Here is a 286,658-nt window from a genome sequence, read left to right on the forward strand (position 1 = left end):
TTCTACAGGAATTCAGAGATAAAAGAGGGCAAAGGGCTACTGGTGCTAAAAAGCAGCTTTGCTGTAAAGTCCTGGGACTGTCCACTGTATTCACTCTTCTGTCACTGCTGTTGCCACGGCCAAGGTACCGGCAATCAGTGATGGCCAAGGCTGTTTCTCTGCCAACAGATTCTCTCTAGTAGCATCTTGGTAGCAAGGCTTCTAGAGAAAAATCTAACCCTTTACATTTTTTTAATAAAGTGTTTTATTCTCTAGTGGTATTTAGAATACAAACCAACACGGCTCCATGTTATTGCAGCATAATCCCACCACTCTGACAAATTTTCTCCTCATCAAATAATCTGAATCATTTTCCAAACTGAAGTTAATGCAGAGAGTCCATGTTGTCCAATGATTAGGGTTCACTTCATTTCAGATATAATCAGGGAGAGCTGAGAAATGCTACTACCTAGGATTCTCCTAGCCACAGAGAGCCTGCACAGCTCCTTCTACCCCTTTTTCTTGCTCTGACTCTTGGCTACAGCAGGTGATTTTAAGAATCTGTACAAAAGGCAGCCTCCAGACTATTGCTGTTATTCTGACAACCTATTACCACTAGTCTGAGATCTCAAAAACAAAAATAGCGAAAGGTTAATAAGAAGGTGAATTTGGTGGAGGAGGGCAATATACCTATGTGGTGTCTGAATTTTAAAGCTGTTTGTCGAAGTTTGGTCTAGTTCTTGCCTTCCCCACCCGTAGCCCACCTCTGTATGATAGCCACACTGGCTTGAGTTCCTAGAATTACATTCATCCCTCTTGCCATGGGTATGACTGAAACGTTCTCCCTTTCTTCCCTGCCCATCTTTCCCTTCAAGTGTAAGTGACTCAGTTTTTCAGATCTCAGCTCAGCTACTACTTCCTTGAACCATGAGTTATAAACTCTCACAGTACCAATTACTGCTTATTCAGAGCATTTAACACATTTTAAATTTATTAACGTTTATCATCAGATTAATACCTGTATCATATCAGACTGAGTGATCTAGGAGGGCAGAGATGCCATTTTTTTTCTATCATTGTTATAACTCCAGTTCCTGGCACATAGCAGGTTTTTGATAAATATGTGTTGAATAAATGAATGGATATATGAATAAATAAATCAAGCATTTCTCTGAGAAAGAGCACGAGACACCCACTATGACTAAACCTTCTAGAGAGTTCTCCTATATATTTGCCATGACTGTATACTGATGCCTGAAAAATAGTAAAAGTAACTGGAAAACTTAGTTTCGCTTTTTGCTCAGGATATATTTTTGGAAATTCTTCTGTGATGAGGTTTATAAAATGCTTTCTTGTAATATTTGTGGAATGAAAGTGAAGCCTGGGTGTCCTCTCTGCTTGAACTGTGCATTAGCTACTGATTTTTCCCTGACGGGTTTGAATAATGGACATTTTCCTTTAATCCATATCCCAGCCTTCCCTGTAAATTTCATAATATTGAATGATGCAATTCAAAATTTAAATGCTAAACAATAGAAATTATGGAAAGCACTTAATGAATGAACTCCATCAAGTAATAAAATTACATGTTTTAATTAAAGGAGTCTTCCTAGACTGAAAACACATTTGCACTGTGAATTAAGGATACATTCAAACAAGTCAAGGTGATTTACACACTAGAGATGATTCAAGGAAGATAAAACATGATATTGCACAATTCCAGGTATCTCAAATGAACCTTATACTCTTGCAAACTTCGGGTAGACTTCTTCAGATTAAAAAAAAAAAAAAGGATTCTGTCCTCTATATCCTCTCCTTTTAAGTATTCAAGATTTTCTTGAATAGCTCTACTAATGAGTAGCCAAAGTCATTTCAGCCCTGGCACTGTCTTGCTAAGCCATGTGGCTTCCTCTAACGCATCATTGCCACTGTCACTGACTCTGAGAAATGAGCATCCTACAGCCTATAATGCCCTTAGCCTGAATAATTTGGCAGTACTTGCATCAGGATGCCCCAAAGCTGAGAGGGTCGCCTCAGTTTTCTGTCCTGGCGCTTAAACACTTAGGACTTTAAGAAAACTCTTGGAATCCTTCACCGCTCTGAGCAAATAATTTAAAAACTGGGGCAGAACCTCTTCAGAGACCCCAGGTCTAAGGGCGTAGATGTTAAGTTCTAAATTGGGAACCTGTCTTTGACTAAATACCCACCTCCAACGCCTTGGCACCCTTACGCAGCCAACCTGATGCTCTTCCTCTGTCAGGTGCATATTGCAGGTAAGCTGCATGCACCTTATTTCTTTTGTTCTATCTGGCTGCTGTTCATTCCTTGCACAAACAAGTGCTTATGCTAATAGCAATGTATAACCCAACCTTAAAAAGGGTGTAGTGATCAGTATCCATCATCTTTCCAAGTGTCTTGTCACTACATCAATTAATACAATTGAGCAAAAAATGTCACCCGCCTTGTGGAAAAACCTTTTCACAGCCTTTCAGGGGGAAGTTTACTTCCAGCTTTTTCCCCTTGCATTAGCTCCTGTCATCTATAAAACAACAGAACCCAGTGGTGTCAATTATATTTGATTGACTGAGTAAAGCACACACACAAATAAGCGAAAACAATGGACACAAAAATCTATATATGACTCCCCTTGTCAGAGGGAATGCTTGTCTTCTCCATTTTTATGCAGCACGGTGTCCTGCTGCTCCTGGCTTAAATGTTTCCTTCAGCCCCCAAACTATCACCAATTAAGTTAGCAGGGTCTTCAAAGGTGTCAAACGACTCCCTAGGCAATCGGCTCTAACTGCTGTTCAATAAATGAGGTCTAATTTATCAGTTTAACTTCACTTCTAAAAACCTAATGCTTCACAGTACTGGGCACCATTTACCCAGCGTGTGAAGCTGTGCCACTGCCTGCAATGTGGGCGAAAGTTATGACACGTCTCCTAACATCTGTACGTTTTGTTGGATGCATATTTTTTTCCCTTTCAACGTTCAATTTCCAACTTTGTACTTTTTTGCACTTATCACCTTGCGCACATGCACATGCAAAATCCCCATAGGCCGACATAAAACCCATGTCTGGACTATCTTTGGTGCCGACAGTTTTAATAATGAGCTAGGAGAAGCAGAACCCTTCTCTCTTTTTTATGTTCTGCCTTTGTGTTGTCACTACGTAGAGACTCACATTTTTAAAAACTCCAGGAGGCTCAATTTGGCAGCAGAACAGGAAATGAACATATAGGCTTTTGTTCCTAAATAAATTAAACAGGTACAGATTTGGCAAAGGGACTATTTAAGTAGGAAGTCTTACAAATAAATGAGCCAGAAATTTTAATTAACAGCTCATGAGTGAAAATCATTCAAATCCATCAATGAGAAAATGAGCTAGATAAAAAAAATATATATATATATATATTTCTTGATGTATTTAGACATAGATGTAGACTTAATGGATATGGATATATATATATATACACACACATATATATTCGTGTGTGTGTATATATATGATATATATACATGTGTGCATGTATGTGTATAGTCTTTTAAGAATATGAATTTGCAGAGTAAGGCTATATAAAATTTGGGCTGAGGTAAATGGGCAGTATATACCACGTACTATATTAAGAAAGAAAGAGTAATTGAGTATCTATGGTGACCATGGGGATGTTTTCATTGTACTGGGAAGATATGACATTTGCAAATGCTCCTACATTTGCAGCTCTATCTCAGGGAAGGAGTAACTGGAATTTGGATAAAAATCACATTTTTAAGTAAATTTATGTCATTCTGGCATCTCAACATTTTTCCATGATCCTAAAAGATTTCTTAAAGACACCACAAATTATGTGTATGGGGGGGGGCAGTCAATATTTTATTATTAATATGCTATCTCTGTCACTTCTTTGAGCACATTAACTTTGCCCTAATCTACCTGAGGAATTTATCTGCCTACAGGAAAATTAATATTTGGTTACAGAAAGAAAGCTAGTAGAAATGTCATCTCCTGACATGCACAATAGAAATTTACAGCAGGAAGAATAACCATATAAGCCAGAATTAGGATGGTATTTTAGATTCCTTTGTTTCCCCTTTATCATATCGAAAACAAGGAGGACTCTGCTTGCAAGAGTTCTCTGGTGGTATTATAGAGAAGATTCCTACCTCTATAGTAGTATGTGTAGGAGAAGACAAGGAACAGTTTCTCTCTCAAGAGAGACTGTGGGAGAAAAAAAATTTTAAAGGAGAGGAAGCCATGTTTTCCTCTCTATTTTGCCTTTAGGAGAGGGGGAGTTTGAGATAAGAAAGCGTAACAGGGAGGGAAGCGGGTGAATGCGTGTGTGCGTGCGTGCGTGTGTGTGTGCACGCGTGCGTGCAAATTCATGGATTAAACTAGCTGGGGCAGCATGGTCAGCTGGAGGGATTTAGTTGTCTTGAAATTTAGTTTTCTCAGGCTGTCCTCACTTTCCAACTTCAGCTCCCATGCCATGTAGACCTCTCTGGTTGCTTCAGACCATAAAGATTCCAGTGCTACCTACGACCTCTGATCTCCTCTTGCTCTTATCATCAACATCCTATGGTATGGGGCTTGGTTAACTTCCATTTGCTATGGTAGCCCTGGATCTCCAGTTATCTTGTTAATTTATTAATATCAGAGATTATTATTATTATTAAAAAATGAATGTGTAGTTTAATGAATTATCATGAAGTAAACATCCCATGTAACCATATACAGGCCACTCCGAGCATTGCCATCATTCCAGACACCTTCTGTGTTTCCCTTTGCAATTATATCCTCCTGCCTCCCCCACAAAAAAACAAAACCCTACTGTACTTTTATTATAACTATCCACTTGCATATTTAATGAGCATTCCAAACCAGTCATGAACCCTTGATCCAGACAACCCCCAACCACCATCACTACCAAAATACCCTGCTCCTCATCCACTCTTTCCTTTCTTGGTAAGTAACATGCCATCTATCATTGTTCAAGTCATTCTGAAGGCCGTCCTTCATCCCCACATTTGATCCTTCATCTCCTCTTGTATCACTATCTCAAGAATAGAGCTTAATCAGTACACATAGTGTATTTCCACATAGCTAACTTGCTGGCTCAACCTACCATCATCTCTTTCCTAGAAAACTACCAAAGCTTCTTGATGGGTCTCCTAGGTTCTTTTGCTTGTCTATTATCTGTTTTCAGTCATATGCTGGTAAATGCTTAATGAGAGAAGGAAACCCTGAATTGTAGCATTTGCCAGTTTCCATGGTATAAGTACTTTTGCCATGGCTGACTTCAAGAATGAAACAAAGGGCTTACAAAATTCCTGGAAATTTAGCAATTGACTCTTGGAGGCTGTGAGGCTGGCTCTAGCATACCACCGTCTATTCGCTCTAGGGCATCAGGGATTATATTTTATTCTTTTATATAAAAGCATAGATTGTGTGGTCAGATCTATGTTTGAATCCAAACTCTACTACTTCTTAGCTGTGATACATTGAACTTATTTCCTCTCCTGAAAATTGGGATAATGCTTATCCCAGAGTTGTTTTGAGAATCAAGTGAATTTATTTATAGGCTTAACTAAGAAATGAATACTTTCCCCTGATCAATGTTTCATTCATCCACAGGAAAAAAAGTAAAAAACCATTAATGCGCACGTTTTAGCACCTCCCTCCCATTCCAATGCCATCTGCCCACCTCTCCTCATAACACTAAACTCCAAGAATATTAAATTTTCCATAGGCGTGTTAATGTGACATGCTGTGTCATCCTTTTGTTTCTTTGTGGTTCTGCTCCCTCTGCCTGGAACATCCTTTAAGTACTACCTCTATGAAATGGTAGCCTTCCTAAGGCAGAATCAGTCCTCTTTCCCAAGAGCATTCCTGTAGCCCTTAAATGCTCCATAGAACTTTTGTCACCTTTATTTTTGTGCCTTACTCCTGTAGGTTGTAAACTCTTTGAGGGCAGGAACAAGGCCTTAGTCATCTTTATATACCAAGTACACAATACCTGGAAATTAGTTTTCAAATAAATGCTGAGTGGAAAAATCATCATTCCCCATAAGTAAGGCAATGAGAACATAATAAGTTCTCAGTTAATATTTGATTGACAGGCATATAATCCTTTTTATTAAACTTGAAACTGAGTTGACTATGTAATCACAAAGACATAATCAGACAACTTTTAACACATCAAATTTCAGTATTTTAATATTTACCCTCTATCAGTATGTCCAGTATTTAAAGGACCTGTACTTTACTCCTTCATAGATTAAATGGTATTATTTAAGTAATTCTTATAGGAAAATGCTGGTTAAATATATTATTCATTTGGAATTTTGACATAGTGTTAACATTAATAATTTTTGATCTTATAGTTCTCTGTATCTTATAGATATGGATAGACTAATTACTGATTAGCATTGGACTATGAGCTGCAAAGCACAGTGACAACTCTGTTTTCAATTTTCATACATTTCTTGAATGACATGAGATCATTCTTCACTTCATAAAAGGGAGAGTTCACAGATGGAACTTTAGACAAATGGCTATTCTCAAAAATCATCTGCCAGTTTATAGCATGTTCCCTCTGCAAAGCCAAGATCCCAGCTCTAAATGACCCTACTGGAGGCGGTTTGGAGGCGGTTCGTCTACATTGGCGTCAGGGATTTCTACAGGCAGACAGCAAGGCCCAAAGCAACAGCTCAGCTTTCAGGTCAAGCCTCCTTTCCATGATAGAAGACTTGGGCAAGACCTGATGCTGGAGGGATTCAGAACTGTACAGATTTTCATGTGTAAAGATACTATCCCAGAGGAACGCGGCTAGGATTGACTTATAACAATCAGCTTGGAGGCTATCAAGGATGGAGAGAGGGAGCAGAGCTGCTCAAACTTTAATGTGCCTACAAATACTGTGGGGATCTTGTTAAAACACAGACCCTGCATCAGTCAGTAGTGGGTGGAGCCCAAGGTTCTGCATTTCTAACAAGCTACTGATAACACAGGTGATGCCAATGCTCCTTCCCATGACGCAGGTTGGGGAACCAGATTTACTCAATTTGCTTTAATTCACAAGGCAAATTGAGTATCAGAAAGCATCAGAAAGTGCTAAGAATCCTCAGTAAAAGAGGCTCCTGCCAGTTCTAGACGTGCTCAGGGTCCTGGAATCTTGTTTTAATGTTGAGAGTAAGGGTCAGTGGAAGAGAGAACTTTCTGCAGGTTCTTTCTGTTTTGTCGTTGTTGTTATTGTTTGTATATTCGTTTGTTTGTTTTTGCCAGTAGGATATACCATATGTGGAACTTTTCAAAACTCTAGATTTTCCTAAACCAAGAATCAAAATATGTAGGGGCGAATGTTCATATTTATATAGTTCACATATAACTTTGATCATCAGCCAGGTCGTGCCAGCTAAGCCCTTCCTGAGAGGAGGCAGCTGGAGCTTGTAATTGGTCACTGTGCTGGGAAGTAAGGCTGGGGGCAAGAGAGTAAAAAAAAGCTTGGTGCTGCAGTGTTTATCTTATAATTTTACCTTATGCACCCTGCCATTTAATGTCTGCAAAATAATTATGGTAGCACTTGGATTTTATTGGGTTTTAAAAATCTGTACCTGTTTAAGTTTCTTTTAGCTTTTGGTCAATGTGCGTGCATGCTATAACCTCACTTGTGTCCAATTTCAAGGCCTAGCAAAAAGACACTGGAAGCTTCTGATTTACAGCTTACGTGTATATCACAAAAACTTAGAACTTACCTCACCAGAACTCTTGAAAGAAGAAACAACTAATCCAAAGACATCTAAGACCATGTGTCTTTGTGTTTCCTGCTTGCTACTTACTCCCATTTAGTCTAGAAACTGATTTCCTGGGTCCTAATTGAGGCCTAATTGAATTTTAAAAAAGAGCCCATTACTCTGTGGGATCAGGTTATGTGAATTGAGGCTAAGTTGAGGTCCAGGGGGCATTTTCTCAGAACTTCTTTTTATGAAGCTATTACTCAATTTTTCACATTAAAAGACATCCCCTGGACAGAATCAGCAGAGACAGGATGAGAAGAAGAAAAATGACACTGCAGTTCTCGAAGAAAACAAAACCCAATTCCAAATGCTGCCCATCAGCTCAAGCCATTCATCTTCTCTCCACTTTCGTGTCATCTTATTTTATTTCAATCGAAAATCTACCAGGCAGGGATATACCTTCTGAGTGATCTGGATAGCACCGTAGGTCCAATTGCTGTTTGGTGAGTCTAAGCTTTGAGACTCTTAATAAAACAAAGGAAAGGAAGATCCAAAGAGGGACCGGTGACTTAGGAGAAATGACACCAGAAACTTACAGAAGCAAATAGAAATAGTGAAAATGGAAGAAGTAAACAAAAGTTGAATTGCTAGATCAAGCTATTTATATTTTTATCCAAAGATGTGAAGTGTTTCAGATATTATATTTTAGTTCTTCAGCTGGAATTCAAGTGGAAACTATTTAAAACAAACAGGATATGTAAAACCCACATTTATCAACCAGATAAATTGCAGGCAACCTGTACTCAGTTTTTCATCTTTGAAATGAGAACTCTAGAGGTAGTTTTGAGAATTAAGTGAGGTGTTTATAGATAGAACTTAACATGGTGCCCGACTTAGGTACTCATAACTGTTGGTTCTTATCAAAGCTATTTAAAAGGATTGCGTCAATGAACAAAAATAGTTGGCAAAAGATTAATTTAAATTGTGAACATCCTAGTATTATAAAGGATAACTGAACAAAAATGAGATGTAGTCTTAAATTTTTAAGATCTATGGAGCTAAGTTGTAAATTTGTAGACAATAATACATTCTTAACTCATATTTTGAACATATGTTATTTCATGTAGTTCCTACTCAAAATGCATTGTGTCCACCTAATACCGTATAATGCCCTGTGAGATAGGTTAGTAAATGAAGACTAAATATATAATGGGATAGAAGCAAGGAAAGAGGTATATATAAAAGGATATGGGATTATTGAGAAGGGTCATCTTACTTAAATATTTCTTAGAGAGAAAACTTAAACCAAGTAAAGTCTTGACAGGAAGAAAACTTACAGGCTGAAGAATCGGCATGTGGAAAATGCAGAAGTATAAAATGCATGACATTCCAGGAAGCAAAGTAATTGAGCATGGCAAAGGGAAGGCTGTGTGTGTGTGTGGCGGGGGTGGGGGTGGGTGAGGGTGGGGGAGGGGTAACACTAGAGAAGTAGGGAGCAGTAGGCTCCTCCTGCAGCAGTGGGATTCTTGAACCAAGACACAGTACTCAATGCCTTTAAATCACAAAAATGACATGTTCAGATTTGTATTTTAGTAAGATCATCCTGGTGTAGTAGTTGGTGGCATCAGTCTCTGGTATAAGAACCTAATAATTATATGTGTCCGAGTTGCTTATGTGTGCAGGTTGCTATGCATTTGTATGTGCCTCGATATACTATAATCAGAATTATAAATTTTTGCTTTGTTTCTAAGTTAATTCTTCAGCAATATACCAAAAGACATCCAGATAATCTATTTGAATTCAACTATAGACTATAATATCTGGGTAGGAGTTTGAGGAAATTCTCACCAGATAGCCTCTATTCTCTGAGATGTAAGTGGTGAGGTAGATTATTAAGAATGAGGCAGATGGAGTTTGGGTTTTTATTTCAGGGTTTAAAAATCTGATAAGGTTACTGAATTAATCACACTTGGAAAGTGTTCTATCATTCCCTGACTCCCACCCTGCTCTTTGACTATAAATGCCCACTTCTCCTTGTGTTTGGATTTGAGCCCAATCACTGTCCTAAGTAAGTGTACTGGTCCTTAACACTTTACTGTGATATGTCCTGTGAATAAAGTCGGCCTTACCGTTCTTTAACCAGTGTCACAGATAATTTTTCTTTAACACTGCTAACCATGAAGAAGCCCAAGACAGCCCAGCCAGACACTGCTGCCAATCCCACGGCCCTCAGTGAAAATCACAAGCCCCTGGTTAATTGCTCCCTGCTGTTGACTATTACTTACCCCCCTCAACGTGGGACTCAAAACCAGCCAGGGCTAATGTGCCTCCTGCCTGAACTCAGCTGGACCCTCTCAAGCCTGTGTGTAAAGCCCTAATTTTTGTCAAAATCAGGACCAAATCCATTCTGCCTCTGATCTCTGTTTCCACAGTTGACTGCAAGTCTCTCAGGTCATCTGTCATTTCCCAACTCTCAGCCTCTCACATGTCTGCTCTTCCTCTTCAAATACTCACATCCCTCTCTTCCCCTCCCTTCCAAACCCTTCCAGAGTGCTCTTGGGCACTCCCTGTCAGATCAGCCACCTTACAAGTGGACAGGCAAGTCAGCCAGAATCAAGGTTTGTGTAGTATTGAGCAACCTCACTCTGGCTATAGATTCAAGCGGTGTTTCCCAGTCTAGCTTTATCAGAAATAATTCTGATAAAAATGTCTGAGGCCTATTTATGCATCTGATTTCCTCTACGGAGGAAGAGTTAAGGCTGGTACCTCACTGAATCCAACAAAAAATAACCAGTCCATTGATATCCCCTCACCGTACCATGTTCTATCCTAAAAACTCCTCAGGCTTCCCTTCCGTTCTTGTTCTGCTTAAAGTCCATGATACATGACTGTATTAATTCTCTTGAAAATTCCCTTGTCCCTTGCATTAAAAATATAATGTGATCAAAATGATAACTCTGTTGTTACCCATCAAAGGAAAGATTAAATCTAGGAATGCAATTTCTCCCTCATTTGAGAAAGAGAAAAACGGGCAGACAATCAGAGACACAAATGGTAGCTGAATAGTAACTTTTTCTGCCAGAATCTTGTATTTTTAGATCATATTCTCCGTCTTCACACCGTCTACTTAACGGCGGGTGGTTTCACAATTTCCTGAGGTATCGCCTTTCCATGAAACGTCAGGCCCTGCAGCCAAGCCTACTTTCTTCTCTCCCAGTGGCTTCTCCACTTTCAAAGCAGTTTGTGGCTAGTCAGGGGTCACCTTCCAGAATGATGAGAGAAGTAGGAACACGACTTAAATTGGTTTTGAGCCGAAAGGTCTCAATGTCTAGAGTTCCTAAAACTTTCTGTGGTTGAAAATTATGCGCACTGCAAATCATTGCCAAGGTGTTTAAAAGTTTTCAAATGAAAAATTCTAGGAAGCTGCTGGATTCCAGGGTACAAGGAATGAATCTGACCGTATTCTGTCCAAAGCCATTTTTTTTTTTAAAATGCTATTAAGGCCAGAATGCCTTAAACTGATTCCTTTTAAAGCATTAGATGTAAAGGCTTTGCCAGGACCTCTAGACTCTGTTGGGCACAATGCAGGGTAGGGGAAACTGCAAATGGAAGATGGGTCATTTCATAGCCTATTTCCTTTCTTAGCCCTACCTCCCCTCTACTGTTGGTCCTGGCATGACATTTATGTAACTAGAAATCTTATCTGTAGTGGAGAATGCTAGCTGTTTATCAAAATTCATACTCTTTTTCCCAACTAAAACCCCTTTCCCAGATGCTTTTGGAGTTGTATGGGACCATGAGCTCCAGTTCTAGACAGCCAAATGAAAGGACATGTTGTGCTATTTCCAGGCCATGAGAATCACTGTGTTGTAGAATGCAAAAAACAAAGGTGATGGACACAGGCCACCAGTGTCCCTAGGCACACCATTTTGTTTCTCTGTACCACGGTTTCTTCAAATGGAATCCCAGATGGAATCTGGGCCATGGTTTTTAAAGAAGAACCTGTGTTTCCTCCCATCTTTTTCCCTTTTTGCTGGCAGGATAGGTTGGATACAGCTGATGGTAAGGCCTAGAGGAAGGCAGAGCCACCGAAGGGAGTCTCTGGACCACCGTCTGCAGAAGAATGCCCCTCTCCCCTGCAACCAGGAGCACCTGCTTGGATTCTTCCATGAACAACATATACACTCTTCTTTTAGTTCTTATATATTTTTGTCTCTGTGGCCTAGCTTACATGAACTTATTCAATTTGTTCACCAGATTAAGTTAATTTCTTATAAAAGTTTTAAAAGATTTCTTGTATTTATTCACGAATATTTTGCTCCTGTAAAAGGGGTCAAATACATGGTGACAGAAAGAAATCTAACTATGGGTGGTGAACATGCAATGCGATATATATATGACTTACTGTTGAATCGTACACTTGAAATTTATTGGATTTTGTTAACCAATGTCACCATAATAAAAATAAAAAATAATAAATTAAAAAAAAGTTTTATCTAGCTTGGGAAAAAAATACTGGCACATCTGTGTAGGAGAACTTTTCAAGACTCCAGTTCTTGCCATTTTAATGCTGCCATTTACAGTCCCCACGATGGACTATTTATTCTGAATAACCATGCTCATTTTACAAGCTCAAATTTCACTCTCAGCTTTATATTCCTTGTTATAAATGTGTTTAGTGGTTTCTGAATAACTGTTGAAGACCTGTTTAGGTTTGTAGTAATCTAATCGTAAAAGGAAAGACGTTTGGGTATCCATGGTGTATATAAGCTTTTATAGACATGGCCTCCTCCGCCCAAACCAGAGTGTATGTAAAACCCTCATTTCGGTTAATTGAGGATTAGTATCTTTTATTTGTATTTGATTTGGTGAATTTGGGGGGATCAGAGAGGGGAAGAATGTGAGAGCTGCCCAAATCAGGATTACCTTTATTCAGCTTGAAAGGACATGGAAATTGCTTGCCACACTTCATGGCAACATGAGACCTCTTTGCTTAGAACAAGGGCTTGGCTAATGACTATGTGACTAATAGCAACTAAATCCGCAAAGCCCTTTATAGCTTATATGACTTTAATCTACACGATAATCCTGGGAGATAGTAGGGAGGATATTTTGATTCCGGGATTCCATTTAAAGGAACTGTGGTGCAGAGAAAATAAGTGATGTGCCTAAGGACACAAGTGGCCTGTGTCCACAGCCTTTGCTTTTATTATACAATACAGTGATTCTTGGCCTCTAAGTGTGCCATTCACATTTATGACCCGTGGCATCATTTTCTCTAAGATAAAGGATCTGTATGAGCTGATTTCCAAGGTTCCTCCAGTTTACATGTTTTATGACTACATTCTGTTATCTGCTTTCATATAAAAAGTTTCTAAGTTTCCATTATGCGGAAGGCCTAGGGTTTATCTTTTCTGCTTATTCTGTCTTCACGGTGTTGCAAAAGGTTCAAGTTTTATTTACTGAAGAGCCCCTTCTTCATTTCTCTTCACTCAACATTGATTTCATGCCCTTAAATACATTATGTTTGAAGCTGCGATTTTTCCCTGAAATCAAGCCAGGAATGAAGTTAATCTCAGCCCATTACACTACTAATGCTTATCTTCACCTCAGGATGTTTTCCAAAGTACTTAGGAGTCATTATCCCTTATAGGACCTAACAGTTTACTAAGTTTCGATTTGTTTAAAATTAGTGTGACCATATAATTTATAATCTTAACCAAGATACTTTCTGTGGGAAAGGAGGTTCTATTAATAATTGTGCTGGGACAACTGGCATTAACTGGAACTGTCCCAATCAAACAGGCACATGTGTTCACCCAGTTAAACGGCATCTGGTGGGGAGGTGGCCATGCTCTGTCTGGCTCTCCAGCCTCACACTAGCTCTCCTCCCTGTTACTTTCTACTTCGGCATCCGATTAGTTTTTTCTCATTATTCTTATCACAAAGCGTAAGAACACATTTATTTATGTACTTTAAAAACATCTCTATTTTCGTTTCATAAAACAGGACCTAACACCTAGCACAGCATTTAGCACATAGTAGGTACTCAATGAATGCTTGTTAGATGAAGAAATAAATAAACAAACTTACTATTCAAAGGCATCTGATAGATTGGTCAAGAAGATCTTAAAATAAATAAGGAAAGAAAATGCCAGAGATTGGGTTACTTTGGTAGATATCAGACCTAAACAGAGCTGTTTGTGTTTTTGGCGCCTTGGATGAGTCCTACCACTTTCCTCACCAATGGCGTAGAAGTCGATTTTGTGCTGAGAAACATTCGAGTTTAATGGCATTTCAGCATGCATTAATGGTCACTGTAAAGATGCAATGAAGTTTCTCTTCTCTTTAAGTGGAATGGAGCAGAAGAGTGGTCCTCTGGCTGCTCTGGGAGACCCATAGAGGGCAACAAAATTCTACCAGATCCCTAAATTGATAAGGTTTTAGAGGACTGACCTATGTGATCCAAACTCAAAAGAGACCAATTAATAGGCCAATATGTGAACTTTAAAGTTTATTTAAAAATTAGGCCAAACATACTGGAATACTCATGTTCACTAGTCAGCACAATTTTTCTTAAAGGGAAAGGTAAATTAGTGCCTAAAGGCTGCTTAGGAATAGATACTGGGTGGGTAGTTGCGTGATGGTGATGCCACTGGAATCGAGCTTGGAGAATCTAGAGTGCTCAGGTCTTTCCGGGATGTAAACAGTGTCAGCTACTTGGAGACTCACCTCGCAGAAATACTCACCGCGGCTCTTTAGAAAACACTCCTTCCCATACAGAGCCAGACAGCACAGATGCTTACCATTGTAATATGTCGTTTAAAATTGTTTGTGATAATACACACAATAAACTATGATAAGATTTTTAAATTTTAAAAAAGAAAATGGGATCCAAGAACTAAAAAAAGGGAGGAGGGGATAATTTGATGTTTGCATGGAAAGCACAGGTCTATGAAATATACTGTGTGCTTGACAGAGGTAGGTTATAAATTTGAGCCTGAGCTTTTCAGTAGCCAAATGGAGGAGAAAACTGATCAGTTCTTCCTCTTCAGTTCCCATTTATCATCTCTTCGTGTTACCAAATAACTGAGTGAGTAAATTATAATCTGGTTTCAGAGATTGGATTGGATTGGAAGACTACCTAGTTTTTCCAGGTACGAATTTACATATCAGCTCCCAGGAAAGGTACTTCTACATATAGACGGCTCAATCCTTACTTCTTTTCAAAGGGTTTGTTTTTTAACCTTATTTACAAACTCTGGAAGCTGTGATTTACCTGGAAACAGAGTCCTATCTATGGACTTCAATAAATCACTTAACAATAATTATAAAGACATAGTGTAGTCTTAGGTTAAGATTAATCAACTAAGCTTTCTGATATATAAACCACAATTTTTTTTTGAAAAAAACACTTTTAGCTCCCTTCCACATATATATTATGACCTACTTTAACTGAGGCCTTATATCTATTTTTAGCATAGCGATAGAATGAAATTCCTTTCATGATTAGCCAGTACCTTAACATGATATGGACCACAAGAAAACATCATGTTACTGCAGAGCATTGATCCTCAACAGTAGTTCCTCTTTTCTCCTCCAGCATCTTCCAGCCAGATGAGAGTCACTGCTGTGATTTGGGCATGTGACATATCCCTCAGGTGTGTCAGAGTTGCAAATAAGTTGAAAGTCACTGCCGTAGAGAACACAATTTGGGTAAAGACTGAAATTGAAATAATGAAGTCACCTTAGCTTGGACATTATCTGAGACTTGATACCATGTTTTTGTTTTAGTGAGTTTGTTCTTAGAACCGTATTTATTTGATTATGATCTAAACTATGTTTGAAAAAGAATTATCAAAAATTCATATTTGTCCAAACTTTAAGATACTGAGTGTATAGGTACATATATAGGCAAAGAACACAAGTCAAGCAGAAAAATAAAGAGAATTCTATGGCACAAACAGATTTGAGAATAATATGTTGTGCAGACGGTGACATATTGCTAACATCCCTAGCCAAGCATGGATAACAATCTTCATAATGTTCAGGGGTTGCATTCAATTAGGCAACTGATAATTCCATCCCTCATTAGAGATAATCAGTGTCTTGATACAGACTGATAGTCATTTCTAAAAATTTGGCTAGAATTATATAGAAAAATTATACTGAACTTATAGAAAAATCACAAAGAAATTATTTAGCAAAACATTCATAACAAACTTACACATAAAAATACGTCTTTCCTCCTTCCCCACTCCAGGATTAGGTCTTATTTATGAGAATTTTTTTTTTTTACTCTAAAGTGCGCTCTTACTGAGACAAATGTAATCCAAAAGATCTTATAAAAAATATATCCAACTCATGGGCACATATAGATTCTTACAAGTTTAATATCCCAATTGAGCAAATAATGACATTATAACTGGTGAGGGATGGAGCTTAAAATTCAAATCTCCAAAGCCTGAGCTCAGAGCTATTCTGTTATATGGCTATAATAAATACCAAAGTGTGCATACGCATGTGTGTGTGTGTGTGTGTGTGTGTGTGTGTTTCCTAGAACTAGGATCTTTGACTTTGTCAGATTCTCACAGGGTTTGGTTTGTTGTTTTATTGGCTAATTTAGAAATGTGTACATAGCCAGAGGGTTGATAGGGTAAGATTAGGACAAATATAATTAAAATTTAGAGGCTTGGCTTACTAGTAATAAAGGAAGACGTTTATTCTGTAAAAATGAAAGCTGAGCGCAGACTTTGAAAATAAAACTTAACAGGAAGTCCTTGGTAACAGGTTCATTAAGCCGAAACAGGAAATTAATGAGTGAGAATTAGTTACAGAATTTTAAGATTTGGAGTAAAGACCTGTAGGGATTATTTGATTACTACTATATACCAGGATTTCTTATAGGTTGGAAAGTTTCAGTTCATAACAATATTTAGCATTACTCTTGTAATGTGCCCTTATTGATGTCTGGGTAGATAGAAAAATCAGGACCTTGGAAACCTGTCAAATTATTACCTGTTTCAGAGTCTCATATGAAATCATTTGGAACTCAAAAATCTGAAAAGATTTATTCGTCTCTAATTTATCTACCACATACTAAAAATAACATTTCAGAACCATGTCCATAAGTGAAGAATCACTATCTTATACTATTCTGTATGTGCAGCATTTGGTCTTGCTGATGCAATAAGCAATAGGTATTTGGTGCCATAAGAATTAGGCCTAGAATATGCGTTAACTACGTTTTTGATCTATAGGCTCACATCCCCAGCCTGTGTTAATCGTAGGTATAAGTAGAATTAATTAGATAGGAGTTCAGTGTGATTTGGGCAATGAATTCTTGGGATCTTATTACACAATAAGACAGGGCCAGAGTTGAAACCGGAATTCCACATCTTGGCCCTTAGACTGGCTACTCATCCTCACAATCGTCACATTCCTGCTCGTAGATATAAGAGCTTCCAGAGAGATTTATGTGTTACGGTTCACAGCAAAGAAAGGCTGTGTGAAGTGATCATCTGATGGCTGATGGTATGGGGCCAGCCCTCTACACTGCAATTTGTAGGGCATTCTGACACTACTGATTCGGCATCAAGTAAGTTTTCCTCAGCAAGACTTCTCTCTCTAGCTCATAGAATCTGATGCATTTCACCTCCCTTCCCCTGCAGGCCTTCTCTCTTTAGGGTGCGAATAGCAGATCTTCTAGGAAAATGAAAAAAGGCTGAGAACTGCCATGGAAAATGTTACTTAAAAAAAAAAAAGAGGAAAAAAGAGCATTTGTATGCATCTCTATGTATGTGTATAACTCATGTGAATTGTGTAACTTTTTTAATGAATATTTTTCACTGATATTGGAGTCAACTTTTAATTTTTCTGCAGGCTTTCTCATTTTATAATTTTAATTGTAGCATTTCTAAAGGATTATTATTATTATTATTTACCGCCATGGTATGGGTGAAAAATGGTATTTAGCCAAATGCGTGCTCTATCAAACTCATTATAATGTCTGATATATTTTTAAAAAGCATATTCAAGAACTATCAATACAGAGCAATAAATAATGCTTAGCCCCAAATTTTTAAACTACTTCTATTTTGCTTCTGGCTTGGGTCGAGTCATTTTGTTTTTCATCTCTCACAGCACACAGTAGTGAATAAAGAAGGTGTTGACTCTTGTTAAAGAAACCAGCTTTGTGTTATGCTACAAAAATGAATTTATCTGAGTCACAAAATTTTTTTAAAGGTTATGTAATGAAAAGCTAAACACACAGTGGGTTTGTGTCATTTATGCTGGTAAATTTATAGAATAAAGTAAGTGAGGATGTAATGAAATAATCATCATGGCACTAAAGGGTCTATTAAAGCTCAGATAACTAAATTAAATTTCCTAGAAGTACATTAAAACAAATACGACCTCCTACAAAACATGTAGCACATTAATATAATTTCATGCCTCCAAGGATAGCATAAAGTCTGAATTTAAGGTTACTTTCCATAGTAAATAAGGTTAACTCTTCCTAGTCATAAAAAGCAGAAATCCTGCTCAGAAACAGACTAACTGAAGCCCAGATTTGAGGTTCCTTTGGAGACAAAATACGAAATATGTTTACATCTAACCTAAATGGATATTCTTCTCACCTGGCCAATAATCTTTAATCTTTATGCTTTCGTGGTTACTGATTTATAAATAGTTACCAACTTGAGGTCTTATATGACTAGACCAGTGTTTTGTATTGTTAAAATATTTAAATATCCCAAAGTTGACTATTAAATACTGCGGTGGCTTTGGGAATATAGTTTTACATACAATTTTAACACAGGCTGAATCAAAATATTTGAGGCTTACAATTTTTGGTTTTTACACTATCTACTTTAGAGTAATCCAGAGAGGTCACATTAATGTATGACTTTCCTCTCCACTTCTCTTGGTCAGAGATTGTCCCCCCTGCATACTTCAATGGCTCTCTTGCCTAAAATGTCATCAAAGGTCCTTGTTTTTTGTTTTCGGAGGAAGATGTGCTCTTACTCTGAAAAACTGATTTGCTACCATTATTCCTAAATCTGTCTCTTTCTGCTGTTCTGGGAACTTGCTCTATTAATAACCCTCTAATCTTTGTTTACTGCTTTGTTTACTGAATAAAAACATGCTAAGGCCTTCTTTTGATAAGAGAAAACAAACAAACAAAAAGCAAAACAAACAACAAATATTCCTTTTCTTAACCCCGAGACTCTCTCAAAAGATGATGGCTCTTTTGTGTTAGACATTTGGAAGGATATTACACAGTAGCTAAGTCTAATTTTTTCTTCCTCTCTTATTAAGCTGCTTATTATATCTGGCTTCTGTTCTCACTGTTATAAGCAAACTCTCCTCTCAAAAGTCATTAATAAGTCCTTATAGACCAACTACAATGGCAATTCCTTAGTTTTTATTTCTTAACCTCTGTATAGTACACCAAAGTGTTGGCCAACCCTTCTTACTTATAATTCATCCCTACTTTTATATCTTTCCCCCAAGTTTTGCTTAACCCTTAGTCATTGTCCATCTACACTTTTCCCCATAGTATCTCCATTTGCTGCTATTTTCACCTTTGTAACAGATGATCTAAAAATTTCTTTGAAAGCAACTGCTTCACATCTGCCACCAAGTAACGTTCTCACTGTAAAACGTGGCTAATAATACATGTTGGTGGATTGTTGTCACAATTAAAAGAGAAAACTGGAAAAGTGTTCAGCATGATGTAGGTACTAAATTAAAACTCAGAATATTAGTTCCTTTTTTCTTTTCTTCCTTATAGAAAGAGGCAGATCTTAAATAAATTCAGTAAGCACAAAAGTGACCGATCTCGTATTTTATGTACCCTACCTCTGTCTAATATTTTTTATTTTCTGTTAGACATCTCTATCTAGGTGCTATAATAGTGCCTCAAGTTCAGTGTCCCAAAGTGAATTTGTTATCCTCCCCAAATCTTTGTCTTTACCTGAACTTGTGTTTCTAGTAACCATGGCAGCCCTCTTCTAGTGTGTGATTTGTCTTGGCCTCATTGTGTAACTTAGTCCTGATTCTATACACGCAATATATCTTGTATCTATTTACTATTTTATTTCCTGTGCTCATCATTCTAGTTTAGAAGCTCTTTTTCAAGGCTACTGCATATAGATTCCTATCTACTTTAATTTAAAGCCCTGTTGCTAGATTGATCTTCTTAAAGCAGTTTAAAATTCTCGCTTCCTTATACAAAAATATGCAGTCGCTCTTTTTTAGATTGGCATTCAAGGCTCTTGATAAGTGTGGCCCAACATTATCTCCAGAGTTAATACTCTCCAATGTCAAACTAGATGGTTATCAAAATTATTTGTGTGTGTTTTTTATATTTAAGCAATAATCCCACTTTTTCCAAAATAAATCTTATAACTACGCCCACATCCTCAATATGAACTGGTTGTTAACTGGAATTCTCGTCCAATCTTAACAAATTTTATCCCCATGCTCCCGCTAGCTCCCAGGAATGATAAATCTTTTGGGTCCTGGCATAGCTAGTACCCCTCTTTATTCCCCAGAAGTGTCTCAAACTTTTCATCTCCCTGTTCCATTATTCCAACTTTCACTTTTGCCTTGGAAGAGCTGCTAGAATCTTACCCATCCTCTGAGACCCACTTCGGCTGATACCCCATTGGTAGAATTTCCCTCAATTAATGCAGTCAAGTGGGACCTCCATCCCGCCTCCAGCAGCCTGTTAATATCTAGTCTAAGGGCACTTGAGAGTTTGTCTTATATTATAGGCATTTATGTTTACAATTTACTCTCTATCCTAGATTATAATTTCCCTGAGGACAAGAAGCTTAAAATTTTAAAACTCATTTGACTATTCCCGTCATACAAAGGGTTTGATGGAGAGGATGCTCAATAAAATATTTGCATAGTAAGTTTGTGTGTATTGCTTATATCTTCAAAATTCCTTAAAACCCTAAAGAAATTATGATACTCATACTCCTAATAACAATCTTAATTTCATATTTATAAGTGGAGATATACATGTATGTCTGTATATATATCTATATACATGTGTAAGTATATATACAGACACATGAAAATATATGGAAAATATCAGAAACTATATGAAAATTTCAGAAGTAACTATTCATCTGTGACAAGTTTACAATTAGACTTATCTTTAAAATTTTAACCTAAAAAAAAAGAAAAAATCTAGCAATAATACCCTACTCCCCTAGGTTAATCATGGCCTCATTTTGTTAAAATAGCCAGTTGGATCATATGTCCAAAGGGCTGTTGATGGTGTTTCTGTTTTGAATTACTGACTCATTGGAGAGCATGAATGCAATCCTAATTATCAAGAGTGTTGATATTTCATAAAAACTCCCAGTTCATATGGTGTTCTGACTGTCTGGTCACAGACAATTCTTCAGAGAAAAAACTTAAAGACTTATTAACAAGTATTTGAAAAATCACTTTTGCCAGTACATTTGATTACATCTCTACCTTAAGAATTAAATTTTGCTTTAAAAAAAAAAATTCAATCAATTCTGAGCTGCTTTTAACACACAATCCATAGTTACTTTGGCGTAGTGCAGTGAAATAACTTGGCTTGCCACCAAAAATGTAATTTTAAGGAACCTGAGGTGCTCATCTTTGATTCTCTCATTTCCCTCAATATATAAATAAAAGTAAGTTCAAAGTGGTTGCCTGAATCCCTAGTCTCTCAGGAAAAAATGAAATCTTCTTTCCCCAGACCACAGTGTAGTGAAATAAATTAGTATAATGATTTATGTTTACTGTTTTAGTCAATTCTGATAGAGATTATAGAGACAAAATGACAAACTGCCTTAGTGGTAAACTTAAATCATGTCAGCCAATCTTTAGTTTTTCCTTACCCTAATTGCTCCTTCTGTTCATTTATCTTCCCAGGCAATCTTTGGAAGAAATACTAGTTCAATCAGTACATGTGCAAACCACCCGAGATAAAAAAGTTTAGTCTAATTTGTCTCACTAAATTGTAATGCCTCTAGTAAACAAATCTTGGTTTGAAAGGAGCCGAAAGAAATCTGAATAATTATGGTGCAAAGTGCTCTCTTTTTGCATTTCTAAAGTTACCATATATATACATACAGGTTTCTCATCTCCACTCCTACCTCAGTACTTCTTTTTCTTATTGTCTTTGAAAACATGTCTTATTTCCAAATTAGAACCAAGAATTGCATGTAGTATTTTTACTCACACAGTTAAGGACCTGTTCAACAAAAAAGCAAAAGGTATAAACTTTTAACGGGAAAAAAATTAGCAGTATTCTGCACAGCAAAGGGATATGTTGAAAAATGACTTTTATAGGATAATAAAAAATCCAGTTTAAGATGGAGACAAAATCTGTAGGTTTATGAAGAAGACTTTGAAGCATGCAAGCTTTAAGGTGATGAGAATGGGGTTAAGAGAGTGTGTTCTTTTTTTCAACAGCAAAACCTGATAATGGGCTCACTATGTGCCAAAAGCTGGGCTAGATTCTGACTACATTACATTTCATTTAGGGGGACTAGGAGATACAGGGAAATCGGTCTGTATTAAGTCTCTCTGTGTTTTAATTGACTAGTCACTGAATATCATCTCCACGTTAGGGAACATGTCAGTCCAGGGTGGTGATGAATGAAGTTTTTTATTATTTTTTTTCTCTTTACACAGAACAAGCCTGACTTCTTTAACTTCTCTCCGGATCCATCAGAGAAGACTGAATCTGAGCTGTTAAGTGATGCCAAAGACAAGCTGGGTGGCCTTGTCAACAACAGTGGAGTAGAAATTAGTAGACTGCAGCAGCCTCTGTCACTCTTATTTGCATAAGGAGAAAGTCTCTAAAGCCCTTTGTGGTCTGAGGAAGTCCCAGCACTCACTTGCTGCCCATCATGGAGGTATCTGATGTGACTCCCTGGGAGCTTCAGGTGAAGGGCCCTTGGCAGGCCAAGTTTAGTAGCATCTCTCAAACCTGTAAGATGGATTTTCATGCTTGTCATGAAGTGTTAGAACTAAAGAATCTTAGAAACCATTTTTAAAATGAGAGACTCGGATATCACAGAGATGCAGTGTTTTAGAAAAGATAAAGGGTTTTCTTAAGGTCATAAAGGAAATCAAAAACAGCTGGGACAAGGACTTAGGTCCTACAAAATAAGGAAGACTAACTCTAGAGTCTCTAGACCCACTCCTAGAGTGGAATAAAGAGGCAGCAAACCAGAGAAGCACATTTAAGAAACAGAAGCCTTGAAATATTAAAGCTCAGTCCTGGTTAGAAGAGTCTCTTCTATGCCAGCATACTTAAACTTGGACAAGTACCATGCTAGCTTTGAGTCTTCTTTTTTAGAGGAGTAGTAGAGCAATTAATTAAGCACTGTGTACAAACCGCTGTGCTAAGAGCTTAGGGGAAAACAGAGAAGATCCCAACATGACCTCAGGAAGCTCACATACTTGTGGATGAGATGAACGTGCAAATGATCAGCTATAGTGCAAAGTTGAAGAAGTCAAGGGGATAACCACAGGTTATTGGTAGATAAATATTGTGAGAGAATAGATTACCTGGATATAAAATTTCTCTTTGTTAGTGCATCTTAAATAACATATCCAGTTTGAGGTTAGGCAATCCAACTGACAGTCAAATTGTACATGTGCTTGCCTCTTTCTATTTTTCTAACTCAAAAGAGAACAAAATGTGTAATTTGTATAGACAAGAAACACACAGACCTGTAGTTTTCTTATATTTTATAATTTAAGTGGCCAGTTTAACGTACATGTTAAAGTGTTACATATTGCTCCTTCGTGAGACTTCATTGCAGGGAGATTCACGTCCCTGCTAACCTGGTGTTTGCGGAGGAGCTATCATTGATCAAGTGCTACTATGTGCCAGTCATTGTCATGGGCACTTGGATGTATTTGATCCCATGTACTCATCGCAGTAGTCCTATACTTGTTACCATTGTTACCATTTTCATTTACAGATGAGAAAATTAGATTTGAAAGAGGTTAAGTAATACGCCCAAGATCACATAGCTAATAAATGGCAGAGCCAAAATTTTAACCAGATCTGAAGATGCCAGAGTCCCTGCTCTTCTTCACTCTATTGCTAAAGCATGACGCTTTGAAAGATAGAGAATGAAATGAATAATTTCAACCAAAGAGATGGGAAGACCTTTCACAAAAGAAGGAACATCAGGGAGTACAATTTTGGCAACCAGCAGCCAGAAAAAAAAAAAAAAAAAAAAAAGGATGAAGGAACAGCATGACACTTGGAGGCACAGAAACTGTGCACAACTGACCATGCTCCTGTCTTCACTTTTTCTCTTCCAAGATCCCGGTGGCAGAGGAGCATTTTCTACCTGAGAATAATGTTGAGTAAATGTGGATTTGAACCCTTTCCTTCTGCAAGCTCAAGCAGGAGGGAAGCATGAGAGGAGGGATTCTGAGTTAGAATCCACATTTGTGTATAAGCTGAGGACTGGCAGCAAGACAATGAACATACTATGCAACGGGCTGGGTTGCAGGGAGAAAGGGATGGAGGAGCCTGAGACCTTTACATATGCCCTCATGGCAATTTTTGTTTGTTGTTACTTCAGTAACAAAGAGTTTCTAGTAAAGGAAAAGAACTTCAATATTTAATAGGGAATGTTATCTTTTATTAAAACTCCTATCATCAACCACAAAATGAACAAAACAACCAAAAAAAAAACTTGAACAAAAAAAAGGATCTTAGAGCAAAGTATTTAGTATTAGACAACAGTCACAAAATGTTTTGTGAACTCTGTTTAGATAGAAAGGTTTTTCTTTTTTTTTTTTTTTTGTAATTAAGAAATTAAAGAGGAAAGATAAGAAAATCTTCACGTCTGTATGAGTCAGGACATAATTCATGCAAAACCTCTGAATTCTTATCACTTTCTCATGATACCAATTTATCATGGTCATCTATCTGCTTATCAGGCCTGTGAGGGATAAAACATCAAAAACCACACGTAATCTCAAGCCCTTGAAGAAACCATGATATTGGGCATGATCCTTCAGAAGGAATCATCATCAAACAGCAGCTACATCAACTCTCTCTCATGGCAAGAGGTTATAACGCTAAAGATTAAAGACTTGATGATATAAGGAAAACAGGAGAAGCGACATTAAAAAAAAGAGAGAGAGAGAAATAAATTTCCTTTTTTCCCTGAGCTCTTTTCATGACTGTTCTCTGCAATTCACTTTATACAGAATTGCTTGGCAGCAGTTTTCTGAAGGAAAAGGCTTAAGGGAAAAATACGTTGTCAAAAATTTTAAGAATTATTTATTTGTATCATTTTTTCTAGGATCTCATAGCCTTTCTGTCTAGCCACAGTGCTAAGATTCAGACACCACAATGAGAAGGGACTGGGACATCTGTTGGAAGGAAAGGTGTGGACATAAGATTCAACATGGTACCAGTTGAATTTTCATATCGTAATGAAATTTCAAAGCCTTGAACCAGTTTCACGGAAACCGATAGGCTAAGTAGCTGTGCTTAGGCAGCACCTGTCTAAGGCTTTCTGTGTATTACCCAGTTGCGCACTGAGTGGAGAGTAGTAATTTAGCAGCCACATTTGAGCTGCTGCTACTAAGGGAATATCTGTAGCCTCAGGAAGTGCAATGATGTCCACAGAACTATCCTTGGCTTTGGTTCCAAGTGGAGATTATAAAATCTCTCCTCATGTTGGCCTGTGGAGGAACTCTCATCCCGCAGTGAGAGACGGAGGACGCAGCCTGCAGATGGGACTGCTGGAGCTTGGCATCATCCTGACTCGGCTGCATTTGCAGGCTTAGCCTTCTGTGGATAAACCCTGGAAGTGCCGAGACTATGCCTTGACTAAGTACACAAGATGAACAGTACGAAAGAAAAGGCAGAGAGAGACCAAACCTTGGACACAGAGGAGGATCTGGATTGAATCAGACTAACCCAGAACTAGCTAGCAGTCACACTAGGTAAAAGTTCATCTGCAGTTTCTTTAGAGGGAAGAGAAGAGCATATGACATCAGCACCTCCGGAACTATTTTAGAGCATGGAGTCCACACCTGAGACCTGCCGACCTTGGGGTTTTTTGGATAGCAGCAGGGTGACCAGGAACCTTTAAAATTGTTTGAAAATTTCGCGATGTTATTGTAGAAATGTGCATTTTTTGAGGAAACAATTCTCAAATTTGTCCAGAACCCCAAAAATGTTTTAATACTTATTATATACATTGGTAAGTACATTGCTCTTATGCAAGGTGGGTTAGCCATAACTCAATAAGCCATTCTCTACACATCTTTTATTTTCTTACTTTTCATAGTCTTGAATTCAAGAACTTGTCTAAGTTTTTCCACCTTACTATGTGAAATAGGGCAGATACTGTCTGCTGATAGGCAACAACAGTTTGATTCCTAATGTTCACAAAGCCAGATAAGAACTCCCTTACTGAACTTATCTAATGAGGCTTGGTTCCATCTGGACATGAATAATTATAGCCAAACATTGCAAACTCAAATACCTACAGGGACCAGGCAAGTTATAGAAGGTCAAGCCATAAGATGATAAAAGGCAGCCAAAATTCATGCTTTCTCTTGGGAGACTATGAGGAACTATGGAGAACATGCCAAAGGCAGTCACGGCTCAGCTCTAGTGGACCATTATCATGATGGAACACATGCTCGGTTTTACTAGATCTTCCAGACTTCCAAGCAGATCTAGAGATCTGAAATTTTCACAAATATTTCTGTTAAATTATGTATATCCAGAAAAATCGCTTTTAAGATGTACGAATCTTTACTTGATGCATGACTAAGCTATAAATCTTAGTTTTAGATAACATAGATTAAATGGTTTTAAAAATATTCCAAAGTTTATCTTTAAGATTTACAGATGTCTAAAGTGTTTTAACTTAAAATTATAATATGCAAGAGTAGGTGGGCAGTTGGAAGCTCACTCTTTTTTGAAGGTGCAGTTATCATTTTATCCATATGACATAGAATGGCACCAGAAAGATGCCAAATTCAAGTATCCCTTCAAGCGTTTGGAGGAGATGTGAACTTAATCGGCATTGTCTGCAGTGGACAAATAAAACTTGTGAAATTCTGAAGAATGGCTGATATTATTTTAGAAAGGAAATTTTACTGCATATAGCTAGAAAATTGAGGCAGTGAAGAAGAAACAAAAAGGGAAATGAAAATGTATAGAGCCCATGCTGCAGTCTGTTCCTTCTCTTCTGGGATGGGAAAGGCTGGGTATCAAAAGTCTGAGCGGCAGCTGCCAGGCACAGAGGGCTCCTGACCTAGTGAATAGGAAGGCATGGGGTGCTTATTTTGGCGATAGGAAGCTTTTACTAAACACGAGGGTTGATTTTCTAGTTTCCCCTGGGATACACACTAAGCCTAGAGACTCAGATATAGCAAACCCAACTCAGACATACCCAAGAGACATTTATTCTTGAAAACCCAGTAGCTAACCGGCAACGTTGGAGAAGAGCCTAAGGAATCACATGAGGTTTGCATTCGGTTCTTGCAGAAATTCAATGCTTACAAAAAGGGCTGATTTCGCAGTTGGCTAACTTATAATCCCTTCACTTTAGTTTCAGCCAGAAGAGTCAAAATGTGTTTAATGTGTTCTAAGGGCCTTTTCTTTACGGAAGGGGAAAATGGCATTATTTTGTGTGAGTGGATTTCTATTCTTAAGGACACTCACAGGTGTCTACTGGGGGGCAGAGCCTAAGAGAAAGATACTCTTTAGGATTACATGGACTACTATGAAATAACATGCATTTATTTGAAAAGCTATTTAAAAGCTTAGTATCATCAATTTTAGCTGCCTTATGAGTAAAACTAACCTGGAATATAGACAACTGTATTAGTTTATTCTCTATATTATTTAGATGTTATCACTTCAAACTCCAATCTTGGTTTCAAGTTTTCATATGTTTTTTTTTTTCACCCTATCAAGATGTGATAGTCGGACAAAATCTTTCTAATAGTCAGCAAGTTTTATATCTTATTTTATCCCCAAAGGCTACTTTCCTAAAATGTGTTCCTTCTTAGTAGTCTCAAGTTAGTAGAAAAAGAAAGATAATTAATTTTGTGGCCATTTAACAGGGAAATAGTTGAGAATGTTTATTTCTTATCGGGCTAAAATTGAGAGAGTTTCTTCACCCTGTGCTACCATTTAAGACAGCCATTCTCTAGAAAGATAAGATTTTTAGACCCATGAATGTAGTATATTCCCAAATGAACACAGAACATTTCTTTGAACTCTGAAATGCAAAGACTCTTATTCATGATATAGAAATTTATTCTAAGAAAGTTTAAAGGAAAAATAATCTATCTGTAGGAAGATAAAGAAAACCATTAAAAATTTGCCTACAATTATCAATCTTAAGCTTTCTACAAAATTGGAAAGCTAGCCTGAGTTTTATGCCATTTGGAAGGCTGCTATGCTCACTACAATATTGCCAATGCATACATACTGTCATGCTTTTTGTATGGGTATGTGCATAATGGTCTGGAAAGAAATATGGAAGGACAGTTTAAAAGGAAGAGTCTTAAGCAGTATGGCAGAATAGTTAAAGGTGTGGAAATCAGAAATCAGGCTGCCTGATTTTAATCCCGGCTCCAGCACTTATTATCCCCTCTGTAAAATGGGAAAAATTATGGTATCCATCTCATAGGATTTTATTTTGAGGATTAAATAAGATAATACCTGCAAAATACCTAGGAGAGTATGTAACATATGGTAAGACTTTTCATTATTTTTTAAAACATTTACCATTCTAACAAGTGTGTAGTGATATCTTTTTGTGGTTCCAACTTGCATTTTCCTGATGATTAATCATGTTGAACAACTTTTCATGACCTTATTTACTACCTGTATATCTTCTTTGGTAAACTTGCTGTTCAAATATTTTTGTCCATTTTTTATTCCCATAGGGATATTAAATCTCCTCCTCTCATCATGACCTGCAGAAAAAATGGTCACCTTGCCCTGGCACGGTAGTCTCAAGAGAGGTGGCACACACAAAATGTTTATAAGGAGTGTGACTAAGAGTTGCCTAGTAGCCATCCACTAACAGCAATAATGCGCAAGGATAGGGAAATGCTGGTAAACCAAATCTTTGCGCTCTTAGGGTTTGCAGTTGACTTATCATCTAAGGAGATTTTAGTAGAATCTGATTATGGTACTGATATCTGGGCACGAGAATAAGATCCAATTCAGGGGCAAAAGTGAGAGAAATGGTCTCCATTTATAGACACCTGCTTTGACCTCCAATAGTGTCAGATCTCAGTCACTCTGATGGTCTTTTTGGTTTATCGAGTTGGGTAGGCTACCAACCTGTTATTCAATCACACATTAATCTAGGTATTACTCTGAAGGTATTTTGTAGATGTGATTAAAGTTCACAATAAGTTTACTGTAAAGGAGATTATCCTAGTTAATCTGGGTGGATCTGATTCAACCAATTAAATGGGCTCAAAAGCAGAGCTGAGGCTTTCCTGAAGTGGAAGAAATTCCCCATGCCCAATGAGTTGTCTTCCTGATGGCCCAGAAGGCCTGCCCTGGGGATTCCAGACTTGCTGAGGAAGCCCTGACAATTGTGTAAACCAGCTCCTTTCCATAAATCTTTTAATATGTATCTGCTACCTGTTTTGCTTCTCTGGTTGAACTTTGCCTGAGAGAGTCAACCACAGACTTTCTCTCAGAATATATAACCTTGGCCTCATTTTTCATAAGCATGTCAGCCCATAAAACTTTGAAATACAAATTTATTTCAAGTTGTTTCTCTTAAGTGAGGTATAGCTGCATTTAAAAAATATATACTTTAATAAGTTGTCTTTTAATAGTCAATAACCAGTTTCTTTTTGTGACCAGTCATATATTTGTACCTATCTACACTATCTAATACTGTGTTTTCTGTTTACATTTTAAAATTTGCTCCATCCACTTTTCAGAATTTTATTGGATTGTTAAAATTTTTCAAAATTTCTCTGTTCTTCTTTGCTGGCTTAAAACTTATACAATGTACTCACATTCCTTTACTGATCATTACCACTTTATGTCTATATTTATTTATATTCTTAGTAACAAAATGCAAAGTTATTCAGTATTTCTAGCCTTTTCCCAAACATGCCATGGAACTTATCACGTTTTAAACACCATTAAACAGCCCCAAACAAAATATTGTTGTTTTTTTCCCCAAAGCTTTAGTTTTACTATTTTTAAATATGCTAAAATTATGTTTTGAATAATTTTTATAGTAAGCTATTATTTCTTTTCCTTTCTATTTCTGTATGTCAGGGCTAAGAGAGTGTGTGAACATGAGGAGCCATGTTGCCCCTGAATTAAACTTTTTATTTTATATTTTTCAATATTTGACATGATTTCTACTAATTGAAATTCTCAAGGTCTGTCTTAAACAGTTTAGCCAAGAGATATTCTAAAATTTCACAAACCACAACAAAAAAAGATGAGGAAACTAGAATTTTAAGTTTAATTCATTACATTTTCCGGGGGGAACTCTGTCCTTTTTCATGAATTTCTAGAATCTTGTACCATTGAATCTGAGAGGAATAATGATGCATCCACAATATGCCTCCAAAAAACCTGGAAGCAAAAGGTTAACCTTTAGTGGGTATGCAGTATAAGACAGCATTTAATATGCAAAAAAGAAGTACCTTTTTCTTAAACCCTTTTTCAGAGATATAAAATTCCTCCTTAATTAAGAGTCAAGTTTTTTTAAACCACTACTAATTAAGCCAATGTTGTTATTGAGAAAGATTGCAGATCTCCATCCATTGATTTACACGAAGTAATAGCCATTATTACACTGAATTCAAACCTTTTGGGAAAGAAGAACACAAACCCTGAACTTAAATAAGATTCAGAGTTGTTCTAAAATTGGTGTAAGTCAATATTTAATCAATCAGAACAAATCTGTTTTTGTATAAAAATTTAAACACACAAAATGAACACCTTGAGACACTTTTGGAATATATAAAAGCAAAGAATTTCCAAATAAACACGGCCTTAGCGTATGAGTAAAGCCCTCCGTTGTTGTGGGCTGCAGAACAGCGGCACGGTACACACAAAGCGTGATGGGGCCATAGATCACAGTAATAACATTTGCAATAAACAATAACAGAACAAAGCAGACGTCTATAAGAATCCCACGAGGAATTTACGTTATCCATAATTTTTCTTTACATTTGAGAAACTGTGGCAGGAAAGGCCATTACATTCAATGGCACCAATTAATATCTGCAACTTTTAATGACATCTTTCTGAGTAAAAACCTCACATAATGCCCTGAGCACATGATGGATCACAGCTTACATTTGATTTGTACTGGATTCCTGATTTTTTTTAGTATTTTTAAAGAGTCCCTTTGCAGCCAATCAAGCAATCAACATGAAATACTCAGATTCTCTCTTGAAAAGTAGAAGAAAAAGAAAAGACAATATGGCTTCTTTCCTGGGCCAACAGACGACTGGTGACGTTATTTAAGTAGTTTTCTGGATGATGGATTACACAGATATTTATTCCAAGAGAAAATGATAGTCAAAGAAAACCACTTAATTCTTGTTCTAGTCAAGATATCAGAATATACCACTGCTCTTAAATATAGGTTTATAGTATACAATTTTTCTTTATTGACTTTCCTAAACTTTAGCAAAGTATTTCTTCATATCCTAGAAAATATCCCTAGTTTGTAATACCAATGAAAGGATTGAAACCAAGCAAATAGGACCACACAAGAGCTCACATATGTTTTTAGTGGGCATGATTATGGGAAATAAATCCTTGATTAGTATGGGGTTTGGATGGAGCTTCTCTTTCCTTTAACCATAAAAGCTTCGGTCACAATTTGGTAGAGTAGTTTAAAAAATAAGTCTGCAACCTAAGATAGTGAGCATATCTAGTGGTGTGCTAGTAAGCACAAAGTTCCTACCCTCACGATATTTAGAAGGGTATTCTACGTGGGAAACAGAGAAGCCTAGAAAAAGCGAAAATGGCCCAGTGGAGACCAAATACTGCCCAGAACCATTTATCGGTGATGACCGTAGGGGCAAAACATGTATTTCTTCTGTACATATTCATTGCCTTTTTTAGTCTGGATACTGAACCAAGTTTAGAAAGGTTAAATAACTTGATTATTACTTAACCAAGTTAGTAGGTAGTTTATAAGCATTATTTCAGTTTATCATGAAAATAACACAAACGAGGATACTGGATTTCATGATTTAGAGAATTTGATTGAAAATTAGTGAAAAATTCTCCTCTTAATTAGTGGTTTAGATATTTCTGAACTATTTCAACCATAGATTTTAATCATATCAGAAGATTATAGTTCTTGTTCAAGGGGCTCTATTTAATTTAGCAGTTTTGTATTCACGGTCAAAGAAGAATCAATGCCTAGATACTTAGGGAATGAAATGCACCCCTGCCTTTAAATTTCCATAGCTTTCCTGTAATTATCCAGGGTGCCGGGTAGGTTCATTAACTAAGAATTCCAGATAACCCAGCAATTACTCAAACCTCATAACCTCTGCAGACACACAGGATTTTGGATGACAAAGAGCTAGATTAGAAATGATAAAATTCAGATTTTTCCATGACTGTCAATATCATCATGAAACAATTCTGTGGTTTTATATCAGAGCAAGCCGTGGGCTATGTTCTGATATGTGTTTTATATAATCTCTCTTTTAATCCCCAGAGAGCTACATAAAATAGAAAACTTTTTAAAAAATGGACTCATCTAGTTTTGCTTTCTACATTGCTTTTACTTATAAGATTGCCGCCACTTTACTTCTAAAATGTTATCCATGTAGATAATCCCTGAGGATTATTGCATATTAAAGAGGATCTCAGAACTGGAAGTGACCTCAGAGGAAATAAACTCTACTTTCCTCATTTTATAAGTCCATTAATTGAAGCTTTGAAAGTACTTGCCTAAGACCACTGAGAAAGTTTGTGGCAAAGTAATGATAGAATCCTAGTGACCAGACTCCTAGGATAATGCAGTAATGGTCTCCGATTACTCTGTTTCTAACATTAAAATCAGGGCAAACAAGAAACAGTGTATTGTACTGTTTGTTAAAACACTCTGTGAGCTGTATTAGAGACTGGAGTATTCTTTTGCCTCCCCTCTTAAGGTGACACAAATTTACTCTCGCCTGGAAAGATCAAGTTTAAACTTAAAAGTTATTGCCTCAATTATATGTGTAAGTGTTCTGAACCGTCAATATTAGTTATTGTCATTCCCCTTAGAGAGAATAATAACCTTACTAATTGCTGTATACCTTTTATCTCCTGTAAAACAAAATGTACCCACTGTATTTGAAAAGTTTATATCTTATTTGACAAAAGAAAGCAGGAGAAATGGAGGAGTGTTGAGAAAACCAAATAAGAAAAGAGATGAAATGGGGGAAGAGGAGGACAGAGAGAGTATCCACTTAAAAAAACTCTCTGAAGTAATATTCATTGTTTTCAGCAAAGGTAATTCTTTTTGTTTAGAAAATAAGCAACTGTTTTTCAAAGACATTTGGCCTGGGGCAATTCCATTCTTTTCCTCAACAGGTAGTGTTTAGAGGCAGGTAGAGAAGTGCACTCTTAATGGCTCCGAATAGGTACCAAAGATTTCAGAAATATACACTCTATGGAGCCAAAATATTCTTTCCCTCAAGTAGGTCAATATTTGCTTTGATTATTTCTGTTTGAAAATAAATAGCCAAGTCTTTATTTTTGCAATACTCTTTTTGGTAGATCCAAAGGCATCAGGAATAAAATATTTTTTCTACTCCTTTATAGTTAGTTTTTCTTTAATTACAGGAAACTCTCATTATAAATATGCTCCGTGTTATCAGGCAGCATCAGGTATTGGATACTTATCCTGGCTGCCAAGTCTTTATAGCGCGTACCTTGAAAGGACATTTCAATTTCTCCCATGTCCTCTTAGAAATTGGGTAATGGCCAAACTGCAAAGGATCATTATTTGTGAAACGATAGGAAAGTTTTCCATGAGCATAGATGATATGAAGCAATGCATTTAAGATATTTAAAGTGTGCTCATTTTTATTGGCAAAATATCTATCTTGAGATTAATGTTTATTTTATTTATTAATTTATTTTATTTATTAATCACTGAGAGAATATCATATTGCTATTACTCTTAGAGATTTTAGGAAGCTGCTAGTGTGTGCCAGATCATTTACTATGATGTTTTGACACAAAGGGCTGACAGATATGGTTCTCATCTCAAAGGACTTTACCATTTATTAGAGACATATATTGATAGATCTCGGTCAACTTACTTTATAGAATTTAGTGACTGAAATGGTTCAGAAGCAATTCTACCCCCAATATTGCCATACAATGCATCCTTGTTATGTATCTCCATCTCTTGTAATATCTATATTAACTTGATTTTACTCTTCTATTGTCATCAAAAGTATAACTTTACTATTTTTAGTCTCTTGCCCAAGTAAATAATAAGATCATTTATTACAGAAATTTCCTGAAAGATCCATCAACCCTTCAATTTAAAACATCAGCAGGCGGTTCACATTCCAAGACTATCTGAACCTTTGCCTCAAATGTTTGCCATTTCTATCAATCCTAAACTAGGATATAATGATCCTTACCCAGTCCTATTGAAGTACTGAATTTGAAAGACCATAATTGAAACCAGACTTCAAAATCCAATAAATCAGAACTAGCCCTTCCCTCAAATGTGTGGTATTTACAATAGCCAAAGGATAAAACAATGAAAACCCAATGTCTATCAACAAAAGAATGGATACACAAAATGTGGTATAGCGATACAATAAAATACTGTGCAGCCATAATGATCAAGTTACTGATTCATGCTACAATGTGAATAAGCTTGATGCTAAGTGCAAGTAGCCAGACAAAATGATTTGGGGCAGTGGTGGGGGAATGGGGAGCGACTGTTTAATAGTTATCGGATTTCCTTTGGGAAGAGCGATGAAAATGCTTTGAAACTAGATAGAGGTGATGGTCGCACAACATTGTGAATTTACTAAATACTACTGGATTGTACAGTTTAAAATAGTTGACTTTATGTTATGTAAATTTCAGCCCCCCAATTAAAAAAAAATTAAGTGTGTGGAGTTACTGTTTTCTCTTACGTTGATAAGAAATAAACTGTTTTGTATTATTAACAGATTGTTCTATTAATATTTGCAGAGCCAGCATCCAATGGCTGTAATTTAAACCAGACTATAATCCTGTTTGAGTTTTGAAAATAGATCACAGTCCCTTTGCTGGGACCCTTGATGTCTTCCAAAGCTGGAGTTCAGTTTCCCCTCATGTTTCTCCCCCTGTGAGTAAAACGGTCTCCTTTCACCACCATGGTTTATCCTTTTCTGATTTTCCTGCACTTCAGTGGTCTTTAAGATGTCATTGATTTTGAGGCACTCTTATTTGTAAATTCTAACCTTCGTTTGGTTAGCTCCACATTTCTATGTCATAGTCAGCTTTTTCATTATGATGCCTCAATTGTTTTTTTTAAAAAATGCAGTACTTATACAGATCCACCATATTGTTTTTGTTCATAATATTTTTTAAAGTGTTTTTTTTTTTTTAAGTTCTCATATTGAAAGCACACAGATTCTCTCAAGACATCTTGAGCAAGAAGATCTATTATAGAGACCCTACGTTCAGTTGAACTGGAACAGGATTGGAAAGAGAGCTGTTGGCTTGGACTAGTGTCTCTCGCTTCCCTAAGTGCAAGTATGAGAGGTGTGACTAGGTCAGAAATATTCCCCGTTCCTGTCTCATTTGTTGAGGTTTTTTGTTTCTACTCAGATTTACTTGTCCCTACTGATTCTGATTCCGATTTCTTTCTGATAGCTTTTCAATTTAATCAAAGCATAACATAGCCGGAAACAAGTTATCAGAACAAGTGTAGTGTGAGGACGCCTATGCCTCACGCTTTGCCATTCCTTCCCACGTGGCAAAATACACTCTGATCGAACCATATTCTAAGTTGTGAATAATTCTTATAAGTATGTGTCTGCTTCTTTCAAAGACAACTGTTTCATCCTAAAGTCCAATTCAGTAGATTTATCTTCAACAATTACTGGGCTTTGATCACCCCAGAATAGGTGTCATGTGGTGTGTAGCTGTCCTTTCCCAGTGCACTTCCCTTATCAGGATACATGTCTGTTGATTTGTGGGAAGCTGGCTGTTTTTCGTTCCTGACAAACTCCAGTGATTAAAATGTAGTGGCTTGCTCTTGTTCCCCTGATAAAGGTGACAGCTGCAGAGTTTCCAGTGGTGGTGGATATCGTCCATGCAGATTGCTTTTTAATGAAAGCAATATATTATCTTACCTACAGACCCTGAAGCTTTAGTTAATGTATTCTAGCTTGGCACCACATTTATCTATAAATTAGTTGTATTAAACACACTCCTTACTATTTATCCAGCTTTTAAAGAGTTTTTCTAGTGAGAGGATTTGCCCCCTTTCTTCACCTTAAGTATTGTTATACCCAATGACAACCCCACCAATATTTTAAGTGTAGTTTTGTATAAAACATTCCTAGGCTTGAAAAATATGACCACAACTATAATCAATAACATTTTGCCATTAAAATAAGAGTGAAAAGATGGAATTGATTAGAGCACCAGCCTTTCAGGTGAGTTTCCTGAAAGTTGGCAATAATTCTGAAAGCGAAGCCTACTAAATAAAGTGGTTAAATAAATCTGAAAGAAGAAATCAATTTTAGATTTAGCCTGTAAACCTTTAAATTTTGAAATTGTAGGAAACCTTCTATCCATATATAGAAAAAGAAAAAGAAAATGGCTGTTCATTTAAAACTCAAGTAATCCCCTGACATGCAACTTTTTGATATAACCGTACTTCACATAGGATGTATGTAATAGTGTCAGGTCTACTGTGAGTGGCTACAATCTGCTGGGAGTGAATGGCATTTGTTGTCCCCTTGGAGGAAGACTCCACGGTGAGGGACAAGCTTCATGCTATGGCTCCGAAAACATCTACAACACCAAGGCCTCGTAATGACCCATGAACCCAAATTGGAAACAAACAACTATTTTGCTGAACACGTCCTCTCTGACTTAAACCCAATATTAAACTTTTTACAGACCTATAAATCAAATCCATTAAAAACAAAAAACTCAGTGAACCAGTTTGAACTAAATCCAAACCTACATATTTTCTAAAACAACTGAACTGTAACAAAACTAAAACATCAAAATATTCTCCAACCTGAATCGATATTTCATTTGGTTCAAGTCTCTGAACCATATTTTCTATTTCAAGACAGGATTATTTTTAAATGTTAACCATCACTTTAAAGAAGAAATACAGAAAGGATGTTAATTCCATAGTACTGAGTAAAATCAGAAAAGTATGCAGTAAAATGGGTGGAAAGTATCCATTTTGTAAATAATTTAAGTAAACACATGATCATTCAAGGAGAAGCCAGAAAAAAAAGTCAAAAAAAAAAAAAAAAAGCAAATGCAATAAAAAAATCTGTGAACAACTGAGAAGGTATGGGGGAACCAAGGCAGGTTACCTTTAGGAAGTGGCAAACGGAAAATTCCATGGGGAGAGAATTGATACCATGGTACAGTAGAGGAAACAAGCCAGGAAATACATATTAAACACTGTTGACATCAAATTATACTTTAGATTTCAGGGAATTATATTAACTCTTGTTAGAGCTTTTCTTATATATCCATTATTTTTTGTTGATCATGAATGGTAGAGAAATAAATAGTAAATAGAAAGTAATTTGGGGGTAACTTTTGATCTATATAAATAAGAAACTATAAAATTAAAACATATTATTTGAGATTTTAAATCCTATACAAATTAAAAATTTGGTTGGTTTTCAAAAGAAATTTTTATTAAAAAAATGATTCTCTAACATGTAAAATTTTTAAATTGCTTTTTGTGGTGTAGTAACACGAATATGTCTTTAAAAATAACTGCAACATATTTACACATTATATTTAGCTGTCATCTGGCATATACAGACATATGTACGTACATACAAACATTTATCTAAAGAAGTCTAGCTTTCCATGAATGGCATATCATTAGGGAAATGATCACAGGAGTCTGTAGATCCATGATTTTTTTTTTTACAAGTTCAAGTAAATGAGGGTTTCTGATAAGAGCACTAACATATTCAATCTATCTTTTAGACCTATGATGAAAAGTTAGAAGTCTAATGTTTAAAATACTTATAAAATAATAAAATTATTCTTTATGTCTGGTAATTTCTCTTAAATAATTATGAATATGAGAAGATTTACCTACACAACACAAGGTTTATCTACAATCAATATATGGCAGACACTATTAACAAATTGTGAAACCCATTTCCTCATCTTTTAGAGCACACAGTTAACACATATGTCCCAGTGTCCCTTGTATTTCTTCTTCTTCTTCTTCTTCTTCTTCTTCTTCTTCTTCTTCTTCTTCTTCTTCTTCTTCTTCTTCTTCTTCTTCTTCTTCTTCTTCTTCTTCTTCTTCTTCTTCTTCTTCTTCTTCTTCTTCTTCTTCTTCCTTCTTCTTCTCCTCCTCCTCCTCCTCCTCCTCCTCCTCCTCCTCCTCCTTCTTCTTCTTCTTATGACATTGGTTAACGAAATCCAGTAAGTTTCGAGTGCTCCCTTGTATTTAGAGGTGGCCATCTGATTAAATTCCATCCCATGGAAAGTGAACAGAAGCAATGTGTGATGTGTGTTATTTCTAGTTTCACTAGTCATTGTTTACGTTCTTTTTCTTTCCACAGTGACCTTGGAAACCCATGTTAAAGATGGTGAAGCTATAACATGAAAGGATCCTGTATTCCAGATTCCTATTTGAAGGAAAGTGACCTGGTGATCAAGAATATTGGTTTGGACTGTACGTGAACAATAAATAAGCTCTACAGTGTAAAATCTGTGGAGATTTCAAGGAGTTATCTGCTATACTGTTACCTTAATATACAACACTATTTTTATAATAGCAAAAAAATTGGAAATAACCTAAATACCTAACAAAGTTGCAGTGACTCTTTTATTTAGTGGAGATCACTGATAATTCTAATCTCCTTTCTTAAATTGTTCTGGATAGTCTTCATTTTCTACAATACATACATATGACATTTGTGATTAATACATAAAAATTCATATTTTGATATTATAAAAATCAAATTAAATGTGTATAGTTTAATGATGTGTTGATGACATCCAAAAAATATGGATATTTTTAATAGGATAAAATATTTTTACACTCATAAAATGTGACAAATAGTTGAGAAGAAGGGAAAAGAAATCCCCTTTTACATTCATCACATTTAATCTAATTGTATTCAATGAAAACTGGTGATTTAAAGTAGAAAGAGTGTGATTGGTTGACTCCTGCGTACTCATTGATAAAGTCTAAGTTCATGTGTGATATTTAATAGAAATCAAATGGAGACTTAACCGAGCAGCTGACCATGGCATGGCTGAATTCTTAACAATCTTAGAAATCATATTGGCAGCCTAATTGCCCTGGAAAATATAAAGAATAATCTATTACTAGGCGTCTAATCTAAAATAGAAGAGTATATCTACTGTACGCTAACTTTTATTTTAGGTATCAACTATATGGTTATCACCCCTTTTCATTATGGTCATTATTTGTATTATGTAATCAGCTTTAACTCATTTACTTTGATTAAAGGTAGATAAATTTTACCCTTTATTCACATAGTATGTTCTGTCTTAACTGACTTGCACACAACCAACTTAAGCAGAATAACCATGTTCTTCTCTCCACTGAAAAATCAACATTCCAATTGAAGTCCATTGCACAGTGAATACACGTAGTTAACAAGTTATGTTCCAATACTTTCATGCATTTCCAGAACTGCATGAGCTGAGCTGCATGCTTACCGAGGGTTGTTAGGTCTGAAATTTTAATTTTACCCTACTTATAAGTTAAGAAATTAACATTTTATTAGTTCATGGGTTCTGGCAGAAAACACAAGACTCTTTGGTTAGAGACAAAGAACATTATTACTCATGCATAATTATGCAAAAATTAGCATATTTGCATAATTCCCCTTTCTTCCAAGTGGAATTTTCAACATGATAGGTACAGATTGATGTTATGCATTTAGTCAGTTTGCATTTCAGCTGAGAACACTGAGAACACTGGACTTGGGGCATCGACCTCATTTATAGCAGGGGTTAAGCAAGCCTACTCTTTGTTCCAGGAGAGATGTTCCCTCAGCTCCCAAAGTTGCTGCGTAAACAACCCTGAGTAATGACCGTGAATAAAAGAGCAGTCAAATCTTGTAGTCTGGCAAGTTTTTTTTTTTTTAATTGTCTTCAAATAATTTATAGGTGAGATAATTATAAACTACAATATTTTGTACAGATTTAGATGGATCTCGATGAAGATAACATTACCAATTCTTAAAGTTCTCACTGTATTTTAAAGAAATTGGAAATGGAAATTACGAATGATGCATTCTGGTTTGAAAGAGGAAGTCAACAAAGAATTGCAGTTGGTACATTCCCATTCAGAGTAAATGAACATCATTAAGTAAAAAGATGGGCAAATGCATGCACATTTATAGGTCTTAAGTTAAAAATATATTTAAGGAAGATACATATAAGTGTTTCTGACTCAGCACTTTAACCTGCTTTTTCAATTAGTTGTGGTTCCAGCTATTCTACTTTTCTTCTTTTTCAAGAGCTGCTTATCATCAAATGACACATGCACTGATAGCCTCACTAGTAGTATAGAACTAGATTCTCTCTATTTTCCAAAGAAAATGTCTCAGCAAGGAGTATGATAGTTACATGACATCTAGAACCACATTACCCAATTTTCTAAAGGATTTCCTTTCAGAAACCATCTTTCCTCTTCCTATGGGGAGGGGAGGGAAAGCCTCTTCTCAGGTTCTTGTGGATGATGACAAACCTCGCTACCTTAGGTTCCAGTTTATGAATCACTCAAAAGAAGACATTTGATGATATCATGACAATTTCTATGTAGAAAGTTCACTACATAAATAAAGAAGAAAGAGTTTTAGTAGCTACAGTATGTATCATGATGCAATTCTTTATATTTTCCCAGAGCTTTTCATGAAGCACCAGCTTGTCTTTGACTAAGCTGCTACTTTTTCTCCTGACTGTTGATATGGAGGTTCACACCTATCCTGTGTGTGGCTTGAGGCCTGAAGTTGATGAAAGGGGATAGAGATGGCCTCATGTGAAGAGTCCCCAGCCATGGTCATCAGTATTATTACATTTTATGAGCACCTCAACTATGGCAAAGGGTATTTTTATTTGATAAGCTTAGAATTCTCCTAACAGGGTAGTAGACCCATAAAACATAGTGTCCCATCACACTAATCAAGTTTGAAGGCTTAAAAAACATATCTATTTTAAAAACTTACCTAGTTACTACATAGGAGTGACTTAGAAATTGAGAATAAGCTTATTCTCAATTCTTATTGAAAACAAACTGTGTTGAAAATGCTACAATCCAACCTAATTTTGGCAAATTAGTGCTTTGACCTGAATTTATATATTATATTAAAAAATATTATGACATAAAAGGGTTTTGTGAGGGGGGAAAAATGGCCATGACTCCTAACAATTACAGAGATCCACAAAACATATGCAAACAAACCTCTGAAAGCCTTGACTAGGCTATTGATTCTGGGCCCATAATACCAGTCCCAGCTCTGTAAACTGTTATCCTGCTGAGACTCTCCTTTCTTCACCTTTTTTTTGGGAGGGTGGGTTGGGGTGGGGGAAGGTCTCAGTCCCTACTGCATCCTGATAATTTGATTAACAAAAATGACCTCCCGATGCAAAAGAAGTTAAAATTTTTCAGATTTAGATTACTAGAGAAAAGAAGGAGATTATCAAAGATCTAAATAATGCAACCAGTAGCAAAACATCCTAGTAAATCATACTAAGCCAGCTAAATTAGATAGCCCTGTCCATATACAATTACACTGTTTGGCTCCCATGACAGCCTTTAAATGTGACGTGTTATTTGACTTGTTTGCAATTAGGGCTTAGAAAAAAAAAATCAATTTTTTTCTATTCCACTTAAAATAAAAAATGTACTGTTTTCCAGTGAAATGTACCTTTTTTTTTAAATCCAAGACCGACAAAAAAGTAATACCAGAATAAACATATCACAGCTGCATTATTAAGATAGACATTTAAAGTCCAATTTTATTAGATTTTATGAAAGGGCAGAACCTAGAAGTAATTACCAGCATGTTGTATTTACTTTCACATCATTATCCTCATTCACTTTGCCCCTAGACTTTGAGCAGCCAGCAAGGTAGACAGTAACTCGTGGTTCTGGGCGAGCTTCCGATGAAGCTCTGTGAGATTGTGTCTGCTGGCAACGTGCAGGGGGCATGATCCTCCCTTCCGCAGCCTGAGACCCATTAAGGACCAGAGAAAGTTCTTCTCCATCCCTCTACCCTCTGTTTCCTTCAGTGTTGGTTTCAAACCTCTCTGAATAAGCCATACATGTTGGATGTGGATAAATATTCCAAGGTGAGATTATTAACTGAATAAAATACTTCCAACTTATTGTCATTTTCCCTTCTCACAGTCCCTTAGTGTTTCTTGTATCCTCTTAAAATCTATACACATTTGATTATTTTCTCTTTCAGGAAGATATTTTGACTTTTATCATACATTGCCCCATCATTACATATCATATATATAATGTTAATAATAACAGAATAGCAATAGTAATAGCAACAATAAACTAACATTATTTATGTAGTTTTTATGCACTAGGCACTACTCTAAGTGAACTTATGAATTGTCTCAACTGATCTTTGCAGTGACTCTATAATTATTAACACCAATTAATATACCTGCCATTATGAATAGAGTAAGGGATCCTGTCAATAATTCCTAAGTAAATCATTATAATTCTTCTAAGTCACTTTAATTCAAGTTGAGGGCATATGATATTTTTAAAAACTGAGATGGATTTTGGGTAAAACAAATCAAGTGTTGTAGTAAGTAGAATAATGCCCATTCACCCCCAGACATCCATATCCTAATTCCCAGGACATGTAAATCTTACACAGCAAAAGAGACTTGGCAGAAGTGATTAAGTTAAGGATCTTGAGATAGGAAAACTGTCTTGGATTAACTGGGTAGCCGGAAATCACAAGAGTCCTTATAAGAGGTGGCAGGACTATCAGAATAGGAGAAAGACTGAAAGATGCTATGCTGCTGGCTTAGAAGACTGAAGAAGGGGTACGAACTAAGGAATGCAGGTAATCTCTAGAATCTGGAAAAGGCAAAGAAATAGATTTTCATCTATAGCCTCTGAAAGAAAAACAGTCCTGCTGACACCTTGATTTTAGGCCAGTGAAACCCATTTTGGAATTCTGACCTCTAGAACTGTAAGATAATAAATGTGTGTTGCTTTAAGTTACTAAATTTGTTACAGCAGCAATAGGAAACTAATACAAGCATGAATCTTGTTATAATGTATTAAGCGTTATCATAAGCTGTGAAGAAATGGGGCCCCAGGGGAGGATTTTGGAGGAGTCAGGTGAGAGCTCGTCAGCTGTCAAGTTAGAAGAACACCATCCACACAAGACCACGCTCACTTTGACAACAATTCTAAGTTCATTAGTTCCACAGATCACCTTCATAATTCTCTAGGACTTGATAATTCTCTAGGACTCACAGAACTCACTGAGAGCTGTTGCACTCATGGTTGTGGTTTACTATGGGGAAAGGATACAGATTAAGGTCAGCCAAGAGAGCAAGCCCATGGGGCAGAGTCTGCGGTCATACCAAATGCAGAGCTCTCCCTGTTCTCTCCCTGCTGCCCTGCTGAGTCGTGGGCAGGCTTACTTTCCTGGCATTGATGTGTGACAGTATTGATGTGTGGCATGGAGTACTGCCAAGTAGGAAAGCTCATCCTAACCTTGGAAGAGTATTTATAGGGTCTCCATCATGTAGGCATGATTGATCAATTGCTCATGTGGTTGATCTCAGTTTCTAAGTCGAGTGATACTGTATCACTCAAAGCCTCCACTCTGCCTTCTAATGGTGGTCTTTTTGGTCAGTCCCTACTCTAAATACTATCTGGTGCGGCATCCCCCACGCTAAATCACAATCTTAGTCTACCTGGCATGACCTAAGACCCCCAGGCATGACACTTACAAGGGCGACTGCCTCCCAGAAACCAAGGGCAAAAGCCAGAACTTCAATTTGGGCAAGGCTAAATTCTTTACTACACTCACATCAAGCTGGGTTTAAAGAGTGAGCAGGATGGTTCCCACTGGAGCAAAGGAAAGAAAGAGAAGGGAATTCAAGACATAGAATCAAAAGAGAGGATATATCAATGGTTTCTCAAAGAAACAGATGCTGAAGAAGTTATGAGACCAAAAGGTTTATTTATAGTAAGACCTGTGAAAGGAAAAGGGAGGAAGCTGGATTAAACAGGCGAGCCATCGAAGGTGATGCTGTTCTGAAAAATCTTCGCCAGCACAACCGAGAACTCTGAACAGAGAGTGCTCACTAGAGGAACCCACCTTGCGTAGAAATGGCCAGGCCGTTGTACCACCAAGCTCTTCACTCTCCTCCCAACTCCCACCCAAAGCAGCTTCCTTCTTGGCCAGACACTGAGGCTAAGAATTCTGTCGTTAAAAAGCCATTGCCATCCAATGACAGAGAATTGGTTAAATTTCCTACCTTTTTATACTGACATACTATGCTTTTATTAAATATGTGTAAAAAAAATTGTTGACAAAACATAGGCCAGAACTCAGGTTGCTAAACAATATACAGAGTAGAATCTTGTTTTGTTAATGATGACACACAAATATGTGGACACGCACACACGTTGGGATGGAGAGCAGGACACAGAGATAGACACCGCTAAGGCAGGCACTGAAATATTAACAATAATCACCGCTGAGTGGTAGGGTTGTGGGGGATTTTTATTGTTTGTTATTATTATTTTTTTTAGATTTTTCTACAATTACTTTGTGTTATTTTTATATTACAAAGACTATTTATAATTTTTTTTAGAAGCCACTGTTAACCCTTCTAGGCCTTTCCTTCCCTTCTCATGAGAATAAAATATTTTTCTATACATTATATTTAAGACGTAGTTGGAACTTGCCCCAGGAAATGATGTTGCCCCTTACTTCGTTCTACGGGAAAAAGTGATCTAAACAATTTCCTGGGATTCTCCTTTTTAGAGCTCTATACATCGCTGCAGTGACAGCGGGCAAACCTGATAAATGCTGGTGGTCGCAACGGAGACCATCTTTGTCTTTTTTTGTCCCCTATGGCAGAGGAAAGGAAACATTATTGCCATCTTCCTCCCAGTTTAACATTCAGTCTCTTGTTCGTTCTGGGGAACAAAAACAGCACTTTGCTAATAAGACACTTTGATTTTTGTCAAGAAAGCTTTTAGATTAAAAAGGTAGGTGTGTAATTTAAAGGCTTATGAAAGTTTTATTTATCAGGGATGTGGATGGCTGGTTCATAAAATATGAAAACATCTACACTTACATTGGAAATATGCTGTAGTTTTCTTAGACCATACAAACTACTGCCTTCAGCAACATTACAAGATGGAATTAAATACTGTTGAGAAGAGAAGAGAGAAAATAAGATCTTATTTGGTTTGGATGTTTGAAGTTACTTATTTGATACCATGAATCCTGTGATTTTTTTTTTTTTCTCTCATTTCAGGCAGAAGACACAAATACAACAAAATTGAAAAGAAAAAAGTTAAGGGGATTCAGAAAATGCCTGAGTCATTCATGAATGATGTTTTCATTGGAGAAATCAGTAAAAGGAAACTAAAGATCTTTTAAGGGCTAAAGAAATCTGCTTCTCTTCTTTATCCCTAGCAGAAAAAGCTATGTACTAGAGGTCCAAAGATAAAGCTCTTAAACTGTCTACTTCTGATTCTCTACTCACGCCAGGTTGACAATCGTTATGGTTTCCAATCATAACATCAAAATCTGGCTGTAAAAGTTTGGATGTTTATTCAATTCTGCCCACCTACTATATATCAGGCTCTGCGGTGTTAAGGGTATATGAACTATGACATGCTTGCATTGGAGGAGGAGTAGGTGGGTAAGAAGGTCAGGTCACATAATTTCTGAGGTTCCATCCAGTTTTAAAGTTCTATATAACATGATTTCCTCACGGTGGTCAGCATTGAAAGGTAGCAAAAATCAAAGAAAGGTTAATAGTTTAGCCAAATATAAAGAAAAAATGAGTGGAAAAACAAAGAGAAAACCATCTACTCAGCCTGGGGGAAGAGACACTGGGAAGACATCCTTGGGGAAGACATTGCTTAGCTGAGTCTTACAGGAAAAGGAAGAAGTTGACAGAGGAAAGCAGAAGGAGCACCATGCAGAAGGGCCTTGCAGTTGTGGAAGGGTCCTTGGTGAGCTTGGGGATCCCGAAAAGCCTCAGAAAAGTAAAGATGGGTCTGCCAGAGTGATCAACTTGGGAGCGGAGGTGGAGGAGGAGTGGATGTAGATGGCACAGCGAATGAGGCAATTTGGGCGCCAGTGAAGGGTTTCTGCAAAAGGGTAGCCTGATTAGATTTGGATTTTAGAAAATGACTGACAGCAGCTCAGGGAATAAGTTTGAGGCTGCGGGTTGCTGGAGAGGGCAAAGCTAGAACAAGGAGAGAAACAGAGGCTTAAGCTGATGGCCTGAGCTGAGGCTATGGGGACAAAAAACGGAGCTAGATTACAGATACCGTTACAAACCAAAATCAGAAGAACTGGATAATAAATGAAGTGGGCTTAGATGAGGCATTGTGTGGTGGAGTGAGGTAGAATTCTAGGATGACTCCCTGGTTTCTGGATCAAGCAACTGAGGGATAACGTCACTCACTGAAGTAAAGAATAAAGGGAGAGCTTATTTGGAGGGCAAGAAAGACAATGATTTTGGTTTTGAATATGCTAACTTTCAAATCATATTTTTCAGAAATGGTCTCAACCTTGTCACACACCACATGCTCTTATTTCAATGTGACTTCGAGATGTTCTCCACTAAGAGATTAGGTTCCTTCCCCCCTGTAACTGAATGGATCTTTGTGACTATCATGACCAATAGAATATGATGAAATTTATGCCGTATGGCTTCTGAGGCTGTATCATAAAGATTCCATGCACTTCTTCTTCCCCTCTTGGGATGCTTACTCTTGGAACACAGCTGCCATGTTGTGCAGATGTCCAAAATGGCACCATATGGACAGACTGCATGGAGACGCCCTGTGCAGGTCTTTCGTCCAATAGCCCAGCTAAGGTCCCAGCCAATAGGAACATCAACCACCAGAAGTATAAGTGAAGGTATATCCGGATGATTTCAGGTCCAAACTTTGAAGCTGACCCAGTGTTGAATCTTCCCAGGTGAACTCCCCAATAGTACATCACAGATTATCTATCCATGTTGTGACCTTTTTGAATCCTGACCCACAGACTCTGTGAGCATCATAAAATGGTTGTTTTCCTACACAGCAATCGTACCTGGAACAGGAAACATGTGAGGTATTCACATGAACATGGCCAGTGAACTTTTGGCTGTGTGTACTGGAGCTCATAGTAGAGGTCTGGGTGTCATTGGCAGATATATTATAACTGAAGTTACAGAGATAGTGGCCATCCTAGGAAGTGTCTTAAGCACACAAGAAGAGTGAGTCTAAGATGTAAGATTATACATATGTGTAAGAAGATCTTAGAAGAAAAGAAGCATGCAGAAGAAGTTAAGGATAATACTGGTCAGGGAACAGACAGGAAACTAGAAATAACTTGAGGTACTTCAAGTAGAGATTTAGGTGCTTACAAAATTATTGGAAAGGCTAAGGCACCTGCTACTAGCTCCTAGGTCCACTGCCATAGCTGTGGTACAGAGAGCTGCCGTCACCACCCAGAGGACAGGGATCTGCAGAAATCTGTTTCCAACCTCAGTGACCCACCTCAACATTGAGGTGAGGGAACATGGAGGCTGCTGAAAAAACTCTCCTCATGCAGCCCCATCTCTACCGCCACTGTGGGGGTGGGGGGAGAAGAAGAACTTCCACTTTCCAAATTCAGTTCATCTCCCTGCATCCAGAGTGCGAATTTTGTCCAGAACTTTGGAGCAAGGGACTATAAAGAAGTGTATGGCGGGCTTCTCCTAGAATAAAGCGTAATAGGAGGATGAGAATGAACGTTGGTGACAAAAACCAAACCAAACTGAACCAAAACACAGCCCAATGACTTTCCAAAGAAATGGGTAGCCTGAGGTGCAGAATACAGTCTATTTCTAAAGTCAAGGCAGGAAGACAAATTGAAGGATGGAAGGGCAGTGGATTTCGGAATCCATCCATCCTGAGTTCAAATCTCCAGTTCAGCCCTTTACTTACGTGGCTCACCACGCTTCCAGGCTTCTGTTTCCTCAGCTGTCAAATGGGGATAAAAATACCAACATTGCAGCATGGTTGGGAGAACCGAAAATAATTGGGTGCTGCGTGTTGAGCGCAGAGATTGGAACGTGGAGGTGGACGTAAATGATTGCTTTTCTTATTCCTACCTAAGGGGGAAGTGAGGCATGACTCGATCCGGCAATGGGAAGGCCCCTGCCCATAGTAGAAGTTCCATCTACCAAGCTAGCAAACCCACTGGTGGAGCAGAAACTTCCTGAGTGGCGTTTCGTCAGACTTTATTCAACAGCCCTCGATTTAACATCGCTCCTTTGGAGATCTTTAAATAAAAGGTGGCTAGTCTTAGAGAGTGAGTTTCAACTTAAACTTTGAAGGGTGAAAGAAAGTGGGCCCAAACAAGAGAAAGCTGCTGAGAGCGTAGTTTACAGCATCTGATAGCAAACTGCAGGGCTCAGAGCCGACTCCACCATCCTTACACTGTAAGTTGGTTCTGGTCCTAGGAGAGGCTCACTTAGCTTCAGATGGCTTGTGAATGCCAGTCTGTCTCCACTTCTACTTGGGTTATTTCCATGGCTAGGTTATAATCCAAAGCATGGAACAGTCCCTGAGCCTCCGTTTCTTCACTTACATACTAGAAAAAAGTGCTGGGCAGATGAAATGAAATTTGTAAACGATGAGAACTGCCATTTATGGACACGTATACGTCAGGTGTTGCACTAAATGCTTTATAGACATTGATTTAATTTAATTCTCGGAATAATCCTATGAGGATTTGTTATCTCTAATTTATAGGTAGGAAACTGAGGTTGGAAGAGATTAAGTACATAACTTGCCCCAAGTCACAGACATACTAAATGTGCTGCAGAGGCAAGATCTGAATCCCTGCTGATGGAAGGGCCCAGCACAGGGCCTGGCGTGCAGGAAATGTTCAGTATACGGAAAATGTTATTTATTACCAGTCCAGCCCACCCCCTAATTTGATAGACCCCAAAATGATTCATGGAGAGCGACTTTTCAAGGGGCCGGGCTGAGGCCGAAACTTAAATCTCCCGGTTCTGAGTCTAGCGCTTTTACCTTAACCTAAATCGTCCTCTCTGTACCAAATCCCTTTCCAGGAAGACTCACTTGAAGCCTTGCTAGGCTGGCCATGAAGGATCACATGCGCATGACAACAGTGCTCTCTGCTGGCTCCTGAGAGAACTGGAAGGGGCCATCTGGCAGTTAACTCATTGCTGGAGGTTTCTTTGAGGCCAGGCTTTCTGTCTCAGCAGCCCTGGATTACTGCCCCACTCCACCTCCTTCTCCTTTTTTCTTTTTTTAAATGGCCACCCTTGTGTCCTCGTGTTTTCTACTTACATTTTACTAGAAAGTCATTCTCGATCCTTTAAAACCTTGTGACCCTGCCCAGAGGCGAGGGTAGACCCAGTTTGTGGGGGCTTCTCTGGTTTTCCAGGAGTGCTCCTCTAAGATTCTAGCAAGCCCTCTCTATTCCCCCATCCCCTCACTGAGAATCGCTACTTGGGTGAGGACTGTAACCCATGCCTTAAACTTTGGGTGTGCTGGTGAATTCGACAGTGAGAGAAGCACGAGCATACAGAGAGACATGTTGATGGCGAAGTCCCTATCGTCCCAATGCTGCTAATGTCGTGTGGGAGAACCGGCTGAGCATACACCACTGCATTTCACTCCAGCCTAGGCTTTTGTGCTTCTATATACACCAAGTAGCTGAATGGCGAGGAATACGTTCTGCAGGGAAGAACATAGGGTCTCTCAGTATCTAACTCCAAAAGTCAAATAGACAGTGTTTGGCCACTATACATATGTAGCTACTAATATTTTGAGCAACCATTGGCATTTCTACATGATGAACGCATTGATATTCACATTCCCTCTCTCACTGAAGCTTTCAGGAGCCGTTGCATGGTGCCTGCCACTCAGGAAGCAGGTAATAAAGAATTGCCAGAACAAGAAACAAAACAAAGTCATTACATTCCCAAGACCAGCACAAGCGCTCTAATCTCCTAAATTCCTCCTAGAGATTAGGCATTGTCAGGCTTTTGGAATGAGAATCTGATTGCCAGGCATTCCATTCCCAGAGCCGATCACCTGCCCCGTGTAATGCTGGAACTCATCAGCCTTCTCCTGGCATCAGAAACAAACTTGTTATTTTAAATACCCTTCCCTTCAATCCTCCTGCAATTACCAAGAGAGTTTGCTTTTCTGCTCTTTATTTTAAAATTAGAGAAAATTCGCCACAACTTTTCCTTGATAGCTCTCTTCCTGAAAAAGAGAAAAGATGGGGCTCCTGGGACAAGAGGAACTCAATTACAGCACTGACAGAGTCTGCCAATGCCGGCCCAGATGTGGTTTTCTGTCTTATTTAGGTGGTGTTTTCACCTGTGGGGACCAGCCAAAGTCCCCGTAATGTGTACAATTCAACAGGAGTTTCTGTTATGACCTCAAGGTTGACTGAATTTGTACAATCATTTCATTTAAAGAGGTCAGCTGATTAAAAGCACAGACTATGGCATTTCTGGGCCTATCTTCATATTAGTCACCCATTCACTAGGCAGTCTTGGATAATGTGTTAACTTCTATGAGTTCTTTACATCTAAAATGAGGATAACAGAATCTCACCTGGCAGCTCTTGCGAGGGTTATAGAAAATAACGTATAGAAAAATGCTGGTCACTGTGTCAACAAAAATTGAGTAGCTACTATGTGCCAGGCACTGATTCACATTCTTGGGATTCATCAGTGAATGAAACGGAAAACTCTCTGTTCTCAGAGGGCTCACAATCTAGTTGGAGGAAATAGATGGTAAAATTGTAGAACATAATATATCTGGAGTTACGTGCTATGAAGAAAAATAAAGCAGAGTAAGAGCTAGACAGTGAAGGGTACTGTTTTTGACAGAAGGAAAGCTGCTTCTTCTTCCCTCTTCCCTCTTCCCTCTTCTCTCTTTTCCTCTCTCTCAAGAGGGGATAATAGAGAGGCGAGAGAAGAGAATATTTAGAGAAGAAAGAGCTCTTTTCTCAATGTCCGTAGGAGTGAGGATTTAGAAGATGTTATTTTCTTCTTCTTCTTCTTCTTCTTCTTCTTCTTCTTCTTCTTCTTCTTCTTCTTCTTCTTCTTCTTCTTCTTCTTCTTCTTCTTCTTCTTCCTCCTCCTCCTCCTCCTCCTCCTCCTCCTCCTCCTCCTCCTCCTCTTCCTCCTCCTCTTCCTCCTCTTCCTCCTCCTCCTCCTCTTTTTGACAGGGGAGGCTTCTCTGAGAAATGGCATTTGGGAGGCAATCCCTGGGAATACCCACAGAAAAAGTGTTCCAAGCAGAAAGATCAGTAAGTGCTAGGCTCTGAAGCTGACATGCATTTGGACTCCGGGGCAGCAGCAGGTGAACATGACTGGAGTTAGGGGCAAGGCGGGGTATCAGAGAGGTGAGAGGCCATGGGAAAATCCAACCAATGGGGTGGCAAAGGCATGCAAGCCATAGCACAGACAAGGCCACCATAGTGTTTTTCTTCCTTGACTCCTCACCCGCCTTTCTGTGCACCTGGCATAGTCATAGGTGGGCATTGATATCTAGCAGCAACCTCGAAAATTATCCCATTTCTTGACCAGCATTTGACCTCTCCTCCACTGAGGAGGACTTAAAGACTCATGAGAACTGGAACTTGGGATATCTGTTTTAGGGAAGGCCTTTGACTAAACTCCATCCCAGCATTTATTCTGCCTTCTGTACTCAGGAATGTTATTAATATTGTTGTTATTAATATTAAATGCTTCCTCAGAACAGCTTATGTTATTGCCCAGGAAGGTTTTATAATTATACATTTAAAAAACCCACTGACTAGCCTTTGAGAAAATAACCCAGATTGTTTGCTTATCCAAAAATCGTGGAGGCTATGTTTAGCTTTCCCAGGAACAAAAACTTAAGTTATTGATTGCCTGTTTCCTTCAGTACACAGAAGTATTTTATTTTCAAACTTGAGAAATTTCACAAAGCAGAAAGTCTTCCAAAAAATGTAAACCTGTCTATCAAGAATGTGTTTGATGACATGAAACAGGCTGATGAAGCTACAGGAATTATCTTCTCTTAATCAGAAGTGAAATCTTGTTTTGGAAGGCACTTAAATTTAACCCCTATGTATGTGTGCATGTGTGCGTGTGTGTGTGTGTGTGTGTGTATTATGTAAGCATATGTGTATGTACACACACATATGTGCGCACATATATACATGCACATGATATATGTGTGTATATATATATTGATTCTATATATAGAAAAGCAAGGAGATGTTGCTTCTAAGACTAGTTTACAAAATGACTACAGCTCTGTCTTGGGCACTTTCTTATTCTCTTACTTGTTCCCTCTGAGGGAAGCCAGCTGCCCAGTGGAGAGTCCCACTTGATAAGGAATTAATGTCTTCAACCAAAAGCCAGCAAGGACCTGAGGCCCCCTGAGTAAGTCTGGAAGCTGACTCTCCCCCAGCCATGCTGTAAGATGGTTCAAGCTCAGGAAACAGCTCGATTTCAGCCTATTGCAGACAGTGAGCCAGAGCCACCCAGAAGAGCTGTGCCTGGATTCCTGACTCATAGAACCTGCGAGATAATATTTGCTCTTTTAGGTCACTAAGCTTTCTAATAATTTGTTGAACAGTATTCGAGAACTAATAAATAGCTCTTAGATAAAATTTTGGTTCTAAGAAATACTTTGGGAATATAATGCTTACTAAAAGCAGCAATGCTTGCATTATGAAATGACTCCATAAGTGTAAGCTCGGACTAAAGGCCTAGGCTGTTTTACTACTATGGAGACCAAAAAGCAAGGAAATAGTCAAAGCATTTTCAGCTTGAATAGTAAAACAAATGCTTTAGAATCCTTTCTGCTATTATTCACTGCTCTGAAATAAATTAAAACAAAATTAAAGAGGACATTAAATTCAGCACACACTGACACTTATTTTGCGCCCCCGTTAGGGCACTAGGTAAAGAAGGTGCACATGGCTCTGCCTTTATTAGCCTTCAGTTGAATTCACAGTTGTCACAACAGATATGTCCATAGTGTTAATACCAAAATTTAATAGTCCTGGAGAAAATTCTCGATTATCTCTAAGGAAGTTTCTACAATTAAAATTATAACTTTATCAATTCCGGTTATTGGCATTTGCTCTTATAAAAAGTCAGATGGGCAGGATGAAGACCCATGAATTGGATCTAAAGTATGGATTTGAAGCAAAATAAGGATTGAGATATCCTCTCTTCCATTTGCCTGAAAAATTCTACCAGGTGCAAAGGAGTTATAAGTGTTGTTTACGATTTTAGAGCTAAGTCGTTATATGGGGCTATAGAGAATGGTTTACTCCAGTGCAGGCACCATTGATAAACAGCTGAAGGTAAAACAAAAAATATCCCCAGAAATATTGAGATGGCAGCAACACAAATAGCTCTATCTGTGGAGAGAAAAGTGCTGCAGATAAACATATAAATAAACCAAAAATAGGAAGCAGTGACATGAGTAGTTCTCAAATAAAGTGACCTGGACTTCTGCAAATTTTATTTACTTAGCTAAATGTGAATGCAATATTACTAAGGCTTATCTAAAGAGTTAGGAAGCAAATGAGACTAGAATTAAACCAGACATGCTGCCTAGAGTACCTTTAAAACTTGCTTTTAGAGTCATAAAATTGTTTGGAAACCCAATGATCTAATAACTATGGAAAACCAAAGCTCATAATAAATATTTATCTGTGGTTTCAGCTCTTACTCTGTGATGTATGTACACACACATTGTCAGGTCACACAGATTTGTTCCTTTAGAGAACTCCATTACTTTCTCATATTGTTGACTGATCTGTAGTGTCCTTCTTCCTCTCTAAACCAAGAACCCCCTAATAGGAGCAGAAGTTATCTTTTAAATCTCCAACTAGCCCAAATCTTGGCACATAGATGATCAAAATCATCAACTGAACAAATGATAAAATGAAGGAGCTGAAGGAGAACTTGTGTGAAGAATCAGAACCATAATCCTTCATGAGAGAACCGTCTCACTGTACCTTCACTTTCCTCCAAAGAACCACATTCTACCGTCTGAACTGAAGGGGTCCCCCCTTGAATGGGGACTCTACTGTTCGGCTGTTACCATCATCTCGAATCTTAGATTGCTGGTTCAACCCTGTCTCCATTATTCACTTCTTCTCTCTACTACTTCCATATAGATGGGGTTTCCCAACATAGCATTACCGTGACGGTGAGCAGATAAGGCAGAGCATAGTGGTTTCCCATCTATCCATCACCGAGGGGTCAACTGTTAGCCAGAGTCATTTTTATATTTTTTCATGATTTGAAAAAAATTAATCAGAGCTCAATAAACTTAACAAGAAATAAGCATTTATCTAAACTATCCTATTCTACCTAGTGTGTTCAGGAAGTCTTCACTGTTAAAGAACTTTTGTAATATTGGCATGAGAAGGGTGTTTTGATTGAGAAAGGAAAAGTTTACTATAGGGTCATTTAAAAAGGATGGTCTATAAATATTCACAGAGTTATTGACACATGGGCATTTTCCCAACATACCTAGTTATCTTACCACATTCCATTGAAAGTCTTAAAGCATATCTGCACATATTCTCATGTGATCTCTGAGGAGGAAGCTACCACTTTACAAAATGGGAATGTGAACTACCATAAGTGTTTTCTTAATCTAGGGCAAAGATGGCAAATAAATGGCTCTTTCAAGGCAGGTAGCTGTTAATCAGTCATGGACCATAGTTCCATTAGGCCTGGGCATGGCTCAAGCCTTTTCAATTCAGCTAAGTATAGCTACAGCAATTGGTGGCACGTGAGAAGATATGTACTTGTCATTTCAAGGATGGAGAGCAAATGCTAGTTGTGACCATGGAGAGATTGCTCTGTAGGTATCTTAGCAACTGGGACACAAAGTAGAGCTAAAACTTCAATGTCTCTCCTGATTACAAATTGTCCTTTTCTAACCTTTTTGCCTTATTATAGTTAGACAGTCATTACTTTTTGTCCAGACTCATTACTGTCTAGAGCCCAACGTTCATAGTCTCATACATACCATTTTCTACTCTTGGCATGAGCTCTTTTCTATTTTTGCAAACTATGAATCTGCAAAAATATTTTCACCATGAAGCTTTTTATATAAAGCCCTAAGCTCTTAGAAGATATATCCAAAATATATAAAAGATTAAAATTAAGAAGTAAACATGAATCAACAAGACATTTTGGAATAGTAAAAAACATTGTCAGAGCCCTAATAGTTTTATGAGAAATCTTATCAAATACACCTTTGAAAAACTATGGCAGAGTAAAAAGAAAAATGGAAAGCTTCTCACCTCATACCATGAGGCTGGACAGAATTTCTGCTATCAAACTGGAGAAAAGAGTAAAACGAAGAAGCAAAAACAACAATAAACCTAAAACCAAATAGTTCCTACCACTTTCATCTTGTTACCTTCCTGAGCTCTTGGTTTAGTGCCTCAGAGCTTAAGGCATCATAGATCTCATCGGTGGGAAGAGCCTGCTTCGGGATTTGGTGGTCCATTTGGTGGGTGGTGGTGATGAAAAGGAAGGAGATCAGAGCTCAGAGGATCACCTCTGGCCATCAAAGAAAATGAGGTATTGTTTTAATGGGGAGCATTGTCTCTGCCGGAAAAAGAATTCAACTGCTGATAGACAGAGCCCCCTCTTTCCAACAAGAATTAGTTCAGAACACCAAATAAGCGTTTTTCATGAAGATTTGCATTTATTTACATTGGCACTAAATTTTACTTCGGGCTGAGGAGGGCCTTGACATTTTAGCAATTTGACAACAGGAAGGTCATACTAGATTTGTGGATTAGTAGCAAGAACACTGAACGAAGAGCAGAGGCCTGGTTGGAGTCCTAACTACATCCCTTACTAGCTCTCAGAACCTTACGAAATCTTTTAACATCTGGGGTCCCAACTCTTTATCTATAAACAGGAGATGACGTTAACTCATAGAATGCTGAGAATCAAATAGGACAACAGAACAGGACTTTAGAAAGTTCACCAGGTTCAGACTCTTAGTAGGTCATTGTCATTGGATTTGTTTGTATTTACGTTCATCCAATTAGGTGATAATGGGTTAGGATTCCTATGTGCTCTAGTTCTTTTGGGTTCATTGTGATATTTATGGCACAACCACCTGAAGTGTAGAAATGCTTCAGTATTAACCAAGAGTATACCAATCATGATGGAACTGAAGCCACCTCACCGACCCGACCACTGCCAAAGATCCATTCTGCTTGGCATGAACCACACCTTTGCCTTCAACTGTTGCTTTCTCACTCAAGACTTTCACTCTCCGAAGAAATGCACACATTCTGAAATTGAAATTTTGTGATCACACATTCTGGATTTTGCAAAAATGAAACATGCACAAAAGATATAGCCACGGACAATTGCTCAAGACATTGCCAAACATGTTTATGTGCAATTGGAGTTTCACATTGCAAAATTAACATCAAGCAAACCATCTGTTTACAAGAAAGAATTTTTTAGACACCTATGTAATTTTAAATACAGGAGCTTCAACTGGAGACCCTTACAAGGATCAGATCCCTTTCCTCAGTGTTTTAACTGAGGTTGTAGACCAGAATGAATTGTGGTACCTTTCAGGTCCATCAACCAGCAGCATCTACCAATAAAAGGCTCATTTCTTAATGGGCTGTCCTTGGGAAGGTGGGGTGGTACATGCTGAATGAGGGTAGAAGAAGTGATCTCACACCTCTGGCCAGAGCTTTCTAGATCAAAGGTTAATGCTTGACCAAAAATGGGCTAGATGCTCTGTGTGGAAAAACTGGAATTGAGACACAGGGACAGCCAGGACCTTGAGTTCTGAGGACATGTGTAATTGTTTGAGGCAGATATTTTCCCACATAAACAGTGAAACAGATAAATCTAATATAGAGAAAAGGGACAAGCAGATGTACAGAAAGAATGGTGACAGTCCATTTAGCAAGACTGTAAAAATCAGGGGGTAGACTGAGGTTTCTTTGGTTCCTAATCATTTGCTGTCCTTATTTTCGGGCCTTTCAGAAGGCCTGATGCTCCCTACCCTTGAATTCTGCAAAAGATTATTTTTTAGCGTTTTATTTTATTAATTTTAAGTATATATTGGATAGATGTTTACACGGTTTATGAGACAATCCCCCGATTACTTTATCTTCCCACTGGCTCTACACATGGCCTTTACATTACTGCTGACTGCATTCCCTATGCCGTGCTCCCTATCCCCGTGATGATCTAGCAACTACTAATTTGCACTTCTTTAAAAATTCACCCCTTTCTTTCGGCTCTCCAAACTCCCTCCCCTCTGCAAAAGATTTTTGAATTTTTCCAGTATAATCTCCTCCTTCCACTTTAGCCTAGGTCGACTGAGGTTTTGTTATATTTAATCAAATAACCCCTGACTAGGACAAGTGGTAGGCAGAACATTATGAGGGGAAGAACTAATGAACTAATTACTGCCTTGGTCCTGTAGTGTAGTGTTTGTTTGAGTCCTGTTCTCACAAACCTGCCTTCTTAGATGGGCTACCCCATGACGTGGCAGGGATCAGCCTTTCTTCCTGGGTGTGGACTCTGTGCTGAGGAAACCAGGTAATCACAAATCTGTCATTCGTTAATCAATTCGATAAAAATTCTCATAGACATACACTATGAGAGGCATTGGAGAGGTCTAGATTAATAAAATCAAGTCTCTCCTCTCTGAGAGCTCAGTGTCCATAGGCTATATATTTTCTTTAATCAGATCGTGAATCAAGAGCAAATTATATTTTCATTCTATTGATTTTTAAGAATACTTTTCCCTCCCATTGTGTAGAACACATTCTAATGAGAAGCCTTAAGAATGTCTAAAATCCAGAACTTAGGTAATCAGTTCTTTTTTAAAAAAGATGTCTGATGGTACAAGTATAGTTTCACATATCTTATTTATATAGAATGTTTTGATATTTAAAATCCAGCTTAAAGTTTTGTGGCATAAAAACCTTTAGATTAATTCTGCCCTTTGCCTTGGCTATGTTCAGTCTCTTTCCTCAAAAAAAAAAAAAAATTATCTAGTGTTGCTTTTATGTTTCTGTCAAGAATCCCAAGATCTGGCTCAGGAGCTGTGGAAACTGTATATTGGTGTCTTTAACTCAGAAAGCAGCGTTTTTCCTCAGACGTCAGGCGCTGAGGCTCTGGGCAGAGGGAGGAGATTGGCCACATAACAACCTCTTTGGGGTGTACCTACTGGTAAAGCTGCTTCTTATCACTTAGAAACAAGCAAGGAACAATGGGTGGGGGAGAAGAGTGAGGAGGAGGAAAAAGTAGAAGGAGGGGAAGCATCAGCAGCAGAAGAAATTAAACGAAAACAAAGGGTTCTTCTACCCCAGGTCGTTTTCCTCCAGGCTCTGCACTTTGCCGAGTTCCTTGCAGGAATAGAAGAGCCTGTGATAGCTAAAGCTCTGTCTCCCTCTGGTGACCACTCTTACTATCTCTGGACTCCGGCACCTGCTGTGGCCGTCCTTGTTTTTCTGACAAGCGGAAGCCTCCATCGATAAACATGCTAACTCTTTCCCTTCCAAGACTCTGATGGGATTCTCTAGTTGGCATGGCCGTGTCATTATGGAGTAGATGGCAAGTGTCCCTAGGTCTGACAGCCTGGGTTTGATCCTAGCTTGGCTACCTACTCTGAAGCTGTCAGAGCATTACTGAAACTCTCTGTGCCCATTTCCTCATCTGCAAAACGAGGATGTGAGCTGCATGAACCAGACGTAGTTGTGAGGAGTGAACCAGATACTGACCATAAGCACTGGTGCTGTGCCCGGCAGAGGGCACAGGCTGATGCGGTTCTGGGATTCGTGAAGACACTTTTGTCCTTAGGAAACATGGCTTTGCCAGCATGCCAGCAACATCTGCAAAGGAGTCATTAGCTATGAAAGAAATTTCTTGTAGGAATTCACGGCTCATATTTTCAAATCAGATCTTAGAAGATACAAAGCACACACAAAATAATAAAAAAAAATTCTCCAGATCCTGGTCACCAGAAGAATTTAGAAATGTCTCTTTCAGGGAGATTCTGCTTGACTATTTGGGTCAAATCTTGTTTCTGCCACTTTTTAGCTGTTTGACTTTGTGTAAATAGTTGGTTTTTCTGAACCTTAATCTCCTCTTCTGTAAAATAAGAGTAAGATCACTCTCCACCCCACACAGTGTTTTTGGGGCAGATAGTAAATGGGAGCATCCACAGGAAGTACCTAGTAAACACTGTGCTGAGGAAGCTCTCGAACTATGTTACATATTATCACCTCCACTCCAAGCTGAGCTTTTGAGTTTCTGAAGAAGGTTGAGATCAGTATCAAGGGAGATAACTGTAAATTCTGAAGCAATGGGGTTAGCAAAAAAGGAAACCTGCTTTCCTTTCAATATGTGGTTTTCTGAATTAGCTGCATATTGGAATTGCCGGGAGAGCTTTTAAAAAATATCAAAACCCGGGCTCCACCCTCTGAGGTTCTAGTGTAACTGGTCTGGAGTGTGTCCTGACACCGAGGCTTCATAAAGCTCCCAGATGATGATAATGTGCAGCAAAGGCTGGGAACCACTGCCTTCGGAGTGCCTTTTACACACCTGCATGACGTTGGAATGTTTTTTTTTTTTTGAACCTTCATGCGAAATCCGCTAAGGTGTACAAGCTATAAAGCAATTTAAGAGCAGTATTTTTGAAATTAGAGGAGCTTGACTGGGTTTCAAGGATCAGAAGAATAATAGGAAGGGTCATCTAAGTCCCACCAAGTATTTTTGCACATTGTGATGCCCTTCAGGGCCATAAACCTGCCCCCATTCTGTTTGAATCAGGGTGTAGAAGTCCTCTGCCATCCCTTGGAGATGCACACATGAACCCAAGTCAACAGCCAACACTGAGGGAAACTCTAAAGGGGAGGAGTCTTTTGTGAAAAGATATGAAGGAACTCTCAGGCTGGGGTCGGGGTCACCAGGAAGAAAAAGGCCTTGATATTTGTAGCAAGGGACTTGAGAGGGAAGCCACTGGTGTTCTATGTGTACGAGCCCAGAGCCCCTTTGGGAATAACTTAGGGTCAGGCAGTGGCTGTTACTCAGCCCTCGGAGATGAGCCTCTCGGGTGAGTGGAAGTTTGAGGGGAATACAGCAAGCACACTCACTATGTGACCCTGGCATGCCAGCTAATGCTATGCTTTAGTTTCCCCGTCTGTAACATGGCAATAATAATAGCACTCATTTCTCAGAGTTGTCGAAAAGCTTAAATAATCAATATCAAGTGTTTAAAATGTTTAGAACATGCTGAGAAAAATGTTCGGCATTAGTATTTTCATTATTTCTGATTCAGCTCAGAAAAAACCATTTTTAAGTCCTGAAAAGCAAAATTTTATTCAAATTAAAGTGACTACAATGAAAGAGGGTATACAACACAACTAAGAGAGTGATTTTTAGTTTTGTTAGAATTCTTATACCCGAGCAGTGAGGATCCTTCCTTTAAACGTTGGCGGTGGAAGTGCTGGAAAGAGGCAGTGGCTGAAATCAAGCTAGGAAAAGAATGCCAATGTCAGGCCAAAGGTATTGCTGTCCCGCAGAGCGACAGCAGGGATTGCTGAGGGGAAAATGCAGGCAGAACTACCACCTTTGTGCCTCTCAGAACTTTACGTGCCACAGGGAAAAGGCTCCGATTGCCCAAGGTAGGAATTTATTTCTAGCAATTTTGTAGTAGGGGTGAGTAAAAATGACTGTCTTCATTGTTAGGCCTTGTAGCCTCTTTTTCCACAAAGGTGGGTCTGAGTAAACTGATCAGCTGGTCCCCAGCTATTCCCTTAAACATGAGGCCTTTTAAACCTGTAGGCAAAGTGATTTGTTCCCACTGCGACATCTTTGGAGGCAATTCTGCTGCACAATCCTCAAGAGCAACTCCAGAGGTCTTGGGGGCTTTGGGAATGTGACATAAGATGAAGCCCCGCAGAGGAGGCCCAGGCCCTCAGCATTTGCTGTGACAAACCCACACACTCTATGACTTTTCTCCCATTGCCCTGAGGCCCCTGACCAGAGTCAGACAGGATGGTTAGATATTTGGTCAAAAGTGTTACAGTAACCAATACAGATCAAATTAAGCAATGATTTAAGAGTTAATAAATTCCGCAGATAGCTTTCATCCAGAGAAGAGTTCAGAAAAGGTGAGAACCAGATTCAAAGTGCAGCACGATCAGAAAACAGGCTGTTTCAGGGTCTGTGTTAATGAGGACATCATATGATGTTTTCTCAGAAAAGGATTTTCAGTAGGCTTCAAAGTTTTTCAAATTAATTAACATTTTACATTCGGCATCCCACGAATTTCACATCTGCCACTGATTTTCTTACTAATTAGAAAAGCTGTTGGTGGAGGAATTGTTAGATGTTTGCACAGTACAAATTAGGGCATAATTAGAAGGCAGGGTGTATGCTAATGAGCAGCGAGGCTGGTAAGCCAGTGTTTACACTAACAGAAGAAGCTTCCTCCTCAGGGTTCTTTGAGCTCATTTCTATTAGAATTCTGTCTGAGTGTCGGTACAAATCTCTTCTGATAGTTGGCTAGGAGTTGTTTGAAACTATACAGCTTTCAGAGAGAAGACATGACCTCTGAAAGTCTTTTAGCCTCAAAATCCCATGGAGAATATTGCAGCCACGCAATACCTATTCGCAAGTGTAATCAAGTGAGACCTAGTACCACTCTCATTATTATCTGAAAGTTTTTTGCATCTTAAGTGATCTCTTCTTTTTGTGGGCTCTCCAGCCTGGCAGTCATGGACAGCAAAGCAGGGGCCACGATGACCATTATATGATCCAGTGTAGTTCTTACCCTTATGACTTTATGATCTTACTTATGCACTGAAGACAGTCTGCTGATTCTTTTTAGAACAAAGAAGGAGCATGAGCTCTTTGACTCACACAAAGTACTGTGTCATAGAAGGTAAGAAGTGAAATGTAAAGCATTTCACTTGTCTATCAGACAATAACTCTCTTATTGAAGAAATAAAACATGCACCAAAAGCACATACAAGATAGGATATGAGTTGAGTGGTGGTCAAAATGAGGTCTCTGTGGGGGTTTCTGAAGCCAGAGCCTTCACCTCAGCCTCAGAAGGTAGCAGTGATATCGATGAGACCCTGTAGTTCTTAATGCATTGAATCCTATGAGATCCCTACTTCCATATGGTTCTTGTCCCTTTGTGGAAGGAAATCACCATGCTTAGGCTGTCAGAGGCCATGGCCTGTGGATCCCTGATGATACCAGCATGTCATTAATTATAGCTATTGCCATTTCCTCTTCTTGAGGAATCTGCGTTCACTGTCAGCCAGACAATCCTGCAGCCATATGCAACCTTCATAGAAATGTCATGATTCACTAAGCTAGTGAGCCTTCCCTCCACTTTGTAGCTTTAGCCATGCTCACAACCAAGTTCTTTGGTCCAACACTGGTTAGGAAGCTCTCAGAGATTACCTTGGCCTGTTTATCTATGTCAAGTGTGTCTGCACCAATATTTCATATACCTGGCCATTCCTTAGGGCCTGGGGTTGTGTATTTAAAGTCCACAAAGGCCAGTGAGGTGCCACAAATGATTATGGAGACACACAAACCTGAGGGCACAGGCTCCTTCCACAGAAAGCAGCCACCACGTGGCTCCAGCCCCATGCAGATGTGGTCTGGGCATTGGCAGACCTTTCTGATTTCTCAAGGGAAGCTGGAACACTGGATTTGTATAGGAAATTTGCCAACTTTGGAAATGTTAACAAATTAAAAATCTGCAACTCAAACAAAATAACACGCACACAACAACTTGTTCTATATTTGCTCTACATGTGGCCTTGATAAAATCTGCCCCAGGCTGATGGTCCCAGTCTCAATAGATATAAACAAACAGAAAGTGCCAGTAGAATTTACAGATGGGTGATTTTGACACGAGCTCAAAGAGTCAGAGAAGACGGCAAGAGAAAGGACTGTGACAGTTCTGCTGCTCTGGACCAAAGATATGATCTCTGGTCCCCTGTTTATTATTCATTTTTATAATTCTAGAATTGGGGATTTTTTTGAAAATTATAGGTTTTAATTTTGAAAATATTCTGTTAATATAGTGCCATATTAAGTCTCTATGTCCCTAGAAAGCTGTTCCTGTCAGTTCATGCATGCTATTTTATGATGTAATATGTTGGGAAAGAGGTAAATAAATCCCTCAGGCAAAACTCAATTTTAAAAAATCAGGAATCCTAACACTTATCATTTAAAAAATCTAATAGAGTAACATTCTGCTAAAAAAACATTTACTCTCCAAAGACATATCTGCAGCTGAATGTTGCCTTAAGGAACTTGAAATGCCTCATTTTTACCAAGAACTTGTGTATGAAATCAGATTTCAGTAACATTCCACAGATAGCTGTGACATGTTCCTTTTTATATGACGGCGAAGTGCTGCTTCTGTAATAACACGTATCTTTTTTTGTCTAACATTTGTAAGGGTAAAAATTGATTTTAAATTTTATAATGGTCACAATTACATATTAGAGAAAAGGAGTTTCTTTTCCTGGTACATTTTTTTATATTCTTTTTCATTTTTAAAAATTAATTTACCTACATCAAAATTCACCAGGCTTTGCATACAGTTCTATGAGTTTTGACAAACATATACAGTCTGGGTAATATCTGGTGCACTGTTTTGATGTTGGAAGTAAAATATAAGAATCTCAAACCTAGATTCATTAATTGCTTCAATTTATTCTGTTCACTCATTCAACCACTTCAGCTTCTGTTTATATACCTGGCATTGAAATATAAAGGAGCACAGACATGGCCCCTGACTTCAAGGAGTTTTCTGTTCTGTAGAGGAACCAGACTCCTAAAAGTGAAGATGCAGTAAGATAATTGCTGTAAAGGACATCCACAAAGACATCACTCCCACTTACCTAACTAACCTAATCTGATCCGCTTATCAATACCAGGTCCACTATGAGCCCCGAGCCAGCTCATAGGCCAGCAGAGGCGGGCTTGGGGAAGCAACTAGATACAGAGAGGCGAGTGCTCTGCTGGGGAAAGACAGCACTTGGGGTGGGGGTGGGGGGCGCGGGGGTGGGGGTGGTGGCCTGGACAAAGCTACATCTTACACTAGGGGCAGAGGGAAAGGTGTGTTGGCTCTTGTTGACTTCCCTGTGAAATTCCTCCAGCACAAGCCAGTTCTGGAAAAGGTTGAGGAAACCTTCACCAAGGGGTAAAGAGGTTGCTTAGTAGATTGATTTATGACTGATTAATGATGAAGAAAATGTGTGAGAGAGCATTTACACTAAACTGCAATCCAAGAAAGCTTCTGTTTTTCATATTCTGATCAAGCATAGAAAAATGGCTGTCCTGCTGACAGGGAATCCATGATCCATGTGTTGGCAGCGCCAAGAAAGCCATTTATTAGTAGGGGGAGGACAAGAACAGGCCTGGATGTCTGGTACCAGCCACCCCGCCCAGCCCCCTGCTGGCCCAGCTCCAGTGCTGACAGCCAGAGGCTCGGCCCGTGATGAAGTAGACATTGGCGGAGCTCATTCCCAGCCAGCCAAGGGGTGCTGAGATAAGTGGGCCTAATGGGCTGCCTTGGTTCCTCTATCAATCTCAAGACAGGCAGACGATGGTCAGAAGGCAGCCAGAGTGAAAAGTTCCCCGGACTGGAATGCTTGGCTTTGTCCAGATCTATTGGCAGGCTCTTCTGTATCTTCTATCATGCTGGTGGTGTTCATAAGCTGAAAAAGCGGATGGTTAATTTAAATGATGAGAAATTCATTGGCTTGATTTCTGTTCCCGGCTCACTCCCCATTTCTTCATTACAAATGAATGGAAATCTCCACCTCAGGCCAACAACTTGCCTTCAATCTCTTTTGCTCCTAGCCACATCTCCTTCACAGTCTTCTCTGTATTTCCCTGTCTATCTAGGTGCTGGATACTTTACAAAGCAACAAAGTCAGCCTTGGTTTCAGATAGACCAACAGGGATGGGTGGTGAGTGGTGTTCTCAGCTTGGGCACCATTGACATTTTGGGCTGAGTAATTCTGCGTGGTGGGGGCTGTTCTGGACACTGCAGGATGTTTAGCAGAATCCCTAACCTCTGCCCACTAGATGCCAGTAGCATGCCTTCTACGTATGACAAACAAAAATGTCTCCGGGCATTATATGATGTCCCCGAAGGGGCAAAATTGCATTTTGTTGAGAAACACTATGATAGGCCTGGTGTCTAATCCTGGTTCTGCCACTCGGTAAGTTATTTAGCCCCTCTGAGTCCTGCTATCCTTGTTCATGTGTCCATATAGTGTTTTCTATGGTTGTATAAGACTTGGAAGAGTGTAAATTTGGTTAGTTGCTGGCATGTGATATGTCTTCAAAGGACAACTATTATTCCCATTTCAGTACTCTGTAAATTTTCTTAAATAATTTTTTGTCGTTGTAATTCTTGATTTCTGGTGGCTAAAGAGTTCAAGAACTGTGGAACTGACAGAAATTTCCTTGGCTCTGTCCCTGGCCACGTAAGGAAGCATGGCTTGGATTGCATTACCTAAAAGTATAGTTTGGGGTCTCTCTCCAGGAAAGCTGCTGTCTTCAACATTCCTGTAGAATGGGATCAGCAGCCCCAGGAGCATGAAGAGACTTCGGCCTTGTTACTGCCAGCTCCGGGATTTGAACCGTCTCCTTCACTTCTCATTATGAGCATGTATGGCGCTGATGGTTTCTGCAGCCTAGGTTTGACTCCCCACCCTTTGGGATTCAGGACTTACGACAGATCCAAACTGATCTAGTAGTAAGATCTTTAAATGGTTTATGAAGAGGGAAGCATTTCTTGGAATAAGTTGTAATTTTGAAAAAATGGCCTTTTAGAATTACTTATTAGGGTTTAAGGAACGTTCTCCTCTTACCTCCACCGCCCCACACATACACTCTTCTCATTCTCATTCTGAGAATATAAACATTTTTATGAAATTACTTTGAAAAGCATGTTTCAAGAAATTAATATTCTTCTCTTGGCTGATATATAAGAAGAGGAGGGGGAGAGGTGCAGAACAAGGAGACATTTTCTAGTTTATCAAAAATATGAGGTAACATGTCAGTCCTTCTCTCTTCTCTCCTCCCTCTTTTCCTTCTGTCTCTCTGTCTCTCCCTCTTTCCTTTTTCTTTTTCTTCTTTTTCCTTTTCATTTTATGTCTGTCTGTCTGTCTGTCTATCTATCTATCCATCATCTATCTATCTATCCATCCACTATCTATCTATCTATCTATCTATCTATCTATCTATCTATCTATCTATCTATCATCTATCTATCTATCTATCTATCATCTATCTATCTATCTATCTATCTATCTATCTATCTATCTATCATCTATTTATCTATAAAAATCTTTGTTCCAGGACCTGTCATGCACGATTATAGTTACAAACTTAGGACATAGTCTTAATTAAACTAAGAAATTAATTGTTCAATTATACTGGAGTGACCCACATGTCAAACATAAGTATATACTTTAGTTGTACACAGATTTTGGTCAAAGTTGTATGCCTTTGGAAGAGTATGAGTGTCAGGTACCTAGGATCCAAAGAAGAATAAGGCATTCTCTATACCCAAGAAGTAGAGAATCTAAATGGGGAAGAATAGATAATAGACTTATTATGAAGATTAAATTAGAAAGTTGACTGAAAAGAGATTAGAACAGTGCTCAGAGTAAGTGATTAATAAATTTTAGAAGAATAAGGGGAATTAGAAGGTAGGAAGGGAGGGAGAGGAAGGAAGGAAGGAAGGAAGGAAGGAAGGAAGGAAGGAAGGAAGGAAGGAAGGAAGAAGGCTATATTAAATGACAAACGAGGGACACAGATAATTCTTTAGGAATTTAGGAAAGATTCCAGGGCATGGGTTACTCACAGAAAATTCCTTGAGGTAAACATGGAGAGACATATGAAATGTCAAGTAGTGAGTAGAAACAGAGGCCTCATTTTAGCTAATAACAAATATTTCTAAGAGATAAACATTCACCAGGCAATATTCTACTGAACATGAATTCATCTTAATTGCTAGAATTCTCTTCTGAGCTCTCTGAAACATCAAAGTAATGTAGGACAATAAAAACTGTTGCCTCTTAGTGTCTTAAACCATGTATTTTTAGAACATAAACATAGGATTTGCCTATGTAGTGGGTATTCTGTGTCTGATGCAGAGAAGAAGGCACATCTAGGAAAGGGGACACATCTGCCCTCCCTAAAGGCAACCAGAGGAGTGAGACATGTCCTTATTTACCCACTCTAAGCCGACCATGAATTTCTCTCAATGTAGGAGTGTAAGTTCTTTAAGTCACTACCTGCCATGCAAGTGTAATTCCTTACATCGTTCATAAGTTTACGTCTTCTGGACTCTCAGATTCACATCTGAATTCCTAAATGTTACAGTTCCCACATGAAGAAAAACATCTCTAAATCTTTCATTTACTTATTGGCCAGCACTATTGGTTCTTGCCCAAATATGTTTTTAGAATCAGTGGGGATCAAGTCTTCATTTTCATTTAGAGCAAGAGGGAGGAAGACATTCCTAGGTCTTGGCACATTTGAGAAAAGTGTGATAATGACAGCAAGCCTGGACCCAGCAATATGAGGCCCTGTGCAAGGTGAATTCTTGGCAATGTCTTCAAACTGATACATTCTTTGTATATTTGTTCACTTTTATTTAGTAGTGGAGATTTTTTTCCATTAATAAAATTGTGTACCATTTTAGTGCTCAAATTAAGATGATTATATGTAAAGTATGTAAAATTATTTTTCTTTTTTGTTATTTGTAATTGTCTTGGAATTTCCTTTCTGGACTAATTTCTTGAGAAACATATTATCTGAACTATGTGTAATAAAATAATAACGTATTCCCAGTAAACTGTACTCTGGTGCAGTTGTGCTGGGCAGAAAGCCATATGGGAGAACTTTTTTTTTAATATTTCTCATTACATTTTATTTATTTATCTATCTAATTAATTAATTAATTTGTTTATTTATAATAAAAATTATTAGGGTGACACTGATCAACAAAATCCAATAAGTTTCAAGTGCACAATGCAACAGTATGTCACATGTATATTGCATTGTGTGTTCACCACCCACAGTTAGATTTCTTTCCGTCACCTTTTTACCTCCACCTACCTCCCCCTGTTCTGCCTTCCCTCTGGTAACCACTAGTTCACAGTCCATGCCCGTGAGTCTGGGAGGAGTGGTTTTATAGTTCCGCAAGAAGTTATCAACTTTGGGGAAGGCAGGACCTATTTCTATTTTACCAGTGTCATCTGTGATCTGGTTAGCAACTCGAGTTAATAGGTGGCATGTTTCCAGTTTGTTCTGCCCAGCTGGCCTGCCCCTGGACCCAGCTCTGGATGACAGACTGGGCACTGCCTCTGCGGGTCCCAGTGCCAGCTGCCCTGGGCTCCTCTCTGGCTGTTCCTTGAGGTCTCAATATTTGGGAATTGCCCATGAGTGACTAGCCTTCTAGAGGCTTCTTTTTACATATACTTAAAAATAAAATTCGCTATACTTTCAATTAAAAAAACCTATTGAGGAAAATGAGGAAAATAATTTCATTAGGACCTTATCACATCTTAAATAATGGCTTAAATAATTGCAATTATATTTCTCAATGTGTATCTTCCCTTTCGAATTTTATTAGTCATTCTATTCATTTGGGGGATTACTCACCCTGACTCTAATCTGGTTTTACTCTGGTGGTCTACTTTATAATAAATGATAACTGGGACTATATGATGTAGTAAAGACAGACCTTGATTTCAGAAGCTTAGAGTGATTCTTACTTATGTTTAAAACTCTTTGTGGGATGTCGTAAGAACAGGAAATATTACACCTCTGCCCTTGGAACGTTGCTTAAGTTGTTCCTATATTCCCTTCAAGACCCTTTACCTTGGCATGATTTGTCCTCTTTTTATCTCTGACTTTGCCTTCTATCCTCTGCCTTCTCCACTCTATATTACCTATAGGTGTTTTCTTGCTGTTCCTCAAATGTGCAAAGCTCATTTCCACCTCAGAGTGGTTTTTCTTTTTTTCTTTTTCTTTTGGGCTGGGATATTGCTCCAGGTTTCTACCTGGTTTATTTCTCACTTCATTTAGATATCCACACAAGTTTCACCAGTTCAAAGAGGCCTTTCCTAACCATTCTACTTAAGAAAGTCGCCAGCCTCTCAGTTATCATTTTAAATTTTTCTTCTTTTATTATCACTATCTGATGTTATATTACGTATGTATTTATTTTTGCTGATTGTTTTCTCCACTGGAATATAAGCTTACATGGTACAGGATTTTTGTTGTTTTTTACATACTGCTATATCTCTAGTATCGTGTCTCTAGAGCTCCAAAGAGGTAAACTTAGCAGCAATAGAAGGACTTAATACAAGGAATATAGCAAATAGTTACCTAAAAAACTTACAACCCTACACTGAGAAAAATTCATGGGTAAACAAGACAGATTGTGGCATTTTAGGGTAAGTCTCTGGCTCTTTCCAATTGCTTGCTCATGGGGGGGGGGGAGCTTAAGATATGTATTTTTTGCCTAAATGATTAAACGCTTCAAATTAAAAGTTGGGACTAGACAGTTTCCAATATCTTGCCTAGTTCTAAATCTTTTTGAACCTTTAAAATCCTAGAAGTGTCATCAAGTTAGTAAAATAGGATGCCTTTGGAATTCCTGCGAGATCCTAGACCAGCGGAATTCTCTCAGTATCATATTGACTAAAGGGAAAGTAAGGAGCTTGTTTCCCTTTTTTTCTTTTCCACTGGAGAGAATGACAAAGACATAAAGAATTAGTGTTTCAATAGTGGAAACTGGGTTAAATCATGGAAGGTATACTCTATACTTTCCAAAGTGTATTTTTTGGCAAACATGTAGAGAAGTTTGAGAGTTAACAGCTGTCACCTGGGCCCCAGGCAGTTGCAGAGAAGGTCAAGCGTGCATTTTACATTCCAACCCACCTCTTTCTTTATGAGGCCACTTTTCATCCCATTATTGCGCTCTTACTATTGAATTTCCTCATGCTGCTATTTGCCTTCTAAATCTTTCTCCTCCCTGATGGCTGGACAGCTCTGCACAGAGATTTGTCTTGTTTCTCACTCATCTAGAGTTCCAATCCCTTGAGTTCTCATGGTAGCCCAATTGATTGAAAACATTTATATTAAAGGGTGAAGAAGGCCTAAAGAAAATTTTCAGTTTGAAAAAGTGATCCAGTGTCTTACCTAGTCTTCTAGGACCTGAAATTTATGGAATCAGGATGGTAGTCTTACATGCACTTACACACACACACACACACACACACACACACACACACACACACAAACACTCTATTTCCCTGTAAAGTTACTCTGTGCACTAGAAGGAAGTGAATAAAGGTTTGCTTTGCAGAAATCCTAGATAAGCGATCATGGCTCTCTACATGCTAAGAGCCTCATTTATAGTATATCCTGATATTCATACGTTTGGAAGTACAATCTTTGACATTTTTCTAATCAGACCAAACTAGCAAATAATGGGTTTCAGACAAAGGGATTTCATAACCACTACAATTTTTATGGTATTGTGGCACAGATTACAGAGAAATATACTTTGTGATTTAAAAAAAAATAGTTAATAAGAATCCCTTAGAGTCACCTTGACATAGAGCCAGGTCATAGACCTTCATTCTCACTTTGCCATTAAAAGATTTTGTTCTTAATTCTGGATCTCAGGGGCACTGTGGCCCAGTCAAGTTGACACATAAAATTAACCATCACACCCAAACAGATACCCAATTGTTCTAGGACTGCTGTTCAAAATACTATCCTTTCTCCACTGAATGACCTTGGGAACTTTGTCAAAAATCAATTGGCCATATTTGTGTGAGTCTCTTTAGGGGCTCTATTCTGCTCCATTGATCTATATATTTATCTTTACACCAATATAACTGTCTTGATTTCTGTAGTTTTGTAGTAAATCTTGAATTCAAGGAGCATAAATCCTCCAAATTGTTTCTTCTTTCCCAAAATTATTTTGGCTTTTCTATGTCCTTTGAATTTCTATATGCATTTTAAAATCAGCATGCGATTTTCTTAAAAAATAGAATCCTGTCTAGATTTTGATTGGGATTGTATTGAAGCTACATTCGAATTTGGGACAATTGACATTTTAATAATATTGAATTTTGCAATCCAAAAAATGTTTCTGTTTTTTAGGCCTTTTTCAGTTTCTCTCAGCAATATTTTTTAGTTTTCAGTGTAAGCCTTACATGTGTTTTGTTACATTTCTTCCTAAGTAGTCTCTGTTTTTTAATACTATTTTAAAATTTCACTTTTCGATTATTCACTGCTAACATACAGAAATGCAATTTAATTTTGCTTATTAATCTGGTATCCTGAGGCCTTACAAAATTCATTTATCAGGTCTCATAGCTTATTTTGTAGATTCCTTAGGATTTTCTATGTACATAGTCGTGTCACCTGTAAGTCAATTTTACTACTTTTTCTCAATCTGCCAGGCCTTTTATAGCTTTTCTTTGCCTTATTATACTGGCTGGGACTTCCATTACAATTTGGATTGCAGTGATAAAGTGGATATCCTTGCCTTATTCCTAATCTTACTCTCAGGGAGGCAGTAATTCTTTCATCATTATGTAGAATATCAGCTGTAGATGTTTCTAAGTTGCCCTTATGATGTTAAGATTGTTTCCTTTTATTCCTTGTTGGTTGAACATTTTCATTCATAAATGGATATTATTTTACCAAATGCTTTTACTATACTTATTAATATAATTGTACACTATTCCCTTTTATTGTTATTGTGGTACATTACATTGAATGTTTTTAAAATGGTGAAAATCAACCTTGCATTCCTAGAATAAACTCTACTAGGTTATGATGTATTTATTCTTCTTTGTCTTGCCAGCTTCAGTTTGCCAAAATTTTGTTAAAGATTTTTGGCTTCTCTTTTCACAAAGAATGCTTATCTGAAGGCTTTTTTTTTTTTTTTTTTAATGTGTTTATTTGGTTTTCATATCAGGGTAATAAAATGAGTTAGGAAGTATTCCTTACTTCTCTGTTTTCTTGAGTTTCGATAGAATTGGTGTTATTGCCTTTTTAAATGTTTGATAGAGTTCACCAGTGAAGCCATTTTGATCTGAAGTTTTTCTTGGAGTTTCTTTATTTTAGTCATAAATTCAGTTTATATTTTTTAGATAGCTTCTTTATATGGAAACTTACGTAACTAACTTTAAATAATAATTCTTTTCTAACATAAGCATCAGGATATAAAAGTTTGCCACTTAGCCCTATTTTAGTTGCATCCTGCAAATTTTGATATATTGTATTTTCACTTTAAACTATTTTCTAATTTCCTTTGTAATTTCTTCTTTGACCCAAAGACACACAAAACAAAATATATAAGAAACATATAGAATCATACTTTATTTGTATGTTACCTACTTTTTTCCTTAACAGCAACAACAATATCAAGAACATATTTCCATTAAATAATTTTATGCAGCATTATTTTTAATGAGTGCATAGTTTTGCATATTATGGATATTTCATACAAAATTTATTTAAACCAGTTTTCTATTGTTGGATAACTCGGTTGTTTCTAATTTTTTACAGCTGTAAATTGTTGTGATAAATATCTCCATATAGTAATCTTTGTATAACCAAGATTTTTTTCTTTGCATGATTTTCTATAAGTGGAAACTTTAGGTAAGGGCATCTCCTTCAAGGCAGTTTCCCATTTTCATACTGACTTCTTGAGCCTAAGCCTACATTTTTTTTATCTGGTTGAGTTAATTTATTTGGCAAAATCACTACTTATTTAATTTCCTCTAAGCCTTTTTATTTGTTGGTAGATGGGTTCTGCAGAAAATTTTTAGAGATTATTGACATTGAATTAGGTAGAGACCAAATGTTAGTATATTATATGTTGCTTCTTGGTCTTTTTTTTTTTTTCTTTTCTTTTCTTTTTTTTTTTTAGAGCTTATGTGGCCTGTGGGCCGCATCAGCCCATAGGCATGGCTATTTGGCATTTATAGTGATGAAAAATATTAAACGACCAACATCTAAAATGAGGGGGTTATGTCTAGCTTGTGAATTTTCAGGCTCTTGGAAAATTGGGAATCCAGCATTTCTAAATAAGAATTAGTGAGAAAGGAGTAATTACTTTAACTAGAACATGCCCTTTCCATTTTGCCGTAGTTCTCATTCAGCCAGTATTACCTGATTAGGATACAGATGGACTCTTACAGGTATTTGGTTGGGTTCACAGTCCCTGATTTAGTAGGATAGAACCAGCTAGAAGCCTAACAGTGGTAATGTATAGGCAAATCCTGATTTACCAGTCCAAACCATGTGACAGTGGTTTGGAATGGTTTCTACACACAGACATGAAAATTTCCCAGTGTCCATGACTGATAGTCTCGTGTGTGTGTGTGTGTGTGTGTGTGTGTGTGTGTGTGTGTGTGTGTGTTTTGCTTCCTTCTCTACAAAATTCTAAACCCTCATTTGATAGCCTATCAGATTTATACTTCCAAAAGGAAATTGCCCTCTTTTGAGATAAAGAACAGATATCTTTTTCTCTGTGCTTTAATAAACATGAGTTTTTCTAGGCAAATATTATCTCTAGAACTATGCAAACGTTATGTGTATACATACTTTCTCTTCGATTTGTCAGGCCTCAGTTTTAAGGGTATATTGAAAATACAGCTGTCTCCATAGTTTTTAATTCATGACACAGTTATGTTGAGATCAGATTATTAATGTGAATGTTCACTATCTATTACCCAATCCAGCCAAAGAGAATCCTCTAATTGCCAGATCAATTTCCCAGTTCATTTTCTTCCTATAAAGAGATTCTTTTCTTCTAAAGTAAAGGTGAAGCCAATCTACATAATCAAGTGATAAAGAAAAGAGAGGGTGAGGAAAGGCAGAGAAAAGAGAATGATGTGTTGAAAGAAGTTACGGGGAATTGTGAATTGAAATGCTCTGGACTGGCAGCAAGTGTGAGGGGGAGGGGTAGAAGACTCAAGGAGTTTTTAATAAATATTGTTATGGTCTTTGAATTTGGATCCCCTTTATGGTTTTTAAGAAACATAGTAAAGGTTTTGAGTTATTCTGAAATTACTTTTGGCTGTGGGAAACTGTTTCTTGATTGCAAACCTGCTCTGAGACCAAACTATGTCTGCTCCAGGTTTATAAAGGCTATACAGGCTTATGAATAGGTTTTTCTTGTTTATATCATTCTCATATTGTGCTATGATTACATTCATTTGCTGTTCATGAGACAGTGAGTACTGGACACCTGTTTAAACAGATTTAAGATGGTTCCTTCTGGCCAAGAGTTTTGTTGTGCACCCTTGTTTAAAAAAATCCAAGACCTAGATAATTGAGACATATATTTCTGTTCTCCTTTTCTGTTTATATTTCTCATTCTATGGTTTTTCTGAGTTGGGGAGTCCACACTGAAGGTCATAATGCTTCTGGCTCTAGGGTTTGATTTCTTAAACACATCCCAGGTCAACTAGAGTGCTAGAGTTTATTACTTTTTAAAAAGCAAACCCCTGCCAAGCGAAAGAAGGGCATGTTTAGATGAAAGTTCTTGATGTTCAAATTCTGCAGTTTGTTGATTTTTTATTGCTCAATGCAATTTTTCCTACCCTTCGGGGCATTTTGCTTAATGGTTTCCCAAGAACAGTATGATGAGGCTTCAAAGAGAGCCTGGGTTTTAGCAACAATGCTCTTATTCCAGTTTATATGAGTCACATGTCCAAAACCTCATATAAATCTGAAGTTTTTCCCATAAACACTTATGCCCAGAAAATACTGTAAGCCATGTTAACTAGCCATATTAAATATCACACACTAATATGAAAGTAAACCAGGTTATTCCAATGTAATAGACTTTTGTGGGGGTTGCAGGGAGGAGAAGTACACCTAAACTAGATTTTAGATGTACTCTATTAAATTAATTCAAGAATATCTCTCACCAGTGGTCTGATAGTGCCAGCTGTTGGTGTGATGCCTTCAATATTGAATGATTACAAATACACCAACAAGATGATGTATAAACCCAAGAAGTCCGTTCTTCATGCTTATATATTCCACGAGTCAAAGGGAATATGAGCAACTTATTACCTTTATAGTGGTTCTCATCTTATTGAACCACATATATACCAATAAAAATAGTATATTTTTTATGATGGAATATACTTTAGAACCTTCATGGTTAAAAAGTGAAGCGCCAATTCTTACGCTCATCCTATCCATTCACTCTTACTATTATTTATTTCCAGAGCTGACTCTTCCCTCCTCTCTCTGTATTTGTACTGGATTGAGTACTGGCCATGGTCAACCAGGTCAGTCTGTGTAGGAGTATATCTGGGAAGGCAAGACCACAGAAACAGCAGGCCTGGAAAAAGAAACGCCTGGCATTAACGGTTGTACCAACCTAAGAAACAAGTACTGAGAGGGATGATGAAACCTCATTTACTGGAAGCTGAATAAATAAAGTATCTGTTTTCCTCCATCTGGAAGGGAGTGATGTACTACTTCTAGAAGTTGAGAGATAGCTGATCTCTCAGGTCTCTGCCCAGCATACTGTGCTCTTTTTTTTCCAGGTATTTATTACTAAAAGGCAGGAGAAAGGGCTCTCTTATCTTACAATAAGAAGATACAATGGCAGGCAGAATTGCTAAAGTCACTTCATTGCTAATGGTTTCTAACAGAGTGATGCTTCAGAAACTAATGTCAGCCAAACCTGCAATATTTAGGAGACTGCGGGGTCTGAACTTGTGTTTAGGAAAATGTTAATATGTATTTGAAACTTCATCGGATAGCCATTCTCCAATACTCATTGCACAACAGAGGAAATTTTCACCCTGGTTTTTAATTTTCTTCTCTTTTGCGGGCTTAGGGATGGACCTCAATATTATTTTAACTTAGTTTCCTCCAGGCAAAGAGATTTACTCAATTAGGTGGCCAACCAAGAATCCCTGTTCTGAACATTCTGTATATTGCAGGCCATATGCTCCTTACGGTGTGTGGTGTGTCTGGAAAAAACAAAAACGGCATGGGAGGGGAAGTTCAGCCTTGTAAACATTTCTAGGAGGGGCTGAAGGATATTCAAAAAAAGGAACTATTTTTACGTGTCCACAGGGACAAGATAAATTCTAGCAAAGTAGTCCTACAATCAGAGGTGCGACTCTAAGTCTCGGAAGCGACAATAGGTAGGAATTCACAGGAATGTTGCTGTTGTACTTACAAGCGGAAGGGAGGACTTTGCATTCTCCTCTGATCACTCTGAAGCTGAAGAATGAATTGCTTCCTGCTCGAGATTTATCATTACGATCCAGCCACTGCTGGGAATGTGACATCATAGGATTTTTCTAGCAGATGTGTGTACAGATCCAGATAAACCTAGAGGCTGGCAGCCATGATGCCAGGAATTCCTTCAGACACACCACAAGGTGAATGGTTCCTTTATCCTTGAAGTCTTTACAGGTTTTAGAAATTGGCTGTGTCAATAAATCCTACACGTGGGCCAAAAAGAGGCAACCACTGTCAATAACATAATGACTAGTAACTTCTCAATCTAACAATATTTATTCCCTAGTACCTACCATTTACTGCCTGTAGCAAGTTTATGAAAATTTTAAATATGTTTATTTTTAAAAGTATATCTCTTTCAACATAGATTAATGCAAGGGAAATTAATGCTACAATGATAAATAACTTTAGTTTGCTTACATGTTCTTTGTGCTAAATTAACATAAATATAGAGAAGGATGATGTGAGAAATCTAAGGTGAGAAAAGGGAAGTATGAGTTCCTTGTGAACAGCAAAATTTTTGAGTAACGGACAACAAACACAAAGAAAAAGCAGGAAGCTTAATATAAAATGTAAGCTCTCTTCCACCTTTTACTGATCAGTCTTTCCTTTGAACTCAGAGAACATGTTTGACTTGTGTTGTAGTGTGAGTTTTCCTCACTTACATACTATCTCTCCCTGCCTGGCCAGTTTCGTTCTCCCACTAAGCCAAGATCTGGTCCTTAGATTTTTGATATAACTCAAGTTGGGAAAGGTAATTAAGACTCTTTTAGCGTAAGTTACAGGTGACATACATACTAGCACTAAATTCATCTTTGCTAAGAGGGGAGAAGACCAGTACCCCCACCCACCTCTCCCACAGGACCTTAACCACCATCCTCACTCTCCCTGACCACCCTACCTAGAAGGGGAACAAGAGGAAGTAGAGAGAAAAGGATATCCCACAATAAATGCTTAACTCTAGAGGAGGCTGAACCTTGAAGAGGGTGGGAGAGTAAGAGGAGGAGGGCACAGGGACAAAGTTCAAGGAGTATGTCAGTTAAGGCCACCGAAGCAACAGCCACCAAAGTGGGATTAGATGTACAAGAGATTTATTGAGGGACATGCCTATGAAGGATAAAGGGGGAGGAGGCAGGAACAGGCAGGGAGAGCCTTCAGGCTGTGATGCAGGGCTCATACCTGTGAAAGGAGAAGGGGTGCGGGGGAAGGAAGAATATGGTAGGAAGAGCCTCAGACCACAGTACACTCTGGAAAAAGTTTTGGCTAGGTTAAGGGGAGTCCCAGGCCACAGTTATCCCTTAGAAGAGTCTTCTGAGATAAAAGATATACCCTAACTCTAATACCTTTGTGGTGCTCAGTACTTGGCAAAGAAAACTTGGGGGAAGTGTGACTTTGAGGCAAGTGCCCCAACAGAGCTAAAGGACCTTCTCACCGCAGGTTTTTAAAGAGAGCTCAGCCAGGGTACTTTACAGCTGCCACAAGGAGGAACACGTGGGGCTCACACAGAAGTGGTCACGATAACGGCTCTAAGGGTCTAAGACTAAAGCTCTGGATCTGGGTTAGATCAGGAAGACAAGCTGAATAAAATAAGAGATCTCACTTCAGAATCTCTGCCCACTTGTGTGTGGTTTGGAAAATGTCGCTCTATCGGGTTAAAGCTGACTGAGCATTTTCCATGACTCTCTGACTTTGACAAGCTACCAGTAAGGCCATTTGGCTGTGAATCTGTAGTGCTGTGTTCAGATCCGCCATTCTCATTCTGACACTTAACTGCATCACATGGGGACATAGCCATCCTCTGTATCTGAGCATTATACCCGTCTGTCTCTACTGAACGTGAAACTTAAAGGGTCCGTGCCTGGCCTCAGCCAGACTGAAAGTGATTTCTCCCTCCTCTCAACAACATTGTCCCTGAACCCCCATCACACATATTGTTCCTTATCTTGCATTTTACATATGTGTGTATGTGATTTCTCCTATCTTCAAAAGACAGCAAGCACCTTGAAGGTAACAGTGGTCTTACACATGAAATCAGCATTGCCTTTTAATACTGTGATAAATTTACATGGTGACGGATGATTACTAGAATTAGTGGGGTGATCACATTGTAAGGTAAAAAAAAATGTCAAATCACTATATTGTACACCTGAAACTAATATAACCAATATGATTGTATATAAACTATGCTTAAAAAATAAATTTAAAAAAGAATATAGAAGAAGAAAAAGTCAGCACTGTCTTGCACACAGTAGGTTTCAACATCAGTTAAATACAATGGGCAGGACTGGGCAGGTAGGAGGGTAAGATGGGAAAAGATGATGGAAACATTTATATTCATTTCAGCATTCTTATTTTCAGAAGGTCTACACGTGGCTTATAATAGAAGACACAGATGTGTTACAACTATTAAAAAAGGATAAAGAAGTAAGAACAAAGGAAAGGGGTGGAACTGAGTTAAAATGGTATACTAAAAAAAAACAAAAACAAAAACTAAGCTAAGGATTGCTACCGAGAGTGAATGCAAACTTTACTTTTGACCTTTTCCTGGCGCGCAAAACAAAAAGGAAAATACAAGTTATATAAGGTTCTTATTAGCTAATAAAAAGAATGCCAGTTTTTCTATAGAAGCAGATTTTTTTTCCCTAGCACTAAATCTAAGAAGAATTTATTTTATGGCCCCTTATAGAGCCATTGGTTTCTTAATCATATGATGGTTTCAATAAGTTTTATAAAAAATACATAGAGAAATTTTTTTCAACATGGCTATTTCTTATATTGATTTTTGATAAATGCCATAGTTCAGAGATGACTTTTCTCTGGGGACTTAGAATGTAGTTTAACCATCAGCAGTGAAATGAGGTTGATGAATTACATCTGGGCCCATAGCCTATGGAAGGATCCCGGGAATGGTATGTTATAATAATTATGACCACGGGCTACTATATTAAGTGCCGATTTGGCATTATTAGCAAACAAATGAAATATTCAAACAGAATATAATTTTGGCTGCATTTCCTTGAAATGTGGCTAAATAGTTTTGCCCTGGCACATACATTTTGATTTAACACTGGGCCTTCATCATAACAGAATAAATTCCATACATGTACAATGATCTAAAATTGATTCCAGTAGGTCCCACACTCATATTAAGAGAAACCACTCTAGGAGATGTGAAAATTGTTCCTCCCATTTACAAATCAGTTTAAGCACCAAACACAATTAAACAAGTTTCTTTTGTACTCTCAGATTCAAGACTTGAACATGCTCAAATGCTGTTACAGACTGAATTCCCTGGTAAGTAGATGCTGACCTTGAGATTAGTACACAGGAAACTCGTCATATATACAAGGCTCTTGGAACCAACACCCATAGAAGGAGAAAGGAGGGAGGAGCAGGATAAGGCAGAGGAAGAAGTTGGACTCTGGTGCTGGGATTGCTTTTTGGAGTTGACTCAAATTGGGCGAGGAGCTGAGCCTGTATAACCCCACATTGACCAGGCATTGGATACAGGCTGCCCTGGGAAGGAGTGGGCATTTGGGCAAGGTGGCTTTCTTCAGCCAAGGGCAATTCCTGGAGAAAGCTAATGCCTGAGGGCCCTGGGCAGCAGCTGGAGGAAATGAGTTCTTTTTTTCTGAAGCGGGTGCATCACAATGTATTATAGAATTTTGTATGCACTTTTTACTGAATTAGCAAAATATACTTTAATCCTAGAGAAGAGCCAAAAATCTCCTAGACCTAGTAATGGATAGAATACAATTTGTGAAATGTTGCTTTATCCCGATAACCTGAATATCTATTCTGTACCATGAAAACATAAATTAAGTTTTATATTTGGCTAGTATTGCCAGAAGCCAGATGTCAGTGACTTAGTCAATGAAAAAGCCCATTTTACTTACTTAACTAAAATGTGGGGCAGTCCAGGGTTTATGCAGCTGCTCCTGGGAACAGGCTCTCTTTTCTTCTCCTCCTTTTTTGGCATACCGACTTTTCTCTTGGCTACAAGAGGTGCTGCCCTACCCCAAGGGGAAGAAGGGTAAAGCACAAGGGGCGAAAGATAAGTACCAGGTAAGCTTCTTCCTCCACAAAGTTTTCTAAAAGCACCATTCTGATTTCTACTGACGTTTCATTAGCCAGAGTCGAGTCACATGACCATTTCTAATCGAGGATATCAGGGAAGGTAACTTTACCTGAGAACACTTAGCTGACTCTGGAGCACTGCCTACCAAAAATAATAGAATTTAAATTATTCCTTCTTTCCTCCTAATTGTCTGAACAACTGCAACAACAGTTCCATAGAAAGAAAAAATAGAGCTATAAAATATAAATATAAATATAAATATGAACACAACACAGCAGACTACTTGCTTTGTAAGTTTATCCTGTTTAACTCGGACTTTCCACATCTCATCAAAATCACTATGCGTTCATAACCTAAGATTTACAGTTGCATTTCTACCGCTTGAGACAGAGCTGTACACATGGTAGGGATTCACTATGTATGAATGTGGTGTAAACAAAGGAATATATTGGTATACAATACAGGATTGTACTATGTAGTGAGGTCATAAACTATACCGTGTATCTTGCTGGCATATTAAGGGGAACCCCCGCAGTGGTAGCCGGAGGGCAGGTTTGAATGTTTGCTTTGGTGTACTTTCGACTTGGTTATGCCACTGCTAGATAAGTAGCTTTCTGACTTCTACAAACACAGATTTTTAGGAAATTTAGAGAAATAACAACTGAAAAGCTAGCACTACTACAACTGGCCATAAGAGTGCGATGACCCCATGCTTTTTAAAAAAATTATTGCTTTGTATTCCACTTATTCAGTAATGAAGTCTTTCTATAACTATGACTTTTAAATTTTCTACATATAAAATAATAATATTGAATATGATTTTCAATCTATAGACACATACACATTAAACATGAGTGTCATATTCCCAATGACACTTCCTAAAACACTCAATATCTTCTCCATACTCTACCCCAGGTTTAGGGGTACACCATTCTTCCATCTTCTTGAGCAAAGGTCTTTTTTTGTCAAACTATCTCCTCAAATATTGTCTCAATAGACAGTTCACAGCATCCCAAAATTGAAAAAATGAAGACCAAGGTAAATGCCAGAAGATTCTGCATGTTTAATATACTCCCAGCTGATGCCAATGATGACAGTGCCTGGACACACTTTGAGTAGCAAGATGCTAGTTTTAAAACTTGGTAACATATTGGAATCCTGGTGTTTTTATCAACACTGATGCCTGGGTTCCATTCCAGAGACTTGGGTTTGTTTGTTATTGGGCTCAACTAGGACCTCAGATTTTTAAAAGCTCCCCCAGGTAATTCTAATGTGCAGCAAAGTTTGGGAGCCACTGCCATAAACCAATTAGAATACTTTTCCCCACAAGTTTCTCCAAATGTAGACTTTGGTAGACTTGTTTAACCTTGTATGCCTCTGCTATGGTTGATACCCATGTCTAAGACTTTTTTTTTTATTATTTAAGTGGAGTGCCTCGCACAGAGCTACATTCTTGGTATGGGCTCAATCAGAGTTTGTTGACTACATTGGCATATAGAAAGATGCTTGTTCTACTTACATGCTCTGGCAAGCAGGGAGAGGTGATTTACTTTTCATTGTAAACATGGGTCCAGCACATTTCTATTTAGTGCAATTCCTTTGCCAGCTTCTTCCAAGGATGAACCTATATAAAAGGTTTACAAGATCTTGAGAACTAAAGGTTTACACAAGAAAGGGAAAAAGGGAGGGGAGATGACAACAAAGAGGAAGGGGAGAGAGAGTAAGGGAGGGTAGGGGAGGGGGAAAAAGAGGAGGAGGAGGAGGGGGAGGAGGAGGAAAAAGAAGAGTGGTGGAAAAACGAGAAGAAAATAAAGGTGGATATAAGGATATTTTAAAAAATCATTAGTAGATATTTACTAACCACCCTGTACGAGAAACGACACAAAGATCAACAACTTACAGTCTCATTAGGAGACTGGAATCAAGTGCTTGAAAAGTATTGCAAAACTATGGACTAGTAAAAGAATAAAAGGAAATAATACCAGATATAATGCAGGACATGCAGACAGACATATCAATAAATTAAAGTTATGGACAAAAGACAGGATGAGCTCCATTTTTATGGCGGGAAAACAACCCTGTTGTAAGAAATTCCTTATTCTTGCTTTGCCATATTGGCTTAACTCAATATTGAGTATGTAGGTTGCATCTGAAGAAATAACATTTAACCTATTTTATATCAGGAAGTTTTTCAGAGAATTATTTAAATATTTACTTTATAGTTATTTCCACTTCTCTGGACCATCCAGGATGTTGCTTATACATATTCGCTTTGAGAAAAAAAATAATTTTCAAAATTTATTCGAAGATACCCTTTGAGAGTCTCATGCCCACTCCCAACTCTATCACACACATCTAGAACTTTCTTATTAGGGTTATGCTCTTGGTGCTAATGTTTTATGAGAATAAATAATGAGAATTCAATCCATTCAAAGTGGTGAAGTTTTGGTATTTTGTTATCTTTTCTAAGACACATTTTTAATTTGATGTGTTGAACTTTGGCAATACAGGTCCCTCTAGTGACATAAAAGAAGTCAGTCTTTAAAAGATGCTGACAGATGTTGCCATAGTTTTTTACAATGGAGCCGAGTTTCCTGTTCTGCCACATGTAATTAGGCATGCAGATAGAGCTTTACTCATTTTACTAGCCCAATGAGAGGCAGTTGGGGCGGGGGCCTCAAAGCTCTGGTTACTCAAAGGAAAAACTCTTTAACATGTAAATGTCTTCCTCTCTACAAAGAAATAAGAGTTTGTGTTTTTATTTAAAAAATTCTGTACAAAACTAGGTTTGTGGTATGGAAAACATCATTTCTATTAATTTCAAGCAAACATAACTAGGGTATTTCATAAGGAACTTGGATTGTACATGTATGATTTAAGAACCTGCATTTTTAGTGTCCTAGCAACAGCATTAAACATAGAATGCATTTTCTTGTAGTCTGGCTCGTCTGAATCTGCTCAGCTTTCCTATTTTACTTTAAAAAAAAATTTGTTTGCTTTTCTTTGCTTAGTACTGTGGTATCTAAAATGCTAGCATTAATTGAATTGCCAGAATTTTCTAAGTCAAGGTAGCATTTCTTTCTTTCAAACTCTTGAAATTTTCTTTGCTATGTTTGAGAACTCTGTCTATGGGTTATAAAATCTGCGTAATGCCCAGTCTCTTTCGACTTTAAAAACATAGTCTAAGAATAAAACTGGGGCCTCTGGGGGAGAGAGCATTCATTGAATCTCTTCTTTGTAGGCCCCGATCTAGGGCTAGGTCCCAAAGGTTGGCTCAAGTGTGATTCCAGCTCATCGGTGGCCTCTGCATCAAGCAGAAAATACAGGCATCTACATTTCACGTGTGGTTGTCATGTATTCTCGATTAGAAGCTCAATCAAGCACTAGAACAGAGCAGTGAAATGTCAGGAAGCAATCAAAGAGGACACATAAAACCAAGGGGCCAATATCAACATAGGGCATCTCATTCGAGAAAAAGACAGTATGAGAAATGCAGAGCCACACATGGGACCAGGCTCTAACGACAGGAACTCACAGGACCCAAACGAGGACAGAGAAAATTGGTTGATATTTACAGGCATGTTGCTCTATAAGTGGGAAGGAATCTACTTCTTAGATGTGTTTGTAGGCCAGTCTTGCCCTTCCAAGGAGGCAGTGCCCCTTGCTCAAGACCAAAGGGTTATCCAGAAGTAGAGCAAACATCACAACCCATGCTTCCTGTGTGCTAGTCCAGTGGACAAAGCTCACAGGGGATAGCATAGCGCAGGACAGATGGATAGTGTAGTGGGGTTAATGAGCAAACCGGTACCAAAGCCAATTCCGCTATTTACCTTGGATACAGCACTTAATTTTCTGAAGTTTAATTTTCTAATCTATAAAATGGGAATACTAATACCTTCGCATAAGCATGGCTGGTGCATTAAAGACACTAAAATATTAGCTCTTTTTTCTATACCTCCTTGAATCTCATCAAGCCTAAGTTTGTCAGATAACCTACATATGCAAAGCTTCCTCCTAATTCAGTACCTTGGCCTGTTTTGTCCACCAGAATACAGAATGGTCCACATTTGACTGCAATAACATTGCTAGTAACCATTAATAGCACATAACACTCCCTCCTCCTGGTAGGAATACATTCTACATTCAAACTAAAATTTGACAGACCTCTTTTGGGCAGGCCCTGCCAACACTTTGAAAATAAAACTCTTGAAGTTTTGATGAAAATATATTTTTTCATGATAGGACAAAACCTCCTGGAACTCACTGCTTACGTGGATTGAAAGAGTTGCATCAAGAATAGGACTGTTATGAATGCAGGCTCCACACTGTCTCCTGAAGGGATTAGAGAGGCCTCATAATGTGTTAGAGGCAGAAAAAAGTGACCCAAGAAGGAGCTAAATCCTTAGTTGTGATTAGCATTTTCTCATGTCAACGCTGCGATTTGAGAAGACATAGGAATTGGCTTATTTTATATACTTGTCTGATCCTTTAGTGCTTAATGAAAACTAGAATGTTTTATTTGATCCCTGTGGGAAAACAACTAAACTGGGCAGTTTGTTCCTGAAATAAAATAGCAGCAATCAAAATACTCTCGAGGTCCCTTAGAAATCAGAACATCACAGATTTATTAGAAAGTAGGTGTCCCAAGCTTATAAGTGGCTGTTAACACTGTTTTATTTTCTTTATACAAAAAGTAGAAATGACAGAAAAACACTCTAGACAGAAAACAATACCACTGACCTGGTCTTACTGAGATGCTGAGCCAAAAGCGCCCGAATTATGGGGAAAGGGAGGTTCAGTCAACATTAGGAAACTCTCATGCAATCAATGAAATACAAACTGGCGTCAGTGGCTTGGTGAATGTCCCGTGGATGGCCGAATCAATCCAATCTTAAAAAACATACATTTACCCAATCATGCTTTTAAACAGCATCTTTTACAAAACAAGTTATATATACAAATATCACCCAAAATGTGTCATATAGTCTACTATTATAAATTTAAGGCATCCTGATATTCTGTTCTTCTGCTGGTGAGGTGTTGTTCTCATGGTTCTACTTCCACAGAGGACAGACCAGAAATTTCCAATGATATCCAAAGGGCAGCAATGAGAGATAATAAACAAGTGATTTACAAGAAGAGTTCTTTTGTCTCTGGCTCAGCAGTGTGCTTTATGCTGTAGGATTTCTTCATTTCTCTATTGATGTCATTATGCCTAAGCAGAAGAGAAACCACGAGGCCAAAATTAGATAAAACTATGGTCGAGTTACAAGACAATACCACTAAACAGCTCACCAAAAATGAAAATTATCCTCATACAAACCACACTGAAGAATGCATCATTCCACTAGGCAAATTATTCTCTTTTCATATAAACTATTCTTTAAAAAATAAAAGCAAGAGTCAACATGTCACAACACACACATGTAGTGAATACTTTTTGTCTCCGGAAGCAATTTCTCACTTATGTTGATTGGAATCCAGGTAAAATTTAAAGTCAGGGAATTTTATCACAAACAAAACAGGAAGTATAGTATTGACGGTCAAGTAGAAACAAGAGATATTTATATTTCATTTATATGAATTCACTAGTGACACCTTTTATTCTTTAATAAGCGTGATCGTTAATAGTTTAAAGAAGGTGCTTTTTGGGGGGTGTGTGATTACTGAGCAACAGCATGTTCATAAATCTATGAGGAAAAGAAGAAACTAGGGAATAATGCTGTTTTTCCTTCAATACTTGTACCTAGTAAGCTTGTGGAACCAGAAGTACAAGCTCAAACCGTGGATCAGTTTTGCTTTTTAAGTGAATTTCCCTCTAGGTAGATGCATTCATTTTCATGGATATTAGTCCCATCTGCGAATAAAACCTTCTGGAGAGGAGTTATCTTCTTACTAAATTCCTTCTTGTTGCTACACTGGACAAAAACAAACTTTCTGGTAATGGTACTCGCTAACATGAGGACATATCTGGATGGAGAACCCAAGTGTAGCTTTGTGGCTTCAAAATCGTGCTCACTTACAAAGGTTATGTAGTCTATTCTTAGTGTTTTAGTAAATATTTGACCATTGTCACAATCTGAAAGTTATAATTCTTATTTTTATTTATTTTTTTGAATAGAATTTTAGAGAGCTGTCCATAGGCAAGAAAGGGAAAAGATGAAAGAAAAACCTGGTTGGTTAAGAGATGTTCTAGGGACTTCCAATTAAACATGGTGGATTAAAAACACACACTTATCACCCATCTTACAAAACAACACTAAAATGAAAACATAGAACTATTAAAGGCATAAACCTAAATGAATGAGGGAAATGGGAGAGGAGTGATAACAGACAAAATGCCAAAAATATTTGAGAAGTGGAAAGGTGGATGGGTGGACATGTGTAGTATTTCTGCTTTAGTACAAGGGGTGGCAGTGTGGTCAAAAATACTAAAGAGAACATTTTCTGCAAAATGAAACCCAGCATGATTAGAGCTGAATCTATACCAAGTAAAATGTTAATTTGAGGCATTTATCTGAATAATATCAAGCTAATTCAAGCCTCCCTGAACCCTCAATTATCTAGTCCCGAATAACTAGTATTCAAAAAAAAAAAAAGTGGGTAATTCTGGCATGAATTATTCAGATAATTTGCTGCTCCTTGATTTCATTTTTTTTGGATATAATATCACATTCTCAGTGACCAAAATTGGAAAGAAGAAAAGGTTTGAATTTAAATAACAGTTTTTCAAGTACTCTAACTTACTGACTCATCTAGGCATAGATTCCATATTTCCAAAGCCTGGACAGTGACTTACTTAGAGGATTAACCTAAAATGGTCCACGCGCACACGTTTCCACTGATAACCAAAATAGGGAGATGTTGGTACTTTTGTGGTTTCCTTCAGAGCTTTAGTGAGAGCATATCTTTAAATTCCACCTACTAAAAAAAGGGATTTACCTTCAAAGTATGAAAACTTGTACTCAATTGAAGTACCCGAACTAAAACTCCCCATCTATAGGGGAACTTGTAATCAGATGGCCTAGATTTATACAGGGCACACCATTCTCTCTGTGGGATGATGAACTCATTCTTTTTATTTCTCTTTTTCCTCCTTCCTCCTTCATTTCCTCTCTCTAGTTGTCCCTCTCTCCAAATATTAATGAAGCCCCTACCAGGTGCCAGGTGCCATGCTAGACACTGGACATACAAAGCGGGGGGAGGGGCTGAGGCCACTATCATGAAGTTCTTATACCTTTCATGGAGTTTGCCGTGTTTTTAACTATATTCTCTTTAAATTCTCTCTTGATTATGATCTCACTAAATGAAAAGACCACGCCTTACTCTGGCACAGCAAAATGTGTGGCTTAGAGCTAAAACACTGTTGAAATGAGCGTGCTGGAAATCCAGGGATGTGGCATTCAGGAAGCTAAAGTGTCGTCACTGTTCCCAGTGGGAAGAAAAACCCCAAATGACTGTGGTCGGAGCAGGGATGCTTGGAGAAGGTCCTGGAAGGTGTCTTGGGTAAAGTTTCCATCTGGTACTTTTAAACCTCCTGCTTCTTGAAAACTCCAGCCTTGAGTTTATAGACAGGAACTGCCCTTTTCATGTACAAACACACCCAAGAGTGGCAGATGCTGGAGCAGTTATGAAACTAACAGAACATGTATCTTTTTTGGAGATGCGTAATTCAAAACTGGACCCTGGGGAGAGCGAGGGAAGGTGTAGGTAGCAGAAGGGAGTTGTTTCTTCCTAAATTTTGTGACTACACTTAAACTGGGATTACCACACTGAATGAATGCATTTCTAGTGGGATGCTTTTGGTTTCCAAGGCAGGTGTCCCACATGTTGATTTCCTGCCTGGCAAAGGCGGGGCTTTAAGATGGAATGTGGGATCTTAGCTTTTTCTGTCTTAACTCATCACGTTTTGATACTAAACTCTGTCTCACTGTCTTCCTGTGGCAGTACATGCTTTTTCCTCTTCCCTGAGGGTGGAAGGAACTTATGAGAAGAAACTGCATTTGCGAATTGTGTTCTCATCAATCTCAGAAAGTCTGGTAGCTTTTAGAGGGAGTGGTAAATTGTGCATGTACACTGGAAAGATCTGATTTTTTAACTATTCCGTATAACATGGACATTTTCCGTTAAGCAACAGCCAATGACAGTGCAAAATTGTGGCATGTTTCAAAGGAGAAGCTGTCAATTAATGTAATCTAGAGAAATAGTTCGAGATTGGGGTCTCCTCTATTACTCCAAGTCATATGCACAAAGCTTCAGTATGAAATACAGGTTCTCTTTGGAACTAATTTGAACCCTAGGGAGGCGGCAGTTGGGGTGGGAGGGACAGGAGTTGTACAGGGAGCACAGAACACCTGGGTAAACATGGGAGGTGTGGAAGGCAAGATAGGCTCTAGAGGTTTCTGGAGGAGAGGTAATCATCTCAAGTACCAGCACCTGCTGGCTAATAGGCTCTGGACTCTAGAACTAGTATATTAGAATGAAAACAGAAAAACATACTTCAGATTAGAGTTTAGAACTTGAAATTATAGTTTTGGAGCAGAGAGTCTAATGTGTAGTGTTACTAAATATACATTTAGTACTAGCACTTTAGAGAACTTTTCCAAACTATCACATCTGGTACGATTCAGTCTGCTCTAAGGGTTTCACTCTAGAACTGTGCAGTCAATACACATTCAAATTGCTTGGAAACACACCTATGACTAACTCTATAACTATCGCTTCAAGAGTTCTTAAAAAGCATATGGGTTAAAAATAAATACTTTGAAGTCAAAAATTTAAGACAGGATTGTAGTTATTTTATTATATCCGGAGAAATCATGGCAAGGATTAATGCATTCAGCTGGATCGAGGACACCTTTTTGGGTGGACGGTGATTTCCTGTGATGATTCCAGAAATGCTGTTCAGTAGGGCTGAGAGTACACTCTACTTGGGTCAGATTTCGGCTAGGGCCTCGCCTCTGCTTTCCCATTGTCTTCTATATTTGCTCATTTTTCCATTTAGTGTGACATCCCGACAATAAGGACAGATGTGTGTGTGTGTGTGTGCACTGCTGGGGGCACCTCGAACTCTGACCTCCTTTTGGGCACAGATGACTGTTATCACAACATCGTATCATCTCAGGCCAAACAAATATATCACTCTCTTTTAAGTGGATGTTGAACAACCTTGACATCTAAGCAAAATATCTGATACTAACTCTTGGCTCCAGATGCACAATTCCCAGTATGGCTAATTCCTTCACAGTAAAACCCACACTAACGGTTTAATGTCTTCTTAAGGAGTCTACTCTCATGTTGGTGCTAGAATTAGGGGTTTCCCGATGCTAACCACTCAGGCTACAGTGCCACTGTGGTCAGGGAGGGTGTGACTGGTGGTGGCCAGGGATTAATGACCTCTCTGCTATTAGTAACTGAAACCAATGCTCACTTCATTTGCTACAAATATCAGATAGACTTAAACTCTGGGAAATGGATGTCTTATTGGCATTTTGAGACAAGTAATTGCAAACATTCCCTTGGAGTTGTAATAGCTCAAAACCAATTTGTCTTTTATAAGAAAAAGTAAAGATAAATCTGATTGTTATAAACAAAGTCATCCTCTGCAGTCGAAACACACTGGGAAAGCTGTTCAAAGTAATAGAGTTGAATCTAATTTTAAAAGGCATTGAAAAGGAATTTAGATTCTTTGCTATCAAGCTGTGACCAATTTAGAAAAAGTAAACAGCAAACAGATCCCTTTCACAGAGCTGACATTCTTTACAATGTTGTATTTATTGCCCCGATTTTTCTTTTACCAGGAAAAATAAAAATTTCTTAGGAACTAAAATGGGATTCCAGTATATGCCTGAAACTAGGGTCCACTGTTCCACTCTTTCTCCTGGGGCTACATTGACAGGGCCATTCAGTGGTATAATGTTTGGGGTCATCTCTAACTCAGTGACCTCCACCAGTTTCCATATAAGATCCTGGGTAATCCTTGCTACCCTAGAGGAACCATTCGGCCTGTAAGCAAATTCTTGGGCCAAGATTTGAAAACTTTACTGATAGATGAACATTTAGGCTTCTTTCTTTCTTGTATCTTTCTATGGGATGCTTTTTCTATGGGTCCCACAGGCAAAATGAAGCCGGCACTGCAGTAGAATACGAAAGATGTTTTTCACACCCACATTTCCATGCAAGTTTTAATTTCTCTGAGGAATCATTTTAACTGCAGATATCCATCCTTGCTCTGTTGAAGGGGCTAATTGGGTTGGTTCTCTCTGACTCTGTGTGATTGTGAGTGAATCAGAAAAATCTCCCCCGTCTCTGGCATAAGCAAACCAGTGGGTTTTCACCTTCTGTGGAACATATACCCAACTAAAACCACGATAAAGTATAGGGTAATGTATAAGGTAGAGAGGGGGAAGGGATCAGGATGCTTACATAAATACACTGCATATTTTTATTTGGGGGTTTCTGTTTATCACTGAAATCAAACTCTGTTAACATGTAAAGCCCATGAATCTGATAGGTTCAAAATTGAGCCTTCAGAAGGATTGTTCTTTAAATTGAGTAGGGAAGTATTAACCTTGTGTCTGACATCTGAGTAGCCCTGCAACTCCATTTAGTGCTCTGATTTTTGTCATCCTATTATAGTAGATTGTTAACTTTGTTTTCTTGTTTGTAAAAAGGATGAAATATTTCTGGCAGGAAAATTTTCTATGATAGTAATTTGTCTTGGTTCCAGGTGCGGTAGGAGCCCAGAAGAAATGAGAAGTTCTTCCTCCTCTCAAAGAGTTTACCAAGTCTTTGTTCCTTCCCTCAGGTGACTTCTGTTTAAGACAAAAGTAGAATTTTCCAGGCCCCAGAAGACACACAAAGCCTCAGATGAGGACAGAGAAGGGTATTGGGACGGTGAAGGTAGGTTGCAAGAAACAGAAATGGGATAGTACCAATGTCTGCGAAGGGAACAGGTATTTTTTTCTATTTTCTTCCCATCCCAGGCATTGGGCTCTAAGCAGTGGTCAAGATTCCTGTCTCAGTGGCCAGCAGCAGCACGATTTAGGCAACATGTCAGCCTGAACCAAGCAGAATGTGATGACCAGTAAATATAGAACCTCCAAGGCACTTCCTTCAACTTACTGTATTAATGAGACTCACTCGGGGCACCCCCTAAAATGATTGAGATTTAGTTTTCCTCTAACCTGAACAGAGATCTAGAGCAGATTAATTTTTTTTGGAGCATATTAATTTAAATTTTAAAAGGGAAAAAAAGGAGAGTAATATTTATCACATCTTAGCATTCTGAACTAAAATTTATACCCTCAACACATATGCTCATATTTGTGTGTATAACTATATATATACACATATACACATTTACACAAACATTCTGGAGGATTTTGGAAGAGTGCTGAAAGGTATGTCATACTTTTAAATGATTCGTTTTGATTTAATTGAATTTAAATGATTGAAAATTGATAGTCTCCTTTTAAAATGGATTTGAGATTTAACTCATCTGAAATAAACCAGTAAGAGGCACTGACTACATTAACGCCCCCTCCACCGCTCTCCTTTTCCTCCTCCCATTTCCTTCCTTGTTGGGGAGCGGTTCATATTCTCCCAGGGGGATGAAATAAAGCCATGCTACGGACAGGCTTTGCCCAAGAAGGTGCCTGAGCCACCTGTGACCTCCAAAATGATCCTTTTATGTACACAGTTGATGCATTTTGAATCATAAACATTTTGTTTGAGAAAAACCCTTCTTTAGTTTTTTTTTTTTTTTGGGGGTGGGGGGAGGTCACTCAGAAACTGGCTTTTTGACTGGCATTGCAGGTCTGAATGTTATGCTGGAGCAATTTCAGAATGGCAGGGCAGGCCTGGCTTCTCTGAAGGGCAGCACAATGGTGACGAATGGAGCTTTCAGTCTACGCTCAACAATGAAATAAAACCTCAGCTCTGCTTCGATGTTCTGATTCTGATAGGAGGTTGACTCATTCCACTCAGGACAGGAAATTTAATTTCTATACTTACTTGGTACTTGACTTCATTAAAACCAAGACTGAAAGCCAAAGTCAACTGGGAAACAGCGTTTGTGAGCTAAGTAGATTCCTCTGCCCTCTGCTGCTGGAATAAAGCCCCTCCTATAGGGGACCTGCTCCCTTTCTAAGGTCCAGTTACAAGTCTGCCTGCTCCTATTTTGGGGAAGAGTTGTAAGTTTCTTCTTCCCTGGCATCAGCCCCTGCTAAAACAGCCCCAGGAACGTGATTTAAAAGGACATGCAATTCGAAGCAAAAGCATAGCATGGCTGCACAGCACATCTCCCACACCACGTACCGTGCATAGTTACGCAGATGCTCTTCAATCAGCGCTTTAGAGGAAAGGTTGATGCAGCTGCTGGACATCGCCTAGAGAGGTGCAATTAAAAGTCATCTGAAAACATGCAGCAAGCTCAGTACATGCGCAAGTCCCAAAAAACAGGAGGCGTGCAGGAGAGGTTAGGCCAGGACAGAGGCTTCATTCACTCTTTAAGGAGCATGGAGATCTAGCTGCTGGGGGTAATTCTTCTTTTACTCCTGAGCAAGAGAACCCATTAGGTTTCTTGGAAAAGCTCTATCAAACAATGTAAGTTTGGATATATTTAACTCCAGGGTCTGGTGTTTGGGGCACAAGCGTGACTTTTCTAGCTGAAACAAATACCCGCTAAAGTCTTTTATAACAAAGATAATTTACAGTGGAAATCAATGGATGTTCAATTAATTAGAGTCGTATTAACTAAAACTTGATTTGGGTATAGCAAAAAGAATTGGACAGCTCTTAGATGTTCCTGGGATTTTACTTTGGAGTAAAGAATAGATTATGCAGGTTGTTATGCTCTAGATTATTTGATGGATATTCCTTAGAGAGCTTTGCATTTTGGCTGATATACCGATTTTTTTTTTTTTTTTTTTTATGGCATGGCATACACAGATCATGCAGGAAACACTGCCTAAGAAGAGGTTTGTCTATCTCTTCACTGAATTTAAACCACAGATTATAGTGCATGGTTTTCCAATAAAGGCAATTATAAAATGTAGTTCATGGCACACTCTGCCATCCCCCGTGTACTGGCAAGCACTTCAGACTGCTATAGCTTTCTGATCAACACTTAGGGGCCCGCACCGTGAAATGCCACTGTGGAGGTCCCTGTGGTATATTCATTTCAAAGGTCATTCCAAAGTTGAGTAGTTAAGTCTTTAGAAATAGAGTTTCTATTTATGTGCTCTGTAATTGGGCTTGAGAATAAACTATCTAGTCACATGAGGAGAACAAACTTTTCCTGAGGCAGAATCCACACCAAAGAAAGGCCTGATTTCACATCGATTGGTGGTCTAATCTTGTAGAAACATCTTCCCAGTCTAGGACTCCTAATACTTAAGGATCAAACTAGGGAAATTTAGCGACCAGTATATAATTTCCTGTGATTTATTCAATTTTTCTCTCTGAGTATTTTCCAAGTAAAGAGCAAAGGGTATGCATTTGGCTTTCCACGCATCCCCCCTTTGCAGTTTTTCTGAGGATTACCTCGAGGTGGCAGAGGTCAACAATCTGCAGTATCAGGACCTACAGAATTAATTCAAAGCAAGAAAAGAGATATCCTCCAAATAGCACTCACCGCCTTATTCTTTCCTTTGATAGCAGAGCTCATGGGATTTCCCTTGGCATCTGCCATCTTCCTGCCAAGAGAGGTTAAAGGCAGTGTGGAGGTCTTCAGCTGGTTGACTGCCTGATAGTTATTATTATTGTTCTGGTTGCCGCTTAAAGTCTCCATGATGGATCGGAAGGTTCCGAAAGGCCTTTTTAGTGGATCCCCTGATTCACTACTTGTAGATGTCCGCTGGAGGGTCCTGCCCTTTTCTCTGTCTTTCTCTCCATTTAGTTCAAGGCTAGATTGCTCCATCTGCACCACTGGCTCCTCAAAGGTAACTCTGAGTTTTAAGTTCTGAGATGTCCGGCGCTTGGAAGATGGAGACTTGAGGGCACTCTTGGGACTTGTGGCCACTTTCTGGGCAGCAGTGCTGTCAGGGCTGGGCTGAGTGGGGTCTCCAGAGGGCTGGTTTTGGGGAGTAGTCCCTGAGCCCAGGCACTGGGATTCCAGGTCCGGCTCACTGCTTTCTGAGGTGGGAGACGGGCTATGGCCGTCCAGAGATTTGGAGGCCTTGATGCTAAAAGGAAACCTGCGTCCTGATGCCAACGTGTGTTTCTTTATCATCAAGTGTAAGCTTTCTGCACTGTCCATGCCCTCCACACTTTCCACGATGGGCTGCGGTCGGGGCCTGTCAGCCTTTCTCACAGGTGTGCTCTTGGGGTCCTCAGAGTTGTTGGAGTCTGTGTCGGACTCACTCAGTGACCGCTGCATCAGCTGCCTCAGCCTGGCTAACTTCAGTTCTCTCTTCTCCGGAGGGATCTTTTTTGAATTTCTAGAGGAAGCGTGAGTATCTTGGAATTCCAAGGACAGCTTTTCCTGGGTGCAGACATTCTCTGAGATATCTTTTCCCAATAACTGGCGCAGGATTTTATCAGAATCTTCATCTTTTGCTTTAGCCCTACCCCGACTGGATGCTGACAGGCTTCCAAGAACCTGCACCCCCTCCTGGATTCCTGGTTTACTTTTGGCTACAGACTCATCGTCTGTATCTGGGGATTTCCACTGGGACTTTCTAGAGGCTGGTGAGGATGGTGAACTGAAAAAAGGATGAAGGACATATGAGATGATTTCCTACAGAGTCAAAACAACTCAATTGCAAGTCATGGCTTGGCCTTTCTGCCGCTGACAACTTACAAATCAGAAAGATTGGAATAAGAATAATCACTTACTGTCTGTTCAAAGCAATCTGCAAACACTCTGTAGTGGCAACCATAATGAAAGTAGAGTATGCTTCATACCTTACACTATGACTAAATTTGTCTTAAATTTTACTATTAACACATCAATTTTGCACAAATTTTCTCAATCCCACCTTCAACAATCTTATGAACCTACATATCTACTCCCATTTTATAGACGAAAAAATAAAAGACTCCAAAAGAGTGACTTGTTTATAGTTACAGAACAAAGAAATGGCACAGCCAGAGATCAATCTGGGTCTCCTGACCCTCGGTCCAATGCCTTTCCCCTAATTTTTAATCCTCTTTATAAAAATAAAATGTTTTGTTTTCATCTTCTTAAAAGACATTGAAAGAAAGTTCAAAAGAAGGCTCAGAAATTTAAGAATTCTAACCACCAATGTTCCTGGCATTACCTGGGCGAAGAAAAGAGTGACTTGCCCTCTGATTTCTGGGCTTCCAGAAGCTGTTGGAGCTGGCTCTGTAGCGTGACATGTTCCATTGTCTGTCTGGGAAAAACAAACCCCAAACACATAAGCTCTCTAACAGGCGGCTACTACTATAAATTAATAGGTATAAGATTTTTACGATAATTTGCAGCAACTTGCAATGAATCTAAAAGCATCATGAAAGTGCAGAAGACTCATTCTTACAGTTCAGAAATTTTCCTAAGGATACAATCAAAAGCACCCAAAATGGATGTAAATTTATTATTCATATTGTAAAAAACTGTATGTAACCTAGATGCTCATGAATAAGACTGGGTAAATAATTTGTAATTATTTCTATCAAGGGAGCTATTAAAAATTATAACATACTTGACTATTTATCCCATAGGAAAAGTTTCCCTAATATACGTATATATATATATCAAGTATAAATATAGTGTACTTTCCTTAAGTAAAAAAGGAAGTTACAAAATACTGTATAATCTCATTTTTAAGAAAATTCCTCTCCTCTCTCTCCAAATAAGGTCACTCTCTGAGATAGTAGGGGCTAGGACTCCAACATACTGCTTTTCTTAGGCAGCGAGGGGTTAGAGGCATGGGGGGTGGGGTGGGCACAATTCAAACCATAATACCCAGGCTTGAAGATTAGGATTTCTAAAAGAGCCAAAGGATGCCATTTCTAAATATTAACTATGTTTATTAACTATAAAGAGCCAGTAAAAGCATTCTAATAGGAAAAAGCACTCCTCAAGAGTGTCTCCCACTCAGAATTTTGGACCGGAAAAACTAGTGTTTTCCATCCTTCCTCCTGCATCTTTCTGTGTGACTGGTCAGTGTACTGTGCTATACAAAGTGAATTTCTCTATTCATTTCTAGTTTTGCCAACCTCACTGAGACATGTGGTTAGGTAAAAGACTAAGGTCCACATGCAACCTTTCTTATTTAATCTTGTCATTGGCCTAACTCCAATGGTCTGCAGCATTCAGCTTCAGAGACAACGGAAGAACTGTTGTCTATTAGCATACACATGTATTTTATCCCAGGATCATCAACGGAGAGAGCAGCCAAGACACTGACCTTGAAAAGTTCACCAATAAAACAGCTATTATAGCTCATGAAAACCTCTCAGACTCTGTGGTACAGAGAATGAAGAGAAGGCTCTGGGATCTTTTCTCTGAGTATGGCCCTTTAGGAAAAAAAAACATTTGTTGGATTCTTTAAAAGTTCCTCTTGATGGATGTATCTATACACTACCAGGGGGAGTGAACATTGGTAGAACATTTTTGGAAGGGTATTAGGCAACATCAATCTCCATTTTAAATGCATATGCCCTTTTTCTAGCAATTCCCTTTCTAAGAACTTATCTTTAGAAATACCTATATATGTACCAAAAGAATATTTGCTTTGGAAAGAACTTATTGAGTTATGAATTTATATGCATTTTCCCATCAATTGCATCCAGTTCTTTAAGCTCATCTAGCCCACCTGCCCAAGTGGAAATGTGTGAAACTGGGAGGAGGACATTTGAAGGGAACCCTTTTAATTTTTAAATTTTATTTTGTTTTTCTAGTAAAAGTCTAGACTCCTTAAATAAAGTATTCCAGGTACTGGCAGGGGGAGGGGCAGGAGGGTACAGACTTGTACATCCAAGGCAAGAGAGTAAAAGTAGGGAGCTTGAGGTGTCCCCAAACTTGCAGAAGAGACAGAGGGTCCAAGGTCTCATCATATTGTTGTGTGAATTACACTTGTAATCAGTTAAGGCCTCTCATCTACCCAAGGTCTTTTTTTTCTAATGGAAAAAGGGGAAAAATGCGTATTTTTATTATTGAAAGTAAGACTTTGTAATTTTTCTCTAAAATTTAATTTTTAAGGTCTAGCCTCCTAAGTCATGTCAACATTACTTTGAATATTGATTCGGATTTTCAGTGACTCCCTCCCCAATATGGCAACTATAATTTGTTATGTTTTCCAAGGGTCAGCCTTGGTCTCAGACGGGCTTCAGCTCCTTAATGCTTCAATCCACCAAAGACCTACCTGACGGACGTCTTCTCTGGTCCCCTTTTCTTTAAGCGTATAATGACAACCTCCCAGAAATGCTTCCCTGACATCAGGTATACAATGTATATCAGTTTAATAATATCATCAAGAAAAAAAAAACTGACTCTTGTTAGACAAAGAGTATTTTAAGTATACTTGAAACTGACTACTATTTTATGTTCTGAAGATTAATGAATCATCCGCTTAATAAATTTACTGCTGATATTTACCAAGTTACTTGTCTGTAATTTCCCAATTATATATTTTTCTTTTTGAGAATACTAAGAAACTATCCCATCACTAGCCATTTTTTCTTTCTCATGTACTTTATAATTTTCTAAAATATTAAGGACAGAAGATTGGGAATGATGCCCATGGATGCTTTCCACATTTGCTCTGTAATCTGGCCCTGAAATGGGAACACAGAGAGAGGCTCTCTCCTGTCCACCACGGCTTAAATTCCCTGCTTACAAAGCTTGCTCTGTATTTTTCATTTGTTTAAGTATCATTTTGCCCCTGCAGAGATGGCATCTTCAGCATGAATGCTGGATGTGAAGATTTGGAATAGAGGGAGAAAAAAAGATGAGGAGAATGCTAGGAAGTCCCCATACAACCCGTACAAGGGGGAGCTTACCAAAGCACCGGGCTGACACATATACCCAATAATGATGAGTCAGACTTTGCTCTCAGGGAATGAACAGGCACTTACTCCTTTAGCTGCTTGGTTAACTTCACCACTTGAGAGGCCAGTGACATGCAGGTCTCCACCACCACCAGGTACCGGGAGCACAGGGTGTGCCCATGGCGCTCGGCGCTCTGGGAGGGTTTGTCCCCCGCGTGGTTCTGCATGGTGACATTTGCTCCATATTCAACCAGGGTCTGTCAGAAAGTGCAGAGACATGTGATCGTATCAGGACCTTCTTCTAAACATTACTGTTAAGTGACTGTAACAGAAGGTTGAATGGAACGTGTTCTATTATTCAAAAACCAGTTACCAGAGCCCACAGCAGGGCAAGCTGCAGGTAGAGGTACCAACACATATGAAAGAGAGCCTCTGGAGCTTCCGGCAGCCGATGTCAGACACCTCCCTTTGGAGCCTACAAAGATGCAGTAGACCACTCTCAACCCCTCCCCAGCTTCAGAAGGAGATTGGGAAGGGGAGAGGTCGCTGCTATCCTTGGAGTTCTCTCCTTTATGAGGAGTTCAGGGTAGTGTCTGTGGTGAGATGCTGTGTCCCTTTTAATGGGTGGGCTCATAAAGTTGGGAATGCCTGTAAAGAGGTGGGAGTGGAATTTTGTTTGCCTCTTCATATATACTTGGAAAGCACATTTGATCTCTTGCTGAGCCTACTTGATCAGGAATAAAAATTGGAGAGAAATGACATGGCAGAGGCTGTGAGGCAGCCCACACTCCCACCTCATGCCATGGCAAGGATATGTCCTGTAGACTGAGAAGACATTGTAGAAGGAAGTTTGGTGTCAGCCTGTTTTCACCACATTACAAGGGAGAGGGTTCTCTCGCAGCAAGAGACAGTGGGATGTGACACAGGTGTGAGGTTGGGGCCAGATCTCCAATGTCAGATCTCAGCAGGGAGGCTCGAGGCCCCTCTGAAGTCCCCACCCACTGCGCTCATCAGAAGTCAGCATCTGAAGGCTGCCCATGGAGAGCGTCAGTGGCCAAAGAAGCAGTGACGGCTTTCAGGGAGAGTGATGTGGCCTTCCCTAGTTAAGCCAAGACACTTCTTTCTCTCCACACCTCCTGTTTGTCCCCAGCACTGGGGCTCAGAAGGAAGATGGGAATAGGAGCTAAAATGGAGCGTAAAAAGCCGATCATGCTCACTGCCTGTGCCAGTCCCTGGAACCGACTCCAATCTGGGGATGAGAATGCTCTGAATCCGAAATAAGACAGATTTTAAACTGGTCTGGAGTCAATGTTAAGAGGTAAAAGCAAGCAAAAAGTTATGGAATCCAGCCAATGCATCATTAGTAGAGGAGAGATTTGACGGAGCACGATTGACACCACTAATTAAAAATAAAAACAAAAATTCTTTTGTATTTATACTGTGATGACATTAGATTTCACCAAAAGCTGTTACATCAATACTAACGTGCCGCCACAATCGGACATATTCTTTGACACTATCAAGATGAGATTGGAGGCCTCTGGATTTATTTTAGTAGTAGGTAATGTTTTTCCCACAAGCAATACTTGTAATTTTTGAATCGCTAGACTACTCAGACTCAGAGGTCATTAAGGAGCTTCATTTTTCCTTTGGTTTATCATCACTCACCATGAAAGGTCAACCTGCCATAAAGTCATCGCCACCCACCCCACGAGAGTGTTACAAAGGCCACCTCAGCCCTGAACTCAGAGCTCTCCGAGAGAGTCAGTGTAAACACATCCTGTTGTCACCCCCTCGACTCTGGCCTCGGCAGCTTTCTTCCCAACATCTTCCAAACTCAGTCCCCATCTCACCTCAGAAGGAACCTTGCTCACCCCCTTTTCTGCTCTCAGTCTTTTTGTATTTGTTTTTGAATCTCACACCCAGTGGACAGACCCACTTCTAAGATTATCCAAGTTTCCACATTCATGGTATCTAGTGCCAAAAATATCATTTGTGTTAAGTGGAGTGATGAGTGTTCTGAGAGGACAGACGGCCTCACCTCACACTTTAAAAAGAAAAAAAATAACTGAACTCTCAAACAGAATTAGTGATATCAGCTGGTTTTCTTTGGCTTTCTGTCATTTACGAGCTGATAAAAAAGTTTATTTCAAGACTGTTAAACGGAAAAACAAAGTTTTCCAGTTTTTATTCCATTCTTTTTCTTCCACGAAAAAATAATGCTACTCCTTTCATCTTTCCGCAGATCCTGGTAATAATTTACATTTCTCTCTTTTCTATACTCTCCAATTTCTCATCACTCCTTTTACAACTTGGTGCCTTAAATGAGAAGATACACACTTTGCCAACGATAGTGGGGAAATCTGCAGACACTTGGAATATTTCCTATCGACTTAGCTCTCTGAAGAGCAGTCGCATGTGAGTAGAAGCTCTATAGAGTGCTTTCTGCTGTTACCGCTGCCTTTTTTCGTGAATCTCCTGTCTCTCATATTTACAGCTTTTCCACATCTTCTCCTGTTGTTTCTCGAGTTCTCTCTACTTTCCTGAGCAACTGGTTCTTGCTGCCTGGTTTTCCCTGTCAGATGCCTTGCACACAGTAGGACCTCAGTAAGTACCTATTAAATAAACGAGCAAACTGAGTTTGCAATAAAAGAAACAACAAGTAACAAGGAAAAAAGTACTGCTTCCTTAGAGTTGTTATATACACATAACATTTAGAACTGTATGAATTTATTAGTAAAGTAAACATATTTGCTCTATCACGGCTGTCAGCCATATGTTGTCAATGGCCCTTTCGCACATGTCTGGGAGATGTGGGAACAAAGCCATCGATGTCGGGTCATTTTCAGTAAGAATGGTATGATTGGTCTGATTCTGGTCATTATGATTACTGTTTACAAATTAAATTCCAGGCTAAATCTAAATTTTAATTTTGTTTCCAATTCAAAGCCATTCTTCTCCTCATACTATACTCTTCTTCTACCCGTGGTTCCCCCAACTCTTCAGCTACCTCTCTTTGCTTTGTCACTCAGGGTCTTAACATTTTCCTGAGTGAAAAGGTCTATCTGCTTTTCAGGTTCACGAGTGCCCCAAACTTCTGAAGACCCTTGCAATCCTACCATCATGTGCTGCTGTGATGGTGGCACCAGGGTTGGCTCAGTCTCGTGCAGCTCTCGGCTGAGGGACGGGACGCCAACTCCTCTTGCAGGAAAGCCACGCTCTCTAAGCAGCCCTCTCTAATACCCACTCATGTGGCTTGGGGTAGGGAGAAGAACCTTTTCCCCTCTCCCGTGGCTCTGCTCCCCAGTTGTTTTTATATCATTGCACACGAAGATTATAGCAATACTTGTAAGGCCTGCTGGGCTGAACAGATCAGGCCAGCTGAGGCTTGGGGGTGGAGTGACTGGCCAATCAAGGCCATGGCTAGCTTGCCCAACAGCTGAAGGGTTCAGTATCCGTGGCCCCCTTGTAATTAATTCTGGGCCTTTTTGAATGTGAGAAGCTCATTCCTTCTACAGAGCAAGAGGGTGGGGAAATACACTCTCTCTAGCTTACTACCCCTTAATTCTGAAGAATTATTCTAACCTAGTCTTGAAAACTCTGTCCTGTTTTTCATACACCTGGGCAGTAGACGTGTGCCAATGGTAGCGTGATCCATCTGCCATTTCAGAGACTGAGAGATGTCAGTCTGGTAGTGATCTCCTCCCATCTTGAGAATATGGAGGTACTTAATGTCTACTGTCCTCAGCATTGGGGTTTAAAGTAATGTTGAGAGAGAAGGAATACTCCCTTTCAACTTCAACATCCTGTGACACTTAAGGAGAATCTCATGGGGCTATTATGCCTTTATGTGTGAAATTCTGGAAATACAAATATGTCAGCATTATTCCTTATTATCTACCACAATAGAAAAAGCTGAGTTAATCCATTCTTCCAGTGAACAAAATTTCTTTTCTTTTTTTTTTTTTATTACTTGATAAACTCGTTTCTCTCTTCAAAGCAGCGGGGGCCAGTGTACCTGTATGCACCCGAGGTAGCCATGCTGTGAGGCTACGTGAACGGCGCTGTTCCCATCCTGGTCCACTTCATCCAACGAGATGCCCTGTTCTTGCATAAACTGAAGAAGCCACAAAAGAATTTTTTCCTGGAAACACAAAAGGAGCAGAATGAATGGAATATCATGTAGAGAAATCTAATAAAAGTCAGAGGAAAACAGAACTCCAAATGAAGTTAAGATTTAACCCAACCTTACAAGAGAAAATTCCCATGCAGTGTGAACTGAAAATCCATGACTGTCTGTCTGATGTCAATGAAAGGCTAACACTCAGAGAATGTTAAGAGCAGGAAGTTATCTCTGAACTGCTCTTGTTTTACTTACTTATTCTATGGATGAGAAAGTTGATCTGCAGAAAGTTTGAGAACCTCTTCAAAGTCACACACCTAGATAGATCCAAAGTAAAAACCAGAATCCAAGTCTTTCGATTCCAAGGCCATGATTTTGCAACTTACTTATACTGTCTCCAGCCTTGAAGAATGCTATTATAAAACTTTGAACTATTGAGATAACTAACTTGTACTTTTAAGTTTATAATGCTTCAACCATGTCTTCCTAATCTCATGCTTCCTACAATCAACAGGCTTACAAAAAGAGGCGACACGTGAAGTTGCCAAATATAAGATAACTTCATCGAAATAAAACTGGGACCCTCTCGATTTTTTCTGATCAAGTAAATATTAGTGTCATTTTAAAGGCAAAGCTTTCTCTTCTTCCATGTTACAGGAAGGGCACCTAAAGCTCTGAACATAACCTTTCAAAAGCAAAGACGTGGAGCAGTCAATGTGTGTTACCACAATCTGTTTGTATTTTACCCACTGAGTCTTTGTGGTATTTTCATGTTATGCTTGGCCCCAGGAGAAAGCAGGGGGATGGGATTTCACTGTTTAAAATAGAAAAATTAAATATAATGTTAAAAAAATATGAGAGTGGTAAAAACAACAGCATGAAGTTAGTGGGTGGAATTTGACATTTAAAAAGATGATCATGTGTTTGAAATAGCCTTGAACCTCTCCTTAGCCTTTTAAAGGATTTTTTTCCCCCTAGTTATTTGCTCGGACTGGTCATGAACTTTTATACTTTTCTGGATTAAATTTGCCTTCACCTTCTGAACATGCCAACTAATCTGCTAAAGGAATGTTGGATAAAAACAGCCAACTCCTTTAATGTTTTGCTCCTCATGTGGGGAACAGGGCACTGTTTATGAAGGCATCTGGGACATCAGGGGCAGACCGAACATTTGCACCACACTTTTTCCACGTGAGCAAGCAGGGGGTAAGACCCCTAAAGAGCAAGGAGAGAAAAATGTACCTATGACCTACTAAGAATGCACCCAGGGAAGGGAGAGTGAGTGTTAGCTGCAAAAGTAGAAAACCTTGCGGAAAGTGAGACCCTCAACATTCCCAGAGGATGAGGCTGAGCAGAGCCTGGAGGCCCGGCTGGAAGTCAGAATCTGGATAAGGATCTGCCGATAGGCTTAATCCTCTTCTTCAGAGGCAAACTTGGAGAAGGTTGGTGCTGAAATTTGGACCAGAGTGGGTGATGTTTCACATGCATAAGGTAGAAACATTTGCTTTATTTTCCCTTATTTGGTAGAGAAAACACTGGATTATTTTTGTTTGGAGACTGATGATTGTACCATGTGCTCTTAACTCCTTAAAAGATCCAGATGAATGGATGTATTTCAGAATAAAGGGCACACCACCTGCTTGGAAGTCTATAGCTAAGACACAGCTGCAGCTGTACAGGTGACAAGGACAGCCCTGCCATGGTCAGTGGGTCATTCTCAAGCTTGTGGAGACTGGACTTGCACCATGATATTAAATCATGGAATCTTAATATCACTGAGTGCAAGAGATTTTAGGGAATCATCCAATTTAAACATGCTTACTTAACAAATCAGTATACTGAAGAAGATAACTGTATTTTTCTGATATTCTAACAGCTTTCTTTAGTAAGTAAAGTTCAGAAGAGTTCAAAATATCAAGAAATGTTATATTGAGAAATATGTGCCTTCTGGTCAGGCACATTTTTATATTTTCAGACTCAATTAAATATTATAGTGGATATGTCTATTCCACATGCACAGAAAATGCCCTTGACTATAATTCACAGTATTTTGATTTTTAGTAATGGAGTTGTAGGAAATGGAATACTGCATTTCATAAGACTAAGAATTTTTTTCCTTGTAGAAATCTGGGAAATAATCTGGAGACCTGGACTTTTCACGGGCTTGATAACTTGGGGGAACAAGATGAGGTCTGTGAGAGGCAAGAGCTGCCCTGGCTCCTGATGGCTCTCTGAGTCGATTCAGTCCATATTGTTACAACAAGCTGCCTTTTTCTCTTATGAAGGTATGGATAACTCTTTCTTCCTTATAATTAAAGACTGAACCCAAATCAATATGTAATACCATGTCATTTATTGTAAGGTAAATGTATAACCCAGAGATGGTGAAATGTGAACAAAAAAGTACATCTAAGAATCGCTTAAATAGGTTAAGGCCTAAATGATTATTTGATGTTTCTCTTATATTTTACTTATGGTGAAATAAATAAGCTAATACTGATAGCAATAAAAATAATAAATTGGAAGGCATCCAGTAATCATAATAGCCAAAAATTTATCTGGCACCTGTGACAGGCACTGCTTCACGGAGCTTCTCTCATTTAGTCCTCCGAACTACCTGTGAAGAAGGTTCCATCACCACCATTTGAAAGATGAGGACACTGAGGTCCAGGGAGACCTTATTCTTTTTTATTTTTGAAAAAATAAATGTATCCAAGGCCACTAAGCTAGTGAGTGTTAGGGCTAAGATTTAAACTCCGACAACTTGACTGAGGAGCCAATGCTCTCCATGACTGTCTTCTGCGTATTCATATCCACAACTGCTCAATGCCCCATGACTGCTGACTCTGTAAAAGACAGGCTTCCCTTGCACCCTCTGGGGCACAGAAAACAGGGTTAACTGCTCATCAGTCTTTGGGTTCATGGAGCTCTGTGTCGCTTCGACTTTTCCAAAGATCGGTCCCTGGAGAGCAGATGTATGCTCACGCTAATCAAAGATTTTTCTATTTTGCTTTCATCTGCAATTGCAGCGCTCTCATTGTTGTTTACTTATTTCTACCCCATGGTGGAGAAACAATAAAGTCAAAGGAATCTTTCTCTTTTTAAAGTAAATTGTGGAAAAACAATAACATACAGCCAGTGGAAGCGCTCCCCCCTCACCAGCATGTCCACCACTGTTCATGCCCATTTATAGGAACTGCTGAGCCTTTTATTTTTCCAAAAAGTACCCCACCCCCCACCTGCCTTTTAATCTGAATCAGGGCAATCATTTAAAATGAAGAATGAACACCACAGTGTGAGCAAAGGTATTCTTCTTGGTAAATGCTCATTGCTAATATGAAGCTTGTTTTTTTTTAGCAGAATCTATTGACCACAAGCCATGTGAATGATCCAGAAACAAAATGACAGGCTTGTAGGTGAAAGTAACAAAGCCCACTGAACCAGTGACCAATGCAAAACAGGCTGAAGCCCCCAAGAAGCAAAGGGCAAGAGCTTTGCTGGGAGCCCAGAGGAGACCATTTGAACCTTCATGTTTGAATAAAACAGCAAAGCTATACAAGCAGTAGCTTTGACTTGAGATGATTTTGTCTCAATTGATTCACCAGCAACATCTCTCTAAGGGACAGCAAAGCAAGCCTATCTGAGGACACCCCCACTCGTTCCTGAGTCTCCCCTGCCCCCCAGGTTTTCTCCTTCATGCTCCCTGTGCAAGCTCCACTAGGTACAGTCAGGCAGTGAAATAATTGCACCCTCTGAGACTTCGTGTGTCAAAATGAGGAAAATCAATTCTATCACCCAACGATCTATCACTCCAGGACACCACTAAAAACTGCTGGCTACTCCATGGTAGTGGAGTCTTTAAAGGTAATTTTTACAAGAAAAAGGACACAAACTGGGAGTCAAATGGAGCCTATTCTTTAAGAATCTATATAAGGGGCAGAGGGCAACTAAAATAAACCAAGAGAGGAATTTCCCTCTGTACTATCTTCTTCAGAGGTATTTACTGAAGAAACAAAACCAGAACATACTCAAGTGCCTGCTTGATGTAGAAAAACCTGCATGTGCTGAATCCATTAGAAAAGTGTTCAATAACAGTTTTCCTTGTGAAAATATTAGCCTTGTAATGGTTCCAAGTTCAGCATCTCCACAGGTTATCTGTTACATAAGTGGCTGTGGCGGATGTAGGATAGCTGGACAGAATTCACAGTTCTAATGGGTTTCTACATTTTCCACTTGGGTAGGAATAAACTCTTAAGGGCACTGCTCAACTGCCCTGCTCAAAGCTGTACTTTAGGCCATTAAAAGTGCTTATCAGCTTGAAATAACAGCCCGCTTATTGATACTAGCATGAAGCAAGGATTTGACACTGCTCTTCACCTAGGTCGCTAGTTTCCATATTTTCCTCTAGGTCAGCTGAGTAAGCCACACTATTGCTCAATCAGTCCCAGAAAGGGCACTTTCTTTTGTTCTGTCCTAACAGCTTCCAAATTATGAGAAACCTGCTGTGAGAGCTGAATAGAGAAACTGGCATATATAAGCAACATTTCCCAAGACAAAGAACACCAGATACCCAATTATTTACTTAGAGTCTCAGAACAGGGATGCGATCCTTTCTTCCTTTTCTTTGGCAAACTCTACCAAAAGTGCAAGCAGCCTTTCCACTAATATCAAAATTCCTTGTTAGACTTTATATAAGCAAATGAAATGAGGAACATGAAACAATTATTCTGACAATTTGAGAATAAATAAAATTTTAGTTTATACTGAAAACCATTTATAAAGATTAGTAGTGATTAAATTCTTTCAGTCATTTGAAAATTGTATTCTGCCCTTTGCCAATACAAGCAAAAAAGAGCATTTTTAGCAAATGCTTATTAATTATTATGACTGTAGGATACCATGGCTGCATAATACAAACAGAAAATGGAGTCATCATTTCAAAGACAGTGGCTTTTACAAATTTTAAATATTCTTCCTGCTCCTTTCTTCATTTAATAAATTTAGTACAGGCACTCACATCATTGAGCTGTGTGGGATATTCCATATAGCACGATATGTTAGATAAAATTGTAAAAACAGTCTTCTTCAGTTATATCAATGTCACAGTAAGCAAGTTACACAAATTTTGTACATAGATGGAGACAAAAGAGAAAATGGCCCTAAAGTCAGAGAACTGAGCGAGATCCAGTCTTTGCTCTTACTAGCCATTAGATCATGTGCAAGTCAATTAACTCTCTTCGGTATCCTCACCTATAGAATGGGTATAAAAACGACATGATCTAATGGGGTTCTTTTAAGAAATAAGTCAGATAATATACACAAATTCCAATGGCATGATGCCTGGTACATATAAGAAACAGCATGTATATATGTGTGTGCATATATATTATATATATTATAAACTGAAGTTACCACGGCACAAAATAAACCATCACCGTTAACACAACTCCTACTAAAGAAAGACAGTAATATTATTCTCCAAGTCAATTTTTTGAACTTGAGATTGTCATACTTGAAAAAACATAATCTCTTGTTGACAATGCCATAATTTAGTGCCACTGGGGATAGTTTATGAAGCCAAATGGAATACAGTTATATGCATGAGAAGCAATTTTCTTTGCCATAAACAAGCATGATTAAATCTACCTTAATATAGTGCTGACTTTATTTTTTAAAGACTAAGATTGGCATTTTGGGGTTATATTTTTTTTAAAAAAGATAATTTATATTCATCCCCATCTAAGGGAGGTAGTGATAATTTTTCACTCCATATACTGGATTGTGATCCGTGTACGTCGACTACTCACACTGGGCTTTCCTAAAGCGGGAACTGGTTGTAACCACGACTCATCCAGCTACCGTGCTTGCTCATTTTTAATGGAGGGAGATTTCCTTGATTAACACTTAAGACTTTCTTCTTAGTTTTGGGTTTGAGAACATTTATTATTTTTCTTTTTGACAGAATTAAATGTGTTTATTGTAAAATATTGAGAAAATACTGAAAAATACCGCCCCCCCAAAAAAAAGGAAAAAGAAAAGCCACTTATAATTCCACTCACTGTGATAACTATTACAAACGTGTTGTGACATAGTTTTTTCTAGTCTTCTTACTTATTTCTCTTTCTCTTTCTCCAAAATTCAAATTTGGTGCCAAATTACAGAAACAGTCTCGTATCATGCATTTTAACTTAATATTATATAAAGAACATTTTTCCATAAAATTTCATCATATGGATATAGCTTCATTAATTATCCAATATCCTGTTATGGAATATTTAAGTTGCTTAAAACATCTTTTTATTAAAAATGCTACAATGAATATGATTGCTTATAAACCTGATAATTAAAAATTTTTCATACCTGACCAAAGCAACCTGCGTAATGAATGAGGCTGGGAAAATCCTTGGAACAACTCAATTCTGCAATGGCTTCTGTTTCACTCACCATCCAGCGTACACACTCCAACTGACCATTCTAGATATTTGAAAAAATAGAAAAAGAAATTGAAGGTAATTTAGGTTTTAAAAATAGCTTATAGACAGTAATTTTAGCAGGGAAAGAAATCACATGAATTTCGGCTTTTTTATCTGGCTTAATCTATTTACAATATAGGTATATCACCAATTATATTACTGATATGTAGTTCTGGCTCTACATCAACTGCAGAATTTACTTAACTACATTTTCGTTATTTTAATCAGTTATTTAAAAATGACTATTGAGGTATAATTTGCATACTATAAAATATACCCTTTTTAAGTTTGATGAAGTTTGACAAACATACACCCACTTATAACTAGAACTCCAATCAAGATATAGAATATTTCCATCACCCCACCAAACAAATTCCTACTAGCCCTTTACTCTCATTCCCCTCACCTGTCACAGACATCCACTGATAAGATTTCTATTACCATAAAATAGAGCATGTACTCTTTTGCATCTGGCTTCCTTCATTCAGCATAATGCCTCTGAGATTCATCCAAGCTACTGCTTGTATGAATTTTAGTTTATTCCTTTTTATTGCTGAGAAGTATTCCATTGTATGAATATATCGCAATTTGTTTATCCATTAACTCTTAGAATGGGCTTTTTCCCTTGAGAAGTTAAAATGTTAGGATTTCAAAATAAAGAGAAAATAATCCTATTATACTGGCTCTAATGCTACTTTCACTGAAGCCCTCCCTGACTCCATGCCCACAGTAGCTTTTTTCTCCTGTGCTGAGATCCCACACTGTGCAAAACCAGGAAGGCCATTGCGATATATATATAACATAGTGATGAAGACTCAGACTTTGAAATCTATTTAAATCCTTAATCCACTACCAGTTACAAGACCTTGAATAAGTTATGTCATCTCTGATACTCAATTTTCTCCTCTGTGAAACAGCAGGGTTAGTAGTAACTACGTCATAAAGTTACTGAGGAGGTCAAATGAGATGAAGCATGCCAGCTTACTAAGCACACAATACTCCTTACCTTACACTCTCAGAGTACTCTCTTAGATCTTCTTAATCACTCTATAAGACAAATGAGACATTCAACTGCCTTCCTGGTTTGCACAGCCTGGACTTTAGCACAGGAGAAAAGAGCTCCTGTGGGCATGTTGTCAAAGAGTCTATTCTAAAAGCAAGACAGAAGGGGTAATCTGCTCATTTATTCACTCCTATGGACATTTCCAACTACACACATGCAGAGTCTGTTCTCATCATTTGGAATATCTAGCATAATCAGGTATGTGTTGAATAGCTTCCTCGTGCTCATTCAGATCTATCTCCTCCCTTCTTTGCCCTCCTTGCTGCCAGGGGAGGCTGATCTGTATGAACTGGCTCCTTTGCCCCCTGGCTTCTAGCTGCGTTTGGCTGATGGAGAATGATGGCAGGAGATCAGGAAAGGAGAATGAGTTTGAGGTCCTCTCTGCCCTGGCTCACCTCTCATTACCCCCTACCCCCATGGGGTTGCCATTGGCCAGCTGAGTTCCTCTATCAGTCAAAGGTCAAAAGTCAGCCGGTCCTTCAGTTCAGCCCTCTCTACTGCATATCCATCTCCGGCCCCTTATGCTCTGGGGTGGTACTGTGCTCTGGTCGTTATCCCTGGATACTGCACTTTCCTTTGCGGGCTCCCTACACCCCATCTACCCTCCTTTTGTGTATTAATCATTCATTATAGATTTTCCTTAAGTTATACAATTTGAACATGCCAAGTGTTTCTTATCAAGATTAAAAAAAAGCCAAAACAAAACACTGATACAATACGCTTTATTCCCTCTGAAAGAAAGGAATGGGAATCATACTGAGCGTCTATTAGTCAAGACAGTCTATATAAACTGGTATTTACACAGAACATAGAAATATGAGGTAACATTTGATTTTAATAATTTGAGCCTTCTCTCTTATTTTCTTGGTCTTACTAAAGATTTACTAATTTTTAAAAATCTTTTCATAGAACTAAATTTGGTTTTGTTGATTTTTTCTATTGTTTTGCTATTTTTAAATTTACTTCTTTCTGCTTGCTTTGAATCTGATTTGCTTATCTTTTTCTATTTTACGAAGGTTAGTTAGGCTATTAATTTGAGATCTTTCTTCTTCTTTTTTGTTAACATAGGCATTTAAAGCTATAAATTTCCCAGTAAGCATTGCTTTAGCTGTACCCTTAAATGTTGCTATATTGCACTTTCCTTCATCTCCAAATGTTTCAATTTTTCTTGTAATTCCTACTTTGATAGAATTACTATTTTAGAGTGATTTAATTATATATACTTGTGAATACCCCAAATTTTCTTCTGTTATTGATTCCTAAATGCATTCCCATTATGGTTGAAGGACATACTTTGTAAGATTTCAGTCATATTAAATTTATTGAGATCTGTTTTACAGACTAACATATGCTCTAGTTTTGGAGTATGTTCCATGTGCACTAGAGAAGAATTTTGCTGTTGTTTGGTTCAGTTTCGTTAGATGTTTGATAGGTCTAGTTATTCAAGGAGGTAACATTTAAATAAGTTAAACACAGCTAGAAGAGTAGAAAGAAATATATCACTACTGTGAGACTGAAAGCAATATCACTTGCCATAAACAGAATATGGAGAAAACAAAAGATGGTACCAAATTCTACTGGGAGATTTTTGCCTGCTCGTGTCTCTGAGCCTGGGGTCACTCAGTGTATGTTAAAAAGGGATGTCAGTAGGTTGTGTCTGAAGTCATTTTCTCACCAGACCAACATGTTCTCTTTGAGCTTAATCGGAAGGACTAAATGAGAAATAAAAAATGAATTAAGGTTATTTCATTCCAAGTCTGTTTAACTCCTCAAACAATTTCCTGTCCTGGCCTCACTTTAGAAAATCAGTGCTTTCACCTTACAGAAATCTTTCTTTCCAATTATTTTGCTTAACTGTTCCTAAAGGATACTCAATAATGCCCTGAACTCCTACAGTATCTAGTGTTGGGTCCCCCAGAAAACACTCAATAAATTCTGCACGCAACTGGCAAGAATTTATTATGTTCCATTTAAGGAGTTTTAGAGTGGGAGAGAAGAGATGTTCTTAAGCCTGAGTATGACTTCAAAGGTCCTTCTTCTCAGGTAATCTTTTTATTTGATACCCTATCTATGACTTTGCTTCCTGTCATCCAAGCCATGTTATCTGAACAACTTCTGCCCATTTGTACCAAGTTTGTTTGTCTTAAATGACAGCAGGGCTCTCAGAACTGTGCTTAATGAGGTGAAGCACCACCAGCCTGTTACTGATGTTCAAAACGAGGTCCTAAAACAGAAGAGCACTGACTTCTTACGACTCTCTCAAATGCATTAATGTCCATCAAAATACACTGAATGGACTGAAGTAGGACAAGTATAGGAAAAGATTTCTAAAGAGAGTGGTGCTTATTACAAAATATTTGTATTTACTTCTTCTGTAAATTCTAGGTTAAATGAAGGACTAGAAGAATGCTTCCATTTCTCGAATCACTGTCCAGCAGTTAATCATGAAAAGCTTTAAACTTTTTTTGTGTCTTACGGGTTTGTATGTATTCTTTATTAAACAAACAAAAAATGTTCCAAATTTGTATGCTGATTATATGATGGCAATTCTGTGTTGACTGGGGGAGTTAAAGAATGAGTAACATTTAATATGAATACTATAGAAGGAGTTTATATCAAGAATAGATTTAATGACCAGTAAATTTCTTATATAACTTCCTACTCTGAAGATTCTTAAGCTATAAAAACAATATTAGGGCATATAAATTAAGAAAAAACTTTTCATCCAACTATGTAGTTAGAATATATTCAACAATCTACCAGTAGTGAGGAAAACTACATTGTAAGGTATAAATATTTTATAAATACTAAAACATTTAATGTTTTAATGCTAAAGTTCATTGGCATTGCAAGGATATTTTATTCATTACTGACACATGCCCATTGATGACCAGACCCAAGCCCTATTCTCCCATAGGACTCTGACATAGGACTAGATCTTGAACTTGCCTTCTGCACTTGAATTCCTACGGACAACCTATCTGCCTTACCCACCAAGCTATCAGTTCCTTAAAAAAAGGTACTAAGTCTCATTCAAATTTGTACCATCACCTAACACAGTATCCAATAGACACTGTACATATTGTTGAGCTGGACTATACTGAACCACAGCTTCACATTTGATTCCTCTTTCTTCATGATGGCTGCCTGCAGGTCAGCTCTTCGATATCATTCACACACAAGGGAAAATGATATTCACTGGGGTCATAGATTTCTTATTTTACCAAAAAGTTATTTTTTATGCTATCTTTGAAATAATACCTTATCATTGAGTACAATTAAATAAAATAGAAAACAACTTTTAGTATATAAAATTTTACTGAATGGTAAATAAAGATACAAAAATCCAGATTTGCATAAAAGATACATTAGGGGTAAGGCAGCAATTGCTTGTTTTTCAAATGCTATATGTTCCTTAGTGAATTCACAAGTAGATTTCTTTAACTAGAAAGTTCCCCTAATAAATATTAATATAATTCCATTTATAAAAATCATGATTATTTGGCTCTTAGATGACATTATTATATAAAGCAAAGTACTTATGCAGAAGCACAAGATGTATTATATTTTCCTGACTTTCATTTCTAGCTTCTTAATATAATATATATATATATATAACTCAATTTCACATTTATTTGCCAAACATCTTAAAAGTAATTTTAGTTTAATAGCTAACCTTCTAGTGATGCATTATATATTTTACAGAGGCACTCGCTACAGTGCTATAAAAGACCATGTTTTCCTATCTTACAGTTTCTAGGTTTTAATTCTATCCCTGTCACCATTAATTTTCATAGTTTTTGGCAGTCAGCCTACTATGCTCTGCAAAAGCTAAACTCAAATTCAGCACTGATATTCTAAATAACTCTTAATCTTGAAGACATTTAAACTTCAAATGTGATCCATAAGAAGTCCACTTCATTATCTGAACTACTCCCTTAAAATACACCTTGTCTTCAACTGTTTTGTTCATTATATTCACATTAGGAAAAAATGAAACGGTCTCAGATAAGAGTCTAAATTGCAGTCTCCGTGAATAACAAAAGTTCTTAGAACCTCAATAGATCATTTATTTTTCTTTTTATTAGTAATTTAAAGCTTACCCTCATTGCACAATAAATTGGAATGTAATTTCAAAATCTCAAAGCAGTTAGTGATTGAAATGATTAGTCTCTTAAATGTAATATGTTCATTTGCTGTTTGCTTGGAACATCACCCTTCTCTTTCTCCATTCCAACACTTTAACTCACTAGGAATCTTAAAAAATAAAAATTCAACTTTTAGCTGTGGAGGGCCCAGCCCCAACCAGTCACCTTGATGGCCAGGCCCGCCGGAGTTAACTTCTCGGCATTTCGCTCATTGAGGCAATCTTCTCCCATCAAAGACGTGAGGTGCTGCAGACATTCTGCGTGGCCCTGTGACGCAGCAACGTGTAAGAGATTGTTTCCGCTTTCATCATGAATTTTGTCTAGATTGTCGGCAGCTAGATGTGGCTGTGCAAATAGTAAGATTAGAAAACTTAAGTGAATAAATCAGAAGGAGATGCTGTGGAGGGTTTGCTCTGGGAACTGGGAAGAAGAGAGGAGCTTCCAGAAGTTCCAGTGGCAGCCATGGGGATCTAGTAGGTCAGAATCCCTGCCTCTTAATTCTAATGATTTTCCATTACACTTTTTGTTATACTAGGTTTTAGAACATGAATGCCCAAGAGACTTATTCTCATGTGAGACATGGTGGCAGGGATTGGCCAGCAAGTTTGGGGAGGTGCCAAGCTGGCTCCTAACAGCTGTGATGACATTTGTGGTAACCAGCAGGTTCCCTGTCTCTTCCACTCAAGTGCTAAGTCCTGAAGGCCAGGCTGTGTTACGTTCCCTGTTGTAGGTTTGCTGAATGAATGAACTACTTGTCTTAGCCAACTGCTTTGCCTTGAACTATAGAGAACTGGCTTTGGCCGCAAGCTACATGGTGCTGCCACAAATAAAGCTCCCACGGGTACTTATTGACACCTGTATCCCCAGATAAACTCCTGGGGGCATTAGGAGGCTACCTGCCTTTGGTTTTTCCACTTCTAGTGAAGTTCGTCCCCAGAGTATGAACTGGTTGATAAAGACTGTTTGGTAAATTGAGAGGTGTTAGTATTTGGGAAGCATGAAAACATGCAAAGGACAAAAGAAGGGAATGAACTGAACAGAAATAGAGAAGAAGAGCCAAGAGAAATGGAAAAGACATTTTCAGGAGAAAAAAAATGATTACTCTATTTAGAAAAATTATTCAATCATATCATCCTATTACAACAATAAGATTTTTGATAATAGACCAAGCACATTGCACTTATCTATGCATGGCTTTATCCTAAGAAGAATTACACTGCCAAGATGGGATGATTTTCCTGAATGAGACTTTAATTAACATGTAGTATTAGTCCAGGCTTGCTACTGTTTGATCCAAGCCTGGAAGCCAGAAAAGAACAGTGTAGGCAGATGGAGTATGATTTCAGTTCAGCTCTCTCAGCCTGAGAACAGACTTTTGTTACATCATGTTACTCTGTGTCTAGTGTCTTTGGAAAATCTTCATGCTCCCTAGACATGCAGAGCTGGAACTAGTGAAAACTCCACAGGGTCAGAGGGCAATCAAGCTCTAGCGTAAGCTTCTATCTGCAAATGCATTCAAACATCCCGGTCCAACTCTTCTGAATAATGATCAGGATAAAACAGAAGACCCTCTGTTCATGTATCTGGCAGATTCACCATCATCAGGGAACTGACATCTCCACAAATAACTGAGTGAGAGCATTGAAAACCATTGGGGGGTGGGACTGGGAGAGAGGGAGAGAGGGGGAGAGATAGAGATAGAGAGAGAGAGAGAGAGAGAGAGAGAGAGAGAGAGAGAGAGAGAGAGAGAGAGATTCAAGTTAAAGAAAGTACTGGGTTTTTCTGTTTTGATTTTGTTTTAGAATATGTATATTTATTCTGGTTGAATTCATGCAAAGTTAAAGTGAAAATACACTCACTCTATAGCCATTTGTTTTTCCCCACATTAACCTCCTGACTTTCTATTCTAAAACTCAAAAGTCAAATCACTTAACTAAACCCATAAGTAAAGATTAAACAAGAATGCCATAAGTAAAGATTAAACAAGAATGGGAACAAATGCATCATCATTCTGTTACTAACAAATGAAGCTGATAAAAACTAGAGTCTTTAAATTACTCATATGTACACTGACTTAGATCATACTTACCAGGAGGGATATTTGTCCTTCTTTAACTATGTTCAAGATGCTTTTCATTTTCTTCAGATACTCGCTCCTGTCTTCGGGGCCCTGGGAGCTGGCCCAGTTCACGCCACCGATCTGCTCTTCTAGCTTGGGTTCTGTTGCTGAGGACTGCAGATGGAAGGCCCTGAGCTGGCAGTCTGGCACTGGCTTCTCAACTTTTCGACCGTGAGGATCACTAAAGGTGTTGTTTAGGAAGTCCTTACTCTGGTTTTCAGGCTCATATGCAGAGCCACATTTAACCAGAGGAGGCGAGCTCTCGCAGTCTTCAGGGGAGGATTTTTGCTGGTCGTGGAGGACAGATGATGCTTTTCTCGAATGAGGGCTTTTCACAGGAGAAAGAACACAAAACGGCGTCATGTTGGCCAGTGAGTTCTCAGCACTTCCTGTAGGGCAGGCTTTGCCAGAAAGGCCATTGATGGTTGTGCATAAACCCAAAATCCTTTTTTCTGAAGTCACCTTGGTAAAAGAGGCAAGCTGTTGACTGGATTTAATGTAAGGCACATCCAGGATCTCATCCATGTCGAGGTCATAGTGCTCCAGTTCGCCCAGTAATGCGCTGGACCCCGTGGTCCTGCTTTGGGGGCCACTCTCTCTCCCCCCAGGGCCAAGCTCCTCCGGCTGGGGGCCTGGGTCGGAATCACCTCCTTTTTGGTACTCCACCTTCTGGTTTTTCTGGTCATCACTTTCATTGTTGTCCAGAGTCTCTGGCTGATGTTTCAGTGGGGAAACTCGCTTCACTGGGCGGAACTTACTGTATACATCCGCAATCCCTGTGGGCTTTTGCACATTTGTAATAAGAGTGGAAACGCTGCAATTCCAGCTAGAGCTAGAAACTGTTTTAAAATAAAAGAGGAGAGGATTAAAATGAAACACTGAAAATATCTTGGCCATGCAGGCAGATATGGTCCACACAAGTTATGCTCAAAGTAAGCCCCTGTGTGAGGGAATGACTTAGAATGAGTATCATGAAACAAAGTTCATACTTACCATTGGAGAACAGTGAAAGATAAAAGAAAGTTATGATATATCAGTTCAAAATTAATTAAGAATAGTAGAAACGGTAAAAGCAGAGGGCTAAAGAAAAAAACCTAGACAGATATTCAGTTTTATTCCCTGGATGGGTTATCCCTGCCTGGCAATATTTTGACTTGTCACCACCCTGAAAAACAGAATTGGAGGATAGGATCCTTCATGTTAAATGAACTTCCAAACTAATTTAGGGAATAAAGGGATGTATGCACACATGTTCATACATGCACACAACCAAATACACATATATATGTCCAACTATAAAGCTTAAGAAGTCCCATATAAAAAAGGGATAAATTGTTTAATATTGGGCAAACAAACTATGACCTACTGAGTGATTCACTAAGTGATTTGTTAGGTGGATTAGGGAAAGAACAGAAACAAAAAAAGTGGTTAGCAGTTGACTGGATCATGGCTGATGAGCCATGGTCGAGCACACCCCATCCCAGACCAAGTACCCCAGTCAGTCACAGTTCAGGGGCATTTCATGGTGCTTTCTGGCATATGACACAGCAACATAACGCACTGATGCCTCAAAACAGAACACGCTCTTCAAGATTCCATGCCGCCCTCCATTGTTTGAAAAGCTGGAAACAAACAGGAGAAGGAAGCTGCGAAGGGAGGGTGAGGTAGGCAGACTAGATTTTTTTCTCTCTCATTTTTGTGCAAAGGTTAGATAAACATCATATGGTTTGCATTTGAGTAAGTGTCTGGTTGAGATGGAGTGTAAAGTGAAACAGCAACACATCTGGAGGTGAAAGATAAGAACCGCCGCCTCTCCTCTCCCGGTTGGCCTCATGTGAAAGGCCACCCTGTCCTCCTCTCGGTGCAGGACGGTGGGGTAACGACAGTCTCCTCAGCCACGATGACACTGCTTCCTCTCTGGGACTCTCCCCTGACGAGATGACAGATGACCTGGCACCCCTGGAAGTTTGTAGGCTAGTGATTTATGGATTCCTACTCCCCTTTCACTTAGTTCACACCTCCCCCATCATACGGATAAGATTTCGGGACATGCGTTCCACTAGGGACCTCTCATCTATCTATTCTCTTCTGGAGCAACAGCAGGTTAGGAAGTATTTCACCCAAAGCCTCTTTTTGTGTCTGTTCTTTACTACTGGGCTCAACCAACAAATAAATGTGGGACAGGGGTATACGCAGCTCTATCACTTCTGCAAAAGTCCCTGGCTAGCACTGATTTCTGCGGTGAAAGTGATATACGGGTTATTAAAAGTTCCCCAAATGACCACTGGTCATTCTTCCTGCTAGGATGTGTTCTAAAAGGATTCAGAAATGTTCTGAAACCAAGCTAAGTGGGTGAGAGTGAATGTCCTGAGCCTGAGTGTCATATAACGATCAGCGTGTTCTTTCTTCAAAATGGACCTCGATTTTGCAGGGCGTTCCAGAGGGTCTGCACGAGGCAGTCATCCTCTGAGGCCTTCCTAGCTCTGGCATTTTAGAATCTAAGAATATATTTTGAGCTGTGGAGGAAGGCTTAGATTCTATCCAGTAAGGAACAGATAGTAACAAGGAATGTTCCAGAAAGGAAGGAAGGTATCTAGATGTGCTCGAGCTGCTGCTGCTCCTCCCTTGTACGGGCTCTGGTTTTTAGTTACACAGTACTTGGCATGGAGCAGACAATTAACAAAAATATTTGAATTTGAATCTCACTTTGCACAACACATTAAATCTCTCTTCAAATGCCCAAAGTTCATCCTTCTGAGGGATTTACAGCTTCATTTCAGAGGACAAAAGTTCTGTTAATAAACTCAGAGGCGTGATACTTACCAATAAGAGCTGGATTTTCTAAATTATTTATGAAATGTAAATATGCAAAGGCAAAGACTAATTCCAGTTGGTCTATTATAAATTTAAAAGTTTTTCTATATTTTATATGTTTTTTCTCCCTAAAAATGTAAAGCTATGAAAAACTAATGTCTGCAAGAAATTTCTGCCAAACTTCTCTCTCTTCCTTTCAAGAACACATGGTTACTTACTTAAACAGCAGAGAAATAATGGACATTGAGTTTATAACATGTCAATATGCCTTAATTTTATCCATCAGTTTTCTGAAAAGCTTCAAATATAGAAATATATATATATATATACATACATACACACACCTTGTCATTCCTGAGATACATACTTATTATTAGGTATGGTGTTTGCTAATATTTTGCCAATTACCTTCGTCTTTTGGAACTTCTTGAAAATGTGCATCTCAGGATGTAATAAAGAATTTTTAAAGCCACATAACTTAGTGGGCCAATACAATGAGTGCATTGTACCAATATATTTATATATTGTATAAGGTCGTGGGTTCAAAGGGCTACTCTTTTATGTTGGCTTTATTTACATGTGAAATTTTTTCCAAGTGATACAGGGAAATGGATACCATATGTTTCCCAGCTGTTTTGGTCTGAAGGAGCCATTAAGAACGCTCTATGGAAATGAATTCTGTCTGAGTCTTATGAAAACACTTCTTTCCACAGAAGGATCTAGAAACCAAAGAAGGGGCATCAGCATTAGGCTTGTTGTCCTTCCCCTTATTCAAATCGATGACTCTTTTCTAGGTTCAAAGTGAAATCTATGGTTTTGTCTTGAAATCTCGTCTGTGTCTTTATTGGGAAAAAAATCCCAGTTGTGAGAAATTTGATTATTTAACATGTTTTCATGAGAAAGTTCTAATTTATTGCTGTATCATATACTTGTCTGAAAAGAAAGGCAATTTTCTGTATGAGCAAAAGACAAAACACAACTAGTTTATTTCTTGTAAGCTGGGTGAATAGGTATTTTAAACCCAAGAAAAAGGGCTATCAATAACTGGCAAGATTTTCACTTCTAAATTTATGTAAGTCTACCAAAAATTTCACTTAAACTGTTATATCCCCACCATAATAATTTTTTTTATAATATATGGAAACAAGCTCAGACTAACTATAGTTACTTAGTAGATTTTGTGACTAAATTTGTTTTCTGGAAATCATGAATAAATACTTCATGTTAACAAATTTTAAATCCCTGAAAATTTGATCTGTTATCTTACTAGATCTTTACAAGCTTTGTGAGAACAGGGTATGTGTCTAATTTATCTCTCTGTCCCTCAAAGCACCCAGCAAACTGCCTTACGTAGTAGGTTCTTAATAACTTTTAGTTGGATGGATTCATTTTAACATCTTACGAATGTAAACATACCTAACATACTTGTCTGCCTTATTATGTCACAAATTTTCTGAAATGGTCAGTAGGTAAATGAAAATGTATTCAAGGCTGATTTATAGGTCACAATGATCTCTTCCGATCTAACTGGCATTTGGAATGTCTCTGATCACCAGTAAGGTATTTCCAATTGCCTGCTGACCATCCATACCTCGCCATTTATTTAACACTTAATGTGAGCCTAGGATGTATAAGTATTTGTGGAAGGCAGCATGTTCTGATCCAGGGGTCTAATCTCTCACTACTCTTGCCTGCTTCATCTCCGTCCAGCTCCTCATTCCCCCCCTCCACCCCGCCTTTCTTCTCCCCTTTTCCCTTCTCCTCCCCCTCCCCCTGTCTTCCCTAAATTTATTTCTCATTTTTGGTAAACCTGGCCTGGATCACATGACCACTTACACAGTCTCCCAAGCAATCTATCTCCAAGTCCTGGCTGACCCTTCCCTTTCTTTGACTCCTGTCCCTCATCCCTCATAAACCAAGTCCTGCTGTGGCCTGACCCTAAATCCCTCTCAAATATCTTTTCGTCATCCTATTACACTGACTGGACCACGTCGGAACCCTCCCACAGCCTCTGCAAGGTCTACCTACTCCTTGGTCTTCCTTTCCTGTCCTGAATTACCCCCTCTTCAGATAAATCTGATTTGTTACTTCTTAGCTCAAAAATCTCAGGTGGCCCTATACTGCCTTAAACAGCATTTCTCATTCGGTGGGATGCATAACCATGTGGTATCTAAGATGGTACACAGGAACCATGCTAAATATCCCAGACTGAGATAGTGAGGAAGTTATATACTTTTCATCTCTTTCTTCCTCCTAATTAATTTAAGGAGTCTCAATTTGGTGTTACAGTGAATTTAACTCCTTTCTAAAACTTATAATCTTCCTTTAGAATAATGAAACCACAGGTCATAGGCTCAGAGATTTTCATAGGTAAAGGATCAACAGGAATAATCTGTTTTCACATCGTTCATTTTAATGATGACCTTGAAATTATTGCAAATAATACTGGTTTTCTATTTACAAAACACTGATGTAAAGTTTCTTTGAACAACAAGTGTTTAAAAGTAAGTTACTTTAGAAAACTATATTAAATGAATAATAGTACAAGTGGTAGGTATACAGGTAAAGCAAAAATAGAAGTGGATGTTGGCTATATATACACATTATGGAAATAATACTTGAATTACTAAGGTTTGGAAAGTCCTGGCTTTCAGGATAGTAGGTAAATTCTTTAAAACGCTATGTAGCACTTCTTTTATTTATTTTCTAATTTATCTTTTCATCTCAGCACTCATCATCCCCACATCACTAATTTTTCCCTGCACTTCCATCATTAAACTCACTTTTTTTGGATACTCTGTGTTCTTTCTCCATTCTCCCATCTTTGGGGGAGGTCCCCCCTCTCCTAGACTGTCCTTGCTCTCTTCTCTGAGATGCAGGCTAATCTGACAAGATTCCACTCAGGTGTTACCTCCTCAGTGCACTTCCTCTGACTTTCCCAGGGGATTGTTGCTCCTTGCTTCACTATTTGGCCATACCTAGAGCTGGGCATTTCTGAAATTCTATTGCAACTATTTGCTCACGCATCTGTCTCATCTTCTCTCCTGAGAATTCCCCAAGGGCAAAGACTGCTTGTAAGCATCCTTTGTCTCACTGATGCTTTGAGCACCACATCTCACAGATATTGGGGCTCAGTGGCTAAATCTTTTAATGAATGAATGAATGAATGAATGAATGAATAAAAGGAGGAGTGAGGAAGGAAAGGGAAGAAGGAAGCGGGGAGGGAGATAGGGAAGGAAGAAAGGGGAAAAAAGGAATAGGCTAGACCGAAGATGTAAAGTATAGTAAATAGATGAGTCTTGTCACAATGAGTCACCACATTTTGGGCTCACAAATTGTGCTGCTATTTCAAAGATAGTGTTAGCAAGCTATTGAAGATGTTCGGACATATAGAAGATATGCTGCATACTGAAATATTTTCATGTATTTCCTATAAGTTCTAAGTCTCGATTTCTTCATCTGTAAAATGAAGGGGTTACACTACATGCTTGCTAAGATCTGACCCACCTCTAAAGTTCTTTGGTATACGGAATGTCTACAAATAACAGGGCTCTTTATTCCGAGTGATTCACTATGAAACACTGTAATTCTTCTGGATCCATGTCTTTCAATAGATCCTTACAAATTTATAATTATGAGGCTAAGCTGATTGCTGACACAGAACAACTTTTTGGCTTTTGGGACTGATAAATTAGTATTTTCTTAGGAAGATAATGTACAGTTTGCTATTGCAATGGTGGATCTAGCTGTCAAGACTGAACATCAGTGCTGGCTCCCAAAATGCCTATTTACTTTACTTCTAAATATGGAGTTAAATGTCCATATTCAAAAATGCACTTTAGACATCAAGAAGAGAAAGAAAAAAGGTATGCGTTTAGTATAAAATAGTGTTTCCCTACTGTTTACTGTTTAAAGTTGAATAAATTCTATATTCCATGAGGAACAAAATGGTTAGCTTTAACTGTAACTGTCTTAAAAAAAAAAAAGTACATAGCAATATGTTCCACATCTATAGCTACTGGAAGCCCAGCACCTTCAAGGACATACCTTCTAAGTTTTTCAACATTGCATTTCCTTCCATTTGTACACTTAAGGAAGGGACTTTATGAAAGATTAGAAATGTCAGTACTAGAGTCACAAGTTTCCTTAACCAAATGTAAACTGAAATCTGTAGGAAGCCCACTTATCGCAAACACCTCAGGCTCTATAAGAAATGGCGACAGGTGACTTATCCCATTTCAGGAAGCCAGGAAGAAGGATATGAAATCTGAGTGAGGACTCTTTGCAGGATGTTCTCTATTGTCTTAGACTGTAACTTGACCTGAGAAAGAATTAAATTTACTCTGGATTTGGAGAATTGTGTCAGGCCATTATGTTGAGAAGAATAAACATGTGTGGGGAATGCATGTTTCCAGAATGTTCCCATGGGGTTGCTTGCTCATCCCTTTCATTGATGCCACAGACACTTTATTGAGAGTACTGTAAGACTGCAGGGAAAGTACAGAGGACTTTATTACTGTATTGTAAAAATATCGATCAATGATTTATTCACAATAAGACATTAAGATACTATTGGAAAAGATTCATTGATTTGGTTTTAAATTTCCTGCCTTTAAGTGGTTACTGATAACAAGCAGCTGTTGCAAGTATCACATTCAAGTTTCATTATTCCCAACTCTGCCCAGAATTGTCAGGACCTGCTCATATAACTTTGTTCCCCGTTTGCACCCATTTTTTTGGTCTGTGAAAACTCAGAAATACTCAAGCCTTTACCACCCTGGATAGAAAGGGACTTCTTCGCCAAAGAGGCATGTTCTATGATGAAACAGACTCAATATTTTGACAAATTTAAACCTCTGGGCTTCAAAAATACAATTCACATAGAATAGCGATTGGTGGGTCTAAAGAAAGTACATAGTTTCAGAGTGATTCCGTCATCTAAAAAGTATGCTGACCTTCACTTTGACATTAGCAAAACCTCTTAAGCGGATTAAGTCTTGTATCCACTCCAGGCCCACTTACCAGGTTTCCTTTCTTTTTCTCCCTCTTTGTGCTGAATTGTAGAAAGAGATACACATCAAGGGACAGTGAAAAGGCTCATCGAGCAGAAAAGCACCGGCACAGGGGAGAATTTGCTCGGTGTGCTTTCTGGAAAGCATTAGCAAGCAGTTATTAGGAAAGTGCAGAAACACACCAGTTTTAACTGAAGGTGGCGATGTTTTACAGTGTTGATCTGTCAAGGACAAAGAACAAGTTACTGCTTCTTTGTAAGAGAGAACAAGCGGCAGATGGAGAGAAGTGTGTAAGGGGGTGGAAAATTCCTATCCCCTGCTCCCCATCTCCAACTGATTGCTCCCAAAATGCCTGTTTCTTTTACTTCTAAATATGGAGTTATGTATCCACATTCGAAATACCAGAAAGAGAAAGAAAAGGGGATACGTTTTTAGGGCACAAGAGTGTTCGTTCACCTACAGGTTTTTTGTTTGTTTGTTTTTTGGAAGTTAAATTAATTCTATTTTCTATGAGAAACAAAGCCGTGAGTCTAGGAAATCTGGTTTCATTCTGAGAGGGATGCACTTTAAGGGCTCGAGGGGAGGAGAAATGGAAGGAAGAACCAGCGCTGGCCTGTGGCCTTCTCTCCCTCTTGGCAGGCCCACGTGAGCTCCTGCCTGGGCCAGAGCTCTGAGTTACAGGCTGCACAGAGAACAGGGCAGGTGCAGCTGAACAAAGCCAAGTGCAGACAGAGGCTCCTCCCAGGATAAAGCATGGCGGAGCCGCTCTGCCTCTGTCTCCGAGTACACGTCAATGTGCACTTGTCAGGCACTAAGTATAACCAATGAGAAATGTGTAGTTTAAGACTTCCTCAAAATGATATGTCTGAATCGTAATTCTAAAATTTTCTCCATTTAACACTTCAGAATTGCTAATATAATATATTTCTGTAAAGCTATCTATGTTTCTGAGTATAAGGCAAGTGTATAATGTTCTTAGAGCTTTTCACAAAAAGTCTGGAGGACGGATGAGCAGTTCTCACGTATTCTCACTTGAAAATAAATGAGGATGCAGGGGATTTTCAGTATCATGTGGAAAATCGCATAGCACACTGATTGCTGAATCAGGATCCAGGAAGGTTCCCTAACTCCAACTTTCCTTCCATAACACTGCAGGACCACCTTAATGAAAATTAAAATTATTTCCTAAACATGCAATTCACATTTTTGCTATTCGGGACACATGTAGAAAATGTGGTTCCAGAAACCAGTAGGAAAACCTGGTTGTATTCATTTCAGATTCATTCTTACTCAAATCCCAAACTGTTTTCTGCCTAGATTTTGGCAACCGCTGGCTATGAAGCATCTATGTGGGAGCAAAGTTAGGAAAGTAGTTTTTAATAACGATTTTTCTTAGAAACAGCTGAGTGAAACAACTTCCCTGCTTTATTTATCTTTAGTGGCATCAGCCTAAATTTAGAGTCATTTTATCACTGAGAATTTCTTCTTTCAGCTTCTAATTCCTCCAATTGGTTAAAGGTGGCAATCTCTTTCTAATATAAGCAAGAGATACAGAAATATAATAAAGCTTGTTCAGAAGTGTTCAAGTAAGTGGCAGAATGCTAAAATACTCTTACAGGGTTTATTCATTTCATAAACATTTGCTGAATGCCTCTGTGCACATGGTCCTAGGGGTACAGAGGTGAATGAAATAGACATAATTCATGCCCTCATGGGGAAACCTGACAGTAAAGCAAGTGTACAAATGAATCAGAAATTACAAAAAGCAAAGTGCTCTGAAGGAGACAAGTAGGATACTGGAATAGAGAATGGCCGAGAAGTCTCATCATGGAGGTAGCATTTAAGCTAAGACCTGAGAAATAAGAAGATGATTATGTAAGGATCTGGAGGAAAATACGAGAGGAAAGATAATTTTGTAAAGACTTTGGTCGGAGGAAGCACATTCTCAAATGCCTAAAGCAGGAGAGAATCTGGACAGTTCCAAAGCTCTCACATCAAGAGCAAAGTGAGTAAGGGGTGAAAGCATCAAAGATGGAGTTGGGAGAGGTTGTCGGGGACCAGCTCATTTGGGGATTTTATTGGCTACAACAAAGAGATTGGTTTATAATTTAAATGAAATGAAGTATCCCTGGAAGGATTTCATAGAAAAGTGAAATGATCTGCTTTACATTATAAAATGTCCTTCTGTCTACTCTGAGAAAAACAGAGGATGGGCCAGGATTGGTGGTGAATAAAGAAGTGAGACTAGTTCACTGTCATTAACCCAAATGAAACATAAAAGTGGCATGACCTAGCTAGTGGCTGTTAAGATGGAGAGAAGTAGACAGATGAGCATTTACATTGAGCATGGACGCCTTGTGATCTGGTGATAGATTGATGTGGAGTATGAGGCAGAGGAAGAATTATGGCTTCGGCCACTGAGTAGGTATTTCAGTAAACTGAGTGCCTTTACTGAGGGAAGTCTGCATACAGATAGCAAGTAGGACATTAAATAGGAGGCTGGAGCACTGAGGTAAGTAGCAGTAGCATGTAGGTAGCATTTGAAGCCAGAATAGATGAGATACCAATCCAGAGAGATTGAGAAATGGAAAGGAGAGAGGGTTCTATTGAATACTGAGGTCCCACTTGAATATTTAAAGGTCAAGTGGAGAAGGAGACAGAGTTGCAAAGGAGAGTATGATGTCAGTATCAGAAGAAAAACGAGGAGAGAGGTCATGTTACAAAGCCAAGAAAGGAGAATGTTTTCAGAAAGAAGAGGCCAAGAAAGATGAGTATCAGTGTTAATGGACTTGGCAATGTGAAAGTTGTGACCATTCCCAGAGAGGTGGAAGTCATACTGGGAATACTTAACAGTCAATGGGAGGTGGCAGGCTAGAGATGGGGAGGTTTCCTTACCTTTTTAAAGTAGGCTGGCTGTAAATCAAGGGATCAGTGGAGAGGAAACAGCTGAGAATCAAGGTTGAATCTACTAAAAGGGGTACCGTTTGCTTGTTTTTTTAGGATAGGAGATAATTAGAGAGTATTTATATGATGAGGGTAATGACTCCACAGAGGGAAAGACATTGATGGTGCAGCTAAAAGAGGAAATAACTGAAGGATCAAGGTGTCAAACTAAAGGAGGAGAAGCTGCATCTCATACCTCAATTACAACACAAAACCCAAAGGAGTAAGGCTTCCTTTCATCTTTTCACATATACATTTGTCCATCTATAACTTAGATATATATTTAGCACCAGTGCCAGGCACTGGAAATACTATAATGAACAAAATTACTCCAAAGAGATTTTATTTAGTCTACTAGAGAAAACTGAAATCAAACCAATATCACATTATTAAAAAAAAATTAAAAATACAGATACTTAAATAGGAAATAAAAAGTATAGGGAGCTAAGAAATAATATAATTGGGCAGTTGATATAATCAAGGCTTGCACTGTCCAAAACAGAAGCCATTAGACACCTGTGGCTATTAAGCAATTAAAATGTGTTTTGTGGTACATGCTGATATGATAGCAGTTTTGATTTATTGGGTTAAATAAAAGATAAATTAATCTCATATGTTTACATTTTTTAACGTGGCTAATAGAAAAATCTTAAATTATGTAAATGGTTTGCATTACATGTCTATTAAACAGTGGTGGTTTAGGGAATCAGGTAAAGAGGAGGTGAACTTGGAGATGAAAGGGAAAAAGGGAGGGCTTCCCTGTATCAAAGAACACAGCACTTCTGGAGAACTGAAGGAGATGCCTTGATGTGACTGGCAGGAAGAAAGCATGGGGAGGGTGACATCGGAGGAAGTGTGCTGATCTAGGAGAAGACCATCTGGGGCTTTGAAGGCCACATAAGAGTTTTCTATTGTATATCTTGAGAACTATCTGGGGAAACCGCTGCCTTGTTTTCAGCATTGAGTCACATGATCAGATCTGTATTTTAGAAAAGATCTCCTCACCTTATTATCATGGACAGTGGATTAGCACTGAGATAGCCTAAGTCAGTGCTTCTCAAACGTGACTATGCATAAACGAATCACCTGGAGAGCTTGTTAAAATGTAGGTTCTAATTCTGGAGTCTGGGGCCGGGCTTGAGAGTCTGCATTTCTACCAAGTGCCCAGGTGATGCTGATGGGCATGGCGCTGGTCCTGGAGCACACTGCGAGACGCCAGGGCCTGAGTGATCGACTGCCGTAGGAGGGTCCGGGCTTTTGTGGGTGACTACTGACTCTCTTCAAGGGTTCTTCGACTACAAGATTCTAGGATTGTTTCTATTTCTCCACTTTCTTTTATCACTTTTAAAGGGAAGAGTCCATGAAACAGAGATATGTGGACAAAGACAAGTCATTTAAAATGGGAAGACAGAGCCCATTTAGTACTATGTGGTGACAGAAAGAAATCTAACTATGGGTGGCGAACACGCAGTGCAATGTATATATATGCCATACTGTTGCATTGTATGCCTGAAACTTACTGGATTTCGTTAACTAAGGTCGCCGTAAAAAAAAAAAAAAGAAAAAGAAAAGAAAAAATACTGAAAGACAAAAGAAAAAGGACATGCTTTCAGCAACAAGTAGGATTCTGTCAGAGGTGTAATAAAGCTCCCAAACTAGAACACCTCCCGCAACCCCTGCCAATGTGCTGTCACACTTTAGCCTTGGATTGGGAAGATGGGACAGGAGAGACCACTTTTTCCTTAAGACAGGATTGAGGCTTCTGGGAAGGAAGTCCCTGTGAGGCCTCGACAAGGTAAAAGACACTTTTTCTTTGTCCCTGTGCTTCAGTTCGTTCCCTCGCTGCCTAAATGCTTCTCTCTCTACTTCCAGGTTCTCATTTGTCCTTACTGTGGATTTCCTTAACTGTTTCTACCAAGAGGAGATTTCTTTATCAGTTTTAAGGGTGGGGGATATGTTTCTTAGGGTCCAATAAAAATAAGAAGACTGTGAGTCCCTTACCCTAAATTTTCTCTCCCTCTAATACTTTCTCATTCTTGATTTCTTAATTCGACAATGCTATTAAGCTTTTAGAAAATCGGGGTGTTGTGGTGCTGATAGCTATGGCCAATTAAAGAGAAAAAGGGGGGCGTATGCACTGTATTTAAGCTCTGCTACCTCAAGCCTCTTTCATTACTTCGACACTACCAGAGTTTACTCTGAACTTTTCTGTCACCCTCTGCTCCCATCTTTTCCCTCCATGACTTCTACTCTTTCTCTCAGAAACATAAACAAAGTGGTAATGATTTAAAGGCAGAATGGTCTCTCTACATTCAGGAGCAAGTTCTGTGGTTTATTAAAAATGACGGCCATATGCATTCTGTAACAATGGAAAAAAGCAGCAGATAAAACTGTTCTTAAATTATGATTACAACCATACAAAAAAATACCTCAGGGTAAAAATACTATAAAGAAATATAGTAATTTTGTATTGGTGGCAGGGTTAATTATACTTTCCATTTTTAATCACCTATATAATTTATATCACCTATATAATTATAATTGTGTTAAAAAAAGAAAAATAATTGTTTTATTGGACTAACATTCTCATCTGCCACACCAACCTTCCCTTTCATGCTTTTAGTATTAAACTTTAATAAAATTGAAAACAGGAGGTTTATATACTTAGTATCATCAACTATGTAAAAGCCGTGTTGAAAGGACAAATTTCATGTTAACTTACTATTTTTGGTGCTAGTTGAAATCCTTGAAAGTCTTAGAAAATCATATATTTTCAAAAGGTTGTCACAAAATTTATATGAACAAGGATGAAAATATAGCAAATTTGCAATGCTTTTAAATATACATCCGAAATGATTTTTAGTAGATATCAAGTTTAAAACTATGGTGCTCCTTTGCTCATTGTCATCCAAGTGATATATTATTTAGATCTATCCTTTCAGAATCTTTTCTCAAACATATTCCAGGGCTATTTATTACTGTTATGTAACTGAATTTTCTAACCTCAGTGTATCTAAGTTTTCAGATGCAAAGCTGCCTTAATATTTATCTGCCTTTTATAAAAAATGATACGAGTTCAGCAGATACGTATTTTGAAGGAATCACAAGACATTTAAAGCACCATGAGTTGAAACGAATGTGTATTTAAATGTCCAATTAATTAAAAAAAACCCCAAAGTCAATGAAATTGAATATGTTTGATTTGAATACCATATGTCAACACAACGTATTTTAGTTCTCATTCGGAGAAAACCAAATACCAGAGTTCATATTCACGGCCTGTGTTGTCCTCTCTTCCTACATGAGTAGCAGAGATTAAGCAGAGAACACATGCACACATTTCACAAATAACTTCCTCTTAGAGGTGTAAGCATTTTCCTGCATAACTTCCATGCTGCTAATCCTTGGCCCCCACCAGCCAGACATGGCTCCTTGGACAAAGACTACTCTTTAGTTGGCTCAAGTTCATAGTGGCTCTGGAGTCAGCAAACCTGGTCTCAAACGTGCTTGCTTAGGTTCTAAAACTATGGTCAAATTAGTTACCCTTTGTGAGCCTCAGTTTCTACATTAATAAGATGGGCATAATAACAGTCCTCCCTCAGAGAATTATTTTAAGGACAAATAAGCTATTTACGGTGGACCTGGCATAATGCCTGGCCTAAGCACCAAAGAAGTTACTGGGAGCACTCAAGAGCAGACAGGCAAAATTTGTTCTCAGGTTCCCAACTCCTAGTTCTCCATCTCTCTCCCACTTTCCCGTGGTATAGCCAACATCTTTACATTCTTTTACAAAATGTCTTTTATCACAAAAAAAAACTGAAACCCAGTCATAGTGTAGTATAATTGATGGAGAACAATGTATAATATTCCTATCAGCGGAAAACATAGGAATCGAAGCCTTTGGCTAAAGGAAGGGCACTTCCAGGGAAGATGACATTGGTGAGTTAGCAGAAGGTATGGAGACACTGCCTAGGCCTCTGGTGACACTCAGCCATCTGCCTTTCTCAGACCCCATTGTGGATTTGGCCCAATGTCCAAGGATGAGATGGAGTGAGACCTGAGGTTCACAGAGGGGCTTCCGAGGGCCACCAGTAGGGCCCAGTTGATAATCCTGCTCCCTCTAGAACACTTAAAAAACAGACAGAAAGGGTGGGCATGAGTCTTGTCTCTGAAGCCCACTTAGAAAGGTAGGAAAGATATGTGTGTGGTAAGTCCTGGGGGCCGATCTGCGGGACTGACAAGTTCTGATCAGAGCATACATGTAGCCACCTCAGGTTCAGTTCTGGGTGCTCCACTTTTAAGATGCTGATAAACCACAATCATCCGGAGAGAGCAAGAAGAATGAACACTTAGAACTGTAGAGGAAAATTTTAACCGAGGGAAGTCAAGATTGAAGATGACTGCTATCTCTACACTTGGTGGCACCCTTGCTTACCTAGAAGGGATTATTCTTATTTATGGTTCTAAAGGAAGAACCTGGATCAAAGGAAAGAAATTCAAGAGACACTGATTTTGGCTAACCAAAAAAATTAACCTTTATGGATAGGCGGCCTCATGAGACCATGTGCTCCGTCAATAAAAGGATGAAGTACAGGCAGATGACCCCATGAGTAGGACAATGAGAACCACCTTCAAAGAACTGATGGACTTTGGACTATGTGAATTTTTTTTTTTACTTTTAAAAATAATTTATCTGTAAATAATTAGACTTATTTCTTTTGTAGATAAACTTAGAGAAGTTGAAAAAATAAAAATAGTACAAAGAATACCTGTATACCTTTATCTACATTCATCAGTTGTCAACATTTTACCCATTTGTTTTATTATTTGTACGCTCACTTGCTCTCTCTCTCAGACTAGATGATCTTTAGTGTCCCTTCCATTGAGAGTTATGATTCTATATGCCGAGGCTTCTTTCTAGGTAATAGGATTTTAGAAAGATTGCACTCCTGCTGGTGGTGCTCTTCATGGCACCTGGCATAAATCTGACCTCTGTACACATGATGGATGGGGCCCTATACAATGTGACCCTGACATCATCCTTACTTTGATCATCACACTGCAGCTACATTGATTTTCTTTTTCTTCCTCATACATGCTAAGCTCCTTTCTGGTTCAGGGACTTTGCACTTGCTAGTTCCTCTGCCTTTAGCACTCTTCACTGATTTTTCACGTGGCTGGGCCCTTCTAACACTGCCTGACCCCCAGCCCCCTGCTGCCCCACAACACATACAAGTTGCTCTATCACATTGCCTTAGTCTCTTCTTCCCACTCCCTGAAATGCTGTTTTAGTTATTCACTTGCTTGCTATTGTCTGTCATCTCCTACAATGTAAGGGCCTTAAGAACAGGGGAGTTGGCTATGTCTTGTTACTGTGTCCTCAGTGCCTAGGACAGAGAATGAATAAATAAAAGAACAAATGGATCCAAGAACATCTGGTCAAAGAATTGTTAATACAAGGATGGACTTTAACATTTGACAACCTATACAAAGTAGAAAGTGCTTAACAAACTTTAGAAAGGAAAAAAGAAGCATCTTCCTCTGGTGGTGTATATTCTAAGTGACAAGAGGTTGGGGAAAAATTTTCCCAGAGTGTGCCTCATCCAAAAGAAAGATGTGGACTCTTCTCAGAAGCCAATCTGCCTTCTGCTGCCATCTGTTTGAAAAAAAAAATGACCATAAAGATGGAAATCTGTATGCACGGCTGGAGAAGACTCCTCCTGGGTCTTGGACACAAGACAGTATGGAGGGATGCGGGAGGTGGTATTCCTACATTTAGATGCCCATGGAACTAACTGAGAATGCCTTGATTCTTTCTGAAACTGGCTGTGAACACTTTACTACGCTGAGATTTCTTTCAAAGGAGTCCACAGATAATTCTACATAGTGTTACAGAGAGATGGATCTTTCTTTTTCTAGGATCATTCTTACTCTCTTAGAAAGTGGTTTACAAGCCTCCAGGTCCACAGAAGTGGAGGTGCACATGTGACTACCTAGAGTTTTAACCTCACACATCCATTTCCTATCATGTCTAATTATTGTTAATTACCTTGGGCCCTATTGGGTCTTTGCTTTGGGTGAAGTTTTAAAACTTCTAAACTTGAAACTGACCTTGCTTCTCAACCAAAAACAATGTTTAACATTACTGCTGTGGAAATGGCTAGAAGTCACATAACCCGCCCTCCCCGCCCCCCCCCACCCAAAGAAAGGAATGAACAAGGCCCAGAAAAAATTACTTTAAAAATCTTCAGTTAATTCACTTAGTAAGCAAGAATAGCTATTTAACAGAGAAAAGAAATTCACCACTTAATGAGGAAAAACACTGATTTTTATAGTTTTAAAAGACTATCCTAAAATTAAATTAATGCCACTGAGTTCACCTATGTGAGAGGTAGTATATATAATGCATAAGAGAACAGAGGGTATAGGCAGACTTCCTGAGGTTTGAATCCCAGCTCTGTAATTTAATTGCTGTGTGACTCTGGGCAAAATATTTAACTTCTCTGTTCCGTGTCTCAGTTTGCTAGTCTATAATACAAACATCCTAATAGTGCTTAGCTCACAGGGACTTTAGAATTCATTGAGCTACTGTAAGTAAAGTGCTTACAACCATACCTAGCACACACATTAAGTACTACTGAAGTGTTTGTTATTTCTTCTCCCTACTCCCCAACTCCAATTAATAAAACAAGAAAATATTGTATCTACAAAGTACCTTTGGATATATCACTTAATTTTGATCCTAACAATAGTCTGGTAGCATTGGAAGAGCAAATTTCTTTTTTATTTTATAGATACTTAGTCATAGGCCCAGAGTCTTAGAGCTGATAAATGGTTGAATGTTGACTTGAATCCAGGTTATTTTTCCTCTGAGGCTACTGGTCTGTCCACTGCAATCTGATTGTTGTGCCACTGATCACAGTCAGAGGGTCAGCTGTGAACCCAGTGATTCTTTCTAAGAAAACACATCCTATAAGCCGTATGGCCAAAGCCTCTGTTACACTCAAGTCTCTTGAGTGTATTTCAAATAAAAAATATTTTTTAAAACCTGAAGGTAAATAGAAAGTTTTATTTCAAATTAAAACCATCTTGCATGATGTTTCTGACCCAAACATTGAAGTGTTACTTTCTGACCCAAACATTGAAGCGTCACTTTCTCTCACACACACACACACACACACACACACACACACACACACACACACCCCTAGGAAGACTAATTATTTTCCATGTCTCATCTAAGGAAAATGTCAAAATAAAATAAATAGTTCAGGAAAAAAGTAAATTTGTTTTGTATAAGTCCTTTCCGTTAGAAAGGCCTACAATTCTAGTAGCTATGCAGGAACAAACCATCTATTTATATTTAAACATGATACACATAATTCGAGGATTATCTTAAGCGTTCTATCACCCATGGTTCTCAGGATTCTAGTTACTATCAGAGGAGGTCCAGCTTTGGCAAGGTTAATGGTGATGCCTTAGAGGAATTACTTGGAAAAATAATAAACATCATTTCATAGTTAATGCCATGGTATCGTTCCCATCAATATCCTTTTTTATTTTCATTTTTGCCCATCAGAGAGGGAAGAGGAGAGAGGCTTAATTTGATTTACAGAGGGAAAAACAACCCTGAATGTAGTTTTTTTGTCAGGGGTGGTGGCGTATGCAAGAAGAAAAGGTCAACCAGATGGTTTTCATCTATATGCCATAATTCTGTTTAGTTTACACTATTAAACTCCAAAGTTTTGCTTTAATCTTAACTATTACAGTATGCCTTATTGCAGATTCTATCATGTCGCATCCCTGATAGGGTTTCAGACTTTGGACAAGCACCATCCCCCAAGCTGGCCTTGCCACATGGGTAGCAAATGCATCCAACATTTTTTCATTGGCGCCTGCATCATTATGTTTTGTCACCAATGGCTTCTCGGGTTTTCAATAAATTGCTGCATATACTGTGGTTTGGGCTGTCAAGATGATCGCCTACTTTTATTTGTATACAGCTATGTCCTCATTAGGGCCTCCCTGTCCTGTTAGCCTTTGGAGAATGACCTAACATCTGTTTGCTGAGAGTAGGGGTACATGGAGAAGCCATAAAAACAAAACAAAACAAAACAAAACAAAACAAAAAAACAGAAAGCAGGAGCAAACAATGTAAGTAGAAAGAGCTTCCACACTCTCAAAGTCAGGATGAGAGGAGAGCTGAGAAGGAAAACCTACCTGATCTGTCTTCATTTTGCGAATCACATCTTCGGCACAGTTCCGGGATGGTCTTCAGTGATGTGACTGAATACTGAATGGGAAATCAGAGGAGAAAACAGTGTAAAATAACAACTTAAAATGAAAGCATGACATTCACTCAAATTGCTCAGAAAAATCAAAACACAAGAAGTGATAGTTGAGTACATATATATCCAAAACGTCTAGCGACTTTTACCCTAAATGGGCTGCTTAGTGATCTGGCAGCATCCCAAGCTCTACCTACGAGCATCCAAGCTGATACAGATTAAAGATGCCTGGAGAACCCCTTTTTAGCAAACAAGGTGAGGTACAGCCATCAGACATTCTATCTCCCATCACTTCTGCTACTTGTGGAAGGTGGAAGGATGTTCTGACCTTGAGAATTTCTAGAAGATGGCCATAATATTTGCATTCTGAATTCTAAGAACAAATCTATGTGTGAAAAGCCAGAGGGAAGAGCACCCAGTTTCCTATAGTATCCAGGGCAGCCAGGAGCCATGTCTGCACCGATGCTGATAGGAATATGCAAACATCCCTAATGTTGCCACTTGCCACAGCTTTTACTGTGTGGCATCTACAATCTCCATGGGAAATACTGGGGTAATATAAAAAGCGAAGGGAGCATGGTTTTGTGTTTGAAAGCTCATTTGTTTCCCACGTAGATTAGAATAAACTGAAAGAAACCATCTTGTAGGTTCAGTCCCAGCACCAACTCAGGGGTCAGCTACCAGGGTAACATATTATGACATGAGCAGGGGCGGGGTACATAAAAATCAGAAAGGCTAAAACAAATGTAAAATCAATAGCTACGATTTATGGGAACTACGTTTGGTGCCAATCAATCTTTCTTGAGAGAAGGGTGTCTTAAAAGAACGAACTCTTTCTTTAATCAAAGGGCTGTCTTCAATCATACTTTAATTCATGAAGCACAGATTCCTAAGAATATTTTGCTTAGTACCTTTAGGAAACATGTTCTTATGAGATGAGAATGATTTATAAATTACTTCACTGTTACAAAATTCGGGGGGATTGAGAGAAAACATTTAATCTAAAAGAAAAATGATCATGGGAAACTCATTAGGATTATTGTAGCATTACCAGTGAAGAAGGTGTAATTAGGACACATTTGTCAATAAGAAGGTACTTTCATTAGTTTGATGTTGATAGATGAAGCACAGTGTCTACATGAAGACCCCCCACTGCTTCCCACAGGCATCAGGACGGCAAGACAGTGGCGCGGGGGGTAGTAGTAGCTACTGTCAGTTTGCCAACTGCATGTCACAAACAAATTAAATATCCAGTGCATCCAAGTAAAAAATAAAATCTCAAATGACTAATTAGAGAAATTATTCCTACCTGTCTGATGCAATAACATCCTGTTTGTGTTGTCCATTCCTTAGAGACTACAGGTGCTGTAGCAAATCCACTCAGAGGGAGGGATGACTGTCTCTTAAATCAAAAATGAACTTCAAAATTCTTTTTCCCTTTTACAATATGTTCTTTGGGGGTTGGGGGTAACATGTACAGAAGGCTTTTTGTTGTTGTTGTTGTTACTAATAAGGTACCTTATTTTTCCAGCCAAGTACAAGCTCTCTAAGGAATCTGGTAGCTTCTTGAGACCAGCTGGTACAGGTTAAATAATTACACAGTCTATAATTCAATTAAAATTGGGCTTTTTGTTTTGGCTGTCATGTGCCCCATGAAAGCACCCTTTGGCAAAGTCTTACCACTATCTCGCTCTCTCTTTTTTAAAAATTTTCGTTCAAGACATAATTTTAGAAAAAGGAAATTTAAGATTGATTATGTTTAAATATAGTTAATGATAAATTCAATAAGGTTGTTCACTGGGCTTAATGAGGTATATTTGATTAAACTGGGCATGCTGCCATCTGTATTTCCAGCCACATGCATCCTAACTGTCACCTCTCACCCCAAAGTCAAGTATGTCAGAATGTCTGATTTATTAGCTATACATCCAACTCTTCCTATGTGACCTTGGAGGTCCATAGTGTCTGTAGTAACTTAATTTGATGAGGTTTAAATGAGAACAGCATGGCCACCTGGTTGGTGTGGGGACTGAGCCACAGGCAGAGACTAGCCTAGCTGATCCCCCACCCACTGCTTCAACCTACAACACACACGGCAGCTTTGCCTCTCCACACTCTTGGTCATATAGGATGCCACTTTTGTGATGGCATACGTCTTAATTCTTTGGGAATAATGACCTTGAATAAAAAGCCATGTGCTGCTCTAGTAATGGAAATAAAAAGTACAGCACTCTAGGAAAAGGGTGATATGTTGGCCAGAACGAAGTCTGGGATAATTGTAAGGGCATATGAAATGTCAAATTCAGCAATGACTCCAATTTATACTGTGAACAAATACACCATTCTTTATAAAGACACAAGAAAGAACCAATCTGTAGTTTTGTTTCATTTAAGTGCAAACACTATTCTTTGGATAAAAGATAAAGAGAATGCTGCAAAGATGGTTAAGTTGTGCTATGAAAAGATGAAGAGAAAACACAATTCACAAAACCAACATGCAGAAACATTTTCCTATTTGCAAATTTGGGAATAAGCAAATGACCCAGGAAGTTGCCCTCGCACAAATGCATTGTGCTACCATCTGGGAGCTGAAAGGGAGGGTGTCCAAGGCATCCCCGTGAACAGGACAGATGGCCTTTTATAGGAAGCTGTCAGATCACCAACTCATCTCATTCTCAAGACAATGGCTCTTAAAAAAACAACTACTGTCATTTTGGCCCTATCAGCACCAAAGCCCAATGTATCTTCCCTGTCTCTTGCCCCCAATCCAAGCTTTGAAATATTCTGTTCCCTTGATTCCTATTACCCTTGGGTGACATGAGAGGAGAGGTTTGCAGATGGTTAAGACACATTTTTTATCTTTATGTTGCTCTAATTAATTCTTTTCTAAATATTTTCCAGAGGTTATCCCCTCCAGAGAGAGCCTTTTTGATCAAAATTTTTTCCCACTCCCCCATCATGTCTCAAGAAAAGCTGCTGCCAAAGGTGGACCAGCTGCCTCCGCTCCCTCAATGTCCCTGTGCATTCAAAGTTTAGTTCCCTTCTGCTCCTTTACTCCTGGGTCCTCCTCGTCTGCCATGCCTTCCTCTGGTCAAATGGAGCTGTTCTGCAAGGCTAGCCTGTGTTCTGCCTTCTCCACGAAACCCTGGATGGCTGCTTCAGTCTTTCAGACCTTATCCTGTTCTGTCCTTGGTAAAATACTGCCTTGCCTTGTGCTCTGTTGTTTCCTGTGTGTTAGGGTTGGTTCCCACAAGTGCCTGGGGCCAAAGATAGTATTTTTGGCTTATATATATGGATGCTACACAGTGACTTATTAGCTGTTTGATCAAAATAACAAGATGTATACACATTTGATTAATCTCTGGGCATAATATAATAGATGTTCAATAGAGTTCTTTCATATTTAGGTAGTAAGCATGAATTTCCTCCATTCTTCAATATGCAGTAGAATTAAACAGCTTTCTATAATGCAAATTTGACTATGATGCTTTTCTGTTTCAAATCCTCCACTGGCTCTGCTCTGCATACAGGGCAAGACCACATGCCTAGCATGGTACATGAAACTCACCATGAGATCATACTCATCTTTTCCACTGTCCACTTCCCTTTTGACTGTGGTACTATCGAATTTCTTATGAATAGCTATCTACTGTTTCATCTGCTTATACATGTATGCACGCTATTCCATCTACCTGGAATACCACTCCATCCATTTCATCAGGCAAACTCCTTTTACTTCTTCACGCTTTGCCTGGTTATTACTTCTAAAATATCTTCTTTGGCTCAACCTGGCCAGCTTTCGAACTGTGGTCTCCTGACCAGGGCATCGACACCATCCAAGAAATTGTTAGGAATTCATATTCTTGGGCCTCACCCCAGAATCTCCAAGGGCAGAGCCTAGCAATCTGTGTTTTACAAGTCATCTAGGTGATGCTGATGTATGCTGAAGTTCAAGAACCACTGCTCTGTATTATTTCCTTTTTAAAATTTATTTACTTATTTTATTATTTATCATTATTTATGTCTTCAGCACCTGGTCTTCCTAGGTGGTCTTCCATCCGAGTACTAACCATGCCCAACCCTGCTTCCACGATCCAATGTCGGGCTTGTTCAGAGTAGCGTGGCTGTACACCATGGACCGTGGCTCCACTGGGGCACGAACCCAGGACCTTCTGTGTGTAAAGCAGACGTACTAACTGCTACACTATGGAACCATGTCCTGTATTAGTTCCTAATCTTAGTCGTACATCCATTACAGAACCCATCGCATGACATTTCATCTATGTTTACATAATTGCTTTCTCTACTTCCTGAGGGTGTAGACATGTTTTATTTACCAAAAATATTGGGTACTTACTGGACTGAATAAAATGAACTACCCTATTTAGTGATGATAATAATAGTAATAATTACAGTAGTTAATATTTATACAGCACTAATCTTAGAAAAAAACCCATAACTACAAATCTAGAATTGTAATCATGGTAAATGTAAAGGAAAAAAACCACTTCCAACTTATTAACAATATGACTGCTGGCTGATGCCTTAGCCTTTTGTATAAAGAACAATGGATTTAGAGCCAGAAGATCTGGATTCCAGTCTCAGTTCTAACATTTATTAACTATTTGGTTCTGGACAAATCATTTCATATCTCTGAAGCTCAGTTTCTTTATCTATAGAACAGAGATAATCATATAGGATTAATGTAAGTGAAGTCAATTTGCAATCTGTCAAATGATGTTAAATGTTTTTGTCTCTTTTCTTTAACCTGCTTTCCACGTGTGTAGCACAGCCCTTACCTCTCACCTTCAATCTACTCATGACTTTAAAATCAAGATGTGAGAATTAAATGAGGAAGGAACAGGGGGACTGAGCTGGGATTGGAAGGAAAGAAAGGAGACATCAGCCTGTCCCAGCACATGATTTGGCCTCTCTTTGTTCTTTCCACATCCAAAAGAATCCTTAGCCAAGGGTTGACACTGAAACCTAGCTTCGCAAACTATAGAGTTGATATGATGCAAGACAGTCCTACACATCCCAGCCTACGCCAGTCAATTTTGTCACTCTGCCATGCAAAATAGTTTGAACAAACATGGGATTCATAATAACGGTGTGTGATTTCTACATTGGCCTATGGGGACCCCTGACCACCCTAGATATTGTTAAGACCTGAAACGCCTTGGCCCTTACTCCTGACAGCTGGAGCCAGTTGGGTGAACAAGTAGACATTACTCAAATGGTAATGAGCCACAGAAAATTAAAGAGCTAAAATCCCAAGCACCTTTTCAAGCTAGAGACTTTTAAACACTAAGGTCTCATTAAGTTTCCAAAAGAAACAATTAAGCCAGTCATCCAAACAACTATCCTGAAATTCATGATTTCTCACATAGCTTTCCAAAAGTCAAGCAGGCATCTCAACAGGCACACAATAAAATGACAACAATGTGTACAAGTGAAGCTGGTAGTGAAAGCAAAGGCACACAGCTGAAATGAGATTTTCAGAAACATACTTTTCTAAAAATCTGGCAACCTCTCCAAAGGCCTGCCCTTCTAATTCGGGAAGGGGTATCTCAACTGTACACCCTCCATAACTGATCATGCGCCACTGTCCCTTCCCTGAGGATGTGCTACTAAGAGCCCTCTGCTAGTATTCGGGTCTCCTCTCCTATCTCCTCTGGACTCTGGCTCTGCCATCATGCCCTCTTCTGACCTTTCCTTCAGTCTCTCTCTCAACATCAGCTTTCTCCTCTGATCCTATAAAAATAAACAAGTACCCCACCACCTCCATACACATTGCTTCTCCAGCTGACCATGGACTTGCCTGCTCATTTGTGTCCACAGTTGTCTGTTTTAAAGAATTGCCTGGGTTCTTGTCTCTACTTCTTTACCTCTGCATTTACTCCACCGCCACATGACCTCTGTCGCATGACCTCGCAGGCACTGCTCTTATTATGACCACCAATGAGTCTTAACTGGAAAACCCAGTGGGCACTTTTCAACCTATCTCTTTATAATGACCTGTTTCCCACCATTGACCACTTCCTCTTGTAAGCTCTGTAAATCACCCCCCACTCCGTTTGCCTCCTGTATCTATGAAAACTTCTTTCTAGTTTCTTTTGCAGAAGACTCTTTTTCTTTGCAGGACATACTTATGCACAGTTTTTCCTGGAACATTCTTCTCTTTCCACATTCGTTGTTTCATAGGTGAACATACCAACTCCCACAGTTTCAACCACTACCCCTATGTAAAGACACCGGTAATCTACATTTTCACATGTCCATCCCCGTCTGCCTTAAATACATTTCTCTCTACTATTTAGGCTCCATTCAAGAATAGTATTATAAATAATTTTATTTTCAAATGAATTTGATTTTTGCTCTTGTTCCTTGTTTTTATCCTATCTTCCAAAGTTTTAAATATTTAATAATAAATTCTTTCATACTAAGATATTGCTTGTGGTTAGTATTTGGGAAAACTCAGAAACTTTTCGACCATATTGAGTATACCAGGAATTACTCTATTGTAATGTTAATATGTGTAGACAGGCAAAAGATGAAAGTCCACATTGGTAAAGGTGGTGAGATCACAGTATTCACTGACCCCTTCCTACTGTGAGAAGTGCCGTGGGAGAACAGGGATGGCCAGAGGTGACCAAAGGGCCCAGTAGAAGTCATTTTCAATGCAGTAGTTATACATGTGGATTCTAGAACTAGACTGCACATACTATATCCTGGCTTCACCATTTTCTGGCTAATTAATCTCAGTTATTTAACCTTTGTATGTCAGTTTCTTCATATGTAAAACAGACACTGTTCACCAGAACATGACTGTAGAGACTATGACCTAAAAATGTAAAACATGGGTACAAGTATCTGATGCATAGTAAATGTTAAATGAATGCTAGCTATTATTATTATTTACATTATAAAGTATCAAAAAAAAAAAGAGCTTTTAAAGTGAAGCCGAAGTAATGGTAACTATTAAAGGAAAAAATTACAAAAGAATTACAAAAGATATTTATTTATCTTGCAGTAGGGCAGATGCTGGACATAATCCTTGCTCAGCTTCAACAATAATCTAGTTTAACTGTGAATCAACAGTCAATCACCACCAAATATAATGACTGCTTGTCAAGGATGGAATTCAATATTGAAATTAAATGTGACCTACCATGAAGTTAACCCAACATTTAATAATCTGCTCAACTGTTACTATAGGGTACTGTAAACTCTGTGAGAACACAGACCAAGTCTATGTCATTCACCCCAAGCCTAGAACCATGCTTAGTATATTGTAAATGTTTAATGAACACTTGTTGAAGAACAGACTGGCATACAATTTAATTATGCATAGAAGGTAAATAGTTCATATAAATGACCTGCATAGTCAATCTAATAAGTGATATGACTATCAAGCAAGATCAAAACTTTTAGGGCTATCTGCGGAGTAAAAGAGCGAATTAAAAAATCTGGCATTGCTCATTCTTTTTGGAAATTATTCTGTTTCTAAGGTTGCTTTCTACCTGCTCAGAAAGGGATGTCTAGTTCAAGATTTGAAGTCAGAAGCCTGGATTCCAGACCTGGGCTGTAACACTAGCAACGGGACATGAATTTATAATTCATCTTTTCTGGGTTAGATTATTCCTAATTCCTTTCCTGGCAGTGGTTAAGAAAACAAGACATATGACATCCAACACTAGAATGAGGCATGAGGTTTTTGATAATGGTCTGCTGCAAAAGAGAAGAATGAGAGGTAATTTAGACTTGAATACAGGACATTGCAAAAAGAACATTTGAACATTTGATGAAAATAGATCATACTGAGATGATTGCTAGAAAGGGCAGGGCTAATAGATGGGGACATTTAAGAAGGTATTGAAGCGACCAGACACCACATAAAATGCTTGGTCAACCTTTTAGGAAGCAGAGAAGAAAGTATAATAGGATCTTACTCAGGTGGATTCCTTGATAGAGAGGACAGGCAAGCCAGGTTCTTTGTATCTTTCATATCTTTATATTCTTTATCACACCTAAAATCAGGGCAAAAACTGCATTCTTTACCTGCCCAACTCTTTGTCTGAGTCCACTTCATAAGCAATACATGTCCTTTCTCAAGGTCTCCCATTGCTGAGAAATGGCTTTTTGTTAAAATGTAATGAAATCTGGGAAGTATCAATGGACTGAGTTGAGTAAAAGGTGGTACACACAAAACAGAGGTGGGTAGGTAGTTTAGATCTATAGGATGAAAAATATGAAAACTCATTGCAAGTGAGATTTGTTTGCCATAAGAATTGATTTTTCTATCAGATAACAGTTCAAACACCTTAGAAAACTGAATCCACATAATTCTGTACTATTACTCTAGGTTGCACGGTCTTAGGTCAAAAGGGATAGTAAAAGTAAAGTGGAAGGACACTTATTTAACTTGATTTCATTTGACTTGCACAAAAAAAATAGTTTATGCAATTACAAAAAAACGTCAATGTTCACCAAAGTTGCAGTCACAATGATACTGAAGGCAACAAAAATTCCTATGCAGGGGAATAGAATATTTTCCTTACTTGTATTTGTTTGTGTACACATAATCACATGTGTGTACGCATGTATATGTATATGTATATATACACATCTACATGTAGGTATTTGAATAAGTGTGTATATATTTGTGTATGAATAAAAGTATGTGGGTATATGTTCACATATATACGTATATAAAATTTCAAATTTTCTCCATAAAATCCAGGGCAATAGGTAGAGATGATTATTAATTTATAAATGGTAAAGTTGAAGTAAAGTAAAAGTATGAGATTGGCCTAAATTCTCTTTATTTTATTTTATTTTACTTTATTTTATTTATTTTATTTTATTTATTTTATTTTACATATACCAACTCCATTAGTTCCAAAAATTTATTTGCAATTGCTTCGGTGCCTATCTAGGGACAGTAATGGGTGAGATGACTGGTCCAGAGATTTTACTACTCAACCAAGTTGTTCGTTCGGAAGGGGGAGAGTTCTGTGTTTAAATCCTGACCCCATACTTACCTATCTGAAACCTCGTGAAAGTCATATGAGCTCTTTAAGCCTTATTTTCTTAATCTACTAAATAGGGGATTAAAATATGGCCTGCTTTGCAGAGTTGATCCGAGGCTTAAACAAGATAATGACTTAAACAGCTCTATGTACTGCATGGCAAAGTCAACATTTAGTGGCTATGAGTGAAGCCCTTCAATGATCCACGGTTTGGCCTGTGCTGTGTTCGGTCCTGTGTTAATACTATTTTTGAGAACAGCAAATTGGCCTCTCTTAATAAAATAAATACACCACCATACCTACTAAAAACCCTATGGTAAAATAGTGTTCTAGAGCATTTTTCTTCTTTAAAATGGAGGGATCTGGCTTCTGTATGAATAAAGAAAGAAATCTACAAACCCATTTGCAGTGACAGAAAAGCCCTACTTTGAACCTGTGTTTGTGTGTGTCGCCATCTCCCCCGCAGATCTGCAATTATTGCACAATGTTCTGCTCTTTTGGACGGCAGGGTCACAAGAACGTATAGTTTAAAAACTGCATTTTGCAAAGGATGAGCATTGTTTTAGAGTCTGGGAAACTTCAAAATAATTTGAATGCCTTCTGTGTTTTGTCTCATTAGGTAAAGGCAAAAAAAGTTCCAGTTTTTTTTTTTTTTTTTGGTACCAATATACAGCTTGTATTTTAATTAAAACAAGAGCCAGGCTCATGACCAGAGGAAAAAATCATGAAACAGAAAGCCTAGATGACATAATAGGGCTATGGCTGGAGAGGAAGAAGAGCAGTTTTAAACTTGGGCATCTTCTTAGCAAACACCTTTTCCAAATGTATTGTGCATTGTCCTCCCCAATCTTGCCACTTAGCCAGGAAAGAGGCTTAAGGGCTGTCAGAGACAGAAGTTTACGGTGGAAAATAAAGACATATTTATGGGAGGCTACATTTCTTCTTAAGCCAATGAATTAGCAAGTGGGACACATCTTCATATTTCGATGTCAGCATCTGAATAGTCTCCATTTAGCTTCTAGAGCTGCTATAACATTTAATGCTCCTAGTTAACCTAATAGGCTGAAAACAACTGTTTCAATACTTAAGAGGTTATCTCTACTGCTTTCCCTGTGAAGTCATTATATAAGAACAATATGATCTGACACATTTAAGGTATTAAACCTGCATGAGTTTGAACAATTATGAAATAATCGACAACATTAGAGAGGCTGACAGTCAAAGTCAAGCTTCTTCAGTTTCACATGAGTATATAATAGGTCAGGACTGCTCATCCTCAGTGCTTTCAACATTTTAGGCCAGATAATTCTTTGTTGTAGGGGATTTTCCTCTGCATTTTAAGTCGTTGAGAAGCGTCCTTGGTCCCTACCCACTAGATACCACTAGCATGTCCCCAGTTATGACAATCAAAAATGTCTCCAGGAATTGCCAAATATTCCCCTAGAGGGTGAGGACTCTGGAGAGGGCCACTGCGACAGACTGTTCTCATCTTGGAAAGGCAGTCAAAATACTGCGGCTAAAATAGGATATACTTCACTCAAAGTGCTCCTAACTAGCTGGGTGACTGTGAACAAGTTAGGTAACATCTCCATGCTTCAGTTTCCTCATCTGTAAAATGAAGGTGATAATAATAAGTACCTTCTTCATAGGGTTATTGTAAGGATTAAATAAGATAATGCCTATCTCATGGTAAGTGTTCAATGAATGTTAGCCATTAGCATGGTTTCGTGTTTTTTTTCCTTCTGACATATAAGTTAAAGATCCAAACAACAGAAATGTAATTAAAGTGGGGAGGGAGGAGGTTTAAGTGTAGTTACACAATTACAGATGAATATCTTTATGTTTCACAGTGGTGGAGTTATAGAGGCTCAACTATTGCATAATCTTGTATCCCAACTTGCTAAACAGCTTCAGTTATTGCTTAATATATTTTATTATCTTTTAAGTGAGAGTCCTAATTCATCAACATTATGGGCTGCTGCCAGATGATTCTTCTGTAAATACTGTAAATTCTTTTGTAAAAAAAAATAACTGCTCTATTATCGTGCATTTTTTTTTTAAAGTCTTGACATGGTGCCTGGTCTTTTCCCTTGAGTTCTTTCCTCACCATTGGTCATATAAATATTATTGTATTATTCATTGAAATAATAACAAAAGCTACCATTTTTAAGAGCAACTTACTGTGTGCCAAGCTAAGCGCTTCATATATATTATTATTTCACTCAATCCCCCAAAATACAACCTTAAAAGTTAGGTGAGTGTCTCAGAGTGGTGAAACTAATGTGTTCTGGCCAGCAAAAGTCAGTACAAGTCCAAAACCTGGACTGGTGCCTTCAAAACTTATGCTCTTAAAATGCAACTTCTCTATCAAAGCTCAGAGAGCTACCCGCAAATTCTTGATCATAACACAAGCTTCCCTTTCTAAAACACTTCCACCCTACCTGTACCTCCTCATACTATCATTCACTTTCTTCACTTTCCCCCATTCAGCTAATAATACCTTGAGGGGAGTAGTTATAAAAGAACCACGCTCTGAACACTTTTAAGTCAATCACAGTAATTTAAAATGAGAGAGACAGAGACAGGCATTGTGAGAAGGAAGAAACTCACTTCACATTGGGCTTAACAAGGATTAATAAAATTATCTAAAAGCTGAGTTAGGGAAAGGCTGAAATCCCATTTTCCTGGTATGAAGAAGATTCACCCAAGGTGGTATTGGTTAGATCACTCATCGAACTCATCCCAGTAATCCAAGTTTTATGTACAGTATGCAAATTTTACTTCAAAGTAAGGAGTGCAGGAGAGGAATAATGCTGTTGCCAGAGGCATGTTAAAGTAAGCTTATCTTTTAGAGACAATTTTTAGTGGTGACCCAAAGCTCCATACTGGAGGAAGCATTGAAAAGTAAGGTGGAAAATTGTGACCTTGGCAGTTCTAGGAAGAGACGTCATATGACTAGTTAAAAAACAGCAATCTTTTCATCATCCAGTTTGATTGGGAGGGTGAAGGAGACCAGTATGTTTACTGGTTGGCCTCTATGGCAGAATGACTGTGTGGCCCAGAATAAATCGCTAGCAACTCTAAGCAGGGTGCATGCCGATGACCCAGTCAGAAGAGCTATAATTTCTAAGAAGCTCCACAGCCCACAACATTACAGGCTTAAGCAGAGCCTCAGAATTCAGCTAGTACCCTCCTTATAATGCATAACTCTTCCTCAATATCTCCAACATGCATCCAACCTGTGCTTTGAAACCTACATTGATTAGATGGATTCTTCTTATTATTCATCAGTTAATAATGTGGCTATCCTTCAGTTCATATGCTTGTGATCACCAGAGAATGCTGGCTGGGCCACGGCCATCATATAAAGGGCATTAACATTGATATAGTTAATGATGTACATAAGTAACTATATGAAAGCACCTACTATAGGTGGGCGCTTTATACATTTACTCAGTGAATAATTTTGGCAACACCAAAAGAGATTAGGGATGGGAGTCCTTGAAGTTAAATGCCTTTTCTATCCAAGCTCATGCACAGTTAAGTGGGCGGGATACACTTCTTGGTCCAGGAGACCCCAAAACCCTACTTTGCCCGCCACATGGGACATCTGCTGTCAAGTCCTAAATGAGGTTGAAAGAGTTTAGGATATTCAGACTAATAGAAAAAGCAGCCCATGTAGGTGAAGGGAGGATCTCTTGAGAGCATTCCTTGTATGTAGTAATACTTACAGATATGTCATCACTGAAGTCAATTTCATCCAAATCAAGGTATTCAGGGGCTTCCATTATTCTTCTTTGCACATCTTGAGTAAAGTCAAATATTTCTAACTTCCTGAACAAGACAGAAGCAGAAAAGAAAGGCAAAGAGATGAGCTGTTTTATACACAAAAACCGCATCTACATTTAAACAAACAAAATGAGAAAGGTAAGTGGGTGCTGGTGCTGCCTTTGACGTCTCCCCTCTGTCCCCAGCCTGGCTTTCAGGAAAGGTGAAGCACAGCCCCACGGTCCTCTGCTTCGCTTCACTTGTGCCTGCTTGTCTGTCTTTCTAGAGCACTAATTTAGCTCAGATTCTTCCCCTGGGATCAATATTAACACTGACCCAGCCCTCACCTAGCGCAGTCCACACCTTGGGTGAAAGTCGGGCTTTGGGAGTGAGCAGTCCCAAAAGCTTCGGAAAGCCATATTCAAATGTTTATGTGGGCGTATCCCCGGATACTGTGTACGGAGCAATGAATACTGAACCTCCACAGTAATAACACAAACACAAGGCAGACGCCAGCTCACCAACAGTAATGGATATGTCAGAATTTGTAGGTCAACTTCCAGTTCGCCCCTCAAAAAAATTTGTAAAAACGGCTCTAAATGGAGATTTATACTACGGAGTTATTGCATCTCCCCTGCTTCTAACAGCTTTGCCTGACAGTGCCAGAGTGACCTGCCGCAGGCGCCAGAATGTCCTCAGGCAGCGCTTGCCTCGGGGCTGCCTGTGGCAATTCTCTAAATCTGTCAAGGAAGATACATCACCACCTAGTTCATTTTCTCATCACTTATCATCATCACCAACAGCGGTGGCAGTGGCACCTACAGATGTCAAGGACAGAAATATAGCCCTCCTGGCAGTGCCTCGGTGCGTAGTTATCTTCCGCAGAGCCAGCTCTCAGATAGTGGAAAAGATTCCATTTCCTGTGACTTGTCTTTATTATAAAAACCGCCTTATGTACTAAGACATGAGAAGTAATTTATCTTCACCTTTCACTTCTCTAATCAAGGGGTACTTTGCCAAAGAGGAAGGAATACGTTACTGGAAAGTGAAAATAATTCTAGGCCAGTGAAAATTGGCTAATTAATGTAAGATAAAGAATGAAAGATACCTATTTCTAAAAAAGAAGCCCTTACTCTGAAGGCATTGCTTTCTCATTTTGAGGTGCTTTTGTTTGTTTGTTTGTTTTTAAGCTACACAAATAGTAGAATTACAATAAAGGGGGTAATGATCACTTGCCATCTCATACCTCAAACCCATCCCTTGACTTAATTGTCAGAGTTTCCTCTCCTGTCCTTCCCACACTCGTGCACCATTTATACATTTTTTTTTTTTTTTTTAATACAGTAGATGCAGAATTGGTCCAAGAAGAGATCAGGAATGCTACTACCATGTTCAAATGAGATTTTCTATTTAGAATAAATATTAAAAGTTCTTCTGAGCTCACAGTGAGGTTTAAAATGAAAACATACTTTTATTTTTAATATATGTGTATATATATCCAGAAATTTTATTATTTATAGAAATCCAAAAATAGTTTCTTAAGCAAATTGCTTGGTACAAAAAACATATATCACTTTTCCTCTAATCCTCACAAAACTTTTTGGAGAAAAACACACACATTCATATTTGCAAATTACTCAAAATAATGTCCTCTTCCATTCTGGTGGATTCTGAGACAATCCAGACTCTGGATTCTAGCTCATCAGCTAACAGACTTTCCTTCAATCCAATTTCTTTTCACTAAGTCTGTTTTCCACAATGAATTGTTGATTTATAGGCTATTCCCATGGTTTTGGTGAACATAAAGATGATGCTTGGTATCAGGATGGAGTATGAACAAAAATATCACCAGAAACATGGAAATATGGGGAGATGAAGCAGAAAAACATGCATCAAAGTGGGGACCACGTGGATCTTCACATATATGGAAATACAAAACTAAAAGCAAAATGCAAATGAACACATCTTAACCAAGTAAATTAACAAATAATCACTAAGCCCATGTTTTGCGTTGTTCTGACAATATAAAGAGCGATATACATCCAAGTGTAGCCATTCTCATGGGATGTATCCAGTGCATAATATAAATCATGTTATTAAAGCAGAAAATCTTTACATTTGGATGTGGAGGATGGTAGTGAGATTATTCTATAGTCCAGAACACAAGAGTTACAACAGTTCTAGCCTGTTACAGGAAGACCTGGGCCACTGCTCATATTTATCTCAGTGGATTGGATGGTCTAGCATCAGCCTAAGGGATCCAAGGCATCCCGGACTCTCCTTTACTTCCTAAAGAGCCTCCATGTGCAGTCATCCCCTTTAAGATGCCTTGTTCAATCTATAACCTAATGCTTTTCGTCTGGTTTCAATGCTCTGTCCTGCAAGGTGCCACTTTGAAAGTATTATATCCTCATTTATAACGTGCAAACATCCCTGTGGTTCACCAACCCCAGCCACACATTCCCAACATTGATTGCTTCTTTTCAGTAGAGGGTGAGTCCACAGTAGTGCTAGTGGTCACTGCCTCCTCCTTCCTTGTCTGCCCTTCCATTGAGCACCAGGTAACCCTGGGCACTCCAGTTTGAGGAATTAGGGAAGCTATGGGAAGGATGAGGTCAGGTTAGAGCAGTGGCTACAAATAATCAGCGTGATAAGGAAACTGAGCTGGGCTGTGGGAGCTTTACTCATGCTGCTCTCCCAGCACCATCCACTCCATACACCACCTACAATGGAACCCCCTTTTCTGACCAAGAACACCCCCGCTCTGATGGAATGTACAGCTACAGAGGGCACGCACCAGAGTCAAATCTGGCCTACAGATGTGATGATGTGTTTGGCCTTAGCAGTATTTTAAAAATAATCGAATCAGTTGCCAACAGGTAGACCTTAGGTGATTTCACATAAAATTCTGGGCTTTTGGCTTCACTTTAAAAATATCTGAAGCTGTGGTAGCACAGGTCCACGTGACAACAGTTAGCTTTAGCTGAGCTGCAGTTGCCCCTATCTGTCCACGAGGCCCGCTCCCCAGTTCACCAGCTCCCCATCCATCTGCTCTTCATACTGACCCACCCTGCCTGGCCTTTGGGGCATTCGAGTGTTGGATTCTTCAACGGAATTCAGTATTAAACAATAAGTACCAACATCTCCTCACTTTGTAAAATTTTCCTGCCAAATAATGTTTACTTCATTTGTATTCTAAGATTGAATTTGTATTCTAAGATTGTTTTAAATTCTCATACCACAACAGCAGCAAAATAAAAGTTCTCACAAATAAACTGCCAGCATGTTACAATTTGTGCTTTTACAGAGCCTACATTCTATCTCTTAGAACTAAAAAAAGAAAACCTTCACAAACATCATAAAATGTTACAAGGTGGAGATTATGTTTCCCTCCCTTTACAACTGGAGGAAGGAAGGGTTCTTGCCTTGTTGTGATTGGCGTTGTGGGTTTACATGGTGCCACTCCACTGTTATGACTAGACGGGAAGGGCGAGCTGTGCCAAGTGCAAGCCCAGAAAATGACCGAAGCCATCCTCCATCTGGCGAGACCAGTGGCTTGGACGCAGGAGAAACAACCTTACTCAAGGACAATGAGAGTGGGGTTATTCCTAAATCAAAGATATTTTTCAGCTTCCCTTTACATGACACTTTATTGATATGCATCATAGTTGGCCCTGGGCCTCTTGGGATCTCAAGACCCAGTCATTTATAAGTTTTTACTGAACCCCAGCCTATCAGCCCTGACCCAAGTTCACTGAGGTCCTTTGGGCTTTCTTTTGTATTGCTGGCCCCTTACCCACAACACATCTCTCACAAGATACAGCTGACTCATTGAAATGATCCCATTTCATCTCAGTTGGGCTTTTAAATTCCCTTCATTGATGCTGGCAATTTTTAATTTGTTATTCAATTAGGCAGGTATGTTGTGTGTTTGATTTTTTATGGAGGACACAGAGGTGAAGGTGGAGATTGGGCAGCGGATGGGAGAGTAGAGAAAGATAATGGAAACATCTTCCAATGGTTCAGCTCTACCAATTTGGGTAGAAAAATTTATAGGGAGGGAAAGAAAAAAATAATTAGTATGTGCAGACACAGGGGTACACGGTGGAAACTGTACACATCGTGCCCCTTCTTCTGACGTTCCCAAAGCATTGGGAGAAACTTTACCCAAACTCCAAACTGATGCCCCGCTAGAGACGACAGAGAACAAAAGAATCAGCATCAATTATACACAATGCCTGTAGGATTTTTCCTACTCTCACTGAGTTTTGATAAACTGCCAAGAACAGAAGTCCCTCCAGTGCTTGTTAAAGTGTGTGGGAGGGGCTCATGGCCCTAATGGGTCTATCAACACCATGTCACCTTCTCATGAGTGGCCTCAGTCATGGGCCGACGATTCCTTCAAGGGAAGATTCAATTTGGGAAAGAGCTCAATGTAACTTAGAGTCCAACTGGATAATAAAAAGTAGGCAAGCAATTTAAAAAATAGCCTCTTCCTCCAGTATTCTGGTTTTTGAGTGATATTTTTAATTTTTTTGTTGTTGTTGTTGTGTCTTGAAAACTGAGTCTGAATATAATTCCAAATGGAGACTTCCAAAAATCTGTTGGGTAATGGCAGCATCACTGGAAAAAGCTTGGAGTGGCCAACAAAATTTCTTTGAGAAGCTACACTCATTTAACATACACATTCTGGTGTGCTTGGCTCATAAAAGGCTTACTGATTTGTGACTATAGTCACATATCACATAAATTGCTCTACTGAAATTCTTCTTAAAATGAATTGCCTCACTCCATTTTACAAGGAGTCAGCATGGACTCATTCTGAAGGCTCGTGTTACACAGATTTCTTCTTTTCTGCCAAAATCACTATTGCTACATTTACCATGTAAACTATGAGGCCCGGTAATTAAAAGTAAGTTAAGACTTGTCAAAATAAACGAGTAGAGTACATTTGGTGATGAGGTAACTCCAATCAATTTGCATTACAACTTCTTTCTTTACTCTTTAATTCACCAATACTTGGGAAAACACAGCAGCTCCCTACACCCCTACACACACATGTGTGTGTGCACACACACAGACAAATTTGTACTGGGATAAATTTTCAGTTTGAAAGCCTGCACGTAGATACACTGGGCTTTCTTTAATATAACAAGAGCTCAAAAAATAATTACAAACTAAGTACTGGAATGCTTGGGTGGAAAAACGTGGAATATATGAAATGTTGTCCATGGTTGGCTCAGTAGCTTGGCTGGCAAGGAAGCAACTCATTCCAAATGTTGGATTCCGTTTCTTTCACTCTTTGATTTAACAGTGGCCAGAAGCATGGCAGTCACTAAATGTCTAGTCCTGAAGCAGAAAAAATGATAGAGGCAAGACATTTCTACGGGAAGGAGGCAACTGAAGGAGAGCCAAGAAGTACACATGAGGAGAACGCGGGGCAAGCGTGAGCTCTGTGGATTTCATTCACAGACTGTTGCTGCATGTACATGCTTGATAAGATCTACACTGCACTCTGTGCCTGCAGGGAGCATACAAATACAGCAGAGAGGAGACAGACAACCAAACAGGCCATTACGACACAATGCGAATAGACAAATAAGTACACAGGAGTCTGAGGCACCTAACTTAGACCTTGGAGATAAGGGAAGACTGCCTGGTAGAGGTGCGGTCTAAGCTGAAAGCCGGAGGAAGAGGTTATGAAAAGTGAGGGAGTTGTAGGGGCGGCTCCTTCAGGCAGTAGTTACAGCAGGAGCGAAGGCCTGGGGGTGAGAATTTCCAAAAAGATGAATAACGCTGACTTAGCGCTGATTGAGCTTTTCTTTTCCTACAAACAGGGGTCTTGAAAAGTGAGGTCCAAGCTAGGGTGATAAATTGGGGTAGACGAGGGAAGATTTCCAAAGCCAGATTATAAACAGAGTACATCTTGGAACATCAAAATTTCTGGCTTGTTTGGAGAAAATACAAGTGAATGTTTGCTATCAAACAGGGGACATTTACCAGCACTAACGGAAGGGGCACTGCATTTCCTGTTTGAACGCCCCCAAAATACTCATGAACCAAAATTTTGTGCCAAGGTCTAGGACCAGATGCTTTTCCATATGCTCTCTCATATATATTTTACAAAGACCCTGGGAAACATATATCTTTAAATTCTCCTTTGTGGATCCAAAGAAACCAAGCCTCAGAGAGGTTCTGTAATTGCTTCACAGACACATAACGAGGACTTTTGATGTTCACTTTGCTTTTCTCTCTTATTTCAGCTTGCCGAAACTGCAGTGGTAAAGTAACACTTTACCTGTGTCAAAGATTTTATTTTTTTCAACCATCTTCCAGATTTTTTTTTTATTGGACTTTATTTATTACAACTCTGTGAGGGAGACAGCGGGAGTGCATTGCGATTCACAACCATATTCTTCCTATTTTACAGACAGCAAAACTCAAGAATGTTTTGGCCAAGGTTATGTACTACAAAGTAGGGGCAGCGCCAGCTCAGACAAACCACTTCCCAATAACGAGTCCAGAGCCCTACTGATTCACCCCCAAGATTGCTCTGAAACATGGGCATGTCTTTGAATTCCATAGACAGCCTCAGCCCTGAATTGCATTGTTTTTTGGTGTTCAAGAACTGCAACTCCAAAGAAATTGCTCTTTCCTCTTTCTGGCAGAATCTAAACAGAAATGGCAGGCATGACTATCATCATGAAAGAAACTGTATGAACCTTTGCATCTATAACATACCTTGCCATGCATATCCCTGAACTAGTCTATGAAATATTATATTCCACAGCCACTTGGTTTAATACTTCATCTTCAAAGATAATCTGATAATGATCATCTTTCCTTGTATCTTATTAATAAGGCAAGTAAGACAGCACTGTACTCATTCTAAATCAGGACTGCTCTCCCAAATTTGAATAAAGGTTGACCTTGTAGTTTTCAGCCATAGCTTTACAGTTTAAAATTCTTGCAAATGAGTTGAGAGTCATTTCATTATTTCTGAATTCTAAATACTGAGCATGAACCAACTTATACTAGAATGTCAGAGCTTGAAAAGACCTTAGTTTTAAGCTCAGAGGCAGAGATGTAAAGGTATTTTAAACTTATATTTGTGTGGATGTGTTTAACAAAATGAGTTTAACATTTAAAATTCTTTTTGAAAAAAGGAAGGAAGGAATTCATGCTCACAGTCGATACACAAGAGAAGATAAAAAGAATGTGTAATAGATAAAAATATATAAACACATAAACCTAATAAAAAATATATTGTGTTCAGTGCTGGATGCCACTTCTTAGGAAGGCTAAGGTAAACTGGACTGTACCCTTACTTTAGACAAAGTAAGGAAGCCAAGACAGCCAGCAGTTGGAAAACTCTGCCTCATGTAGCATAGTTAAGGAAATGTCTAACTTGGAGAAGATACAAGCACTCTGTCCTCACCCTAAGATTCTAAAGAGACATCAGGTAAAAGGAGAACTTGACTTCAAGGGTAGATTTTAGGGTTTCAGGAATTCTGATCTCAGGAAAGACTTCCTACTAGTGACACTTGGAATAGGCTGACATGGAGTGGGTAGCTTTATGAGATCACAACAATCCCAGCAAGAAATTGTTCATATAGAGATGTAGAGGGACCCTCTGAGGAAGAAAAATGAGAATCACACATTGGGAAAAAGACACAGATGACGTTCTAACACAGAGATTCTATGTGGTCTGAGATAGCAGTGGAAACATCCCTGAACCCAAACCACAAGCTCAGGACAGGACAGTCTTGACCCATTTGAACCCACCTCCAGGGTGCTACAATGACAACCTCTGTTGAACTTCCCTTATCCTACTTCATCTACTATCCTGATCCCACTGGGAATGTAAATGAAATTGGAGGATAAGGGAGAAGGAGAGGAAAGGAGGGAGGGAGGAAGAGGAAAAGAATGAGAAAGAGAGAGAGAGAGAGAGGAGAGAGAGAGAGAGAGAGAACTGGAATGTTGTTCATTCAGTGAGAATATGATTTACACTCTGTTGTAGATGTAAATTTATCAATTCCACAAGGACGAAACTATGACCTAATGAGGCCCAAACAAAAAGAAAATATCTGGGAAGAAAAATGAAACATTTCTAGCACTAGGAAGTTGAGCCTGGGCTTAAGCCAGCTGTGTCTTACACGGGCTTCTGGAAAGGAACTATGGAATAATTTGGGAACTGGATCCCTTACTCAGTTATGTACAGGAAACTATCTAAATCCGAGTTCCAAGTTTTTGGCACACCTGAAGTGCTCATGCTTTACTCCTGGTTTTGCAAAGACTGCTTGATTTCTACAGTGTATTTGTTTGGCAATTATTATTGAGAATGTGTAGAACACAGATGACAATCCTGATTCCTATTTTAGACAGTAGACATAATAGCAATATGCACGGGGAGCATTAAAGACTACATCAGGAGTCACTTGTCTTGGCTTCGTTCTCACACCTCTCAACATTTGTGAGGATTAAACTTCCAAGCGACCCCAGACCAGCAGTTCTCAAAATTTAGTGTGCATGGGCATCAGATTTCTGGGTTCAACTCCAGGAGTTTTTGATTCAGCAGATCTGGATTGGGACCTGAGAACTTACATTTCTAACAAGTTCCCAGGTAATGCTGATTCTGTCAGCCAAGGAACCACATTTGAGAACTACTACCTAAGATCAATGACTTGTTCCAGCCCTGGTTACATCTGCACTTAATTAAAAGATGGTGACCTCTTTCTCACATTCCCCATCTCCACAGATGTTAACTTCATCATACATGATCCATGCCTAGTGCCCTTCTGATTAAACTGCCTCAGTGGACTTGACTAAGCATTTCCCATGAAGACCACCCAGAAACCTCGGAAGGTCTTAAATCATGTGTGTGTGCATGCGTGCGTGCGCGCGCGCGCGCGTGCGCGTGAGAGAGAGAGAGAGAGAGAGAGAGAGAGAGAGAGACTCCCCAGTGCTATACAAAGGACAGACATTGTCTTATAAAACTCTACAGAATGTGGGTCTCGGTTACTTTAAAATTTCCTTTCTCCATAGCACTTCATGGCATCAAAGATGTCCTAAGTTTCTCTTGTTAATGAGATCTGGGTTTATAATTTTAGATGTAGCCTTTTTAGAGCAAGAATCTCAATGTAGGGTCATCCACTAACTAGAACTACAGTATAATTTTAAATAATTACGCATTGAATCTGAAGCAGTCCACATGGCTGCATTGGCTAACTGAAAAATAAAATACTGACCATGTATTTTAAATTAAAATTATCATTTAGATATGCTAATTTTTATTGATGCCAAATCCAGAAATCAGAGTATGAAGATGTTATCAATTCTTCTAATTACAATGTACCAATTTAATAACCAAGAGGAAATAAGAGTATAGTTTGATATTGAGAAGATTAAGCAAGTATAGTGGGCTAAATGTCTATTCATATCTATACATGCACATAGAGTATAATTTAGCAAACACTAATTCTTTAATCCAATGCTTTTATCTAGCCATAATTTACTAAAGATAGTTAATGGAAAGAAAATGAACAAATTCTGCTTCCATCTTAGATGAGTTGTTATGATGATTAAAACTTAATTAAAGATTGCATACTTAAGTAATGCATCTCCAATATGTGTCAAAGCATTTCAAGAAAAATATAAGATGAAAACACAAGGTTACTGTTAAGTACCTTTAGGAATTCAGCTAGGACGTGTCTTCCAGTTTCAACAGTCTGCTGTTTTTTAACAATACATTGCACAGGGTAAATACTCAATATATTGTTTGTTATGCTGAGTTCATTTCCAGGCTATGATCATTGTTGACTCGCTTTATAACTTCTACATTTAAAAAATCTTAGTATTGTTCTAAACAACAAATGTGATGACTATTCACCTTAAACTAACAACTTAGTGTTAATACATATTCTTTTTGCACAGTTTCCCTCAGAAGTCTGTTTATGAGAAGGAGTCAATCTTCTAGTCCCCCTTTCAGAAACTGCCTATGATGACGGCCACGGAAACCTTAGCTGCATCTTCCAATGATGTGAGACAGTTTCCCACTGATTAAAATGAAGGAAATTTTTTTGTTTTTGTTTTTGTTTTGCCATTAAGCGTATGGGTAAATAATAGCATTTGCAGGCTGTGGTGCGGGTTTTTTCTCTTTGGCATCCCAGAAAGACACCAACTTCAGTTTGTAATTTACTAGCATAAGCAAGAAAGGACTAAGAGCAGAGAAGCCTGTAGAGAGGGCTGTGAGAACAGCTGGAAAAAAGACACAAGTTGCCAAGTCTTTTAAGAAACAGACTAAGATATAGTGAGAAATCTAAAGTGCAGTGATCACCCTCATTAATAAAATACTAAACTTGGCCCCTCTAAGGATTTCAATTTCTGAATCATCATCTCTAATCCAGGTGTCACCATATGTCATCTTCTTTCTTTCCAAAAGGAGAAGAAACATCCAGAAACAGATGAAGACTAAGATGGCTGAAGGAAGAATATCAATCAGAACTAAAAATATTTTCTCATAGTAAAACTCTACCTGCCTGCTGCCCAAGTCAATTAGGCAACCCATGTAAATCCTGTCAGTGAACAAGGGGCGTGTATCATTTCTAGCAGTCAAATATTCAGATTTTCTAGTATGAAGTAAAACTGGGATGTACACTACCACACAGCTACCCAACATGCGGAAATCATTTTCAAGGAATGTATCTGATGGTCCAGGTTTGGAGCCTCACTTGAGGGATGGGCAGTTTGGTCAAGCTTCTGGTGGCAGAGCACTGCAAAGTGTGACATGAACCAGATGGCCACTGAAGTCGTCAGGGCTGCCATGAAGTGCATAACTTTGCAGCCAACTGAATCCAACACAAAACCAGAAACGTAAACAATTTTCATGGTATTAGCCACCAAGTTTTTAATGAGGTGGACAAATATAAGACTGAAAATTAGAATAAAGGATGTCTGTAAACGCCCAGTGATGTACTTCCTTTTAGAATAAAATAAACACACGTTTCCAACCAAACTCACAGGATGAGAATATGGTACAAGTGGTGATCTCAAGCACATCTGCGGATGGCTTCATGGTAACTAGCAAATCAGTTATCGCAAATGTCTTTAGTTCAGTTTAAATCATAGGGAATTCAGATAACTTTTAAGAGGTCTCTAGTGAGAAGACCTGGGTTTTTTTTTTTTTTAATCCACTATATGTTGACGAAATCATCAATTGGTATCTCCCTAACAGTTCAAAGATGGCCTGTAACAAAATTCTGCTTGCTCTAGTGATGAGCCACTAAAAACGAGAGCTTCCCAAGAGGATTTATCATCGTTGGAGACTTCTCTATGATGAGAAAGTTCTAGGTACTATCACTTAATTAAAAGTTCTTACGGAAGCTAAGCTGGGTTGGACCTGGTTAGTACTTGGTTGGGAGACTACCTAGGAAGACCAGGTGCTGTAGGTGTAAAAATGAATGAATGAATGAATGAATGAGAAAATAAATAAATAAATGTTCTTAGAAATGTATTTATAGCACTGTAATGCAATTTCCTAGATACATGTCAACAACAATGAAGGAGAGAATAAAATTAAATTTGTGACAGCAAAGGAAAGGTGGACAGAGGTTGAAGTTACCCTCTCCACTAAGGAAAAAAAAATTAAAGAAGTGTGGGTGTCTGAATGATAATGAAGATTTCCGGATAACAAAATGACAAATTACCAATGATGATAATACATAATAGAGATTTATAAAGTATAGCAGTTTTCTGTTTTCTCTACCATTTCTGGAAAGCAGGAATACTCTTACCTGTGCTGGTGATCTCGAGTGGTTGTTAGGAGTACAAAAGAGATGATAGAAAATACTTGCGAAGGCCGTAGGGAAGGGAATAAAGAAGGAAGCAAGGGAGGAAGGAAGTGATTAGGCAGACTTCCCCTCCCTAGAGCATAAGAGGCTAGGAAAAGATCTGTCCTCAGTATGATTGGAGAGTACAGAGTAAGGGCAGAAAAAATGGCACTGAAACATGTTGCTCAAGCAATCAGGCATTAACTCACTTTGTGCATGAATTTGGTTGGCCAAGTATGTCCCAATGATCCATTCTGGGGACAAACTACTTTCCCTCAACTGTATTTGCTTGTAACTTTTGCTGTCAATCATCCTATCCCCTACTGTAACAACATATGCTTCAGTCTGACCCAGTAGTGTCCTGGAGCTTGCTTTCACCAACTTGGGTGATTATGCACATATCTTTCCAACTCTGTGTTCAGTAACTTCATATTGGGAGCCTGAAAATGGGTATGCTGGGCATATTTACACCATGGAAATCAGCAAATGCTACAAGTCAGGTATTTTGGTATGGGAAGAGTTGTTTTACTGGGATAACACTAGCCTAAAAAAAGAGAAAGATTAGGGTAATAAGAAATTAGCTGATATTTTATCTACACAAGGATAAGATCGGTATTTGGTACTCAACAATCCTGTTAGTAAGGGTATGTGTGAGCACATAAAAAAGCTACGCCCCACAATTCCATTTTGGGGAGGATGAGCCTAGGCAGCTGACACTTCTCATTAAACCCCATGTCCCTAATTGGCTACTAAGACAGTTAACCAATTCAGAGTCCCCACACATTTTTCTTCCCTAAGAAATATCCATTATCTAAGTGTCAACTGCAGTCAGTTAAAAAGGCTGAGTTAATAAAAATACAAATAACAGTAATAACACAATAATAATGTTCATATTGGCTACCATTTAATACCAATTTGACCCAGACCCTATGTTGATGTTTGGCTTTACAAAGTTAACCTCACCTAATCATTCTCATTTCACTGATGAGGAAAGAGAAAACCTGAGAGGAAAGTAAATTGCTCAAAGTTACTGAGTAACGGAGACAGGAAGCAAAGCCAGGTATCAGTGATTCTAAAACTACTGGTCCTTCTTCACTGCCTCTCCACACATGCTGTCAGATTGTGGATTTTCTGTTGACTATTTTTGATCTTCCCCTAATGATTTACAATTGGCACACTCAACATATAGAGCCTATAATAAACTCCTTCTGAGAGTTTCCTCGGGTTTATAAACCACAAGTCACACATATTTTTGAATAGCAATTAGTCATCTCCCTTCTCCTCCGATAATAACAACATACATTATGGGTGTTTACATTTCTGCATCTCATAAAGATACTTAAAAATTCTGTACACCAGTACAAGATGCCTTCCTTACTTGAAACAGGAAAAGGCTGTTTCCAGCAGTAGCGAGCTGCCGATTCCTGACCCTGTATAAACAGAGGCACAAGGACTGTGTGCAGTAAATGTAGAGCAGTGAACAACAACCATAAACAGCACACAACATACAGCCTGCTCTAATTCGAGATCTAATTTTGGGATGATGAATTAAGAAACTGTCAACATGATACTACCATTTCTCAAATATGCCCAAATAGAAACAATTTATGGCAAGTAACACTGACTTCCCAGAGCTAAGCTCTAAGGGTAAAAAAATGTTTTGTAAACCCTCCATCTCCCCCGCTCCCCACAAAGGCTTACATGAACATTTGTTTTTCAAAAGATTAGCAAACATGTAATATGTTCCTTTGCATTAGGGTTAAAGTGCAAAATATATGTGTCATTCGTTTACTTCGGAGTAATTTCTATACTAGAGTAGTAGCACACATTAAAATATAAGGGGAATAAAATTACTTTTTGTGAATACTAGCTTGGCTGATGAATAATACTTTTCCTTGTTAACTATGGCGCAGTAGGGCTAAAGAGGTATCTTTGTAAGACTGCACTGAATTGGTTGTCTACCAAGGACCTACTGTGTGCCCAATTGGACTTTAAGAATGATACATAGGAGTGGAAGCCACTGTCCGTGCCTTCGAGGGGCATATCGTCCAGTTGTAAGAATGCACTGAAATATAATGCGTATATTATATATATATATATATAATGTGTATTATGTGTATCAATACATACATACATATACATATCATTTATTATAAGATATATTTAAATAAATATCATTTATTAAAAATTAACTAACAATAAATAATATAATGTAATAAACTGTGGTAGAGAGTACAAAAATAAAACATTCAGAAAAGAGAGGAACTCATACAGGAAGAATTATTTTTTAAAAATTCATTAATATATTTTAATTAGTTTCAAATAAGGGAAGGCCTATCTTTATTCTTCAGTTCACAGAAAAGGAAACTGAAGTTTTTTAAGCCATTTGCCCCAACTGGCGGAAGAGGTGGCATTGAACTCTCCAGACCTCTGGCTTTCAACAGTTCTTTGAAAGGCAAAAGGAACAAAGACAGCAAAGCTGACTGAATTTTGAAGTAGAGGTGCTAAGAAACCTGGGTACAGACTCCGGGATCTCTGGGAGCTGCACTGAGGAGCTCCTGGGGGCAGGAAGCCCATCTCTCAGAGGCACAAACACGGCCCAGAGCTGGGAAACAATGCGGCATCCTCCGCCGAGGAAGGTAACTGTCATGCGTACACTCGAAGGAGGAAAGAAAAAAATGCTTCCTTTAGAAACGAACACAGGTTCTGCCAATCCAATTTCACTGAGGTCATTTGAGAACTGAGGAGTTCAAAGGTTCCCTACAGCTCCCATTTACTTTGGCATAAGATTTAACAGAAAAAGAACTAAGGGAGAATGTATACTGCCCAGGCTGTTTTCCAAATCGCAAACTGCTGAAGTTATTTAGAAGTTACTTTAACTCGCAATCACATGTAAAGTGGTTCAGATGTAAACGCTTTCCACACGGCTTCAGGCAAGCTAGGTTCCCTCAAATGCTCATGTGCAGTTCTCATACGAAAGATGTGGACTCAAAATCTCAAAGTACTTGGGGTTCCTCTTGATTAGAGCCTGCTGTTACTGTACGCGACTTGGGTCAGAGGAGGAGAAATAAAACACACCACCTTCATTTGGGCATTAGGTTCTCACAGTAGCACAAAGATAAACAAACCTCACAGGCTGAGAGAAAGGCATTTACTCCTTTAAATTGAGTATGTAATATAAATAAATGTCTTTTAAGAAGAGATGCCTGAAACTTGATTCTGAGTGCGAATCTATACAAAGGCACTAATTTATTTTAATGAAGACCAGTATAGCGCATATCGGGGAGGGTATGCCTTCTTGAGAACAGGCTGGTCTAACCAAGCCATATAATTCACTCAACAGAGAGATGCTGCTTCAAATCGTCTGATTTGTTCACTGGCCAAGAGCAAATTGATATTTGCATTTTTATATAGAAGAAAATGGAGGGAATTGCCAAATCTTTTATCTTGTAATCCACAGCTGCCTGAAGTTATTTTCAGTGCTAAGGCAGTGATTTTGTGACCAGCCAGGGTAGGACTAGAAACCCCTAGCTCCAAATTAGAAGTGAATGAAGAGGAACTTCAGGCTGGCTGGGGCCAGAGCAATTAAATGGTAACTGCCTTTTAGATATACTAACGCTGCTAATTATATTAGTGTGCTCGGTGCTGGGGACCGTGGATAAGAGCTCCAGGCCACTCTGGTGGAGGAAAGGGAGCTAAGATTGATTAAGCCTGGCACAGAGCTGGACCCTTCACATACATTCTCTTCTGAAATCTTCAGGATAATCTACACAGTATGATTAGCCTCAATAAGGCTGAGTAATTTGCCCAGTTGGTTCCAGTTGGTACGTGACTGAATCAGGAGTCTCACCAGGAATGAGCGGCTCCAGAGAGCAGTGGGTTGGCAGGGCCTTGAGTCAGAATGCGGAGAAATAAATAGTGAATTCAAGAACTGGAAGAAATTGGGTAGCTGAGAAAGGTGAGAGAATTAGAGAATCAGGCCTTAAAGAAAAAGTCTGCAGGTATAAGGACCCTGTTGGTGCCTTTCCGTGCTGTATGTGGCAAGGAAGAGCCCAGGCTAGGGAAGCTTTGTGGGCAGAATCTGGGGAACGCTGGATGTCAGAATACAGGAGGCTGGGAGGTGAGAAGGGTGGCTTCACGATGCACAGGGAAGCCACTTAGCACCCTGAACACTAGAGGTGCCAGAGCAGAGGCCCCCAAATGTGCGAGACTGATAGGCCTGGTAAACCAGAAAGTACAGTGCAGGGGGCAGTGTCTATACCTGACCCACTAGGCCAGTCTATGAAAATGACGAAGTCTGTCCATAGGAATCTGAAGCCAGAAGACCTGGGTTAAATCATACATGGATTGTGAAAGTTCCGTTGAGTCATATCTGCAATGAGCCTCAGGTTCCTAATAAGGAGTTTCCCAGAGACAATAAAATATATACAGCCATTTGTGTGTGTGTGTGTGTGCGTGTGTGTGTACAACTGTATACAAGTGTATGTATACACACATACATGTATATAGGAACATATGTTTACACACACAGCTATGAGGTGATCATAGAATCAAATGAAATTGTGAACCTAACCAAAGGTTGCAAGGTATTATACAACTGCTAGTTTTTGTATTTATTTCCTAAAATCATACCATCACAGAGGTGCAACATGGGCTCTTTGCCGAAAGGCTGGAATTCTAAATGCATTGTCTTTGCAGCATAAACTCAGTTACTTGGCAAGAAGTTATGGAAAATTTTTCCAACCTTCCCTGGGCCTGATTCTAGCCCTGAGCCCCTTGGTCTCTATCTCTACTCTATCCTCTAAAGATTAAACACATCTCAGGCATTTTGCACTTGACCACAAACATCCAACAACCTACATCGACCTTACAAATAAAATCCATCCCAGCTTTGGATTCCAGTGCATCTTTTCTCCCCTCTCATCAAAATGTCTCAAAAGAGGCATCTACATTCATTTTTGCCACTTTCCTGTCTCCTTTTAATTCTGAACCCAGTGCAATTTAATTTCTACTTCTTTCTCCTCCAAAAATGATTTAGAACAAGATTAGCTCCCACCACTAAATCCAATAACACCTGGCCCTGTCTCACATTCTTTCTTTTTCCTTTAAGGCTCTAATAATTTTGTTCCCTATAGATCAAAAGTCTTGGTCCACTTCCCTTCTCACTCAACCACTGATCCCTATGTATATAGATATCCCTCTGCTCCTGGATATCACTACCTGGATGTCCCCACAGGCTCCCCAACCCAAACTTAACCTTACTTGGCCACACCACCATCCTCCACTCCGCCAAGGTCAGAGACTTGGGTATTATCCCCGGCTCCTCCCTCTCTCTCACTTGAACATTCAATCATTCCATTAAATTAAATTAGTGTCCCTTCATCCTTCCTACCATTTTCTTATTATGGCTCCTCATTGTTTTTTGTTTTATTTTGTTTTGCTGGAATGAATTTGAGAAGGATAAGACTAAAAGCAAGGGAATTAGTACATGTCTGCTTCCTCAAAATTGCTCTCCGAGTCTATGCAACTGACTTAAAACACAGAGATGACCTTACCACTTTACTACTGAAAACGCTTCAGTGTCTTCTCGCTGCCTATGGCATAGGTGGCCAGTTCCTCCACCAGTTACTCGGAGCCAGTCATGCTGGGTGCCTGCCTACCGTTCAGCTCCTACCGCTTGACTCATACCAGAAACTTAAACAACACTGACTGAGGTTTTGTGCATTGTCCATGCTGTTCCTTGTCCTGGGGTTTTGGCTTATGCTCATATGCCTGCGTATATCCTTCTCTTATTTTGACCCCAAGCCACACAAACCCTTCCTCACCTTTGGCTTTACATTTGCCAATGAATAGCAATCATTTGCTTATTCTCTCAGGTAACTATATTTCTTAAGCTCGGTTCCCAGCTGACTGACTTCGTGGTAGGTCTGGCCAAGGGCAGGCTCAGGTAAAAGATTAGAGGACAGAGAGAAAGGTAAGTTTCTCTCTCTCTCTCCCTTCCCCTTTCCTCCCCTCCTCCCTCTCCCTTTCTCCCCTCTTTCTCACACACACACTCACACTCACACACTCACATCATTCACACACCCTTGCCAGACCATGAGCTGCATCTCTTCTCTGTAGTCAGCTCCTACAAGGCAGAATAGTTAGCATCATTGTCTTCATTCCGGATTATTCTAGAGGGCCCTAACTAATGTGTTGATGATAGATCTCTAGATCTCTTTCATCTGTCCTTTCAGCTCTGGGGGTGGAGTGGCTTCTCTGCTTTTGCTAATCTCAGCACTGCTTGATCTTGTTTAGTTTGATGTCTCTGCTCTTGTAGCACCAGAATAACCAATGCCCTATTTTAATTTCCCCGTTTGAAATATTTAGAGTGGTTTCTGTTTGTTCTGACTTGACCCTAATTCACTTTGTTTACTCTTTAAACTTATTCTTTAAAGACTCATCTTAGGGATTACTCAGGAAGCAACTTCTAAAAAAGCATTCGAGACTACATCTGACTTCAAGTTTATATTACCTACCTGCCTCTTCCTCTGTGCAAAATTCCTGAGCAAATTACATTCAATATACTTACCATAACATAATGTTATTATCTGCTCATGTATCTGCCTCATGATAAATTCCTTTGTCTTGTTCACTATAATCCACAATGCTCATCAGTTTGACACATGGAAGTCACCTCAATAATTTGCTGAATGGATGAAAACGTTCACTGAATGAGTCAGTAAACCAAACAGGAATCTTTTATAAAATGCTAACTTCAGATTAGCCACGGAAGGTATCCAAAATTTTCCACGCCCATACTGTAGAAAGTCTTACCACAAAACAAATCATAGCTTAATATTTTAAAATAAATATAGGATATATTGCACTTTGGGGAAGGGCAGGTATCATAAATCAAAGTCATTCCTCAAAAAATGTAGGGTTCACGGTTCCGAACAGTCCAGAGAGGGAACTGAGAAAAGTAAGAAAAAAATGGACATGTGACAACAGTGAAGACACCAAACAAGGCTGCCCAAGGGTCAAGGGAGGGCAAGAGGACTTTGAGGGGAAAAACCCCCACACATACAAATGACAGATTCTTCCGAGATTAATTTTACGTTCAAATTCTAGCCTTACCCAAATGTCTTGTAAGCCTCTTTTTATAACTATTCTCTTCTATGTGTCCTTTCATTAGAGAAAGCCATTGAAAACTATTTTCTAAAAAATTACCAAATAGAAGGAAAATTCCTCAACTTAATAAAGAATATTTATAAAACCCTGCAGCTAACATCCTACTTAATAGTGAGAAACTCAAAGCTTTCCTACTAAGATCAGGAACAAGGCAAGGATGTCCCCTCGCCGCTCCTTTTCAATGGCATACTGTAAGTCCTATTTAATGTAATTAGACAAAAGGAAATAAAAGCTATACAGATTGTGAAGGAAGAAATAAAACTGCCTTTGTTTGCAGATGACGTGACTGTCTATTTCGAAAAATTTGAAAGAATTGACAAAAAAAATAACTGGAACTGTTATAGCAAGGTTTCAGGATATAAGATTAATTTGCAAAAGTCAACTGCTCTCCTATATGCCAACAATGAACAAGTGGAGTTTGAAATTAGAAATATAACATCATTTATATTAACACCACCAAAAATAAAATACTTTGGTATAAACCTAATAAAATATGTATAACAACTATATGAAGATAATCATAAAACTCTGATGAATGAAATTAAAGAAAACTAAACAAATGGAGAGATAATCCATGTTCATGGATAGGAAAACTCAATATTGTCAAGATGTGAGTTCTCCTCAACTTGACCTATAGATTCGATGCAATCTCAAACAAAATCCCAACAAGTAATTTGTGAATATTGGCACACTGGTTCTAAAATTTATCTGGAGACAAAAGACTCAGAATATCCAACACAATACTGAAGGAGAACAACAAAATTGGAGGACTGACACTACTTGACTTCAAGACTTACTATGAAGTTACAATACAATGGGTTACTGGTGAAAGAATAGCTAAATCAATCGATAGGACAGAATAGGGGACCCAGAAAAAGACTCACAAAGTCGACTGTGATGATAAAGAAGCAAAGGCAATACAATGAATCAAAGAAAGTATTTTCAACAGATGGAACAACTGGACATTCACATGCAAAAAATAAATCTAGACACAAATCTTATACCCTTCATAAAAATTAACTCAAAATGGATCATAGACCTAACTGCAAAATGCAAAATGTAAAACTGGAAGATAACATGGGGGAAACCTAGATAATCTCGGGGATGGTGATGACTTTTCAGCTATTACACCAAAGACATGATCCATGAAAGAAATAATTGATAAACTGGACTTCATTAAAATTAAAAACTTCTGCTCTATGAAAGACAGTATCAAGAGAATAAGAAGACAAGTCACAGAATGAGAGAAAACACTTGTAAAAGACACATCTGATAAAGGACTAAATATAAAAAGAACTATTAAAACTCAACAATTAGAAAGTGAGCTGATTTAAAAATGGACCAAAGATCTTAACAGACACCCCACCAAAAAAGATATAAAGATGGCAAATAAGCATATGAAAAGATGTTCCATATCATATGTTAACAGAGAAATGGACATTGAAACACTAGTGAGAGACCACTACACACCTGTTAGAATGGCCAAAGTACAGACACTGACACCACCAAATGCTGGCAAGGATGTGGAGCAACAGGAACTTTCATTCATTGCTGGTGGGAATGCAAAATAATAAAACCATATTTTTCTAAGAAGAGAGTTTGTAAGTTTCCTACAGAGCTAAACACACTCTTATCATGTAATCCAGCAATCATACCCCTTGGTATTTGCTCAAAGGAAGTGAAAACTTATGTCCACAAAAAATCTGCACTGGCATGTTTATAGCAGCTTTATTCATAATTGCCAAATTTTGGAAAGTACAAAGATATCCTTCAGTAGGTAAATGAATAAATAAGCTGGGGTACATCCAAATGGTGGAATATAATTCAGCACAAAAATAAATGAGCTATCAAGCCATCAAAAGACATGAAGGAATCCTAAATGCATATTAAATGAAAGAAACCAATCTGAAAATCTCATATACTATCTAATTCCAAGTATTATATGACATTCTAGAAAAGGTAAAACTATGGAGAGAGGACAAAATCAGTGGCCGCCAGAGGTTGAGGGTGGGTGTCGGTAGTGAGAGGAATGAACACGGAGAGCACAGATTTACAGGGCAGTGAAAACACTACGTATGATACTATTACGCTGGATACGTGTCATTGCACGTTTGTCTAACCCCATACACTATATTAACACCAAGAGTGAATCCTAAGGGCAACTATGTACTTTGGTTGATGTGTCAATTTAGGTTCATCAGTTCTAACGAATGGACCACTCTGGTGGGGGATGCTGATGATGGGGGAGGGTATGCATGAGTGGGGGCAGGGGACATATAGGAAATCTCTTTACTTTTCTCTCAATTTGCTGTGAACATAAAACTTCTCTAAAAAAAAAATAAGTCTTTAAAAAATGCTGAGTATTTAGCACAATCTTTTAAGTTTATAAATTAATGAAGAGAAGTAGTGCAAGAAGGGCCCAGTGACTTGCTGAAGACCCAACGGCTTTCAAATGGCAGAGTTGGGAAAGGACACAGGTCTTCTGAGTTGTTCAGATCACTACACTCTTCAGATTTATTGGAAAATGAATAAATAAACAATAGTAATAAAAATAAATGAAATGAAATGAAATTAGTGAGAAAAGATTTATTTTTTTGACATTAAAGCCATTTGACCTCAAGTTGGCTGCTGCCCATGCATTCACACCAAAACACCTAGTCTAAATGACTTCATTAGTGAGACATTCAAAACACATGTGTCCCATTTTCATTACAAGCAGGCAAAGGACATGGTACAAATAACACATCTGTCTTGAATACAGTTTTTTAGAATACACATCGAAAGTTTCACATCTACATCAAATATCTGAACAGTAAGAAATTGAATATAGATGTTTATTTTTTTAGATGCTTTATATGTGGTATGTTTAAGAAATTTTTCAGCTTCAAACTATTTTAAATCAATGAGATTTTCTTTTCTTTTTTTAACTCCTTACTGGTTTCTAGCCATTCTAGGTGCTATGGAAAGTAGTGATGTGTTTTCTTCCTTTCCTCCTCTGTGTCTAAGTCACATTGGATCCTCATTAAGCATTTGAGTTTGCTTCTAGTTCTACACTCATTTTCTCTTTTCCTGGTCGCAACTCTTCCCTGTGAGGTACGGCAAAGGGAGCCAATATCAACCACCAGTGCCCTAGTCAATCTCAACCAACTTACGCAGGGCCTTAGGAGAAGGAGCTCTGTCACTTCCAGACCGAGCCCCTTCTAGGAAGCAGCGCCAACTAGCAGGATGGGCGAGACAACACAGACATGTGGCTACTTGAATTTTTGTCCTTCAGTGCAACCAAGTCAGTGAGAAAAACAGCAGAAGCCATGGTACCAGGAAACTGAATGTTTAAACACAGATTCTTTCCTTCTTGACAACATGTTTTGTCTGGGACTCAAATTCTTATTGAACTTTCCAAACTCCACCTCCCACCTCCCAGGTAAAGGTAGCTGGAGCATACATTGCTGCACTATTTAATTTATCTGAATGTGTTTGTTATCATTATATAATTATCGTGAGGCTATCATTATACGATTATTGCTAAGGCAACTGAGAATGGTTCCTGCTCTGTTCGGCCTCGGCTGGACCACGGCTTCATTTGTCAAACTCCACTTGAGTTCTTGGCTCACTCTGTTCTCGTTATCTAGTGACATGCAGACATTCTCCAGCTTCCTCCTCCCCCTTTAAATCTGATTCTGAGCTTGGTAACCAATTCGCATTCCTATGAGTTCTTCGACTTCAAACATTGCATTTCTACTGATAAGCTTTAAAATTTCCCTCTTTTATCCACTATAATTCATTTCAAATCAATACTGTAGTTCCTCTGCAGAGCTCTGAGCTTAGCAGAGGGAAAACCTAGTTGTCCACCATTATTCTTCCCATTTGCTCCACTTCTGGGGTCAGAAAACACCCAGATTCCAGGATTTCCAACATATTCACCGTGAGGTAGTTCTGATACCTCAGCAGGCAACAACATCCATATTCATCGCACTCTTGCCAGATGCCTTCGCCCAATGTTCACAGGAATTTAAGTGGTGGAGACTCAGTATCCTCATTTGTAAAATGGGCACATTTGAATTTTGAGGGCATTATGAAGATTAAATGAGATCATATAGGAAAAGTCCATAAAATAATAATCACTAGATATTAGTTGTCACCATTGTTATTATTAGTCTCATTATAGATCTATTACAATATCTCCAATGATAAGCAAAATTACTCGGTGCAATAAGATCAGTGATGATTAGGCAATTAAGACTCTTGCAACCGGAATTTTAAAAAATTTACACATACTATCTTGTTTTTCGTTGTCCCAAACTGCATCCATCCTCCAGTAGTAAAAATCTACAAGGGTCATACTTGCAAAATCTGGCCAATTCTAGATGATTAAAAGTTGATTGTGCTGATACAGGTGCGAGGCAACAGGAAAGGTATCTCTCCCCTTTTCTAAATCTGGCCAGTCATTAAGAACTGATTATGTGGAAGCAGATCAAATGATACTGAGGGAAAAGCTTCTCTGGAGAACCCATAGGACAGCATGAGCAAATATAGTGAAAAAGATTATGCTGGGGACCTTATATCAGTGACATAGTTCTTCATCAGGGGTCGACAATAATTCTACACAAGGAGGCCTGGTTATCCAACTTCCCACAGTTTCAAGGTCACACAGGGATATAAGAGTCATCATAACATGAAAATATTCATGAATTGGCTATTTTAAAACATTCCCCCAGCCCCAAACCTTCCTCCCTGCTCACGAGTAGCATCGCTCTGTATCTATTAAATCAACATTTTTAGAAGTCAGTCCCACACTGGTTGTGGGAGGTTTCAAACCCTCCTTTAATGCAACACAAATACAATATAAGTGGGTTGGAAATGAAATTGCAAAGCTTGCAAAAGACACGGGATTCATGAAGTCAGGAATAGTGATGTTGAGTAACTGCTAGAAAAGCTGGAGAAGTTAGTAATTTCAGAAACATAAACAAAGATGGTGAAACATGTTTCACAAGAGAATGATTTGACAATCAAAAGATAAAGAGATAAAGAGAAAGCTTTGTGTTAGTTAATTAAGCCCAAGGACATTTTTTGGCTGGGAGGGGGGCAAAAACGACCATCATTATGGTCACAGCACAGAATGAAGGATGTCGTGTGCATTAATTTATGTGGAAAACCAGAGGAGAGAAGAAGCAATTAGGGGGATTGTTTTTTAAACTATATAAATGTCTAACTGATGTACTGTATACTTGAAACTAATAAAATAAAAAATAAAATAAAAATTAATGATGTCATGTAACATGAAAATTATACAATTTTCTTGAAATAAATTACTTTCAAGTCATTCTAAAGTGCTAACTTAACTCATTAAATCTAGGCATAAACTTATTTTCATAATTTCAGTTTAATTTTTCATGACCAATTCCAAATAAGTAAAGTTCGTTTTACTACTTACTATGAAAACACATTGTAGTGACTTCACTTTTTAAGCAGTCTTTATTCCTCTCATGATTATTCTCAGATAATGAGGATTTCTGGTACATATAATCATACTTTGTTTTCATGGTGTATATTTGGAGATATTGCAAAATAAAACTTAAGTGCTAACTGAACATAGTCCAAAAAATGAGTTCTCTTCTCTGAGTTCCAGCTAATGAATTTCATGAAGTTAAAGAGACAGTACTGATTTCTGAGCAACTACCACAGGCCAAGCACTTTGCATGCCTAACTGCTAAAATTTACAACTCTGCAAAGCTGGTATAATTATCCCCATTTTAGAGATGGGAAAATTGAGACAAGTTAAGTAACAATCATTAGTTCACAGAGCAAGTAACTCGTAAAGATTATAATCCACATCGAATTAGAGTTTAAGGTTATTCCACCTGATGCTGAGGAGACAGTATACTTGGCGCTGGATGCTAGAGTTGATGGGAACCAGTAGTTTTCAGCTCAGCTGCTAATACAACCTATTCATCACTAGCCTCCACAAGAAAGGAACGGAAATCTAGTTTCTAGGGCTGGCTGTAAAGCCTGTCAGGAAGAAGGAAGATGCACAGCTCGAAGTGGCTCCAGGCCTCCTGTCCACTGGCGCTGCCGTACACATCTGAAGCACTTGCAAGCATTCTTACGTATTTGCTTCTTTTGGGATAGTCTTTTGAGTAAAACGGCTGGCTATGTGACTAAATATTCAGGTCTCAAAGAGCCAAAAGCAATTCTGACATCAAGATGTTAAAATCCAAAACGAACTGTGGTAAAGTGGTTACAGGTGCTCCTTGGAACAAAGTTTTCCCACTTCTGCATAAACGAGCTCCCACCACAAGTACAAATAATCGATCCTGACTGCACAAGGAAGTTCTTAAAATCCAGTAGGTTCTCCAAGCCTTAGCATGTTCCACAGGAATCCTTGCAGCATGAGCTCCTCCTCTGTGGAAACTGAAGGCATTATCATTTGTGGATAGCAACATGTTAGAGGCCAAGATCTTGATCTCTAAGCCTATAGATTTGTGCGCTGCTGAGCACTCAGCTTTTAAAGACACAGTATGCTTTATGTTTTCCAATAAAAATAAAATTAATACAACTTTCCCCTAATAGCTATTATCTCTCTCTCATAAGATCTTAATGGATCTTATTAAATAAAAGTATTCACTGATTTATTAAGCTTTCTGGAGAAAGGCATAGTGTATCCACAAAGTATATTAGTTTTATTCAAGATCTAATCTCATGTTTGTTACTTGGGGTAAGAGAATATTCGACACGAAACCCACTCAAAAATTTAAATACTCTGACATTCTGATAGTTCAAATCTAATAAATGTCTAGAGTCTAAGCTTCAAAACTTGATTTGGTTAATTATCCTGGGCTTAAATGATATATTTCTCCATCTTAAAACAAAAATGACCAATAACTTTTGAAAATAATGTTTTGAAAATAATTATCTTATTTGAAAATAATTTTCATATCTACACAAAATGATTTCCTATCTATATCACTGTATATTAAAATTGTTGAAAACCTTATATGTAGTATATTTTTAAAGGTTTCAGATAAATTTTAATACATTAAATTGTAAGAAAACCTCAAAAAGCCAAAAATCAAACTTATTTTTAAGAGATGTGATTTGTTACAAGGAAGACACAAATTCTAAGCTCTGGATTACCTTACTTCTTCTTACATCTATTCAGAAGTTTCTCCGAGTTCAAAAGTTCGCAGCAACAATTTATAAGGGTCTTAGCTCTGAAGCAAGCCAGAGGGAAAGTACTGCTTTTAATCAACACTCAGCTCCAGTCCTTGGCTGGGGCAGATCTCGCCAATCAGTATGATATAGAGTGCTCTAAGTTCACACACTGTCAAGGCACTTTTAAAAAGTATGATTTTTTCTACTAGGTAAATTCAGAGTAATTACACAAATAACCTACAGGTACATACAATTCATATTTCTAACTTTTGGGAACTGTAGCCTGAGTGAGGGAAAAAAAAAGAAAAGAAAAACATTGTGCATACATCCTGGAGATAAAGGGAGGAAACAGTCTATCATGACAAACAGAGACCAAGAAAAATGTGTTTTTCTCCTGGAAGTCACATAACGTCTTGATTCGAAGATTGGAGTCCCCAAAGTGAGGCTCTAAGGAGATGAGGAAAGATAGCAAGTAGAGGGAAATTAGAAGAGATTCCATTATGATGATTAAATATTCCTCCCAAGTCTCCTTAAGAAACATAAATGTTTTAATCCTGAAATGTAAGCCTATTTAGGGGTATGGAAGGATTGAGACAAATATTAAAGTGATGATGATATTGCCTCCTGAAAAATATAGGGCTCTTCTTTCTTTCCCCCTACTTTTCCTCCCTCTCTTTCCCTCCTTCCTTCCCTCTCTCTTTCCCTTTCTTCCCCTCTTCCTCTTCCTTCCTTCCTTCCTTCCTTCCTTCCTTCCTTCCTTCCTTCCTTCCTTCCTTCCTTTCTTCCCCTTCCTTCCTTCCTTCCTTCCTTCCCTCCCTCCCTCCTTCCTTACATTCATATTTATTGAGCACCATGTGTCAGACACAGTGCTCATTCAACAGTGGACAGACTCGATGCCCTCAGGGGAGTCCTATTTTAATGCAGTGCCATCCAACAGAACTTAAAGTGATAATGTGAAAAGTTCTATATCCGCATTGTCTGATATAATAGCCACCAGCTAAAAGTGGCTACTGAGCACTTGTAACGTTGCTAGTGTAATCAAGGAAACAGATCTGAAATTTTATTTTAATTTATTACATTTAAATTTAAATAGCCACATGCAGCTAGTGGCTATCCTATTGCACAGCACAGTACCAATGGATTAATTAAACAATAAAGAAGCAAACAAATAGGTATATAAAATCTTTTTGGGTTTGGATAAATGCAATAAAGAAGAAAAAACAGGCTAAGGGTGACTGGGGGAAAGAAGGCTGAGATCTTTTAATTAAGGTGGATAAAGAAAGGCCTCTTTCTGCACAAAAGGCATCAAACCACACAAAAGCGGGGGTGGGGGTGGGGGGGTAGGCGGGTTGAGAGGGGAGAAGATTCCAAATCAAGGGAACTTCCAAGTGCAAAAGGCCTGAGGTGAGTGTGAGTTTCGCACAGACACCCCAGAAGGCCTGCGTGGACAACGGGTTCATATGCGAGGTGTCCAAGGTGGAGAGTGAGGCAGAGATGTGAGCGGGCAGACCCTTACGGCCCATGCAAAGGAGTCTGGGATCTACTCTGATGTGGAGGGAAGCCAGTGAATGGCTTCAAGTGGGAGAGTATCATGAGCTGATTTATGTTTAATAAGATCAGACGAATGGCTAATTGGAGACCAGACTTCAGGAGTGGAAGAGTGGAAACAGCGGTCACTTAGGAGGAAACTACATAGTCAGGCCTGATGCTCCAGAGGCCTGTCTAGGGCCATACAAGTGCCAGACTCAGAATGTATCATGAGGGCAGAGCCAACAGGCCTTGGTGATGGATAACATGTGGCGAGAGTGTATCTACATGTGAGGAGGAAAAAGGAGAGATAGAGGAGGAGGACTCCGAAGTTAGTTATACAGTTTATTCCAATATCATTAGGCTCTGGGGAGGGAATGACTTTTGAACCCTTGAATGGTATGAGAAAAAAAGGTGCTCAAATTCCCAGAGATAGCCAAACCAGAAAGGCCCTTAACCATATGTTAGGAAGCATGCACGTGTGTGTGTGTGTGTGTGTGTGTGTGTGTGTGTGTGTGTACAATTTTAAGTAAAATGTGCCCAATTCTTTAGTCTTATCAAAAAAACCTTTTTTACCCTTAGGCGCATAAACTGTATAATGACCTTTTCAAGAGAGAGCTAACTTGCAGCATTCTATTGTTGCGAAAATATACTCTGGCACATTATTAAACACAATCTACATATATTTAAACATGTATAAATGCCATCCATCTTCACAACCAATTACTCTAAACCATAATCAAATGCTATCTAGTAGGAGAGTCAGGGCACAGACCGTTTAAATTTCTTATTATGCGTGTTGTTTTCAGGTGTTTAACCCTAGAGTTGACGACATATTTCCTCTGTGTCAGTTGGTGTGTTATGCACAGAAAAGCTCTATAGGAGATGCATGAATAAGGTGGTATCACTACATGTATGCATTTAACCTAAATTTAATGCTACAAAGACAAGGAAGAAGAAAGGAAAGCAACTGACAGGGCATGGGAAATTCCACCCACCATTCCACTCAATGAGCTGAGGCCTGATAATGAACATGGGATTCAAGACTGGGAATTAACTGTTACCCGCATTGATTTGGTTCTCATTTATTTCATGACGTGGAGACCTCACCATGCCTGGTGCCCTTCTAGTGTTACTTTTCCTGTCAAATGGCCTGCCCTACCTTGTCTAATGCTCAAAGACAAAGTGCTGTTAACCAACAAGGCTGGAGGAAACACTGGCAGGACTGGACTTGTGGAAAGGGAGTTTATGGGCAAATTAACGGGCATTCAAGGGTCGTTTTGACTAGACACAATTTTGCCTCATGTACTGAGTTTATAACTTGATGTCATATGATGGGGTTCACTGTATACCGTTAATGATAGAGAGATGCTTCAGCTTTCCTCAGAGGAAAATCATGAAGGATCTTATATTACTACTAGCTTTCAGTTTGAAAGAACTTGAAAATCAAACTGAAGTTTTGTTGTTGTTGTTGTTGTTCTGTTTTGTTTTGTTTTTTAGAGGAAGAACATTAACACAAACAAGAGAGAAAACACAAAATTTGACAGATCGGACCTATTAAATTTATGGCCTGTGAAACATAGTTTTAAATCTAAGTCGAATGTGTTGTATATTTATAAAATCTGTAGCGAAGAAGTATAGAAAAATCTTTGCATGGAATTTGCTCACCTCTCTAGAAATGTCTATGGTATGAAACTAAACCCTTGAACAAAGAATGTATGCCCCTCCCCCACAAACTTCTTTTCTGCTAAAGATTATATGATCTCAAAACCTAAACATCCTTTTGGAACATAAAACCAGAATTTATATCCTGGCACTTGCAGATTTGGGAGTGATGCCTAGAAAAACAAACATGCTTTCTTTAATTAGTCCTAAAGGAAAAGAAATACAACTGAAAATTAATATTGTTGGTTTAATAGTGCAATAGAAAACATGGTTCATAAACTCTGAAAGAAATCTGAATCTGTCCTATGCTTTAATTTGAATAAACGTATAAAAATAAATAAAAAGCCAGTTGATGTGCTTTAAAAGGATGTTTCATTTACTGCCTTTGATTAGTTTGTGTTTTTGCTCATGTTTAAACTCCTACTAGGCTGATCATTGAAAATATCATATAACCCGAGTCACATAATATTAACATGATTACTTCACTATATATCTGCTCCAAGACAATCAGCTCAGTCAGGGCAACTTTCCTTTCAATTGCTTTTGCTGAAAAGTTGCATAAACATCCCAGACCAGTTAATTCTTTCCATGGGCTTTAAGCCTCATTGACATGCAGATGAGAGCAAGATCAAATGACAAGTCTGGGAGCCAAGTGATGTGAATGAATTTACCCACACAGAAATGATGGGGACTCCAGGCTGCAAGCCCAGAGGAGTATGCAGCAAGAATTCTCTCTCTTTGCTCTCCTCATGGCCTCTCTGGATGAGTGTCTCTTATAAAGATTATTAAAATACACTCGATTCTCAAAACATCCATTCTTGAACACAATGAAGCATACAAGAAGTAGAAAGAGAAAGAAAATGCTAGTCTGCACCTTAACAAAATGAAATGTCCAATTTTCTGAAACAGGAAGATTCATGTGAATCAAGACAGTGCAAACTCAAATGTCTACTGGGGAAGGGCAAGTCATGCAAATGAGTCAGCTGGAAAACCTGAATTCTAAACTTTGCAAGGGCAGGGTTTGGCTGCATTAGTCTGGTTTCAAGTATATCCTGACATTCTGTCCCAGGTGTTTCCCTTTTGCTCCCTGACCGGCACAGATAAATGATTTTTGAACGGGGGGGAGGAGGAGGGAATGAAGAGAGGATGGGGAAGTGAAAAAAAATGGAGAGGGAAAAGGACCCGAAAAGACAGTGTAACAATAGCCGAGATACCTAAGAATAATACTCCTCCTCCTATCATCCTTCAGCCTTTCCTCCTCTCCTCCTCCTCCTTTCTCTCTCTCTCTCTCTCTCTCTCTCTCTCTCTCTCTCTCTCTCTCTCTCTCTCTGTCTCTCTCTCTGTCTCTCTCTCTGTCTCTCTGTCTCTCTGTGTCTCTCTATTATTTGGTCAACTCACAGTTTCTGGGAAGTCGTTCTTTCCTCAGCTATAAATTATAAACGTGGTGGTTGGGTTACACCACTTATTTTCACACTGGCTCACTCTCACCTCACCCCATCTTGGGCCCTCAGTACTATCCCTGCTTCCTGCTTTAACTACAGCAGTTGTCTTTTCCTCTAAGTAGCTCATAACTGTTATAATTATTTAAAACTTTGGTTGAAAAGTACACAAATAATAATTGTATAGCTTACTGAATTTCGACAAACTGAAGCCATCTCCCTCTCCAACCTTAGAGAATTCAATCCTGAATTCCAACACAATAGATTTGTTGGCCTCATTAATTTTATACAAATACAATCACACAGCAGGTACTCTTGTGCCTAACTCCTGCCCAACATAATGTTTGCAAGACTCGTCCACATTGTTGCGTGTAATTGTTGTTTCCTTCCAGTTCTACTGATGCTAATAACTAACCCAATATACAAGGGGGGGGGGGGAACTTCTGAAACATCCCAGGAAGTATAATTGATAATAGTAATAAAAGAACCATAAGCAGATAGAGCCTAGATGACATCTTTGACTACATGTATATTAAATTATTAAATGATTTCCCATGTAGATGAGGTTCTGAATCCACTGGTGATGAGTACCTGGAGGCTGGTGATGACTCCAGAACTCTTCTATATAAAGTTCCTCAGAATCCACAGTTCTAATGAATTGTTCAGTTAGAGCCATGGCATATCACTGTGGTTAACCATGTATTTATGTGTAAAGCAAGGTGATTTTGGTAGCCTGTAACTCATTTTCATGAAGATAACAAAAGAAAATATTTGTTGAATGATTGGACTAACACCGTCTTTCAAGGAATCCAAAGTTGTCTTCTTATGTTCTGTTATTTGCCCACAATGATCTTTTATTGGCTTGTAACTGAGAGTTAAAAAGCCTGATTCTGTTCACAAGGTTCACAATGAGCAAGAAAAAATTACCCGTAGAGAGGAAGAAATAGGTAGAGCACAGAGGATTTAAAGGGCAGTGAAATTACTCTGTATGATACTGTAATGGTAGATACATGTCATTATACATTTGTCAAAACCCATAAATTTTACAACACCAAGAGTGAGTCTAAATGGATGGTGTTGGTGTGTCAGTGTATACAGGCTCACCAGTTGTAACAAATGGACCACTCTGGTGCGGGATGCTCATAATGGGGGAGGCTGTGCATGTGTGGGGGCAAGAAGTAGTTAGAAAATCTCTGTAGTTTCATCTCGATTTTGCTGTGAATCTAAAACTGCTTAAAAAATGAAGTTATTTAAAAATATTATGGAAAGTGGGGGAATTGACAAATATCCAAGGACTTCCCACAAAGCATACAATTTCTGAAATAGTTACATTACAATAATTTATCTATACAGTTATAGCATAGGAAAAGCTAAGAGACTATTCCTATTAAACAACACAGTATTTCTCCCTTATCTGTGGTTCCATTTTTCTGAGGTTTCAGTTATCCATGATCTGAAAATATTAAATGGAAAATTCCAAAAATCAAAATTTATACATTCTAAATTGTGTGAAGTTCTGAGTATCGTGATTTTTAACTCTATTAATGAGAGTCCAATAGAAATGTCAATAATTTAAAAGAAGCTATTAAATCTACAGACTTTTTTAAAAAAGCTTAAAAAACATAATTAAAAAAACACTGAAAACTTTGTAAAGACTTTTTGAGATTTTTATGCAAGCAGTGGTATAATCTATTTGATAAGAATGCATAACTGATATACAAAGAACTCATTTTCTAGGACTGTTTGGGTTAAATCTAATGTGAGGAACAGAGACAAAAGGATATAGTACACGGGTTCCTCGAAAAAAAAAAAATTCAAGAACAGAATCACCATATGACCCTGCAATCCCTCTTCTGGGTATCTACCCCCAAAATTTGAAAACATTTATCCATAAAGATAGATTCACCTTGATATTCACTGCAGTATTATTCACCATCTCAACATGGAAACAACCAAAATGCCCTTCAACAGATGATTGGACAAAGATGGTGTGGTACATATCTATGATCAAATATTAGATGAAATACTGCCGTTTATAACATGGATGGATCTTGAGATTTATCATGCTAAACAAAATAAGTCAGATGGAAAAAGTTGAGAACCATATGATTTCGCTCATATGTGGGATATAAAACCGAAAGGAACGAACAAACAAGACAAATAGAGACTCATGGGCATGGACAACAGTTTAATGGTTACCAGAGGGAAGCGGAGAGGGGAGGAGGTAGATTAGGGTAAAAGGGGTCAAATATATGGCGATGGAAAGAAATTTAACTTTGGATGGTGAACACACAAAGGAATATACACATGTGTATATACACGCATGCAATATACACATGATGCACGATTGAATTGTACAATTGGAACCTATATAATTTTTTAACCAATGTCACCCCAATAAATTCAACTGAAAACATAACATATATCAATTTAATGCACTTGTGACATCATCAACAAACATTGAACATCCAAGATTTTGAAAACTGCACTTCTCCAATTGGTCATGAGCCTGTTGCTTCCAACACAGCCATTAGAGAAATCGGACGTGGTCTGCCTGCTAGAGGATATCAGTGAGTGAGGTCACAGTATCGTGCTTTTTGGGAAACAAGAGGTCATCAATGATAACAACTCTTCCTTCTGAGCAACATGATCATCTAGTCTTCTGGTATATAGCCAAAATATTTTATACAAACTCTTTTGGTCTGGGTTAAGATTGGTCAAATTTGCTAAGCAGTCAGCTTCTCCCATGATGTCAATGCAAGTATCCCAGTTAGAGCTCGTCCAAACACAGACAGAAGATGCTATATGCTGCTGATTTATTGCCCTTTGTTCAGGCCCGTCTGGGTTCTAATGATATTAAACAACGACAACGACAAAAATGCTCTTTACTAGTATGCTAAGTACACAACCACTACAGACAGAAGAAATAATATGCCTTCGGTCAATTTACAGTTTTCATTTTTCCTCTGGAACAAAAAAGCACATCTATTAATGGGGGGAAAGAAGATGGAAAATGAAGAGAGAAGATATCACAACACAGAATTCAGACAGGGTAACAAAAGCAAGAAAAAGGGTAACACTTTTATATCCAGGAGAACACAAAGTAAATATGCTGAATCAATAGAAAAATGTTGGAGCTGTAGCAGAGATAGAATAAAATAAGACCTGGGTTACAGTAACTGATGAGTTAGACGCATAGTGAATGTTTCTAATAAAGCTCTTTAGGATTAGAGAAAGCAAACAGCATTCAACATTATAAGTAAGAATAAATACTGAATGTTTAGCTATTACATGGTCTTTGGTGTTGTAGCTTTTATTAAGCCTCAAAAAATCCCTTAGTACCACCTAAACCTATTCTTCCTACTCCATTGTGAATATCCTAGTCTCACTGTGTACCTTCTCTTCATTCTAGCCTCCCATCTGCGACCCACCTTTTTGTCAGGCTTTGCTAGGAAGTAGCCTAGCAAGAGAGTTGTTTGGAGACCTATCTAATGATGCCATCATACACATTATGTGACCTCCAGGCTTCATTGTACACATAAGCATGGAAAGAAAAACTAAAACAACATGGTTGTCACAAAGCAAACAAACAAACAAAAAAAACCCCCTTGCAATTAAGGTTGGTCAGTGATGAGCTATGAGTCAGCATCTGAGCTAAAATACAAAAGGCAGTTTATGAGATTTTCCTAGTAATCGACAATAATTCAAGCAAAACTCTTTAATCCTTATAAACGCTTTGTGAGGCATTACTTTTTCTGCTTGAAAGTAATGCATGAATTCAAACTATAAAAGCTACTTAACGTATACTGAAATAAAGAATAATATGGAAAAAAACTGTCATCTTGATTTTCAAGAATTCTATTAATTGAAAATAATTCTGGGAAACTGAATTAAGAAATTACCTTCTGTATTTGAAAGGAACTTAAACATCTCTAATATCCCTTTCCTCTAAAACATAAAGCTCAGCAAATGTATTGTATATTTACAAGTCTTTTCAGCTGGGATGGACCCCTGAATTCAGATATTGCCATGCTTAACTTATTCCAAATGTAGAAATGTGACATGACTAAAAAAATGCAATTCTTAAAATAAATCTGTACAGAGTAAACTTCTATTACAGTGTAATGAAACTGAGATTTTTTTCCCCCCACCATTATGTCTTTCTCCACCATTTCCTAACTTAATAAGAACTTACTGGGTGTCTATCTAGCATGAACAATTTATAATAGCTATGTAGCAAGGGATGCAATGCAGTTATTCTTTTGAAAGAACACTCAGCTGATAGGGGAGCGAAAAGTTGAAGCGGGGAGGTGGTGTAAAGAAAGACTGGCCTGAGGGGGGCTGTGATAGATAGATGGGCAGTGCAGCCACAAGCAGGGAAAATTTCCTTCAAAAGCATTATGACTCAACGAAGGAGCATAGGTTAGGGACCTAACAAAAGGTACATTTATCACTAGAGTAGGATGCATAATGGGATGGGACAGTAGGAGATATTAGAGTGAATGAAGGGTGATGAGTATGCAGTGGTCCTGCCTGCAAGGGCCTCCCTCAATCTCTTAGAGACATAAATAGTACTATGATGTTTTCTCTAAAGAGAATAACAGTAGAAAAGAAAAAAGAGAGAGAGAGATTGAAAAAACACAGAAATGAGTTGTCTTGCTTAATAATAATATTCTCTTGTCAATAAAGACCTAATATACTATTTTTTTTCAAATTTGACATATTAGGGAAAACCTTAGAAATTTTCAATACATTAAAATAGTGTGAATAGGAGAAAAATCATACCTGTATTAATTTCTTTGGTTGTAAAGCTCAATGTTGGAAGTTTTAATACATTTTGATATGCTAGCAGTGTTACTCACTACAATCTCGTGGGAAGCTTCAGAAATAGTTTAGTCTCCACCCTTCATTCAGAGATTCTGATTTAATTGTTCTGGGAGTAGAACCCAGGCACTCGTATTTTTAGACTCAAGTATTTTTAAAGTGTGACCAGAGCTGAGAATAACCGTGCTAAATTAGTATTCTGAAAAGAGACAAAGACTTTTGGTTTTCAATGAAGGGGTCAATAAGACACATTCTATTCATAATTATTGGTGATGGATAATTCACAGTAGTAGCTTTCTTCAGAAGGTTTTTACTATTAGAGAAAAATTAGTAACAGGAAAAGGCCAATCCAATTTTTTACAGAAATAGTGGAAAATGTCATGCTGGGTTATCATATTAAATAAGTTCATTAAAAATCATAAGGAACAAAGTTTAAGCTATAATTGTGGCTGCGAAGTGGAGTAAAGACTAAATCCAGGGTTGAATTTGGGGGGACAAAATTATATAACAGTTCAGCCTAAACTAGAGCTATTATTGCAAAAAATACTGAAAAATATCATTAATTTTCCCAAGAGTTTCTCCTATCACTTTGATTCTGAAATAATTCTCATATGAAGCATCTGCTTATTTCCTCATCCATTTATTTAATTAATTTTTTTTGGTGACATTGGTTAACAAAATCCAATAAAGTTTCAGCTATATACTTTAACAGTAAGGCATATATATATTTACACTGTGTATTCACCACCCATAGTTAGATTTCTTTCTGTCACCACATATTTGACCCCCTTTACCACATCTACCTTCCCCTGCTCTCCCTCCTCCCTATCCTCTGGTAACCACTAGTCCATTGTCCATGTTCATGAGTCTCTGTCTCTTTGTCGTGTTCATTTGTTGCTTTTAGGTTTATATCCCACATGTAAGTGATACCATGTGATTTTCAACTTTTTCTGTCTGGCTTATTTCCTTTAGCATGATTATCTCAAGGTCCATCCATGTTGTTGCAAATGGCAGTCTTTCATCTCTTCTTATGGCTGAGTAATATACCATTGTATATGTATACCACAGCTTCTTTAGCCAATCATCTATCGTAGGACACTTCGGTTGCTTCCATGTCCTAGCCATTGTGAATAACACCGCTATGAATATCAGTGTGCAAATATCTTTTCGGATATGAGTTCTTAAGTCTTTGGGGTAAATACCCAGTAGAGGGATTGCTGGATCCTATGGTAGATCAATTCTAAGAATTGATCCTCATCCATTTTTGTTCTCTTATTTTAAATAGTTCATTGATCTAACGCTACTGGGTCCTCACTTATCAATGGATTTAGATTTGATTCAGATAGTTTTCCATTACCAATGTCTTTGAAGTAAAGATTTCTTGAAAAAAATTTGCTTTGTTATATGTATTATATATGCACTATATTTTTAGCACTGTATTTTTTGCATTAAATTGTTGTTAAGCATCTTATAACCAGCCCCAAAATGATTAACAGAAACATTAACTTGATCTGATTTTAGAAGGCTACTTTTATAATTAGTCATTTTATCAATGACTATTTCCTCTTCTGACAGCTCACCTTGTAAATTAACTGTGAGAATTAAGATGATGAGGGTTCTTGTTACCACACCACTTATTCAAGAACTTCAAGGTAATGAGGAACTGTGATTCCCTATAGCATAATGTTCAGAAAGTGAAAGCCAGGTTTCTATGTCATTTTTTTTTTCCTTTAATAAACAAAGATGTCTTAACAGATATGAAGGAAGAAACTTTACAAATAGTTGTTTCTATATTTCACATTTCTTTAAGCAACATATAAAATGCTTGGAAATTTAAATAAATTTTCGAGTTGTGTTTGAATTGTCAAAACATTTTGAATGAAAACTATATATCCCTTAAAATTTGAAACAATGGGGGAAAATCCCAGAAATTTGAGAAAAAATAAGTACAATCAATATTTGCAGCATTTTTTACATATTGAAAATCAATTGTAAGAGGTAAAAAATCTATAATTTGATTTGCTCATAACATGCTTGATAATATTGAATATTCAAAGGTGGAGAAAAAAGGGAAATAGGAGGTGAAACACTTTATTTTTTAACCAAAAATGGCATCAGAGGAAAAATCAGGATGAATGTTTCCCAAATTCAACTTTTTCTTCCTTCAAAGAAATTGAGGATTCTATTTTAGGTGGAAAATACCATAAGATGCTTCTTTTAACAGTATTCTACAAACAGACTGTTTAAATATGAGTGTTCATTATTCCAAGGTACTGCATTGAATACATTATTTTAAAAATGTAAAGCATTTTCAGAAGTTGAGAACTTAATTAAAAGGGTGACAAAAGAAAATCAATATTTAATTTTTTTTTCAAATTGAGGGTGTCTACACATATGTGAAAGTACCAAGGACTTTAAAATTATCTGCAGAAACATTTTCTTATGTAGCTATGCTTATGATCTGAGCATGCTCTACACATGTGCACATACAAATGAACACACACTATTGTTATCTTTGCAGTCTGGCCTCAAGCACAGAAGCCTGTCAAGAGACAAAAAAGAAATCATTCCCTATAGCTCTCCTACAACCAGTCAAAGAAAGCAGAGCTGGGAAACAGATGTTCTTTGTGGTAAAGATGCTATGATAGCCACTTTATCCCAGCAAGCTCTGAAAAGCATTTCTACACAGACCTTCCAGAAAGCTGTAATATATTATGGGTGACAAAGAATTCATAGTCTACCTTTGCAAATGATCTGTGGGTAAAATGAGGAAAATTAAATAACCCTGGCTTCTTGAAGGTTCTACTGGAGTACATATTTTTTGCCCAGCAGCATTAAAATGTTGAGTTATCAGTATTCAAATGATAAAAATGAGCTCACTCACATCTGGGAATAATCATTCCTGGAAAGCTTGACTCAAACTCTCTTCTAATTATTTAGTAATATAATTAATGTGATTGTGAAGAAAAAAATGCTACACAATTCACTGACAACTGCTTTCATTATAACCATAATTATATCCATATCATTAGTTTCTATTACAAGTGCACAGTTCAAAAATCTCAGTAGTCAATAAGATTATTACTTTCCATGAGACTACCAAAAGGTTTTAAAATTGATTTCTTGGCTTTACACTACAATGGACTGGAAATGTCAAAATAGATCATTTCAACCCTACTTTCATTTACCCAAATTCCAATAAGTTAATAGAAAAGATTGTGAAAGTCCTATTATGCAATGACTGAAAGAAGACATGTGTTTAAGTGTCCACTGATTCAGCTGTCCAGGTCAGTATCTCTAATAATTTTACAGCTCTAAAACTCTGTTAGTCCATGCGTCTATGGGAGATAGAGTATAGTCGAATTTATTGGTCAAGTCACCTTCTACTTGAATAAAGAGAAAAGAGGAAGTTTTATTTCAACTTTGGAAAAACCATCAGCTACTTGAGACAAGCTCTATTCCCTCATCTCTAACACTGGAATCCTACTTTGAACCTCTTTTAGTGATGTTAATGTACTTAGAAAATATAAAGCCAAATAGAACAAATTATGGGATAAATGAAATATACTTTTGAGTTAAAAAAAAAAAAGTCTCTGAGAGGATGAATTCTAAAGGACTACAGAAATGCTCCTTGCCAAACCATACAGTGTAAGCCATTCTGTTGAGTATCCAAAAGCCATAGGAGCATGATTTTCCTAGATCTCTAACACTTCCAGAAAGATGTGGGGCTATGCGCTGTGCTGTACCATCTCTAGGAAGAAAATCACTAAGACATGCGTCCCTGAGGGCAATGCCATCTCTGTATCCCCCCATCACCTTTTATGATGTTCACCATCAAAGAGGAACTTAACATGTCTAATGATTGAACATATACCTAAAGGGCTCTAATAGACAGAATTTGGGGGGAATGACAGCCCTCTCCTCCTTCCTCTCTTTCTTTATTCCCTGTCACTTCCAGTCATCCTATTATCATTATAAAACTCTACAAAAGACCCTGGCTCCAGGTGTTATAATCCATGAGGGAACAGATGTGGTCATATTACACTATAAATAGAGGATGGGAATAATGATGCACAGAGATGATGAGAGCAAGGTCTCAGTCAAGGACTCGTCACCAATGCATTGTGTGAGGCTGGGTGAGTCAACTGCTCTCCAAGCCACAACAAATAATGGAATAGGACAGAATATCTACTTTGGTTCTTCCAGTTTTATAACTAATCTATAAAAAACAGGGGCCAATTCACAGCCCTAGGTCTGCCTTGCATTTTTCACTTTTTGTGTAAATCAGGAAACAGGTATGAGGAAAGGGGAAAAAAATCCACGTTTAAAAATAAGAAACATTATATTGATCCTATGTTTAAAAATATGAAACATTATGTTCTCTGAAACAGCTGAATAGACATTATAATTAAGAAACTCATGAGGGCACTCTAACCAACTAACGACAATGAATTTGATATTAATATTTCTTGAAAGATAAATTGTCATAGCCCTTTTGTTAATAATACTTGTGAATTCTGGCATCCGCCCATGGCCAGGTTGGTAATTCTTGTCATATAAAATTCTAGGGGTGCTCAGCACACAGCCTGAAGGGGCTGCATTCTTCACCTCACCAGTACACATGTCCATAATTCTTCAAGACCAAAGCACATTTGGTGGAATGTATATCTTTACTATTTGCTAAGCTTACAAAATTTTAGCCCATTCATTTATGGGCCTTATAACTAAGCCAAGGATTTTGTGTTCCATCTTTATAATGAAATGCACATTTTCTATTAAAGGCAACTGCTTCAATTCAAAAGTGGAATACTACTTAAAAATATTTGCAATTGGTTAAATTTAGGGAGCTGAAAAAGAGTACAACAAGAAAAACTCTGAAAATATAGAATAAAAATTTTAAATTCCCAATGAATAAATTATTTGTTTTAAATCCCAACTTCGGTTGTTAGTTCTGAAACTATAAAACGATCATTCAAAGGATTATTGTGCTTGTCTTTCCATACCTTCCAGTGAAACCACCTAATGATAACCTTTTGCTTATTGACACATTTTTGATGATCGCTTTTAGAAGTTTTGAATCTTCCCATTGTTTTCTCACTTCATGCAATATCTGGGCTTTTTTTTACAGCTCAAAGCTTTTTTTACAGCTCAAAGCTTTCTCTTATCCACTGAAGCCATTGTTTAGTTGACATGAAAAATAGACTCCAGTAAAACTAATTATATCAAATGACGGGAAAACTTAAATTTCAATTATGGAATCATTAATTCTAAAACCATTAGGTAGAATTATCACACTTGAAACTGTGCTTCTTCAAAAATTTATTTTAAGCTATATTTGTGATTTTTAATTTTCTCATTCTTTACCTTTTTATAGCAAGTATCTAACTAATTGACTCAGTCGACAATTATTCATGAATTACAAATTATGTGCCAGGCATTGATCTGTGCTCTGGGTTTATAGTATTGAATAAAATACAAATTTCTTGCTTTCATGTAGCTTACGTTTTAATGGGGGAATAAAATAATAAACAGTTAAATACGTATGTTCAGGTGGAGAAGGAGACTGGGGAGATAAACAGAAGAGGATGTGTGACAGTCAAGGGTTGTACTATTTCTGAATACAGTGGTTATGGGGAGGCCCGGTAAGATGACACCGGGGCAGAAATGTCTGAAAAGAATCAAAACAAATCCATTTTGGCTTTAGACCTTAGCCACATTCTCTACCTTAGTTTGGCCATCAACAGTGCTAATATTCTGATCCCTCTCTAACTGTGATTTCTCATCTGGAGAAGCAGAGAGCAACAGTTCTCAACTTGGGTTGATATTGCCTCTAGGGGACAGTGGGCAATGTCTGAACATTTCTGATTGTCCCAACTGGGAGGAGGTTGTTACTCCCATCCAGTGGGCAAAGGACAGAGATGCTGCTAGAAATCCTACAATTCAGAGAGACAGCCCCAACAACAACAAATTATCTGGTCCCAAATGTCAGTAGAACCAAGGTTTAGGAAGAAACCCTGCTGCAGAGGATGAGGGATGCCTGACTTCTCCAAAACCCTCAATAACTACCTAAGAGAAAACAAACAACAGCACATCGCCCTTTAAGAATACCTATGCAGAGATTATTTTTAAAAGTTTAAGTGACTGTGGGTCCTAGGCCTGGCTGGTCCCAGGTCTGGCTGTGATCCAGGCTTGCAGCTAGGAACGGAACCTCAGATTTGGAATGTTACATTAGTGCAGCAGGGCACTTGCGCCTAACAAAGGTAAACATAATTTAGCTTATTGTATCACACATCTGGCTGAATACCACTATTGTACTCCGATACATGTGGAGCCCGTGTGGTCCCCTAGGGAGCAGAAGAAGAGCAGAAGAGATTCGTGCTCCTCGCAGGAGTGTGTTCCCCACAATAGAGCTGCACTAAAGGTGGTGCCTGCCGTTTCATTCTCATGTCTGCCCCTTGTGTGTTCTTCCAACTGGGTGTCTCACCGCCGAACCTTCTCTTCTCTATCAGCTTGACGCTGACACGCTGACACATGGCGTAGCCATCAGGGTGAGGCAAATATGGCCTCCAGTGCTCCAGATGGTCCCAGGGTGGAGTAGACCCAGGTGGAGGACATGGGCCCCCTGCCTCCCAGTGGTGTCCTATGGCTGTGTATCTGGCTACGTGGATGCCCCCAGAGGATTGGGATGGAGTGAAGCCATTTCCAGAGGACGTCCAGAAAGCCCTGGAGATGTTAGGAGCCAAATGTCCCGACCGCTCACCAGGAGGCAGCGGGTCGGGTGGCCTGGCTGCTCCTAGGAGTGCAGCGGCAGGCCAGCCTGGAGGTTCGGGACCAGGCTCAGCGGGTGCAGCAGCTACAACACCAGGAAGAAGCGCTGGAAAGGCAGCTGGTGGCAGCGGAACGTGTGCTGCAGGAGCCAGAAGGGTTGTTGTCATCATCTCAATCTGGGAGCCAGCTGGTGATACCGCGGCAGGCACGGCCGGTGACATGGCAGCAGGTTGACGTGGAACAGCTGTTGGCCCCTGCAGGGGTTTGGGGGGGGGCGTCCCCCAGGGTGAAGATCCAGCACACTTCCGTCAAACTCTGGGACCTGACAAAACAGGTACAGCAGAGAGCCAGGGAGATGTTCCGGGGTGGCTGCAGTGGCTGTGGGTTGACGGGGCCGAAGGGACTGAATTATCTCTGGAAGAGATGGCTCAGCTGGCCTCCGTAATGGTGATACCTTCCCTCAGGCAGCACCTCCAGAATGCGGTGTATATGGCGTGGGGTGCAGGCAATCACTCCCAGATTAACTGGCTCATGTCTGCTGCATGGACCATGTGGACCAACCCCAGGGAGCTGCCAGAGACAGTGAGTGGATGGACCAAGTACTTAGATCTGGTCCAGATAATTCAGGAAATAGGCATGCGACTGATGATGTTTCGTGCCCAGTATACAAGCCCCAATGAAGAGGTATTTAGTCTGCATAATTGACTTGATTTTGACTTTTGGCTGGGCTAGTACTTTTGGCACCATGGCGGCACTGCTGGCCCCTTATGTGGACAGGTGGATCCATGAGTTGACATCTGCTATGGCTAGGTTGGGGGATGTGGAAATGAAATGCAAGGAGTGGTCCACCCAACTGCACACCCTACTGCCCGCCGCACTCCCAGACTGGCCAGTGCATGAACGGAGGCATGGCTAAAAAGGGGCAGCGGAGCAGGCCCCAGCCAGTTCAGTCGTCAAAGTGAGCTGCAGGCAGATGTGGTTTAATCTCCTCGCGACAGGGGTCACTGCAGAAAAGACTGAGCAGCAACCTAATGAAGTGCTGCTGGCGCCGTGGAATCATCTGCGCCCTGACCAGCAGTTCACTTCCATTCCCGTGCCGGGAAAGCCACAACCTGTGAGGTGCAGCTGGCCGGTTCTCTCCCTGATGAGGGATTCAGTTGGGAAACTCGATTGGCGGGGAAGCCGGTTAACCTGAGAACGCAGAAGCTGAATAAGGTTATGCTGCCCCTGCATGTTGCTGAGCTAAAACATCAAGGACATCATGGACTGGTTGTCACGTGAACTTGAACGATACCATGATGTGGTGGACTTGGCAAGTTTGTCTTCGCCTGGGAAGAGTGACAGTGGACACTCCTCATCCTTCCCCAGGGCTATCTGCACAGCCCCACCCTGTACCATGGTCTCAGGGCTCAAGATTCGGCCACGTGGAAATGACCTCCCACAGTGCACTTGTATCATTACGTCGATGATACAATGCTAACCTCGGATTCCCTTACAGAACTAGAAGCAGCGGCGACCAGCCTGTGAGAAGCTCTTGCCGTCTAGGGTTGGGCAGTCAATGAGGACAAGGTCCAGGGACTTGGGTTTTCTGTCAAATTCTTGGGAGTTTTCTGGTCAGGTAAGACAAAAGGCATGCCGGAGGTGGTGATTGATGAGATACAGGCATATCCCTGACCTGAGACTGTGAAGCAGCTCCAAACCTATTTGGGACTCCTGGCGTTTTGGGGAGTGTTCATCCCTCATTTGGCCTCCTTGATGTGACCCCTGCACCATTTAGTGCAACGGAGTGCCCAGTGGGATTGGGCCCCCGAGACAGAAGACTCCTTTAAGGCTACAAAGCAAGCTGTAGCACAAGCCCGAACTCTACTCGTAGTAGATCCAGCCTCCCATTCCTGCTTATGGTGCAGGTGGATGATGCAGGGTTTGGATGGTGCCTGTGGTGGAAGCACGGTTTCTGGAGGGTGCTGACAGGCACCTTCCTAACCCAATTATGGAAAAGTGTGGAAGCACAGTATTCTCTGCCATATATACAGCCCTTCTGGCCAGTGAGGCCATCACTAGCCTTAATCCCATGACCATGCAGTCCACGTATCCCGTGGAGGGATGGCTATGGTCTCGAGTGAAGACTATCTGGACAGGAATAGCATAGACCCTTAAACTGACCAAGTAGAGGGGCATAACCTGGAGCAGAGGGCACAGTTCTCTGCAAGCCTCCTGTCAGGTCAACTGTATACCCTTTGGGGATTGGTGCAGTTTCAAGCAGAGATCCTGGTGGAGCCTGCTGAGGTGGAAGACATACCGAGTCCCTATGTAGAGGATCGGGCTCCCATCCTTGAGGATGCCTGATACACAGACGGCTCATACCATGAAACAGGTAGTGAAATGATGGGAGCTGTCGCTGACCCAGGTACAAGCACAAGTTGCCATGTCACAACATCCCTGGTATGCTAAGCAGCACCCAGAGAGATGGTGAGTAAAAAGTATCCTGGGGGTGATGCCCACAGGGCTAAGCCACTCCAGGAATGGCAAGTGGATTGTGGGCCCAAGGTAGTGCCTCCAGGCCAGATCCTGCACCACAACCCTGTAGGGACGAAGTGTGGGTCCCAGGTCTGGCTTGTCCCAGGTCTGGCTGTGATCCAGGCTTGCGCCTAGGATTAGAACCCTGGATTTAGAATGTTACATTAGCGTAGTAGGGCACCTGCCCCTAACATATGTAAACATAATTCAGCTTTTCGTATCACGCATGTGTGGCTGAATGCCGCTATTGTTCTCTGACATATAAAAAAGCCCATGTGGTCCCCTGGGGAACAGAAGAAGAAGAGCGCACTCCCCACAATAAAGTTGGGTGCCCGCCATTTCATTCTCACGTCGGCGCCTTGTACATTCTTCTAACTGGGCGTCTCACCACTGAAACCCCTTCTCGATCGGCTCGTCACTGACAGTGATTCATTAAAGCAAGAGATAATTGCTAAATCTTATTACTTCAGCTTAAATAACTGCTTACGTTTAAAAGCCATACTGTTGCTTTTTCAAATATCCTGTAATTAAAATTTGCACTAACTTCAACAGTCTCCAATTTAGATTACAGGATATTTGACGAGTTTTACTTGAATGAAAGATTTCAAACAGCAATGACTGTTAGGAGGACAGTGAGATGAAAAAGGGACAGAAGAAACTATTTGACGGCAAAAGGTTAGTTGTTTAATCAAATATGCAGCTATACACAACTGAGAATCAAGCAGAAAGGATATTTGGTTGATTTAGTTGGAGAGCTAAGCGACCAGTAGTTTCAGCATCAAAATCTTCAGTTTTTATTGTGTCATTGAAAAATCTCGTTGGTATTAAGGACTCTTATAATTTTAACTTTGTGAACAGATTTGCTAAAACTATTTTAGGATACCATCTGTCATGACATCTCTTCCAATACAAGTGTAATCACAAGTTTAAGAGGAAGTAAAGAAAAAGACATTCTGTTTTGTTTCTTAAGGCAAATATGGAGGCAGAGTTTAACATATCAATTGCAGAAAATCCCTTATACACCATCTAAGATAAGAGCAATATATCTTAAACATTCTGCCGCTGGAAAAAGAGCAGTGCCTGCTTATCAAACTGTCACCAAGAAAACAAGGGACAGCGCGGGGAAGCTAACATTGAGGGATGCATTATACATACTGGAGAATGAAGTAAAACAGCTGGGAGGACACAAGGCTGAGTTAAGCTTTGGAGCCAGGGTTGAGTCCTTTTACCACCATTTACCTGAAGAATAATAACAGGCTAGGTCCTTACGCTCTCTTTCAGCCCCAGTTTCATCATCTGTCACCTGGGGATAACAATCATCAGAGTTCCCCTTAGGACTGTCATTAGGATCAAAGGAGGCAACATTTGAGAGTACTTGCACTTCACTGGGCACTCATAAGGATTCAATGACTGACAGCTGTTAGTGACGTAATTAGCTGCATGTGGATTGAAATGATCCTGCCTTTTCATTAGCATCCAAACCCATATCCCACTACCTGAATCGTGGTAAAGAGACGTCGTCAGATCCGTGCTTGCTGGAGGCCCCTGGACCTGTGCGCTGAGGGCAGTGGCTCCCACTGGGAGGGAATTCAGCAGTGTGGGTTCTGTTCCTCCAGTCCCCAAACCACCCGCCTCAGTCTTCTCTACTCTTTGGCCTAAGTACATGAGTAACAAGACAATAGTAGATCATTGGGAAGAGAGAGCAGAGGGGAAGGAAATACTAAAAGTTTGTAACTTTGGGTACATTAATATTGATTGCTGGCAATCTATAGCCTGATCAGCATGAGAACATGCAGGTAATGGCAAAATACAGCTAAAATCTAAAACACCCTATATGTAACCATCCACAGAAGTGTTAGTTCTACTCTCCTAGAGTGAGAGCTGGTTTGAAAACAAATAGCATATTTTTAATTTAAATTTCCTGGAGAAAATGTCTTAAAGTGTATTTTATACTCCTTTAACTTTTGCTTCTGTGACACAACTGAGAAATGAATTTATGATAGACAAAAGATTTTGGAAGCAGCTAAATTCAGGATTGGGTATTGTTTATTTAAGTGCTGGCAATTCCCACCACACCCCAAGTATCTCCTTCTATCCAGCACTTCTAAGATCCTAGGAGTGGACTTCAAATTGTGGAGCCCGTCCGAAAACAATAGACCCCAAGAGAAAAAGGCTTTTAACGATCTTCTGAGGAGGTACTGGAGGGACCACAGTTTTAAACAGTGAAAAAAGGCATAGACAATCCTACCGTTTTCCTAATAAAAGTGCAAAATAAACTGGGAGTTCACTGCAATTGTCTGAATTTAGGCAGAACTAATTTGACACCTGTGATTGGAATAATTTCCAAAAGATTTAATATGAATCTTTACATGGTTTACCTCTTTAATATACTAAATAGCTGACAGTCATACCAAATTGGGAAATAGATTGTTCCTTTTAGTAAAGGTATGATAAAACTATACAAAATGAAAATTGCTATGAATAAGGTTGATTTTTGTTTCAGAGTAGGCACTTCCGCTTTTTATGTATCAGCTAGAATATATTGATGATTAAAGTAGCCAATTGATTTAACTGACCACAGTGTATTACCTTGACAACTGAAAACAACTTAAGTTTCAAAATCTTCACGAGGCAGGGGAATTGAGACCGCTCAACCTATAAGCTCTGTATACTTCTCTTTCAACACCTTAAAAATGTACCCTGCCAGTTTTAAGGGAGACAAGGTGCTGATTATCCTCACTAGTTAGCCAAGACATAAAGTAAAAATTTCTGGCACTAGAGATTCTAACTTTAAATATGACCTTCCTTATGGTAGAGCAGGCTCCTGGGGTTGAAAAAAAAGAAAGGGCTGGCAGGCCAAAAATGCATTAAAAAACATTTTTCTTCCCTCTTAGTCCATGATCACTTGATTCAATTTATGAATGCCTAATCTCTGTTTAAGCTTAAATCCTAAAGTACTAAAGCTAATTTATGAAAGCTCTCATGTAAGCAGCCTGAAAATCAGCCTAATAAACAGGTATTACTTACCACCAGCAAGTGCCTAATAAATTTGTCTAGACACAGGTGACGAGGTAGTAAAATTTGCTTTAAAATTTCCATGGAATTGTAGGATCATGCACTTCTTTGCAATAATGAAATATAAGTATTTACATATTTTAATAAAAAGGGTCACTGACATGATGGTTTATGTTTGCAGGACCAAATAACAGTAAATGTTAAGGATATTATGAACAAGTGACTAAGTTGAATACTTTAAGGGCACATCAACTTTCTAAACTATTTTGATGGCTGCTGTAAATAATTTGAAAAACATCCCTTTGTTTTTGAGGTGTCAACAGTTCTCATCAGTCTTTCACCTGATGATTCTTAGTATTTTTTGACTAAGGAGAGGAACTTAAGCTCCCCTGGTGAGGGAAGGGAGTTTGCGTTGGAGAGAGCCAGAACATTTCGTCACTCCTTTCTACTTACCCCCGTTCCCATCCCCCACTTAATTCTTACCAGGTATCTTAATATAAATGAGGGGAAACGTAATGGTTCTCTGTAGTCACATATACAATAAGAGAACATGACTAGAGAGTACTATTTACATTTGGCTCCCCAGTATTTAAAATAACTCAATTGCATCTTGACCCCTCCTCATCTATCACATGTTCTAGAAGCAGAGTAGAATTCCCATGTTCTCCACTGAGAACTCAACACATGGAAAAAAAATACCTCAGGTGCAACAGGGAAAAGAATTTCCCCACAGTTTCCAACTCTAAGTAAGTTTTATACAGTGTCTTTTTCTAAACTGCTTGTAAGAACAATTTATGAGCTCCTGATTGCTATAACATATTGTGCTCTTGTGAAGAAAAAAAGGTAATAGTCGTTTGGCTCCTTGTTGGCATTCCATTTTTTATAGATTATTATATTGTCTTCAAGCTGAGTTGAGTCTGAAATTAATATAATTAACCTTCTGCTCAGCTACATGCGTCTACTTTCCATTCTCATTCATCTTTTCTCTCTGCCCCGGAAGACAGACTTGGAAAGGAAAGAAACCTGTGTTCAGTGGTCTAACATTCATTGTTAGTTCCCAGACTTCTGTTCTAGAAGCCAGTATCAGTCGAACGTGAAAACAACTTGAGAATTCACAAGAGACCCTTCACAGCCGACCGGCTTGCTTTCCATAAATAGCACTTACATTTTCTGTTTAAAATGTTATAAAAACACATCAAGGATATCAGACTGACAAATGATTAGATAAAAACTGGCCACAAAGGCTTGAATCAAGACAAGAAATCTCATAGTGAGATATAAATGGGAAAGAGGAAATTCAGTATCCAATTTTGGACCAATCAATAATGAAAGACAATATCCCAAATGAAAGCGGATTTCAAGTGTCCACCCTTGATCCCCAGCTTTGGTTAAAGGTACATATACATGGTTTAAACTAGAAAAGTGGAGGGCCACTATATTTTTCATACTTGAAGAAAATGTAAACCTATCCAAAGTTGGTTTTGATTCGATTTTGCAGATTCTATTAAGATTATTAGTTTCCCACTCAAACTCTACTGGCAACCCATGTAGGGAAAATGGAAGACAACCCAGGACTCCAGTTTCCCATGACTTAGATGGGAATGTGAACACTGCAGGCCTCTGGGCCCCGTGGAGCACACATAAGGGATTGATTTGGCCTAGTCAGTGTTCTAAAATAAAGAATTTTACAAAAACATCCATATTTTTGTCTTCTGTTGAAAATCAGATGTGAAAATTTTGGCACTACCTTCCCAAATGATCACACACCCAGCTGCTTCCTTTAGATCAGGCCTACCCCATTCAATTTGCCAGTTTCAACCAATTCCACACTGTATTATACCCAAGTCCCCTCTTTGTGTCCAAATATTCTTTTCCTCTGTACATATCTGACTTTAGGGCCCCTGACCAAGAAGCAGAGGTGCATGTGAATCCTGCTATAAACGCTTATGTTTAGCCCATAAAGAGGTTTTAGGAAATGAGCATTCCCTTGAAGACGTGGGCCAACAGACTCGAATAACACACAAAACCTCATTCAAATACTATAGGGATCTGAAATAATGTGGAAACCTGAAAGCCTTTATTAAATCATTGCACATTATTTGTGAATTCTCAGGACATGACATTAGTGCTTGATTTCTGACTTTCCTGCAGGTAAATCGAAGAGAACTCAATGGCATCTTTAATTTGGTTCTCATTCATAATTGTTTATAGATCGTCAGTGTCAGTGTAACTCGATATGTGTATGTATAGATATGAAATGGCATTTTTGTAGTCCTATGACCATTTTAATACCCAGAATAAAAAATAAAAAATTCTCAGTCCTGACACCAGCACTAGGAGTGATAATCCATTTTAGAGACATTTAGATTAATACTGATAAATTGTGAAATGTATATTTTTAAGCTGACTTGTGGCAGTTAATGAACACATATGCGTGCATGTGTGTTCACAATATATTAAAATCTTTATATGTTTACATACTGATGTCCTTCTTTCTGCATTTAAAAAAGCAAACATATTGTCATCTGTTTTTAATAGTAAAGTTCCAAACAATTTGTAATGCAGAGTTATACAATATATATGAGACACCGCATCAATCATACAGAAAGTCTGTTCCACCCAACTGTTCTCAAAACCCTCCATGAAATTAAGATTGAGCTAAAAACCAAAGACATACGAATAAAGTAACAGTTGCTTGAGAAAAGGCATAAAATACTTCAGATTGAGATTATTTGTCATTTACTTCATTATAAAAGTTACGATGACGTTCCTTTTTTTACTATAGAAGATAAAATATTATATGAAAATCTGACAAATATCTTAAGGTTCTGGATTATTTGACACAAGAAAAACCCTATTAAAATAAGCGAAGGAACGAGAGACCCTTGTCTACTTCAATTATTCTGTCAAAAACAAACCAGAGGAAGCTGACACGCAGAGCAATGGAAGGGCAGTATCATTTGTAACCTGACTCAACTGTGGGGATCAGTCAACCATATTCTCTCAGAATATAGAACACAGTATAAGAACATAATTCAGACATTCTTTAAAAAACGAGAAGCCCACAGGAAGTTATTCTAATCTAAATGAAGTTTACATTCATTTCAAATGCCACATACTTCAAGTACATATACTTATATTTTTCCTAGTGGCCACTCAAATGATTTCTTTCTACTGGTTCCAGAATCTCCTCATCATAAGTAAAATGATTATAATGGAGGGTCATTTACAGGCCAGTTTGTTTCTGTCCTTAATTTACACACATTTTTCTTTCCCTATGTTAATTCCACTGAAGTGGGAATGAAGCGTGGGATTTGGAACCAGCACACCCAGCTTCATCTCTGACTCCCCCACATTTTAGCATCATGGATTTCCTTGACCTGCTAAACTCATCTACAAAGTAGGTGCAGAAGTACAAGGCAAAAGTACAGGGCAGAAGCCATCCCAGAATAGAACTGTTTCTACAGGACTGTCATCGGCACCACAGTCCTGCTAAAGCAGGAATAAAAATATTTGCCTTTTAACCTACAGAAGTCGTAACAAGGGTTAAATGCAATAAACACAGTTTAAAGTCATATCGTTGAGTTTTTTAAAGACAAAAAGCTAAAATAAGGAAACATCATAAAAACTAGGGTAGAAAGTTTTCTACTGAAGCAGAAATTCTCTGGTTAAGATTCAAAGATTAGAACTAACAACACAATATAGAACCAAGAAAAAGAACTGATTTGGGCAGACATGGCTGAGTCATGACTACACCATTAAGTAGCTGTGTGATCTTGGACAAGCCACTTAACCTCTGAGTCTGTTTATCAGTAGAATCAGGACAATAGTACCTGCCTCACAAGGGAGTTGCACAGATCAAATGATATTTTAAGCTCCTATCATTTAGTCTAATACAGTGCATAAGATTAGAAGTGGTTCACTTTATAATTAGTTGGCTCACTTTATTTATCTATGACACACACACACATATATTCTTTTGATAACCAGTGCATAACTAAATAGATAACCTATTCCCCTTTATGTATAAAACAAAAAGGCTTATTCAAGAAACAAAATTTCTTTTAGCTTTATTTTCTTTATACAAATGGGAATTCTGTGATAACTCTAAGTATAACTTAAACGTCAACAATAAAATGTAGATATATTTTTGGTTATTTCCATTTCTTTCTTAAAATTTCAAAAATATTTTAACAAGATAATATAGAGGGCACTGTTATATGTTACCCAGATTCCAGATTCCATTTCAAGACTGAAGGACTTAACTTCCCCTGCTGATAGGAAGGAAGCTGCCTGACAGCCTTCAGCTGTTGGTCTCCTGTGGGAATTGCCTTTGGCTAGAGAGAGCCTCCACCGGCAGCCTGTATCGGATGAATGGCTGGCATGGAGTTACACAGGCCAGGCCTCCTTGTCCCAGCTCAGTACACTGCAGAAGCGCACCCCTAGCTTCACAGCTCTCCACGGGTTGGCTGAGACCTTTGGTGAGACTGCATCAGGGCCTAACTTCTCCTTCTGCCCATTACCTGCTTCCTTCCCTTCCTTCCACAGGTGTTGATCCCAAGAAAACTCTCTAATAAACCTCCTCTGGAGTTTGTTTCCCAGAGAACCTATTTTGACCTTGTAGACAAAATACCTCAGATATGGCATATAAAGTAGGCTTTTGGGTCCTTGGCAATCGTTCAACTCAAACTTCTCTATAAAATTGACATTTTTTTTTTGCTATTTGTAATTTTTTTTCTGATATACCTCCTCAGACAAGGGAAACAAAAGAAAAATATAAACTACATTAAACTAAAAAGATTTTGTACTGCAAGGAAAACCATCAACAAAATGAAGACAACCTACTGAATGGGAAAAGATATTTGCCTATGATACATGTGATAAGGGGTTAATATCCAAAATTTATAAAGAACTCATATAACTCAACAAACAATCCAGTCGAAAAATAGGCAGAAGACCTCAATAGGTATTTCTCCAAAGAGGAAAAATGGCTAATAGACATGTGAAAAGATCCTCAAGGTCACTAATCATCAGAGAAATGCAAATTAAAACCACAATGAGATATCACCTCAAATTTGTCAGATTGACTATCATCAATAAATCAAAAAACAACAAATTTTGTCAAAGATATGGAGAAAAGGGAACTCTCGTACATTGTTGGTAGGACTGCAAATTGGTACAGCTGCTATGGAAAACAGTTTGGAGTTTCCTCAAAAAAATTAAAACTACAACTACCTTTTGATCCAGTAATTGTACTTCTAGGTATTTACCAAAAGAAAAATGAAAACGCTAGTTCGTAAAGATTTGTGTATCCCTATGTTCACAGCAGTACTATTCACAATAGCCAAGATACAGAAGCAACCTAAGCGCCCATTGATAGATGACTGGGTAAAGAAGCTGTGGTACATATATACAATGGAATCTTACTCAACCATTAAAAAAAGGAAATCTTAGCATTTTCAACAACATGGATGGACCTAGAACGCATTGTGCTAAGTGAAATAAGCCAGACAAAGATAAATATCACATGATTTCACTTATATGTGAAACCTAAAGAACAAAAGAAATAAACAAATAAATGAAAACAAACTCACAGATACAGAGAACAAACTGGTGATTGCCAGAGGGGAGGGGAGCTGAGGGGCTGGATAAAAAAAGCTGAAAGGATGAAGTACAAATTAGTAGTTACAAAACAGTCACAGAGATTTTGAGTATAGCATAAATCAGGGGTGCCCAACCCCAGGGCCGTGGACTGATATTTGGGGTGCAGGAACCAGGCCGCATAGCAGGAGGTGAGCAGTGGGAGAGCAAAGCTTCATCTGTATTTGCAGCCACTCCTCAGCGCTAGCATCATGGCCTCAGCTCCACCTAAGATAATCTAATGATTATCATAGGAGCACCAGTCCCTGGTGCCAAAAAGGTTAGGGGCCACTGGCATAGGGTATATCATCAATATCATTGTAAGTTGTGTGTAATGCCAGATGTGTGCTAGAGTAATCGGGGAGATCACATCATGGATTGTATAAATGTCTAACTTTTTTAAATTTAAGAAATAAAGAAATGTATTTTAAAATAGCATCAAAAACTGTTTTTTCCCCCTTACAACTATATTCCACTAAAAATGAATGTTAAATCATTAGGTTTGTTTTTATTTCAAATAAGATTATACAGTATCTTAGTTGTCAAGAAAAGGGAAACAGGGAAAAAATGCTTGAAAAGATGTCCTTATGTTGCTGAAAAGTCTTCCTCTAACCCTTTCAACTGTGTTAGTTGTTAAAAATGAAGGTGCTTTGGTCAAATGCATTTAAAAGTATCTTCTGGTCAAATCTACACTGATATCTCTGGTAATATCACAACGTTTCCTAAAAACTGCAGTAATGATAACTCTGGTAATATCACAACGTTTCCTAAAAACTGCGGTAACTAAATCCACACCTATAAGGTCAATATCACTTTAGCCCAAGGGGCATAAATTGAAAGAATCATCCACAAATTACTGGACACTTACCCCAAATCAGTGGTTTATTGATGACAATGAAATATTTCATATGCTCTTTAATCTAGGACTGCTGCAAAGTTGCATGATATTAGCACATTTTCCAATGAGATTTTTTTTTTGACTACAGAACAGAACTTTTTACATGACACAATTTTTCTAACATGAATCCAAAGTTCCCAGATGAAGCAGCGTTAATAAAATATTTTATCTTCTCACTCAATTTTACTACTTGCTATCCACTGACATGAGCTTGTGTGCCCTCTTTTACTCATCACCTCTCTGCTGTATGAATTAGACCTCTCTGCTGACTAATTGGTATGGATTAGTCAGGTGTTGACCTTGAACAAAGACCTGACTGCCAACTCATTCTTTCATACAACAGTTCAACTCTTACAAATAGTCTTGTCAACCCAAGACTGAAAGAGACGATTCAGTATAATAATCATGAGCAGGGACTTGAATCTGAGGTCCCCAGGTTCAAATCACAGCTGTGTCTATTGTTAGCTGTGTGACTTAGGCAAGTCGCCATAAAACTTTCTGTGCTTCATTTTTTTTTTTCATCTGTATAGTGGAGATGTTAATCATTCCTATCTTACTGGGTTATTGTGAAGATTAAATTAGTTGACATATGTAAAGTATTTAGGACAGTGCCCACACATGGTATGTTTGTGTTCACTATAATTAGTTTGCCATTCTATTTTAATTTCCCTTGAGTTCTGCTTATTATTACCTTTTTGGAGAATGCGAGCTTGCTGTGGCAACCTCTCATGTTGTACCTGACGTGTCCTCCTGAATCACCCCTCTCTTCTTCACAAAGCTTAGTCTTCCATATGTATCTACTTTCTCTTGTGGCTGCTGCCTCCTCCATAACCAGCATAGCACATACTCCATTTCTCCATTATTTCTGACTTCTGTTGTCATCTGTCCCCAAACATGTCAGCCCACTGTAGCCTAACTATGAAAACGTATAAAATGTGATTTATTCACATTGGCAGATTTCAATTTATAACCTAAAGGCACGCAAAATGCAGGACTGCTGCTGTAGTGCAGTTCTGTGCTGGTTTTTTAATGAGTTATATAGTAAAAGCTCTTCCTTGCTTAAATTTGGCATAGAGATATCATGATAGCTCGAGTGCTCAAGAGGGAAGGTAGGACTAGAATGTCAGATGAAAAGTTTTAAGTGAAATATGAAATTATATTCGGAAGAGCCCACTGCTTTTCTGTGAATCAAGTGTGGTCTCCATCAACAAAGTTCCTTTATTTCTACTTCATCTAATATCATCATCAACAATAACAGCTCTGGTTTAAAGAATTTCCAAGAGTCTTCAGGGTTGTGGGAGGGAGAAAGGACTAGATCTTGCTTTTACAATAACTACTGTGTACTGGCTATGCAAGGCAGGCAGTAGTAAAACCTGGTGGGAGTCAATAAACTGTGTAGATAGGACTCGAAAAATACCTAACCAACAAATAGGTTCCATGATAATGTGACATTTTTATTGTCACATTTTTTAACCATAACAGCACTTGAATGGTACACATTATAGTATTTCAATTTAGTCATTTATCTAAAAATGAGTTTTATCTTGGCTCATAAATAAACAGTGACATTCCAGCAATTTGAAAAGCTCAGCTTCACCTTTTGCTGCAAAGCTCATTTTACGAGTACAGAAACACATGCCCTTTGTGCCATGTTGCTTAATCTTTGATTTATAGCTCCTATCTTCATGCTAACCTCTTTCTGTAAACTACGTGAAGTTTGTACAAGCTCAGCAATTTCATTCTTATTTATAATCTTAATGGATTATTTTCTCCCTAGTGGCCACAACTCTCTCTACCAAATAGGTTAGGGAGAAAGCATTCATTCTTTCAGTTCTCCAAATACTGTTCAGTGTCTTAGTATGTTCTCTGTCTGAAATTAGCAATGCATTTCCCTAAAAGCCTGGCTAGCTCTTCCAGGAAGCCCTTCTCTTCTGTCTCCTGCTCTTCCCATTGCTTGCTCTGGCGTGCCTCGCAGCAAAGTGCGCATCATGGGTGATGGCTGCCTGCTCTCCCTACTTTTCATGCTCCCCTTTCCCAGGCTCCCTCAGCCAGCAGGCTAGGTAGGGAGAAGGAAGTTTACATGGCACATCAGAATGGTTTCTCCTCTAGTTCCATCTCGCCCGCCTTTCAGTGATGACACTAGGATGTTTGCAGAGTCACTCTCAACTTCTCTTACAGTCTACCTAGCTCTAGGTCTTATCACAGAACACAGGGAACAGTGGAGATGTCTTTTATGGCACGTACTTAATTTGAAGGAAGTCTGTGTCTTGCTCAAGGTCCAAGTTGTTGAGACAAGTAGAGGCTGATGAGACAAGTATAGGTTCATGTCTTCCTTCTCCTGTATCCAAACATTACAGATTTGGCAGGTGTACTTCAAGGTTTGTGCTCTGGGCTTTTTGCTAATGACTTGTTTTGTTACAGGCGAATTTTCTTCTCTGCTTGGCACTATTTCTATTGTTGTTTGGAAAGTTAGGAGAAATGTACTTTTACTCCACTATTTTTAAATGGAAGTCTGTATAAAATTCTTTTTTAAAAAATATAGAAAACATGCTGATGTACAATACTAAGTGAAAAAATGTAGGGTATAAAATAATATAGAGAGGATGACACATAATTATGATATCAAATACATAAAGCGGATAACACACCAAAATGTTAAATCATTGTCTCAGAGCTAGAGAATGATTTTAAAGTTCTCTATTGATACCTCTTTGTAGTTTTCAAGTTTTGTTTTATGTCTTCAGTGAACAAGCATTACACTATACTCAGCAGACAATGTATATGAAAATGCATTCATGTGGCTGCACGACCTGTTTAGAACTCTCTACTAAGCACAGGCGTGTATCTGTACACTTATGAATTCAACAAATATTTACTGAATTTCTGCTATAGCCCAGGCACTATGCTAGGTTTGGGGAATACAGCAGTGAACAAAGGGAAGTCATCTACATATCTGCTTACACTCGAGTGAGGGAGGCAGACAATAAATGAGCAAATAAACATAGGACACACTAAGCTAGGGTAAGGCTATAACAGAAAAAAATAACATAAGGTACAAAGAACGATAGGGGACTGAGAGGAAACACCAAACGTTTTGAGTCTGTATCTGTCAAAGAAACCAGGGAAAGCAAGGAAGCTTAAAAAGCAGAAAAGTCTCACCAGGTTAATACTATAGGTGCTTACCATTCAGTCACTGTTCATTTTTGGTTAGGCAAAAATTTTTTTTGATTTCTGGGAAATTTTTCTTAAGGACATAATACTTTAACTTTGAAATATATAGGAACTAATTATATCTTCTGAGCATTTGGGAAGCAGCATATTTTAAGAGTTTCTCCTGTTATGATGTTTGAATGAATACCTAAAATAATGAATAGTAAAAGGGACTGCTTAATGAACATTCAAAATCAATGAACTTGAGGACTCCCACCAAGCAGGAATTAATAGTACCATATTATAATACATAGTGCATTAAGTGATTATTCACCACTAACATTTGTTCACTTCACTAACTTTTTTTCAAGAATTGTGTGGGAAAACCAAGTGCACTTAGGCTGCACCCTGATAAATACAAATTTTCTTGAAGTAAATTTTAGTATACAAAATTGTCATTTTTACCATAAAACAAGGCAAAATTTCTCCTATTATAACACATCTACGAAACATAATGAAAGCCAATCGAAAACATGCAGTATAAATACAGTAACTGCTCCCTTTCCCGCTATTGCTAAGGGGTGAGGCTGTTTGCACATGGAGGCAAACTCATATTTCACTGAGTGCTTGCTACACCCCACTATGCTACAACAACACATGCTCTTTTTTATCATTTAGTCATTAAAACACCCCAACAAAGAAGGTACCTCCATTTTAGAGGTTAAGTAATTTGTCCCAGGTCCTACTGATAGTTAATGGCTGGGACAGAATTAAACTGGGCACTGTGATGCCAGAATCCACACTTTTAACCACTATTCTCTAATGACGATCTCTATGCTTATGATTACACCACTCTTAAGCTTCAATTTTTTGATTGAAAAAAAAAAATCTAAATTATAACACACTTCCATACTTGAACAATTAATTTTGGACTTAATTTAATAATTTCATACATACATTTTAAATATCCATTTTTAAAAGCCTTCACATATATCTCTTTTAACGTCTGCTTTAAACTTCATTTCTTCTCAGACTGTTGACACATAAGCTGCTTCTAAACCTACTTGTTTCTCCTCTAGTCCTAATAAACTTGTAGCAACAAGTTATTAAGACTTGTAAGTTAAATAAGGTAAATTCCACAGCAAGTTCTAAGGAACACATGCTGGGCTCTCTGTTCTTCCTCCCATCCACCCATCGATTCATCCATCCATCTATTTGATATGTCAGGAATCACTATAATAAATTTTCTCCACTTGATGTCTCCTGTTTTCAACTTAGTATAGGTCACTTTTAAATTCTCACTTGTTTGGCTGATTGGAACCTCTCATTCGGCTGATAACAAATCTCTCATGCAATCTTTACTTTTCTGCCACATTCCCTCTCCAAAGATATAGCCTGATTTTGTTTTGCTCTTTAAAGGAGATAATGTATGTAAATAAATTAGCACCTTGTCTGGTCTTTAATAAGTGCTTTGTAACACTATTATTTTTGCTACAACTATGTGCTAGACATGAAGTTAAGCACTGGGAATATGGCAGACACGAATGAGACATGCATGATACCTGGCCCTGAGGAGCCTGAAGTCTAGTGGAGACGGAGAAAAGTAAACAATCTATCACCACACACTTATGGAAACACCTTACCCTGTCTTCGGTGGAGGCAGAGGTCAGGAGGAATGAGGCGATAGAGGAAGAAGGCTGAAAACAGGAACAGGAAAATTCCAAGGAGATGAATACACTGAGAATTACAGGAAGCTTCAAGTCATTTAATAAGTCTGGAGAAGGGTAGGGGATAGGGCATGGGACCCAGGACACTAGACTGGTGAGTACGGCTCAAATCCTAAGGGTTTGTATGTCATGCTAATGACTTTGGATTTTATCCATATGCAGTAAAAACCTACTAAAAATTTACTAGCAAATTCACTAATGCAATCACAGTTTTAGAAAGATCAACTTGGTAACATTGGGGGAAATAGATCAGAAATAGAGGTTGCTGTGGTAATCGAAGAGAAAAATGATGACGACCTGAATAAAGATACTAAAAGTGGAAAGGAAATGGAAAGGAATGGAAAGGAAACGATGATGTTTAGAATAATTGAATAAATAAGGAACTTGTTGAGTATTTAAATGCTGAGAGACATTGGGGGAGAGATTTAAGAGAAGGGAATGTTATGGATAATATCCTTGAAAATTGGGGCATTCACTAAACTAAGAAATTGAGACAGAGCCAAGATTTTGAGGGAAAGGTAGTAAATTTACTTTGGGGTTTAGACTCTGTGAGAGTTGCTGAAACATCAAAATGCATATGACCTGAAAACAAAGCATTAGAGATAAAATTTGGGGCTAGAGAGAAAAATTTGGAAATCACCAACACAGGTGATTGTGTAAGTCTTGGGAATGGATGACACAGGAATCTATGTAGGCCACCTGCGAAAGAATGAAACTAGACTATTGTCTATCACCACACACCAAAATTAACTCAAAATGGATTCAGGACCTGAATATAAGACCTGAAGCAATAAAATGCATAGAGGAAAACATAGGAACTAAACTCAATGACCTTGGGCTTAAAGAGGATTTTATGAATTTGACCTCAAAGGTAAGGGAAGAACAAAAATAAATAAATGGGACTACATCAAACTAAACAGCTTCTATACAACAAAAGAAACTGTCAACAAGATAAAGAGACAACCATCCAAATGGGAAAATATATATGTAAGCAATGCCTCCAATAAGGGCCTAATATCCAAAATATACACAGAACTCGTATGACTCAATAACAACAAAGAAACAAACGATCCATTCAAAAAATGTGCAGAGGACCTGAACAGACACTTCTCCCTATAGGACATACCAATGGCCAACAAATATATGAAAAGATGCTCAACATCACTAGCTATTAGGGAAGTCCAAATCAAAGCCACAATGAAATACCATCTCACACTGACAAAGATAGCTGTAATCAACAGGACAAGTAATAACAAATGTTGGAGAGGATGCGGAAAAAAGGAAACTTCATACACTGCTGGTGGGACTGCAAATTGGTACAGCCACTATGGAAAACAGTACGGAGGTTCCTCAAAAAACTAAGAATTGATATACCACATGATCCAGCAATCCCTCTATTGGGTATTTACCCTAAAGACTTGAACACTCATATTCGAAAAGATATTTGCACACCGATGTTCATAGCAGCATTATTTACGGCGGCCAGGACAGAGAAGCAACCGAAGTGTCCTATGATAGATGATTGGTTAAAGAAGCTGTGGTACCTATATACAATGGATGTTATGAGCCATAAAAAGATATGAAATACTGCTATTTGCAACAACATGGATGGACCTTGAGATAATCATGCTAAGCGAAATAAGCCAGACAGAAAAAGTTATATGTGGGATAAAAAGCTAAAAGCAACTAATGAACAAGACGAACAGATTTGTGGACATGGACAATGGACTAGTGGTTACCAGAGGGGAGGAAGAAGTGGGGAGGGAGGAGGTAGATAGGGTAAAAGGGATCAAATATGTGGTGACAGAAAGAAATTTAACTATGGGAGGTGAACACGCAATGTAAATATATATATATGCCTTACTGTTAAAGTGTACAGCTGAAACTTGTTGGATTTTGTTAACCAATGTCACCATAAAAAATTAATTAATTAAAAAATTAATATAATAAATAGGAGATAAATAAAAATAAAACTCTTCTATGATGGGGGGAGAATCTATGCAGGATTATTTATTAATGTCACTCATTGTAAAAGATATACAAGCTTCCTTTTTCTGTAGTGGAAAATAGATCAAGATTTGGCTCCAATCATCCTTTTACCTCTATCTCCTGCCACTCCACACCATATATCTTGCTATGAAGTCACATCGAAATACAATTTTCCAGGTCTGTCAGACCCCAATGCCTTCCCCTAAATTTTCTGCCTGGTTAACTCCCCCTTGGCCTTTAACTCTAAATTAAGTGTCACTTTTCCTGTGAAGTCCTTGATAATCTGACCACCTTCCCTTAATTCCAAGTGGAGTTCATTGCTCCCTCCTACTTAGTCCATGCCTCTATGACTGATACATACTTTTTTCTCTTGCACTAGATGGAAAGTTCCTAGAAGGAAAAGCCTGCATCTGCATAGGAAAAGGTATCAAAGCATGTTCACAGAATGACTGCATAAAGTAATGTGTCCTCTATGTGCAAACACCATCAATTACTTTAAAGAACCCATGGCAACTTCCATTTGGCAAACAGCCACAGAAACTTCTTAGGTATAATGTGATATTTTCGATATAATCTACTAAGAATTTATTTCTCTGTTACTAGAATTCGTGTCAACACAACTGATGTGGTGAAAAAGTGTAATCATTTAGAATAATAATTATTATGAATACACTAGTTCCTCTCACTGAAAATGCCACTATAGTTCACTCAAGGCAAAAAATGGGAAGATGTGAAATCTGAACAAAGGTAGAGGGCTGGGATGAAGCCATATGAGGCTTCACAGGGACCAACTTGGAGATCGCTATGGTACTGTGGTGTAACAGCTCCTCCAAAAAGGACAATTCAAGGACGACAGATAGATTATAGGTGGGTGGGTAGATGGATCGATAGATAGATGATAGATGACAGATAACAGATGATAGATAGATAGATAGATAGATAGATAGATAGATAGATAGATAGATGATATAGGTAGCTAGATAGATAGATGAGTGATAGATAGATAGATAGATAGATAGATAGATAGATAGAGATCGATAGTTGAGAAAATTTATATTTGTTAAATGCTCAATACATAAAAGACATATATCTTTACAATGAAAGAAGGCAGGAACCCTACCTAGGTTGACGTTAAAGAAAATGCTAAAGAATAAAGAGAGATCAAAATGTTCAAAGGACAATCATTCCTTCAAGAAGCATCAGCTCTTCTGGCAATAAAATATTGGTGTTTGCCTACTCAGCTCCTTGAACAGAAGGGACAACCTATAAATTCTTATTTGGACTGACATCAAAGGGACTTTCGAATTGCTATTCCTCTCTTGATTCGACTTAATTGTAAAAAGAGACATTTCTAAAATTCACTTTCTTTTTAGTTTGTTAGAGAATACTTATACATTTTTTCCAAGACATTAAAAGACACATCCGTATGGTCTGAAATTTCAACAACTCTAACAAACATTATAAAATGGAAAGAAATTGTTGAATGTTTTCTTTTTCAAAGTGACCACTACTTCTTCAGGAATTTGTCAGTTTTCATTCTTGACAGCTTAATGAGTTATAGACAATATGACTCTAAATATCAGAGAGTGACCTATTTTATGTGCCTAAAGAATGAGAACTCTTAAGACAGAAGTCAGAAAAATGTATTCTGTGCAAAAAATATACTATCCAAGCATCATAATGCTGGTCTGCTATTCAACTTTACTATAAATAAAGAGATCTACCCTCCAGAACCTACAAGAAATTCAGTCCTAAGAATCAACTGCCTTGAAACTACCAAGAGGGTATAAAAGTGAAAATGTTTAGTCTCAGCCCTCACAGTAATTAAGTAAAGATGCTGAATTGTCCTCGATTCAACCCAATTATTATTTAGTGGTCAGGAATAGGGTTTATAACATGAGGCATACCCAATTATACCAAGTAGGTTATGTTTTAATTTACTAAATACTTTGATGTTGCAACTTTCTTTCACAGACATGTCGTGACTATACTCTGTGCAAAGAAACAAGGTCAAAAATCTTTAATTCACTTTTCAGTTTTGCCACTGAAGCACTGTGTGACTTTAGCCCTTCACCTGCTTCACTTTTTCCATTTTTAACATCTGCAAGATAATAATTTTCTTCTCACTTATTTAAAATTTTAAAACAATGCAATAACAATTAATACAGCATACTCAATACTTTGTAAAGAAAAAGCGATGATAATAATACTTAACTTTATTAAATACTTGGTATGAGTCAATCATCATATTAAATTCTACCTAAATCATGTCATTCTTACAATGACCTCTGAGACAGGTAATCACTTGTGTCAGGTTCCCAACAGGAGACAGGTGGCACATTCAAATGCTATCTGAGGGTAGTTTAATAAAGAGACCATTTGCAAAGATATGTGCAGGGTCTAGAGAAACAACAAGAGATGGCGTGGTGAGCTAATAAGACTAACAGGGAGAGTTATCAGTGTGAAGTGTCTGGAGGAGGGCATAGCTACCAGGATTCAGAGAAAGCAGCCTTAGGGAGATGGCTGCATCCAAGGAGCTGTCGCCTACAGTAGCAGGAGGTGACCTGGTAAGGAGGGAACCCAAGGAATAAAGAACTCCAACTCTTCCTACACCTGCTTGCTAACCTCCTGCTGATGCCTCCCACTGGCCAAACCCCACCAGAAGCCAGAGAACAAAGGAGCCTGCTGATCCAATCCAAACATCTCAGCACACAGAGCAGGTGCAGAAAAGAAAAGAGTGGCTCTGAAAACCACTATTCCCACTTTATCCCAAGCATCCAAAACCTACCTTGAATAAATGAGGTAATCAATAAATATTTGTGAGTGAAAGAACAAACAATATCAAAACATCAAACTGCCCAGAATCACACATATAGTAAGAGGCTCTGAGGTTCAAGTTCATTCTCATAATCAGTATGGTATTCTGCCTCCTACCCACCATCTTTATCCCAAATCATTTATAAGCATGCTGTTGAGTGCCCTGGGAAACAGCAAGAATGATAGGAGATAATTAACACCTTCTCAAAAAGTTTATAATCTGTGTGCCAGTTTTGTTATCTTACCTTTCCATCTTAAAATTGCCAAATCTCCAGATTCCCTTCTAGCATCAAAAGTTCTATGAAAACAGGACTTAGGCCTCTTACAATTTCCTCACATAATACACCTAGCAGCTGAGCAGTGAAACCTTCTATCACATGGTATTTTGCCCACTTGTTTGGCAATATCCTGTCTCAGAGGGATATTCTGAGTATGAATAACACAGGTTATATGATGCTATCTTTTGAGAAGACAACCCAAACCTTTAATCTCTATTAAGTGCAATGGAGCAAGTCGTAGGTCTTATATTATTAGATTTACTTGCAAGACATGTTGAAGAATTCATTTTTAAACCAACAAATATTAATCCTACAGTACATACCTGAAACTGTGCTAGGTAAAATTGAGAAAAGGATTCTTACCAAAATCAACAGCTGGCTTTCTATAGGAAGGAGTCAATAGTTATCCAGAGGGAAGTTGAAAGTGTGTTAATTGCCAAGAGCAGTCATGGGCATTATCCTGGAGTGCAGTCAGGATCCTGTCCCTCAGCAGCGCCCTCCTCTAATTCTCACCAGGCTGTTCTGAACTTGAATACAAGATACAATCCTGTAATAAGCACAAGTTATTGTGCCTTGATGCTGTGCCTTGAGATAATCAAGTATTCTGTTATTTTCCATCTCTTAGGAAGGGCCTCTGCTTTGAAATACCAACCTCATGTACAAGGGCCAGCCTCGAATAGATAATAGGAATTTGTCGTAGTCTGTTTTTTGTCCGCTTTCGAGCTTGGATAGCCCACTCTTTCGTGTCAGAGCCTGACTGAAATAGCACATAGAAATCTTTAGTCTTTTTCAGGGACAAGGCAAGCAGGCTGGCATAGCTACTCTCTTTCATGCTGTGCAAGCATTAGCTTTGCATTTTTAAAAACTATTGTACAATGTGTCATGCAGTGAGGTTTGCCAAAGGGAGGGAAAGAGAAAAAAAAGAATGGCAGAGTTGATTTCCTACATGCCAGTTTTAATGATTTTGGAAAACCATCAACCTGGATCAAATTTATACTAATTTGACAGTTTCCCACCAATGGCAAGAATGTAAAACCATCAATTAGCCTCATGATAATTATACTTCAAAGAATAGTCTATTTTTGTAATAATTCTAATAAATGAAAAAATTCATCTCATTAAAAACTCAAATACCTGATGATGCTTACTTCATCCAACAGCTCTAGGTAAAATCACACTTTCGATATCCTGCAAATGTTACTTAGGTACACACACCTGTGTTTTCTGTTGCCAACAAAAAACTGTGTGAGTGCAGGACTCGTGCTGAATGAAATAAATTTGCATACATTATTTATGAAACAGAAACAGAAGAAACAATCAAGCCCATTACTGAGAGAAGCTCGCATCCCTCCTCTTACCAAATCAATCTGCAGCTTGCGAAGAGCTCTGCTATTTCCTAGCAACATGAGTAAACACTGTGCTATCCAGTGCCCAAGATTTATAACCATGTTAATCTGTGAGTACTCAACTTAATTAAAGATTAGACTTTTAAATTGTATTTTTAGTGCACAACAGTACTGCTAAATTATGATGATCAGCGGCTAAGTATGCCTATGTCTGCAGAACTCGGGGAATGAAAATGAATCATTTATTTCCATCTTGATATGACTGCTCTTCTCCGAGGCGCTACTCTCCAAGTTCACAGGCCTCGGAGTTCATTGGAATTCTATGGTTAAAACACAGCTTGGAGACCTCATTTATGAAAATTCCTTTAAACCTTTCACCACTTTGACAAATCCAGTCCAAGTTCACTGAGCCAATTCAAAAGTAGCTCTCAGCCTTTTTATAGGTTTTCAATTACACCAACACAGCACACCAGAGCCGTCATGTTGGAAGAAGTATATTACAGTTACAAAGAGGCACAAGTTCTTTTTTAAGAGACTCAGATGAAAGCAGCATTCCCCAAACTGGAGCCAAGAGATGCAAAGCTTTGCCTGTCTTGTACCATCTTTGACTTATTAAAGAGATCTATAAATTACTTATACATGGCGAGTGTTTAGTTACCTACTATATGATGTATGCTAAGATTTTTCTAACTTTTAAAACTTTGCAAAAATATTGGCAAGCTACCTTGCCCTCAAACCATTCCAAATAGATTTTTTGAGAAATTGTTGAAAACATTTTCTAGACTTCATTCACTGTCCTCTCGCACAGTGTGTGACAGTAGCATTTACTTTTCCCTGTATGCACTCTGAGAAACAAAAAACCCCAAAGGTCAATGGGCTTTCAAGGTTGAAACTGGTAATCAATGATAAAATGGAGGTCAGGCCTAACTCCATTTTCTGTTTCAATGCGCTCTTTAAGTGGGCCCGAGGTAACCATACCCTTTTCTGAGATAAGGCTCCCTTCTAAAAAAAACATTTAAATGACTCAACAGATCAAATGCTAATATTTGCTTCCAATTTCAAACTTTGAGTTTACTTGGCTATGTGGTTAGTATGGTTTTACGGGAGTATCAATCTTTGAGACTTGGTTGCATGAATTATTTTCAGTGACATTTATCATTAGGAGTGAAGCAGACGAGGAAGCGCATGCACATGGGTTGGTCAGAAACATTTGCAAAATTTAAATACTGTATGTGCAAAGGCGAATTTACTAACGCTATACATCTCCCGCTCTCTTGGGGAGAGAGATAGTGATGACACTAAAGCCCTGGACACAGAGAAAGTACCTCGCAATGACTCTAATGGCTCCCTGGTACAGGCCACTCCTTCCTTGTATATTTAATGTTCTAGGTGTAAGTTGGCCTTTTTTGTAACCTCAGAAGGCTTGTTCAGTGGATGAGTTTAGTTTTGGTGTTTGGTCTGTCTTGCTTTCTTGTTCTGTTCTCCTGTTAATTAAGACCATTAGAGTAACCTACTAGGCTGCAGATAAGTTCTTCTAGTATTTGGTATTAGAAGAGGTGAAACCTAAAGCTAAATAAGACCTGTAGAGGTTCAATACAACCGTAGGTTAGACGATTCCTTTTCATTCCCACACCCTAACAGTCAGGTTTCAGACCCCAGACAGCCCTGTACAGCACCACCAGCAGGGGCAACAGCAAAGGTATAAGGTAGGTCTGAGGGAGAGAGAGGCCAGGGTCACTGAGTCTGCCCTTGGGACTCCGAGGGCCTCCTCAGAGCCCAAGCGCAGTCCAGTGTGGCTAGTCTGAGTTAAGATTAAAATACACCACAAATTTCAAAGGGTTTGAAGAAAAAGAATGCAAAGAATCTGGTTAACGATTTTGTTTATATCAATTACATGGGGAAATGCCAACATTCTTGCTATATTGGCTTAAATAAAATATATTATTAAAATTAATTTCACCTGTTTTACTTTTTTAATTGTGTCCCTTAAAAAATTACCTATGTGGCTCACATTCATAGATTTTATGAGTTTTTCTATCAGACAGTTCTGGTCTAAGTAGTCATAAGACAACCCCTGGGGAGGAAACCTGGGAGGCTGCCTTGGGGACAGATCGGCGAGTGAGAGAAGTGACCAGAGTGACAGAAGAGACAGCACTGCAGGGGACTCCATCAGGGGTTGCAAAGAGGAAGCAGGGCTGGTGATGTACTTGCTTCCTGAAGAGTGCTTGCCTGCCAGATTCATCTTCAGCAGAAAAACCACGACTTAAAGGCCAAAAACAATGACAATAATTACACTGCAAACAAACCAGAGGCAGCCTGTGGTTTACAGTGAGCCATGCTCTCTGCCTGGGACCAGACAAACTAGTTAGCCCTGGCTTCACCTCACCTGTGGCCAGCCATGTGGTCACTCTGCCTTTTCAACTGCAAAGGGGGGACTGAGAAGAACTGCTCTGTCTGTGTGTCCCCACCTTATTCTGTCAATTAAATTTCTGGAAACCTGAAGTAAACACCCTGAGAGAGGGAGGAGATGGCTAGAGAAGTAGACAGGTTTGTGACTAGAGTTTTGAAGCTGCAAAGTAACAGAAACTCACATAGAATGAATTCTTTATATTTCCTTTTCCATAAAACATATCTCATATAATTAGCTATTTGTTACTCCCTTTCTTGGCTAGATACAAGCTAGATGGAAGTGCCATGAGCTCAGGAACCACATCTGTACACTCGCTGCTGTGACTACAGCTCCAAGTATGAAGGCTGGAGCACAGCAGGCCTCAAATAAACGTCTGTGGGTGGGTTCAAATTGACACTTCACAGTCGTTTTTGTTGTTATCTGTTGAGTTAAAGTTTCCAGCTGTGTGAACTGTACTTAGAAATGAGCCAGGAACTCACCTAGGGATGGTCAAGCAGTAGGGCAGGATCGCTCTAATGATATTATCTGCTCTACACGTGACAGAGTTCTGACAGGTGAAGGAGGACAATGAGCTGGAAACCTTCCAGAAGGCTCTTGCGGCAGAAACAGTTCCTTGGCCGACTTTCAACAGGGAAGTTGACGACTGTGGGAAGTCAGGGCTAACAAAGGTTTGGAATTTCACTGGCACAGTTCTCATGCCCGGCCTGGGAAGATGAACGAGCATGAGGCAGCCTGAGGTGGCAGTGATGCAGATCCGGGGTCTGCGTTTAGTTCCACTCCCACCACTTGGCAGCGGGGAGACTGAGTAAGTTCCTTCTCTGAACCTCACTCTCCAGAGCTTAAAGCAGGGCTCCTAATGCCCCACTTAGGGGGCCTGTTGGCTAGAATGTACTTTTCAAAAAAGGACTGGCACATGGTGAACACTCACTAAATGGTTACATATGATTCACAGTAAACACTCAACAATGGCTATATTTCTTCTGGATTACAGTTTTACACAAGGTTTTAAAGCTGGGGTATAGAACACCAGGAAATCCACAGGTGGGCTTCCACAGATCCTGGAGACACCCTAAACTCATACAAAGTGGGGTGTGTGTGTATGTGTGTACTCGTGCACATGTGTATGTGTATACTTTTTGCTCTAAGGAAAGAATCCATACCTTTCATAAGAATCTCAAAAGGGTCTCAGACTAAAAGCAGGTTAAGCAGCATCGAGCTTCTGTGGCTTCCTCCACCTGTTCAAGAGGCCTACCCCTTATACACTGTAGCACAGCCTCCGTAAGAGGACTTTATTGTCTGGCAACAGCAGAATCACAGGAATCTCTAAGATAGAAATGCATCTTAATTTCAACGATAGTACTGGAGCCCTTACCTCTTTATAGACACCTTTTCCATAGCCTTTTTGACATAGTTGATGGCCAAGGGAGGCAGCTAGAATCCTTTATTCTTAGCAGGTGGTCACTTTATTTTAGGTCACTAACAAAAAAACATAACAGTGAACTGGAAAAGCCCAGTCAAAGACTGATTCTACTCAACAACCCAGATGGGCGCCTGGTGGTTCAACATTCTCTGAAAAGAGTAAGCTTGGTGGCAAGTGAGCCACTTCAACTCTTTAAATCATAGTCTCTTCAAATGGAGAAAAAAAGTGATAGTGATAATATCTCCTTCCTGGGGCCGCTGTGAGAATTAAATAAGAAAATAATCATAAGGCATCTGGTAAGCACCCAACATAGAATAAGCACCTCATAAATATTAACTAATTAATATCCTGTTTATGTTAGTGAGAAAACTTATTTCTCATCTCATCTCTGAGCCACAGATTCTAGCTTCAAGTTTGACTTTGGGCCACTGACATTGTTCAGCTTCTTTCTAAAGGTAGCTCTTAGTAACTGAGGAGCAAAAGAGCTCACCAACAGTTGTGAAAACCATTGAGAGAGTTTCTGAGCAGCAACTTCAGAGAGAACCTATCATCATTTCTAAATATCTAAGGGACAAATGTGAGCATAAACCTTTAAAAAATCACCTTAATAACCTAAAGATTAATAATTTGGTATACATATTTGTATTCATTCACTTAAAAATTGAGCATGTATGATGGGGGAGGCGCAGGGATATACGGAGGAAAAAAGCAGTGCAGCTCTCAAGACAGAGCGACGGGAGGGACAGACAAGTACACCCCTGCTGCACCACAGCGGCAATCGGACGCAGGGGCTGGGTAGGAGGCGGTGCTCAGCAAAGGCTTTGGGAAGGAGCAACACTTGGATTGAGTCTGGAAGGAGCAGCAGATGCTTACTAGGTCAAGAAAGGAGAAATAATATTCCAGAGACAATATCACATGCAAAAGCAGGAAAATGAGAGAGAAAATGGAGCGTTTGGGGACCCTAACATCATCCAGGTCAGCATAGCATGCAGCTAATGTGGGCAGCTAAGCAGCCTTTGCTGAACACCTGCCTTCCTATCCATTTACTGAGTCTACAGAAGGAGGCAGGGCATGCATCGTGGGGATCCTTGGAATTCATGGTCAAGAGTTTGCACTTTTCCACCAGGGTTATGATGTTTTAAACAGTTCTACCTATGATGTTCCATCTAGTTCTACCTAAGAGGTTTTGAATGGAACATGAATCACCACACATAATTACCAGTTTTTTTTCTTGTGATGAGAATTTTTAAGATGTACGTTCTTAGCAACTTTCAAATGTGCAGGACAATACCAACTATAGTCACCATGTTATAAATCACATCCCCATTACTTATTTAATTCAAAACTGAAGGCTTGTGCCTTTTGACCATGGACTTATGATTCAATTTTATCTATTTGTTCTTTAGAAAGAGTACTCAGGCACTGGTGAGGGGGATGACCTGGAAACAGAGAGACCACAGGCAGCCATTTTACAGGTGACTGGTAAAGAGTGTAACAGGGAGGGAAGAAGAGAATAAGACTGAGAGATGCAGAAGGCCCTGGTGATTGATTAGGTGGAAAAGGAAAGAGAAGAGGTCAGATCTGGACCATTCCCAGGTTTATGGCCTGGTAGCTCAGTGAGAGGATGATATACCCTCTAGGGAAGGCAGATGAAATAGTAGATAATCTGCTGTCTGTTTCTGCTTCCACAGCATCCACTCTCTTTCAATATTTCCTTTTTAAAAGCAACCCATTCTCTGCTCTCAGGTCACTTGGTTTAGGCAGGTTTTGCTGACCATGTTCCCACGTATCTCCTCCACCTCCCACCCACTCCTCACACAGACCACCCTCCCATTACCAAAGGCTCCAGACTAGGCACATCATCAAGGCCAAGCCAACCGGCATATTCCAAACCTCTGGCCATAAAAACCGGTTCAGGCATGAGCACAGGATCAAAGTGGTCCAATTAGAGTTAATCCTGAGTATTCTCTTTTGCTAAAGGGTTTAAGCCGAAACTACTGGTGACCATTTTACCACCATGAAGAAGAGAGGAAATCAGAAGTGGATGCTTCCTGAACTTCTTCAACACAGGAGCCCGGATACACCCCTTCCTACTTGAGCAAGTACAGACTGGGTTTCTGGGACTTGCTGCCAAGAGTCCTGACAAATACAAAAAGGAAAGACAATTGTGTTTCAAAAAAGAAAAACAAAAGTACTTTTGTGAGTGGTAGATTATAAAAAACTACATTACTGTGATAATAGTAACTTAAAACATTTAAATCGACACAAGGTACTTAGAAAATTTATAGCAAATTCTACTGTGAATAATGAAAAGCCAGACCAGACTACCTTAGAAAATGTTACGGCACCAAATAATGGCACATTCACTCATTAAGTTAACATTTATTGAATATCTTCAGGGTTCTTAGACTTGTACAATAGAAATTATAAAAGTGAATGCTTGGGTTTGAGCTGGTCCATCTAAGGCCCTTCCATAAAGAGTAGCTGTGTGTGCTGTTCAGACTGTGATATTACAGAGGCCAGGTGTTTCTGTCTGGCCCAAGCTGCACTTGACAGTAAGGACAACACCCAAATTTCAGGCTGGCCATCTATAAAATAAGGCTGGTGAAGCAGCACCTCGACTGAGGCCTTAGGTGATAAAACAGAACGTGCTTGGAATTCCTTTCCTCTCTAATAAAACATCTACTGACATTTATGGAGGAGCCCGGGTGACACATTGTGCTGGGCACTCTTTTCTTTCTTTACTCTCCTTCCATGTGAAAACCCTACCACTAGCATGGGTTTAACTGTTATTAAAGCACTACAACTCTATGTAAATATGCATAAATTGCCACCTCTTCCCCTGTCTGCCTGCTTCCCAGTGGCTAGGCCCAAGGAACTCTTCAAGTGTCCATAGTGAGAGGGCATTTGTCGGTTTTGCCACCATGTGTTCATTCCCCCTTCCGACAGTGGTGCTTCCATGTCCTATGAGGAAGCGCCTACCTTCTCCCCATTGTGTGTTGTCTTAGTGGGGCTGTCAATCAGTGCTTCTGGCTCAGCGATGTGCATGCCACTCAAATTAGGCCAAAGGTGTTCTCTCTCTGGTATGCTAAGTCCAAGGGCAGAACACTCAAAGATCCGACATCCAGCAGTGCCTCAGGAAAAAGAACATCAGTTCCTACTCCCCAGCCCACCAGAGTAGTCCTATTTCCATCCTGAGAGTGGTTTCTCTGACTTCCCATTGACCTCAGGATATCTTCCACCTTGATTTGTTTTCTGTTGCTTTACAACTAGAGAAACTTAACTCCACACAAGCCACTGCAATTTAAACACTGAGCAATAGTGAACATTCATAGCATACTCTTCAGCTTATAAAGTACTTTCACATTCAATCTATCTCTTTTAATCAACCTTTCTGGAACTGAATTTTTCTCCTCCCCCCAAATAAATCACTATTGATTTCTCTGTTTCTCACAACAGCACAATCATTCGTTCATCACTTAAGCTTTTTAAAATCGGAGAATCGTTTTGACTTTAGGCTTTACTAACCCCTATAGTCACCTAATTCTAAATGTGAGATCCCCCAATCGATCCCTTCCCTCCCATTCTCCCTGCCTCCACCTTTGTCAGAGCCTACCTCACCTCCCAACAATGCTCCGCTGGCTCTTCCACCAGCTACTATCTCCAAACATTCTGATGCCACTGGCAGAGGGTATGGCTAAAATTGCATCACTCCTATTCTACCCATGGCTTACAGAACAAAGATTACAGGGTAATGATTTTACGGCAATTCCCTAACCTCATTTCTGGGCTGTCTACAAGCAGGCTCCCCCTATCTCTCCTGTTTCACAGTACGCTATTCCTCAGCAGAAAATGTTTGCTAGAACAAGCGTCCTCAAACATATAGTAGACTGTAGGGGAAAAAAAATGGCAACAATTCTTTGCAGCTGTCTCTCATCACAAGTGGGATCTTTCGATACCCATTGAATCTGGAGTGATCTTGTGATTTGATTTGGCCAATGGGAGAGTAACAAACACAATACAAATAGAGGCTTAAAAACTGCTTTTGAATTGGGGTTTGCTCTGTTGTGCTCTTGGAACACTGCTTGGCTGGAGAATGGGAAGCATAAGTGCCAGTAACCTGCTAACCCGGCCAAGAGCCTAGCCACTGCCAGGCATAACTAAGGCCATCTTAGATCATCCCGCCACCAGCCAACCCACCAGCAGACTGAAGATGCTTGAGGGAACCCAACCAACACCAACAGAACTGCCTAGCTAAAACCAGCCCACATGGCTGACCACAGTATCATGGCCTATAGTAGTTAGTTTTAAGCAATGACATTTGGGGCAATTTCTTATGCAGCAAAGGATAACTGATGAAACAACTAAGCTGATTTGGTCACTTTCTTCTAGGGATTCCTTCAATTGCTATTTTGTGTCTTAGGTACTCAATCATTTTTCATGTTCTGTACCATTATATAATTTTTTGTGTCCTATTTCCCTCCTTGTAAGTTCCTTATGAAGATACAGTACATTTTATATTTTTAAATCCCATCTATGCACAAAGTAAATACATGATGACTATTTAGGAATTGATGAGTACTTTTCCAAGGCCCAGCCATAAATCACATCAATTAATATTCATCATTTCAACACATATTTTGATTACTGATTTTCAAAGCTTAAAAAAAGAGCTGATAAGATGCAAACCATAAAATATAAAATCTAGTTATCTAACTATATAAAGAGCAAAATCATGCATAGCATATTAGTAACCATTTTATTAATCATTTTCGAAAAATTACCTCTAGCGGTGAAACTGCGTATCAATCAAAGGGACACAAAGAGACAAGTATATAAGGGCAAAAGTTTAACAGAAGCAAATGTTTGATTTTCATCTGGATATTATTGTTCTCCCAAGACATATATTTCTTCTATGTGTTTTGCAACCCTAATCCGACAGACTTCCAAAAACAAGGCTTCTACTCTAAGAGCAACTCTCTTTTCGCTGTTCGATTAGATTTTGTATTTGTGTTTCTTATAATGGTGCACCTGCTCATTGGGAGATTTCCTCATTTGACAAGAAATGCCTTACATCTGGCAAGAAAATGAGCTCCGTGCTTTCTCTGATATCACAGATCATTTGTTTGTATTAGATGTTTGTGTGGGTTTCCTCATAAGAGCAGTAAAGTACTGTTAAAATTTCTTCCAAAACAACAGCACACACTAAGTTTCTTGGCCTCTTTCTTGTGTTTCCACTGTACACCTGTATCAGAACAACTGCCCCAAATTAGCTAAGCTGTAACATAGTAGACAGAGCAATTAATTTGATTTAGTCACCACCGTTAGGACATCGACACGTGGTAAATGTCAAAATAAATGCAGCATTTCAAATCTACTATCATGGAACCTTTCCTCATATAATGCTTGCTTGGGAGAAAATGAAGTTTATATTCAAAATTATATCCCTTATTTTTTATATTTTATTTCTAACTGGGATGTACAAAGATCCCAAAGTGAAGCACCATCTTCTTTAATCAAGACCTGGGTGCTCCTACACATTTGGTCATGGGCAATCTTCAGTTAATACCGCCTTTGGGAGAGACTTCTGTGATTGGTACCAAAAACATCGCACCTTTTTCAAATAGTTTTATGGACACCTTTAAGATGTCTCCATGCACTCTAACCATGCTGAATGTAATTTAACATTGAGATGCATCAGAAATACCCAGTAGACTTTCTCTCTCAGATGTGAATACATCAGCATACTGCTTTCCTACACCTTGTTCTCTTTGCCTTTTGAAATTTAAATGTGTGCATATGAACCACAGATTTCAGCCATTCCCAAATGGGATGCCTGCTCCACAATGAAATAGGGTTTTGCCTTCCTGCAGATTCAGCAAGGAAAGTGGTGCTTGGAAATTACGTGTTTAGAGTGACACCTTGGAGAATCGACAGACTCTGCACACATGTAATCCTCATAAACCTCCCCAGACAGCCTTTATTTCATTTTGCAAACTGCACCCTGGCCGGGCTCCACAGCACGTGGTGTGTGGTGAGGCTGTCCTGCAGTGGTTCTCCCTTCCTCCAGGCTCTTTGATGGGCACTTGTCAGTAACAGCCAAGAGGAGTGGGGCCCAGCCACCAGCAAGTGAAAAACGGACCCGTCAGTAAGCTTCCTTAATTAACTTTCCCAGGGAAAGCAATGTTCCCACAGGAAAAAAAAAAAAAAAAAAAGAAACCACACGTTTTCCCCCTCCTAGCGGTCTACTGAAAATGAGCAACAATGCTGTTGCCTTTTTGTTTCCTAAAGACTTTTTTCTCTGCGAGCAGTAGCGTGTTCCTCAAAGAATGCTAGTATTTCCTGTGGAAACTGTATGGCTGCCAGTAATGGCTCATAATTTTCCCTCTTTTCTTTTCGTAAAAATGTAATAAACAAGACGTGGCATTTGACAATAGCCAAAATACCCGTTCACCTCACTTACCACCTGCAGATGAAAGTGATTACAAGAGAAAGCCAAGAGAGAAACATTACAGGCTGGAATTGACACGGACCAGCCCGGGACTCAGGACAGCATCGGCGGGAGGCGGTCGGAGCCCGGGATGGACGGGGCAGCCAGGCAGCCGCGGTGCTGATGAGCGAAGGGCTCCCCCTGGGCGACAACAACCCTAGGTGTCCCTCTTTGGCGTTTATCACTGTGGTTGGTACTGCTGCTATTGCTGTTATTTCACCCTGCGTTATCTCGGCTCTCAGGAGCCGCGGACCTGCCTACCGTCGCCTCCGATACGGTCCGAGGTAGCAGCTAGAATAAGGAGCACACGACACGCGCAAATGAAAGAACAATCCTTTGGAAACCGAGGCGGGGTCTGTTCCTCCCTTCCCGGGAGCGGAGCGGCCGCCGCCGCCGTTACTATAGAGACCTGCCCGCAAGCCCTTTCCGCGGAGGCGCAGCCGCTGCCCGAGCAGCCCGGACAGGCGGCACAAAGGGGGCGCGGGGCTTGGTGGAGCAGAGGCGACGCCGCCGAGGTCGCCCGCTGCAAACTTGGAAAGGCTCGGCCGTCCGCGCCGCCGCCCCCCTGCCGCCTTCCTGCGGCGCCCGCCCTGGACGTGGACTCACCGAGGGCGCCCGGCGCTCCGGCAGCTCCCGAGCGCGGACCGACGGACGGACGGACAGACGGACGGACGGTGGCGGCGGCGGCGGGAGCGGGAACAGCCGCAGCAGGAGCCGGCGAGCGGCGGAGGCGCTGCCGCGGGCCCGCTACGTCACAATGCGGCCGAGCCGGCGGCGCCGCTCCCCGGGTCCCCCAACGGGCGCGCGCTGGCGAGGGCGGCCCGGGGGCGCCGGGCCCCGAGCCGGCGCAGGGGAACGCGGAGCGCAGCGCAGGGCACGGGCGCGCGGCCGCCACTGCCCCGGCTGCTGCAGCCGCCGCGCCCGCCAGCTGCCGCGCGCCGGGCGCCCGCTCCCGGCCGGCCAGCCCTGCCCCGCCTGACTGACAGCGCCCCTCCCGCCCCCCCGCCCGCCGGCGCCCCCGGCCCGGCCCACGCCCCTCCCCGGTCGCTTCCTCGCCCGGACCCCCGGCCGCCCGCCCGCGCTGACCGCGAACCTGCTCTTCTGTACCTTTCGCTCGTTTACCTCAGCTGCCTTTGCGTCTCTCAGCTGGCTTTCCCCTCCCCTCCTACTTTTCCCCGCTTCCCTCGCTCTCCTCGCCTCGCCCCCCCCTCCCCGCCCCACTTCGCGGCCTCTCCCGCTGGAAATGAAATCGCCCCTCACCGTGGTCGGTGCGTCAGTGCTGCCACCTCATTGGTCCCTAAACCATTCCAGGGTTCCAGTCGAAACCGGGAAAAGAGACTGGAAAAGGGGGGAAACGGAACGTGGACACTGTCCTGGAAAACTGCTGTGTTTCAGAAGCTTCTGCGGAGTATTTTGCCTTGGCACGGAGTCTTCACCCCCAACCCCACCCCACCCCACCCCCAGGCTCGCCCACTCCCGAGGACGTCGCCAAGGAGTGAAGGGCAAGGGGGTTCTGCCAGGAAGGTTTTGTGCTCAAGTGTGGGTGGTGGATGAAGGAGACTTTGGCCTGAAATAGTGGCTTTTTAATTCAAAAACGTTTAAAACACCAACGGCCCTACAGTATGTTAACTTTTAGCGTCTTTTTCTTAATTGGGGCTGGGGCTGGGGCGGGAGCCGGGAGAAGTGCTGCTGAATGAGGCGTCAGCTAGGCAACAGTGATGACTACCTCTTTCCTTCCTCATTTCCGAAATGAGTTCAGGGAGAGTGGAAGCATTTATGGTAACATTGGCTCATGATCATCTCGCTTTTGCCCTTTGGAAAGCTTTAAATGGTTTTTAAGAAATCTCTTTCCCTGGAGACATGACTTGGAGAAGTTCACTCAGCAAAGCCATTGAGGGCCACACACTTGCTCCAGGATGTGGCTGCCTCCCTGATGTTGCCCCAGAGAAAAATGTGAGGAAGCAAGTTCTGGTCCTCTGTTTAGGGGCATCCTCCTCCTCTTGCCCGTTCCAGATGACAAGAGTGGCACCACGACCCTGGGAAACTCAGCACTAGTTGAGTTAGTGAAAATGGGGATGTTATCATGTGTGAGCCTGACATTGAAGATATGCTACAGATTAAAAAGAAGAACCTGGTTGTTTAAAAATTCAGGTTCCCTGCATGAGAAGTGTAATATATTTGCATGGCTGGCAGTTCCTGGAATCCATGTGTTGCTCCTTGGCATTTCAGGAAAGAGGCAGTGTACTATTAGGAGGGCATGGCAGGGACCATTCTTTTCCTGGACCTATTTGGACAAGTACGGTACTCATTAGAATTAGGAGTACCTGGAAGGACAGCAGAAGATAGTCACATGTTTTAATTCTATTTCCTATTGAGAAACTAAATTTCTCCACCTTTTTGCCCTAAAGAGCCAAGAGTGTGCTTTGCTGTGTTATGATTTTTCATGCATAAAATTTTAAGTGCTTACATGGAAAGTGGCTTCACAATGTAAAAAATACACATTATCCTTAAGTAAATATAAAATCAGATGACATCATGTGGCACTAAAAATACTTGAAAATATTGGGTTTAATTTGTTCACATCTGGTTAAAATAAAAACGCTTTTTATTTATTTATTTATTTATTTTTGCCTAGCATAAACTCTGAGAAAAGCACATCTTGCTTCCATCCGATAGATATGGATAGTATCGGTATCACCCTTGGCATGTCGTATAGGCAACATACTTTCATTTCCATCTTCTTAACTATTTTGACAGCCTCCTTTTGAAAAATCAAATTTTAATTTATTGAGGGAGTAACTTATTGAATTATAAATGGATGTCTTCTTCCAACTGCCCTAAACATAGGCTAGCTCTAACAATGAACCAGGTGTTAACTCAATTTAAATGATTCAACGAGGGGCTCAATTATATTGCATGTACAGAAAATGAGTTGTCCCAGGAAAGAAAGTTCTGTTTCTGCATGGCCACAGGAACAGCATGCCATAGTGTAATAGAGCAGTCTCTGAGATGTTTCAGATATTTTCCCCTGTTTTTTATGGTTCTTTTGTTATGGCTGATTCTGTTTCTAACATGTTTTTGATTACATATCTATCATTGTTTCCATGAGATGATTTTTACACTGTTATTTACATGCTTATACCACTCTCCTGCATAGGCTGTGAGTTTGTTTTTGCTTGAACTGTTTGTTAGTTTGCTTCTCCTGTGCAAAGTCTTGCCAAATCCTAAACCACAAATTGATTTACCAAAGTGTGGAAATAGTGAAGTAGTTGGGCTGAAACAGAGCTGCTAGATTTTAGGTTGGATGGCAAGAAAGCCAGCTTCCTCTACATACTGTTGACATTTTACCAAGCTGAAAAGCTGCTCTACATAGTCTTTCAGTCGCTTCTTAATACCAACCAGTCTCTCATACTCAGTTTTCTAATCAAGCCTCTATACTAGCCTATATAGGCTAGTTAGCACCCATGGAACAAATGGCTTAGCAGCCACAGCCACAGCCACAGCCACAGAACCATTTTCCCCCTTTTAGAATATTCCCCACATGCCTGCAACAATATTTTATTTGCAATAAAATATTCAACTCTATATTAAAGATTCAAATTGTTTATGCTCATTGAAGAAAGTACTGTTTGAGATCCTTTCTGATTTCTGGTTATGAACCACAATTCGGTTGGGCCAGGCTGTATTATTGTGGAGTCAAGTTTATCCCCTTTGCTTGTGCAGGTATATGTAAGTAAGTTTAAAGTATTTTGTTTTCTTTTTAAACGAAGAATCAGATCACACTTCTAATGTAAATGTGATTGTATTGGTCAGGATAGTAATCACAATAACAACCAAATTTCCATAGATTAATTTAAAAAAATATGTCTTGCTCTCACTTTATATGACAATTCCAGGTCACCAGCATCTCTGCTTCACGTCTTTTTCATTTTAACCCTCCACCGTAATGGAGCAACCGCTAACAGCACTATTACTGGTCACTCTAGTGAAGAAAAGAACATTCTGGAGGACTTTATATTATACCAGGAATTAAATGCTCCTAGTCAGAAATGATGCGTGTCACTTCTGCTCACAACTCATTGGCCATTCGTGTGGCTCCACCAGTCACAAGAGGACAAGGAAGTGCATCCTACAGTATATCCAGAATATTTGGTAAATACAGGATGAGGAAGTATGAACATATTACACTTCACTGTAGATCTTGTAAAAACAGAGAAAATTCCCCATGTATTTTACATAAAAGCCATAGAACTTTAGTATGGAAATAGATCCCGAATAGAAGTATGAATTCTAAAGTAGTTTTAGGTTCTGAAATAAGCACAAAAACAAGAGAAGAAATGTGACCGACAAAGAATAATTAGAAACCCGGTTTTTGAACATTTTTGAGTTTCACAAAGAAAGGAGTGATTAGAGAAACGCGTGGTTTTACCCAGTTTTCCATTTGCTTACGGGACGTGATCACATGCTCTCCCTGCCTCTTTCCCTGTGCCCACCTCCCTTATCTTTGATTTCTCCTTCAGACAGTGCTCATTTTGGCACTCCTATGTGTCCTTGTGAGCCTGAGCTGAGTGTGACTAGGAATTCAGTATTCCTCCAGACCTTTTTCTCTGTGGTCATTTCTTTACTTTCCAATAATTTTCTTTTTTCCGTTAATATTTCTTCTTTTCTCTCTTCTTCAGGCAAGTTTTAGCCTTTTACTCCAACTTGGCGCTTCTAATAAAGTTAGAATTGGGGAGGGAAATAAAATTCAAGTCCAGCAGCTTAGCTGCTTATAATATAGCAGCTTCAATAAAAGATTTGGTATAGAAGGAATTTTTTAGATTGTTAATCATATTCATCTAGATTATCCTGGGATTTTAATTAATCTTATTACTGTACTTATTCTTATAGATTATTAGAAGTTTTGTTTTTGATATTTTTAAATGGAAACAATTAGGCCGTGTGCAAAAATATGATCAGATAAATGAGTGTCTTGACATGCGTTCTGAGCAGACTAGGGGCAAAAATACAAAGTGACTATCCATGAGGGGCTAAGGGTTTTTTGGTAAATCGGCTGATTGGAGGCCACGATCTTTTCCCTTGTACTCCTCTTCCATAATGAGTTTCCCGCAGACAGTACACTACATCTGTAAAGCTGCTAGAATACCTAAAGGAACTCTGGATTCAAACTCTATTGAGGCCAGCAATGTATAAGTTTCATGGCTGGGATTAACTACACTTACTTTAACCTAATAGCCAGAGTTTCACAGGTTAGCACTTAATTCTACCTGAGGTTGACTTGGGCTCACTCTTCACCTTGGCCCTGAGAGACTGTCTACCCATTTTTAGTAAGCTTCATCCATAAACCTTCAGTTTTGATTTAAAAGTGATATTTCTGCTTTAACCTCAGCCTATCAGGTTGGTCCCTTTTTCCAAGAATTTTACCTACTTCACCTTTAACAGGTCACTTTTTCCTGGATACTTTTTATGAAAAGACTTTTCCCTCCCAGGGTGGTTTGTTGCCTTCCAATATATTTAAATCGTTTCCGCTTGGGTCATATCACATTTCCCTGTTTGTACGCTGATGCCTCCAATCTGAATCAGTTTGCTATTGACCATGGTGAAATCTGCCTGAGCCCTGTGCTCCCAGAAATCACAATGGTTGAAAAAATACCCCCACTGTTTTGTGTTCCTATAAATGGCTTACTGCAAAGAGCCACCTCCCCATATGATTGATAAAACTCGAGGTCCACTCTTTCTCATGACTTCATAAGATTCACAGATGTCTCTCTTGTTTACCTATGACAAGGCCAAATGGAGTTCCTTTTCTGCCTGAACGTGCTGACAAGACCAGGCACAGACCCTCCAACTTCCCATTCTTTGTCTCATGAATGAATAACTGAGATTAGAACTGTTTGTCTCTCTGAAATTTGTCAGACACAGAGAAAAACATTTCCTGTTCAGCTAACCTAGAATTCCCCTGATTGCAAAACAATCTCAATTGTAGGTCTCTCCACCTGTAACTTGTCTATTTCTCACTATAAAGTCTAACACAAAATCACCCTGCAGAAACACTGTGATATTTGATTTAGGGTGATCTTCCAATTGCAGGAGCCTGAATAAAATCAGTCTTACTTGTCTGGTTTTTGTCTTTAATATATCCTTTCCCCCTTTGGATTCTAGTCTCTTTTTTTTTTTTCACCTTCATTAATAACTACCCTAGTCGCTGATGTGATTTAATGCCGCGGATCTGTTATTTAACCATTAAATGGTTATTTCTAAGCACATTTTTTACATCTAACATTTTTGTCTGTGAGAGAAATACCTAACACTCTACAATAACTGAGGAGTGTTTGAAATCCTTCAAATTGCACAGCATCATTATTCAACTTTTTCTTAGTTTTGTTTTCCTACTAGTGAAATAAATAGACCTCCTACATCAGAGTATCAACTTAGGGATAAATGAAAATGCTATACGATTGTTAAATAGTCAGCATACATGCTTTCATAGCATGACAGTGTATAGAACAATATCTTAGATATTAAATACTCAACCAGATTCTCTATGTTATACCATGGGATTAATATATTTTCCAGAGCTTTCAAGTTAGTAATTTGCCTGCTGGGTTACGCTACTTTCCAACTTGGGCCAATAGGACAGATAAATAATTTCTAAGATGGAGGCCCAGGGTGGGTGTTTTCAACAATTGATAAATCTCAAAGATTAAAGACTTCCTAGAAAAGGAGTAGGGTAAGGAAAGGGGAAGAGAGGGAGGGAAAGAAAGAGAGGAAGGGTGAGAAAGAGAGAGGACGGGAGAGAAAGGAGACAGAAAATTCATTTAAGATCAAAAAACTATTGCAGGGAGGTCTTGTGAATTTCATATTCTGTAAGCATGGAGTATTCATAGTCCAGCGCACATTTAGACACTAGGGATTTCACACGTGTGCATAAACACAGATTAAATCTCTAACTGGAGGTTTTGGTATCCGAAATGAATTTGATTAGGCTGTTTTTAAAAGGAATGCAGGTCAGCTGAGTGTGGTTAAATGATTTGGGGAGGAATGCAGGTCAACTTCCGAACACGAGGCCACATTCACATGGACCTGCCACAGTTGCAGAATGTGAAGAGGGCATTCTATTGACTACTTGTCAATTGTAACCACATTGTATCTTTAATTGTATCTGGTCCCATGGGCAACTACAAAGTCTCTTTTCTTCATTTTGATAATAATTTTACTATAGAATATAATCTTTAAATGTTACTATACTTTACTAGTATTTTAAATGTTACTATAATAGATATCCACTTGGATTCAGGGTTTCTGTTGTCTTTACAAGTAATTTACCTTTAACACACCCATTCTACCTTAAGACTAAAAACATATTTCCGAATGATTGGATAGCTCTACACATGATGCCCATGGCTATGAAATGGAATAAAGGGATTCAGAGCCTATGAGGATTAAAGGACCAGTCTCTGGCTTTGTCTCTAAGGAGTTTCTAGTGAGTTAATAGAACAGAGACTTTTCTCCATTGGATAAGCCATGTAAAGACATTAGCATTGGTTACCTCTAAGTAGCAGAAGAAAGCTGACAGTGAATGAAATGCATAAGTAATTATAATTTCCACTGTTACAAACCAGAATAAATCCCATTTCCAAACAGCTTTAGGGAAGAAAGACTAGTTCTGAAAATGAAGTAAGGTTTTCAGTCTATTCTTAGATGTGACTGTCTTATGAGTTTGACTTTCTTCCTCAAATTTATAGCTTCTATTTTCCAATTCCTTGGCCTGGGGACATATGGTCATTTTTAAAAGAAAACAAGAAAATAAAAGCTAAAAAGATATTGAACTGAATGAGAAAAGCTGATGGTTGATAAAAAATCATTCCTTATAAATCATAGGAAATATTTTAAAGATGTATTGTGCGAAGAATAGAGAAAGATGTAATTGTTCATAGACTAAGTGCTTTTAAATGCAAGGTCCCAGGTTGTCTTGTAGTGTAGAGGTTAAAGCTCACTGATCTGGGGGTCTGATTTCCTGGATTCAAATCCTAGCTTCACTTTTTACCATCTTCAAAGTTATTTAATGTGCCCAGGTCTTAGTTTCCATAATTACAAAGTGAGGTTACTAATAATGCCTACTTCAAAAGATTGTCGTGAGAACTATATAAGCTAATATCCTAAGATAATTTAAAATTGAACACATGAAGGATATTAATAAGTATTTGCTGAACAGATGGACTGTAGAAAGCCAACGGCGCCTGGGTGAATTCCTTGGCAATACAGACCCTGGAGCTGGGGTTTGAGCTGCCTAGCTAGCTGTAAATATCTCTATTTCTCTACTTGTATCATGGCATTAAATAGCCCTGGAATTCTTTCCTCCTCAAACTACAATAATAGTACATCCTGGATTCTGATGTGGTATGTGTATAATTGCCCATAACTCTTCTTTTATTGTAATCACTTAGATTATATGAAATGTTATTTGGAAAACCTTTCAGTTCACGTTTATGCAGTGTGTTGGTTCTCTGGAATTGTAAGATTTTTAAAAAAATTAGATCCTCTAAATTGATATTTAACTTTGATTTGTAAACAGCATTTAACTTTTGACCCAGACCTCCAATGGTGATTTGATTAACAATTCAGGAACAAATAAGTATTTTTAAAAATGAAATATCTTTAGTGAGAGGAGTACCATCAGCATTTTTAACTCTAGGGCTCTCTGTTTGATTTTGATACGCTTACAATTAATCTGATATAAATGAAAGAACACAGTTCTTGGAAAAATACAAAGTACTTTGTTATGCATTTTATTTAGCAAATATTTTTGAGCACCTGCTGCATACTGGACATTACACTAGTCATTTAAGATATTGAGAGTGGACAGAACAGACACATCAGACTACCCTATAAGCAAGTATATTTCAGTGTTGCTAAGAGCTATGAAGTCAAAAAACAGATAGCTGTGTAAAAAATACAAAGAGAGGATCTAATAGAATATTGGGTGGTCAGGGAATATTTGGTTTGAAGAATGAGAGAAGAGTTTCAGGCAGAAGACCCAGCTTGGATACTGAGTATCCATCCACCTACCACTCAGAATCTAAGACCATTTAGAGCAGTTCTCAAATAACTAAGTGATTTAGGGAGGGTTATATGCAATCTGCTCTTAGACTGGCACCACAGACATATGAAAACAAAAACGATCATCAACAATGCCATTAACCACACATTCAGGAAACACAGTGAAAATATTGATACATTAAAGTGCTTGTAAAGCATTCATGAGAACAATATCACTGTAGAGTGCTTACCCCTAAGCAGCGAGTCTTCAGAGAAAGTAGAAACTGCTACATCATCATGTAAGGATCAAAGCACTGATGTTAGAATGTGTAGCTGAGGTGGCAAGGAGATTAATTATTCCAAAACCTTGGAGAATTAAGTCTAAAACACAAAGTACATTTAAGAGCAAATTAGGTAGCAGGAGATCATGAAGGTAATGAAAATGTCTATGAGAATCGTGAATAATCAGTCAGATAGGATGGAAAATTTTTGTTATCTAATATGGAATTTAACTTAAAAATTGTGACCTATAAATTTGAAGCACTTCTTTTCAGCTCTAACTTTACACATTTTTCTAAAAATCTGTCATGACTTTGGCAATGGCATTTAGTAACTAGATTGACTAGGGGGAAAGAACTCGGAATCTTGGTACAGATTTGAGGAAACAAGGATATTTGGAAAAAAAATTCTATTGTTCATAGCATCCTGAACTACTCAGAACTACCTAATAGTATATAAAAGCATAACGAGTCCACAGCCAATAATTTAAGTCTAGCCTACAGGGTCTATCTAGGACTTCACTGTTCAATTCAGTAGCCACTGCTCACAGGTAGTTATTGAGCATCTGAACAGTGGCTGGTCCAAATTCAGTTGTGCTGTAGGTATAATATATACAATATTGTACTTCAAAGTCTGAATACAGAAAATCAATGTCTGGATATTGGAGTTAAATAAAATATTAAAAATTAATGTCACCTATAATTTCTTTTTTATCCACTACTTCAGAACTTAAAACCACATATTTCACTTGTATTATATTTCTATTAGACAGCTCTGTTCGAGGGAATGTGAAAAATCACCTGTGTCATCAATGCTCCCTAAACATCCATCCTAAACAATTCTGTCAAAATGGATGGCAGTGATGTCAGAGGAAAAATAGGTGGCTAACTAGCTACAGGTTTAGGTGAAAGGTAGCAGATGGATGTGACAGTTACATGGTCCTGGAAAAATTGATGAAAAACTCATCGATAAGTGTTGGAAGGAAATTACTGATGTGCTCGGTAGATGTTTCCAAAGGAGGAAACTGGGAGAATAAAACAAAACAAAACAAATTTAAAAAAACCTCACTACTTTATTTTTGTGCCTAGTGACTGAGAGGCTGCAGAATATATTGTCCTTCAGATTGCTCGTGCTTTTTAAACAGGAATGCATGCATGATGATCCAATCTCTCTCTCCCGCCCTCCAAACAACAACAAAACAAGCAGAAAAAAAGTCTTTACAATAGGGGACTAAGGCATCCAGTGTGTACTCTCCAAACTTTATGACAATAACCCCATTCCATGTAGACTGTGCAACAGACATTGAGGATGCTTAGCATGAGCTGAGAACAGAGAAAAAAATTATTGTATCTTCATACTTGGCTGGAGGAAAAATCTTTTCCCTTGAAAAGATCTGTGTAAATGTATATGCCCTTAGCAAACTAGCTAATATGTCAGGCTTCAAAGTGACCAGGCTATACACTTACTGTTTTACTAATCCTCCGGCTTCTTCTGTTTTGAAATGGTGACAGAAAAGTTCATTTTGGAATATTTTGCCCTTGGCTTTAACACTTGGCAGAGGAGTGCACTGTCCTCTGTTCTTCCTTGTATTAGTTATAAAGCTGTTTGTCATCTCTAGTATCCGGAACACCTGCTTTTTTTAGAGGACTGCTGGCTCAGGGAAAAGAACATAAGTTATTTTTATGCAATAACTTGCCAGCTCAAGACTTTAAAAAATCCTATCTGAAACAGTGCATTTTCTTTCCCCTTAATCAAATGAGGTATTTTAAAAATCGGGATTTTTTATTTTGCCAGTGTTTCCTGTTGAGATAAATCACTGGAAGGCAAGTGACAGGACAGTTGGGCAAACCAGAGAAAGAACCTTTTGCTCATAACCGTATATACAAGGGAAGAAAAACACAGGCAATCACGACTTCCCACCAGTGAAAGATTTTTAAAAGAACTTACAGAAACCTAAGGAGGGCACATTTTCAAGAATTTAGAAAGACCAAGAAGATGAGGGAGGCTCTGTTACTTCTTTAGATGGAATGTGACACATTTTAAATCCCGTGTTCCGTATACATGTTATTTTTGCCTACTTAGCAGACCTTCTTCCTTCTTGTAACAGATACTATCTTTTCTTTTTGGAAACTCCCTTTTCTCAGCTGAAAGATTTGTTTATTATTTGACCTGCTTCCCTTGCCATCGGGAGAGGGGCACATGACCAAGATTAGCCAATCAGAGTCTCTCATCCTCTTGGCCATAGTGATTGCTCAGGGATGGGCCTTCTGGTTTGGCCAATTGAAATAGAGGCATTCTTTCTTGTTCTCTTAGGTTTATTACCTCTGAGAGTGACGTAAGTCTAGGGCAACTGTGTGTGCCATCTTCGCTATCTTGAGGGGATATGAAGCCTGATTGAAAATGAAGCCAATATAAAGAAAAATAGTACTAAGAGGTATAAACAGAAAGAAAATCTTGATGAGAACATTTACGCTCCCAAGATTTCTTACTCGATCACAAAATTTCCACTCAGCTTCCCTTTTCAGCATAAGCTAGTATAGGCTGAGTTTCTGTCTCTTGTAACAGAAGACTCATCATAACCAATGCACTACATTTACGTGCAAATAAAAACTGTGTGGGGAAAAAAAGAGACAGGAAGAGGTAAAAACAGAGTAATAACAGCCTCCCAAATTAAGGAGAAATAAAGTTGGAAATAGATAATTTCTCTTCCTTTTCCTCAGAGTGCTAGCAGAAATTACACACACATGCAAACACAGACACAGACACAGACACACACACACACACACACACACACACACACAAATATACACAGGAAAATTCTAAAGAGAATATCGATCTTCATTTACTCATTAGAATTGGACACAAATTTAAAAATTGTGATAAAATTAACTGTTTCCAGCATAGGAGGTATAGTGTATGCAAAGGTACAAATTTTTGAACCATACCTCTCAGTTCTTTTCATATTGTTTTTTCCTGTTTCCTTTTTTTAAATAAAAATTTAATTGTTTTAAAATATTAACAAACCAATGTATATGCATTCAAAAATATATATAAGCAAAGCAGTCAATTCATTAAAAAATAAAAATTTAAACCTATTACTTTCAAAGCTATTCTTCAAGTATATACTTGAGTATATTCTTCCAGATCTTTTCCTTGCATATATGAAAAAAAAATCTTTCTTTTTTAACAAAAAGTTGAATTAAAGTATACTTTGTTCCCAATATAATTCTTTTTTAACAATTAGAAGCATTTATGGACATGTTTTGGGGCAAAAACTTATAGGTACACCTAATTTTGTTTAATGGCTGACTAATATTTCAATGTATTAAAGGACATTTAGTTTGTCTCAAGTTTTTTGTTTCCTTTCACTTATGCTATTAGAGCTAATGACATAACAAACAACCTTCAGTATAGTATACTCTTCTCCTTTTTAAAATTATGATTACTTTTATTCTTGTTGAAGCAGTTCTCTAATCACAAACTATGAACAATAGGTCAGGACGAGGGTCAGTCAAAATCTCCATCTTGCACACATTTTATGTGCTGGGTCTGATGAAACAGGCAGCAGCTAGGTGTGGTTTGAAGTGTGACACAAGATGGAACATGAATATAAACGATCTGACCCAGGATTGGTGCAATCTACACCCGCAATCACACATGCGTAGTTGCATTCCCTTGTGTTGTGCATCACATTCAATTCTTGCTCCAGGCTTACAGGTCTTGGCAGATGACTGACGTCTTAACGTACATCTCTGCCATTTTTATTGTTAGCTTCTGTCATTTACCACATAAGACAGTTAATAAAACAGTTCTTCACCTTCAGGCAGATTTCTGCTATCCATTTGTCTAGACCAAGAGGCTTACAAGCGCCTCTAATTCTGAACTCTGTGGAGGTGTTTGAGTCCTGGTAGGTTTGACAATACAATCGCTTCTCTTTAATCCTCCCAGTGGACAATATCTTTTTTTTTTTTTTTTTTTTTTTTTTTTTTTACCTTCTGGTTTGAATTCATTTCCAAGGAAACTTTTAGAGTTTTAAAAATAGTTTAGTTCTTTCTTTTCCCTGTGGTATCATTATTAAACCTGCAGTAATATCAGCCCATTTTGGGGAGGGAAGTGGGGATGAGGGGTAGTTTATGGCACTTCAGGTTAATGAAGCCTGGCCCAATGACCTGTGATATTTTCCTCTACCTTCTCCAGGCAAGAAAACTTGAAAAAACAAACCCTTCCTGTGGTGGTTTATCACCTGGCTTAATTTTCTTTTCACTGGCATTTTTATGTCTGAAAGCAAGGAGATAAAACATGCTGACCGATGTGCAGCCCTTATTCTCAGATAACCCAACCAGTGCAGGATGTGCAGGTGCCTTGCTTGCGACCCCAGGAGGCAGCAGGGCCAACTTTCACTTGTTTTATTGTTTGATTCAATTTCATTTAAAGAGTAAGAAAATAACATGAGATGATTTTGTGATCTCCAATTGTAGCAGATTGTTTGGCCCCAAAACCCTAGTCAATTAAAACAGCAAGACTGGCATCCTTCCTGACAAGGAAGATGGACTCCTGATGGCAGATTTGTGTTCAATACTAAAATGCAGGAGAGCGTCTGAAGCCTAAGGCAACTAGACTTCTGGGACCTCTTTTGTTTTTTGTTTGGCAGTCATCCATGAGTCATAAATGAATACTATCAAAGCGGGGTTCCTTCCTTACTCAAGGCCAGTGATTGACTAAAAAATTATGAGGTAGGCAAAGTTTATGTTCGACACCAACCAACTCACTTTTCAACTGCCGTCTATCTCTCAAAATAGGCCCCGGCTTCCTTTACCTCTAGAAATATGCTAGCAGGCTGCCCAGGATCTCACTTTGTTTTTAGATCTGGGCTGTATACCACCTCTCAGACTTTTCTGTCTCCACTCAACACTTGCCACTAACATATACTTGTTTTGCATCTGACTGCCTCTGGATCCTGCTATGGTCTGGAGTAAAGCTGATGGAACTATACAAGTGAAGGCTACTACATCTCTTGGGTAATATGTGTAGTTAAGGGACTCCTTCTGAGTTGGGTTAGGAGTTTCTTTATGCAAAAGGCACTTTCTTGTGGGAGGTGTTTGGTGACAGAGTTGCTTTTAGAAACGCCCCAAAGCACATTGTGAAGCAGCCCCCTACCACACCAACTTAGCCTGGCTTTCTGCCTTCTGCCGTTTGACTTGAAACTTCAAGGAATATCCTACCAGAGCTGCAACTATAACTTAGCAGTCCCTAGATCTTCTCCCCATAGCAGGGGAAGAGAGTTCTGCCTTTTTATATTCTATAAGAGAGATAGCGAGTGATCTTGTTGTTTGAAACGTGTGGGTTTCACTGATTACTTTTCTCACACTTATATCTCACCTCCTCATGGCTAACCTGCCCTTGTCTTTTAGAGGACAAACGGGTGACGATGTGTGCTAACTGCTTCTGCAGAATTCCATTTAAATGTTATGTTCAACAAGGGAGTGCAAAAGAAACACATGTTGTGTCCAGTTGGGATGAAGAAGACAGTATTGTTTCAACTGAATACCACATTCAGTTATTACTTTGTCTCTTGTCTTTTCAACTCAATCCCATCTTTTCTGATACCTTCAAATTCCCTGTTCCATATTATGATTGTTGTTTTCCTTAAATAGTATGGACTCTACATAGTATTTCAATTCATTTCACAGACTGCAATGCTTCCTCCGAATATTTCCCTAAATTCAATTGATTATTCTCTAATGAATCATTCCAGTTCCATTGTGTCTTTTTAGAAAGCAGTTTGGAATCACCAACTAATCTTTTATTTCCCAAAATAGATTTTCATGGCTACATAACCATTTTGGACATAGTTATATCTAAATACAGTACTTTCTAATTTCTCCATAGGGGAAGACCTTTGTTCAATTTACTTAACTTTAGCACAACATAAAGAAAATTAATAGGCACTTAGTTAATTTTATATTCAATGAAGTAGTTATTTGAAGGATAAAGAATAATCGATGACTTTAATTTGTATTGCATTAAGCTCTTATCAATCATCATAAAAGAAAAATTTATTTACTTTTTACTCAATTAAATACGTTCACATTTAAAAGAGAAAAATTACACAATAAGGGGGAGACTTCACATCTCAAAAAATATAATGAAAATGAGATGGCAGTTAAATCCCTAATCAGGAGATCTTAATGTTGGTGACAGGACATTAGGACCAAGCTAATTGGCAATGTAAGGAAGACCAAGGGCAGGGACATGTCCAAATCAATAGGGCAAACAACTGGCTGACAGTGGATACATAAGAGAAACTTGTTTCTATATAACTGTCTGAAAGCTATATTTCCCCCTGGCTCTCAGTCTGGGAAAAGCTGAATATATAACGTGAAGTGGCGAGTACGGGATAAATCCAAGGATTTCAGGCTTTCGGTTTGGGGCTTTGCCATAGTCCTAAATCATCTCTATGGTCTCAACTCATCCTGCCCTCCTTTCTCTTCAAACCATCTGTAGAGGCAATAAAAATACCTGTCATTTTAGCATTTTGAGGCAAAGGCTTAGGAAAAAGACAGAATTCTTTTCAAGAGTTTTTTTTTTTTTTTTAAGACCCTAAAAGCTTGGGTCTGTTTGACTATGAAAGTTGAGACCTTCCCCCTCCTACCACCAAACCTAAAAGGGTTCCCCATCCTATGATGTAATTACTATCTATTAGCCACAACACGTTCGGTAGACTTCTATCTTGCAAGTGAACCAAAAAATAATAATAATAATAATTTTTTTTTGCAGCTGCTACGTTGCCCAGTGCTAAGGATACCATTTACTCCTAGGTGTGCTCCAGAGGACACCATTCACAAATACTACAAAGTGAGTAGTGCCTCCTAGCTTTGTAAAGCAAGGTAGCCCTCAGTGCTGCTCAGAGTTGGGGGAGGGAATGTGGAAGGAAGTAGGCTACCCCATAGGCGCAGAAATTCAGAGAAAGAGATAAGCCAGGAATACAAATCCCTTTGAGAAACCTGTGAAAATATGAGGAGGGGAACTGGGATTTTGGATATTGATTGAATCTCTTTGGACATTAAAGAAAAGGGTGGCTCCAGAAGGCTGGAATGCACATCCTCCTGCATTTCCTGTCAAAATGGATCACAGCTCTGTGATCCTTCTAGCAGAGCCTATCTAGAATGAGGGGATTCAGCCTCTGTGATATAGGGAGGGAAATCAAGGGACCATCCAAGAAGAGTTGCCAGTGAATCTTGTTTTCCTTAAGTTCTTCTTTTTTATTAATCTCCATGTTTCAAAAGCTAGAGACTGGGTTCTTCTACCCAAGAACACAAGTCCCAGAATCGAACACTAATCAGAGTTCATTCAAATCGTGTGAATTTTAGTTAAATATTTACTCTCTTAGAAAGACATTGAGAAATTAGGTGGAAAAGTCAGTCTAAGATACTTGGGCTTTGGTTTTATAAAGGCAAGTGGTTTTTTCTTTCTTTCTAGCATACTTTTTCAAAAACAGTTTAGTGTTTTGTTTCTTACAAGCGGAACTGTGTTGACCCTGAAAACACAAGATAATCAGAAAGAAAAATCACTGAACAATAAAGGTGATGGACTTGGTATTCAGCTGGAATGAAACATTCTGACTCCCTTTGCCCGATAGGGAGGCCCTCCCTATTTCAATAAAAGAAAATAGTTTTTTTTTCTTTCTTTCTTAGCTTAAAAGATTGAAATTAGCTAATGTGTATCTGACTTAAACAGCCAAGTTAGAGAAAGTCTCGTTCAGCTGCAAGAACCATGTGACACCTAAAAAGCAAGCATTTCAGAGGGGAAGTTTATCATGGTGAGCCAAATAAGAAGCAGCTGGGGCTCCAGCATTCCTCTCCATCCCAGACGCTCCAAAACTGGGAACTGAAGTGCCAGCTTTATGTGCGCGCTGCAAGAGCTTATCTTTAAATAGTCTTTCTGTTAAATTCAATCTTCATCTATTAATAGGAATGTCCCCCTCCGCCTCCTAGCCCAGAAAAATACAAAAGGGGTCTAAAACTCAAAGGAATCGTGCAGAGTCTTATTTTCTTGTGCTTTAACGATTAGGTGCCATGAAGAAGTGTCAATCCGTAAACTGTGAAAATACAAATCTGCCATGTTGGAAAAGAAACTAGGCAGTTCAAAAACAAATGCCTTGGAAACAGGCAACACGCTTGGTGGAAGGATTTTACTGCAAGCCAAAATATCTGGAAACTTGCATTAGGAGCTCATCCCCAGTAGTACCAGGAAATAAATGAAAGGCCAAGCCTGACTTAAGCTTAAGAAAGCTCGCAGGTCCAAGAAAATGGGAAGACAGTGTCACATTTGACCCTAACTATTAGTATCGTTTGTCACAGCACAGATGTATCAGCTGGTTGCCAACTTTCCATGCTGTGTAGTTTGAATGGAAGTCAGCGCAGGGACAGAGGACTCGAGGTGCAGTTCACAAAGAGTGCATTTTTATCCCATTTGCTGTTGCTCGATAATAGCAACATTGCGGCATCACATGACAGCAAATTGTCTCAGGCTTTCTAAAATGCTGCGCCTGGCCTGGCTACCCCCTGCAAGGGAGGACCTTTGCATATGTATGTAGACAGTGTCATAACCTGTGTGAGTTATCACAGGCGGATGCAAAGAACAGCTTGGGGGCTTTGCCATTTACATTGATAGTTACAACCTATGAAGAAAAATTAGTGCTCAGTGGTGTCTACCCTCATCCCCCTCCTACTCACAAGCACCACATGGACAGACTTAACGCATTGCACGGTCCTATATATCAGAAAAGACTGGCTCTTCCTGCTGGGGGAGTGAGTGGTGTGACCTGACCTTTGTGAGAGACAAGTAGTACTCTAGGCTTGCGTCATGCCCCATCAGCCTTATGAGACCTCTGTGACTGCCCAGCACAGTGATGGTTAGAATCGCCCACCAGCTCAGGGCCTTCCAGACCAGCCCAGACCCATAGGGGACCTGTACCCACTTTTCAAGGTGGCCATGGTCCTCCTGTACACAGTCAGAAAAGATCTGAGTCACTCCGTGGTTTGCACATCTATGCCTTGGGGTGGGGAGGGAGATAAGAGCAGCTGCTGTCAGCACTGGGGCCATGTGGTACCACCCCCAATACCTGCTCATTCAGAGACGGCTCTTTGCTACATATCCTGGGAAATTCATGTTCTCCTCAACCTGCCAAACTATTCTAGCCCTGACATTACTCCAGTGATGGATGGCCTGGGTTATGAGTCTACCTGACCAAAACACATTTTGCAAAGCCAAATATTTCCATCAGTACAAAATAAACACGCTTGCCAAAAACTACAAACCCACAATTCCAATCTGTTAACACTTGTAAAAGATAAAGATACAGAACAATTGGTTTTCTTGGATTCTTTAGTCTCCTGTGTTACCTTTACTATTGTTTTTTAACTACTTTTCAGTTCCTAATTGGACACCAATGTATCATAGATTTTAAAGAAAACCTAAGTGTCGGAATAAAGAGTTACCAATTTGGTCCCGAGAGCGACTGTCAGGCATGTTAATGTGGAGTGACTTGTTCGATACAGAACAATTCATGATTTGTAACTGATGCTTTAAAACTTTGTACTCAATAATACTCAAATAGCTATGCATGCTTTAAAATCGCTGTAATGACAGCTATTCCAAGAAATACAGACTTTACGTGTTTCTACATTAAGTACTACCTAAGGAAGAAATTTCTGATCTCATACTCATGATGTAATGTATATCAGAGGCCAGTTTATTCAGGTGAGTGAACTAGACCTTCACTTGAAGAAAACTCACACTGGATATTTCTGCATGGTATCTGGTATTTGACATCACATTAGCTTATAAACTATTGTTTTCTTTGGGGATTCTTCATCTCAGGACTGATTACTCGGGAAAATTTTTTTATTCTGAGAGTTTAGGCATTTTGTTTATAAGGTTAACATGAAATCTGCTCATCAGAGTTGAGGGTAAGCTCCATGGGGCAATGTGGTAATTAAATTTTTCTGTGAAGTTGTGGGTTCTTAGATGGCATGTCTCCCAAGAAGTTCAGTCCTGCAATCTTATGATTACAAGAGTTTGCTTTGTGATCATCAAATGGGTAGGGGTGTGTGTGTGTGTGTGTGTGTGTGTGTGTGTGTGTGTGTGTTAGAAAATGACTCTCAAGCCTCCTATCTACATGGCTATTTGAAATACAGCTCATCAGTCTAAATTAAAAACATTCTTTGTTGCGCTAAATATATTTCTCTATTTTTTTAATGTGCTGATTGAAATAGGTCTGTTTTATGAATCCACAATATCTCTATGGAATTAGAATGTAGGAGGAGCAGGAAGGGGTGTGAAGAGATTTTTTTGTGTTTACATTTCCGGAACTTACATATATATTGTTTTTAATACATCACCTCTTAGTCAAATTAGAGGTGGAGCCAACTATTTTAATGTTTAAATTTTTTCAAGATCAAAACTTGAAGTTTTAAAAATTATCTGAAGAAATTAATAAGTCATGTTTCAGACTCGATCAACACTCACAATCAAACCAAACATTGCTTTACAATTGTAGGGCTCATTCAGTTAGATTTAGCTACCTTTGACTAAGATGAAAATCACTTTCTAGTTACTGGAAGTGGTTCGTAGAGTTTTAAAGAAATTTAAGATTAGTTTTCCAATAGTTCATATGTAGTATGATCTCCTCCTTTATTTACTCCTTCTCTCCTCTGGATTCTAACGCACATATACACACTTGCTAAGGCATCCAGATTCTGGGGGAACAGGGAAAGGGAAAGTTCAAATTTGTGAGTATACACTTTGCCTGGCGTCAAGACATTACTAAGCATCTAATATGAAAAAGTATTGATGAGCATCACAAAGGAAGTCCCCAATTAACTGATATGTGAATGAAAAAATCCCAGCACCTCTCTTCGACTCTTTAGAGGATTAATGGTACATAACAGCCACAAATTTAGAGAAATTTACATCTGATATTTCCTCACACTGACTTCAGTGAAGATCTGCTCCTAATCCCACTGCCCTCAGATGATGAGCATTAATTTCTCTTTTTTGTGAAGCACCACCAGGAAATCCCAAGCATCCCTAATACTTCAGTGCTGTCATCCTTAAACCCTGGTCCCCAACATGATTCATGCGTGTAAATGGTTTCCTATCTAACTGCTACCTTTTGTGTCAACATCCTCTTATTCTGTTTTCACTTTCAATAATACTTACATATATAGACTTTAGATATTTATAGTTTCTTAATTTCTGTAAAGTTCATTTAATTGATAAGGAAATATGTATCACTAAAAAATTTACCGAATGGCTAAAGAAATTTCTTTGCAAAGTAATCACTGACCAGTTCCTGGGAATCTAAGCAAGCTCGATGACCTTCCTGAAATCCTACCACCTTGCTGAGCTTATTAGTTTCAGCAATATTTTTTGTGGATTCCTTAGAGTTTTCTACACAGTCATGTCATCTGCAAATAGGGACAGTTTTATTTATTTCATTCCAACAAGTATGTGTTTAATTCTTTTCTTTCCCTTTCTCCCCTCCTTCCTTCTTTCCTTCCCTCCTTCTTTCCTTTTTGTATCATTCATGGCTAGAATGTCTATGTTGAATAAGAATGGTGAGCCGACACTCTTTTGCCATTAAGTTGGTATTAGCAATAGGTATTTTGTAGATGCCTTTTATCAAGTTGAAGCAATTTTCCCTCTAATCATAGTTTACTGAGGTATTTTTTGTTGTTGTTTTTTGTTTTTTGTTTTTTAATCATGATCGGGTATTGGATTTTGTCAAATGCTTTTTCTGCATTACGCGATATGATTATATGATCTTTCTTCTTTAGCCTGTTGATATGGTGGATTGATTGATTTTCTAATGTTGAACCAGCCTTGCATACTGGAATAAATCTCACTTGGTCATGGTATATAATTGTTTTTGTACTTCGCTGGATTTGATTTTTTTACATTTTGTTCAGGATTTTTGCATCTAAGTTCGTGAGAGATGTTGGCCTATAGTTTTCTTTTCCTGTATTGCCTTTATCAGATTTTGGTATCGGGATAGTATTAGCCTTGTAAAATGAGCTGGGAAATATTCCCTCCTCTTTTATTTTCTGAAAGAGATTATGTAAAATTGGTGTTAATTTCTTAAGTGTTTGGTAGATTTATCCAGTGAAACCATCTGTGCTTTTTCAGGAGCTTTTAAATGACTAATTCAGTTTAGTGTTTGCAGAACTATTCATGTTGCCTGCTTCATCTTGGCTGAGTTTTAGTAGCTTGTGATTTTTTAAGCCAATTTCTTCTAAGTTGTCACATTTAGGAGCATAAAGTCATTTGTAGTATTCTTTTATCATTGATGTCTGCAGGATCTGTATTAATAGCCCCTGTTTTACTCCTGATATCAGTAATTTGTGTCTTCTGTCTCTTTTCATCTGTCAGTCTTGCAGAGATTTGCCAATTTTTATTGACTTTTGTCAAAGAATCAGCTTTTTGTCCCTTGATTTTCTCTTGTTTTTCTGTTTTCAATTTTATTGATTAATTCTCTAGTCTTTATTCTTCCTTCTGCTTGATGGTGTCAAAAGTTTATTTTTTTCTATATTTATATTTTTCATTTTAAAAGCTGTTTTCTGAATTGCCATGATAGCCTGCCCATAAATATGATTTCAACTGTGTCAAATACTGAATAATCCTTAAATTGATAACAATGGTTAGTGTTTAACTCTTCATGGTGACAAAAAGTTTAGATAGAAAATAGGAAAATCAGTTAATTGGCATCTAATAAGTTCAAGTCCTATTTCAGTTTTTATTTGAAGAGGTTCTGGGTATTTACAAGTATTCGCTCTTAACCTAAAAAGTCACATAAGAGGAACATTTGCAACATAACTCTAAATCACTGTGCATAGATATGTTGAGAGCTAAGAAAGTTCTATAAAAGGTCTTTCTCCCAAAGAAGGACAACGAAACTGCAGAGTAGAAAATAAACTGGAGAGAAATGAATTACCCACACAGGAAAGAAGGGATATTTTAGCTGAAATATAGCTGGAAAATTTAGGTAGAGGTCTTACACGAGAGAAGGGAAAAGGCAGAAATGTCTGAGTCAGAGAAAGATCGCTCCCTGAAGAGAAGTGAGCTGCCAAAAAGAGCAGGGGTTTGCAACTGAGCTAAGTTGAGAATAAAAGTAGAGGGAAAAGAAGACCTTTCTTTAAAAACATATATGTTTTAAAAGAAGTAAAGGGCAAGATAGAAGTAAAAATACTTCTTTAGTTAATCTTTAAAAGATCACGACTTTAACTCACAGTCCTTGTCTACCTAAAATCCACAGTCTAACCAATTGATTCTATTTTATTGGATTGCTTTAAAGTATATCTCACTTAAAATATATGTTCATATATTAGTTTATATTTTAATTGCTTAAGAGAGATAGTGTTTTTAAAATTACTTTTAAACGTATGCGAATCCCTGAAATTTTAGCCAGGGTGTTTGCCTTAACAATTATTCCCATTGAACTATGGTGTGTTGGATTTTCTATAGTCTAGAGGACTATATAAGTCTCCTGGAGTACAAGGACAATCAATAGGTAATGTTATTTCATTTTTAAAGTCAGCTCTGGACTTTAGTTTCTCCCAAGTCTCCGAAGATGTCCTGCAACTATTTTGCTTTCTCTTCCTCCTTCATCTCCCTAAATGTGAACCTCCATCAATATGCTTTGTCCTCAGGCCTTTCCTCTTCTCCTCTTAAATTGTATGACTTCTCAGTCTGGAATGTCTGCCTCTTCCCCCTTCCCCCTCTCAAAATTTGTCAAACTCCCTAGTGCACTTTTAAATCCAGTTCAGAAGTCACCTCCCCTGGAAAGCCACCGCTAAGTACTCTTTCCATTCCTATATATGTCGCTGTGCTAACACCACCACAGCGCACTCTGTACTTCATATTACACTCGCCTTCCTAACTGATCTTGATGGCAGAGATTGGGCTTTATGACTTTTATGTTCCAAGTTTCAGGCACAGGGAAAGTGCTCGATAATAAATACTCTTGAATAAATGGATATATATATATATATATATATATATATATATATATATGTTAGCAGTGGCTATTTAATAACTAGTCACTAAAATACTCAGTATATTTAGAGTTCATTTTTTCCTTATGAAATAATACAAAATCATTTTAAAAGATATTTTAAATTCACATGCCTCCTTGACAGCGAGTCAGTTAAGTAAGGCTAAACTTTTGAAAGAATATAAACCTAAGCAAGAAATGATGCCTTTTGCTTGAAAAAAAAAAAAAAATCCGTCAAGAGAATGAGAAGACAAGCAACAGACTAGTAGAAAACATTCGGAAAAGACTTTTTAAAAAACCCCTCACGAGTGCTTAAAAATGAGCACAAGACCTTATTAAAATAATAATGAGATATTGCTACACACCTATTAAAATGGTCAAAATCTGGAACACTGACCAACGCCAAATGCTAGCAAGGGTATGGAGATATAGGGACTCTCACACAAGCCGCTGCAGCCACCTTGGAAGACAACTTGGTGGTTTCTTACTAAACTAAGCATACTCTTACTATATGATCCAACAATCTCACTTCTTGGTATTTACCCAAAGGAGTTGAAAACATATCCACACAAAAACACTTACACAGGAATGTTGATAGCAGCTTTACTCGGAATTGCCAAAAACTTGGAAGAAACCAAGAAATCCTTCAGCCCTTGACTAGATAAACTGTGGTACATCCAGACAATGGAATATTACTTGGCACCATAAAGAAATAAGTTGTCAAGCCATGAAAAGACATGGAGGAACCTAAGGGAAACAACTCAGTATGATTTCAACTATATGATATTCTAGAAAAGGCAAAATTATGACAGTAAGAAAGATCAGGGGTCGGCAGGGGTTAGCCGGAACGAGGGATGGATAGGCAGAGCACAGAGGATTTTTAGGGCAGTAAAACTGATTTTCATATTGTAACAGTGGACATCTGCCATTACACATTTGTCAAAACCCACAGAACTTGCAATAGCGATTGTGAACCCTAATGTAAACTATGGACTTTGGGTGCTAACGACACATCAACGTAGGTTCATCATGTGTAATAAATATACCACTCTAGTGGGAGAGGTTGAGCCTGGATAAGGTTGTGCTTGGTGAAGTGGGAGGGGGAAAGTGTGCGCGAACTCTGTACTTTCTGCTCAATCTTTCTAAACTTAAAATTGCTCTAAAATAACGTTTATTAGGAAAACAATAACATCTGTTCTACATTTTTTAAGTAATTAACATTAAAAAGACAACACTATCGCATAACATAGTGTAGAACTTTGCTGTTCAAAGTCTGTCTGTGGACCAGCTGCAAAGGCAGCACTTAGGACCTTTTCAGAGATGCGGAAGCCTAGGTCTCAACCCAGATGTACTTAATCACACACAGTTTGTGTTTTATCAAGTTTCCCTAGCCATTTGCACTCACGTTAGAGTCTGAGGAGCACTGCTGTAGAAGGCCAAAACCGAAACTAGGAGCAAGAAGAACCAGGTTCTTTTCTTACCTCATCCACTCACAAGCTGTTTAGCATTGAACTGTGTGTTACTGTTTCGTAAATCAAGAGGCTTGGCCTAGGTCAGAGGTTCTCACCATGTGGTTGCTGGACCAACAGCATTAGCATCACCTGTGCTTGTTGCAAATGCAAATTCTGCTGAATCAGAAACTCTGGGAGCGAGCCCGCCATCTGTGTTTTAACAAGCCCTCCAGGTGTCCCTGATGCTAGCTAAATTTGAGAACCGCTGGATGATCTCTAAAGTCCTCTTCAATGTGAACATTCTACGATCATTGGGAAAAAATGTAAATGTCATGAGATCATGTATATATGCATAAACTTGAAACTAAATCCTTATGCACTTTAAACAATTAACTAGCATTCTTTTCCTGTTCGGATAGTGCTGTTACCTATTTAAAAATATTTCTTATATTGCTAGAAATTTCTATTGAATTTTTTAAGCAAAAAAAGCTGATTCCTTGGATTTTAATATAAAGGGAACCACTGATTTGAAGACACCCTTCAGACAAAGAAACTCTTGTTGCTCATTAAGAGATAAAGATTTTAATTTGTCATAATGGCTTTTTTTCTCCTTTCGTAATTAGTAAACCACATATTTTTAGTGCCAGGAAGTCTGGCCGGGGTTATTTTAATTATCATAATATCCACTAAATGCTGAATATGTTTCATTCATTCAAATAGGAACATCTGAAAAAAAAAAGTAAACTTTAAATTGGGTTAATCACAGAAAAGAATGCCACATTCACATACTAAATTGTGAATCCCAAAAGAGCTAATAGGATTCAGTAAGAAAACATCAAGGCGATAACTTCTTGTCTGGTTCCAGGAGGATAAGAGAATTTGGCTTCATTTGAAGTTCTGTCAAGAACAACACAGATAAGCACTATTTTTAACTCCTATTTTTATTGTAAGAGAATTCACAATATAGGAATCAAAGAGCATTTTGAAAAGGGGAAAACTGGGTACATAATCTAGGAGATCAGTTTTCATGACCAGATAGTTGTTAATATTATTTGGGGGGTAGGCAGAATCTATATTTCAAGATTGTGGGTACAGGGGGCCTTGTTTGTATTCACTCCATGGGCAGAGCACCCACCAACAAAGTACCAAGGAGCCTTCTTTCCTGGAATCGGACTGTAAACTATTTCCTACAGATAACAAAACAGTAGTGGGGAGATGATGCATTTCTGTGCTTTAGGCTTAATTCACCTTAACCATTTCATTTCTGATATGTAAGCCCTGAGGACCTGTTACAATGATATCAGTTATTGACTCTGATACTGATTTAAGCTGTTAGATTGTAGCCATAACATTGCCATTTTTTTTTCTCTTTTAAAGACATCCATTCTCTTGGCCTTTTGAGCCTTGAATAGAGAAATTCCACCGTTTCTAGCCATATTTTCAAAGAACTTCTCCATTTTAATGAGATATAATTGATTTTTTGCCTTTTATTTTGCAGAAAACAATTTCCTAGTTTAAACACAAATCAAACAGAAGCATTAAAAATAGGAGGTTCTGAAGGGGCCTTGAACATCTTGTCAAAAAGTTTTGCTAACGGCAATAAATCGGTATTAATTTGATTTCCTATAAGATGTCTACCTCGGTAGCCACTCTACCTTCCCAAAGGGAATGATGTATTTGGAATACAAGGAGTCAGCTTGGGCAGAGGGTGAAGTGTGTGGAGGGGCAAAGAGTGATACCGAGAGCAGAGCCGCTGAAATAGGCATCCTCCCAAATCCCAAGAGAATAGCCCAACTAGATATGAGAGAGAAAGAGAAAGACCAGAAAAATAGAGAGAGAGGTAGGATAAAAGAAGGGACAGGGGAGAGGAAATGGAGAAAAGATAGAGGAAGAAACAGAGAAAAGGGGGAAGACAACAAACAAGAAGGTGAAGAGAACAAGGGATGAGAAAATAACAGAGAGGTCATCAATGAGAATCTGAGGAAGAGTCCCAGATGGAGAGGAAGCAGAGATGGGGAAATGGTAAAAGGAAGAGGGTGAGGTGGGGTGGAGGCACATTTATTTTGGGAGAGTCTTCCTGGGTGTGGTCCTAGAGATTTCGTCTAATGAAATCAGACAGCCTACAGAGCTTTTCCCCAGCATGTGTCTGGCAAATGAATCACTGGCATAGATGAAATTAGCTGAGAGCCAGAGCTATTCTCCTGAGATACATTGTTTTCCTAGAGTAGGAAAAGCCACAAGGTGAAATTTCTCTGCTACAGTCATTGGAAACTAGTTAAAAAGAGTCAGAGGCCGGATTCTGCTACAGTATTGTCATATCCCAATTAGCATAAAAAAATGCCTCAACCACTGTATAATTGTTTTCTTCATTACATTTCCCATAATGGAGTCTGGGTCACTGCAGGACATGCTGGTGCAGATCAAGGGCATTGTGGTAGGATTTACACAGGTCTCCCTGTCGAGGCATGATGGTATCTGTCACAGCCTAACTCACAGCTTTATGTTTTCTATATGATGAATGTTTACTGCATCCTTATAATACTTATTTTTAGGACATAGTTCTTAGTGGGAAATTTTGGGAAAGAAGTTTAGATGTTTCTGTAGTTTTATCTATAGTGTAGTAAAATTGAATTCATTTATGTTCAACTTGACAATAAAATGCGTATTATGTATTTATCGATCTCTTCATTATGTTTGGGTTATTTGTATGTAAGTTACTAAAGACAATGGGGTTTGTCATTGGTATATTTTATGATATCAAATTTCTTTTCCCACCATTTCATACCTGTTTGCCCTAAGAGAAAGCCTTTTATTATAATGAGCTGAATAATACTTCATGTTATTTGGAGTCTACAAATAAAAATATGCCTTATTATTTTTTTACTGCTTTACGAACTCAATATTCATATCATTGATTATTTTTTAATAATTGTACTATTCCACTATATTTTAATTTGTTTTCAGGTTTTTTTTTTTTTTTTGGCTAGAAAAAAAGGCTAGAAAATTAAAGACTCCCAATAAAATAAATAAATCTTCAAAAGACTTTGATATTTGTTAGCAGTAATCCTACACAGGTAATTTGGAATGTGTTCAACATAAGTGTGAATCATCAATATATAATCCTTGAGAAGATGTTGAAAATCTCTGTAGAAGAGAAAGTACCTGAAAAATAACCATATAGCATCTGGCTCACACCTGGAAAAGTAAATTTTATAGTTTAATACTGTGATAATTTTAACACTCTAATATAAACTGTCTTTGGATTTTATATTTTCTTATTTTAGACTTTCTCCTATCAAAACTAATTTGACTGTTTTGAGCCTCTTTTTATAAAACAAATACCTGAAATAACATTGTGGAGAATTGGTTAATTACACTGTGGCATTCTCTGGAATACCAAACAGAGTCAGCTGTGTGTAAATGTGTACATTTCTGTGTTACTGGGATGCTCAGAGGTTTGGGATCTTCACTCTCCTTAAGTCTATACAGTTTTCAGCCTAAGAGCATGAACCTAAACTCCGAATTTACATGTAAAAACTTGTTCATGTAGAGGAGTAACATGTCAAGTCCTTTCTAAATAACACAAAAATGTTACTGAAGGCTAGTACGGTATAATTTGTTTGTTTTTTTTTTTTTTTTCATTTTTATTGCTGAATGTCATTTCATGGTGTAACTATACCACAATATATCCATGTTATTATTATGAACAATTTGGGACTCTTACAATAATACTGCTATGAACATTTTTGTCCACTGTTTTGATGCATTTCTGCTAGGTATATTTCTAGGAATTAAATTACTAGGTCTTTGGATAAGAATTTTTCAGGTTTAATATATATTGTGAAGAAGTTTTACAAAGCAATTGTACTAATTTACATTTGCACCACCAAAGTAAAACAGGTCAACATTCATACCAACACTTGATACTGATAATCATTTAAAAATTTTTAGCCACTTTGGTGAATGTGTTGTCATATCAATGGGGTTTTCACTTGCATTTCCTAATGACTAACAGGTTTAGCACATGTTTACAATTGTTGACCACTTGGAAATTTTCTATGAAGTGTCTACTCAAATTTCTTACCTATGTTTCTATCGTGTAATCTGTATTTTTCTTTCTTAATTGTATGAGCTTTACATGTGTATGTATATGTATATGCATATACATATATATACACACATGTGTATATACATATAAATAAATATACATATATATGCATGTGTGTGTGCATAATCTAAATATATATATATATATATATATATATATATATATATATATATAATCTGAATATGAACCCTGCAAGATATATGTATTGAAAATGTCTTCTGGCTTAACCTTTCACTCTGTTAATATTTTTTTTTCATTAACAGAACTTAATTTTTATGTAGTCCAATTTGTAAATCTTTTTTCTTTAATGCTATTAAGTTCTGTTTTAAAATACCTTTTCATCCCTCAAGTTCAGAAAGATGTTCCCATGCTATTTTTGAGAAGCATTGATGCTTTACTTTTTACAGTTAGATCTACAATTCACCTGGAATTGATGTTTGGGTATGATGTGAGGTGAGAATCAAATTTTTATATTTAGATATCCAATTGCTCCATCACCAGTTATTGGCAAGACGGCCCTTCCTCCACTGTGGGCAGGACCATTATTGTGATAAATCAAATTTCCTACGGGTATGGGTCTATTTCTGAATTCTCTGCAGTGTTCCATTGATTTGTTTCTCTCTTCTCCTAATACCATATTGTTTTATTAATTGTAGATATATGATGTCTTGATATATACTAGTATAAACTTTTCAACGTTGTTATCTGCAAAATTTTCATGGCTGTTTATTACCTCTGGCATTCTCATATACATTTTAGATTTAGATTCTTTATTTACACACACACGCTCATATACATAAATGGTAACTATGTAAAGGTGATGGATAAGTTATTTAGCTTGATTGTGATCTTTTCACAATGTATACAAATATCAAAACATCAAGTTATGCCCCTTAAATATATATAATATTCATATATCAAAGTTATCTCAATGGAGTTGTTTAAAATTTAATTTATGGTTTTAAAATATTTAAATATATGGTATGTGGTCTTTTGTTTGCATCTAGACAGGGCCTAAAAATTGTGAAGTTAAATTGAAATTAAAGATCATGTCTTATCCCCACCCCAACCATAATTAAATTAGATACAAATCTCTTGCACAAAATAGGTGCCCTCTCTCCCCAAAATATTTAATTAACAAATGTACTCTTGTTGAGTGAACTTAGTAAGACTATCAGATATTTTAAAGCTGGTAAGCCTTTTGATGCCTCTAAATTATACTTTTAGATATAGTGATATTTAGGCACTACCTACTCCAGCCCTGAATAAGGTCACTGCATGCTCAGACGCTCTGCCAAGACATGTACTTCTTCCCTCTTAACCACTTCCTTCCCCAATAGCCCAGGCACTCCTTCAGAACCCATCTCTTGGGGCTATCAGATTAAACTGAGCAGGAAAACTGGTAGAAAGGTTAATACGATTGGATCTCAAACTTGGAATGGTTTAAATTCGAGGGTTTAGTTGCTAATTTTAGTCCCAGGGTAGGATATTCAAAGAGTAAACTGCGCCTCTGTTTAAATAATCTTCCTTAATGCTGATGTAAAGTAAAATAAATTAGTTTTAAAATGTCCTGGAGACAGGCAAAAACATTTTTTTAACTTTTGGTTCGTGTGTATGCCCACTCAGACTGGGTATAGATGGATGTAGCCACATAAAGTTGTCAGTTTAGGAAAAAAAAAAAAAAAAGAAAACTGGTACAATTTTGGGTTTATTACAAAATGTAAAAAATATGATATAGACCTCCCACTGAGTTGCTCTGAATGAACCAATTTTTACTTAACCACTGAGGCACTTTTCTTTCTGTAGCTCTTTTTCCTGCCTACTTCCTACCTCTCCACCATTCCTTACACAGAAAAAAGAAGTTTTAACATATAAGAATCATAATAAATTTTATTTTAAATATCTTAATTTGTTTTAGTGCTTAAGCCTAAATTCTTTATTTAGGTTCAACATATTATTGCCATTCGGGCACATGGGACAGCCTTCATTTTGGAATTATAATCCTTATTTAGTAAAATTCTTTCATATACATAAAATCCATATATCATATTTTCTTTTCTAAAGTAATGAAAAATACTCTCTGCAGGACTTCAACTCTCAAAATGTATCTACTTTGGGATTTTAGTGGACTTTCCAGCACAGCACCTTATATTGAGCAAGACGTGCTCTCTAAGCCAATAAATAAGAACAACAATTGCCTCTATGTTTATATACAACTTAGACTACTTCAATCTTGTCTTCATCATGCATTTTGCCACTTAAGGCAAAGTCAAGAACTTCGATTTGCTTATATTTATCTATTGCTTGCCAAATGATACTCTGCTCTAAAATTCTCCAACCCCCCACAAACCAGGATAAGAAAAGAAGTTTAAGTTATTCTCGTTTGATGCCTTTATTTGGTTCTTTCATATTTCTGAGGCTTACTTTTCATCCATAAAATTAAAAATAGAAGTGAAAGTCATTTTTGTTTTTCTAATTAAACCCTCATTTCATTAAATTGGATTTCACTGGCAGGACTTAAAGGCATAACCTTCCACTTATTATCACCAGCCTTTATAATTCCCGCAGTCATTACTTCTGTAGCAGATGATTGTGGTTTGTGCTTTTTTGTTGTTGTTTTTTAAATATATGTCCCTTACTGTTCTTTGGAACGTGGCCATTGTTAACATGGAGGCTATTTCATACTTCCAAGTTTATGTTTGCCAGATGCTCTAGAATAAATTACTATTTAAAACATATTTGAATCCTTTATGTTTTCATCTATAGTTTAAGTTTTGTACCCAAAGACCCATGAACTTATACAAGAATTTTCTACTTATACATTTAAAAATGGATGACATGCATATGCAAGACTTTTTCTGTCTACATATAATGCTAGAGGCTTTAACTCTACAACTCCTGTGGGTCCCCAGTCACCATGGTATCTGAGGCCAAGAAAAGTGGGAGAGAAATTGCCAAGACACAGGGGAGCATTGTGGGGTTTCTGTACTCCAGGGGCAAGGCTAAAGGTTAAACCTGCACATTAGGATTTGGCTGCCTGTACCAATGGTCAACCCAACATCTATAATCAGACAAGTATTATGATTCCACAGTAAAAAGAAGTTGACAATGAGACATTTTTGGTTACCAAAGCTCTGTCTCTGGCAAAAAAAAAAAAAAAAAGAAGTAGGTTTTGATGATTCTTCATCAACAAACTTTTTGTTGTTATAAATGCTTATGTTACTGTATCACTTTGTTTTCTTAGCAAGTGCCAATAACTTTCACAGAGGCATAGCCAAAGAAATAAGCATGTGAAAAATGCCTAGCTAGTGGGAGTCAGAGAAGAATACAGGTAGTTGTAGTGCTGAGTACAGTTTGAAAGTCCAGTTAAGCTCCCAAAAAACAAGGTATCCTGTGTATGCAGTCAGGAAAGCAGCAAAGCCCAAGGGAGAGACCATCACAGCTCACTCAGCAGGGAGGCCATATTCAAAAATAGGCAGGAGCTCAGAGGCAAGTGAGATGCTCATAGATAAGTAAAAATTATAGCAAAGCTACTATTTTGGAATTGCCTACTAGAGTTCCCAAAAGCAAGGTTGGCTCCTGGGGCAAGCTGACAGAAAGGCGCACAAACCAATGGACGCATGAAAGAAGGTATTTCTGTTTTACACACACACTGCTCTTGAACAAACAAACTCCTGCCCTTGATCTTGATTCCCATATTCCATCCATCTCCAAGAGGGACTGGCAAAGGGCTTGGTGTTGGAGAGGATGCATGAAGTTTAAAAACATAAACATTATTAAAAATCATTTGAAATGTTTGTAACCCAAAGCGAATTCATACACAGCCGAAAAATTTGGCCTCTGACGTGTTAAACGGCTTAGGCCTTCAGTCGTTACCGGTGTTGAAAACTAGGGCTAGGCTGTGTCTCCTGCCCAAGGTCACATGGCTCCAGAGTGAAGAAGAGAAACCACCAGTTTGCATAACTAGAAATCTAGAGAAGTTCTTTGCACTTTACTCCTTCTGCCTTACTAATTATACTGGTTGGCAACAATAAAGTAAAAACTTATGGCTCTTGAGTTTGCCCTTAACAGAGCACATTGTTAAAATCTCAAACAAAAAAGGATTTTCCACAATCTCAGTGTAATTCAAAGTTGAGTTGCATAATCTTTGATTTTAGAAGAAGAAAAATCGCATTAAGACAACAAGAAAGCATTTTGTTTCCTTATGGGATTAATGGAAAAACAGATTCGAGATTCTTATTTGAGCATGAGGGAGAAAGCTGAAGTATTTACCTTCTTTTAAGATAAAGCAACATCGAATTAAATTTTGTTGATTTTTAAAAATTTAGTCTTAAATGGAAAAAGAGTAGCATATATAAAAAACCTGGAATAGTTTAAACTATATTTTCATATTTCTAATTTTAATGAGAAGTATGCAGATTATAGCTGGCTTAATTTTTTACTTAATAGGTAGGAAAATGTTATTTAAATACTTCCTTTTCAAAGTATGGCCTGTGAACTTATAGCATTAACATCATTTGAGAGATTGTAAGAAATGAAGAATCTTGATCCCCAGCATGGACATATGGATCAGAATCAGCATTTTAACAGATCCCTAAGTGACTCGTGTGCACATGAAAGCTTTTGAGGTAATGATCTAAATTAACCATTCACCAAAGGCAGTATCAACTAGGCGCTGGAAAGCCTTTCCTCCAGCAACTGCATATAAACTTGCAAGCAAAGTAAAAATTATGTTCGCTATGCAAATATAACTTCAAAATGAGTTCCCTAATGCTCCCTTCAAACATTCTGGAACTAACCCATATTTCTTTATTTCTACATTTCTTTTTCTGAAATATTTTCTAGGGTAATAGTTTCGCTTTTTTGCACAAATTCTTTTGCCTGTGACCTTGGAAGCTTGAATAACAGCTATGGAAAAATAATAGAAAGAAGTAACTGAGCTGTTTATAGGGAAACATGTAAATAGTGAAACACAAGGCAAAAATATAAAAGAGTGAAAATAGCATGGACTAGAAAAATAAATATCTCTTTATATTTACATATATATAGATTTATTGTTTATCTAAATATAAAACAAATTTATTATTTATCTAAATATAAAAATGATGTATGCTAATACTTTTTCATAGTTTTTGCTAATTAAAAATGGTAAATTCTCAAATGACACACAAAAGTAGGAAGAATAAAATAAATAGGTTCAGTAACATCATCATAAAGGGATAAACTGCTTTTGTTCTTTTAGTGGCGAAGCATCCACTGACCCTTCTCCAGGTACTAACAAGACCACCAGTTTTCCTTTAGGGAGACTCCTGCTCTTTCCCCTTGCCCCATCCAACTTTTAGGCTATAAGCTATAGGTATTATCCTGTATTATCTATGGATATTGTGGATATATGGTGGAACATATGACCCAGCACACAGCCCTAAGCCAATGAGAATCTCTCATCGTCTAGATGACACTGTTGATTTGGTATGGGCACCTGTCCTAAGTTGAGCCAACCAGGCCTAATGAACCCAGAACTTTCAATTGAGTAATCAGAAAAAAAAGACTCTTTCATGCTAGTGTTGAAATGGAAAGGAGGAGAGGCAAAAACTGTGGCAGTTTTATCACCATAGGCAGGGATATTGGTCTGAAAATAGAGCCACCAGAGAGAGAGCAGAGTAGAACTTGGCTCTTTCTTGATGATCCTGGTCGAAGCCTGAAAAAGATGTTTCTGAAAGCAAACCCAAACTCTATACTTTGCAGCTATCTGAGCCAAAAAATTCCTTTTGCTTAAATCAGTTTGGACTAAGTTTTGTTATTTGTGTTCAAGGGAAACATGACTGATACAGGATTATAAAAGTTTGTATATTTCTATGTGTACCTCTACATAGATAGATCTTATATATAATTTCAGACTCAGTTTATTCTTTACCTACTATTTTTAACCTTCTCAACCAAAAAATATGTCATGAGCATCATTCTGGGTAATTAAATTCAGATCTGTATTGTATGTTTCTTGGATATGGTGTTCTACAATTTTTACTGTTGGTTATATACATTAAAAAATCCTCATACATATATATTAATTTAACCTCTACAATGGTCCCCTTGGGATAAATTTTTAGGAGTGAAGTTATTGACCAAAGGTATCTAATTTAAGACATAATACACACTCCTACAAGGCCTTCCAGAAATCTGTACCGTCACACTCGTCCCGGTAAGATTTCGATACTTCATTCAGTGTTCCCGCTACAGTCTCATAAATATCTATTAATTTCATGAGTGAAAAGCAATACGTATATAATTACTTTTCTATTTCTCTATTGGTGAGAGTGACTATTTTCCACATGTTTATCAGTCTTTGTATTTCTCCTTTTTGAACCGCCTGTTATTTTTTTACCCACATTTCTGTTGAAGTGGTTGATTGTTCCACTGATATGCTAGAGTTCTTCATATATTAAATGTGCTAACTCTTTCTTATTTATTTGCTGGCTTGTATTTTGTTTTTGGAATTACCTCAAAAGTTTATTTCATGGTACAGAAAGTTTACATTATTATGTAACCAAACTTACTGAAATTTAATTATGGACCCCAAATTGCTTTTATAGCTTAGAAAAAATTTCTCCATTCTAAGATTATAAAATTATTCACCAATATTTTTTTCTAGTATTTTATGGTTTTTTTCTTTTCTTTCTGATCCATCTAGAAGTTATTTCCTCATAAAAGATTCAGCTTTCTCTTTCCCAAATGTCTAGCCAGTAATCCCAACATGATTTCTTGGAAATTCTATTTATCTTTCCATTAATTTGAAATGCCATCTTGTCATATACTTAACTACCACATGTCTTTGGGTCTATTTCTTACTACTTTATTATGTTTTAATTCAGACTGTTTCTGTGTCCCCTGTAGCAGTTCTACTTTAGATATTATAATTTATAAATTTTGAGGTGTAGTAGGATAAGCATTCTTATAGTTTTTTTTAGTCCTTCCAAATTTTCTTGGCTTTTTTATTCATCTATTTTTAAAATGAATTTTAGAATAATTTATAAGTTTCTGAGAAAATATTGCTTCAATATTAAATAAAAATACATGAATTATAGAGTATTTTGAAGATAGTAAATAGAGGAATAGCCTTAAAATACTGAGTTTTTGTAACCCAAAACATGACATGTATCTTTAGTTATTAAGTTATTTTAATGTCATCCTTTAGTAGACTTTTTTAATCAGTTAATTTTAATCACTTAAATTTAATTTTTTTCAAATTTTAGAAATTTCGTATTTCTTAATCAACTTATTCATATATTTTAATTTTTATTTCATGTTTTTATTATTATCTTGATCACAACTCTCCTTATATTATCTTTTTTTTTGCAAATTTTGGATTATTACATGCTAAAAATATTTATAATTTTGAGAAGCTTTAAAATTTTTTTTAAGATCTGGAAGAGGTCCTGAACTAAATGATATACCTTTTAAAATCAATGTGATTTATAAATTTTAATGTGTAGTAGGATAAGTATTCCTTTAGTTATTTTTTAGTCCTTCCTGATTGAAGAAATGTATTTCCCAATTTGCACTGGATACATTCTAGAAATTAATCTCATTTGGTTAGGTTGTATTACTCTTTTAATGTACTGCTAGATTCTTCCTTGCTAATATATCATTCAGAATTTTTGTGAGGAAAGAGAGAGGAACAGAGAGAGAGGAAAGAGGGAGAAGGAGAAAGGGTGGGAGGGAGGGGGAGAGAGAGAGGGAGAATCTGTTCTATGTTAGTATCACACATATGCTGGTGTCATAAAAGAATTTAAAGAGAATTCCATATTTTATGTTGCTCTGGAACAAATTTAAATCATATTGGAATAATCTGTTTCTTGGAAGAATAAAAAAATCACCAAAGACACCTTCTGTGTCAGAAGCTTTTGGAAAATTTCGACAACATTCACAATTTCTTTCACAATTTGCAGTTTATTTCTTCTAGAAAAAAAATATAAGTATTAAAAGTTTTTAATATGAAGTTCTTCAAAGTATTTTGGTATGATGATTTTCTCATTATCTGTTTCATTCCTTATTTTATGAATTTGTGTTTTTTCTTTCCTTTATTCTCATGTTTATTATTGAATAATTTATTATTTAATTGTGTTTGTTTTTTTCCTCCCACAGAACCAAGTCTTGAATTCATTTATAAATTCTAACATTTGTCTCTTACTAATTTTTGCTACTTATTTTTAAAACTTCCTTGTTTTAGTTTGGCTTGGTATTCATTTTTCTAGCTTAATAAGTAGCACCTTATTCACTTGCTTCCATTGTTTCTTTTGAGCACTGTAAATATATGGTTTTAAAATTTTCTCTTACTCTTATTTTTTAGACATTCCGTAATTTTGATTTTGTTTCTTTAACATGAGAATTATTTAATAAAGAAGTTTTGTTTTATTTCTGATTTTCTTATTTGTTTCTAACATTTTGGTCAGAAAATGTTGCCTATAGCATTTCTACTTTTGGGAACTTAATAGTTTTATTGTTTCAAAAAGTGTAAGTTCTGTGAATATATATAGGCCCTTGGAAAAAGATGTACTTCTTTGTTTCTAGGGTTTGGTATTTGACATGTGCATATTTATTAATTACTATTATACATATCACTATTCAAAATCTACTGTATTTAAATTTTGCCTTTTGTATCCATAAAAAATTGAAAGTGAGGTATCGTCTTCCACTATCATTGTGTTCTTGTAAATACATCTTTTATCTTCTGTAATTTTATATTTTATTCATATTTTTTACTGATAAGGAATAATTATAACTTTTCTGTAGATTTTAACTTGCATCATTGAGTGACATAAGACTTTCAGCTTAAATATATCTCTGTCTTATATTACTATAGTTTCTTCCATCATTCTGTTTATGTAAGTCATTATGACATTTTCTTTTATCAAGCCAATGTATTAGATTTTTTGTCATGCCAATGGTCTTTTCTGCTTTTAATATCTTGTATCTCCTTTTTTGGTCATTGTTTCTTTTGACATCTGAAAAAACATAGACTATTTGAAAGTCAAACAGCAATTGCGTTTACAGTTTTAAATACGTTTAAACCTATGATGGTCACTATATCAATTTACATTTAAAATATAGCTTTTTCTATTCACTTTGAGAAATTAGAAAATAAATATTAATTTCAGCAATAATAATTTTAGTTTCTAAGGGCTTACTTTGATCTCCCATTTTCTAAACCTAGAAGGCTAACATACAAATTATTTTATTTTTAATTTGTGCCTTGCTTGTACCTACGTTGGTGGTGTGAGGAAATATCTATTATAATGCTAAAAATGGAACCAAAGAAATAGCAATCTATATTAATTGTTCAAGAACACAAACTTTAAAACTTAAATTTTTAGTAGAGCACTCAATCTCATTACCTTGAATGACAACAGAGACTGTTTCAAAACTGAAAATTACCACAAATTGCCCACTCTTTTTTTGCTCTACTTTACAACCTTAACTGGCTGCCGGTGTTATATTTTAGTTTTCAGTCCTCCTCATTAAAATGTAAAAGAGGAAAATGTAGTCAGCCTCACTCTTTTATAAACAACAAAAAAACAAATCCACTGAAGGATAAGGCTCCACTCCAACAGTGGAGACCTGCCTTCTATTGATTAAGCAATAATGTGGCTTGATTCCTTTCTTATTTTAATTATAATATTTTTTATAACATTTTATTAAAAATTAACTAATGGCAGGGGAATAAGGGAGGAGAATGGAAATATATTTTCCCACCCACCCTAACTGTGGCCAACTGGCAGAAAATACCAAACATGTCAATGTGTCACTCAGCTCTGGCTCAGAAGGAAAGCAATAGCCTCCATTGCTGTTTAGTCCCAGAGCACCCAAATGAATTCTAAGAATCATATCATTTTCTCTACAGGTTTGCCTTTCTGTGTGTGTGTGTGTGTGTGTGTGTGTGTGTGTGTGTGTAAGAGAGAGAGAGAATCTTCGCGCGTACATACATGTCTGCTAGAAATGTATTGTTTCAGTCCCTCTGTGCACATGTAATCAACATTCCCACTCTTCTTACACTGAATTTTGGAAAGCGAGCCCTTGCAGTGCCCCATGTTTGCTTTAATTAGCCAAAGAATCAGTATCAGGAGACTCTAACCCTTTAAAGGGACTTCTTAGGGTGGTATGGTGAAAAAGTTTGCATGGGAACAGAATGATTTAGGAGCATTGCACTGCTTTTTCTCTCTGCTTTGGAAACTGAAAGGGTTGTTTCCTTTTTTTCATTTTTTTCTTGTTACTGTTAAATTTTATTAACAATACATAAAGTATTAGAAATTTTTTGGATCTGATTATGATTTTGGTTCAGAAAATATGTAATCCCCAATGAAGAATTTATTTAAAGAGCCAACTCCTTTCCAAAACTGTAGTGATCAGATGTTAGTATATGAATGGTTTTGGGCTTGGCTAGGAAACTTGTCCCCCTTTTTTTTACTTAAGCTATAAACTTTAAGAGTAATTTGTTTCCTTTATCAGTCAGGGTTCTTGCAAAAATCAGCTGGCACATTCAAATGAGATAATTTGAGGATTGTTTAAAAAGAGACCTTTACAAAAGTATGAGCGGGGTATAGAGAAATCTTAAGGGATGCTGATGTTCTTGGAGAAACACTAGAGAACCACTCCCACTCTAGGCCTGAGAAGGTAAGGGGAGGAAATTGCTACTGGAATAGGGAAAAAAGAACTGGGTGAAAAAAGCCCTAGACAGGAGCTGGGCTCTTCAGATACGTGGCCAGCTCGAATCAACCTGGAAGGAGGAAATGGAAATTTATGCCCAACTCTCCCTCTCCTCCTCCCTCAGGCCTTCTGCTGCACTCCCATTGGTCAACCCTACTAAATCTCTCAGGGTCAGGGAGGCCGCTATGCTGAGTGTAAGTCAGCTTCCTGGTACAGAGCATGGCAGAAAGGGTGAAGAGGCAACTGGAAGCGATCAAGCACCTTTCTAGTAAAGTCAACAAACATCTCTTGAACAATTTCATTGTCTACATGAATTGGAATACAAGGAGCATTTCCCCATGAAAATTGAGTCTCTAGATTGTAGGAAATTATTATAATAAAGTGAAAGAAACCTGACATTTGCTGTCATGAGTATTCCAATACTGACTTCATCACATGCTAGTTGTACAATTTTGAACAAGTCACTTCTGATCCTATGTACTCAATGGTTTCTATCAGAACAATAATGATAGTCATGACGTTTTTAATTTTGTCACAGAGTTATTGCTAGTATAAATTATCTACTGTACATGAAAATACTCTGTGAACTATAATAAAACTTAATTATAATTCACTTTGGAAAACTTTCTCTGAAGCCATGACATTTTCAACCTTTTAACAAGTCAAATTTTCATCCTTTGAAAAGGAGGTACTATTTTCAGTTGTTTGGTTGTTTAACAGTTTAGACATGTGTATCTTATGGAAGTGAACGAGTGCTCAGCGTGTATACAAAGACTTTCCTAAGGGAATTTCCAGTGTCATTGATCACATCAAGGAAATCTTATAAAGAATGTCATATAGAGAGAATGCTTTGCTCATTAATTACATATAGTTATTCCAGAGAGGGTCTGGCTTGCCAAGAGTACTGCTGATTTGGCTCTAGCTAGGGAAGGAAAGAGATGATGCAACAGTCGCTGCACTAAGGTACTGTTTCCCAGCCCTCTCCCTGTGGAACTCTGAGTGCAGTCATAGGTAGCTGGGGATGTACGCTGGGGCTAGTCCAGCAACAAGAGAACACTCTAATTTGGGAGACTTTAACAAACCTTTCTCAGCTGACAATAGAAGTAGACAAAAAATATGTATGAAGTAGACAAAAATGCAATAAAACAAAACAAACAAACAACTCTGAAAGGAAAAAGGGAGAAACCAAAATAGGAAAATATATTCACCGTGAAATTTAAAAATACACGAAATGATGATGATGATGATGATAATAATAAAATCTAGGCTTAAAAATATTTAATAAATAAAAATTACAAATGAATCGAATAGTCAAGATAAACTAGAGAAATAATAAAAATACACCCCCCCAAAAAGGATTCAAAAGATTGAAATAGAAATTAATTAATTGGAAAATAAGCATACAATAGAATATATGTATAAAGTCAAATGTTGCCTCTTTGAAAATACTTTTAAATAAATCTTTGGTAACCTAAATAGGAATTAAAACACCATTAAAATGATAAAGAGATCAAAACCATAAGTAGAGGAATTTTTTAAAAGATAAGAGACTATTTTAACATAAGGTATTTTTTAAAATATAAATTATTGATTTTCCTAGAAAAATATAAATTAATATGAGTACATTAAGAAATTAAAAACAGAATAGACTGGCAGCATAGACAAAGTAGAAAATACAGTCAAAAACCAGGACCAGAACATTTTATGAATGTTATAAAATCAGATCAGAATAGTAAAACAAAACAAAACAAAAAACACTAGACCTTCTCTTATAAAATCAGATGCGAAAACCCTAAATAAAATATTATTACTGCTTTCTTTTTTATTGTGGTATAATTGACCTACATTATGAGTTTCAGGTGTACAGCAAAATGATTTAATATTTGTATATACTGTGAACTACATCTAGTTAACATCTATCACCACACGTTGTTACAGAAAATATTAGTACTTTTAATGAAGAACTGCATTAAAAGAGTAATATACATAATGATCAAAACGGTTTAACATAGCATTGCTAAACATTAGAATGGTAATAGACAAATAGGCCAAAGGAACAGTATAGGGAATCTAAAGTCCAAAAATCCAATTACATGTATGTATATGATGAACTATACAAAAAGTGGTGTTGGAACAATTGATGTTCTTAAAAAAAAATTTAGATTCCTACTTCATACAATTTTTGAAAATTCAATTAGAATAACAAGTTAAGCATAAAATAATATTAATATACATTATTATGTATAAAGGGATTAAACTAATAATGTTAGATACTGGAAAATTAATAATCAAATTGATCAATAGAACAGAATGGACAATCCAAAAACAAATTCATATCAGAGGGTAGAGGGGAGGGAGAAGGGGAGAGGTAGATTAGGGGAAAATATTTTATTCAATTTAAAAAATGAACAAACAAATAAATTTTAAAAAATTATGTAGGAAAATGGTGTACTATACAATAAATGGTGCTTAGACAGTTAATCATTTATTTTACAATAAAAAATCAATTAAAATTAGGTCTCTACTTCATCCATGCCAAACATTTAAAAAATAAATTTTAGTTGAATTAATAAGAACGCTTAAGACAAAACATACAAAAGAACTTTGAAAGAACTATAAGAAACAAGGTAGAATATATATATATATATACACACACACACACATATACATACATATTTTATGTTCTTGGGATAGAAAGACCTTATTGGAAAAAACACAAAATTCAGAATCCTTGGTGAAAAGACTAAAGTTTTTCTACATAAAACTCATAAAACGTTTTGGATATTTCAGTGCTGGCATGGCACAAAAGCTCCATCCACATATGCCCCATCCCTCTTACTGATTATGACTAAAAACTGAACAAAATATAAAAAACGACTACTTGAGGACTCTGAAAAGTAAACAAAAGTAGGCAGATTGTGGGAAAAAAGTCAAAACTTTTATAAGTGATCGCACAGGGATGAGTTTTTAATTTTTTCCCTAATCTCTTGTGGTTTTGCCCTAATGGCAAACCCTGATCTTAAAGTGCTACAGCAGCAGCCATACTGGAAGTGGCTAACACTCTAAGAAATAGCCCACATTTTTGGCCAATGGAATGAGGAAGATGAGTCTTCAGGGGCTAGAGAGTAAGAGAACTCAGAGGGGGGACTGGAGAGGTGCATTCCCAGATTCTCAGTATGAACCTATATGATTGCAGGTTCCTCTCTGAGGCATGGGAGATTTTAATCTCTTGCAAATGATAGAATGAATAAGACAAAAAATAAAAAATAAAAATAAAACTCTGCAAAAATACATAAAATATCTGAACATCACTATCAATTATCTTGACCTAATTTATGGAACACTACATAGAGAATATACATTTTCTCTTCTAAGTGCTCAGAGACCATATAGAGGGCCATATAAAACATTTTTATAAAATTAAAAGGATCAAAATTATACAAAGTGAATTCTTTGACCATAAAGGAATTAAATTAAAAATCATTAACAGGATGTACTTCCATAATATAGCAGTTAGCACGTTTGCTTTACATACAGAAGGTCCTGAGTTCACATCCCAGTGGAGCCATAGTCCATGGTCTATGGCCATGCCACCCTGAATAAGCCTGATGTCTGATCTCATGAAGCTAAGCAGGGTCAGGCCTGGTTAGTACTTGGGTGGGAGACCACCTAGGAAGACCAGATGCTGTAGACATAAATAATAGTAAATAATAGAAAAAAAAATCAATAACAAAAACATATGTTAGGAAAATCCTAAATATCTGAAGTTAAATAACAGTCACCAGTTAAAGATGAAATCACAGGGATAATTAGAAAATATTTTGAATTGAATGACAACAAAAATATGATATGTCAAAATGTGTTAGATACTGCTAAAGCAGTGGTTAAAGGGAAAAGCTGCTTTTAATGGTTATATTAGAAAGAAGAAAGATTTAAATGCAATGACTTAAGTTTCACTTCAAGAATCTAGAAAAAGAAGAGCAACGTAAACCCAAAGTAACTAGAAGGAAAGAAACAATAAAGAACAGAAATCAATAAAATTGAAATCAACAATAGAGAAACTTAGCAAAGTCCCAAACTGGCTCTTTGACAAGATCAACAAAATTGACAAAATTATAGCCAGATTAATAAAAAAAAAAAACAGAGAGATAATGTAAGTTATTGATATTAATAATTTAAAAAGGGCTATCAACACCATGGATATTAAAGAACAATAAGACAACACTGTAAATAACTTTATGTAAAAAATTAGAATATGGTGATGAGTAAATGTGTTTCCAAAAGATACAACATACCAAAATCGACTTAAAAAATAAATAATATGAATAACACTACATCTGTTAAAGTAATTTACTTTGTTAACAAAATCTTTCCAAAAAGAAAATGTCCAGGCCCAGATGGTTTCACTGGTGAATTTCATCTAACACTGGAGGAAGAAATAAATCCAATCTTACCCAAATATATAGAAAAAATACATATATAGAGAAAAATGTATCACTGCCCAACTATTTAGCAAAGCTAGTACATATGGTCAATTGGTTTTTGGCAGAGGTGCCAATGCAATTCAGTGGGAAAAGGAATGTTTTTCTAACAAATATTGCAGGATTTAATGGATATCCTCAGGGGAAAAAATGAACAGCAACCTCACATCACATGATACCCAATGTTTAGTTAAAAAAAATCATAGACACAATATAATACACAAAATGAGAAAACTTCTAGAAGAAAGTATAAGAGAAAATTTTTGCAGCTTTGGGATAGGGAGATATTTCTTAGGATACTAAAAGCATGAAGCATGAAAGAAAAAATAAGTTGGATCTCTTCAAAACTGAAACTTTTCTTATTAAAAGATACCACTAAGAAAACAAAGATACAAGCCATGAATGATGAAAAACTATTGGAAAATCAGGTATCAGACAAAAGACTTGTATCCAGAGTGCATAAAGCCAATTATAAAGAGTAAAAACCAGTAAGAAAATGGAAGATTTGATGAGATACTTTACAAAAGAAGCTATACAAATAGCTAATAAGAACATAAAATGATGATCAATATCATTAGTCATTAGAGAAATGCAAATTAAAACCAAAGCTATACACTAATCAGAATGGCTAAAATTAACAAAACTGACCATACCAAGAGTTGGTGAGGATGTGGAACAACTGGAACTTTTGAAGTACTACTGGCAATTATGTAAAATGGTACAATTATAATGGAAAAGATAATTACTTAATCATTGAGTCTTATCTACCTGTTCCCATTTATAGCAAAACCTTTTTTAAAAGTTTGTATTTGCTCTCCAAATTCTCTGGTTCCATTACTGCTCAAGTTAAGCTTTGTAATCGCATCACTTTGCTTAAACCACTCTTGCCAAAATGGCCTATGACTTTGCTATAGACTAAATGTCTGTGTCCCTCCAAAATTCGTGTTGAAATCCTACCCCCCAGTGTGATGGTGTTAGGGGGTGAGACCTTGGGGAGGTGATTATACCATGCACAGGATGAGTGTCCTTATCAAAGAGACCTCAGAGAGTTACCTCACCCCTTCCATCATGTGAAGATACAGCAAGCAGACAGATATCTATGAACCGGGAAGTGGGCCCTCATCAGAGAATCAGACTGTACCTTGATCTTGGACTTCTCAGCCTCCAGAACTGAGAGGAACAAATATCTTATTTATGTTGCTTATAAGCCACCCAGTGTATGTGTTCTGTCTTAGCCTTAATGCACTAAGACAGAAATTGGTACTAAGTGAGGTGCTGCTGTAACAAATACCTAAAAACATGGAAGCAGCTTTGGAAACTAGGTAATGAGCAGAGGCTGGTAGAGTTTTGAGGTGCGTGCCAGAATAAGCCTACATTGCCATGAACAGACCATTGAAGGTGATTCTGGTTAAGAGCTCAGAAAAGGAGGAGGGGAGCTATAGAGAAAGCCCAATCTTCTTAGAGAATACCTAAGTAATCCTGAAGGGAACGTTGGTAGAAACATGGATTGTAAAGGCCATTCCGATGAGGTTTTATACCAAAATGAGGAACATGTTATTGAAGACTGAAGAAAAAACTATCCTTGTTATAAAGCATTCAAAACCCTGACTGCATTGTGCTCTACTATTTTGTGGAAAGTAGAACTAGGGAGCAATAAAATTGAATATTTAGCTGAGACAATTTCTAATCAAAATGTTGAATGTGCGGCTTGGCTCTTTCTGACTGCTTGTAGTAAAATGTGAGAAGCGAGAAATAAAGATGAAATTGTTAAGCAAAAAGGAAGCAGAACTAAAGATTTGAAAAATTTTCAGCCTATCCATATTGCAAAAAATGAGAAAATGTGTTTGGGAGAGAACACTGAAGGTATGTCTGAGCACCCCTTAGACAAAGAGTTTAGTATGTGTATGCATCATGGGTTTAATCAGCTAGCTCAACAGGAAAACTCAGTTTGAACTGAAGAGAAAGGAGATGGGAAGGATGAACGAAGACAGAACTGTAAGCTATTTAACTGTGAATGTGCACTGTTCTTTAGGACAAGGGAAGAACAACCCTGAAGGAGATTTAGGGATCATCGGGCTGCCTCCTTGGTTCAAAAAGGAGAGACCATCACCTCATTTTAAATAAGCCAGATGGACTCTCTGCCCAAAGCTGTGAGGGTGGGGCTGCTCAGAGCCTTGGGGTTCCTGGACCAGCCTAGCAAAGCTTTGGGGTCAAGCTCACCACTCCAATGGGTTCACAAGCTGGAACTTCCCAGACCCTGTCCAGAAGGCGGGACCTTCTTCCCACCTGAACTCCAAGTTCTCATGGAATTTGCCTTGTAGTTGGGACTTATTTGGGACCTGTTACCCATTTTTCCTTTCCCATGTCTCTCTTCTGGAATGGAAATGTCTATCCACTCAGGCCTTCTTGGAGGTCCCGTCAGGCAAAAAGTGTTTTGACTTAGCACCTTTGCAACTGTGCTCCCTCTGCCTCAAAATCTCCTCCTCTGGATCTCAAAATAGACTCCATTCTCTTTAAATTCTATTCTCAAACATCTCACAAGACACTTCCTTAAGTATTTGGTTTAAATAGAACTCCCAACACTGTCATCACTCTTATTTTCCTGTCCTGCTTTTTTTTTTTTTAATATATATTTTTATACCCCTTCCCACTCCTTCCATTGAGAGCCCCCAGGAGTTCAGGGATTTTGTGTTTTCCATTTACTGTTGTATTACCAGTGTCTGCAACATGGTAGGTACTCAATAAGTACTTGTTTTCTGTTAGTTTAAGATCAGCACTATTTATTTTCTGTAGAGAATGATGTGGTGCACTCTGATTCTCAAATATTTGCTATCACTTCCTGTTGGAGGATTATACACTCTTCCCAGTGGAATGCACACATGGTCATGTGACCCTTTCTGGGCAGAAGCTCTAAGAGCCTACACATGGTTCACCATATTTTCTTTGCCACTCTGCCACTATAACCAGCAATGTTCTAGACAGAGGCTGCTCTGTCAGCCTGAGCCCCACAGAAAATGCTATAGAACAAAGCTGCAGTCAATCATATGGATCTGTAGCATGCGTAGTAAACAAACTTTCCTGTATAAGCCACTGAGATTTTGGGATTGTTCATTCCCACAGTATAACCTAATTTATCCTAACTGGTATGGACACCTAGGCAACCATGGATAAAGAGAGAGCCCTGGAGTATCTAAAACATATTTGACAAATGACATAACTTTGCCTGAGCTGGTTCTTCTCGAACAACCTAGTGCTTTGCCACAAAAACATTTTCTTTGAAAAAATAAAAGCAAGGGAAAAAGCACTGGAACATTTATTTTGGCATGATCAGAAGTCATTATTTTACTTCTTCATGCTTTCATGAAAAAGCATTATAGGAATAAGTAACTAACATATCTTATGGATTTAAAAACTGTTTCCCAAACACGGTATTTCTTAAAATCGAGTAAGAAACTTAAAAATAACGATTCCAAACCTTTGCCTCTGACCAACTGAATAAGAATCCCTGGGACTAGTGTCTTCAAATCTGTATTATTTTTAAAGTTCCTCAACTGATTATGATGTAGCTAATCCAGAAACCGATACTGGAGGTAAAAGTCTCTGTACTTACAACTCCAGGAAATATAGGGTAATATACAGAGTAGCAACAGCCTCTGCTCCGCCTCACTTAAAAATATACCCAAAGGTATAGCTTTCATAATGCCTCATTGAATCACAATGCTTCGAATCGTCAATGGAAACCTTTGTAGAGTAACCTTCTAAAGAAGAAAATATTGCTTTAGTTTCAATTGTCATTAAATGCAATGGCTTACTCTTTACAAAATTTGAAAGGCAGTATCACTTAGATCTACTTCTGCCGAAATAGATAGGACCGAGAATGCCAACATAAACTCAATTCAATTGTTTTCTGTTTAGGCATTGTGAGACTGACTTGGATCCTGCAAGAGAATTTCCTTTATTAATACAATATGAGTTAGCTGCTTATATATAAACTGTAATTCAGATGAAGTAGTAGCAGTTCCCAAGAACCCAATAGGAAACACCAGAATTTTACTGTGAGGTGCCAGAAATTGCCAGTGTTGGATGTGAAGGAAGAAACTGAACACCATGTGGGTATTTCCAAACATAGGCAATACAATGAAGTCTTGCTTCTTACACAAAAAAAGGCCCCCCTTTTTTTTTAACCCCACCTGTACCTCACCACAGGGTCCCCTCTCTCACAGGGATGAAAACACGAGAGAGTCACAGCCTTTCAAACTGTGACTTTGATGGCAGTGTTGAAACTCTTTACAATTAAAATGTTGAAGGAGACATTTGTACTACCAGTAGAGCGAGAGAAAACACGCTCATCTGCCAATACTCTGAAAGGAAACCAGAAACCTTATATCAATGTGTAATGTATTTGCTTTTAGGAGGAACGACCACGAGAGACAATCATATTGAACGATCCCTGTCCAAAATGAGCTGTGTAGTGTAGTGAGAGTCACTAAGCCAGAAGCAATAGCTGGGGGCAGTGTGGTTTGCTGGATAGCAAGGGATCAGTTCTGCATGCTTTGGCAGAAAGTCTCAGCCTCATCCAGATATACGCAGCATTCACGGAGAAACAGAGATAAACATCTACCATTGCTCACAGATGAAGAGAACTAACTGATCTACCACATCTTGGCTTCCTTGCCTTCATTTTTAGTAATGCAAACACAAATGAGATTTTTCTTTCCCATGAAGCAGCTAATTACTAGGTAAGTTATTTCAAGTCCTAGCATTACTACAAAGAAAAATAAATTCCTTTCTGGCACCACCTTAAAAGAATTTCAATTGGATTAGGTTCCTTCAATCTAGATGAACATAATAATACCTTCTTTTTGTTTAATTATCCCTCAGCTAAATCCCTCCCTATCCCACAATTTTTTCATTCCCACTGAAAAATGGGCTTTATTTCTTGGATTTTATGGCTAAACTTTGCCAACACCAGGCAAAATACAGATTTTAGTAAATTATCTGCATAATTTAGAAATAATTCACAAGTTAAAACACAAATATTTGAAGTATTCAGTAAACTGAGGAGATAAATAAATATACATCGCATGCATACAGAGACAGACACAGACAAATATACAGAATGTTCCCTATAGCTCTAGAATACCAGCTGATTATGCCGTTGTATAATTTTTCTGCTCAAATCAACCTATGAATTAAATGAAGCTGAGAGATGCCTAAAAAATTTCCCAAGTTTCTGCATTTCTGAAATCTTAAGTTAGAATGCTTATAACTAATCACTGTTTTATATGTGTTGCCCTCTTCCTCATGATTTCAATTGACTCATTTTAATACTTAACAGATTAGATGTTTATAGTCACAGGCTATAGTCACCTAAGTGTAGTTATAAAACATTGCTGAGGTAGGTGAGAAAATTCTTTCAGGTCTTAAGTTTACCTTACTGATTTGAGGAGTGAAATGTACCTCTTCTTTTCTCACATTTCCTGTAGCTCCTAATTTTTACATAATGGCAAAAAAAAACTTCAACTTCTCTTCAAAGATTGTCAGTGGAATGATATCTTCCTTCTTTAGAGAGATCTTCATGAAACCTTCCCAAAATCTCAGGGTAAATGCTACTTTATTTGGGTAAAATTGAGAAGAACATATAAATTTTAATTCTTATTTTTTTAATTTACCTGCAAGACCCAAGGCAAAAAAGGAAAAAGGAAAAAGAATTGTTCAAGTTTTATGGTTTTGTAGCATTTTTATTTGCTTATCTATGTACTCTGGAAATTTGAGAGGAAAAAAATCACCCATCACATTCTCTATTATGTTTCATAGTACTTCATAGTATTTATTTCACTTATAATACTTATAGCATTATTTTTATCTAATTATTTTTAGTATTTTATCTCCCATTAACCTAGAAGTTTCATGAAGGCAGGAATGTGCCTATCTTGTTTACCTCTGTGAAATATATTTTTAAGTTAATGTGTAAGTCAATATGAATAAATGGGTCAGAATGACTGGGCTAATCTATACAGTGGAACAGAGACACTGTTTGTGTTCTTGCTAAGCACAAATTGTCCTAGCTATTTACAGGTGCTTAATCCTTAGTGCATAGATCAAACATCTGATAACATTTAGAAAGTAGTCTGAAAGTTGAATGCTTTTTTGACAACTTTTAAAAAGATTCCAGAAATAATAATCTACAGTGAAAGTTGTTTGAATGTAGCCACTGTTATACACACACACGGGATGTTTCTGAGAAGTTCATGAGAATATGAGAAAGCCCTGGGCCATGCTGAGCAGTCTGGTATAGCATCACAGTGGTAACAATTTAAGAATCCTTGTTAGGGTTTTGTACATTAGCATATCTCTTGAAATCTTTTAAAATTTGAAACTATGTATCAGGAACTAGGACAGGTCTGAGATTTCAACTTCCATACAAACAAATTTGATTGCTCTAGTTTCATGAAGGCTGATAGAAGGCACAAGATTTCTGGATCAGAGACAAAGAAGTTATTATACACAAAAATAGCAGTAATATTTCTAGATAGTCACTGAGCCCCAGTTCCCACAGGGCACTACGAGGAACGCCGTAATAAACCCGTGTACGTGCAGTGGATTGTGTCAAAGAGGCATCGCAAGCTCCAGGAATCTGAATCTTTTATAATGCACAGTGAGCATGCCTGTGTTTGGCTATAGAGGGGGACACTATACATTCCAAAGCTGTTTACTTTATAAACATCCTTAGATATCTGGCCCAGAAGAAGGGACAGTCGATATTTCTTTCGCAAGATGTGCAGAAACGTGAGAGACTCATGGAGAATTGTCTCCCAACACTATGTCTCAGGAAGGTTTTTTTTTCCCCTTTTTCTCCCAGAGCCTTTATTTAGTAGATACACAAAAATGTACACAAAGATATACACAAAGATATCCTCCTGTATACTACATATTTGTCACACACACACCCTGACTTCAGGAGGATGGAACAAGATGAGTGAAGAGCTAGAAAGCCAAATGTCCAGCTAAGAAGAGACAGGGCAGGAGATGAACACCCCTTTTATCAACTGGTTTGTGCATATCAGATGGGAGTTACAGATCAATGCATAAAACAGGGACGAGAAAAACCTCAAATATGCTATTTTTCTCTCGCATCAGAATACATTGTCATTTGGGGCAAGTTAAATCATTTCTCTTTTTTATTTGGAGCTTATAAAAGTGAAAATAATCCTTTCGAAGTCTACTTTATCTCTGCTTAACGTGCAGATGCTTTGTTTATCCTCAAAGACCAGAGCAGATCCAAGAGCAAGAGTTCAGATATGCCAGAGGTTGCAAGGGTAAAAGAAAAAAGGAAAAGCCATTTTTCACCTGTCATGCAATGACCCAGAAGGGCTGACATGGAAATCCTGTGAATGTGGCTTATTCCCCCTCTTGCTAATGCATTTATACTAAAAGTGAACAGGATTTTGAAGGTTTGGAGTGGAAAGGAGCCTCAGTTGTGCAGGACAATAATGCCTGGGTGTTTTGTTTTGTTTATAAACCACTGCTTGCCTTTGTCCTTTACAGTGAGAGCCCTTACCATATAACAGGCCCTCAAGGCACACAGATAGTGTGAAAGTTTTTTTCAAGGATAATAAAAAGCTCTTGGGGATTTATAAACTCTTTCATCTGTCAGAAACTATTTATGCAGACTTGGCACTTAGAATGAATTATTCTTATTAAGCAAAAATTGAGAAAATTGCTTAAGTCTCACCAGAAGGTACCTGCAGTCTATCAAAAGCTAAGACACTCTATAAGCTATAAACTTAAGAGAAAAGAAATTGCATGTCTGTATGGATGTCTGCAGTGAGATAAATGGCTCCAAAGAGAATGTGTCCCAGCTTCGTTCCTCATGCTGCTGTGCTGGCTGATTTTTCCATTTCTACCCTCCAGGGAACTTAGGGGGGACATTAGAATGGACTACATCCCAAGGACAGGTGCCCCTTTCATTTCTCCAGTGACATCTCTCCCTCTACACAGTATGTCCACTGTCATATAGCAAATGCAAATCTATTCATGGACTTCTATAGAGTGCAAGGTATTGTGCAGAGTACTCTACATGAATTATTTTATTAATTTCTAGCAAAGATCCCGTGATGTATTGTTATTAACCTCATGGTACAGATGTTGAACTGAGGGATGGAGAGATGAAGGAATTGAGTCCAAGTCTAATGGTTGTGGTGATAGATCTGCGATGTCAATTCAGGAAGCCTGACTCCAGGACAGACTCTTCTAACCACTCCATAAGGACACATAGGCCTCTCCTCCCAGAAGTCACAGGATCGATTGGCCGATTCAGTTGGTGACTCCTGAAACTTACAAAGGAATTTCGTGAAGTGACTTTTTCTCACAATGTCCACTCATTTTGAACTCAGCTCTCCTGCCTTACCTAGCAGTTTCAGTTCTTTTCCAAACTCTATATCTCTTTTACATTTTCTTCATCTTTCTGAATTCAGAAAACCTGACTAGTTTTAATTCTTTATAAATTTTCCAAACACACTCTCCTACAGTACTTGGCATAAGGTATAGAGAGGCTCAAGAAATGTTTTTCGAATGAGCTCAGAAGGCAGATAATTCCCATCCTACTAGGCTCATTAACATCCAAACCATTCATTACATATATTATACCTTAGGATGTCCTACCTTTGTTCTTTCCTTTGAGTATCCAAATTCCCACATTTATACCTTATAATATCTCCATCTGTCTGGGATCACCAGCATAGCATGCCAAGTTCACTTGAGCTAATAGCGCCATTATAAGAACAATTTAGAAGATAACCTTTTTTCCAAAGTTCTTGTTTAAATATTTAATCAACACTTCTAGAACTGCTCCAGTCAAAATAATAGTTTTACAAGACTCCCTTGATAACATTTACTAGATTTGCATGTCTGTCAAATGAATATCATTCTAATAGAATCTAAGACATGATGTCTTTGTACTCTCAATATTGTTAGAATCATCTTTATAACAATACATGAAAAATAACTGGCTAATCCTCAAAAGGAAGTTGGAAAGAGGGAAAATGTCCACCTAATAATGTAAAGAAAAGATCTTAAATGTTATATAAATTGGGACTGAAAACATTACCATAACCAATCAATGTTCATTGGTCAATATTTTCTACAGTTTCTTATGTCTACTTAGCTACTCTCAGCTATCTGTCCTGGTTTCTCTTTCCCTTTCTCTTTCTCTCCTGACAGAGTACCCTTATCGGCTGGTTTTTAATTCTGCAGCTAATACTACCACTGAACACTAAGACCTGAGGGTAAAAGTGAGGCAGCTGTGGTCAGTTTTTCATATAAGAACATGTCTTCCTTTAGGTTGCTTGTTTCCTCGCAATCCCAATTCTATGCTATAAAAGGTCACAAAATGCCGAGATTTTCTTCAAGAAACTTAGAGCTCATCAGTCAAATGCTCCTACTTGACGTGCAGTCAAGACAGGAATTTCACTCCCTTTTATTCATTAGACTTGTAGCTCAGAGTCCTAAGTGGACTTCAAAATACCAGACACATTTCAGGCAAACATTCTAGGCCCCAGACGGTAGAACTGTTTAAGGGCTCTGTAGACCATTCAGCAGAATTCTTGCATATGATTTCCAAATGTAGGATTTTCACCTCCTCCTACCTTCTATTCCATTACCAGGGCAAATCCTCCAAAACTCCCATTCTACCCCCCTTAGAAGGCATTAGTGACCCTTTTTTCCCTACTCCAACAAGTCTAAGCTCCTCCTGTCTTGTGTGAGCCTCTGTAAGTTTGTCTCATCCTTACTATCTTTTGCAGAGCAGTTTTAATGTGGAGATGAACATGCAGGAAGTATTGGGCCTGCTTTGGGAATTGATACCTTTAGGGAAATGAGAGAACCAAGATTAGACAGAGACAGATGTTAGGCTGTGACATAGTCACGACAAAGGCCTCTGACCATCCCATGGGGAGCATGAAACTGGGATGGCCCTACAGGATTGTCTTTTCATGAAGGCAAGAAGCCCTGCCTTTACATCTTAGCGTCAATCAATCATTGGATATGGGTTACTCCTGAAAAGAGGGTGACAACTTGGCCCAGATGGCTCTCTTCTTGAAGAATATTTGTCTCTTCATTTGGATTATATATTTCTTGAGAGCAAAGACCATGGTTTTAATTTTTTGTGTGCTACATAATATATGAAGAGTACTGTGAAAATGCACAGTACCTTCACACAAAATATGTATTTAGCACTTGTTATGTACCAAACGCATTCTGCTTATTAAGAACTGAAAGTCAGTCAACTACTTATTTTATCTTAACATTTTTATTAGTGATTATCTAGAATTCACAATACTCTTAAAGAAACTCTAATAGTCAGATCTTATGTTTTCCTTACATAATGAAGCTGTGTTGTAGTAATAAATTAACCTTGAAATCTCAGTGATATGACACGAGTTTGTCATTTTCCTCATACCCTGATGTGGGTTGGGTGGCTCTCCTTTATTTTGCAGCTGTTCCATCTGGAACGCATGGCGTCCAAGTCCCCTTCATCAGGGAAAGAGACATCTTAAAGCCGCACTGGCTCTTAACTGCCTCAGTCTTTCTTCAGTTCATTGGCTATAACTAGACACATGGCCTAAAACTGCAAAAGCTGGGAAATGTAACTGAATAAGCACTGAGCACGAAGTATCTCTGCCACAATAGCCAACATCTGTGGAGTACTTCTATCTAACAATACTGTTCTAAGTGCTTAAAGGTTCTGTACCTAATTCCAATTCTCAGATACCAGCTGGGTGAACTACAATTCAATTCTGACACTCTACCTGAAGGTGTCAGATTCCTATGAGACTGCCCCTTCCCTAACTTCAGATACCAATCACAAGTCCAGGCTGTCCCCTGTGCTTCTGATTGACCAGCCATAGAATGGAGGTTTCAACAACCCCTTCCTTGGGTTAGAGTAATTTGCTAGAGCCTCTCACAGAACTTAAAGAAACATTTTACTTACCAGATAGATGGTTTATTATAAAATGCTATAACTCGGGAACAGCCAGATGGAGGCGATGCATAAAGCAAGGGATGGGAGAAAGCATGGAGCTCCCATGCCCTCTCCGGGCACATCATTCTCCCCACTTCTTCACACATTCACCAACCCAGAAGCACCAAACCTCACCTTCTGGGTTTTTACGAGGTTTCATTACATAGACACGATTGATTGATTACATCACGGCCACTGGCGAGTGATTCAACCTCCAAATCCTCTTCCCTCCCTGGAGGTCACAGGGTGGTACGAAAGGTCCAACCCTCTAATTACATGATTGGTTCTCTTGGCAACTGGCCTCTATGTTGGGTTTAGTCAAAAAAAAAAAAAAAAAAAAGGCCTCATTAACTTAACAAAAGATATCTCTAAGGGCTCTCAGCACTTAAGAAATTCCAAGGGTTTTAGGAGCTCTGTGCCAGAACCAGGGACTAAGACCAAGTATGTATTTCTTATTATAAATTGAAATCTCACAGAGCTTTACATTGATTACTCACCACTCTATGAAGTAAATATTAACATTAATTTCATTTTACAAATAAAGAAACTGAGGCACAGAAAGGATGAGTAATTTACTCAAAATTGGTGGAAGTGGGATTTGGATTCAAGCTGTAAGCTCCAAATTCTATGCTGTTTTTCACCAACTATACTTTAAAAACTTCAATCAAGACTCTAAAAGAAAGGCCTGTCTTCTTTCAAGGCAAATCTTTGAAAACCAATCATTGGAATAATCTCTTCTTTTCCAGGTGTGACCTGAAAATACTAATCCAACCTAGTGTAGAAGTTTCCCTCTTCCAAAACCTTTTTGTGAGTAACACTTCGTTCTCTCAGTGTTTTGCATGGAAACACTTGAGACTTGAATTTTTTTTTTTTTTTTTTTTTGCTTTTTATAAGTCATTAGTAGTTCCAGCATTGCTATGAGCTCCCTTTGAACTAATAAGCCATACCAAAGTCTGCCAAGAGTCTTACTATTAAGCTGAAAACTATTGATGATTAAAATTTTATTGTCTCTCCTCTACTGAAAAAAATTCTTATTATGGTAACATGTACAGAGGCTATTAAAGCATGCATTTTCTTTATAAATAAGAGTCTTCAGTGATTTGGGAAACCAAATTTTATGTACAAGCTTTTATTCCTCCTACTCTATGCAGACCCTGCCTATTCTTGTTTCCATAACGACAAGGAGACCCTAGATAATTGAAATTAGGTTTGTCTTCAAGATGGTTTAAGAAGCTGGATAACTTTAATTGCCTGCACATGGAGGGGAGAGAAGGGCCTCTATCGCCACCTGCTGGGCTCCACGGTTTTTCTCAGCCTCTCCAGTCTACCATCTCTGATTCCTAATCTCTGGTTTCTGGCTTCATTTGCAGGCTAAGTACCCTCTGACATTTGCCAACCTTTCTGTTTCAGTTTGATAAAACATTGTCATGAAAAAATATAAAAACTTTAGCCTTTGACATCAACTACTCTTTAAAACTCACACTAACTTGTAAACAAGAATCATAACTAACCACTTCTCCACAGAACTCAATTGCTTCCAAGTGTTTTTCATTAAACCTAAGTAAAAACACTTCTCAGGATGCAATTTTAAGGGAATATTATTAATCACATGACTTGATTAGCCTTGGACAGTGTAATAAAAATGATTTTCTTCTTTTCGAGTACCCTCATTTCACAAGATGGGTATTCTGAAGGTTTTGGCTTCCTGAAAAACAGGGTGAGCTATGTAGGGTGATTCTCCAACTGTATATGGATTTGCACTGATATCTGGCATTTAATTTCATGTGGCTTTGTATTTTAACTACATGGTTATAGAGGAACTACTGATGTGGACACATCTTCAGGGACTAAGGCAAAACTTTGCAAGTGTTTTCTAGAACACTTAAGAGAATAAATAATTCAACTTAACATAGATTTAAGAAACAGACAAGAGCTCCTAGTAGTTAGAAAATTACTGTGTGAAGTTTTATAGCCCTCAAACTCTTAATTCTCTGTATATTCACTGCCTCTCAGAATTTTCTGAAAACACATGGCTGTGAAAAGGAAAATGCCAATGGTTTCACAAAAACAGTAGAAGGCATGCAAAAAGACTGTTATCAGCAAAACAAATTAGGATGGGTGGGTGAATGCTATTCAATATTAAAGATTTATGATTTTATACATAAATTGCAAACACTGTTCCTGAGTGAAAAGAGTCCATATTATAAAAATGCTTATTCTTCCTAAAAGAATTCATCAATTTTATTCAATAGAGATCAATATCTTAGCAGAATTATTTATGTTGTTTGACACACTTCATTCTAGAATTCATCTAGAAGAAATAAGTAAAAAGAGCCAAAAAAATTTTGAAAAACAAGTCTTTGTCATACAATAGCAAAACATTCTCTAAAGATATAAAAGTATGTAAACAGTGTGATAATGTTGCAGAGATAGGAAAATAGATCAACGGGAGAGAACAGAACATGAAAAATGGACCCATTTATACATAGGATAAACTAATTAATGATACTGGAGAACTTCATTGAAGAAAAATGCTAGATCTCTACTGTGAACAATATAATATAAAATTTCACATGAATTAAAAACTACATATAAAAATGATTAGAAGAAATTTAAAGAACTGCAGAATCTTGGAGAGAGAGAAGGCTCTTTAAGCTAGACATCATACTCAGAAAGCACAAAGGAGAATTCTAACACATTTTAACCACATTCGGATGTTTAACTGGCTGTATGGCTCCTGATAAGACACCTCTCTTCCAGATACAACATTGCCTACAGTAGAATTTAAGGGAGGCCCACAAAGCTACCTTTAATCCCCTATTGCACTTTACACCGCAGTCTAGAAAGAAAAGCATGGAGCACCAAGTACCCCTAAACCCATGTGCTAAGCTACATCCACCTTTCCTGACACACAGAACAATAAGTGCTCCCGGAACACTGGGTCTCTCTAGACATCCCTCCTTAATTAGAACTGTGGACCCTTATTCTCTAAGAGACTATCAGACTAATCTTTTTGGGAAGATGTTCCTATTGACTTTAAATGCCACCAGAAATTTAAGCTTCCCAGAGCCTCATGGAGACTCTTATCCAGAATTTACAGATCTGTAAATTCCTTAGTCTTACTTTACCGAAACTACCATATATCCTGACCTCCAGCAACATCATAATCTGGGTCCCCTTCTTTAAAAATAAGTATTTCTCGATGGTAACAAGACATTAAACCAAGCATGAGCCCTTCTATGTGGGGCTCTGTTGTACACTCACAAGGCTGCTCACATCCACTACCCTAAATCCTTTCCTTGTTGTCTCAGAGTCTGTTACCAGAGTCTGTGTCCTTGATTTCTTCTCTAAATGTTCAAAAGGATTCTTATTACTATAACTAAATCTTAGCTGTCCCCAAAGACACCATCGGATTCCCATACCCAATATCTCACAGTGCCTGGGGGTGGCGTATGTGGCCTCTTTATTCCCCACTGTTTTCCCTTTTAAGACCTTTCTCTGCCTTTTTAAGAAATCCAGTTTCTTTCAAGACCATGCCACCCATTTATACCACCCAGTAGGTCTCCTTGTTACAGTCATCTCTATACCTCCTCATTGTCCAGCCGGCATTTGACACTTAATAGGTGCTCAGGAAACGTTTTTCGAGAAAGTTAATGAATGACTTGTATAATCATTTAAAAAAAAAAACCAACTGGGTAGAATACAAATTCAACTTGCCAACTGCATAATAAGACGGGGCATCCCTTAAGCAAAGCACCCATTTTACCTGAATCACTCACAATTTCTAGATATTTGTGTTGTATATTCTGTGTGAGTTTTGTTAGAAAACTGGCCGAAACATGGCCTGTTATGAAGCCAAGAAATATCAATGCCCTAAATGTTTATGATTATTCCTTTAAAAGCTGGGAGGAGGGAGATGAGGAGTCACTTGATATGACTTTGGAAGTAAATTCATGTCCCTTTTATAGCTTGCGACTAGAGTAAACAAGAAATGAGCACTCAGCCTTTCTGCCTGCACCTCAGGATTTCTATCTTCATTGCTTCCGAACACTGCCCTCTTCTGGCAAGAGAGTGCCTATTGCTAGAGCTGTGTGAAATGAGCCTGCTTAGCAAGAGAAAGGGAGTTTGGGACAGAGACGATGATATTGTGAGAGTGTAAAAATTAGGAGAAGGTAAATGTGGGAACGAAATAGAAAAGGTAGATTTATAACCCTCCTAACCTTTATGTTCCTTCACCCCCATTTTTCCTTTAGAGGTTATCTTATCCGATGCCCTTCCAAATAAAAACAGGTCATAAGACTTGTTCGATTTGCTTTGGCACATACCACATGCCGAGGGCTTGCATGAAGGAAGCCATAACTATTCTGATCTCTTTGCTGTTATCACCCCTCACCTTCCTTGCACACAAATCCTGCATGCCCCTTCATCCTTGCTGCAGCCGTACCTGACTTCCTGTCCATGTTGCTCTCCCAGAATACCCCACACACAACATGCCCACGTTTGAAGCCCTCTGAGAGCCTTGCCTGATTGCCCCAGCTGTACTGGGTTTTCCTTCTAACCTTCAGTGCTAAAAGGTATATGGTATTGCTTTACCATAACCTTCGGATCTGGGTTCCTCATCTCTTTGAAAAATACCACATTGGTGATAGAAGTTGGGCAGGCAGGAAGCAAGAAAAAAGAGAGAAAAAAATGGCAACTTTAGCCAGGCAAGTAACTAAAACTTGGATGACTTTTTTTATAAGTTTGATTCAACTGTCTCACAGCTCTGTCCTCCTCTTCCCCATGGTCAATGCCACTTATCAACATAAAGGATTGTAGAGCTTTCCACGTGTTTCACTTTACAGCACATCTAGAAGATGCTGATATTGGTACTGCACACTAGTGTCGGCCAATGAGGCTGCTTACAGACAGAGGTGACCTCCACAAGCCCTGGAAGACAGCCCAGAGGGCCGAAGGGATTAATGTGGTAACACATCAATAACAGGCACACTGGTTAGGAAGTTGTGGTCTAGAAAATGTACCAAATTGAGGCAAAGTAGCATGCCTTATCAAGTTATCAGGAAATCCTGCGGACAAACCCTAGGGAGTAACAAAGAAAAACAAGCCAATTAGAGTGGAAACAAAACATGGCCAGCTCTACAACTCTCCTGGTAGACCACAATTACTGTGGCTTTCTTCCATGCGGTGTCCTCCAGTGCCCCCACTGCCTCTACCTGGCTAACGATTTCAGTTCTCTCATCTGCTTTGGCTGCAGGTGTTAGAGCCTGTACACAACCACTTGACACAATTACACACAGTCTCATGCTGTTCACTAACATTTAATAAGAGCATGTTTAGCCATGTACTCTTTTCTGGCCTCTCGGGATTACATACGCCTTTGCCAGCCAAATCACCAAGATCTAAGCCCCATTGGATGTCAGAAATCCCAGTCCTCTCCTTGGTGATTCTGAGGATTACTGGAGAGTACGCCCCTGCCTTGGCTGTCACTTGCCATCTGTTGGTCCTAACTGTTGTTTTGGCATGCTCCATGCAGTTTTAAGTGCTTCTTGGTCTCTTTGTCTATGTAAAGACATTGGCTCCCCTCTTACTTCACAACTCCATCCCGCACCCCTGCTATTGTTAGCAGGGCTAACAGTAAGGCAGAGGGAAGGCTTGAAGACACTACCCAGAGTTAGAATTAGAAAACAGGAGAGGAACATTTAAAACTTGGTAATGGTGGTCTCTGTACCTAATTCCACCAGTCTTATCTCGATGTGTGGAGTCCACTACCTGCTGTCTCTCAACTCGTGTCTCATGTCTTGCTGACATGTTGCTATGGTTTCAGTCCCTCCTCATATAGGTGGGAGTTCCCCTTGACCTAGGACTGAGTCCAAAACTCCAATTTCTTTTTTCGTCACTCTCTAGCTAGAGGATGAAAAACCAGTTTACTCATGAATTCTCCCAAATTGGAGCTCCACCCACTGTAAAGGTAGCCATTCACATTCTTTTGCAAAATTGTTTCTCTCCTCTTTGCTGTAATTGCCCTTATGAGACTGAACCCAGGACTATGCTTTGCATGTTAAAAATGATCTTTAAAGTGTTCCGTCAAACAATAAACAAGCAAGAAAACCTTTCCTTCGAAAGTTAAATGATGCTGCTATATATGATGTGTGAAAATGGCTGCAATTTTGAAGTTTCACCCTTTTTTCACCCTAATTTAATGATCTTATTTGCCTTCATCCTAAGAATAATGTTTTGTTCTCCTGGCTTTGTGCCTGAATGTTGTCAATTTCTCATAATAGGGAAAGCAGCCCCCTAACAAAAAGCCATGGATAACTTTACATTTGAGCTGCATCGCAGGGACCACTACTTGTTCCTCCAAATCTCTGCCTCTCGTTGCTGCAGTGAGAACACAATGTCCAGCCTCCCTTGCACTTAGGTGTGCCATGTGGTGAGATTCAGCCAATGAATGTGAGTGGAATCAAGAGCGTTTTTGCCAGGTCTTGTCTATATAAATCTGTGAAATGGGTAACTCCCATGTTATTTGATCCTTGAGGCTGGACTGAAAGGAGGGGACCTCCCAGAACAACTTTTGAGTGTCACATGTTAAAGTGGCAGAAACTTCATCAGCTTGGAGCCCTGAATAATTTCATGAGGGAGGGACACCTCATTAAACTGTTCATTTTCTCGGGACTCTTCAAAGCAAGAAGAAATGAATAACCTATTAGAGATGCCTCTACTCAGATGTGGAGTTAGCAGAGGTCTATATTGTGATAAAGGACACTCGTGATCAAGGAAAGACCCACTCACTCCTTATGCCTTTTTGACTTCCATTCCAATATTTAGTCTAAGATTCTACCACATGGATTTTATTACTTCGGATAAAGACATAATACTTCTAGGAAGCTTCTTTTAAAATGACCGTATCACCTGAAAAGTGTAACACATTAAAACATTGTTATCATGAACATGAACCCCTTTAGCATAGATGACTTTCTTGAATTTCTTTCTAATAAGATACCTAGTGAAAACTTGAGAAAGGGACTCAGGCAGTGACATTCTGAAGGGTAGATTGGGGG

General features: G+C 38.4%; 1 protein-coding gene and 1 pseudogene across 3 annotated transcripts; one reads left to right on the plus strand and one right to left on the minus strand.

The window, feature by feature from the left end:
- Nucleotides 1-85,319: 85,319 nt before the first annotated feature.
- Nucleotides 85,320-225,842, minus strand: LOC107511144 (synuclein alpha interacting protein). 3 transcript variants are annotated; one of them, XM_016145297.2, is made up of 12 exons: nt 225,729-225,842; nt 148,365-148,467; nt 135,534-135,606; nt 116,515-117,383; nt 114,591-114,770; nt 109,102-109,215; nt 102,637-102,762; nt 98,706-98,875; nt 95,927-96,019; nt 94,300-95,368; nt 92,982-93,052; nt 85,320-85,878 (listed from the first exon to the last, which is right to left on the minus strand). In XM_016145297.2, exons 2-12 carry the CDS (start codon nt 148,419-148,421, stop codon nt 85,794-85,796), a joined length of 2,907 nt encoding a protein of 968 aa, XP_016000783.2. In that variant the 5' UTR covers nt 148,422-148,467; nt 225,729-225,842; the 3' UTR covers nt 85,320-85,793. The 3 variants fall into 3 exon arrangements, with proteins under 3 accessions (XP_016000783.2, XP_016000781.2, XP_016000785.2); XM_016145295.2 differs by lacking the exon at nt 225,729-225,842 and adding an exon at nt 225,075-225,149; XM_016145299.2 differs by lacking the exons at nt 92,982-93,052; nt 225,729-225,842 and adding an exon at nt 225,075-225,149.
- A 41,834-nt stretch (nt 225,843-267,676) lies between these two features.
- LOC118607077 lies at nt 267,677-267,793 on the plus strand (annotated as a pseudogene).
- The last annotated feature ends 18,865 nt before the right edge of the window (nt 267,794-286,658 follow it).

Source organism: Rousettus aegyptiacus, unplaced genomic scaffold (assembly GCF_014176215.1).
Source record: "Rousettus aegyptiacus isolate mRouAeg1 unplaced genomic scaffold, mRouAeg1.p scaffold_m13_p_8, whole genome shotgun sequence".
NCBI classification, from domain to species: domain Eukaryota; kingdom Metazoa; phylum Chordata; class Mammalia; order Chiroptera; family Pteropodidae; genus Rousettus; species Rousettus aegyptiacus.

What these genes read in the sequence shown, in the direction of transcription:
- LOC107511144 (XM_016145297.2), bottom strand. Translation starts at nt 148,421, where the DNA reads ATGGAAGCCCCTGAATACCTTGATTTGGATGAAATTGACTTCAGTGAT. An exon ending in TTAACCAAGCAGCTAAAGGA is followed by an intron (nt 96,020 to 98,705) that starts GTAAGTGCCTGT and finishes TGTTTTTCCCAG; the next exon opens with ACAGACAATGGAACATGTCA. An exon ending in TCACTCTTTTCTTCGCCCAG is followed by an intron (nt 95,369 to 95,926) that starts GTAATGCCAGGA and finishes TCCTTTTTTCAG; the next exon opens with TTCACCATCCTCACCAGCCT.